A 239,026-nucleotide genomic window follows, 5' to 3' on the forward strand; every position below is an offset into this window, starting at 1 on the left:
CAAATGCATTAACGACCCAAAAAGCAAAGTGACAGAATATGTTACTACATGGTTCTTAGCAAAAAAAATTTGTACATGGCAGGAAACCAAATCTGCTATTAGTAATGAGTGTACATGCAGCTACATTGTAAATCACAGCACTGGGAGGAAGCAAGGAGCACAGGGCAAACACTGGATTTCAAGAAAGAAACTCTAAATCCACGTCCAGGAGGAATTAGATGAAATAATAAAGGGAACTGTTACAAGACATAGAAAACAGGAGCTGTTTTCAATGTCTTGTAACAGTGCTGGGGCTGTTCTTATACCTTGATATGACTATTTAATACCAGTACCTTGTTCAATACCATTACATGGTGTAAAATGTTCAGAGCCACCAGAGTTTGCCAGGGCTGGGCAGCAGCCCCAGCACAGCCCTGCTCTGCAGCACAGCAGTGAGAGGCTCCCTCTGCAGAGGGACAAGCCCCTGGCCCAGCTCAGCTCCTGTGTTTCTGCTGCAGAGACCTTCCCTGTGCTCTCTGCCCAGCAGCCAGCTTGGCTCTGCTGCTGTTTTCAGCTCTGCACCATGGGCTGTGTCCTGCTGGTGTCCCCAGGCCCTGAGCTCCCTGTCCCTTCCCCTGCACCAGCCCCACCATCAGCTGCCTGGCTCCAAAGCCACTCATCAAAGCTCCCAGGAAGGTGAGGTGCCTCATCTTCCCCACCTCCACCACTTTTCCAAGCACTCTGAGTTTCTAAAAAATCAGCTTTTCCACCACTTACTGCTACAGCCTTATTTGGCTGGACCAGAATGTGGAGTTTAGATATTGCTGAGCCTTTCACTTCTCAAAACCCACCTGTGACTATCCCACAGAGGCAGCTGCTCTGATGAGCAGCCCTGCCACACTCTCTCCTGTCCATGGCTCACAGCTTCTCCATGGACGAAGATCAGCCAGGATCAGGCCTTTGGAAAGGTGTGCAGCTGGATGAGATTAAAATCATGAATGTTGTAGGACAAGGCTCCCTCCACAACTTTTAGGTGCTGAGAATGGACGTGGTCAGTGCTTCCCACACCAGGGAAATGCTGAAAATGGAAAAAGATATTTTCATTCAGAAATAAACCAAAACATGCTCTGAATGTTGGGGATAATATCAGACCCTGTGAACCATTCATTTCACAGTTTTGAGATTCAGCATCTGTGTTTTGCAATATGTCAGTGCTATATTCATCACTGAATATTTACATTATTTTCCCATCTCCTGGTAAGCTAATAGTACAGACACAGGACAGGAACAGGCTGCTGTTAGCAAGCCATGGCATGAAGGCACCTTTGATGAAATGCAGCTGTTCAGAGTCAAGCTGTCTGATCACAGTGGAGACAGACATTTCCATTGTAATCTTTCACAGAAGATTATTTAACTCAGGAGAATCTCTCTATAAATTATTCTTAAAACTGAGATAGGAATTACTTAATTGGTGCACTGGCATGCATTTCAAGAAAAACAAAAATTATAAAAACCATGTGAAACATACTTTTTTTTTTAGCTGATGTTTAGAGAGTTTTAAGTATGAATTTCTGAGCTGCAAGTACCTATCCTAAGTCCATTCTTGGACATAACACCTGCCAAAGGGCTGGAAGCAGCAATGCATTTATGTTTTCTGCAGGTAATGCAGAATTAGCTTTGCACTTGAAATTATAAACAAAACTAATTTTATTATCAAGTTCAAGCTACAGAATGTTTGCCTACTTTGATATTGAGTCCAGTACCTTAAAAATCATGCTGCTAAAGACCATGACAGCAGCAGGAATTTAATGTGAGAGGAGTCCAGACTGTACTCTGGCTTTTTACACTTTCTGCAGAAAGGATGAGAGAACAGGACTCAGACCTACTCTCCATGGCACTGCAACTTGCAGATGGGCAAAGCAGATTTGGTTCATTTCACAAAGTGGGGTCAAATCTCTGAAGGGCTCCTGCTACATCACATCAGCTGATGGATGAGCAAGGAGCCAGGAGAAGGAAAAATTAAAGGTCCATGGTGTGAGGCAGCATTTACACAGGCCTTTCTGAAGTACATGCCTTTTTCATATAAGATGAAAAGGATAAATGAGTTTTTCTTATTACAGTATTGATTAGCAGTAATCAGATTTCTATTCTATTGTTCATTTATAGTGAATTTGATGAACCATCTCCACAGCACTCCCCTGCTTTCCCAAGTTGTGCAGGACATTGTCATTAGTGAGCTGTCCCCTCTGCTCTGTCTGAGCACTCCTGCAAGCACTGAGGGCTGGCTGGGCCACCCTCCCCATGCACTCTCCCAGGCACTCTGTTATTGGGTTTTGCTGGCTCTGTGTGCATGCCAGCAGAAATGACACCTCATGCCATATGGAAATTCTACTTGCAGCTGAAACTTGGGTTGTGTGTTTGGTTTGGATGAGCTGCCACCACAGTAACTGGGAAGGAAAAGATATTTTATATATATGAGCTTGTTTTAATGAGCTTGTTTGTAAGTAGTAACTGTTTTATTGGCTCTTATATGTATTGCTAACCCTTTAATTGATGTTTTTGGATTGCTGTAGACTGCTACTGAAGGTAAAACATAGTTTTAAGAATTTTAATATTATAAACATGTAAAAGATTGCCATGCTATCATATGAGAAAAACTGCATAATGCAGGTGATGATTCTGCTGTGGTCTGCTTTCAGCAGCAAACATTCAGTGTCTGTTCATCCTGAACCAAAATTAGCATTTGCTACGGACTCAGCTATAGATACTTCTGGTGTTTACAGTAAACACTTAACATAAAATTGTCAAAAAATGGAGGACTTTAGACAGATTTCCAAAAGGCGATACTTGCTCCATAACTTTTTCTTGCTGTCATATAAGTCTGCGACTTAGAGGTAAAAAATAGCAATAAACATTGTGCCCATGTACACCTGGGCATTCAGTTCTACCCTGGTTTGGCTCCAGATTCCTGAACTTGCAGGTCACTAAGCTGTAATTTACTTGTTCCCTTGCATGCAGGATTTGGGATGTTTTGAAAACCTCCCAGTTCAGGAGTTTCACACTGCCTGGGAAGTTCAGATGACCACTTCTGATTAAAGCTGGCACTAATATGCAATCTGCTGTAGGATTTCCTCAGGGTCAGGTGCTCTCCTTCCCTTTGCATCCTCTCTACTCCTCAGATGCCAATCATGGCTATTTCCCAAAAAAGGGGAACATTCAGCTTACATGGCAGTAATGGAACAGTTTTCAATCTCAGTTAACCTTTACAGCAGTAACACTAATTTGCAGTCTGTTCATTCTGAATGCTAAAGTGTCTCTGTTTCCTGCTCTGAATTTCATTCTGTGTCAATTAGTGCTATGAAGTCAGTCTAATAATGATGTATGGTTAGCACAGGGCTCGTGTCTGAGAGCTGAGAGGAATGCACAGAGGACAGATAATTGAGATGGCGCCATCAAAGCTGTTCAATGCTTTGTTGAAGTTAAAGGGTCTAGAAACATGCTATCAAAATATGTTTTGACACGGGTACTGATAGCATTTAGATGTTTCCAGCAACTCTGTTGAAAATAAATAAAAAGGGCCAGCTGCTTTAAATTTGTGCATGAAGGTGAAAGGACATAGACCTGCTCAAGCCATTGCTGTGCTTGCTTTACTGAAGAATGATGTGCAAAAAAAACCTCAACCAATAATTTCCAAGATTGCTACCAGGCTTATTTACACTAACATGCTGAAAGCAGCACACAAATGAGCACAAGGTGATGCCTACCATGTCCTCTGGCTTTTTCCATATTGCATCCATAAGCTCCTGCTGGAGACTGACAGGAAACTCTAATGAGCAAACCTGTCAAATGTGAGCTCAGTGGATGTTTGGCCGCGTGAGGTGCTCCAAAGGCAGTGGGAGGCAGGGCAGTGAGTTCCCTCTCCCAGCACAAGGGATGCCTGGAGCTTGGGACACGATTCAGCACAGCTGACTGCAGCCATCAGCAGAGCAGAGCACATCTGGAGGAGGAGCTGTTGTTCCACATCAGCAAGGACAAGAATACACATGGCTTGTTCTGGGTGAGTGACGGGTGAGTGACGTCTCTTGGGGCACAACCAGCCCGTGGTGGTGAGAAGATTCAAGGGAGCCACCTTTGTGTCATCCTGGCACCACTGCCTAGGGTCAAACGCTGCAGCCAGCCCAGACTGACCATCAGAGCATTGGGTCTGGTGGTTCCTGCTGTCCCTGGGATCACACCCACTGGTAGGTGACAGCAGAGCAGGTCAGGACAGTGATCTTCACTCATACAATGGGAGTTATGCAGGAGAAGCATAGGAAATACAAAAGGTATTTGGGATGGGAGTCCTTTGCTTTCCCAGCCCTTTCCCTTTCAGAGCAGCCCTGGATCTGTTCCCAGATGACTCCTGCAATAAGGATCCCCAGCCTCCCCAGGAGATGGGTGATGGTTTGCTCACAGTGAGCCCTGTGCTCCCATGGCTCACACCCACCTGGACACAGAGCTCGGGGCTGTCACTGCTCCAGGCTCCCATTGCCTTTGACAGCACCCACTGACATATCCATGGGCTTGATGGTACATCAGTCTCCATCTTTTTTGGCAATGGCACATTGCATCTTCCAGAAAGAAAAACAAAAATCAAATTGCCTCTATTCCTCTCCATTTCTCATTGAGTTTTGGGTTGTAAAAAAAGAGGTGGAAGTCAGCAATGACCTCATCAGGCTCCAAACTGCAGCTTTAGGCTTTCCACCTCAGGAAAACTGTAAATGCCTGTCTGTAGATGCACACAGAGCTTAAGGGAACAATGGGGAGAAATTAGACATTAATTAGTTTTAGAAGTAAAAGAGAGGAATGCAGCTGAATGGCAGTGATGCTGCATCACTGAGATACATTAAAAACCCAAATGAATCTCAATGTCAGCCAACGCACTGCCATAACAAATGAACGTGGTGGCAAAGGGTAGGCTTTGTTGCTAAGCTGACAAAAATAAATTAGTCACCTGTCAGTACTTGCTTAGAATTTACAAACACATCAGTTTTTGAGGGAAGAGCAGAAAATAGTCAGCATATTTTTCCATTAGAGCTCTGTGCAGAGAGAACTGAGTGCTTTGTTTTCATTCATGGTGTAACTTATCCCCTGCTGCACAGCAGAAGCCTCCTCCTGGGAGTAAGGCACTCCTCACCTGGAGGGCACAGAGCTGCCCCAGCTGAGGAAGGCACAAGGGCTGGGAGTGACCCAGCACTGGGAGTGACCCTGAGCCACAGAGCCCTCACCAGTGTGCAGCACCCAGCTGCAAAACTCACCTGCTCTGAGCCTGCTCACACCCAGGCAAATCCAAGGGGAGTAACTGCTCTTTGTGGGCAAATTACAGCATCTGCTGCAGAATAAAGACAGAGGGTTTAGCTTGAGCCACAGTTTTCCCCTGCTACACCAATACATGAGTGTCATCTCTGCTGCCCCAGGTTTTGGGTGCAAGGTGTCTCTCCAAGTTAGAAAAAACAGCTTTTTTATGGCGTGGTGGGATACTAGCAACTAGAAACAAGGGAATACTGTAGGGGAAAAAAGTGTATAGTAAAATAGCCAGGGTTAAACAAACATTTTCTCTAATTAATTTATTTCTATATTTTTTCTTCAAATTCTGCATGCAACACAGCAAGTCTTCAGTAAAGCTGAAAGATTGAATAAAATATTCAGAATAGCTAAGAAAATTTGGAATTTACATTAAGCATTAATGTGGTTATACTGATTCAATCAAGCAACCAAAACATTGTCTACAAATTACAGGTCCAGCTGGAGCAGCTTGAACCACAAACGCCAAGTCACAGGGAGCCAGGGGTAAGCAACCCCAGCCCAAAAATTAGTCCCAGGGGTTAGCTGGGAAATCATTATGAGAAACAAGAACAACAATCTGCCATAGACAAATCCTAACCCAAAACAGGAGGTGATGTTCAGTCAGTCAAGTGATTTGCTACAAATTATTTGCCCAGGGCCAATCTTGCTGCTGAAGCCATCAGTGAAGATTCACTTCCTGGCAAGATGCAGGAACGTAGTTAAGTCTAACAAGCTGCTGTACACAGCACTTTAATTAGGCCAAATGAGGAAAAGATAATAAACCAGCAGGTCAAACGAAGGAAAAAAAGTCTGTAAATGAACAGAATCAAAATGTTGCTTTTTATGGTGACAAGATAAAAGCTCTGAAATGAGATTTCTGAATTGCAGTGATACCCAAACTCACACCAAATGAGGGCACAGGAGACAGTGAGCAGCCCATTCAGCCACCAGCTCAGCAGCCAGGCTGAGCTCTGACCCCACCAAACACAGGAATTTATCCAGGTTTTATTTCAGCAGCAACAAATGGCTGGCTGGGCAGAGCTGTTGCAAACTGCAAAGTAGGAGGCAAGGACAGGTGTGTAATTTCTTGAAATGTCCTTTTAGGGCTTGTGGCACAGAGACTCTTTTCAGACACAAGCCATAAGGCTGAGAAATATCTATCATGCTTAGCTGTGGAAACAGGGATTTTATGAAAGTGCCATCACGAGGTGATAATAAGAATGTGATTGGAAGTTGATGTGTTATTGCTTAATTTAGACAGAGGAAGGCTCTTTTTTTGTCCATACCATCTGCCAGCCTAGAAACCCAAGGAATAAAGGCACAAGCTGCAGATGGCTTTTATAATGGCTGTACTCAAGCAGCAGAGGAGCAAGAAGGAGAGAGGCCATATAAATCAGGCAGCAATATCACCATGGCTGAGCAATAACCAGCTGAGAGCAGCACTCAGCAGGAGCAGAGCAAGCAGGAGACTCTTTCCCAACTGGCTGCATTAGGATTCAGGTGCAGAACAGGATATTCAGGTGCAGGACAGGATGCAGAGCTGGACCCTCACAGGACTGTTGGCAGCACTGACATGGGAGCCTGGTGGGAGCACTGACATGGGAGCCTGGTGGGAGCAGGGAAAACAGCACGGCTGCACAGTAACTGCAGCCTCCAAGAAAAACAGATGAACTCTAAAATTGCATTCACATATGCAACAGTTCCCAAGCTAGCTCTAATCCTTTCTTTCTTTCCTCTCTTTTTTTTTATTTTGGGAGGGAAGTGAGAAAGAGAGCAGAAGCTAATTTACTTCAAGTCAGTAGAGAGAAAAACAAGCTTGGAGGCAAGACACAGGGCTCAGCAGGACAAGCAGGAATTTCTGCTGGCAAAGCAGTCCCCTGAGATGACCATCTGAGCTCTGCTGGGGAGCTTGAAAGGGCTGCTCTGCTTATCTTGCTACAGCAGAGCCCAGGTGTGCTGGACACACAGCAGTGTGCTGCAGCACAGGGGCCGCTTCAGTGTTTTCCTCTGAAACAACCAGATCAAACAAGCTTACACAAGTATGTATAAAACCAGGCAGCACAGCATTAGTGGAACTGGGTCTGCAAGTGGGACTGGTGGCACAGATTGGCAGGAGAAACAGCAGAAGGCAGAGGAGAAAGTAGGGTTTAGTTCTATTTGTTAGAGACACACACATGAATTTCTTTGCATTTTTATTAATACAGTGAATACCAGCTGCTTTGCTCTACACTGCAAAGCAGTCTAAGGTAACCAGCTCTGCCCTGGATGCAGAGCTACAGCCAGGGAGAGGAACACCATCTTTGCCTTCAGGACAGACACAAATCAGAGCTGCTGAGTTTGGGGGACAGAGGGAAAACTTCTGCTGCTGAGTTGGTGCATGCCAGAGGCTCCTGAGAAGCTGGGGTAAGGACACAAGAACACATCCAACAGGCACCAGGCTTGAAGTCAATGCCTTTCTTTCAGCAGTGGCACATCCCCAAAAACCAGCAGCCCCAAGAGCTGAACCAGGGCCTCAATCCCAGAAGATCTGTTTGTACCCCACATGCAGACAAAAAGGGCCATTTCAGATAATGGGATAATTATGTTCCTGTGCCAATGATACCTGTTGCATCCATCACTGGAAGATTTATCTGAACACCACGACTGGCCCAAGATACAGCTGCTCAAAACCAGTCCCCAAAGCAGCACTGGAAGATTCAGAGCTCACTTGATTCAGTATAAACTCCCCTAAGGCCCAGCAGGACTCAACTGTTCCCTCCACAGAAGTCAGCCCTGCCATGACCTCACATGACACTAAAAGAAGACACAGCTCATGTCCCATACTGTGTACCTGGCATCATCCTTTATCCCTGTGCAAAGCAAATGCAAAATGTTACTGTGCCAAAACAGCAGGACTCTACAATTATTGTGGGTATTATCTAAATCCATCATTTACAAATATGCACAAAGAGTTCCAGTAGACTCTTTGAGCAGAACCAGCTGTTGAGCAGACAGGGCAGACCCCAGAGAATGATCAGTGATGAATCTGTCAAAAAAATACTAAAACTGAACAATTTTCTTGCTAAATACTTGGCAAGATACCAGAAATTTTGCCAGAACATCACAGAGAAGGAGGAGGGAGAAGTGAAAGGAATGAGGGGGAAAAAAATGCATTATTGCAAAAAATTATCTTTTTTTTTCCCCTAATGTTACTTTCCACTTGGAATCTTTTTTTAGCTTGGCATGGGAACATGCCTTATGATAACAGATCAGAATTAAAATCACTGTTTTGACTGATCCCACACAAGCATTCTTCTTCTCACCCACCCCGGATCTTTCTCCCAGGGAAAATTGTGCGAGTCAGAGGGTTCCTTGCCAAAGTTTCAGGCAGTTCACACCAGGCAGCCCTAGAGAACAAGGGATGCTAGAAGACAGGGTGAGAGAGCCTAGTACAGTGTTGTATTTCAGCCATACACAGATGCCCTTAGGAGTGAACTGGTTTTAAGACACCCCAGAAACATGCACCCAATCTAAGACAGGAGCCCCACAGACACAATTTCCAGCTATGTTCAATAATCTTCTGCAGTTACACAGAACAGATTTACTTTAGAACAGCTCCAAAGCACTTGCAATCTATAGTTTTTCTCTTTTACAGGCAATCAGATGTTTCTGGGCTATTTTGATAAACAACATTACTCTAGGAAATAGCACACTATCAAAGAGCACTGATAAACAGGCTGTTATTTAGGACCACACCAGCAAGTGCAGCATCCCTTCCCCTTCCTGCTGGAGCAGGACTTCTCTTCCATCGAGGATTTGCACCAAGATCGGAATGGTGGTGCTGGCAGACACTGCCACGAGCAGCAGCCACGTGAGAGGGACACATCCTTGCTGAGGTGCTGGGGGAAACCAAGGGCAGTGCAGGCCTGACCATGTGAGGGGAATGAAGGTTGCTGCCATGGCCAGGCTGCCTCAGGCGAGCAGCTGCCTGCAGGGACCCTTCTCTCCTGCCTTCCCACAGGCAAGTTCAAACAGCAGGACAGCAGCTACTGAGCCAATAACCTGAACTGTTAAGGTTATTGGCTCAATAACCAGCCCCCTGGAGTGGGCTGAAATCAGGAACAAGGACTTTCCTGCAGTAATGCCCTTAACTGAGGGAAGGGAACAGGAAAAAGCAAATCAGTGATGCAAGAGATGCCTCAGACTCTGAGTCGATCTGTTGTGACAGTCCAAGTTGTGAGAAAGCCCTGGGGTTGTGTGTGGCATATACACATGCAGACTCCAGAGCAACACTCAGGGGAAGCCTTTTCCTTCCTTCCAAGAGCCTTCAAGCTGTCTGCAGGGGGAGGTGGGTGTGCTTTACCTTGACCTGTCCATCTGGCCTCCATGCCCTACACCCCTGGGCTGGTGTGGGAGCTGCACCTGCACCCCCTGTGCCAGCAGTGCAGGGTGCCAGTGGCACAGGCAGCCAAGGGCAGGGGTGCCAGTGGCACAAGGAGCCACAGGCAAGGGTGACAGTGGCACAGGGAGCCAAGGGCAGGGGTGACAGTGGCACAGACAGCCAAGGGCAAGGGTGACAGTGGCACGGGGAGCCAAGCCCTGCTGCAGCTGGAGCACCGAGTTCATCCTGCACTGCTGGGAAGGAAATTAAAACATTACTAATTGCTGATGTCCTGCCTCTTAAACCCCAAACCACAGCAGGGGCTGCACACTGACACTCCTCTGCTGTACCTGCCATAGCACAATAGCTCTAGGACAGGAATTGTGGGCATTTTCCTTTGGCCTCCAGCTGCTCCACCACTCCTCAGATGATCTGCCCTGGGGAGGGCCTTTCAGAGGAGTTTCAGAATCCCCTGGCTCCAGGACATGTTTCCCATGGCCCAGTGCATCCCCAGCCCCAGAAGGCACAGGACCAGGAGCCAAGGATCACTGAGCCTGGCTGCAGCTGGCTGGGAGAGGCTCTTCACTGTTCCAGGGGATCTGATGCAAAGACCCCCACTGGAGGCAGAAGCTCAGACTTTCAATCGGGGAGATTTAGGGTTCTGCAAATCCCAAAGGATTCAAGCCATGCTTTTGAAGCAGCCTTGGCTGGTTTAGGTAATCCTCTGGACACTGTTACCCCTCAGCATGTGGAGGGTAGCCACTGCTTTGGTGGCACCAGTTGAATAGCTGATTCACACAGGCAGGAACAGGCACTTCAGCAGCTGAGGTTAATGGTTTGGCAATCAGCTGGGGCTCACTTATTGCTCTCTAGTGATGTTTCTTAGAGTGCAAGGGGCTTTCACAGGAGTAATTCAAACAATTATTAACCATGTATTACTTTGGTAAGAAGGGTTTCAAAGGGTCAGGGTTTTTCTTCCTGAGTCTGTTCTTCGCTATGACTGCAGGATTTCAGCTCAGAGACCACTTGCAGAGCTGTTAAACGTTCATCCCCATCAAAATTCAACCTTGAGTGCAGAGGATCTGGGAAAGTATCTCTAGGCCAAATCCTCCCTGGGACTGTCTTCTGATCAGCCTTTCTTTTAGGAGTTTAATGAGTAAAAATATATCTGGAAATAGAACAGAGTGCTGCCTGGAGAGGGAAGAGAGCAGCACAATTGAGCCACAGATCACAGCAACACAGTGCAGGGCTGACTGGTGGAGCTGAGGCTGTTGGGCACAGGCCCACCAACAACAGCTCTAAAGGTGTGTGATAGCACAGACAGCTGCCTAAAACACTTGTGAGGAGCTCTAAAAAATGACCAAGCTGGCCAAATCAAGAAATAAGCACAAGGAGTTCCTGGCTTCACATGGCACTACTGAGATCAGGTGAGAAAAAAGCACATTCAACTCAAGAGCCAGAGTAAATTCAAATATTAAAGCAAAACCCTTTGAGAATGGTAGAGAAAAAGGATACAGAAAGGGAATAAAAATAGATTCAGTATGGAGTTGAGAGGACAAACAAATATACAAGGGGAAGGAAAGCACTTATCTGAGGAGAAAGCAAACATGGATGCAGCCCTTGATGTCTCATCTGTACAAATGTGCAGTACAAACCTGTGCTCACCCACGAGTTATTGCACAAATGCTCAAAGTGGCTTCATAAAACACCTACCATTGCATGAGGGCAGAGACTGGAGCATCAGAAAAACCAGTCACCATTCATTAATGTTAATTCTCTATTTCAAAACACACAGATAGCCCACAAAATAACAATAACAAAAGAAAAGCAAATATAGTAAATGCTTTATGCAATCAAATGCATAGGATGAATAGTAAATAATCAGAGAAAAGTCTTGGCAGATTCATCACAGATTATAGAAATTCAGGCAAATTATTCCCAAGAAAAATCTTACAGAGCAAACCATTAGTGGGTTTGCTTACAGGGAATGCTCACAGGGGAGGGCACAGGTAGTTGGATGAGCTCTGCCACCTGTAACACTGCAGCACCTCACAGACTCTCAGCAGTGTTTGCTGGGAAGCATCACAGCAAGAACCTTTTGTACCAGTTTGGACTGGCAGCTTTTTCTACTCCCTTCATGTGTAACACAAGTTTCCTTTCAAGTGAAAGAAAAAGGACTTCCAGAAACTGAATATCCCAGCAAAGGGGGAAAAAAATCTTCAAATTGTAGGGGAAACAACTGGGGGAGATGACAATAGTTTTCAAAACAAACAGAAATGTTCATAAATGCAGGAAAACTCACTCTCTCCTTTGCTATAGTAAGAAGGAAAAGTGACTGAAGATGGAGTGTGCTAGAGGTCCCAGGACTCAAACACACTGATTTCTGTATTACACACATAAATAAACAGAGAGCAGCATAGGGCAGCTTGCTCCACACAGGGTTCACAGAGGGGACACATTACTATTTACTACACAGCACATTAAAATGACAGTGACACACACCACTCAGAGGTGATCATTATTACTGGCTGCTTAAGGGATGATTTGAGAAATGATCTGTAAATTTAATTTTTAATTATACCAGAAGCCCTAAGGGCCTTCTGAGTTCAAGCATTAAGGGGGGAAGAGGGGGAAATCAATTCTTGGTGATGGAGAGGTCTAGTAGAATCTAATAGGCCTGGGTAATATATCAAGAAGCTTTTAAGATCAGTCACAGAGCTCAACAGAAGAAAGCCTAAAACCCAATTTCAGATAAAAAACTATGCTGTAAAGTGGAATGGATGGTCACCATTGTTCAAACCTCTGAAAAGCTACTGTCTTGAGCTCTGACACACGTATTACTCAGAAAAGAGATAAATTATTAACACCAGCATGCAGAACTTCACAGGGAAGCCCTCATGCCTCTCTCCAACCACCATGGAAAAGCAGTCATGGCCAAATGACCTTGAAATCCCTCTAAAGCTCCTGCATGGCCAGAAAGGGCTACAGGAGCTGTTGATGATCAGTCACCAGAACACCCTGAAATTTACCCGTAAGGAGGTAAATTTGTGCTGAGAGGCAGGTGTAGCTCCCCTGGGTGCACAGCACAGATCTGTCAGGTCCATGGCAGAGCTGTGGCTGGAAGGGACACGGCTCTGAGTGCCCCTGACCTCCACAGCACTGTCTCACCAATGGTTACAAAACCACAAAGTGAAGATTGTCCAGCCCAGCTCTTGACTCCAAGCTCACAGCACCAGATGAGGTGTACCAAGGGTGCTGTGAGAAAGGTTCAATGTTATGAGAAGGCCACTCCTGTCATCTTTGAGATATTGTCATGGCTGGGGGTGTCCCCAGTGACTGGAGAAAAACAAACTGCACTCATCTGCAAAAAAGGCTAAAAAGATGGGGAGCAGTCAACTTTGCCTTGGTTGGTGAGAAAGTTACAGGCTCCTCTTGGAGCTCTGAGAAGGCGGCAGCTTGGATCAATCCGAATGAACTAAATAATGGTAAACTCTGCCTGGTCAAACCTGGCTGCTGCTGTGGAGAACATCTGGAGCTGCAGGGAAGGGGGAGCTGTGCATGCCCTGATCATCATTTACCCTGACTTTCACAGTACTTTTGACACCACCTCCCAGTCTTTTATACAATTTAATGTGCATCTGCAGAGATGGAGGAGACGGCTAGATGGGGAAAGAAATGGATGGTTGGGCTGTAGAGGGAAGGAGTCTGCACCAAGATCTGTCCTCCTTGGGACCTGCAGGAGCTGAGCCCTCTTGCCAGCTTTGAAATGGCACCATCCTGGGGGGAAGAGCTGATCCAGGGCAGGGCTGCCACTCAGAGGGAGCCGTGGGCTGTGGGAAACACCCCAAAATCCTTCAGCTCGCATCCAAGTCCGTATGCATATTTTCAAGAAGGGAGCTGGGCAGAGGAAATGAGTGAGAAATGAGATGGATGGTCTTGTTTTCACAAACCTTCTCTTCTGAGAAACAAGTCATTTATCAAAGTGCTGTAATCCTACCAACTGTCATAACACTTGGTCTAATTACATCTGGAGAACAATGAGCTTATGTTCAGGAAGAAAGTGTCTCCAACAAGGTTGGTAGAAAAACTCTGCCATGCATGATCTTAAATCACAGGTCCAAATGCAAGAACAAAACTCCTAGAAGGGGTTGGTAATGTTTGTATAAAGCAAACTCCTAGTATTTGGCCACAAAAAATGGTTAGTTATTTTTGTATATTTTCATAAAATGCTATTTCTAGTGCATTAATCTACACCAGGGACGCTCTGAAGTGGGTTTTCAGATTTCATGTTTGGGGGGGAATTTGCAAAATCCATCTTTTGGAAGACTGCAAAGCACATTCAAGAATTGTTAAAAATGCTAAAAGTTAAAATTGCTGTAAGTGCTTGGGCTGAGACTCCACAGTGCAGAGGTGCTGATGCCATGGTGGCTGTCAGCCATGCAGGCACTGCTCACCATTCATCCTGGGAGGGCCTCACATGGCTGTTCAGGCACTGGAGCTCCTGATTTGACACCTCAGGCAGGTTTCAGCAGCACCAAGGGTGCACGCATATTTCATTAACACTCTCAGAGCAAAGGATGGAGGGAGGAGAGGGAGATCATCTCAGCAGCAGCAAAACCAGGCTCTTAGGAAAACAGCCATCATTTGGATTCTTAATACAGAGTCTGGGGACTGTCTGCAAAACAAGATAACACTTACCTCCTGGATAAAGGTGCCAGAGTAAGGAGTAAGTAGAGAAAGCCAAAATACACACACACACAAAATATGAGCACTGGGACCAAAGAAGATTGATTGTCATGGACAGCATCTAAAAGGTGACTGAATATAGAGTTCTCCCCATGGCTGGGAGCATTACTTGATATCATATTGAAAGAAATCTAATTTTCCATCAGTGTCCTTAATATATATATATATATTACATACCATCTTTTTGCTGCAGGCAGAGCAGCAAGGAAGGGATCAAATGAGAATAAGCATAAAGAGCAGTTTATTAATCACCTGTGAGAAAGTATTTCCACACCACCAGTGCATCCCTTGCCTTCTGAATTTTACCCACAGAAGAACTTGGGCCTAGGGCTCCAGAAATCACAGTTGTTGAGGGTCTTTCATGAGATGTTGAGGCCACCAGTACACCCTGAGGGACAGATCTTACCCAAGTGAAATGGCCACAACTTCATGAGACCAAGGCACCCAAGGCCACTGACATGAGCTGCAGGCTTGAAGCAATGGGATGACCCCTTGTGACACCAGGGAACACAAACACACAGAGCACTCCACAGGCTGGCACTCTGAGCTTTACCCTGGAACATCCCACAGATCACAGGGAAGTTGTTAGAAGGAAGAAGGTGTTTCCAAGGAACAAAAGGCACTTGTAGGTAAGTTGCATTACTTTCAATTTATTCCTGTAAATGTTGCACTTGCTAACCTAAAAAAATGAACAATTTTTCAAATTCTGTTGAAATAAAATATTTCTACTTTGTCACATTCTTACCAAAATAAAAAAAAAATTATCTGGTGAAGGAACTGAACACTAGACATCAGATGATGGCATTGTTTCAGACTGTCAAACCCGATTTAACTCAGTGCAATTCTGGTGCCAACACGCTGCCTCCCGTGGCTTTATTTGTCTGGGCAGGCACCTGACAGCAGCTCAGCATCCCCAGGATCCAAATGGATCCTGAGCCTCCCTGCAGAGACAGATGGGGAGATTTCACAAGTCACCCCCAGCTCGGGCAGTGTCACTGTTTGCAGCCAGGTTAAAGCTGGGTCTGTGCCCAGTGCCAGCACAGAGTCCTCAGTAACCTGGGGCAGAGGTGAGGATCACCCAGCTGCCCATGAGGATCACCCTGGGCTGCCCATGAGGATTACCCTGGGCTGCTCACACCTGCAGGGGTGAGATGGCCACTGCATGGCCCCAAGGTGTGGGGAGCACAGGGAGGAAGGGCTGCTCCCCTCTGGGGAGGCTGGCAGAGGCTCAGCCCTGCCCTGCACACCCAGGGGCTGCTGCTGCCAGGAAAGTCCAGGCTCCTCCTGAGGTCATGTTTTATGGTCGCTTAAAAATTAATAGGGGGGAACATAATTAGAGCTATGAAATGGGTGTGTGGAAATGTGCCCTCTGCTGCGAAAGGAATAATGAAATTAGGTGGGTGTTTGAGGGGAAAACCCTGGGAAATGTGTTTGAGCCTGGAGAAGGAACACACAGTAACCCCAGAGACCCCACAGAGGGCTTTGGCTGAACTCCCACAATGTCACACACCAACCCCTGCTCGGGGCAGCTGCAGCAGCTCCTGGGCTGAGGATGCAGGAGATTCTAAACCCACCAGGCACAGAGGCTGAGCCACCAAAAACCTTCAGCCAGCCACACTGCAGCCTGCCACCAAAACCCCTCAGAAGCAGGCGTTTGAGCAGTGCTGGTGCCTCTGCAGAGCCCGAGCAGCCCCAGAGTGGGATGGTGCTCCAGGATCTGCCAGCCCCAGCCCCAGGCCAGGTGCTCTCTCCACCTGCAGTCACTGAGAGCAGGAAACATCTATTAACCCAGATTGGATGGATAAACGAGGATAAGTGAGCTTGTTTTGCAATAATACAGATTTCTATGTCTCCAACAAGAACAAACAAGCAGAAGCAAAATAATAATAATTATCATCATCATCCAAATTTTTAAAAACTGTCAAAAACATTATTTTTGCCAAAGAGAGTAAGCATGAGACATCTCAGTGCTTCACTTGTGCATGATGCCAGGGCTGGCTGAACTTGGGGGTGAAGGAGGCAGAGGGGGGAAAATCAGTATTTTCAAGATTAGAAACCTGTCACTCACTATTCTTCATGAGATAGTTCTGAATTGTTATTTTCTGGGAAACAGAAGTTTTCATTTTGATTATTTTTTAAAATACCTTTCATTTTTCATTATTTTCAGTTAAGGTAAAGGATAAAAACTGATAGAAAATCTGATAAGTGAAACCTTGCTTGACCTTTTCTTTCTCCATAATTTTATTAGAAAGAAGCTGAGAATGCCTCCTCCATAAACCCTCACTTTTTACAGCTATTCCAATCTTCCTGTGAAAAAATCAGGGGAGGAAGTGAGAAAACCCAAGTCCTAGATTTGAGACAAAAATAAGATTTCAACAAAATAAGATTTCAACAAAAATACATTACATAAAAATCCTACAAGTCATTAATTCTAAAATAACCCCCCCTTTACTTGACGACATTTTTTTTATTTATAGATGCTTGACTAGCAGACTGGATTTACTGATGTTATTGAAATATAAATTCATTCAACAGTCTGTAATTCTTGAAATTATGCATTTAGAGCTTCATTTCAGATGCACTTTATTCACCATTTGTTGTTGTCCTGCTACAGAGGCACCCAGCATCCAGCCAGGCAGGAAAGCATCAGAGATCCCAGGCACTGCAGCTCTGGCACACCTCGAGCCCCTGGCTCTGCAGAGAGGCAGCATCACTCACACCCCACCTGCCAATTGCTCAGCAGCTTCAGGTGTGCCAGAGAAAAGTCAAACTCGTGAGCTCTGCCCTGACCAGTTTGGTGGTAACTTATTATTAAAGTTATTAGTCCAAGAATTGGGCAAGTCTGCCCCGCAGATGCTGCCCTGGGGCCCCCCAGGCAGCCCCCCTCTGCCTCAGCTCTGGCTGCAGGTTTTCCTCCTCCCCCCATTAATTTTGGGTGCTCATACCTACCTGATGAGAGCCATGGCTCATCAAAGAGCACAATGTCCTACATGACAGCAGCTGTGTGGGGTTTTTTTTCAATTTTTTTAAAGCACCATATTCTGTTTCAGCTGGAAGCAGGACACTGCCTATGAAAACTGGCTGATGTGCCAGCATGGAGTCTGAGTAACACAGATTGAATTAACCTCCTGAGGTGTCCCTGTGGGCAAAAAACCATAACCATTGCTTCTGCTTAAAGTCTGTGCTTCCCCAAATACAGCTTTAAATCCAGGGACATTGGAAAGGCTCAGGCTCTGCGGGCTGCAGTGCTGTACACACAGGGCACAGCTGCTGTCTGAGGCTCTGCACAACTGCCCAGCTTTCACTCTCTGGTGTAAATGTGAATTCAGCAGGGACCAGGAGCACCACACCCACGGGGAGGGTGCCAGGTCTGCCCAGATAATGCAAATTTTCTCTCTGCTCCAGCTTAACAACAAAACTTCTTGACGCTGATGTAGGAACAACTTGGTCACAGAGAAGAAGCCCCCAGACCCAGCGTTATTTTCCTTCCAACAAATGTACAAATATTTCCCTTTAGCAATGATAGAGAGACCATTATTTAGGTTGATACGCAAAGATGGGAGAATCCTCTGGTTACACAGTGTTAGTGTTGCAGAGCCTGAATTTAAACTTCCATTCCTTTACAACTCAAGACAAGTTCCAGACAGTGGGCTGAAAATACATTTCAAACAGATCTTCAACATTCAGGACCATCTGTTTCCTTTTTGCTTGAAGTATTTTTATTTGCTGCAAGTAATGATCTTAAACAGATTTTAGGAGATTTGTTATTAATAAAGGAATGTGAAAAATTTGCAGGAAGGCAAAAACCACGTTCTGCACCTGGGCCTGCTCGTGATCCTGGGTGTTTCTCTGAAAACTCTGTGTTCTCTTACATCCTTAAATCCAGATTTAGGCTCTGAATGAAACAGGTTTCATCTTCAGCACTAAACCACCCTTTGTGTAACATTGTTTAGGAGAGGGAGCGAAGAGCAATTTCCCCACCTGAATCTTCCCTGGGAATATACAGCCTGCTGGGCAGAGTGCAATTAGCAGGCTGGAATTTGGCCAGGCCATTAAGGTTAATGGCCCTACTGCTGCCAAGTGCCACGGGATGTTAATGAGGGCAAGCAGCAGAGGAGCCCACAGCAGGGACCAGCCAGAGCCTGGCATCTCCACCTGCCTGCTGTCCTGCCACAGCTGCCCTGGGGACAGCGGCTGCGCCAGGGGCAGGCAGGGACAGCCTGCTGCCACCCCCAAACCCACCCAGGAGCCACAGGACAGCACCAGCAAAGACAGACAGGGATATAAATGGGATTAATGGGATAAATTTCCTAAAAGCATATGCCAAGAGGGTGTATCATCACTGGACATTCAGCAAGAGTTTCCAACACAACCCTCAGTCAGTGCTTTTTCCCCACATCTATTATTAAACCTCTTTTTTGGCCAAGACAGATGTATGAAGCACATCACACCAACTGGAACAAAATGCACTATCTGCCTCATTAAAAAAAATTTAAAAAAAAAAAACAAAACACCCCCCCCCCAAAAAAAAAAAAACCACCATAGAGCTCCCCTCTGTTTTCTGGGTGCAGCTTTGCTGCTGTGAACCCTGTGAGCAGCCGTGTCCAGGGGAGGGCACAGTGAAGTTCCTAAAGGTGCTGTGTTTTAAGTACCCCTACATGGGAAGGGACAGATATCCCATAACTTAAGCAAGAAATTTCCCATGCAGTGTCTGCATTTCATTACAGATGCTGGAGGAAGAGCCCTTGCTCTGTGCTCACCCCCTCAGCCCCAGGACAAGGGCACTGCTCCACCTCTGCTCTGCTGCTGTCACCGACATTGTGCCATTACCTTTGGGTGGGGACTGCTGCTAACACCAGTATCTGAACCAAAATTAGCACACTGGTACAACAGCCATGAAGTGCCAAAGCTGGGCCATGTCAGCCAGTTATTGACTGTAGTCAATATCTGTTTTGCAGCTGCTGTCTGCATAAATAATGAATAAAGCTATAAATCTGGCAGGGTGACCAAACCCTTTCATTCAGCTTCTCTTGAACCAGTTAAATTCTGCTGCAATTCATCTGCCTGCCTGAGCACCAGGGAGACACTTCCTGGGGAGAGGAGGGGAGGAGAGGGGGCTTTATTTCTGTGCCCTGCTGTGGAGCATCCAAAAGCAATTCCCCTTCAGCTGCAACCCTGATTTCTTTCATTTTTATTGAGGCAGGGAGCAGGATGCTGAGACTCTTTTGAAGTACAGTGTCTTACCCTCCTCCAGGCACAGGTCACTGATTTCAAGACAGAAATCTCAGATGCTCAGGTTTCCTTTTAAATGAAAATCTCTGTTGCCAGTTTTTTTGTCCGAGGTGATGCCACCAGAAATGTCCTTTCAGCAAGAACCACTTCTGCCTCCCTGTGCCACAGGAGGATCACACTGGCTTGGTGGTGTCGGGAAATGCCACCACCTGCCACGAGGCAGGGCCGAGTGCCAGGCAGGGCCAATGGCCACAGGAGCTGCTGGGAGGCCACAGCCTGTGAAGAGCCTCTGGCAGCAATGGCAGGGAGAGCCTGACAGGTACAAACCAAAAAAGGATAGGACTTGGTAGATCTAATAGACAAACAGCCTTCAGATAAATAAGAGCCAAAAAAGCTGTTATAAATATGAAATATAATAATATATTAATATCAAAGTTGTCTAAATATAAAGCCAGGTTTGTATCTGGAAAAACATCTCTTCCAGTTTCAATTAATTGCTGTTTCTTGATTGCATGAACTGCCAAAGCTTTGTGTTTCTATAGCAGCTTTTTCCAGCCGAATGATCTCTTTCCATGACATGGATTTTACTATTTTCCACAGTCCTTATGCCTTTTCTGGATCTCATCATGCTCGTGGCATATTACATGAATTTCTGCTTGCCCCAACTGACTTACTTGTTAATAGATCCTCTGTCTTTGGCACATTTCTTGCCATTTCTCCACTGTTGAAAGAAATTATCCTACATAGCACTAAAATCACAGTTACACTAATGATCAGCTCTGTAGTGTGATTTTTCTTGTTTTAATCATCAGGAAGAAAAATAAGCATGTTCAACATGCTATTCAGCTACCTTTCTGTCATGTTTCTCTATTTCAAAATAATTTCTGTTCTTTCACCACATGCTCTTCCAGTTTGCACCTTACACATCATCCTGTCATCTTCATCGTGGCTTTGGGTTTTTTTTTCATTTTCACCCTAAATTTTGAACTGGCAGTCTGAGGAGCATGTTCTTAAAATGTGTGAGCCATCAGGACTTGCCTTTTATTCTAAAGCACCAGGATTATTTTTTTTTTTTTTTTTTTTTTTTTTTGCCATCCAACTTTTTTATGCAGGAGCACTTGATATGCAACAGTGCACAGGCTGCCAAGGAGACTCTGACCTGGGACAAATCTCCAATCTGTATTTTGGTTTTGGAGCCATAAACACGACATGCTGGGAGCTCAGTCCTGCTCTGTCCTCCAAACAAGCCTCTGTGTTCTCAATGGCAGATGCAATCTGATCCAGCCCACTGCACTTGTTATTAATACAGAACTAAGGTGTACTTTATCAATGGGTGTGAGTCATTGTTCTCTTTAGGAAAATCCAAAACAGTTTTAACCACTACCCAAGGAAATTTGCAGTTCATTTATTCACAAAGAATAAAAGCTCCTTTTTCCGTGTTCTTAGAAGGATTTTTAAACTGCCAAAATCTACTTGGGAGCAGGGTAGCAAAGATTTACCCAAAAATCTCAATAAAATTAATTTGGACCTGTTTACAAGACAGAATCTACTTGTCAGATATTTTTAAAGAACTCACTTAGGAAAGCAGTAAATACACAACCCAAGTTTTAAAAAAAATAAAATAGCATGGTTCTGCTCCCCACACACCATCCTACCTAACAGTGCTTTAAATTTAGTTGTGAAATTCTCTAAATCAACGTGAGCAAAACTGCACAGTCAGTGCATTAATGCCCAGGGCATGGGCTGGGAAAGAGCCAGCAGAGTGCCCTGGGAAGAGCTGACAGCAATTGCTCCACAGGCCTGAGATGAAACCTGCTGCAGCTCCACGTGGGATGTCTGCCTTTCATATCCCTAACCAGGTTTTCTTCCCACTCTTTTCTCTGTGCCAGCTTCTCCCATACTCTGCCCATGAGCTTGGAGCAGCTCTGGGTTCAGCTGTCTGCCCGTCTCCGGTGCCCTCAGAGCAGCCACAGCCCCGGCAGGGCCGGGCCCATCTCACCCCCTGCGCTGTGGGTGAGGTTAGACAAGGACATCTGCAAACCAAGCCCCACAGGAGTGTTCTCTCAGGCCTCAAATAGCAGGGACAGGTGGCCAAAATGGCCTGGGGCCAGCTGAGCTCAGCTGACAAAGCCAGGTGTGTAGGGAGGGCAGCTCCCTGTGCCTCCAGCCTTGCACAGCCAGGAGCTGTCGCAGCCTCTGGCCAGGCCCAGCACAGACCACTCTCTTCTGCTTTCATCAAGCAGACAGCAGCAAATTGCAAGCAATCACCAGGAAAACCCCTCAGTCTGTTTAGGGCAATGCTTTCCACTGTCTCACGATGTTCTACTCCATAAATGATGTTAAACTGCTTCTTCCGACAAAAGGAGGGGTGGATGCTGTGCCTGTGAGCATTGCAGCTGTGGCCACATCAGAAGATATCCATGGAAGCCATTAATATCTTTTAAAATAAATACTTTTTTTTTCTATTGACGTTTTCTTAAATGTTTTTAGTCTCTAAAAGTAACTTCCTTCCTTCCTTCCTCCTTCAGTACATTTTAGCCTTTCCCTGCCAGATCTTCAGCTGGAATAAATTTGGCCTCCCAGCCCTGATTCATTAAATGCTGTGAATATTTGTGTTCAGTTAAACAGGCCATTCACAGCCCCTTAATGCTTAGAGATGAATTTTGGCTTGCTTGGCTTGAAAGGTTTGGCATGTGTAGGCCTCCAGTTGCCATTCAAATAGGGACATGCCCGAGTCCAGCCTGTTCACCAACACACCTGTGCAACAGCACATTCCCCAAAGAAGCTTTTCCAAAGCAGGAAATACCCAATTTCCCAGGCTCTTGTTCAATTACTGCCAGATATTGTGGAACACAAACATCACTGAATATCATTCCTTCAAACACAGAACTGTGATGTTTGAGTAACTGGAGCATAAATATAATTCACCTCAGGCAGGAGATAAATTACATTAATAAAGTGTGGTAGTGTTCTTTAATTAGTTTGATTAGGCATGACAGAAGATGGTATTGTTCAGAAAAGCTTCATTTCCTCAAGTAAGGAATTGTCACTGTAGATCCCAATCTCTGGCGTTTAGGTGTTTTCCGTGCCTTTTATTTTTTCACAGAGCGAATACTATCAGAGGTTGATGCTGCTGCACCTGTCCTTTGGTATCCATGACCCATTTCCCCCATGTCCAAAGACCCTGCCAAGTCACCATGCCAATTCTCGGTAAGACACAAAGTTCAGACACGGCTCCCATCCTCTCTGCTGTATGTTGTTTATTTATTTACTGAATTTGCTGTGCCATTAGGTTTAGTAAGACTGCTGTGATGCTCATGCTTTGCAAATGTTGGAAACTGTGACGTGTCAAGTGTGGAAGATCTATTTAACAGACCTGGCTGCAGAGGATTTGCTCAGGCTCTGAGCCCCTTTCTGTTTGAGCCAGACCCCTGTACCATGCTCTCCACTGTAGCCCTGAACTTCAAAAAACTGTGCAGGTTCCTAAATCACTCATGTACATGAATAAATTCCACATCATATCTTTATGTACCTAAATATTGCTGTGCAATCTGTCCAAATTCTTCCTTTTATTTTGCTGCAAGAAAAAATCATACTTTTTCTAAACTCAGCAGCTGATTTTCTATTGACATACAGGAAAGCATGATTGTGGTTAAAATTTAAAAATTATCTATGTATGGTTCCAGAACAGCCTGTGCCCCCAGACAGGAGAGAGTCTGTCCTGCCAGAATGTGGCACCTTGCTGTCACCAAAGCCTGGTGTTGTACATCAGCACTAGTGAGGTGGATAAAGTGGTCTTTCTTGCCCATTGATCACACAAATCCAATTTGTAGCCTTGTTTTCTCTACATGACAGTTGCAGGAGACAGACCTGATTAAATATTTCTGTTCTGATCAAGGAGCTCTCACAGGCAATCCTGTGGCCGCACACCAAATCCCTCCCCAGAGCTCAGCTGCACGCTCTGCCTGATGGGCTGTGCTCAGCTGTGCTTCCTGCAGCCCTGTTTGACAGCAATGCACAACGAGTTTGGAGTTTTAGGAGCAGAGATGTTCATACTCCTGTCCTTGAGATGCAGCAAAGACTGGACACTCAAGGACACTCAAGGTTTTCACATCTTTCCTGAGACATACCCAGACAGGAGCCCAGCCACTCCTGAGGCTCTCTGCTCTCTCCAGGGGAACTGCTGCAGGACCCAGTGCTTTATGAGTGCCCAGCCAGGTGTCAAGGCTCCATGTGCTGCCTGTGTATCAGGCAGCACCAAAACTGCACTAAACTGCAATTGAACTCGATTTACATTTCAAGTGCAGCCTGTTCCCTACAGGAATGCTTCATTACAGGTCTTCTCATGGCAGGAGAACAGCAACTGGTGGAACGCTCTTCCTGAAGCCATGCCAGTGGCTGTTTGTTGTGTTTGTGACTGTTCTGCAGCAGAGATCACAGCCTTGGTGTTGCTCTCAATTGAACAATTGGGGATTAATTCTTGTGGCACCAGGGCATTTGGGACTGCACTTGAGATTTGGCACTGCATTTGAGACCAGAACAGGCACTAGCAGAGCTGAGTAATTACAGACAAATAAAGGATGACAAAACTCATTGGCTCTGCTGCTTTCTCCCAAAGCCTTTGTGGATCCTTTTGGAGGAGTACAACTCAAAACACTGTTCCCACTGATGCCAGCTGACACCACTGCCCTTCCTCTGGTGCAGAGCCTGGCAGCTCAGAGGGAACCAGAGCACAGATAGTGGAGAATGTTCTTCTTTCTGCCCCCAACCTCTCCATCGTGCTCAGTCCACTGCTGAGCCTCCACAAATCTGGCAGTCTGCAGCTCAAATGACTCTTCTCATCCTTCAGCTCCTTGTACAATACCCTGACCTCTTTTCATCTCATCTGGAACATCTGAAGTTCTCCCTGACATGGGTTATTAGATGGATTTGAAAGAAAATTCCCCTGAGAAAATTCACCTTTGAAAAAGTTCTTATTGGAAAATTCTGGAGTTCCCAATGGAAACAGGGACAGCAGGAGGAAAGTAGATTTCATTTTGCTAGAAGTGTTAAATAAGCTTTTGATTCCAAGCTAAGTTATACATTTTCATAAATGGAAACACAATTTAAATTATTTCTTTTTATGCTAAAAATATTATTGTTTTCATGCCAAAATACCTCATTTTAATTGGTTTTTCTAAGCTGACACTTTAAGGCATGGACAAGACTAACAGCCCTCCAAACTCTATTTTCATAAAACGCTTTCATTGCATTTCTTTTAGGTCATCAATACTTATTACTTGTATTGAAAGAATAAGCAATAAAGGCACTTTGTGTCTCTCCCTTGCTACCCTTTAATATAATCTGTCCACCAAACCAATTGTTCCATCTTGAAGCATTTCCATCTCCAAAATAAAATTGCATTTTACTGCAAGGATATTCTCTACCCAAATCCCAAACAGCTTGTAGCTAAGTATTAATCCATAAAAAGCAGAAAACAATGTCTTATTAATTCACAAAAATCAATATTCCAGTACACTTTTTGGTGCCAGTTCATTACATGTGAGTCTAGATTTATATGCTGCTCAATGGAAAACTGTCCAAAATGTATCTGTTTACCTATAATGAGATGAACTTATTGCTAAACCTCATTCCACCAAAACCAAGCTTTGTGACAGAGCTCTGGTTCAGGGAAAAAGAAAAAGTGATCTTACAGTGTGTGTAATCCTGATGCAGTGGTTCTTTCTTCTTTAACAGGGGATAACACAGGTATCCTTTGGTTTTCTTGCTCTTCTTCCCTCTGGCCAGGATACTCTTTTATAAAAGAGCCAGCTCTGTACTTGTCCCAGTGACAGTTAATCATGAAGGCTGTCAATGCAAAAACCCTTGAAAAAGATGTGGCATCAGAAGAGGTTTCATTCCAACAGTCTTGGTGTCCCATCACATTCCTTTGAATGCTGAATCCTATAAAGGCTGCTTTTCCTAAGTAAGTCTAATTTCTTCAGAAATACATGGGGGGAAAAGAACAACCAACCAAAAAAAAAACCCCAAATTTCTAAAGCCTATAGATTCTAGTGTTTATACCAGCAGTCCAAATGCAACAGCCATTGATGCTGATAAGGATTTTTCCACTGGTTTCAGTATATATGCGAGCTGAGATCCTAAAAGCAAATGAAGCTTGAAATTCCCAGAAATAGAACTCCACTATTACCAAAAAAAAAGTTCATAGATATGTATGTATGCATATGTATTTGTATATGCATGATAAATTATTATATTTCATTTGCCAATAATGGAAAAAAAATCTATTTTTATTTATGTATATAAGTTTTTTCATTACTGACTACTGAAGTCTGATCATTTTTCACATGGTGACATCAGGCTCTAAGATGTTCCTTCCCTTTCTCTTTAGTTCCCAGAATGAAAGTGGTTCATGAATCATGAAGGTTAAATACAAATAACTTGCATTACCACTCACAGCAGACATGTGGTTAATTGCTGCCTGCCTTTATTGTTAATTGCTGAACACCAGTGCACTGGCACACCTACCACATGCTTCTGAAGATAAACAAACTCAGCATATGCCCTAATGGTTTGTGTTCTCTTTACAACACTTTTTCTTCCAGAACAACGTGGGTAAAATTCACAGATTGTGTCCCTTAATGTCCTTTCCTTTTTGCTTCTCACATGGATTTGTCTGGCTGGTAACTCCTGTGTCACACCAAGGCACAGAAGAGCCAGGCCAAACAGAAAGGCTTCAAACAGTTCCAGTAAATTAATCCATCAGCCCAAGATCTCCTCCTCAACCCTTTCCGTACACAAGCTTTTGGATAAGCTGGGTTAGTTCTGATTCCTTTGAAAATGCTAAGCTGGTGTTCCTTCCACCCCAGAGTATGACATGGTCATACCAGACATATCCAGCTCTGAAAAAAGCCCCACAGGATGGAGGAAAAGAAAACTTACCACTCACCACAGAGTGGTTTGGGGAGATGGAGGAGTTCCACTGTTTGATCAAACATTTCCTTACAGTTTAAGTCCCTTGGAAAGAGGAAACTTTCTGCTGAGGAAAGGGGTCCTTCTCCTCAAATGCTGGTGTCTGCAGCCCCTGCAGGATACCTGGGCCCTTCCCAGCCCTTTCCTGGGTTACCTGAGAGATTTCTCACTGCTAAAAAGTAAAAAGATGGGACAAGGGCCCCCACAGGACATTAGTGCTCTGTCAGATTGAGTCTGGCCAGGCAGGAAGGCAGATCTCCCCTGACCCTGCAGGGAGCTGCCTCTGCCAGCAGCCCCCCAGCCCTCCTGCAACACCCCAGCAGCCATGGTGATGGAAATGCAGTTTGAACCACGAGATGAGAGGCATTGTCAAAGCATCTCTGAAAAAGAGAGCTGCACAGATTAGAGACAGCTCATTCCTCAGATCAAATCAGTGGATTCAGACAGGAAAATAGCCTGAGTATTTGCTGGGATGATATACCATCTGCCTGGTGTTTCTCTTGAGCTCCCATATTGGGTTCTCATTAACTTCCTCACTGTTAACCCTCACAGGCACTTTTTTTTCCTCCCTTTTTCATGACATTAACTGAGTTCTGCTAGAGAGCAAATGATTCTTTGCACCGAATTTAATTTCCTCTCTGTAGAAACAGACTAGCAAGAACCATATTTTCCAGTCTATTCTTAGCCATAACATGTTCCTGACAATCAGGCTGAAAAACCTAGAAGGCAACAACCTTGCCAAAAAATTCAGGTTGGGATGTAATGGAGATAAAATCAGTAGCAGAAGTGATTAAGAAGTTGTATGTGCTACTTTTCCAGGAAAGACTGAAATAACTAATCTGTATAACCAGGCTGAATGATAATTAAATTAAATCGGCACCTTTACAGAATATTGAAGCATTAAAGGCAAATCTCCAAAGACACGGAAATCAAGAGGATTTGGGCCCCTGAAATGTTCTGAGAAGTCAGGTAAATGTGCCAGATTAATTTTTTTTTTCTTCTCAGGTTTTTGAGGAGAATTTTATTTCAACTTCATGTCATTGAAATCATCAGAGTCACTGGAACCTTAAATAGCTCCCTACTTGTTACAGAAAAAGCAACAAAATTACAGCTGAAGAAATTAGAGGATGTTTAGCGTGGTCGATGGAAATGTTACCAAATAATGGGGTAAAAAAAGGGAAAGGTCAAAGTATAAGGTGAAAATCCTGTATTTGCAGACCAGTGACACATTGAAAATTGGAGTGGCTAAAAATGAGTGAGGAGAGTGTTGTCCTAGCAAGTGAAGAAATCTTTAGACCCAATTGAAATTCTGTATTTATTAACTGCTCTATCACTCAGGACCCATTCCTCGAGAGATGGGAAAGGAGGAAGGAGAAGAAAGGATGTAAAAAATCAATAGTCAAAAACACATTTAACAGGTATAGGAAGCCTGGAGCCTTCCTCCCTCATGGAAGGTATTTGGAGGTCTCACCCCTCATTTTCCTGTAGGAAGAAGCAGAGTGCCCTGGCTGATGGAGGGCACCCAGCAGCAGGAACAGCAAGAGGCCCCAGAGCTCCAGGGTCCTGCCCTGAGCCTCCTCCCTCTCCTCACTGGCTCTTTCCATTCCTGCTATCCATTGCTCATTACAGATGCCATTAAATCCAAAGAAAACACAGCAAATACTTATTATTAATTTCCAAAAGAATACAGGGCTATTTTTCCCATTGATTCCTGGCAGATTCTTTCCTGAAATTTGCCAGATTGGTTCGAAAACAAATACATATAAATTAGCAATATACGACACGACATGAATGAGAACATTCACTCTCTCTAATCATTCCCACAAGCATTTTGTCATTTTTTCTGTCAGTTCTGTTGATAGGAAAGGAAACTGCTTTGCAATTTTAATTTCTTTTCCCTGAGCACATTTTGTTCTTAAAGTTCACTGATATAAAGCGAACGTATTGGAAACGGGGGAGGCTGGTGAGAAATATGGGAGAGAGTGTTTTTGTTTCTCCCTGTTCCAGAGTGAACAAACATCCACTGGCATTTCTTCAGGCATCTCACTCCTTCCCCCCTCTCCTCACCTCCTTAAAATATGCAAAGACATATTCTCTTTGAACCTCTATGAGAAGGGAAAGGATGGGTACTTCCTCTTGATTAATCCAAAAATTTGAACAAAGCCACAGCTGACCTTGATGTCAGGCTCAGAACTGCACAACTGTATTTCCACATGTTCAAAACTAGACCGCATCAAAGGCATCTACACATTGACAGCATCTTCATTTTCTGGCACCAATTAAGTGGAGAGGAGAAGAAAAATGGTGAGCTCAAGAGTTGGTAATGAGCACCATGGCCACACCATCCTCCCTGCCCAGCCCTGGGAAGTTTGTTGCCACATTTGGATTCCAGTTTCTCATGTGTTTTCTTGCACACTACAGAGAAAACCTGGAGCTCTGCACAGCATGTCTAGAGATAACGAAACACATGATGACTTTATAACACAACTGATGTAATATGATATGCTGCAATAATATAACTATTACACTGCACAGAAGGGAACAAGAATGGCTGGGAAAACATAAAATTATAAATGATGTCACTATTTGTTTGACATGAACTGAGCAAAGTATCACAAGAAAGGAACTGAGGAACTGCACCTCGTGCCCCAGAAGTCAGAACAACTCAAAGCAGCTGCAACAGATGCTGAATGGGGCAGCAAATAACAGAGAAGCATTGAGAGAGTTTGGTTAATTGGGCCCAAAAACCTGGAGTGGTCTGCCAGGGGGAAATCTAGGTCCATGGGACCATGAGTCTGGGTCCCTGAGATATGGAATTTCCTCTTCAGAAAGGGAAATCCCACGTAACTTGTCCAAAACCAGAAAGACAACTAGCTCTTGTGAAAGTAGGTGTTCAGCCATTCCCCAAATCAGAGGCATCTAATAAAAATCTGCTCTCCTATCAGTTTAGATCACATTTCTTGGCCAGGACCCATTTTCTATGAATATAAATTACATTTTTGTGCCTATTGCTTTATCTTTTTCATGCCTCTCAGACCCAGCTATTATCCATCTTGCCAATAGTTATTTATTACTTTGTGATTATAGGCAAAGTAGGTAATGACCTATTAAATCACAAACCCACACTTATTATCACCAAACCCAAACTCCAATTGCTAGAAAAGAATTGCTTAATTTCATATGCAGTTAAGAGTTTACTTTCTTTGCAGCCAAGATAATGGATGGCCATTGCAAACATTTTTCCCAGGAAACTGGCAGTTGGAGTAAGTAGTCTACAGTTCATGTTTAAACTGTAATCAGAGGGATTGCGCTTGATACACATTCCAGGAGCAGACCTATACCCAGGGCAGCAGAAAACAATAGCAAATATATTTCAGGTTTTATATTACAATGTGTTCTGAAAAAGTGCTGGCATTTGTCAACACTTTATCCCTTGGAACAGCTACAGGTGGGTTGTGCAGACAGGCACAAGGCAGGTAACACACACCCCCTTCCTCCAACATTTCAAATTCTCCCCCAAAAACAGGCATGACCCCTGAATGAGCACCAGATCCAGCACAGGGGCACATTCTAAACCTTGAAAGAGAACAAATAGAGAGGCAAAAAGAGCACCAGGCTCAGCATCACCTTCCTGAGGAGATGCTCCTTTTACCAAAGAGAGCCAAGTGTCAGCATCATAACTTGTGCATTGATGTTTCTGTGATCCTTGATGAATTATTAGTACTGGCTCTGAAAAAGACACAAAATCCTATTGCACACACAAGCTGCAACAAAAAATATAGCAGGAAAGAAGCATGACAGATATTCAGATCAAGTGCAAACCAACTATATGTGTTCTATATGAAAAACAATATTTAGCTAGTAATAAAATAATTATCCAGGAGACTTAGTTAGCCAGAGGTTAAAAAAATCTTATTTGCAGAGAATTCAAAGTCAAGGCCAAATTTTAAAAAAAAGAAAAAAAAAGTGTAGTTAAATTTGACATGCTTACATGAAAATTTTTGTGATAAGTGACTGCAAGTCTCCTGCCAAGACCTGACTGACTGCCAAAACGTTGTGTTTATAAAGGTTGCAAGCAAACCATTGCCTCAGGTCTCTATCCAGAAACCTGTGAAGTTGTAAAAAACTCTCTGCAATGTTCAGTGACTTACTTTCCCCAGTCCCAAATGGCAACCCATGTTGAAAAATAGCATTTATTAAGCAAAATAGGAAAATTCCAGTGCAGTAGGTAAACCCATCACATAATATCTGGTTCCTGAGAAATAATTAAAAATGTTTCACAGTTTCTCCTCCAGCACAGCTGGTTGTTATCTTCCTTTTCCAACACCCCTGCACCCCCAGGCCAGGTCTCAGTGAGCAGCAAAGCCTGATTGGAGTCACATCTGGAGGGGCAGGAGCTGCACCTCTGCTGCCAGGCAATTCTCCCTTCTCCTCTCCACCCATGCCAGCCTTCCCAGCAAAAACACAGAACCCCCTTCAGAGTTAATTTTTGCTTTCCAGGTTCCAAAATCCATCTCAGACTTCTCTTTTTCATGCTCAAACCTTTGCATCCCAATAGCAGAAGCCACTGCCTGGCTGCATTTAGGGAGACACAAAGCACACTTGGGCATAATAAATCACATGCTAGTACACTGGAGAACCTTTTATTATTTTATGGGCCCTTTCTAACAGAAATTTCTCTCACAGAAAAAGAATAAAAAGAAAAACATTAATGTTTCAGACACTTTGGGCCCTTACATTTATCTTTCCTTCCCTCCACCAGAGAGTTTTGTCTGTTTTGGGATTCTCTTGTCTCTGAAAATCCAGCTCTAGGGAGACAGTCAGTGGGGGGTTTCTTTTGTCTGAGTCTCCAGTCCCCAGACCTGTGCAGCCTAAGATAAAAAGCAGCAGAGCATTATTCCTGACCAGTTTTGATCCACTTCTGCAGCTGCAGCAGCATGGGATTTAAAGTAATTTCCTATGGTCACTCCAAAGGCTGAATCCTCAGCTCATGTGAGCAGGCACAGCTCTGCTCTGACTCCTGCACAAGATGTCAGATGAAAATGTGTCTCGACAGCCCTGGAACCCAAAGTCAGGGGTGACCCCACATCCAGCCCTGCAGACAGAGGGGTGCACAAATATGTTACTTATTTCTCTTCCAAGAATAGCCCTTTTAGACTGTCAATAAAATGGCTCTTTCAGAAGTAGTCCATTGTACACTGGAACAGAGAGATCCAGAAAATCTCCAAGGTGTCAGCAGAAAACAATGATGAGACTCCTCAGCCCAAGAAAGCACATAAAACATATTAGTTGCAGCATGTGGAAAGTCCTGCTGACTTCTTTCTAAAGAGCCCAAAGGGCCTTAGATTCCAGGAAACTGCTTGCTGTTATGGGTTTGTTAATACTGATGTGAAATTGGGGTGCTTTGGGCTTTGTCTGTGTGAGATCTAATGGAAAGATTAACTGTCCATTTTTTTATTAGAGCCAAATGCTTGTTTTTCTTCTTGCTGTTCTAGGCACTTTCAAAAGTGAAGACCAAGAAGAAATGTGTTCTGAGGATTCCCAAAATCCTGCAGCTAAGAGAAAAGTGAAAGGGAATTATTACTGCTTCTATTTATTTATTTGTCTTGAAATGCTGCCCAGAATGTCACAGCACACGATGGGATGCAGGATCTCTGCAGAGAATAATTCAGTCGAAATAAAAGACCAGCCCCACTGGGTGCTCACACTTTGCCAGCCACTTCTCAGATGTTATCAACCCAGATGCCACCCCAAGGCAAGAAACACAGATCTTTTCCTTTCTTCTGTGCCTGTGCACGGGAAGAGACAGCAGAGACTGGGAAGGGTCAGACTGATGTCTGGAAACACAGGCACACAGCAGAGGCACTCCCTGAGCACTCCTACATTGGCAGGATTGTCCTGGCAGTTCTTTTCTGTCTTCCTTGCCAAGGGGCTGGAGGACCCCTCCTCTCAGCCAAGGTTATGTGAACCCGTGCTTGCCATACAGCAAAGAAATATAAAAAGTATGAATTCCATTTAAAATGGGCTGTGCAATGTTCTCTGCACAAAAATAAATAGTCTTTAGCAGAAAGGAAAAGATCTTTACAAGTCAGAGATGCTGTGGACAGCATGCCTTGGTAGAGTTTCTCTTCTCAACAAAAGAACTGAGAAAGTTCATCTCCACCCTGAAAAGCAATCTCCCTGTTTGCTCATTGTTGGCTCTAAGTGTTGTCAGGTGATTCATTGGGAAATTTTTTGATAAGAGTATTTTCCAGGACTCTTTAAAATGTGTCACATTTTAAACAGTACTCACAGAACCCACCCAACTGAGAAACAATACACAGAAACTGTTGTTCTGCTGAGTCCAGATTCAAAGCCGTGGTATTTATAATCTTACAGCATTACAGATATATTTTAAGTCTTATAATTTCTTAAGGAAAATTGTAGTTTAAAAGAGTGATGCTGGGAAAAAAATCTCTGTGAAGCCACAGGAGCTCACCTCTTTTGAATTTCAACATATATTTACATGTGAGTGACTAAGATGTATCCATTAGCTGCAAATACACCTTGTAAATTCCTTTAACAGAAAACACAGGCCTGGAAGCTAGTGCATCATGTTAGTGTCTAGTTCTTTCATTTTCAGAGGGAGTTTCTGTAATTATATCCTCTGCAGCCTAGGGATCTATACACTGGTGTGTAGCAGGTGCTCTTTCATGCCTTGATGTTCTAGAGAGACCTAACACTGAGAACACTCATCCCTGCCTCACAAAAAAAAAAAAAAAAAAACAACCCAATTCTGGTGAGGATATGGCTGCCCCTGTCTGTAGGTCTGGCACCAGCTCTGGGAGGCAGTGCCTGGTTGCAGACCCAATCCTTCCCCCTCAGCATTCTTTTGCTTGAAGCTACCCAGTACCTGCAGAATCCAACTTGCAAATCCAAGGGCACCAAATTCCCTTTAAAAATACCTTCTTTTTCCTTTTCAGACCCTTTTTTTTTCAGCTGAGGCAATTATTACTTGTCATAAATAAGAACTGCCAGCTGTGGAAAACATTCCATTCACTGTTCTAAAAATGCTTTCTAATTGTTTCTTTCTTCAGCAGAGAATTTTCTAACGACTCTGTGGTGCATTCAGCCAGCCAGGGGATGCAGTGGGAGGATTACTGATAAGGCTATCCATCACTGTCACTCAAAAGGATTGGACCCCCAGAGTGCACTCACAAGCAGGGAGCGTTTGCAGCACACTGGCAAACCTCTCAGGATTCCACTGCAGATGAGGATGCTCAACAAATATCACCACATGGAATGAGAAATGGTGTCCATCATGTTAAAATCCTGCCTTTACCAGAGCTGGGGTGTGGTTCTCTGCTTTTAAACTGTCCTTCTGAAAGGAGCATGTATGGCTTATGTGAAGAAACAAACAAGTGGTTCTGGCAGTTGATGCCCAGGACAGGGCTGAGAATGAAGAGCGAGGCTGAAGGAGAATTGAGGCTTGCAGACAGCATTGCCTGCAGGTGGAGGCTCCAAGAAAGAAGCCAGCTGACTAAGAAAATAGCTCTTGCCTTAAGTAACTTTCCTGCAGTGTCTGACAGAGAGCTGGAGCATGGGAAGATGAGCTGCTCGAACTTTGCTTGTCAAAAAATTCATATGAATTCAGACAGGTTTTAGTTTGTGAGAGTTTTACATTTCCAGATTTTCCCTTTTATATTTATAGGTTCAACAATCCCAAAATGAAAAGAAAAAGAAGTCTTAGTTTAAATGAATGGGGCTCAGTAACCAAGAGAAGTGATGTTTCATTCACCTTTCATCATCCTCTGAGATTTGGGCTTTTTGGGAAAGACCAAAACGGGGAAAGAGTTGGAAAGATCAGCACTAATGAGTTCTGATTCACTTTTATTGATCTACAAAAAAAAGAAAGCCAATGGGACAGTCTTTCTATACATTAAACATCGTTATTAAAGGTTGATGAATTCTAGGTTATATCCTGCCCTAGTGGCTGAGGAAGCAGGAAGAAAGGATAAGAAAGAAAAAGGGTTTTATTAGCAGCAAAGGCTCTTTTTGGATAGTAAGAAAAATATTTTCTTAAGGTAGCAGGGATTGAGATACACTGCCTTTGGATGTGCAAAAATCCCCTCACTGCAGCTGTGGAGAGCAGTTAAACTGTGATATGTCATGGGAGCTGTGTGGGCTGACTTGATCCTTCCTCAGAGCAGCACCTTGGGCTAGATAGTATCTGGAGGCTCCTTCCAGCCTTTCCCTCTCAGCTTCCTATGGGATACCCTGATGCAACATCAAGAGGAAACATTAATTCTGTCTTCCTGTGGCCAGAGCTACAGTGGTAAATATCTGACCAGGGAATTGAGAGGAAAACATCTTCATGCCAAATGAGACTCTGGATGACAAAGATGGCCTTTGGGCCAGGGCCTGGAAATGAGGGAACAATCACAGAAATGCTCACAGCAAATCCAGCTGTAACAGGCAGCCCACAGTCTGAGCAGAGGCAATACAGCTGTGAGGGACAGGATTTCAAGGGGAATTAGCACTGCCATGGAGAAAGGCACAGCATCTGCTTTGTGAAATGAAATCATCTCAAATGAGGTCACGGTTTCCACAGCCAGATTTTGGTGGTTACACAGATGCTTGCTACCACTACTAGGAAAATGCTGGCAGAGAGGTAGACTGAGTGTTTCTAATGCTAGGTCTCACTGTGCTGTCAATAAGATCAAAGTACTTCCAGGGGAGGAGAGCTAGCCCAGTGCAGCAGAGCATTCTGCAGCAAACAGGTTGATTTTGCTCTCCTGAGGCAGCAGGAGTTCCAGGCACTCACTCCACTGTCCCTGCAGCAGCCCCTTCAGTGTGCCAGCACCTGGAAGCCCTGTGTCTGTCACAGCACCCTGGTCACCCCAGGAGCTGCTGGCATTCTGTCCTGCTCTCCCTCAGAAAAGGAGAGTGGACGTCTCTGCTTCTGTGCCTGATTGCTGAGAGCTGGCTGGATGTCACTGCTCCTCCTCATCACTGAGCTCTTCCTCCCTGCCCAAACCTGTCAGCTCTTGTAGGCTATTCCAGCTCTGATAAAACAAACAGGAAACAATCCCTCCCTCATAGCAGGCAGCACAGTCACAGTCCTCCTAAACTAATTGCATCTTCTTTCAAAACTTTGGGATGAAAGAAATACTAATTAGTTGTTTTAGCATGGCTACAGGGAGAGCTGGATGAGAGCCTGTGCTCTCCAACGTGACTTGTGTGCTTAGATGTCCCCAGGTTTGCGAAACACTATCAGCTCCAGGAAGCCAGGGGACCACATCCTTTGGGGTTAAATACCTTAGGATGTGGGTCTGAACATCAGAGGCCATCTCAAAACTGAGCACCCAAATGCAGAGTGGTGCTCAAGTCTAAGCAACCCAAGAACAAGCTGGAAGTTGAGGAGTTTCAGGTGGAAGAGCCACATGATCTGTGTGCAGAGGCACTAATCATGGCAGAGATCCAGCTTTGAAATGCTCACCAAACAGTTCAACACCTCAGTGGAGCAGCAGAATGCAATTCCTCCTGAATGCACTCTATTCCCACTCAAAATGATGGCTAGGGCATATTTGCAGTGAAAGAGCACTTGTCCTTAGAGCACAGGCTTTCAAAATGCTGAGATGTAAATTCTGTGCCAGATGGCAGGTCTCAGGATGGGTGACCTGGCCCCAGGCCAGCACTGGGCACAGGATGGATCCCTCAGAGCCCACAGGACAGCTGTGAACATTCCTGCCCTTTCTCCCTCACTGCATTTCTGCCCCTGCCACAGCCCAGCCTGGGCACAGCTGAGCCTCACTTGGCTGCCAGTGCCACACACAAAACAAACCAGCCCTTATCCAGCGCTGATTTATGCCCAGTGCTCCCAGCTGTGGAGGCCACACAAGGATATGACAATACAGTGTCAGCTCAGTAGGATGCCCAGGAGTATTTGAGCATGGATTACACAAACCATGGCAAAAGAGAAACACATCCCCTTGCCAGGAAAGCACAGAACATCAATAAAATAGGTCAGTTATGGCCAATGCAGGGGAAAAAATCTCAATTTGGTCCCATAGGCAGCTGCCTGATGATTTGACCACATCACTCTTCCTCTCCACTCCCCGAGATCCCCAGGTACAAATACATCCTCTCAGCACCTTCAGTGCTCTGCTCCCCTCTGCCTTTCCACACCATTCCCCTCTTGCCAGGTTTCAGGCTGACCCCACATCTCTTCAGTGTGGGTCAGTCCTGCTGTCACAGGCTCCAGCCAGCCCCACCTTCACTCCTGTGCCCAAACTGATGGGGCCACTGTGCCAATCACTCTGGCCACAAAGAGAAGGGAATTGCATGCAAAGTGTTCCTTGCAATTCCTTTTCTTCTAATCCCTGCCTGACTGCTCTGGCCTCCTCCACACCATTCCCAGCTCCCCGAGTCTGCTCAGACCATTCTCTGGCTCCCCTCTCCTGCTGCCACCTCCACAATTTCTTCTGCCACCTCACCTTTCCCCCTCTGCTGCAGCTGAGCAGCACAAGGGACACACAGCCCACCCAAGGGGGGTGCTGGTTTGGGAGAGAATAACAACAAAAAACCCACCCAACCAGAACTGCAGAGGCAAGGTGGGCATACACAATGAGGAAAAGTGCAAAAAAACCTACAGGAATGTTCAGATACTTCTTTGATGCAAAATGTGTGTGGAAAGGAAAGCATCTAATCTGAGCATTTGTGCATTGAGAAGGTGGTGGCTGTGGTTGAGGGTGGGTTACTTGCTCCAGAGGCCTCTCTGTAAGAGTTCCCACAGCTAAGATATAAATTCTCACAGCCTAATTTCCAGCAGTGCTCATCACCTGTCACTGATTGAACAGCTTCAGGAAGAGCCCAGTCATACCCAGCAAACACCTGACTTTCAGAGAGCCTTTCCATCAGTTGTTTTGCAGACTGTGATTTGGATCCTTTTGAAGGCTCAGAGTGCTAAAATTTGCACTGCCAGACAGGTGCAATTAGCCCCATCTGTTCCTGCAACTCATTTACTGGTTTGTGTACTTTCTAGTGCAAAACTGAGCTTGAGGGGGAAAAGAAAAAGTTATTTCAGAAAATCATTGTTAAGAAATAGGATTTGCTGTTTCCACAGTCTTGAGTGATGGGACAGGGAGATCAAACATCACTGTGGAGTCATACCTGACCCAGCAAGCAGCTTGGACAGTCCTTGCATGCATTGCCAGACCTTTGTTGAACATAAACCTGCACAAAACCACAGGGCTTAGATAAAACCTGATGCACACGATGATGTTACTGCCCAGTAAGGAGCTCTGCAGGGGCCAGGCTCACTCTGCATTCTGCCCCCACAGCCCAGGACCAGCCCAAGACTCCTCCTGACCTCCCTGTCTGCTGGCAGCAAGTACTGAGCTATTACCTGTAATTCAGTAATTCAGTGCTGTAAGCTGGGCTAAAGAAAACTGAATTAATAGCAAACTCATGCTTTGTAAATTTGGATTGAATTCAGCCAGCACTTAATCAAAGAAGGAGAAGCACTGAAAGCCTGCTGGCCTTACTTTATATTTTCAAGATTCATTACTGATATTGCATTCCACAGAAATTTTGTTCTTTTTTTTTTTTTTTGCAGCAAAAGCAAAAGGCTTAGATCATTTGAAAATAAAATTACTTATTCATTTCAAGCTGAATAAAACATCTGGGTTGGAATGATGTTGGGTTTCCTTTTACCTGCATTTCTCCCAGAATTAATTTTTTTTAATGTTGTCCTTGTAAGAGGCAATAGCATGGTTATGGCACCCACTGTCTTTCAAGGAACCTCAGGCTGTGTTCAGGGTTTGAAGCCGGAACAAAAATTTGTTTTACATTTACAAATGGATGCACAAAAGGCTGTTTGTGTACTACAGAAAATGACATCTACCTCTGCTCTGCTCCCGTGAGGAGTGAGAGGGGAGCTGCAGATCCATGAACAGCTCAGATCTACAAATATCTCAATTTGTTTTGGGATCCAAGTAATTTCCACAGATCCTTTCATCAACCTGCAAAGAATGGATCCTTCCACATCATCTTACTGGTATTTAAAACAATGGGCTATATTTCCATTATGACAAAAAACATTCCCAGCAAGTTTCACAGCTGCTCTAGGAAGGTTTTTATTCTCCTGCATCAAAGCACTTGGAGTGTTATTTGAATTGTTATGATTTAGCCTGTCTTGGATACAGGTGCCCACACCTTTCTAAGATGGTGCAGTGATTGCAATGTTATGAAGATGAATGGGATGATATTAGTCATCTCCATGATACACAGTATTTTTGGAGGAATTGTGCATAAAAAGGACAGCCAATCCCTTCTTTGCAGGTGTATGAGGACGCAAAGGAGTGGAGATGGAGCAGTACAGGATGGGTGTGGGGAGTGGAAAGCACAGAGACACCTCACACCTTCATTGTAACACCACACAGGTGATTTCTGGGTGGCCCAGGGGTGGGAGAGGTCCACACACCTTCCTAGCACTGATTCACATCAATTTTAGTGTTAAAGGGGACTAGAATGGTCACTGATTTCTCCACCTTGCATGTGACAGAATTTCTCCCAGTAAGTCCTTCACCAGACACTATCTCAGCAACGATCTTATTTTCAGAAAAAGCACCCAGTTTTAATGAATCCAGCACAATCCAATGTAAATTGCTCAAATAGCTAATTCCCCTGGCACCAAAAATGTTCACGCATTTCTAGGCCTGACACATCCCTCCCTTCTCCACTGGTTTTGCAGTACCCAGGAGATGCTCGCACGCCCTGCTCCAGTTCTGTGGTGCAGAGCAACACACAAACACAAACGATGGGAGGTGCTCAGTGTTGGACACCCCCAGGCTCAGCCCCTGGCAGAGGGCAAGCCCAGCCCCTGGTTCTGTGCAAACATGAATGCTGCAGCCCAGGGCTCTGTGCCTCTCCCTGCCAGGACCCTGCTCAGCCTGCAGCCTCGCCCTGCTGGGCAGGAAAGATCAAAACTTTTCCATCGTGACAACAGCACTGATTTACAGCAGCTCAAAAGCTCTGTAGAGCAACTTAAAGCAAGGCCCCATTAGTTACCAGACAGAAGATAGGAGTAATCAATTTCGCTCGGTCTGGACTGAAGTTCTGGAACTTTCCTCCGGTTCAGAAGAAACATAAAGGTGTTTGAGCATCATTTTTTAACCTATTGAAGAGAAGATGATAAAAAAAAAAACTCATAGAAGAAAAAAAAAATAACACAGCTTGCCCTTCTGCTTGGCTTTCAGCATGTATAAACAAAATTTAAACAAATAGTGGTTGAGATAAGTGAGGATTGAGTTAAGAGTTTTGTGTTTCTCCTGGGGCTGCTTTTTGCCATTAAGTAGGACCTTGCTCCTGAAACAATTCATGGTGAACAGCAAAATCAGTCAGAGAAAAAAACTCTTTACACAAGAGGCTATATCAGACTATAGGAAAAGTCAGGATTTGAATAAGAGGGTGCTTTAGGCAACTGGACTTCAGCTGTGCTGAACTACATCCTTGGACTGCTCGGTGTGTGAGCTGCATATTGTCTCATTTCATCTTCAGTAGGTGAGCCAGAAACCATGGGAAGAAGCAGAATAAAGAAAACAATGAGAAGGAGACTGAAGAAAACAATGAGTGATGATGAGGGCTTTGAACAGGAAGAGGTTTGTTGTGGTTCTTTAAATAAAATACTTTCACAGAAAGGTTTAACAAAATTTACCTATGTTGTAATACCCTGCTAGATTAAAGGCTTAAGCACATTTGCAAAATGAAAATGAATCCTGTGTTTAATCATTCTATTATAAAATTCATTAATATTGCAACAGCTTTGAATTACACAATTACACAAATATTTTGCATTCTATGATTTGATTCAGTAATCTCATTTATTTTAGATTTTATTAGCTATTTGCTTCAAATTGTTCTGTGAGATGCTCATTTGCTTTGCTTCAGAATGGGAAGGATGATTTCTTCACTCTAGTAGGAAGATCAGAACCAGCCCTGATATCTCAGGGCTGCTCTGGAGACCAAGTCTCTTCTCCCTGGAGCATTGCTCCTCTCAGGGAAGTAAGTTAATCCCCTACCTTTTCCTAATTTTCTTGAAGTAGAGGAAATGGACTGAATAAACAGCTGGTATTTTTTGCTGGTGGAACTCTTCCAGCTCCTCAAGGGCGTTGCTGCTCCTTTTCCCCACTGCTGTCCCACAGGAGACAATCCCTACCCTCTCCCCCACTTTTCATGATCTCTCCTCCCTGCACAGCACGGATGAGGAGCAGGGGGCTGAGGCAGGATCTGCTGCTGAGAGCACAAAGCAGCAAGAGCTGCTTGGACTGTTCTGCTGCTCGTGTGCAGGGTGAAGGAGGAGGACACCTCAAAGTTGGGGATTTCTTCAAAGCCTCAGAGGACTTTGGATTAACTGTGCAAAACTTAAAGACCATTTCGTCCCCATCCTCCCCCAATACACAGGGATTAAACAATTTAGCTGATGATTTTAACTTAACAGAACAGGTGAAAAAAAACCCAAAATGTAAGTCCCCATGGGCAGACCCCCACAAACACAAGTACTCTTCCTGAGCACCTGATCTGCAAAGCAATTTGTTTTAACAATGAATTAAGTGGAAAGTATCATTTTATTATTTTATTTTATTATGTGGAAAGTATCATTTTAATTGTATTTGCAAAAGCAGTGGTTCAATTCCCTTGTCTACTGCTGAGACAACTCCACTTTAGAGATGACTTAAGCATTTGGACCAAAGATCACAGGGTATAATCCTTCTCTGGCCTTAGTGAATCTGTAAACAGATAAGAAATGCTCTCTGCAGCAGGTCAGCCTACACAGACATGCACACACACACTCTCTCTTCCTCTGTTCTAAAGGTTCAGAGTATTTTGTTAGCTGCAGGTAGGATTAAAGAAGAATTTAAGTCCCCCAAAGCCTTTCCCTAAATGTGAACATGTGATAAGACTTTGAGTTGAATCATCAAAAGCAGTGAAATTTGGGACTGAGAACAATAACAAAATCAGTACTGCAGATTCACATGAGCAATGATTCACATTATCAGCTCTTTCTAGGGGTTAAAAAATAGATATAGAAGGATTATTGCAGCCAGCCTTAGGCTTTGAAGGCCCACACAGACACATCTCCAAGGTAGAGGGCTTCATTCCAACTTGAAAGGCAGAGGGAGGAAAGTAAGAAAATAACAGGTGTGATGTTCTACTGCATTGAGAACTGAAAATCTGCTTTCCATATTCATTACAGAAGAATAAACTTGGAGTCACAACATTATATACCCACACAAAATTAATAAGATCTGCAATTTATACAAGAGTTTAAACCAAATTTTCAAGCCCCTGTAGGTGTTTCTAATTCATAGCACTGAAGTATTTCCCTAAAATAGTTGGGATATGTACCTCACCTCTCACACACACACGGGTAGGTGGCACAGATGTTAGCCAGAGTGTAAAGCTCCCTGTGAACTGCCCTGTCCTGTGAGCTGGGTGAGGCTGACCCTGTTCTGAGAGCTGCAAACAGCCTGCAGGGCTCCCTCAGCTCAGCTTCCCACCCTGCTGGAGCTGCAGCATCCCCTCCCTGCTGCACAGCAGTCCCAGAGCTGCTGAGGGACACACAGGTGACCCAGGCTGGGCTGCCTGGGCTCACCTCCCTCCCCTGCAGACAAACCAGCAGCAAATGGACTCAGCTTAATCCCCCTCCTAGGGAAATTAAAATTCAGGGAAGGCTTGGAAAGACAGCAGTGCCTGTCAGTGGTGTCTCAGTTGTCATTAGTGGAAGGCTAAAGCAGGGTGGAACTCCTCACCTCCCTTTTTCCTTGTGAAGGTGGTGTCCAAACCTGCTCCAGCACAGGCTTGTGGTGCTACAAAGATGTGGTTCAGACACCAGCAGAGGACTCAACAATTTCCTCACACTGAGAAAGCTTCAGCTGCCTTTGGGCATTTTGTCTATGCCCAGGAAGAAGGTTTACTTGGCCAGCTTGGCAGTCCACAAGAGTCTCTCTCAGGTTCAGAGTGAGGCATTGATGGGAAGGAAAAATTCCCAGCTGCAGATTTTCCCTACTGCTGCCCATCTATGCTGATGGCCTCCAAACAAAGGGCAGTACAGCCAGGGTGTGGACACCTCCTCTGCTTAAAATCCCCACTGACCTTGGGAGGTTCTTCACTCCTCCCTGGTTCTCAGAACTGCAGGATGGATCAGGTGTGCTGCTTCAAGTGTCATCCCCTGTGAGCAAGCCCTGTCCCTTCAGAAGACAATAATTTATAAATATGTAAGTGTGCAGCATTTATCTGGAACACTGGCAAACACAAACAATTGCTACAAGGTCACTCAGACAAGAATTTATAATACTTTACATCAGCTCTTCTCACTGGGTATCAGTAAAGAATGGCTCTTACTGCCTTTGCAGACCACTTTTAAATGGTTCAATTCTCTAGTGTTCGTACACAGAGAATGGCATTTTGACTTATAAATTACACCAAGATCAGTAAGCCTCTATTTCTTGAAGTTAAAGTTTCATTTTTTCACTTGAAAAAACACAAAGTCACTTCAAGGCAGGGAACATCTTCATATTGTGTATACGGGAGCCTCAGTCCCTGCTCCAAGAGAGGGGGAAAGAGCCAAATACATCCCTGGGCAGCACCTCTGCCTTAAATTGGGTATTTACATACACAAGAAGTGGTGGCTGTGGCTGAATGAGAATCAGGCCAATTTTTTTCTGTCACTGAAACAAAGCTGCAAAGTTGATGATGAATTGAAGCCTGCAAATTTGGCATCACTGCCTCCCAGCACACATCTGCTGGGCATTTCCTCTGCCCTAACCCCTCTCCTGGCCCTGGTGCCTCAGTGCCTGGGAAAGGGGCTGCAGGGAGACTAAATGGTTTAGTGAAAGTCATGCAGGACAGGTTTGAGCTCCAGACTCAGCCTGGTCAATCCCCCTTCACTTAGCTGGGCTTTATTTAGCACCAGCCAGCCATTCCCAGCCAAAGGAGCCTCACAAAGACAGAGCCAGGCATGCATGACAAGGAAATGACTGTGCAATGCAGGCAGGGGCTGGCACTAACAGACATTTCAACTACAAAACCAAAGCTAAATTAAAATTAAATCTCCCTTATTAAACTTCTAATTGTCGTGTGATGCTGTGTAATCATTTTTAAACCACTGGCACCTTTTTCTATTGTGACAAAAGTAGAGGAAAATATGGACTGAATCCAAACCTTTGCTTGGCTTTATTATGTGCAATTCCTTTTTTAGCATTCTGAGCATTTAACCTTGAAAAATAGTGTTGTTTTGTTGCTGTGTTTTCTGATTGTTAGTCTCAAGGCATCTCGGTGGCATCTTTATAAATCTGCTGTAGCTGGTAAATATTTCTTGTGGTCCAGAGCTGAGGACTGAAAAACCCAGATCACTTTTAGCTGTCAGGCAATTAATGTAATCCAAAGGAAATGAAAGGTATGTGCAAGTGGGACTGCTTTTAATAACACAGGGTTCCTGACTCATGCTTCTAGGGGAACAAGGAAAAACATCAATAAAATAAAGCATAGACAGGGTGCTGGAAAAGATCTTGAGAGTCTGAATGCCATTTCATTGCAGATTATGTGACAACTAATATTGTGAGAGAAAACACTATAAATGTATTTATTGATATCCTGTTGCAAGCAACAGCCACGTTGTAGTTACACAGGGCTGCATCATCTCACACCATCAGTTTCTAACTTTTCCTCTTTTGGGCCATTCCTTCTTTTTAAGCAAAGCCAAGCACAGGAAAGAGGTATCTTTTGGGCCATTCCTTCTTTTTAAGCAAACCAAGCACAGGAAAGAGGTATTTGTGTTTAGAGATGCAATGCCAGCACTGATGGCTGCTCTTAGCCAAAAGACAAGGGACAGAGGGAGCTAAGCTGGTGAGATACAAAGGTGGTGAGACACAGGTTGTGTATGAGCCAGGACCTGAAACAAGTTGCAGGCTCCTTGTGGGCACGGAGCTGCTGCTGCAGGCTGGAGTGCAGGAGCAGGGATTTCAGCCTTCACCCAAGTGGTGTGGCCATCGACAACCTCCCTGCAGGTACCAAGGCAGGAAGGAAGTGCTTGGCACTTCAAAACTCCAACCAAAGTTTAGGGAAATGGCATCTAACAGCAATTCAGGGATTTGGCAATCTAACAGCAATTCAGGGATTTGGCAATCTAACAGCAATTCAAGGATTTGGCAATCTAACTAGTAGTCTTTTTTATTTGGTCAATAAAAACTGCCAGTGCCACAGAAGATGTGCAAAAGGAGTGAGTTCAAAAGCCTGGCTGGGGCAAGGCTGGAGGTGAGTAAAGCAAGGGACAGGTTTTGTGAGCTTCTCCAAGGTCCCCTGGCCCAGCTGAGGATGTTGCTGCTTTAGCTAAACAGGGGCACAACCTGGTGGGACACAGGAGAGAATCTTCTAACCTCAACAGCTCCCCTGAGCAGAGCTGGGAGAGCATCAGGGCCTGTGGCTGCCAGGGCACAGCACCTCTTCTGTGGATTTTGCATGCACCTTCACCCCCCAGAGCCTGGACAATGTTCCCCTGCCCAGTTCTGCCCTAACCACTGTATAAGAAACCTCTGGAGCATCTCTGCCAGCCCAGAGCCACAGCATTCCCAGCTGCATCTCCTGAGTAGTTCAGCTTGCATCTACTAATCCTCCTTTCCTCCTCTGGAGTCAGAAGGAGCACTGTCTGTATTAAGATGGCAGGATCAGGCCCTTTTATGGTACTGCCAATATAGAATAATTAAAGCAAACTAAAAGAATAATTCCAGCAGATGAAAATTAACTCAGCCACATAGGCAGATAAAAGCATCTGTTGTTATTTGAAGTGTCTGTGGAGCTGCACCTTTAAACACCATGGCAACCAATACCATTACTGAGTTCTTTTTTAGGTCTCATTTAAAATGTAGGAAAATTGATGCTTTATTCACTCTGGGTTTTCTTTTTTTTTTTTTTCTTTTTTTTTAATGAAAAAAATTTGATTCGGGTACGGTCCTGCTTTTAACAGCTAAATCCCTTTTTCTTGTAACCACTGTCCTCACCCTTCTGCATGCAGCTTTTCCTTCTCTAGCTCCCTGCAGGATGACCATTTAACCAGCACCAAACATTCCTCCCCAAGAACCCCTTATTGATCTGTTTTCTGTTCTTTGCCATTTCCTTTCCCAGTTCCAAGGGCTGCACTAAAAGCACGTTTGTACATTTTCATCTTGGCACCTGATGCTCTCACAGCCCACAAATGCTAGGTGGTTTTAATCAACAAAACAGTCACTCATTAGTCCTGTGTGCTGGCTTGGAGCAGGCATTCCCAGGGCTGGGAAAGGGCAGGGCTGTGCCCCTGCACTCTGCAGACTGAGGGGGTGCCTTCCCTGGCACGATCCCACACAGCTCATTTGGGGATTTGCTCTGCCTGGTTTGTGTGTGTGAGTTATGGTCAGCCATTCCCTTTGAAACACCACTGCAGGCAACAGCAAACAGACAGAAATCTGAATTTTTCAAACAGAAGATCAAGCTTTAAGCACAGGAAGGCTGAAAAGAGGAATTGCTGCATGGGATTCACCAGCCAAGTCAAGCATCTGCTGACCAGTCCCAGACACCTTGGGAAAAGCTAATTATGAACAACCTGTGATGAGAACAGACAAGCTGCCTCTCCATCACACTCTGCTCTCCCTGTCTGCACCATGGCTGCTCTGGAAGTGTCTGCAAGGAGTAAAAGGTGCATGAGAACAGCCAAGAAACAGAGCAAGCCTCTGGCTCGCACAGACCCAGCCACAGGACAGCAGCAGCTCCAGATGCCTCCAGGACAGGCTGCAGAGGACACAGGAGCTCATGTTCTCATTCCAAAAGAGCTTCATTTACAGCCTGAAGGACAGCACATGAGGTCCATTCTACCAGCCTTCAGGATGTTTTTGATACTGCAATTGCAAGTTCAATCCCCTTTTCATTCTTTCTGTGTCTTGGCTGCAGTGCTGCTGCTCCAGAAGTTCACCCCACTCTGCTTGCTGTCATTGTCTAACTGTTCACATCCTGCTGAAAAGGCCAGAAGGCTGCTGCAGCACTAAAATATACAGGAGGGCAGTTTATACCAGAGTAAAATAAAAATCCCCTTAGGTCCAGCTACAAGCTACAACAGAGGCATCACACTTTTGAGTTAAACTGTTCATTAAATAAATTACTTATTCAAGAAATTTAGCCCTTCTTCAGCTCATTAACTGTCCCTCCAAAAAACAGATTAATTTTTACATGTTTTTTCATTACTAACAGCTGCTTAATATATTCAAGAGTGCAGACAACTCCCAAGGTGGATAAAAAAGAACCTAAACTGTTGGTGGCTGTTTGCTGCTCTGAGTTTACCTCTCTGCGTCAGTGGCTATTGGGTGTCAATTCTCCCAGCTGAATTCAACATTTCTGATTCATACTAAAATAATTTTTGTTTGTTCTTTATACATATTCTGATTCATCAGACCCACTGAAAGAGTTTGCCTTTTCTTGAAAAATTACCTCTTGAAAAATTACCGGAGGTGCCCATGAACAATAAAATGGAAGATGAACAAGCAAATAAGTTACGGCAGAGCTTATTCAGATCTATTTTCTCCTCAAAAGAGTTTAAAAACTGCTGCATACTCTGTTATTTGCACTTTTCTACTCACTTAACATAAAAGTAATGACATTTTCTACTCAATTCTGCACACTCTGAGTTAAAGCAGCAACGGTCAGCTCTGAGCTTTCAGCTCAGGAGGATAAAGTCACTCTTTGCCACCCCAGACAGAGTGATAGAAATTTTCAGGGGTGCAGTTTGCACTTGCTGGGTTGCCTGTCCTGCTGCCTGCCAGCATAGAATGCACCATTCCCACCCAGCTGGGAGTGCTGACACAGGTGCTGCTGCTGAGCTTGGTACTGATAGAATATTTTCCCACCACTGCAAATATATTCCAGGAAACCCCACACTGGTGCAGCGGACACTTGATCAGCCAGGATCAGAATATTGGGAAGAAAATTCAAATCAACACCACTTGGGAATTTCTCTTGCCTTCAGCTCCCAGGAAATCTGGTTCTGCTGCATGGCTGGGATAGGAGCCCAGCACCTCACACAGCTCCATTCTAGGACCAAGAAAGAGATCTGGGTGAGGGCTAAGGATTTGCTTTGAACGGTTGAGTTGTTGAGATTTATCACCAGTTATCAACAGGCTGTTGGATTGGAGTGGGCCATGCTAAACATGGGCAGGAAAACAACTTTATCTTTGCTGTTGGAGCAGACATGGGCAGTCAGACTGGGCTCACCTGGAAGCCCTGTGCCTGCTGGTGGCACTGCTGATGTGGAGCTGAACCAACACTTTCAGTTGCCATAACTCTCACCCACAGCACCAGCAGCATTTTTTCACTAACAGCTTGTTCACCAGATGAGCTATTGCACCCATCTACCAGCAACACTCTAGATTTGTTTTTAGCAATTTTTTTTAATGCTGCTTGACTGAGTGACCTAAAGCATGTTTGCGACCACAAAATGTACACACATGGAAGCATTATTAGAAAAGATTCCAAAGAACTGAGGAAAATGAAATATTGTACTATAAGCCAAAATGCAATCTTCACAGAGCTTCTTATTAAAACCTGAGAAGCAGCCTTTTTAGTGCTCTTCCTTCTACTGATATATGGAGAAGTGCCCAGGACAGCAAATTAACTCCCAGAGTCCTCCCCTTGGTTGTTTTTATCAAACAAGATACATTGCATTTACATCTGTGCTGGTGTGTGCACTTATGAGCACTTGGCCAAATTTAGACCTGAAATAAATATGTCATTGCAACTAAAAATCATCAAGCCTGCCTGTCCAGAGAGGAATTTGTCCTTTTGTCCTTAAGGATACATTTTGTTAGAAGTTTTTGCCTTCATGGAGCAGTCTTTGACCCCTACATGGGGGAAATAGGGAAAAAACCCCAACTCTTGTTGACCTCTGTATACAGCTGGCCAAACACTAAGATGTCTGATAGATCAATACCTGTTTATATTGAAACAAACTATGATATCCCCTGGATTCCCCTTCCTGAAGAGAAAATAATTTTTTACTACAATGAAATTTTTCCTCAAATTATTTTTATTTTGTGGAAGCAGGAGCAAGGAGTTGCTTGGGCATTTAGTCTGAGGATTTTGCATTTGCAATCTACAGAAAAAAGTTCTACCAAATGAATTCCCATTACAAAAGCAGCACAAATGAATAAACAAAAGCCACAAAATTCAGTAAAACAGCCCTCACTTGGCTGATCCAATGCAACTTCCTATAAAACCTACACACTATCTTGCAAAGGTGAAAAAGATCAGCTCAAGTAAAGTCAGCTTCATTACAACTTGCTGACAGCTCTAATGTGGTGCACATATGCTTTGTAGCACAGAAACTCAAACATTGCTGATGTGTCCACACTTCCATGTGCCACAGTAACACACCAGTCAATCATCCAGAATCACTTTTGCCACCACGAACAAATCAGATGAAGTTTTATTACAAAGATATTTCTATAATAAATAATTGACAGACACAGAACACAAAATATTCCATCATTTGTCTACAGACTTAAGCCCTGCAGGTGCCCCAATGAATTTCACAACTGCACTTAAACTGAGTAGAAAAGTTCTCATAGCCAATGAAGATTTGCATGCCCACAAAATATACATCAAGTGAGGTAAGACAGTGCTGAGATTTTACAGGGGCACAGTGGGATACATAAAAGGCTCTCTGCTCTCCCCCAGTCCCTGCTAATATCTGCTTCCACAGTAACTCCTTACTCTGAATGTTTCACAAAATAAATGTGGTTTAAGGAATTTCCAAGATCTAAACTGCAAGAGGAACTCTTGGACATGCCATCAAGGCACTGCTTTGCCCTGATGGCTCCATTATTTCTCCAGAAGAAGCTCATTTATCAATAAAAAACTTCATTATTGCCAAGGTGCCTCACCCAGGAGGTGCTTTCTAGGATGCTGGTGATACAATGATGTAGAATGTGACTTGATGGCATCAGCAACAACAGAAAGAAGACATTTACTAATTTCATTTTGGGCTCCAAAACAGGGATGTTTGGCTGTCAGAAATTCTGCATCAGACAGCTCCCAGCCTCCACATTCCCACTGGGAAACAAGCCACCAGCACCTCCCAGGCTGGGCAGAGAAGGAAGGGCAGCTCTGGGGAAGCTCTGGAGACAAACCAGCTCCTGTGAGGAGCAGGATGAGGGGCTGGGACACCTCCTCACCTCCTGGAAGGGACAGCCTGGGTCTGACCCTGCCCAGCTCTGCAGCTCTCTGCACCAGGGTGGGCCAGTGCCTCAGTGCCCCCAGCATGTCAGGTAATTCACCTGCCTATTTCCCCACTTCTGTTCTTTTCTTTTAAATCATTCTCTCAGCTTTCTGCTGCAGCATCCTCACAAACAGCCCTGAGGAAAGGATCTCTTTGCAATGGGATTTTCTGCCCTGACAGCTCACTATAAAGTTCCTCATCAGCCTGGCTCCATCGTGCCTGTGCCACTTCACATCACAGCTTAAACAATAGGAATAAATCAAGTAAATGAAAATATGCATCCTGAAGGCCTAATGCAAGCGATTTCATCCATTTTAAGAGTCACCAGCTATGATTTACCTTAGAACCTTGCTTCTGCCTTGAGGGTGCCTCTGAAGTACCCTGTGACTAATGCCCCTATTTTTAGTTTTGTAGCAGAAGCCAAGGAGAAATTAAAGAAATAAAATGGAAAAAATAATGAGAGCTCATTTCAGCTTATAATGGTATTTTCTCAGGTGACTAAACATTCATTTGACTTTTGGTAGTGTTGAATTTGTTCTCCATTAGGGCAAATATGATTTGGAGGCAAGCTTGACCTCTGAAGTGTAGAGCTTTCCTTTATCTTTATTGCTGGCTCCAGTTATTTATCAGGTCAGTGTGCCTGCCCAGATTCCAGGAAAACAGAGCAAAGAAATGAAATTAGCACCAAAGACAAACACAGTTGGAGGAGCTGGCTGTTGACTCAGATGAGCAATTTCTTTCAGACTGTCACTAGCCCCAGTACAAAATGAGATGCCTGTCAGAGTCCAGTATCTGTCATCTAAAGATTCATTTCACTGAAAGATGGGAATAAGAAAAAGCTTTTTTTTTTAATAAAATAAACTAATCTGGAAGCATTTACAATACGCTTCATATATACTTGCTCCTTTTTGCATGATCCTACAGCATTCAACTTCCATAGAAGTTTTCAGAAAAATCTAACAAACCCTAGGATACATATTTTTAGGAACTAAGATTGCTGTGAAAACCACATTTATTAATAAATTTCATGTAAAAGAAACAAATGTTCTTATTGAAATGCAAAGCCATCTCATACTCTGAAGGTGGACAGCCTATTCTGTCTGTTCATCTGTGAAAGAGAGAAAAAGAGGGACCTGTTTCAGACTCTCTGTGAGAAAATGACAGATTTTCCTGATTCAGATCAAAACATTTCTGTGTCTCCCCAGCAGGTCTGAGGCCACGGGTTGGGAATTGGCTGCATTAAGGTTTAAATGTGCCACAGCTTTCCTCCCAGCCCTGCTCACACTCCCTTTGTCCCAGCCCTGCTGCAGGCTCCCAGGAAGTCTGAGCCATGGGGGAGAAGAGATTTTTGCTAAGTAGAGCATTGCTAACTCATTTAGCAAAAAGTCATCCAGGACAAAGACCTTGCTCGAGCCTGTTTTGCTGAGGGTTTCTGTTATGAAGGGAGAGACTAAAGCTGTTAGTAATCCTGCCTTGTCCCTTGAGAAACACTGAGCCAGATTCAACAGGGCTGAGGAGCTCGTGGTACAAGCAAAAATGGTTTCCAGTTGCAAGAAAAATTAAAAAAGAGCAGAGCCCAAGCTGGCTCTGTCAGTGGGAAGTGCTCCATTTAGCAAATTCAGTTCTTAGAAATGCAAAATGCAAACTATAATGCTCCCTGTTGAATAAACAGCACAACTGGCTACGTTTAGCCAGCCTATATGAAAAGTGACATTTTTTCCCAGGAATACCTCTTGTAAAATTAAGGATTTTTGGTGGTTATTTTTTCACAGACCACAACAGGAATTTCTGCACTAGTGAAAGGTGCCAAAAGCAGCTGCAGATAGTCAAATCCAATTTATTCCTCAGCATGAACAGAGCAGCAGCAATGCAAGCCTCTGCAAACATGCTTGGAAAACGTCCTTGAAAGAGGCATTTCCAGAGGTGGCCAGGGAGCTGCAAGTCCCAGCCCCAAAAACATCTGCCTCTCACAGGGTTCTGCCCACAAGGGTGTCAAGTGCAGCCTCTGCAGGGCACAGATGTGCTCACCAGGGAACAGGGGGAGGTTACTGCAGGTTTCACCTAAAATCTGGGAACAAAGAAAAGGGTTTTCCAGGCTCTATCCAAATCTGCATGAGGTGATCTCCAGCTCTGCTGGTGGACCAAGGACCCCAGCTGCCAACAGGGCAGCAGGGTGACAAGCTGCTCCTCACTCACCTAAGGGGAGGAGAAAGAGGGGGTTTGAGTGTGAAAGGGAGAAAATGAAGAATCATCTTCATTAACTGAGAATAAACTGTGTAAGGAATGATTTCTGGGTAGCTGTGCTTCTCTCAGTACACATTTGTTACCTGCTGGCCCTGCTGCTCAGGCTCAGTGCTTCATTTAGATGTAGTGCTTTCCTCAATTTTTTTTTTTTTTTTTAGAAGATCCTTTGCTATCAAACTTCTAACTCCACTCTGCTCCATCCTCAGCAGATCCCAGACCTGCCTTTGGTCCCAGCACCACGAGCAGCAAAGGAAGGATGGCAGTGACTCTGTGGTGTGTCCCTGTGCACCGAGCACACCCAGCTGTGCTGCTGGTGCAGGGGGAACACAGAGGGCCTGGGCAAAGGGCTGCCCACAGGAGCACAGGGCCCTGGGCATTGATGCTGAAAGGATAAGGGGGATCAACCTGACTGCTGCACCAAGGGCCAGTACACGACAGATCTCTGCTTGAGTTTCCCAATTAGATAGAAGAGAAATTAATTTTCTCAAAAACATCCTCTTTGGGATGACAGGAATGACCATAATGGCTATTCCAGCCTCTTGTTCCAAAGCAGCACAGCAGTCCACAGAGCAGTAAATGAGAAGCAGAGGGCAAGATACTCTGCTCCAAGGGCAGACTGTAAGAGATCAGGACCTCAGCAAATCCTGAAACTGCAGTATTCACTTTTTTAATCCCTTTCACAGAACTGAGGATTCCTCCCATCAAGAATTCCTTCCTATGAAAACACTAATTTCTTGTCTTTTAAAAAAAATTAGTCTGTAAAGGCAGCTATGCTGCTTTGGGTAGGATTTCAGCTTTTGATAGCTGCTCCTTCCACTTATTTAACAATGTAAATTATAGTCACAGCACCATGTCTTCATTCCACCAGTCAAAGGATTTTGCCTCCCACAATGAATTAGAAAATGCACATTAGGAAAAAGCTGGCAGACAGATTATTGTGATTATCTTAACAGCAGGTATTTAAAGCTCATTGTCACTAAAGCTTCTTGCCAATGCCCAGCTTCTTTGCCACAGTGGTAAGGTCTGTGCTGCTGGGACGTTGCCCTGACAGGCATCATCTCCACTGGTGCTGCTCCTTGTTTGGGCTCAGTGAGTGCAGCTCAGCAAGGCTCAAGCAGTGCCACGGTGACAGGGGCTGCTCACGGGGGGAGATGTGACCTGCCATCTGCTCATCCTCCACTTTATGGTCTTTAAATTGCACTGTAATAATTTCCTGGCTGTCATCCTGGAAGGAGATGCAAGCAGTGTGAGCTCAGTCAGCCAGCAAGGCGAGGTGAGCAGAGCTTTCAGGCATTAAAGAGGAGAATTATTCAAGCATCAGGTGCTGAAAGATTCTCTCATCTTATACATGGCTAAAATGAGACAAATGGAATTATTTTCTGGCCTCCAGCCTTCTCAACATTTGTTCCTTTTGTACCACGTGAGGTGTTTCTGAAGAGGACACTCAGTGGATAGGGACTGGTCTGGATCCAGCCCAGGAAAAGCACAATGACAGAGTGAAATTACTTGAAAAGGGTTGAAATAAACAACTTCCCATCACTCAAATATCTGGAGCTTTAAACTCTGAAGTTGTAAAGCATATAACAAAGTACAAGGCAGTTAAGGGCCAGCTTTGCTCACAGGATTATCATCTTGCACCTTGAATAAGAAACTGCACCCAGGCACATCTCCAGGTGTGACACAGCGGTCCCTTGGGCTGGGGAGGTTGATCTGGGCAGTGGCTGTGGCTGCTGAATGCAAACACCAGGTCAGAAAGGCAGAGGGAAGGGCAGGACATGAAGGACCAGTGCAAAGCAAGGGGCAGAGTGTTTGCCTCCACAGAGCTGCAGGGATGCAGGCAGGAGCAGCTCCCAGCAGGGCTCAGCATTCCCAAGGGAGGGGGAATATGTCTGAAGGAGAAAACAGTGGTCAAAGACTGAACACAGACAGACCAGGGTATGATTTTTGCCTTCTCCATTATTTTTACTTATTGAACGGATTAACAGCAATTATGAAAGCTCAAATGCTTAAAGGTCAAAATTTTAAAAAGAGGCAAGAATAAAAAATTATCCAACTTCCAGGGAAACACAGTGTTAGTGTTATCAACAGTACAGACAACGCAAACACTGGAGCAAAGCCTAAGGAAACACAGGATGCTGGCATGAGAGTCAAATAATTTAGGTTTCCTTTAATTTTTTTAATTTCTTCTCCTCTCTGTGAAGGCAAGCTGTCATATGTAAGGATTAGAAAGTATTTTTGTGTGCTTTTTCAGAGAGAACAAGGTCCTCACAAGGTGTCTGTGCAGCAGTGGCTCAGCACAGCTCCCTGCATGCCCAGGAGCTGCTCCCAGGGGTGTGTGTGTCCCCAGGAAGCCTTGCCCTGGTGCAGCCCAGCACAGCTCTGTGTGTGCATCTGCCCCTGCAGCAGCAGGCAGGGCTCAGCTGGGCTCCCCTGGGGCTGCAGCACCTCACACCAGCCCTGAGCTGAGCTCAGAGGCAGCCAGGTGACAGCAGAGCTGGGTTTAGGGGGGAGGAAAGGAAGGTGAGAGCTGTGAGGCCACTGGTGTGCAGTTGTGGGTGTCCCCAGGTGCCATCTCCCACAGCATCCCCTCCTGCAGCTCCCCCAGCCAACAGGCACGATGGCAAACGCTGGCACTGGATTCACTCCTGCCCAGGGAGACTTTCATCCCAGTCAAATGAAGAGAAACGCACAGGGAGAGCTCACAGGTTATTGCAGCTGGGATAGCTCTTTACCTTTCCTCGCCAGAAATGTCAACACAAACAGGGTGAGCTATGAACTCAGGAGAGCTGCTGGTATTTGCCAGCTGGCTCCATCAAGCTTCATATGAGATGAGATAACAGACATGCCACACTGCCTCCCATCAGCCAGCTCCCGTCAGCCTCATCACAAGCAAAAATTATTGCTGTTTTTAAAAATTTATGTATTTAGCTATTTGTTTCTTCCTCTTTGGGAATCTGTCCAAATAAACTGAAAGCAATTCTCCCTTTTCCCAAGCTCCAGATTAAAAGAGATCAGAAGCACTTAAGAATCCAGTATGAGAGGGATTCAGACACTACAGCACAGGAATGACTTTTCTTGTGTCTGATACACATTAAAAGTGTGAGGTGAAGGGAGGGTAGCCTGTGAGAGATGCAAGTGAGTCTTTTCTGGAAGATGCAGAAGTGAGAGGGGGTGGTCTGCAGCACAGAAACCAGGGCAGGGTGGTTGTCTCCAAGTCCCCTCAGGCTAACCACCCCTGGCAGGCTCAAGGGCATCAGCCCATACCCCAAGGGATGTGCTGCCTTGTTCCATGTCACCATCCACCTCGTCAGGACAGTTGAGCGTGCTCCCACGTTAATGACCAAGTAGTTTGTGACAGAACCTATTGTTTGAAATAATCCATTATCCCTGCATTCATTAATCGAGACACTTTAGCAGTAGAGGAAATTTACAGTGGGATGGAGCACGATATGTCTGTGCTTATATTTACAGAACATGCCATGGTGCATTTTTGTCTACCCAATAAATCACACAAACTGCTGCTGTGTCTCATGTACTCCGATATATTAAATGCAAAAGTCTCTTTTATATTCCTCAGCACAGAGGAGGATCTCACACTGGCTATGGAGATTGCTCCTAATGTCATTGAAAGTCAGCAGCCAGAAATCCCTGAAGTACTGAATGTCACTGGCAATATTATGGTACATGGGCAGATGAACATGATGTCAAGCTCCATGTCTGCTCCAGAAGCTGGAAGAAAAGCACTGTGTGGAGAACAGAAGCCTGTGCAGGATGGTGGTTGTGCTGCAGAGGGATTCCTGGAGCTGCTCTCATGATAACCATTACACCACAAATCCTCATTTCACAGCAAGGCTAGATAGCCTCATTTCCTGAGGAGTGATTCCTAGAAAACTATCTCATCAGCAGTGCAGAGCTGGCTGCTCTGTAAAGCCACATTGCAGTTCTGAGTCCTGCAGAGCCACTGCCCCTTGGGACACGCCAGGCTCTCCCAGAACAGCCAGCGCAGCTCTCCATGGCACACGGCCTCCAGCGGGTCCCCTGTCCCCTGGAAACACCAGGGACCTCCACAGAAACCACGGCTGAGGGGTCAGCTCTCCCCTCACAGGGCACACCAGGGCACTGCCAGCCCAGGGAACGGGGGGCACTGCCAACCTGTAGCCATGATGCTTTATGAAAAATCCTTTGCTAGGATTTTTCTCCTATTCAAGCTGACAAGCCTCAGAAAAGCAATGTAAACTAACTAAAATAACTATCTGCTGCTGTGGAATGCAACAGGTGCATCTGTGGTTGGTGCATGTTGGTTATTTCTAATTAATAGCCAATCACAGTCAACCAGCTTGGACTCTCTGAGAGTCATAAGTTTTTGTTATTCATTCCACTCCTTTCTAGCCTTCTGACGAATCCTTTTCTCTCTATTCTTTTTAGTATAGTTTTTAATATAGCATTTTAATATAATATAAATCATAATATAATAAATCAGCCTTCTGAAACACGGAGTCAAGATTCAGATCTCTTCACTCATCCCGGGAGCCCCCGTTGGTTCAACCATGCCAGCCCCAGGGAATGGGGGCACTGCCAGCCCAGGGAATGGGGGCACTGCCAGCCCCAGGGAATGGGGGGCACTGCCAGCCATGGGAATGGGGGCACTGCCAGCCCCAGGGAATGGGGGGCACTGCCAGCCCCAGGGAATGGGGGCACTGCCAGCCATGGGAATGGGGGCACTGCCAGCCCCGGGGAATGGGGGGCACTGCCAGCCCCAGGGAATGGGGGGCACTGCCAGCCCCAGGGAATGGGGGGCACTGCCAGCTCCAGCCATGGGGGCACTGCCAGCCCCGGGAATGGGGGGCACTGCCAGCCCCGGGAATGGGGGCACTGCCAGCCCCGGGAACGGGGGGCACTGCCAGCCCAGGGAATGTGGGGCACTGCCAGCCCCGGGGAATGGGGGGCACTTCCAGCCCCGGGAATGGGGGAACTGCCAGCCCCGGGAATGTGGGGCACTGCCAGCCCCGGGAATGGGGGTACTGCCAGCCCCGGGAATGGGAGGCACTGCCAGCCCAGGGAATGGGAGGCACTGCCAGCCCAGGGAATGGGGGCACTGCCAGCCCTGGGAATGGGGGCACTGCCAGCCCCGGGGAATGGGGGCACTGCCAGCCCCGGGAATGTGGGCACTGCCAGCCCCGGGAATGTGGGGCACTGCCAGCCCCGGGAATGGGGGTACTGCCAGCCCCGGGAACGGGGGCACTGCCAGCCCCGGGAACGGGGGGCACTGCCAGCCCCGGGAACGGGGGGCACTGCCAGCCCCGGGGAATGGGGGCACTGCCAGCCCCAACCATGGGGGGCACTGCCAGCCCCGGGAATGGGGGCACTGCCAGCCCCGGGAATGGGGCACTGCCAGCCATGGGAATGGGGGGCACTGCCAGCCCCGGGAACGGGGGGCACTGCCAGCCCCGGGGAATGGGGGCACTGCCAGCCCCAACCATGGGGGGCACTGCCAGCCCCGGGAATGGGGGCACTGCCAGCCCCGGGAATGGGGCACTGCCAGCCCCAACCATGGGGGGCACTGCCAGCCCCGGGAACGGGGGGCTCCCTCTCTGCCTGCCGCCCGCAGCAGCCTCGCTGCCCGGCAGAGGTGACAGCTCCCCGGTCCCGGAGCCCTCCCGCGGGCTCCCTGTCAAACACGGCCACACACCCCAGCCCGACCGCGGGCTCTGGCAGCACGGATTAAGGCGACAAAAGGTTCAGCTGTCACTCAGGGCAGGCTTGCCCGGGAGAGCAGCCAGGTCCCCGCTGTCCGGCCGGGGTGACAGTGCCACCTGCAGCCCGTGCCCCGGGACACGGCTGCCAGCTCGGCACGGAGAAACGCGCTTCCCGGGCTGTCGGGGTCCACTCCGGCTAGCTACAGACCCCCGCCCACACCATACTTCACAGACGATGGTGAAAGATTGGAGAAGCGCTCTCCTCCACGCGGGAAACGTTGTCCTTTATCCCAAGACACACATCAGGCGGACAAACCCACGGGAGAAAAGAGATCATTCCCTGGCGGCAGGGAGCTTTTACACCCCGGGATGGGGACAGAGGGAGAGGTCCACAGCCAATGGGACACCAGTGAGGAGTGTGAGGGGAGGGGTAACCCAGGGGAGAGACCACCAGGTGGTACCGGGATAGGAGAGGAAAAGATCACGAGATGGGGAAAAAGGGGTAACAAACCACATGATGTAACATAAGCTATACCGTGCAATATAAAACCATTCTGTGCAAATTCCCAATCACCCAGCGCAAGAGAACAACTAAACTGGTGCACCACAACAGCACCAGACAGGCACGGCTCAGGAGCAGGAACCTTTGGGGTTTCACCCATTCTTGCCCCTGTCTCACTGCAGGTTCAGCAGCACAAGATGCAGCACAAATCAGTCAGCGAGGCTCAGCTGTGGGGACAGGCTGACAGAGGACAGGCTGACAGACACAGCTATGTCCCCACGCCTTTGGAGTCATGATAATGTGAATACTCTTAGCTTAGTTTAACAAACTAATTGTTGATGCCAGTGCAGTTGGTCTGGGAGCTGCACTAATCCAGGACAGCCAAGGTTTTGATGAGGTGAGCCCTGGGACCGAGCTGGGCTGAAGGGGGCAGAGGCAGCAGAGAGGAGTACAGCAGCAGCAGTGTGAGTGCCAGCACCTCCATCTCCATCTCCATAGCCCATCCTGGGCCAGGCAGGCTGTAGTGGGGCCACATGCAACAACAAGAGTGCTGTGAAAACAAAATTTAGAGTACAGCAGAGAAAACGGTCACACCAGCCTTCATACCAAGTCAGGCAACAAAACCTCCACAGGCAGAAAGCAACAGAGTGCACTAAAGGAAAAGGTGCTGTCTCCTTTTTAACATGCTGTGGTGTTTCCAAATCCCAGGAGTGAGGGAATGCAGATGGAGCTGTCTGACAGCTGCCTGCAAGGAGCAGGGGGAGCTGAGCAGTGGCAGAAAGGGCTGCCAGCACCACAGCACCGAGCCCAGCCCTTTCCAGCTGCTGGCACAGCTGCTGACATTTGCTGTTAGGCTCCCATTCCTTTTCAGCTCCTCTAATGTTTAGTAGCTGGACAGGCTGGGTGGTGGCTGGGTTCGAGTGCTCTGCCACACCACCAGACACAGGACACGTGGCCAGGCTGCCCTGGCCTCCCACCCCAAAGCTGCCTCGTCCCTCAGCTCCCAGCCACACAGTACCTCTCACTGGCCCCTTTCCCCTCCCTCACCAAAGAATATGTCCAGATTTTTTTTCTTTCCACTGGTAATATTTGGGAGTTTTAAAATCATCTGTTGCCAGAGACCAACCCCACCCTGCTAAAGCCCAGTGCATGGGCTCTCTTCACAGGCAGCACCCTGCAAATATCCACCTGAAGGCAGGCTCTAAACACCACACCCCTCTGTTCTTTGGGCTCAGTCCCCCAAGTTAATCAAAACTCAGGTCACAACACAACATCTCAGTTTAAAGCACAGATTAAAAGCAAGTTTTGTGCTACCTGCAGTTCACACTCTGGGGAACCTTGCTTCATATATTAACCACTCAAGAAATTAAGAAATTATGAATTCCACATGCACATCACAAAGTGTTTGTGCTAGTCAGACTAGGAATTATTTAGGGAAGAAACTCACAATTTGTTGCAATGAATTTTTTGATAATTTAGCAATCTGCTCACAGGCCATTTTCAGACAGAACAAAGGAGGAATTCATCCAACAACGTAATTAATTGCAAATTAATTTCTCATGTGTAACAGAAGGACTTTCCACTGAGCTTCACCTCCTGTGCAAAAGTTTCATAACATTTTGCACACAGCAATGCAGCAGCACAATTACACTGTCAGAAAGGAGACTTGCCCTGTTATAGAAAATGAAAACAATGAACCACAGCTAGGCACTAAAAAGTAGCCAAAATACCCAAGGTAAAGAGAAACTGGAAATTGTGATTTTCAGATAATGACATCTCAAAAGATTTGTGGGGAAAACATTTCTCGTCCTGCAAGTTGAAAAAAAAAAAGAAAAACAAGGTTAAAAAAGACATTTCCCCTTCCATAGTTAATCGCAAAAGTCAGGTCAAGACTTCAGCTTTTTCACAGACAAACAAAAACACCAACAAGCTTGAGGAGTGTCATCGACTATCCTGAATGCTCTATTGCAGAATCAAGCAGATTTGCCAAACATATTTTAAAAACAGAACTTGGAATCCTGTTTCTGCAGTTTCAGACAGTCCCCAGCAAAATCTGGTTTGGGAGACTTGCAGAAACCAGCACTTCCCTGTGACCTTTCTGAAAAACACTGAGTTGTTACTCTAATTCCAGAGAATTAGAACAGAACCACCCAGATGATAAAACTGAGCTGGGCTGTGCGGGGTTGAGCATGGGCACAGCTCTCTGACCCTCTTGGGACAGGTGGGGACAGCAGGGGACAGCAGCCCAGGGAGCCCTGAAGAGCAGGAGAGCCCCAGCTGTGCCCAGAGAGCAGCCAGCCAGCCAGCCAGTCCAGTCCAGTCCAGCCCAGCCCTGCCCTGCCCTGCCCTGCCCAGCCCAGCCCAGCCCAGGCCAGCCCAGCCCAGCCCAGCCCAGCCCAGCCCTGCCCTGCCCAGTCCAGTCCAGCCCTGCCCTGCCCAGCCCAGCCCAGTCCAGCCCAGCCCAGCCCAGCCCAGTCCAGTCCAGCCCAGCCCAGCCCAGCCCAGCCCTGCTGCCCACCCTGAGGTCACTGCAGCCCCCCTGCTCAGCTCACCGTGGCCAGGACAGCCCTGCACAGGCAGCATCCAGCCCAAGACACTTCAGCTGAGAAATTAACCCCAGGAAAGGCTTTGCTTTTTGCAGAAGAGTGAGGTTAAGCATGAGTAGCTGTGTGTGCTCCTGGGCTAGCCCGGGCTGAGGGCTGCACGTCACCGAGATCCAGAGCTCTGTCACAGAGTGCAGGTGACAGCAGCTGCTGCTTACAGACACCAAAAATAGCCTTTACAACACCAGCAAAGTCTCACACAAAGTGAGGCCTTAGAAACAGCTGAATCCCCTTTCCAAGAGATCCAGGTACAGCTGTGCTCCCTGTTACTGAAAACTGATTTCCCAGCTCCGTGCTGAGCACTCTGCCACTGGCAGTGACACAAACCTGCCTCAGTGCATTTTGGTTTTTAGTTTTGATGGACACTTGGACTGTTTTGCTTCCTTGAGGAAAGAGGTTTGTTTTCCTCTGTGTCACCAAGGTCTCCTCACCTCCTAATGTGAGAATGCCAGGGTGGTGCTGAGTAGCTCCCCACAGAGAGGTGACAACACAGCACACGAGAAGCACAGCCAGAGGGGTTTCAGCCTTTGAAGTAACACCACCAGACAGCTCAGCTTCATTCAGGCAACTGGGAGCAGTAAGGCCCAAAATTTGTGTCAGTATCCTCTGCTTACACCAGTCAAAATTTGAGACCTCTAGTGTCAGGCATAAAATAGAGCTTGCATGGTAATGTACTTATCTAAGATGCATCCTTATATTTTACTTATCTTTCAAAAAAGCTCAAATAGAATATCCTGTCAAAGCATAAAGCAAAGCTGGAATTTCAGAAGAGGCTGTTCAGTTGTTTTAATCATCTACTCCAGTTCTAAGTTCCTATTGTATAAATAACATGTATTTTAATCGTGTCACATAAATTAACTCCACATACAAAAGTGAAATCAAATACTTAATTAAGGTTTGTGTGATAGAAATATCCTCATCTAAATGAGCTCAAAGGGAAGCACTCTCAAGACTTGAAAATCATTTTCATTCTTTATCTCAGCACAGAGAGAACAGATTTGAGTTGAGGGAGGTTGGGGATGTGCTGCTCCAGCAGCTCAGGGTGTCCCCAGTGCTTTGCAGGCACTGAACTTTCTGGCCCTGGCTGCTCTCAGCTCATCTGCACCCACACTGCTCCTCTCCTTCTCCTCCTGCTCCTTGGCCAAGCCTTCCCCAGCTCCTGCTGTGCTGAAACTGCTGCAGCAGGCTCTGCTCCCACCCCTGATGATGCCCAAAGCCCTGCTGAGGAGCAGCTAAGACCTTTAATTTCCCCTCTCTCCCTGTGGGTCAGGCAGGGCCCTGCTGGCTGGGGTTTGGGCTCTGTCCCCTGGACACCCTGCAGGTTTGTCCCCAGGTGCAGCTGCCTGCATTCACAGCCTTTCCTCCCCTCCCTGCACATCACCTGAGAGACCCCAAATCACCTGGCCATTAATAACACATCCTTTAGTCCTTGTCCCAGCAAAAATCCCACACCATCTGCAGCCCTGACAATACCCTGCAAAAGCTTTGTCATCATCACCTGAATATTCCCAGCTCAGTGAGAAACCCAGTGTTCTTCCAAAAAGCCAGCACAGGATTTTCTTGGAAGAAAAGAATAGGTGACATCAGTAGCCCAAGAACTTCCACAGATTTTTTAAAAAACCCCTCAGATTTCAGAACACTTCTGGCTCTCAAAACATCTGCCTTACAAAGATGGTTTTGGAGGCTACTTAAAAGCAAAGCAAACTTCAATTGTCACACAATCAGCACAGCCAATTGAATTAGAGAAGCATATTTATGCACCTAACAAGTCTGAATCTGAATCTGCACCTAACAAGTTTGAACCTGCTGGGAGCAATTTGAAAAGACTAATGAGACTTTTCCCATCAGCAGACGGGTATATTCTCCTTTAAAGGTTTATGAGCATGTCATTTAGTTTCACTACAGCTTTTGCAAAATCATTAATGAACTTGTGAAAACAATTAGAGAGATAAAAGGCCAAGAAATTTATGTGTTAGCCTGAAACCTCTGATAATTCAGAGTCGACTAGGCAGAGGAGAATGCTCTGCTTTGAAGGCATCACACAGAAGATCCTGGTGGTTTATTCCTTTTAGAATTATCATTCCTAGTTTTGCTCTTGATAATATTTAAGTGGAAAAATATCTTTTTAGAAATTGATCCTGGAGACTCTGTTGCTTATTAAAACAAGAAGGACAGCAGAACAATCTCGTTAGGGTGAACAGAAAGACATGACTGTCAGGCCATATAAAACACACCTCATTAATATCTGCATGAGCTGAATGGCAGAGCCATGAATGCTATAAAGACTGCATCTGCCTTTGATCTTTTGAAGCTACCTTTGAATAAGTCCCAACCAACTACAGATTGCAGAAGAAAAGCAAATGTTCAAAGGGAGAAAGGACCTAGAATCACAGACTCAGTGCCACAGCAGTCTTTTACTCTGGGCATGCATGGACTGCTTTAGCAAATGAGCCCACCAAAGACTGTGACCAGTGAATACACTGAGCACTTTCCCTTGCTAAGGCATTTTCTTTTCTTTGCCAGGCTACAGGAACAGACATGGAGAAAGCTCTGCTCTGCTTTAGAACACCCCACTCTCCCTGTGAGCCACTCCAGCTCCCCAGCAGCACAAACACCCCCAGGGATGTCTGTGCCTGCCAGAGCTCTGGGCACCAGCACAGCCCAGGCAGCCACCTCACCTGGGCCAGGGCTGGGGCTGGGCAGACCAGGGGGCTGTCACAGGGCAGCCCAGAATGCTGTCACAGGCAGCCAGGACTGAGCTGCAGACAGGTGTCCAACCCCTGCAGGTGTCACACTGCTCCCCTCCTTCCCCAGTGACTTCCAGCCCATCAGCCCAGCTCCACGCCCGTGCTCCACCTCGCAGCATAAACCTCTTATCTGCCTCCATTACTAGGGAATAACCAATTAATTGTAGAGAGACTGCTCTGGGAACCAAAAATAAAGTAATGACCAGCTTCCTAAAGTGACAAGCAAGCTACAATTTTTCTCTTCTGTGCATAAAAACTCTATTCTCAGCCCTGTGCAACTGAGCCTGAGCCTTGGCATTCATCATTATTCCTGCAAGTGGTTTCTCTTCCTCACTAGCTCCTCTCAGATGTACAATTGCTAATTCAGAAAATGGAGACTGCCAGCTTCACTCCTTCCCCTTTCCCTTGGAAACACCACAAGTTTGGCCAGCTATGTGGCAAAAAATATACCTAAATATAGGTCAAAAAACCACATAGATTCTGGGTGATTTACAGGTTAAGCTTGAAGATAAACTCCAGTAGAAACTTGCTGTCTCTGGGAAAGTCTGAAAATTGAATCCCTTCTCCTCTGCACATTAATGACCTGGAGCTGGCAAACGGGATCCCATAGTCTGTCCCATCACAGCCTCAGGGCTTAGGTAATGTCTGAAAAGCCTCTGCTCCACAGGAAGGGGAGCGTTTCCATGTGGTTTCAGTGCTTAGGTGACTATGTCACTTGCAGAAATAGAGCTTGGCTGCCTCTGTTATGCCATCATTTATAAGTGGTTTAACCTACGTGCTGGGCTCTCTTTCCCAGTAGCCATGGACAATTCCAGTTTGGGTCCAGAGTCCCAGAGCTGGAGACAAGGACACGCAGCTCCTGGCTGGGAGCAAGAGAGCGAGTACAAATGGCTCAGAGCCAACACACAGTGATAGAAAAAAGTGGATTTTACCATCCCCTACACTCACACAAACTGGACTGCACTAAGCAGGATTGGTCCACAGCCCAGAAAAAGCACTGTAAATCTTGGCAATGACTCCAGTGATTTTAAATCACTTTAGTGGTGAGTGAGAAACTCTAGCTAGGATCTTCAGCCCCTAGGATCCACCTCTAGAAAGAGCTGCATTATTTCTTCTGTTGCAGCAATCAGCATCCTGCGCAGACCACCCCTGTGCACCCCAGCTGGCACTGCAGTCCCTGCTGCCACTCTGTAAACCTGCATGCTCCAATGCTTGCTCCACTGCATCAGAATCTGGCCCAGCCTCTGTCTGGCAGGGAAATTTGCATTCAAAGGTTCTCCACACCAGTCATTTCTTCCTCTCTCAACAAGCTCCAGTCTTCTAATTGCCTTGTTTGGATTCTCCTCTCATGCCTCAAATCTTCCTGATAGGAATAAAATACACAGTAGATGACAACTTTCAAGTAATTTTCATGTCACGTCTGATAGCTGTGGTAGGAAGGTTATTGATACTGTTATTAATTCTTTCATTTCAATTTCCCCTATACATTTCTGCCCCCAGCAAACCCTCGGTATAAAATGATTTCCTGAACTGTTTCCAGCCTGTTCCTGATGTTGCTCTCAGAATGATCTGGAGACAGATAATACAGCTGTCATTTCTCAAGGCTCCACTGCCATGCTTTGATAAAACCCAAATTGTGGTTTTGATGGTGCCAGACTTTACAAGCCTATTAAGCTGTCTCTGCCAAGAGATGGTTTTCCCTTTACAAGTTCTGGGCTGACACAGGGTTTCCACACTCTCCACAACATTTAACATCCCATCTCCACCCAATTGTCTGCCATTTTTTTTATTTTTTTTTTAATTTGACTGCCACAATAGCAGCAGACTCAAATGAGAAAATCAGCACAGTCACAAGGAGCAATCACTTTGTTTGTCCTCAAGCAGGGTGTCAAGGACAAATGTTTGCATTTAAACAGGAAAATATAAGCTATGTTAGGAAAAAAAAAAGAAAAAAAGATACCCTGCCTTCTGGTTTGGATTTCTGTACCTTTTCTTCCTGCTGAAACATCTCACATTCCCTCCTAGATCTCCCAAGTCCCTCCTAAATCTGAGAAATCAGAAGTTCTGCACATGGCCTGCACATCCAATTGTGCCAAGCTGACTTTGTGCCCTGGTCCCATCCCTCCTGGCTGCCTCAGGGCTGAGGGCCTTGGGCTGACCTGGCTCCTGCTGTGAAACAGCAATCTGAAGCCAAGGAGCATCCTCCCTGGCAGGGCTCAGCTCCCTCTGCCTGGCAGAGCAGGGAACCTGGGCACATCCAGGCTTGGAGCTCCTGAGCTTTCATACCCAGAGACAGATCCTGTCTGGGGTTTTTAGAGCTATGGATTATGCTGATTAAAAAGTTACATGCAAGCACTAATGAGTGAAGCACATGACAGATTGCAGGTCCCTCCAGCCATGCCACCACCCTCTCCTTGCTTAGGACTCCCTCAGTGGGTGCACTCTCTGGAAAAGAGAGTCCCAGAGGTGCTGGGCTTTGCTGTCTTTCCTCACAAAAGGGTCATCTCCCAAAGGTCATATTCCAGCCAAAAGCCCCCCAGAACGACAGCCCAGCACAGAGTGGTGATGTCCCCTGCCAGCAGCACACAGCCTGTGAGCTGAGCACACCTGCAAGTCTGCCCCAGCTCTGCAGGGGAAGCAAAAGGCTGGTACCAGGGGAGGACAGACAGATACAGCCATCTGTGCCATCTGCTGCCAGACCACTTAGATCATCCCCAAAACGTGCACTGTGCATCATGGAGCTGGCTCATTTTCCCAAACACTGGGGATGTGCTTCCCAGGTGGATTTCTGGGGTACCCGAGCAAAGTTTGTGCTCTGAATGGCCAGACCATAGCTGCCTCCAATGCAAGGGTCAGCAACGCAGTCCACTTCAAATTCTTCCCTTCCAAGCTTTTTAAACACCTGGAAGAGCCAGCAAAAAGGAGGGACAATATTGCTTGTTCAACTGTTTTTCCATTCATTACACTTACTGAAATCCAAGAGACTGCTCCAACCAGATAAGCAGCTGAGCCACATTCACACTTGCTCCTAAATCACTGACTTCCCACTAACTGCTTTAGGATGGCAAGAACATCAGGTGAAGAAGCAGTAATTTTCCATCATGAAGAGATGAGGTCATATCTGCCTATTCTGCTTTAGATTTTCCAGAGCAGGAGTGAGCCCTTGCTTTTCATGCACTGCAGGCGCCTTCCAAGCGTACTGTAAGTTGTTCTCTAACGAGCTGGAACATCTTGCTTGATGACATCTCTGTTTAAATTGTTATTTTCCTCCAGCTGGGTCAGGGCTTTCTGACCGACACAATGAGAAAAGCACACACATTTTCCATGATTTATACATTGCAAAGGCTCGAGTGTCCACGCTGGCAGAGGCAGCACTCTGGCATCCGCCCTTCTTCCAACCAGTTGCTTCCCCGTTCTCCCTTCAGCTTCAGGAGAGCAGAGCCAGTCATGGTCCTTGCCCAGGTGTCATTTCCCAGTCTGGCCCAGCAGGCAGTGTGGCAGGAGCAGCTCAGTCTGGCACAGCACGTGCACAGGTACCCTGACAAACGTGTCCCTGCCACCAGCGTGTGACACAGCCAGGCTGCCGCCAGCTGAGCTCACCTGCCACCACCCTCAGCTCCTCATCCAGCACTCGGCCAATTTGCAGTTATTTGCTTTCACAGTGTCTCTGGCTTGACAACAAAGCTGCCCCTGCTGCAGCGTTTCACAAACAGCCGTGCAGGGCTTTGCCTCCAGAGGAAATTCCCACCGAGGCCAATGCTTCCACTCCACCGCCCCTCCTGCACGGGCACCAGGTGTCCACCCTCCCCAGCAGGCACAGAGCAGCAGATGTGTGCCAGAGCACATTGCACAGTTTGTTAGAGCAAGGTTAGGAAAAGCAGGAATAAGCCTGTCTCATGGATAAACAGACCTGTTAATTGCAGGTATGCTCTGACAGGAAGAATTTGCCATTCGAGCCCTTCATGGCGCTCTCCCAAAAATAGATCAGGACCCCAAAAACATCAACAAACATATCCTCACATCACCCCTGCTGGGTGAAGCAGAATCCATTTTACAGAGAGGAACATGAATGGGGTGTGTGCCTACAGAAATCCACGGCACACAGAATCTACAGCCCCCCTGATGCCACAGCAGCAGAGCCCCTTGTTGGAAAGTGAGGCCTCCCATCACAGCTGGGCAGCTCATTTAACCCATGTGCAACATTCTACCTAAAATGTCACACTGTCTTATTAAATTCTTGCTGTTGTGCTTGATTTATCAGCAGAAAAAGCAGAATAGAGGTGATTCCTGCCTTCTTTCCACCTCCCTGGCCTGCCTTCAGATTATTCAGTAACTTTTGCAGAATGCTAAATCTTGTCTTTCTCAGCCACTCTCCTTAGAGAGATGGGTTCTTGCTTTACACTGGTTACACCAAAGATGGCAAAAAATATCAACTGCACAGTAAAGATGTCTCTACCTATCAAGTTGCACCAAGGGAGTTTTAGGTTCAACATTAGAAAAAATCTCTTCACTGAAAGCCAAGCATTGGAACAGAGTGCCCACAAAAATGGTGAAGTCACCATCCTGGAGTGATTTAAAAGATGTGTGGGAGATATGGTTTAGTGGTAGACTTAGGAGTGCTGGGTTAATGACTGGACTCAATTATCTTAAAGATTCTGTCCAGCCTAAAAGATTCTCTTGCTCTAAAATTCTGTCCCAACAAACTGCAGGAAAGTTCTGCCCCTTCAGGCACAAAGACTTGTGAGAAGACAGTGGAGCCACCATCACTCAAGCAATGTAGATTTTATCTGCTCTGCAATTCCCACTGTCCATCCCGGAGCAAAATGTCACCCAGAAATGGAATAACCTGGGAAAGGGATAGCAGGACAATTACATTAAACACAAAAAAAAAAAAAAATCCTGCAGGGAGTGTGCAGCCTGAGCAGGAGCAAGCCCTCCAGGAGCAGCAAGGCTCTGAAGGATGCACACAGAACAGCAAGGCACAGGTCAGCAAGAATTCTGTCTCCTCTCACCCTGACTTTGATGAGATGCTCAAAAAAAAAAAAAAAAGGCAGAATTGGAATTTGGGCCTACTTGAAAGTCGAAGGACAGCTATAAGGTAGAGCAGTGCTTCAGCTGGTATTTAGGGGCTGAATTGTGCTCCCACTCTTAAATCATAGAGCAAAGAGCTCAACAAATGCACTGCCTGGGCATCCTGCTCCTGGCCAGGCATTATTTGGTGGCCACTGCCACCTCGTGGCACTGTCACCTGCAGAGGGGCCCCAGACCAGGCAAAGCTCCTCCACCCTGTCACTCAGCCATCAACAGCACAGCTGAAAACAAAGGAGCTCTCTGCACTGCACAGTGCCATGGAAGCAAGAAGAGAGCAGAGTGTGTGGTTTTCCCCAGCTGGAACAACCTTGCAAAACATCCTCTGCCTAATTCCAGGCCAGTTTATTCAATGCCTTCCCTGTCAAGACATTTTTACCAGTAGAACAGAGCAAAGCAGGTTCTGCTGCATTCAAAGCACACTTGTAACTAAGATTTTTTTACATGTGGTACAGTTGCCCTTTAAAAAAGGAAAATCTAACATTTACAAGAAGAATAAGGCCTGGAGAGACATGAAGTTTTGAGTCCTGATGCATGGCTGAGAAAACACAACACCTGTACCACTAGAGAATTGTTCAGGGTGTATTGGGCAGCATCTGCTGCAGAGAAGGTGCTGTTGGCATTATCCCAGCTGTCCCTGCTGTCTCAGAAGTTCACTCAGCACATATTTGGTAGGAGCTGATGCAGAGCACTGTTTCCATGGTCTACACACAGTCCTTTGGGCAAGAGTCACCACGGGTTAACCCAGGCAGCACCACAGCACAAAACATTTCCTCTAGGGGCAAACAAAACCTTTTCCAACCTTCCCTTCCACAACTCAACAACACAGCAAAGTTTTTGTGAAAATGGGGGTGAAACATGCAAGTTACACCCTTGAGGATGTGACACCCACCTTCAGAGGCCCAGCAGAAGCCAGTCTGACCATGCCCTGGTTTTCCCTGCCAGGTTTTGTGGGAGGGTACACACACACAGCAGGCACCCCTGTGATTATCACTTCCATCCTCCCAAGCCCAGCTCCTGGGAAATGGAAGCAGAAAACCCCTCTCCTGCTGCTGTGTGACCCCTGCCTACTGCCTGTGTGACATTCACTCCTGGGGTCCCCTCTCACTGCAGGCTGACTCCAAAGTCTTTTCGTTCTGGAATGGAAACACTGACAGGGAGAGTGATTTAAGCATCCAGAATCCAAACTCCCATTAAAACCCTGGCACACACAGGAGCACATACTGATATCCTAAGGAACTAGAGCCAATCTGAAGAACAATGGGCAATTTTCCTCTGTCTCCTGCTCTTTTTATGGCTCATACTACCTGTCATAAGTAGCTACTAAAGAGCCCATACCACAGCATGGCAGAGAGGAGGGGGAAACCCAAAGTACACTACAAAACATTCTCCCTCAAATTCTGCCCATCAAAGGGAATTTAATCTCCAGCTGTCTAACATTTTAAAAATATCAAGTAAAATTGTGAGAGTAGACTGCAAAATGCTGGGCTTTGCCATTATGCTCACTGCTGAGGGAAACATTTTTGATGGGGTGACCTTTGCATGGAGCTGTGTTCATTCTGAAAAGCATTCTGCAGACCACGAAGAAAAGCTGCTCCTTTTGACAGCTGAACTCAATACATAAGAACTATTTAAGAGAAGCTGCTTTACAAGCAGTGGGTGGCAGATGACAATTAGGTTTTTTCTTCTGTTATGGTACTGGGGGGTATGGGAAATTATCACCATTAGTCACAGTGTGCTTGATGCAACAACAAAGAAGGACCAGGCTCTCTGTGCTGCCTTTCCCATGTTTTATTTTCCCTCTGTATCTGCACATTGCCTTTATTCCTCCCTACATGCACACACTCACTCATTCTTCAGTCTGCTCCCAATTTCATTCCCCCTTTGCTTTAATTCAACCCTAAATATGTTCCATATTTAAATATGCTAAATGCAAATCTGACCAACTTCCTGAGCCGTTGGAAGCATTTTGCTTTGGTCCTTGAAGATCAGGATAAAAAAGTTGAATCCAAGCAAGACAGGGATTAAAAGAGGAGGAGGAGGGGGGAAAAGAGAAGTGCAGGGAAGAGAGGGGGCACAGCACAGATCCTCCAGCAGCACTCAGTTACAGGGACAGCAGGAGCTGGGACAGGGAACAGGGAGATGGGACAGAGGGAATGGGGAGATGGGACAGAGGGAATGGGGAGATGGGAGAGGGAATGGGGAGATGGGAGAGGGAATGGGGGAGTTCCAGCTGGGCAGGGCTGGGGGCTCCTGCCTGCAGCCCCTCAAACCCTGGCTGGGCCAGGAGCTGTGCTGGGCCATCAGCCCATCCTCCTCAGCAGCAGTGAGGGCCCCAGCTGTGCCTGGCCCACCTGAGCCCACAGCTGGGCTCAGCTCCAGGAGAGCAGCCTGGGAAGGGTGAATATCCCTGGGAAAATCCCTGGGAGAGGGGCCCAGTGTCCCCTCAGCCATGGGCAGAAGTGGCCCAGGAGGGAGCAGCAAACCCAGGAGCTTCTTGGCCACAGAAAGGCCATTTTCAAGGGTTTGGAAGCACCATCCCCTGTGGGGATCCCCAGAGCATCCCCTGCCTCTGTGAAGAGCTCGTGGCTCTCCTCTGCCCCACCAGCTCAGCCTGGCAGCACCAGTAAAGCCCAGCTGGGTCAGGAATACCCAGTAAAGCCCAGCTGGGATCAGGAATGCCCAGTAAAGCCCAGCTGGGGCAGGAATACCCAGTAAAGCCCAGCTGGGGCAGGAATACCCAGTAAAGCCCAGCTGGGTCAGGAGCACCAGTAAAGCCCAGCTGGGTCAGGAATACCCAGTAAAGCCCAGCTGGGATTAGGAGTACCCAGTAAAGCCCAGCTGGGATCAGGAATGCCCAGTAAAGCCCAGCTGGGTCAGGAGCACCAGTAAAGCCCAGCTGGGGCAGGAATGCCCAGTAAAGCCCAGCTGGGATTAGGAGTACCCAGTAAAGCCCAGCTGGGATCAGGAATGCCCAGTAAAGCCCAGCTGGGGCAGGAATACCCAGTAAAGCCCAGCTGGGATTAGGAGTACCCAGTAAAGCCCAGCTGGGATTAGGAATGCCCAGTAAAGCCCAGCTGGGATCAGGAATGCCCAGTAAAGCCCAGCTGGGTCAGGAATACCCAGTAAAGCCCAGCTGGGATTAGGAATGCCCAGTAAAGCCCAGCTGGGATCAGGAATGCCCAGTAAAGCCCAGCTGGGATCAGGAATGCCCAGTAAAGCCCAGCTGAGTGTCCCATCATTGCCCCTCTCTGCCAATGGCCCCAGCAGCAGGGACTGCTCCGAGCTGCTGTCCTCACCAGGAGAGCTGGAGCACTCCTTGCTGTGTCCCCTGTTTGTACCAGCACCTGTGACTTCGTGGTGTGCTGCACTGAATTTGAGGACGCTTCCAGAGCTCCAGATGTGGCACTTCTTGCTAAGAAAAGGACTAATTTCAGCAGACTATCTGCAGTAAAGTGACTTTTTTCCTCAGTTTGACACAAAGCACATCAGACTGGGGGGGCAGAGGCCACGAGAGCTGCAGACCCGAGTTCAGCACGGGCCCGAGGGTGCCACACAAAGACATTTATTGAGCACATTCCCATCAGGCAAGGCAGTACACAAAAGGGCAAGAAAAACTAATAAAAAAATCCCATCAAAAAGTTATTTGGCCATAAATGAACATCAGGGTGGCAGCATCAGATATGATGGCTCTCAAATACTTTCCTTTCCCCTGAAGGTCAGGCAGCCCTTTAATAAAATTTGAGAATCACAGCTGTAAAGTCTGCTCCTGCCTCTGTTCTTTGCCTGCAGAGAGAATATATATGCATGAGTCTGTGTTTCAGATAGCTGGGGCTAAGGAAAACTCAAAAGATCTTCAAAAAAGGATAAAAACATCCTTTGTCATACAGCAGCTCCCAAGCCATGATTTTGGTAGAAAATAGGCAGAGTCCTATGAAAAGCTACACAGAGCATACAAAAGGCAACAAACAAAAGCATGTGAATTCAGGACACGGCTGAACCATTTTAATATCAGCTGAAGCTTTGAAAATGTGATTAGCATATAGTTAGGAGCCACTTCTCCTTTGCATCTAAAAATACCGAGGCAGCTCTGAGGGAGCAGGAGCTGCAGGAGCCTGGCCCAGGCATTGTCTGCAGGAGCAGGAGGGCCCAGGTGCCTCCTCGGCGGGGTGGGAACAGCAGCCAGTTCATTTAGCAGTTTGATTTTTATGACACTTAGCATAACAAACACATCAAGGTCACCTGAAATAGTCAAAGACATACATATACACACCAGACCTGGCATCCTGTGGTAAAAGGCTGTGCATCTCCTGTGGCACTTGAAAACAAAGGAGGAAACAGCACAAAGAGCCCCGTCTGGGGGCTCTGATGGGCAATGAGGAGGCATGGCTGCTGTCAGGGCAGCCCAGCTGGCACTGCTGCCTCTCTGGGCCACAGGAACCTTCCCTTGCCCTGCTGGAGCCTGGAGGGCTCGGGCTTGCACAGCCCTGAGTGGGAGATTGGTGAGGAAGGGCTCAGGGCAGAGCCCCAGGCAGGAGCCAGGAGCAGCCCTTGACCCTCAGACAGAGAAAATTGCTTTATCCTCCACACTGGGAGCTAAAGGCAAGCACCTGAACGCCTCCCAGGCTGCAGGGAGCCCTGAGATCCCAATCTTTCTGTTCCCCCCACCCTGTGCCCTGAGCCCCAGCCCCGCTGCCCCCCTCACCCCCTGTCCCTCCCAGAGGATCCTGGCTGCTGTCCTGGGCAGCCAGCTGGTTTTACTTAAGGCAATTCCACGCTTTTCATTGTGTTTTTAATTTCCATTTCACCGAGATTCCCTCCCATGACCATGTTTTCTGGCTTCTTCCAGTTTCTGTCCTTTATTTTTACTGCTGGAGTCAGAGATGATTATCTCCAAGACAGAGATTTCAGCTGTGTTATACTGATGGCAAGTGCTGTTTTTCCTGCTCTGTCTGATTTTCCATGCAAGATGCTTTTGGTGTAGCTTTAACTGCTGCAGACTGTTTGCCAGGTGTGATTTCCCTTCCCTGCTGTGGAAGGTGCCAGCATTCCTGCCAGGAGGGAGGGCAGCCTCTGGCAGCCCAGGGGAGCAATCTGCCCAGGAGAGCAGGAGCCCCACACGTGCAGGCTGCTCTGGGGCACCCTGGCCTGCCCTGGTGGCTCCCTGGTGTCCTCCAGCACCTGGAATTGTGTGTCCAGGCAGGAGGGATCTGCTGTGCCAGGGCTCAGGGCAGCCAGGGGGTCACAGGCAGGCAGAGTGTTCCATGCTGCTGCACAAGCTGGGACACCTCCATCCCTGACAGCTGGAAATGGAGATCCTCCACCCCCTGGGAAATGCCCAGGCAGCAGGGAAGCACTGCTGGAGCCCAGCCCTGAAGGCACTGATGCCACCCAGAGTCACTGGGGACTGGACCTGGCCAAGATTATCCTCCAGAGCATCATTCTCTCCACCCTGAGGGGTTTATTGAGGTGCCACATGGATCTCCAGCTCTGGCTGAGCATCTTCCTCCTCCAGTCAGAGATGCCCTCCCCACCTCCCCAGCAGCACTCTGTGTTAGCCTTGCCCTCTTCATTCCCAGCACCACTGCTGGGTGCTCGTGCTCCAGGGCACTCAGACACCTCTGACAGTGAGAGCTGCTGCCCCAGCCACATTTTACAGTGAAAGCTGATTCCCCAGCCACATTTTACAGGTGAAAGCTGCTTCCCCAGGTGAGAGCTGCTCCCCAGGCACCTCTCAGAGCCCCAGCAGTGGCAGTCCCCCCCTGCTCTGACCCCTTGCCAGCCTGGCAGTGCCAGGAGCTCTCTCACATCCCTGCCCTGGCAGCCACCCTGGGAGAGCAGACAGCCCTGCAGGGGAGGCACCAGCAGCACAGCAGTGTCCCCAGTGTCACAGCAGCCAGCAGAGGCACAGCCAGGCTCCCTCAGCTGGCCAGGCTGCCCGTGCCCTGCAGGGGACACTGTGACTGTGCTGAGCCACGCTGTACCTCAGCACAGAGCTGTCCCTGCCTGCCTCCCTGCCAGCCCCTCCGCTCACAGCAGCTGCTCATCCCAGCTCTGCATGCCTCACACACCAAAGCCAGCAGGACTGAGCCCCAGCAGACCCCCACAGCATCCCCAGGGCTGGAAATGATCTCTGTCAGGGCAGTGCAACACAGCAAGTGCTACTGAAAGCTGCTGCTGCCTCAGCGTTTTTATTTTCAATCAAAAAGCTTTTTTTTTAATAGTTTTTTCCCCTTTGGCATTTTCATTAAAAGACCAACAGGGAAAAAAATCCTCAGCAATCCCAGAGTGGAAGTTATAAGCAGCCTGACACCTGGTAATGTGATATTTCAAGCTCTGGTCTGGCACTTTTATGGTATTTCTGAACCAAGCACTCAATCAAGTGGTCTTAAAACAGAAAGTTTGTTACTCCCAGGTTTTTCATCTTACATTTCAGCAATGGAAGAATACAGTACAATAAGGCAGGCAAATACCTAGCAAGTAAATACTTTTACCACAGTATAATTATTCCCCTCCACAGAAAGGTTTGTGAGATTGATCCTGAGACAGTGCTCAGCACCCACAGCCCACCTTGGCAGCTTCTTTGAAATGCCTGATGGCTTTTTTCAAGGAAAGAGGGCTCTAGCAGTCCCTTTGTCTGTTCACCCTGCTGTCTTCCCTCCCCCAAGCAGCTGTGCAACCCACCAGACACCTTCACCAAAGCTGCAGCAGGACAGGAGAGGTCCAAGGCTGTCCATATCCACACATTCTGACATTAAAATGTATGCAGAAGAGAGGGAAACAAGGCAAAGATGATGAGCCCTGAACCACTCACGTGCCAGATTTGTCTGGAAGCTCTCAGGAGCTTCAGGAGCTCTTCAAGCTCTTCTCTCTGGGCTGGCTGCAGTGAGTGCCCAGCAGAGCTTCCCTCCCTCCTTGCTCCAGGGCCTGGGGCAGGATGTGGCAGCGATGGTGCCTGAGCCCTCACTGAGCTGCTCAATGCTCCTCACATCACAAACCACGGGCTGGGGCACTGAGGGGGACAGCAGCCAGCTGGGCTGCTCTGCTTTCTGTCCTCTGGCCACAGCGAGGGAAGGTTTGCCCAAAACACAGGGAAGAAAAGGTTGCCCAAAGCTCAGGGAAGGTTTCCCAAAGCAGAGGAAGGGAAGGTTTGCCCAAAGCTCAGGGAAGGTTTCCCAAAGCTCAGGGAAGGTTTCCCAAAGCTCAGGGAAGGAAGGTTTCCCAAAGCCCAGGGAAGGAAGGTTTCCCAAAGCTCAGGGAAGGAAGGTTTCCCAAAGCTCAGCCATGCCTGGGCCCCTCTCTCACTGCCACAGCAGCTGGCACCACCCAAACACCAGTGCTAATTGCAGAGACAGCAGAATCATCTGCATTCTGCCCAAAACAAGCCATTGTTGTTTTTATGCACGCACACACAGACACAAGTAAAGAACCCTTCTCATTTCAAGCTGTGCTATTATGCTAACTACAGAGAAATAAATATGCCACACTGTAGCTAATAAGTGTCATTCACATCAGTATTTATTCCAAACATGTTTCCCCCATCACGTCTGTTCTGCCTGGAAATGCTCATCACTAAGGAGGAGACCTTTATTTGTAGTGATTTAAGCAGACAGGAGAGAGTTAGCAATTAAAGCACACTTTTGTACAGTTTAATTCTTTTTATTTCAGCTATCAGGGAGGGTTATGTGCTATCCCTGCATCTCTTTCTGGACCCACCACCTACCAGCACTGGGTTTGTAATTCAGCAATTTGCAAGATGGGGTCTCTGGTCTCTGGGCATGGGGCTGATGTGCCATGGCCTTGTGGCTCTGAGCCCCACCCCTGCTCCACAGGACAGGGTCTCCCTCAGGAAAATGGCTCAGAATCATTTTTGTCATGCTCAGATGCCTTCCTGCACTCCAGCACTTCACTCTCATCCCATGCCTGCATTAGGTGATATCTACAAGTGGCTGCTGCCCCAGGAGCTGTCCCAGGAGCTGTCCCAGGAGCTGTCCCAGGAGCTGCCCCAGGAGCTGCCCCAGGAGCTGCCCCAGCCCTCCCAAGCCACACTGGGAGCTGCCAGCAGCCCAGCACAGCTCCAGGCACCTCTGGCTCTTCCCTTCAGGGATTATTTCTCTGCTCATCAAAGGCTGGCGAGGACTCAATGTCATTCAATAAAAGTATTTCAGAGCTATAAATAGTCTCCTGATTTTTGCTTCCCTCCCAGAGCAAACACCTGCCTGCAGATGAATTCCTTGGTGCTGTGCACACATCTCCTCTTTCCCCTGATGTAACACTCACTGCACAAGGCTTCACACAAAACCCCAGCTCCTGCTACCTGGGCTGGAATAGGGTGTTAAACTGGAAATAGAACCCAGCCAGAAATCACCACCAGCCATAGAAGACAAGCAAGGCTTTGGCTTCTGCCCAAGAGGGACAGACCCACGAGCCCATCCTGAACAGACACAGGTCCCAGCAGGAGCACCACGAGGTGTGCAGGCAGCTCTGACACCCACAGCCTGCCCAGTGGGGTAAAAATGGTTTCAAACTTGAGATGCTTAACTGAGGGGCTGATGTTGGTGCCCTGAGGAAGGATCCCAAGGACTGAAGGAAGGCCAGAGCTCATCACCTGCCCACACTGACATGGGGATCATGTGCTGAGGATCCTGCTATGCAAGAACACAGCTGGGCATGTTACTGCAGGTGAGGAGACAAGCATCCATGTAATTGCAGAGGGGTAGGGAGAAAAGGAAAAAATAACCTTTAATTTCTCCTCTTTTTTTCATTCTTATGGTTAAAGGCTTGATTTGTAAAGATACTGAAAACCTGAAGTTGTCATTGATATTTCCTGGACTTTGCTTTTTAAACTGGCACAAACAGAGGACCAGACACAAACTGAGCTCCATGCATGGAGCTAATGAGACTAAGACAGTGCCCAGAGGTGGGCTTCAGCTGCAGCTTTTCTTTAACCTCATCCATCACCTGCTTTTCCCCTACTCCAGATATAACCCTTGCCCCTTCCTGCTTACAGCCTGCTCCAGCTGAAAGCAGAGTTAACTTGCATCAGGGGAAGACAACAAGAATGGTTGTGCCACGTTTCTTCCCCACAAATGAAGGGGCCAGTCCCACCCTAATCTAATGGGGAGGTGGAGAGGGAGGAGTGTTGCACATACACATTTCTATCCAGGATCACATATCAAGCATTTCAGTACTTCTGTCTTTTTCATATTTTCTTACACTGAGGCAAGAGAGACATCTAGAGATGGCAGGCAGGGGATTGCAAGCTCCTGGAGAAAGAGTCTTCTGGACAATGTGTAGCATGGTTTGTTCACAATACATCAAGTGAATTAAATATGAAAAAAAAATCAAACCCCAGTCATAAATTAAAGAAGTCCAAGAGGAAATAGCAATGGATTACAGAGTGGCAGGAAGGGTCTCCATTTCCATGGCCCTCACACAGAATTATCCCCAATCTGTTAAACAAGCAGTCTGAAAGCTGGAGAGGGAGGGGGTCCCATACCCTGCTAGAGCACCTTGTCCAAAAGCAGACAATGCCACAGGAATGCACACACAATGATTAAGCAGATAAAAGCCTCAATAAAATGTAACTAAACTAGACTAGGAACTAGAATCCTGCCCCAGCACAAATGTACCAACAGCATCACTGCTCCCAACTCCATCACATGCCTGATCAGATGGGCTGTCCTGAGCATCAGAAAAATTACAGCCCATTATGCATTAATAATACAAGAGCAGCACCTGAGCAGAGAAAACATCAGAGACATGAACGAGAATGGAAGGCACCAGCCTCTGAAACCTCTTGACTTCACTAGAATAGTTCTCCAGACTAAACTGGTTAAATCCACCCAGATATTTACTGAGAGATGGATACTTACATTAATTGGCAGTAAGACATAGCCTTGTCTTACACCTAAATTATCTGAATAGCATTAGGCAAAAGGATGAGGAGGAAAAGGTGCATTTCCAGTCAAGCCACTGTCACACACCAGTGCAGTATTTTGAAGATCTGCACTTATTCTCACCTCCAAAATTACCTTAAACCAGGCTCAAAGCATCAAAGCCAGTAAAAACTCACTGTGGACCAGGGCTCAGAAATCAGGATACTCTCTCCCCACACAGCCTCCCTCCATCTCCAGGGACTGCAGGTGGGATGCTGCCCTCTCCTGACGCCTTCTCAGGCACCAGTAAAGAGGTGTTTGGATCCACAGCAGGCAGTTGGTTTGAACATCCTCATCCCCTTCTGTAGCCGCGGCATAAGGAGCAATGGCACCCCAAACACTGACCTGCCTGCAGGGGTGACACTGGGCTGTACCTCACAGAGACATCACCAACCCTCCCCCAACCACTTCATTTACTCATTTTCACAGCTGAACTCAGTTGTGACCCACGCTGTCCCCAGGACTGGACTGTGATGCTCACAGGAGGCTGCGAGCAGCGGAGGGGCTGCAGGCAGGGCAGCAGCAGCCCGGGCTCAGGGTGAGCTCTGGAGGGCTCAGGATGGGTGTGCAGGGCACAGAGGTGACACCATCACCTCCAGTGTCAGACCACAGGGAGCCAGGACAGCCCCAGGGCACAGCTGGTAACTCAGGGGCTTCCCCACCCTGCCAGCTTTCCCCCCAGGAAGGTCAGCCCCCTGTCCCTCCGGGGGCTCCTCCACCACTGCTGCTCCCTCTGCCCTCAGGTACCAAACCCTTCTCTGAGCTAACAGCTGCCCCCACCACCTGCTGTAATCCACACTGCATTCCAGCTTTGGGCCCCTTCCCCTCCCACCTCTAGCAATCCTTTTCTTACCCAAAATGCTGCTACCTACAAGCTGCTTGCCCAGGGCATATACATGTACTCAGCCCACTAAACATCACTGAGGTTAAAAAAAAATTACACCACTTTCAGATTTTAAATATATCTGGGAGCAAAAATTCCTGCAAACTTATTTAAAGCTGTTGTATTGTCATGATCTCTCCTGTCAGTTCCCAAGCCCACCTTCCAAAGTTCATGGCTCTCAGCCAGCAGCAAAGCCCTCACCAGTGAGGTGCAAGCTCAGAGATCATCTCATGAACCCAAATCATCACCTTCCACATGTGGTAAGCCTGGATGCAGTTACTTTTGCAGATATCCTGTGGAAAAGGTGCTTTTGTTGCTGCTTCCTTTCCTCCAAGTCATTCTTGTAACATCAGAGCTCCAATTTTCATTTAATAAGTCTATAAAAGTTGCTGGGCTGGCTTGTGGAATAAATTTACAGTTCATTCCCAACTGATCTGTCAACTGAGAACATCAAAAATTGTTACTTCAGGAGTCTCTGTGGGAGTAAGGGACACACAGCTAAGCTGGGTCAGAAAAACTACCATGTATGTCCTGTGTAAAACTGATTTAAAACACAACTGTCAAACTAGCAGGAAACTTGCCATAGTAAATTCATCTAAAGGAAGCTTTGGAACTGTCACTGGCCTTCTTCCACTAGGCATGGGAAACATGTTCTATTCTAGACTTGATAAAAATCAAGATTTTATAAAAAAGAATAGTGAATCTTGATAAAATCTTCAGGGTTACTCTGAGCAAGAAGTACAAAATCTCAGGTGTCAGTGCCTGGTACTGCAGAATGAAACCCACCAAGGATAGGGAAAACCCCACCTGCCACTGAAGAGCTCCATTTGACAACACAGGCGTTGAAACACAGGGGTTGTAACTACACTAATTCAGAGTAATTCTGTACAGACCTGCAGCTAAGGAGATTTGTCTCCAGTCACACTGAGAACCAGTGATGCCATCTGAATGTTTTGATGCTGTCTCCAGCCCACCACAGCTGTGACCCAGCAGCTAAACCAGCTTCAGCCTGTGGCCCTGTCCTGCTCAGCCAGGCTCAAGCCAGGATGCCTGTGCCACATCTCCTGTAAGCACTTCCAGAGCTGCTGGCTCTCATGCTCCTCAGGAAGCACATCAGTGACACTGCAGTGTCTGTCAGAGACCTTTTGCTCTACAGTATCACCTTCTCCTTTTCTCCATGAAGAGTAACAGCCTGAACCAAGAGAGGTTACAGTTATTGAGCTCAGACTCTGCCTGAAGAGCCCTTCCATGCCGAGGTTTGTGATGAAGTGTCACCCCTTCAAGGCGACACCTCCAGCCCAAGCAACTGTACATGGTGGGCATGGGGATGGATCACCAAGCAGGAAAACCTGGTTTCCAACTGTTTGCATCAGAATCACAAATTTCACCAGCTGGTTTGGAGTGTTGAAGCACTTGCTACATCTCCAAAGGCTCCCTCCTGGCACAACTCCAAACCAAGTGGAACAAGGCAGGGCAGCTCTGTTGGACAATGCAATCAGCCCAGCCTGCTGCCCATCCTCTACCAAGCTGTGCTGCTCCAGGTACTGCCTTGAAACACATCTCATTTCTCTGCATCAAGGACACTAAGCTGTCATGTGCCTGAGGAAAACCAACTCATTCAATATTCCCTAAATATTCCCTACCTATAGGTTCAGACAACCTTATTTCCTCACCCTGAAAAGGTAAAGAAATCCCCAACAGCTGTTTCTTTGTGCCAACACACACAGCAGCTGCACAGCAACTACTCTACCCAAAATTCTGGGGTTTCAAAACACTTTCAAAGTAGAAATTTGAAGGAAAAGAATTATTTACCTCCCAACCTCAGTTACTCCTTTCACCATATGATGTGGAGCAAGTTTGTGACCCGAAATCAAAACTTCAACCATTTTAATTATTCCAGAATCCCACAACTTTTTTAACCATGAACAGGAAATACCTTCTGGCAAGGCATCTTCTATTACTGAGGCAAAAGGTGAAACTCTAGAATCACACACTGGTAACTGCACACATGTATTGAACACTGTGAGGTGAGCCCAAGCAGGAGAGCTGGGATTAGCATTAGTTTAGCATTAGAGCTCCTGCTGAGGCTCTCCTGTACAGTGACCCCAAAATGCCACTCCAGTGATAACTTTTAGAAGTATATTATATAATTAACAGAAATAGAATTGTGACCAGGGATGGTGTGGAACCCAAACATCATTTGAAGTGAAGCTGGACCTCGAGCACTACTGAAGAGCTGTTACAAGAACTGTGTTCAAAGCCATTAAAATACCCACTGGAAACACCAGAGTCCATTTGAACAATTTATTAGTATCCTCTTTTTTTACAAGTTTTAGAAAAAGAATCCCAGGATTTTGCCTCCTGTGTGTTTTCGTCTCGCCTCCTCATGGTCCATGATGCCAGCTGAGGTTGTCAGTACAATATACCTGCCAAGAGAGAGCAGAAGGTCAGTTTATCTCCCTGTTCCAGGCTGCTGCAACCTGACAGCACCAACTTCATCAGTGTTACAACAGCAAGGCCTGTTCCTGTAACAGGCCCAACACAGTGGGACTGATTATCAACAGTGCAAAAGCAGCTTCTCTCCTGAGCACAGCTCTGCAGCACACACGGGACACTGACACACTTCTGTTCCACAACTATTTGCCTCTTTCCCTGCACATTCCCACTGGGCAGTCCCTGTCCAGCTGCTGGACAGGTTTCTAGCCCAAGTCCACTTCTATCCTGCACAGATGCTGCTCCCCAGTGCAGAACACTGCCTGGGGCAGTGTTGGCCACTGCCAACATCTGCACTGTTAACACACCTCACCCAATGTCTGAGAACCTCCTGTCCCACTCTAAATACTCTTTAACCCTCCCAATGACAACACAGAGTAGCTACACGGGGCCAGCTGAAGCAGGAGTTACTGCTGGAGCTTTAAGAACTGGAACAGCACAGAACTGTTAATCAATTCTTCCTCTGATGGGACAGACTGGCTGAGGCCCTGGAGACCCTTCCTGCTCTGCCATCTGGTGCACTGGGAATTACAGCTCTCAATTCCACACATTTTGTGAAGAAAAGATACATTGCATAGTAGTAAGATTTCCTGTGTTGTGGAGGTTTGTTCAACAGGGGCTCCAAGTCCCTCATCACTTCATATGTGATTAATGTGCACAGTCTGGACAGGTGAATCCAAGTGAATTCCACTGACCTGGTAACTTACATAACTTCTTCCCCATTTAAGAATGGCCATTCAGAAAACCAAAACAAGTATGAGAAAATCCTATTCCATTAAATTGTGAAATGGTGAAACAAGGATTTTAGCAAAGCCAAGCAGAAACAGATCCTTGCTTAGCAGTGTCCCTGTAAAACTGGTTTAAAAGGGCATTTATATGGAGGATGGATTTTTACACTGGAATTTAACTCCAGGCTGTTCAGAGGAGAAGGTGCCAGGTGAGTCTAACTCAGGCAGTTTGTGAGTGAAACATTTTTACACACAACACACAATTGACCCCCCTCATACTCACCCAAACTGACGGGAAGGCAGCAGGTTGTTCTGCCACTTTTCCAAATCCTTCAGCTGCACATCAAATCTGGGACTGATTACACCACACTGTAAGAGAGGATTCCATTACAAACTGAAGAACTTTATGGATTTGCACATGTGTGATCCAGCTCCCTGCCTAAAGGGCTTCACCCAGTGCTGTCACACACTCTGTTACCCACAGCACCAGTGATGCTTCCTCCCTTGCTCCCACTGGGACCTCCATCCCTGCTCCTGCCTCAGCCTCACCCCTGCTGCTCCCCTGAACAGCCCTGAACTGCTGCTGAAGCTACACCACCCACTGATGCCCACACCTGGGGAAGCACAAAAGCAGGCTGTAACATCAGCAACATTCCTGGGATTGCTCGGGGATATTCCACCTCTAACCACCACACACAGTTAGCACAAAAAACCCCACGTAGATTTTAACCAGGAAGAAATTAACACATAACTGGAATTTTCAAGGTAATTGTGTTACTGACCAAGACCCCAGCACCACCACCAGTTACCTCACTGGCTCCAATTATCTTAACAACTATCCAACACCAACCAGAAGCACACCTTCCTGCACTACACACATCTTCCTGAAATAAACAACTGTTCCCTTATTGCAATCACTGAGAGAAGCATTATATCCATTAGCCTGGAAAATCCATATCATCCTGGAAGAGTTCAATGAACACCACCCTCAAACCTGGCCTTTTATTACACACACATAACACTGTGTCCACTGTAATTACTGTGTCTACTGTAACTGCTACAGCAACTTGGGGGTGTCAGCATTATCTGCCTCACACACTCTGCAATTTCAGACGGCATATTTATTCATCAGGACAGCCCCCAACACACTCTGGCCAAGACATGTCTTTTATTTCTTTATGAAGAGCCAACTCTCACAGGTTGGCTGTAAACAATGATGCACAGCAAGTCACACAGAACTACACAGCTCAGCAGTTTGAGACATAAGCATGGAAGAATTTCCAAAACACACACAAATGCCTCATATGCCCCAGGAACCTCACAGGCACCAATTAATGGGACATTCAACTTTTCCTCACTGCAGGCAAAGCCCCCCTGGCAGCAGGAGAAAGGTTTGTCTTCTCCACATCTGCAGCTATCAAACATCAACTGGAAACCAACTCAGCCCCTGTCTCTGCAGACAAGTCTTCCAGACAGCTTAAACATCAAAGAAACTGGGAAAGCACCAGGTAGCCACAAAGCCTTTGAACAGAGAGAAATACACAGCACGTGCAAGCAGCCTTCCCTGAAAGCATATCTCACACAGTCAAGAGTTTAAAAGAAATGTAATTAGTGACCCATGCCACTTTGAATGCAAATTAACCATCCTTTTAACTGATAACACCCATGCTACTCTTATTTACTTGGATTCAACAAATACACCTCCTTTACAAGCAGTTCTTTTAGAAATGGAGCAGACAAATATGACATTTTAAAAAAACTCTTCTTTAAACACTTCTTTAGAGAACTGAATTCAGGAAGACAAATCCTACCTTGTTGAGTCTGCCTGTGAGGTTGACAACAATCTTCCCAGCTCTGTGGTCATCAATAATCTCGAATTCACCAATGTACCCTGCAGCAGACCAGCAGACAGAGACACACGTAACACTTAGCTACAATAACACAACCAATCAACTATGTTGCACCAAGTTCAAGCAGCTGGATTTCCATGGTTACCGCAGCACCCGGACTCGGGGAGCGGGCGGGACTCACCGTGCTTCATCATCACGGTGAGGAAGCGGACGATGACCTTGGAGCACGGCCGGATGAGCACCTGGCGCTTGCCTCGCTTCTCTGCATTGTTGATGCTTTTGAGAGCATCGGCCAGAACGTTCATGCGCACCATGGTGCCTGGGGGAGGGAGGGAGGGAGGGCACACTCACTGCACGGCCCCCTGAGGGGCACAGCACACCGAGCAGCGCCAGGGCTCGCTGTACAGCTGAACCACCCAACATGGCACAAACCTGCATTAAACCTCCAACAGCACTCTCGGGCTAAAGCAGCAAAGCCAGTCACACGCTCAGCGGTGATCAAGAGTCACCATAACACAGTACAAAAACGTGGCTTTATCAAAGCACACACACGATTTCAAAACCCAGGCACCATGTCAGCAGTGTGACAGCTCCTCAGGTAAATCAGTCTGGCCTTAAAACCCAATCAGCACCCAACTGCACAGCACCAGTGCTGGGCAATACCGAGATCCTACGTGGTATTAAACCAACAGATGCTGCTCGGCTCACTGCTCCGCAAAAATCCTGCGGGATGCACAGACACAACGGCCCGCCAAGGACAGCCGGCAGCAGCTCTGAGGCTCGCCAAGAGGAGCCGCGGAGCAGCCCCGGCACGGCAGGGATGACTCGGCACCGCCGCCGCTCCCACAGAGCCCGGGCGCCGCCAGCACGGTCCCGGCGCTGCCCCTGCCCCGGGGCACACGAGGGCTCTGCCCACGGGGACACCGACACCGCTCCGGCCAACTCCCGCCCGGCCGCCGCCGCCTCCTCCCGGCCCGGCCGCGCGATCCGCGCGCCCCTCAGCGCCCCGGCCCCGCCGCTGCCCCGCGCCCTGCCCGGCCCGGCTCCCCGCAGCTCCGGCCCGGCCTCCCGCCGCGCGCCCTGAGGAGCGCGGGGCCCCGGCCGGGAGGAGCCGCCCCCCGCGCCGCATTCCGGGGGCTCCGGACGGCGCCAGGGCCGGTGCCGGCGGCTCAAAGCGGGCCGGGCGGGTAGCGCGGTGCCCGCTGGGCGCGGCGGCGCGGGCGGGGCGCGCTTGGGGCGCGGATGGCGGCGGGACGGGGCGGATGCTGCGCGCCCGCGGCCCGGCCCCACTCACCGAGAGCGCGATGGCGGAAAAGGAAGAGCCCGGGCCGCGCGGGCTGATGGGAGGGCCGGCGGCGGGAGGAGATATCGCGAGACTTCGCCTCTCAAGCCTGGCCTTCCCCATTGGCCGAGGCCGCGCGCCGCACTTCCGGAGCGACGACGCCGCCTGGCTGCCATGGCAACGGGGACGCTCAGCTCGCGGACGGAGGGGCACGAGGGACAAAAAGCTGCGCTCCGCCGGGCAGCGTGCACGGATGGAACCCCGGCCCGGGACAGGAGCGGGGACACGGGGACAGCGCCACACGGGGCTGCGGTGAGCACAGCCCCGCTGAGGATGGGCTGTGCCGGTAGTGAGCTCGCACTCCGAAGGGGCACAGGGCACCCGTGGCGTTCTCCACTGTGGGGAACAGAGCTGGGGACACCGCGCCGTGCCACCGCCCCAGCATCTCCCCACCGACAGGCACTTCAACCCTGCCCACGTCCCCTGCTCCACTGAAAAATGCATTGACACCCTTCTCTGGTTCTCTTTAGTCTGTATTTACCTGCCCAACAGTTACAATAGACACTGAAGTGAGTTCATTTAAAACAGTAAACTTTTAAAACATTAACACAGGTTTTAGCTTTTTAAAGAAAAACAGTTCAGTTTTAAAAAAGGAGGGAGAGATCATAGAAAAGCACAAACAATTCAGGCTTATTTACAGAGTCAAACTCAGCATATTCATTGTGATTTTGTATACAGACAAACATTCATAAAACCAAACGTGCTACAAGGCTCCATGACAACAGCAGTTTCCAGAACAATCAGCTCTTAAGGTTACACACACCTTCACTCATTTTCTACATCTCAGTGCAATGAGTTCACACTACAGCTAGATAACTGAACACAGATTTATACACTCCAGACCCCTACTGCACACATTCTCAGGCACACGCAGCCAAAGGAAGCAAACAGATCAGTGAGACAAGGAACCACTTCTGCCCCCATCTGGGATGTGGGCCCCAGCCACGGCCACTCTCACTCTGCCAATTGTCCTCCTGCCACGAGGATCAGTAGTAACAAGCCTCCAGAACTGCCTCTCACACTTGCTGTAGCCACAGTTAATGACCAGCAAATCTAACACAGTCACAGAAACACTATCAGGCATTACAGCTCTGCTGTTGGGGGAGTCATGCCCAGGGTGTGTTTGATGAAGACACTTAACAAGCTCCACACATCAAAGAAGAGGATGTCTCAGACAGGATCAGCTCCAGGCTGCAGAACCCTACTCAGCACAGCAAGAGACAAACCCACAGCAGCTGCTGGAATGACTTTTTCACTTCATCAGGGAGCCAATTAAAAAAAAAAAAAGTCAGTGAGCAATACAACTTCTATTGTCTTAATTATACATTAATTCTCAAAACTGTTCCCAAGAAAACCTTCTACTAGAGTGAACAGCAGTTAAGCCTTCATTCATTCTTCTTTTCCTTGTGCTTGAGAAGTTTGTTGATCTCCCTTTTTGCCATTCCAATGTACTTCGTGATGATCCCATGTTGGTTTAGTCCAGGAAACAGTAACAAGAAGCTTACTAAAGAGGAGAAGGAGAAAGAAAAACCAATTAATACTCCCTTAACAAGCTTCTGCCACTCTGCAATTCTTTGCTTCCCTTAAGGCCCATTAATTGCTTGAAAAGAGAAAAACATAAGCCTGCAACAAAACCAACCCACCAGACTTTATCAAACACTACTTCTAGCAGTCTCAATCCATTTCAGGCAGCAACAAGAGAGCTCCTGGTGTTTTGCATGCCCACACTTACCAATAAGGTAGGTCAGAAAGAGATTGTGAACTTGCTGTCCAATCCAGGCAACCACAGCAAGAGTGAAGACCATGGTCATGAAGTACTGGAAGTGAAAAGGGCAGAGTCAGCACAGACCTGCTGGGGATTCTCCCTTCCCTGCAGTGTTTGGCAGCACTTCAACACTTCACACTAATGTGAAGCTTTCTGGCTCTTCCCACGTGATACCTATGCACAGGCATGTTAAAATTAAGATTACAGGATATGTGATTGTCTATTCTCACTTATTTTCAGACCATCAGCTGGCCATGGTCACGTTCTTTTTTGTCCAGAATCCCTCAGTGCCAGACTGTGCCATCCCCAGTGCTGCACCCACACTGGTGTGGGACAGTGCCTCAGTACCTCATGCACCAGCTGGCACACTACTGAAGATCCAGGTTTTTGGACAGTTTGTGCACACTCGAAACAGCTTGTTTCCAAAAATTTATCTATCCAGAGAAATCCAGCCTTCCTTTATCTAATTATCAAGGGTATGCTCCTGAACTACACAGAACTGCAAGTTTTGAAGTTTAGTATCTTGCACTCCAGGTCTGAATGAATGTGTGACCAAGACCAAGTCACAGCCTGGAGTGCCAGTTGTTGGTTTGGAGTACCAGCTCATTCAGGCACATGTTTGCCAAAATACTTCAGACAAAATCTTAAGACAACAGAGATTAATTCCTAGCACTCAGTACCATTTTAGGCTTCTCTTCCTTCAGAGTGAAGAGGCGCTTCCACCAGCCAACAATGCGGCGGCGAGCTTTCACCAAATTGCTGCAGATCTCATGAAACCTCTGCTGCTGCTCCGTGGTCCTTTTATTAAAGGGAGGGGAAAAAAAACCAGAAACAAGAATTCAAGATTTAATTTAAGATTTTAAAAATCCCCCATGGCATTTTGCCAGCAGTAAAAATGTACCCAGTGTTTACCCCAGCATTTCCTTTCCTTGATACCTTACTGAGCACTGCAAGGAAGTGCCCATGTAATTTTCCTGTGTGCTGACTGTTAATTAAATTGACTCCCTGACCTTAATCTGCTCCAGTGTGATACACACAAATAATGCTTATCTACATAAGAACATTTATCCATTAGTCATCCTAAAGCATATACTTTAAAATTCACCTTTAACTCAAAATGTTGTTCAAATTAGGTTCTTCAAGTTGCTGCTTGTATACAACACTTGCTTTTTTCAAATCTGTTTCAATCACAATCACACTCTCTGCATTACTCTCTTTTATCACATTTACTACTGCTTTTTTCCAAACAATCAGTACTCTTCCACACAATTCAACTTTTCAGTATATATTATCCATTAATTAGTAAAAACTAGTCTAGCAGGACTAATTAGCATCTTTAATGGAGAGTACAGAATGTGCCTACTTCTTAAAAAAACCTGATTTTTTTAAAATCTGATTTTTCCACAAGAAAAGGAACAATAAAGGTATCTTGTAGTAGTAGTTATCTTCCAGAAAGAGAATGAAGAACATGTTGCTGCTGTCCTCACTTCATGTATTATAGAGATTGCTGACTTCTCACTACAATGACTCTACAAATTAACTACTTGATATCCACAAATCAGATATCCATTTTGATAAAGATCACAATTACACTCAATAAACTTTCAACTGAAGCTTTCCTCACCACTTATTAGAGCCAAAGATTCGAGGAGCAAGAGCAGGAACCAGGTAATCAGCCAGGCAGAGGAACATAACCAAACAGGAGACACCTGAGAGAACTGATGGGTCCAAATAGTAGATCATCCTGCAGAAAGAAGAGAAATTATTTCTGAGTGCTCCAACTGCTCAACACTAGACATGCTTGGTCACTTCTTCAGACTGCTCAGAGCTTCCAGACCTACTCTCTTGCCTAACCTCAAACAAAATTACAAATTTACAAAAAATTACAAATTACAAAATTACAAAAAAAGTCTTTTTCTCATAATATACCAGATAAGAATATGCTACAAGCAAATAAGGTTCAAAGTTCAGTAGAAGTAAAATTTCGTCATTATTATTCTCTCAGAAATAGATCAAGAGTGAACTTAACACTGATTAAGGGATGAGTGAGTGAACACATGAAATAACCAGGTAGAGTAAAAGCTCTTAATTTTGTTGCTCAAGTCACAGAACCCAGATCCACTAGAGGCTGTCATTTGCTCTGTCTCTCCTGGCAGAGCCAGCCAAACCTGTTCTGGACAAGAGGCCACCAATCTCCACTTCAAGCAGGGCTGCATTCTCCATATTCAGTCTGCCATCACTCAAACACAGCAGAAGGGCAACTGGGTAAGAAGCAGCTGATCTCCTAAGTGTCTGATAACACCCAGCTGGGCCCTCTGCTATCCCACTGTGCTTCACAGAACTTCCTGAAAACTGAAACAGTGGAAGCAAAGAAATGACCCAGCCCTTGGTGGGGCTGTTCTGTGCATCTGCAGAGTGCTCCTGCAGGGCCATGTGTTCTGTTCATCTGCACAGCCACACTGTGCTGGGTGTTCAAGGTCATTTTGCTGAGTTCAGAACCAGAAGCAGTTCTGCATTTCCACAAAGTATTACTCAGCACAAGATCTTCCCTCCTATAATCACAGAGTTTATAACAGAATACCCTCAACTTCACACAATTACTTCTTTTAAAAGTGACTTTTCAGTTTCCATTTGATTCCCACCTTCGTCATCTCCCCTAAAAGCAAAAAAATTTATATTAACCAAAACACCAATCATCCCTGCCTCACCTGGTTCAACATTTTTTGTAATTTCTCTCCTCATTGCAGGAACAGTTACAGCTGGCAAACTGCAGAGCTGGCACAAACAGCTGCCTGTGCAAGGCAGCCAGGTCATCTTTACTACCATGTTACATGAAGGCACATCCAAATGCCTCCAGCACCTCCAAACAGACAGGCAACATCCTTCCACCCTGCTGACTGAAGTTACCTGCAGTCCTCCCTTTTCTCCTTTCTCAAAAAACATGACAAAGAATATTAAAAACCCTAGTTGTGTAAAAAAACCCCTGAACTTATCCTAAACCCACAGCAAAGAGGCAGAATAGGAGATTGTGCCCTAGGGAAACAAGCTTTCTGTAAGGATACTGCTGGTGGTGGGGCGACCAAAGGAGATCATGAGATCTGAGTAAGAAGCAGGGGACAAAGAATGAGGGCAGAACATGAATGCACCACTGAAGAACATCCAGCTGAGCACAGTAAAAACCCCAGCAACTACTGCTGGCAAACAGCTTTTGCAGAAACCATTCTGAGCAGGATGTGAATCACGTTACTTCCTGCTTTCATTACTTCTGGTTTTACTTTCCATCAAAGTTCACACGTTTTAAGAAAAAAGAACCTAGAGTAAAAACCTTTCCATTAGACCTCTCCAAATGTCTACTAATTTTCCTGATAGGTTTGGAACCAGCCATGAAGATGCAGTGATGCTGCAGGCTCCTCCAGAAGGTACTCACAGGAAGGAGAAGGAAACAACACTCATCAGGGCCAGAGGAAACCAGGCTCGCTCCCAGCGCAGGACTTTATCCGTCATCAGGATCACTTCTCCCCATCCTTGCAACTGCTCTTCCAAGCTTGCAGTCTCAGCTGCCTACACAAGGAGAGAAGAAAACTCCTTTAACTAACCAGAGCATCAAATTAATTCCCACAGAGAAGTAGCTTAAAAAAAACTCAGTGTAATAATTAAAGATCCCAGCCACAAATCTTTCTGAGTGATTAAATCAGTAATAATATTTTGTACTAATTATGACATTGTAGCTGTGATGCCTTTAAATAGCCAAGATCCTACCAGCATGTACAGGCCAAACAATACCCCTCCCAGATTCTGCCAAGGTGTTTTCCCCTAATCTCCCATTTACCATACCCCATCCCCCCAGACTAGTACAAAGTCAGGTTTTAAAGCCTCTAAAGTTTTCAGTGTCAATGACTGGAAAACTGTAATATGAGAACTGTTTAAAAATAAATGTATTTTCCAAGACAACTCTACCACATTAAACTGAAGCTTTCTAGCTGCTGTCCAATACCAGTTTATTATGAGGAAAATGGGTAAAGACTCAGAATCCACAGTAAAGGCATCCAACTGATCACAGCAAGTTTTCCCACAAGCTGCCCAAGACAGCTTTGTGATTCCTGCATTGCTCCCTACACCTCTCCAGCAAGGAGGCCCCACCTGGGCTGCCACCAGCTCGCTAAGCAGCTCACCCGAGGTGCTCCACACTTAACAGAGCTCAGCAGTCTGCCCTCAGGGGGAGACGGCACCTCAGACATTACAAAACTCAGTAAACCGTGAACAGAACCGAGTGCTGCCGAGCAGTAAGAGGTGAAAAGCCATGAAGACACGCACGTCTGCCGTGCAGAGCCAACAGAACAGGTTTCACTTCAGCTATGTGTTACACTTAATTCCAGTGAGAACTCCGCCGCCACTACAACACCACCACAGCTCGTGGGCTTTCCACAAACTGCGGAGCCTCGCTGGAAGCTCCGAGCTCCCGGAGCCGTTCCCTGCGCCCAGCCGGGGGGCGCAGCCCCTTCACGGCTCCAGCCTCTGCCCCTGCACGGGCTTTTACAGCCATTTGCCCATTCCCCACAGCAGCCGCTTACCAACTGAGGCATAACTATAAATACATATAGCCGTGTGTTTATTTAACTATTCACGCGTATCCTGGCACGCTCAGTTAAGCCGAATCACCCGACGCGCGCCGCTCTCCGGGATGGCTGCGGCGCTCGGTGCCGCAGCGGGAGGCTGCACACACACAAACAGACACGAGCGCTCGGACAGACAGACCGACACGGACAGGCACAGTCGGGCCGAGCGCCGCAGACCGCGTAACGCCAAGCGCTGCCGGGGCTCCGGCCCGCGAGCAGCAGCACCCGGCCCACGCGCGGCCCCGAGCCCGTCCCACACCGAACCGCGTCACGCAGCGCGGGGCCGAGCGGCCCCCGCCAGCCACCGCTGCGGGCAGGGCAAAGCACAGCAGGGCGGGCCTGGCCCCGCCGCCGCCCCCAGCAGGCCCGAGCGGCGGCCGCCCTCACCAGCTGGTAGACGCTGTTGTTGTCCCCCTCCGCCATCTTGCGCCGCTCCCGCACCGCCGGCCACGCCCTCCCTCACCACGCCGCGCCGCCGCCTTTTATAGCCTCCGCGGGCCGCCTGATCGCTGCGATTGGTCAGCTCCGGCGCCCCGCCGGCCGCCGGTTGGCTGCTGGGATTCGAACGGCGCGGGGCGTGCGCGCGCCCCCCTGCGCGCCGCAGTGCGGCTGAGGCGGCGCCGGGCCCGCGCCGGGGAGGGCGGCACCCCCCGAAAAGTCGCGTTGGAAAAGAGTTCTGAGTCCAGCCTGCGAGCGAGTGCCGCTTTGTCAGCTGCGCCACGGCACTGAGTGACGCACTTCGGGTCTTTCCTTAAAACACCTGCAGGGGCGGTGACTCTACCGTCACCTCTACCCTGTGCCGCCCGTTCCAGTATCTAATCACTCTGAACAAATTCTTCCTTATGTCCGACCTAAACCTCTCCAGGCTCAGCTGAAGACTGTGTCCCCTTGTCCTGTCCGTTGTTTCCTGGGAGTACAGCCGGCTCCAGCCCCCACTGACCAGGTTCCTGAGGTGACCCCGAGCCTCCCTTTGTCCCCAGTGAACACCCCCGTCTCCCTCAGCGGCTGCTCCTCACACCGCTGCCCTTCCCCAGCTCCCTGCCCTGCCCTGAGCTCCCTGTGTCCCAAATAAACACCCCCGGCTCCCTCAGCCGCTGCTCCAGCCCCTTCCCAGCCCCGTGCCCTGCTCCATGCCCTTTGTCCCCAGTGAACACCCCCGGTTCCCTCAGCCGCTGCTCCTCACACCGCTGCCCTTCCTCAGCTCCCTGCCCTGCTCTCATCTCCCTGAGTCCCGAATGAACACCCCTGGTTCCCTCGGCTGCTGCTCCAGCCCCTTCCCAGCTCCGTGCCCTGTGTCCCGAATGAACACCCCCTGTTCCCTCAGCCGCTGCTCCTCACACCGCTGCTCCAGCCCCCTCCCCAGCTCCATGCCCTGCTCCATGCCCCGTGTCCCGAATGAGCACCCCCTGTTCCCTCAGCCGCTGCTCCTCACGCCGCTGCCCTTCCCCAGCTCTGTGCCCTGCCCTGAGCTCCCTGTGTCCCCAGTGAACACCCCCAGCTCCCTCACACCGCTGCCCTTCCCCAGCTCCGTGCCCGGAGCTCGCTCCAGCCCCTCGGAGTCCGTTCCGAACGGGACACACCGCCCGAGGTGTGCCCTCAGCAGTGCCCAGCACTCGGCCTATTCTGTTGGTAACATCAAAGTGCAGCAAAGGTGTTTTATTGCCTTCAGAACTCGTGGCAGCATGGAAAATAAACACAGGAGAAAGGCACTGGGATAGAAATATTGTTTCTGACTCAGCTTTCTAAATGCTTCAGGCACGTGAGGTCATGAGCGTGATCACCGTGCCCAGGGTGCCACGCAAGGCTATAATGAGAGCCAAGAAAACACCTCGGGCACCAAAACTGCTCTGGCACCAGCTGGAGGGAGACAAAAAAAGAGGAGGACTAAGGAGGACAATGTAAAAGCAAACACAGGTCTGTCTGAACGGATTGGTCTTTCACAGGGTGCTTCTCACTCACCCGAGAACTTATGTCAAGAACAGATTCCACACTGAATAACTCAAATTCATTCACATGCCACTAAAAGCTAACAGTATTTTAGTGTAACTTTTACACTTATAAATGTTGGAGTTCACTCTCAAAAGCTGTAATTTTACCACAGCAAAGCTCACATAAAAATTGATTTCATAAGTAAGCGATGATGCCAGCAATAATTTTATTAGTCTTTTAAAAGAGTATGGAGCCATAGAGGCATGAACTCACAGCAACCTTCCAGTGCCTGAAGGGGCCTACAAGGAGAGGGATTCTTCATCAGGAACTGTAGTGACAGGACACGGAGTAAAAGATACAAACTGAAGAGGGGAAATTTGGGTTAGATATTAGGAGGGAATTCTTTACTGAGAGTGGTGAGAACAGGCTTGCCCAGGCAGATTCAGTGCTGGGAGATGTCCCTGCCCATGGCAGGGGTGTTGGGACTAGATGGTATTTAAGGTCCATTCCAACCCCTCTCCATTGTGTGGTTCTATGATGCATTACAGTTTCCACAGATATTTGCAGTGCCCTGCAGCAACACTGCTCTGGTCATCAGACAGCTCCTGCTTTCATCCATTTATGTGATTCTCACCACAAAAACCCAAGCACTTACCGATGAACAAGCAGGCACTGCCATCATCTCCAGCAAGTTTTTCAGGTGCCCTTGCAGCTTTTCTCCATCCCAGAGGGCCCGTGCAGGTGCCTTTCCCTCCTATTCCGTGTTGCTCCAGACCTCAGAGGGGCAGGTGAGCGTTGCTGGGTGCCCTCAAGCCCAGAAAAGCCAGAGAGGCCATGGAGCACAGCACAGGGCAGGGCCCCCCACCTGCCCACCCCTCCCTCGCTGAGCAGCCAGGCCAAGTGAGGCACCACACAAAATTAAAAAACGTGTATTAAAAAAGGCATTCAGATTCCATTGCTACATCTCAGCCATGGTGTAGGAGGCGGAGGGTCAGCAGCAGCTCAGTACCCCCTGCACCTCACCTGAGCTACACCCAGCTGTTCTGCTTGCCTCAATGCACGGCACAGACCACGCTGCAATGGGATCAATTCTGCCTGCACCAAGATTCTCTCTTAGCAGATGCACAGAAAATTAAATCCCCAAGCGGGCTTCAAAGCACCTTTAAAAGGGGCACTTAGAACAGGCACACAAAGTTTTCATGTCAAGCCTCCACCCTTTCAGCATACCCAATACACATTCATTATGCTATTAATAAAAAATTAGCCTGATGAATGGCAGAATTGCTCTAATCAGCTATGCATTTATGTACACAGCAGTAGTTTGTAGCTAATATCTGTAATTTCTGTGAAATTCTTTAGCTAAAGTGTTAACAGTATGCTCACAACTTCACTAAAGAAAAAATGCATTTTATAATTTGGGACCACATTAGCAAACACACAGATGGCAGGTGTCCTCTCAAATATCTTTCCTAGTCAAATTCTTTAATGCATAAAGTATGTCTGCTAATTTTAGGAAAAGCTTGACAAAAAAAAAAAGGGAAGAAAAAAAAGAAAGCAAAGAAACCTTTGAAGTACTTGAGTGCACTAAAACAGAATTACTAATGTACCAGGCACAGAACATATTGGTGAATAATTGAAGTAAATTAACCTTAAAGACTACAGCACTTAGAAAGTGCTTCAATTTGGGGGACTTGGGTCTTTTGCAGACATTTGAAAAATTAGACAAAACATTATTCTATTTAAATAGGATAATCCTTGAGGGCAAAACCAATTGTTGCAAAGCAAAACCAGACCATGAAGTTCCTAAAAATACAAAACTAAATTCTGTTAACTGTATAGATCTGCTGCATTTTCCATTTGTTGTATTGACTGTGCCATTATCCTACCAAAATAATCTAGGACACCACTAATGACTCCAGTTTAACACATCCCAGCAACCCATCTGGCAGGGCCATGCTCACATCCTGGCTTTCCAGAAGGGGAGAAGGAAGAGAGGCAAACAAGCAACTCGATTTTCAAAGGGCATCTCAACCATGAGCCTACAGAACTGTGAGGGGGTAACAAAACTGCTGACCATAGGTGGAATTTGGCTTTGAGAAATCATTTTATAGCATGGACCCTTGGTTAATATTTACTGAGGGTAAGCTGCAGGCAAAAAATAGCCCTCAGCTGAACTGACTTGTACAGCTTCAGCTGGTTTGTATGTGTTCAGAGAGGTGATTCTAGACTGCATTATTCTAGGTGTGCCTCACTGCAGAGAAAATATACACCAGTTCCTCTGAAAATAAAGGAAGTGCCCTTCTGTCTTTGGAAGAAGTGTCTTTTAAGAGAACGTAACTAACACAGTCTTATTTACTATGCAGGATGTGTGAGCAGAACCTGAATTTTAGGTTTCATCAGGACTGTACCAACCTCCCATACTGTCAACATTTCAACATTTCCAAGCAAAATGTGTCAGCACACAAGCCAACAGTGACAGTCCCACTAACTCCTGCACATCTGAGCTGTCTCCTTTGCATTAGTTATGCAAATTTAAGCCTCTGGAGAATCCTGCTCTAATTTGGGGTTTGGTTTGTATTTGTTTGTATCAGGCACTTTATTCCTCCCTGTAATTTTCACAACCACACAGTGTTGCACAGAAGGAAATTAAAAACACACATTCTTTTTTATTTTTTAAAACTTTATTAAATTACGCAGTAAGAACCCATCTCCACACAAGTGTTTCATTTCTGGATGGCAGAGGTATAATACATGAGCCACAGGTGAGTGCATTACCCCTCCCTTCCCCCCAGCTTCCAAGAAACAAAACAGCAGGTACAACACACTCCTGTCACTACACTTCTCCAACAGATTGTTCATAAGGTCATTTTTAACTGGAGAAAAATGAAAAGGACCAACAGTGTCAAGTGTCCTGTTCTGCATGTGAATGTTCTTCACTGCAACATTCCAACAGCTTTTCCTGGGGTGCCGCAGAGGGTCAGGAAGCAGTGGCAGTGGAATGCGTTTGCACGGGTACTGTTAGATGCAAAGCCTGTGACTTCCCTAGAGGTAATCAGGCAATCAGAGTGCAAGGAAGGCCATATGACTGTTGAAAACTGTTACACTTCAAAGTGCATGTCCACAAAAAGTTGGCAACGGAGGAGAAAGTGAATTCTAAGACCTACTGCGGAGGCAGAGCAGTCAGCATAGTGCAAATACTGAAAGGAACAGAAGTTTGCTGGCATTATCCAAAAATCACCAGCCAAGCTTCCTACTCAGATGAACTGCTGCAAACCCTTTCAATTAAATTCATTTTATGCCAGTAGTGGGCTTGGCTCAAATATTTTAATACTTGGATTTTGACTGAAAAAATGCTGTATTGAAAGTGTGGTTTTACTCTGAAAAGTGACTAAAATGGCATTAAGGACCTTCCCACTTTTTCAGCAACTGTCCATAATGAATTCACCAAGTTTGCAAAAGAGAAACTCTCTATACAGAGCTACAAAGAATTTATCTGGGTTCAGAATGCCAGGGTGCATTTCTGCTTTAGCTATCAGCACCTTTGCAGTTCTGCAGTTGTAGCTGAATTCTGTGGGGTTTGTTTCTCTAAGAAAAGGAAGTTGCCTTTTCCTAAAGGTGTCCTGCTTAAAAAATAAAAGAAAGTCTTTCAGACAACCAGGAGACAAGCAGGACCTTGATCCAAGGAAGATGATGCCATTTTTAGTGAGACTTTTCTGACCATAATCACACTTTGAGAACTGATTAAAAAAAAACCTTGGTGGAAGATTCCCTATGGATGCATTACTGAACAGCCATCTATAGAAGAAATATGGCAAAGGAAAATTACTTTGCAGAAATCTTTACAGATCTAGTTGAACAAAAATTTGAGAGTCCTTCATTTCTTGGATTATATGGTATACCCCTGTGAAGTGAAGCACTAGAATTTACAAGTGTGAACTAAAAGGATTAGAAAAATGAAGTAAAAAGCATATCACTCTACCTCCACCAGAACATCACTTTATTGTTTATCTGTCATCAACAATGTAAAACTCTACTAGATACTCTATCCTGGTTTTTAAAAAGGTAAAGATTACATTGGATTAGCTACGTCGTACGAAAGAAACTACAGCAATCACAGTAGAATGAGATTGGAGGGACAATTTGAATTACAAAAAAGTGTACACTGCAAGCAGAGGGAAGTGCACATTAAATCAAATGCCTGTAGGAATCATTACTTTTAAATGCACAGTGACAATTTTGAGAAACTGTACATAATAGAATCACAAAAATGACTTTAAAATAACCAAAATTACATTTTGCATTTGACCATCCAACTCATAAGTAATCGTTGATGTTCTATATTTTCAGTGCTTTTGGAGAAATTGTTTACCAAACAGAATTTAAGTTGTTAATTTGACTAAACTGTGAAGTAGAAGGATTGAAATAAAAAGTATATTGGAAGTACGCCTAACCTACAAGAATAAGCCAAGAGGGGTGTATGCAAGGAGAGGCTGGGAGGGAGGAGTGAAAGGAAAGAGGAAAGGGAGAAGAGAACAAAGGCTTTTTCTTCTATCTCAGAAGTTCTTCCAATGCAGCGTGTATCTGATGTACAGCTCTTTGCTTTCAGTCCATTTCTGAAGTTTACATTTTGTAGCCTTTTCCCGTACTAACTGGTCAACTCAACCAGCACTGCTGCCACAGAACAAGAGGAACAAGGATCTGAATGCATCAAATCTGCCCTTGCTGTGATTTCTTCATGGCCCCATTTTTCTGTTTTTCTTTGAACAGGGTTCGGTGTTTCCTGAATTGTTCACAGGGTCAGGTGGAATTGAGTTCCAAATCACTCTGCCGTTTGTAGCATCCTGATTTCTTTCTGCAGCTGACCCCCAGACACGTTTGCAGTTCTTCCGTAGCAGAAAGACAAACCGTGTTGCTCAAGCGGTGAGCTTTCACCCTTGACCGTGGGGGTTGCAGACCATTGTGTTTAGCGTATCCCTGAGTGCAGCTATCCTGCAGGATTCACTTCCCAGTGCACCGAGATTTCCTAGGTTTCCTCAGATTAAGCCCCAGTATGCATCACCACCGACTGTGGTGCGGCTACGGATGCCTGAGGCCGAGTTGATTCTGGTGGATGTCTGACCTCGCTGAACCAGACCGAGCTGCTGTCTCCCTACTCATACCCAGGCAGTCCAACCTTCATACAGCTGAGCCAAGTTATCTAGATTAGTTGCTTCCTTAATCACAAAGTCAACCTATTAAAAAGGTCAAACAAGGAATTAAAAATAAACTAGAGTTTTAAAAGTGTTTAAGTGATCTTAGAATTTACTGCTGAATGCCACCTGCAAATGTTTTATTGAAAAAAATCTGAAATAACTGTAGACATAACTTTGTGCAGTCCACATAATTAACAGGAAGCTCTACTGCAAAAAAAAAAAAAATCACATTATCATCTCATTCACAGCCCCTATCTTGGCAGTAGCCACACCATTCTCAAATAGACATGGACAACTGTGTCCCCTGACTCCGTTGCCCAGAGACAGGAGTGTGTTATGTTAGTGAACACAGAAGTCCTGTCCCTTGGGCAGCTGTACAGATCTCGTGCTCTCCCGGGCTATCAGCTGCTATGGAACAAATGTTAGCTCACTGACAGACAAAAGACAATTTTATCTGATTCATGGCTTTACAAAAACGTCCCATATGGAAAACAAAATCATATGACCAAAAAAAAAAAAAGCAGCAATACAAGGCAGCAGCAACCTTGATTTGCACTGCAATAGCTCCCATCCCCAAAGGAACCCTCACTCACAACATGATTTCAGCCCTGAAGGCACACTTCAGCATACACACCTGCTAATTAGTGTGCATTTCAAGCAAGCACCAGTACTGGAACTTCATTTTCAACTCACCTGTTCAGCCACAGACATTCTCCTGTTGGGATCCACATCTCGGCCCTCTAACTTGGCTTTGACCCGCTTCCACACGCTAACTGCGTAGGAATTCCTCTCCTGCACAGCTACAGGTACAAAACAGAGTTAGTGCAGCTTGACATTCCTGCACAGAAACCCGCTGAGGTATTTTTTTCTTGCTGTCAGTGGAAGGGTTGTTGGTTTTTTAAGGTTTATATTTACCTTTTCCTGTTTTAGGGTCCCTGGCTGTCTTTTTGGGACTACAAGCAACACTTTTGCCAGTTCCTGGGACTGTGTTTGGAGGAGTATCTGCTGATGTTGCAAGATTTTTCTGAATTAGCTTTCTTGCATTCTGTGACATCACCTCTGGCTGAGTTTTCTGCCCTGTATTGCTACGTACAGCTGTAAAGAAAGTTTAAAAGTGCTTAAAGTCTTCAAAATAAGAACATATTATAGAGGCATGAAAAAGCACAATTAAATGCATATCAAATAGACCTATCAGTTTTTCAGAAAAAAATGCATTTTAAATTCTGCACCAGTTTTCAATCTTTCCATTTTTAAATTTCTTTCACTTCATAAACAAGAAGTTTTATTCCACTGCTAAGAATTTATTTATATTAACTAAATTGTCTGCATTCAAAGTTCAGTAAGAGCTATGATCCCTTCTCTAATATCAATTCCTTATGGTTTCATGTTTGTGTCAGTATTACCTGCAGCAAAGGTTGGCTGATATGTAGCAGCTGAAGTTGGGCTGGAGCATTCATTTGCTGTATCCGTGACTAAGGGTGATGCAAACCCCACCAGATTATTGTAGACACTGGGAAACATAATGGAGTTGGTAAATACTCATGCAACTACTTGACTTACTAAAAACCCAAAAGTTAAATTAATTCAAATTTTGCAAGAGGATTTCTAAGAAAATCATCAAGTATGTGCCCCTGATGTGTTCCTGCTACATAAAAGCAGGTATGCAAAATGTCTTTTCTCACCTGAGACAAGGTAACTCTTACCTTTGGCTCTGTGTTTTAAGTTCTTTCAAGGTGGGAGTTATCTCCTGCAGCATTTCAACATGTTCCTGACTGCGGACTTGACCCATAACCTGAACTAATGTAAACAGAACTGTCTGAATATTATCTTGCCATGATTTATATTCACCCAGGAACTGCCTAACACTGTTCTCATAGGGAACATCTTCACCATCTGCCAAAGCCGCTTCTTCATCCTGTAACCAAGATGTGCAAAAGGTCAACTGCTATATTTTGGCTAAGAGAATAAAGTGGAGATTTCAAAGCCCTTTCAGTCCTTCAGTTTTTCATCTGATTACAAATAACTATAATTTTCAGTAGTTACATATGAAAAAATAAATTTTTAAATTATAAATTTTTTTACAGATTTAGAACCAAGAGAATTTATAAACACAATGTTTCAACTGCCAAGAGAGAGAAAAGGTTCAGTTCAACCAAAGCCTGCTAAGGCTAATGCTAGAAAGTTTTATGAATTCTTAAACATGAACTTTATGTATTGAACTCCATATGCACAAACATTTTATTATTTCTAGACACTTTACAAAGCACATAGCTACAACTGTTATTTTGCTTAAACTGTACTGACACAGGTTTGAGGAATAAATTTAACGATGTTTCAGGCATACCTTTGCCATAGCTTTCAGTAGATGCTTGACATCCCCAAGCTGTCTGTTATGACCCGTGAGCACAGTTTTAATACTATCCACCAGATTCTGAATTGTTTCACAAACTGTTTCTATTTGCTGTTCTCTTTCTGTTTGTACTGTTCTCTGTGTAGATATCTCCTGGCTCAACTGCTTGTGAGCTGAGTGAAGCCATTCAGAGCTGCCAATAGGATGTTCGAGACCAGTGCCCTAAAAATAACAGAAACATTTCTTTATCTGTACCCAGAGATAAAATTCACTTGCTGTGTAGACAGCACTGCCAAGTGTTTAACTGACAGCATCAACTCTGCAGCCACGCTCCATCTGCAGGCATACAACACTGAGAATGGAAGACAAAGCTGAGAACTCCCTGCAGTGATTCTGAAGGCTGCATGCTTGCTTTGCCCCATGCTCACCACCCTCTGCAGCAGGCGGAGCTCCAGGTCGGACACGGAGCTGTTGAACTGCGAGGCAAAGGAGCACATCTGCTGGCAGCGCTTGAGGAGGTCAAACAAGGCAGTGTCCAGGTTCAGGGCTTCTGCTGTTCTGATACGTAAACTCTCAAAGTGGATGATATTACTGCAAAGGAAAGTGACCTGAAAGTCAAAGCAAGAGTGAGAAAAATTATTTCACTTCAACTGTCTATTAGACTAACGGTGTTTTTTTCACGTGCTTTGAAGTGAGGATTTTAAACACACAGATACTGCTCTGTTACAGTAGCAGTATCATCCCAGGGTCACCCAACCCTGCAGCAATTCTCACAAAGATTATTCCTATTGCTTTCAAGTAGGATTCCCAAAAGTATATGGTTATTTATGTTTGCTCTTTAGATACAGAGCAGAAAGATATCTTCTACATAAACCTCAAGTAGGAAATGAAGAGTGAACACACTCATGGAATCAAGAGTACTGTACTTATCCATAGTACCTGGCTTGCTCTTTGACTTTCTTTCAGTACAAGGTTTCTTCTTTCAGCAATAGTGGCATCAAAATCTTGCAAGACTGGGGCCAGTGCAGGATTAGCACCTCCTGCCCATTTTAAACGCTGCTCAATACTTGCTTCAAGTGCTGCTAATTTCTCCTGCATTGGGAAGAAAAAAGCCCATATAGATAATTCATACTGATATACAGCATTCTAAGCCTGACTTCAAATAAATTGTGCATATATAACACATGCACACTTTTTATGCCATATATGTAAAATACCATGGCATTCATGATTAACAAATGTTAGTTTATGCTTTTTAAAAGTTTATTTCCAGTACACATCACAACTGGATTTGATTGTTATATATAGTCTACCTGACTAGACTTTAACTCGCCAAAAAAAACCAAAAATAATCAGATTTCTAGACTAAGAATTATATAACATCATCGGAGTCCCTCCATTATTTTGCAAATAATTCAAGAAATTATTATAAACAGTACCTATGCAACTAAAAAAGGAAATTAAAATTCAGGAAGCTAAGCAGTATTTAACAACAAACATTCTGCATTACTGGCACCAAAGAAATCTAAAGTACTGCACAAAGCCACAGTACACAAACCTTAACACAAAGAAGAATAAATTTGCCCATTTCTACAAAAGGAAGTTGGACATTTAGCTATGAAAAATGATAGTAAGGATGATCTAAGGCACACAGACTTAAAGAAAAGGAATATTAGTTGCCTTCAGAAAGAAAGGGACTTTCACAGATTTGTATTTTTCTTCAAACACATTTACTGCTATTCCAAAGAACATTTTGGATGAGACAGCAAAATCAAACAATACAACAGGATCCATCAGACAGACTGAAAGAGATCAATGACAGTACCCCCACATTTGTGTAAGACAGCAAGCCAGACAACATAATGTGAAGGTGGCAGATGATGTGCAGTTTGTTTTAGCAACATTTCCATGTGGTGCTGAAGAACCCTCCCCAAACACTCCTACCTGGACCGTTGCAATGGAAGCCTCAATCTGACTGAGCGCGTGAAGTTTCTTTTTCATGTTGGTTAAAATTGCAGAGCGAGGTGGAGGAGTGACAGAAATAGCCTGGGGGCGACTGATGAGGAGATCTTCATGCTGCCACTTTAAGAAAGCAACAGCGACACTTGATTGTCAATATTGATCAGCACAAAATACTTTGCATCACAAACAGCAATTCCAGTGCTCTGGTACCCTTTATAAGTAAGGGCACTTAAAAGGGTTGAGTGTCAGACAGCACCAGCACAGTTCAAGGTCCTAAATCATTCAAGAGCATTAAATTATACAAGTAGTTGTAAATGATGTCTTGCTGGCTTGGATGTTTATACCATTAATCAGGCCACTAATTTACTAGATGTGATTTACACACATCTTTTTAATCTAAAGGAAAAGCCATCAATATTCAGAAATTCACTTGTGATACCTTAAAACAAAGATAATTTTGCTTATCGGTGTAAAATGCTTTATTAACTGACCTGGAGAAAGCCTTGTCCCTTATACAATTAAGATCACTGATAGTACAACACAAATGGATACCTGTGTAAAGGTACACAATGGTATTTATCTAAAGCCTCAGAAGGGCATTTTTCAGGACTGATACTGCTGCTATTTGTATTTTTAATGAAGCAAAGAGTGGAGAGAAGACAGTCAATGCATTAAAACTTTGAAGGAAAGGTACAAAATGACATTCAGCACTTCATACCCTCTATTCTAAGCCATCTCCTCCCTTAAAGTCATAATTTGAGAAAAAGGGGGAGAACAGGACAGCACTGCTGGTAAGAAAGCCAGAGAACGACCTATTTTCTAAAAACCTACTTAATGGCTATAGAAAAAAATTACATGTATCGATTAAAAAATGTATATGTTGCAGAATTTGCAAAAAATTAACTAGTTTTCCAAAAAAGCTAGTAGCAACACTGCTCCTGATATATTTACAGCATAATTACAACCAAAACAACATATTAAGTCCATTAAAATACCTCAGAACTTATTCAACAAAATATCATTGTTTGTTGTGCCCAGACACTGTAACTCAGGCTCGTTTTTCCCAGAGCCAGTCCGGAATCCCCAGCCTGTGCTGGGCTCTCACCTGGAACATGGCAATGTGCAGCTGCACTCTCTGCAGGCTGGTCTTGCACGAGGAAATGCTGGTTTCCAGCCTGCGCACCAGGTCGTGCTTCTTCCAGGCCGTGTCGTAGGAGCTGGCCAGCACTGTGGCCCTGTTCATCACCAGCTGTGAGAACTTGCCAATCTGGATGTTGTGCTCCACGGCTTTCTTGCACAGGTCATCCACAGAAACTTTGCTCTCTGCTCCAAAGTCTTTAGCCTCTACCTGAGCTATGATATCGACACCCAGAGCGCTGATGAAACTGCACAAGGTCAGTCCCAAAGCTTGATTTGGAAGGCCAATTAAAAGCTGCCTCACAAAGTCTGCTGTAAAAGCCTTAATTGGCTTGGCCATTTGATCTTCACTAAAACAAGAGTTCCTGTAAAGGGCCTTCACATTGACGATTTGAACAGGTCCATTTACTGCATTCTGATCTTCAATTGAACTGATTCCTTTTAAAGGGAAAGAAATAGTACTTTTGTTATAAACAAAACATTTGATGCATCCGGAAGTATAATACCCAAATTACAAACACAGCAAAAGCACAGGAAATCAGTTTTAGTTTCTGCTTCCTTACCACATATCCAGGGTAAGATACAGCAAAAGTGACCACTTTATGTTCTTCTGAACAGGATGAGAAGTGGAGAAAGGCATACTGAATATCTGATAACATTTATTTACCTGACAGTGTCTTAGAAAAGGTACCACAGAGCCTGAAAAATTCTTTAATTGTTTGCAGTCTCTTCAGAAAGAAAATTTCCTCCAGGACTTGCCGATTATTGTCATCATCAAAGAAGTTCACCTGGGTGCTGCGGGCTTCCCGAATTATGTCAACCTTACGCCAAGCAAGAGGTATCTCCATCTTGTTTAGCTGAACAACATAAAGGAAATTAATTAGTTTGGGTTTTTTAAATGTTTCCTAATTCTGACTCCAACAGTACTCCAAAAAGAACAAATCCATACCTTTTCAATCAATAAACCAAATGCAGTTTCCACTTGAGCAAACATTCCATCAAAAGCTACCAAAAGCATCTGACCAGCTGACATTTTGGGAGTTTCATCTACTGAACCATTTCTTGGCTGAATCAGTTCACCATACTGAGCATGAAGTACTCTTAACAGGAAAAAAAAGAAAGAAAATTTACATGGTTTTGCTTAGTCCACAATAAACAGAATTTTCTTAAGCTGATTCCACAGGTTCACTGTACCACTGATGGACTCACCACAACTGGCTCCAGGGAAACACCACTTGAAGATTTTGGTTTGTTGTGGACCAAGCACCTACACAGAAATTTACTGTCCCACATTACAAGACGCATAAGTCTTTGTTTGCTTGGTGCTTTGTCTCATTTTGCTTTTTTAATCAAGTTACTGACTCATTAAGCAAAAGCTGCTCAAACCTCCTGATAAGGAGTGCCATGGTTACAAGTTCTCCCTTTCACAGGTTCCTCCCACAAACTAATGAACAAGTTCCTATTTTTAGCATCCTTTCACTTCAAATACAAAAATCACAACTATGTATTTGGAAGAAATTGACTACCAAAAGTCAGTTTTAAGCAGATGTAAGTGTAAATTGCCACAGCTCCATATTTCTGTGTATGTGGATAAAAACACAAACATGCAGAGAGGAAACAAGAGCACACTCTATACCCTGCACTCTGCTGAAGGCATTCTTGGGCAAGAAAAGTCTGTACATCAAACAAAAATTAAACAAATTAATGTTCTTCAGTCTTCACTCTCTCACACCTGAACTGAAAAAAGGTGATTTACCTTGCAACATCAATGTAATGAGTGTGTGTCTCCTCTTCTATACCCATAGCAGCATTTCTTAAGTAGGCTTGAAGAGATTCAACCAACGTTTGCAAAGGGACTCCATCAGTTGTTTGCTCTATAAGATTATCCAATTCATGGAGCATACTTTCTAAAGTATACTCTCCCTTCATTAAGCACCTAAGTGCTTCAGGGAAAATGATCTGCCGGAAGTTTGAGTTCAATTCCTGTTGGGAAGTAAGTATGAAAAGGTAAGAACTTTTCCCCCTCAAAAAGTATCACGTGCAACATCTTTTGTCATTTTAGTACTACACCACCATGCAGCAGACATAATCTAAAATATAACATGATGGTGGTCAGCCAAGAGTCAGAAGTCTGCTCTTGGATTAACTTTGAAGAAATCAGGAATACATTAAACCCTGCACAAAGCCAAAGCTTTGACATCCATGTAGCAACAACCATCTCCACGGCACCAGCAGCAACACCTGACAGCCATCCTCAGCAGAGGCTGGGGGGCACAGAGCTCATAATTTGTGAATTGGTTTCATCAAAGTCAGCTTTTCTTTTCCATTACATAACTATGAACAAACTAAATAATTTACTGAATTTATGATTTGCTAAACTGATTAGACTAGACAAAGGAAAAGTAGCAGAAACTTTCCAGGTAGTGATAATTTTACCACAGAAATCAATGCAGGGAAGAAAAACACTACCTTAAGTGGCACAGAGCAATTTCCCCCAAGCAGAATGCAGGAGAGGCCTAAAGGCAGCTACAGAAAGAACCAACGTGCTCTGTCTCCAAAAGGAGATGAAACACCAAAAAGACTGGTTATCTTGACTGCCAAGTGAGCAGGAAGCTCAGTGAATACATTTTATCTAAGAGCTCACAGGGAGGACAATGTGTGGGTGAAAGATCCCCACTGCAATGCAGTGAAACTGCTGCCATGCACATTTCTGAAACAGTTCTGAAATGTTACAACTTCAAAGACGGAAAAAAATAAAGTGATGAAAATCCAAATGCACTTATGCAGCTTGAGAGGAAAATATTTCTCAAATACAATACAATGGAACTAAAAGCCTCAAAAATCTATTTTACCAGCCACAGTTTATAAAGCACATCAGTCTTCAGTAGATACTTCACTCAGACTGCCCTTCATGAGCTTTTTTATGTTTCATTACTGTGGAAACATTTCTGAACCACAAAATTATAAAGGCATTTTTCTCCTTCCCAATATTGGAGACAGGGTCCTGTACAACAGATTTTCTGAGTTTATTTGAAACTATTTCATTCAGGTGAAAATTAAGTTTAGCAGAAGCAGAGAACAGAAAGAACACAGTCTGAAGAGTTTGGAAGTTGATCTGGACTGCCAGCAACAGAACAGAAAAATGAAAAGGAGACATGAAGCTGGTGTGTCTATAAAGCTGATACCAACGTCCTCCTCACAGTTACTTACTTGACAGCAGTTTTTTTGCAATTTATCATGTATAGATCAAATAAAAATATAAATGACAGAAGCAAATGCCTGTTCAGCTCAACCAAATAAAGCAATGAGGAGCAAGACTTATGAAAAAAACTCAGCAGCATCATGAACAAACATTTAGCCCATTAAGGAACAATCTATTCAGAATGACTTTGCTGAAGCCTTGAAGGATAGGGGAAAAATAACATAAAAGAATCACCTGAAGTGAGATATATACTCCATTGGCTAAGTGAACAGCTTCTGATGCTTCCATGGGGTTTGGAATATCCAAGTCCTGGGGCACAAGATGGCACTGCTTCAGCAGCTGCACAAGGCACGTGACATTCCCACTCATGCTGCAAAGCTCCTCCAGGAACCAGGCTCCATCTCTGGAGGTCAAATCAACCAGCTGCTCTCCAGCACTGGACGCTGCACCTTCCATCATCAGGTTTCGCCTGGATGAATTAAAGAGACACTTAGGCACGCTGCCTGCTGCCACACTCCCCACAGAATTCCACCACCGACTATTCCTGCCACGTGCTCTCCACCAGGAGCCTTCCCAGGAGAGAGCTCACCTGGTGAGGGCGCACAGGGCGGAGATGATGACGCTGGCCAGGCTGAGCGAGCCCTCCTCGCCGTTCTCGTGCAGGAACACTTTGATGCAGCGCTCGATCTCCTTGAGCTGCTCCTCGCACACGGGCACGGTGACGGCCTCCTGCTTGAGGCGCTCCACCTGCCGGATCAGCCGGCTGTTGATGTCGGCCGCGTAGCGCTGCAGCGTCATCTCCGTGGCCGTGATGAACTGGCACACGCTGGGCGGCGGCTGCGGCGCGTACTGCATCTCGTACCTGCCAAGCACAGGGACAGCACTGCACTTCCCTTCTCACACTGCTTTCTGCTCTGCACGCAGGAAAAAACTACGTTCCTAATGCTCCGAAATCACCTACTCCTTCTCAACTCTAAGTACCACAAGAGGTTGATGACTCCCTAACAATGCTTTTATAGGGTCCTAAAATGCACCATATTCCACACCTATTTGCAAGGACATAAGACAACTGTCCTTGAAGAAATGAAAGAATAGAAGATAAAAAGAAAGATTTCAGAGGAAATACTCAAATATAATCTAGATCTCTTAAGCCAAGCCATAGTAATGTTGAAACAGCCTGACTTGAGAACAAAATAAATAAAATAAAAGAAACTGCTGGAAAATCTACTAGATTAAAAAAACCTTTCCTTATTGATTTTTAAATACTAGAAGTTTCTAAAACTCAAAACATTACTACTCTGAAGGCACAAAGGTGAATTCTCCATTTGTTCATTACAGGACAATGTCACTCGGTTTTCCTGTTGAAGTACACAGATTAACTTATGGAACAGGATTTTTTAAAGCAGTTCTTCATATTTACTCCAAACTTCTAGCATTACAATTTAATATTGGTTTCCTTTGTAATTAGAGAGGTCCTTGCAAAAGTATTTCTTTAAACTATAAAATTAGGGTAGTAGCTTGAAAATTATTCTTTGAAAAAGTCATTATTTTGCCAACTTACTTCCTAAAGATATCCTGACAACGCTCTATTGTCATGTTGCAAATGAGCTCTTCCATCCAGGTTTTCCACTGCTCTATTCGGTGCTTCTGGAACACAGCTTTTGGATACTGCAGAGCTACTGTTGCATAGTTGTGCAATTGTTCCAGGCAACCACGTAACACGGATCTTCTCTGCTGCAGAAAATTACCAACCTCTCCTTCCAGCTGTTCACACTGGCTGATTAGATGTGCCTGGCCTGCATTTTGCAGAAATGCTGTTGCTGGGACATAACTTGGAGGACCTTTAAAGAAAGCAGGTTAAAAATAAAGATATGTCTGAAGATGTGTTTTACAAATACTTAACATTAATACCTTCTCAAAAATGTTTTTGTTTTATTTGAGATAAAGGAAGCATAGAGAATTCATATTGAGAATTTTGAGCACAAGGTAAGAGAATCTCATGCCCAGGTAGAATAAGACACACAATTCCTTCAGACAGCTTGGCATTGAAACCTTGAAGTGCTCTAAATCACCTTTTAAAGAAGTTCCTTTCTTTTAACTTATTACAAACAGCTCATTCTCTTTAAGTTAGAAGATACTCATAATGCCTCCTGATATTAAACTCAAGTTATTTTCAAACCATTAAAACCAACCCCAGAAATACTATTTTGTACCTAGGTCCATTTGTGTGCTAATTTCTTGGAGTAGACTTGCAAGTTGGGTTGCCTCTAAATTACTGAAGGCAGTTTGGTAATGGGTTATCCACTGCTCAAACTCATTCAGCTTCACCTGGATGGCTTCCTGGACAGCTCTTTGTTGAGACTGCAACTGTGTGTGCTCAGAATACCTGAATTATTGAAGCCACAGAATCAAGTAAGTACTACAGGAAAGAAAATACTTAACACTATAGAATACAGAACAATATTGAACAATGCAACTGTTAACCAGGAAATTAACATGTTATCACTAATTACATTACACTAACAATGTTGCATTATTAATTCTGTTTTCTTACAAAACAATTAATGCCTGTGTCTATTCATGCAATTCTGAAATACTTGATTAATTTCAAATAACCTTTAAAAATAACTTAAATAATTAGAAATTTAAAATATTTTTGTGCAATAAATCAATAGCTCCCTTAAGTGGATTATAATGATGGGATACCACTTTCAGAACATTCCCTCTCTTGCCTTAAGGATCAAGTGTGGAACTTGGACTAGCACAGGTTGTATTGATGGAGTATGAGGTGCAGGACATAAATAAGATTATTCAGTAGGAAAAGGTTTCAGTAGTTCTTCTGTACAAGAAGTAACCTGCTTACTGCAAGAATAGCTTTTACCTAGCTATTCCCTCATATACAGATTTCTAACATTTAACCCATAAGTACATTGCTAAAACACCACTGTGAGACTTCTGACAGAATTTCTGGCTCCTCTGTACCTGGCCTGAAGTGTGCGGGAGGGATGATCCACTCCTTCGGCACCTTCCAGAAATTCAATCTCTTCCAGTAGTTTTCCTTGCAATTTTTCTACATCTGTTAACTGCTCCTGCAGGTTCAGGTACTCTTCTAAACTACTGTCCAGTTTTGGCAGCACAGCAAGCATTTCATCTCTGTTCTTAAACCAGTTAACCTGCAATCAAGACACAGAAGTTACCGAACTGCACTCAATCAAACTGGCAGCAGAAAGTAAGATATGGCAGAACTTAACCCTTCCACAATGCCCTTCATCTAGCACTGCTTCTAGTGCTACAACTGCCAAATCTTAACAGACATTCTTTATTTAAACTGCTCTCTAAACCTCTATTTTCACTCTCCTAGACCAGATTCAGGCAAAGCACTAAAATGCAGAAACTAAAAATTAAATACTTGCAAGTTCAATAAAACACTTCACATAAACTCAATTTATCACAATAAAATTAATAAACTATTGCTGATATACGACCACATCTTCCCCCATTCCCAGAATGCAAATAAATAAAATGAAAGCAAAGAGCCTACTTTGGACTAAAAATAGAAAATTATTGTAGTAAACTCACCTTTATCTCAGCCACCCTCGAGGAAAAGAGACTCCGTGTAATATCCCTTTCCATTTCCCTTTTGCTCTGTTTGTTTTCAGCCTGCTGGCCACCACCACCATAGACAGCCCCAGCAAATCCTGCCTCTCCTCCAGCTGTCCAGTCCACCAGTGGATCATAAACAAAAGCTTCCAGCAGTGTAAGCAAAGTCTCTCTCCCACGCCGCATAATATGCAGGACCTGCATCATATTTTAAACAGACTCATTCTGATTCTGTGTTATCCTTGTAGAATAGTGGAAACTTAGAGGCAAAATACTGTACTTGAGTAGGTACAGAAATGCATAATGTATCCCTAACTACTACAGAGACAGGAAGAACATCACAGTGGGTACAAATGCAGCTAAGCCTGTAGGAAGATCTAGCCTTCCACACAAACTCTATGCACAAGCCACAGACACTTAAGGAGAAAAAATCTCCCTTCCTCAGAGCATTTTTCTTTTTAAAAACATATCTGTCATGTTTATACAGGATGAGTCCCAAAGGAAGAGGGCAAGAAAAATATCTCAAAAAACCCAGGAAAAACGTAACATTTTAATCTACAACTAAAAAAGTCCCCCTTTCACCCTAAATATTAGTTGTGCCACTACTTGCATGTGCATTTATCAGACAATCTCATGTTTCTTAAATACCTATCATAGGTATTTAGGATACAGCTACAGTAAGTCCAATTAAAGTCACAGCAGAAAGGTGAAGGCTCTGTAAACCAGCAGCAGAATGTAGAATAGAAAAGTTCTAAGACAGTATGTGGCCAGTGATGGCCCTCAGTTTCCAAATCTCCAACCATACCTGTTCACAAGAAAGCCTGAACACCCCCTCCACTCCTGTCACTCCCAGAGCTGTTTCAATGTTGTGCGTCATCCGGAATGGAACCTTCTCTGGGACCCTAAGGCTCTTCCCTTTAAGATAAAAAATTAAGTTGTTTCTTTTAATTGCCAAGAAAGAAAACCTTTTATTTGAATAACATAGAGCATTTTTTAAATTACCTTTTTCAAAGCAAACATTATAATCTATGTGGACAACTTCTCCTGTAGTCATATCTATAAGAACATTATCCAGATGTCTGTCTCCAAGCCCAATGATGTAGCCAACCATGGACATAACTGCAGTGGATCTTGCATACGACTTAAAAGAGAGTTTCAGGAAAAAATTATTTGTGGGAATCCTCTGCCAACACATTGGACTGACTACCATCTTAAAACATTTTTTTAAGTGTAAGTGCAAAACAAATCAAGCCAAACTTATTTCAAGCAGTTTTCTATTTGTTGTTTGATGGTATCTTACAAGAGTTTTCATTTTTTAGGCTGACAATTCTAGTATATTAACATAGACTTATCTGGTCTATAACCATGTTTTAATTCAATGGCACAACTGCCAACATTTCATCAGACTCACAGCAACACCAGCTCTCCAAACTCACACCTCAGGCATTTGGTGCCCCTCATCCCATTAAAACCACAGCCTCTCCTATGTCAAATACAGCTGCTGTAACTCACCTGTGTAACTCTCCACCACTCATCTGGTGTGGTACACGATGACCAGAGCTCCTTAGCAAGGAGATTTGGGGGAGTTGCTTCCATCAGCTCTTCCAGAACAGCCCTCATGACATTCAGGGGCCAGTCACGACGTGACACGTCGAGACTGAGCCCCACTGCCTTTAAAGCAGGTCCAATTTTACTGTAGTAAAGTTCACTGGGTCTAGGAACTATTCCAGGGTTCTGAGGAGTCTGGTAAGAGTCCTGAGCCTAGAGGAAATAAAAATGGTATTTGATGTATTAGCAGAGACAGCTCAAATTCAGTTTTGGTGAGAATTAAACACTAAATCAATGCCTTGACTCAGCATGACTTCTTCAGTTCAGAGACTGCTTTCAAAATTCAGCAGTTAAGGTCTAAATAGGCCGAAACAATGTGTTTTCAGTCTAATTCTACTGTCAAAGTAGATCTCATAAATATAACTACAAAAACTGTATTTAGAATGTAAACAAGATATGGAACTAAAATAAACTCAACCAAAGTTAATTCTATTTGTAAAAAACAGTTCTCTTGAATTACCATGCCAGAAGAGCATTTTTATGTCTCATACTGTAATTATATATAAATAACAGAGATGCAATTTCATTGACTTCTGGTGAAGTCCCAAGACACATGAGCACACAGAACCCTCCTGCATTATTATGAACAAAACAATCCTTGTAAGACTACGTGACTTAGAATCACAAAGCAAACCAAAACAAGCATTTCTCCCCTGCCTTGTTCCACTTAGCAAGAACAGAGCCATTACCTTTTGTGCCTGCAGAGCAGCTTCCCGCTGCTGCCAGCGCTTGTAAAGCCCAAAGAGAGGCGTGGCTCCATCCACCCACTGGATGAGGCCTGACCTTGTCCCCAGGGGTGTCACCGAGTAGTGCCGCGCGTGGAACCGCGGCGTCTCTTGCCGGTTGATCGTGGCAAACATGGTGTTCACAATGGACAAGAACTGCATGATTCTCTCATCTAGGTGCAAGTCTTCCAAACCTGCAAGAAATTTGTTTAAAATTTAGCTTAGATAAAATTCTCCTAAAGCCCAAAATTTAGTATTTTTTTAAACCTACTACATTTCAGTCTATGAATGTCTTTATAAAATGCAGATTAAGGATGAGTTGTTTGGCCTAAACCAAAATGTTTACATGGCATTTACCTACCAGTTCAGGCCAGCTTGCTGTGTGAGCAATAGTTACAACATAACAAACAGGCCTTTCCCTTGCAGGGAAAACAAGAAGTCTCTAAAGTTCTCTTTTAGGGGCTACATTAAGCTTCTGGAAAACTGCATCCAGCTAATCCTATCAATATGCAAGCAGAGCATTGTTTCTGATGAAAGCCTTGTAAAGACGGGATTTGACTTAGTTTCATGTGGTAAAATTCCTTGAAAAATGTATGGTGAAGTAGGGAACAGAGCAAGCAAATGCTTCAAACTCCTCTTTCTCTCAATCATTCAGGCAAATAAAACTAGAGTTGCACCACATGATCTTCCTAACTTTAATACAGTCTAATTTATAACAAGAGACAGTATGAGAAAAAATCTATTATTTACCTTTGAACAGGTAGGGATAGTTCTTCCCATCTGAACCCAGGAAAAGCAGCTTTTTAGGTTTGGTTTTGGTCGGCAGGATGGTGATGGTGCTGCCCACACTGTGGATGGTGACTGTGTCCCTGGTGGACACCTCTCCAGGCAGTGCTATTTCAGTGTTCATCATGGCAGCCAGCCAAGGACTGATTTCTTCAAGTCGTAAGAGGTAACTGGCCCGTTTCTGTGCTCTCTGCTGCAAGCTCAGCATTACCTATTCAAGGAAATTTTTTTCTTTTAGGTTGACACTCACCTTAGCAGTTAGCAGTAAGAATAAAAACACCATCAAACTGGACTTAATGGTGGTCATCCTCCAGAAAACAAATGTTTTTCCTAAACTCCTTTGCACCCTTGCCATGCTGTTAATCCAGAGACAGTTTAGGAGGAAGATTACAAAAACTAAACAACATCCTCTATGCAGAAAATATACCCTGTGCAGTGACAAGAAGCAAAGTCACAACAAATCATGCTCCTCAAGAGGTTTGCTCCTGTATTTATAAATATATGAGCTGTGGTTAAATGCAGCAGCATTCAGCAACCTCCTGTTTATGTATCTGAATGCTTGTCTGTTCTGCAAAGCAGAAGAGGAAGTACAAGTACAAAAGGTCTATTTGCATGTAAAACTGCTATTCTGGTTTTAAAAACACCAGGCTGGCTCTGGATAGACAAGAGAATATTTAGTTTCTCTTCAGACCTATAAACTAAGAGAAGATGACATAATTGACAAAGAACCTCTGGGAAGGGTTGATCATTTGAAGGCTGCTGCACAGCCCAAGGACTACACTTAGATAAACAGAATTAACTTACATCAACTGAACTCAAATACCAGAGCTTCAGAAAGACAGTATTTAAAAGAAAGCCCTCTGCTCTCAAAGCTGACAGCATCCCACACAGAAGCTGCAAGATTTGAGAAATGTCATTTCGATGGGTAGAAATGCAATAACAGACAATCAATAGGACTGTCTAGAGACAAAACTTATGGTGCTTTAGTGCCTGGTTTGCCTGTGCTAACTGCTAACACAAAGTTTGAGGCTGCAATTTTGATATGGTAAGAAAACAGCAAGAGGAGGAGAGGGTCAAGCACATGGTGCAGCAAGAGCATCAAGTGTCTCTACATTGTACTCTGCTTGCATGCAATACCTCTTTAAATGGGAGCCAACTGCTTCCAGGCTTAGCAGGATTCAAAGGATTCTTAAGTTTCTCTAGTGCATTTTCAATTGCATCTCCATAGTTATCCTGAAACCATTTCTCATGAGGAGTTTCTGCAGGAGCTGCAGTGATGCTCCTCACGTGTTCCAGAGCAAACACAATGGGCTTCATCAGAGCTGTGTGCTTTTCACGCATGATTGCTATCTTCTCCTCCCTGTTATAAAAAACACAAAAACCTCTTCTTAATGCCATAAAACCAAGTTATTTCATAAAGACAGCATTAAACAATAACTGAGACATTGAAGAACTCACAAAAATTATTACTTCTCTAAAATGAGGTTTTGAGTTATGATCATATTAAAATCAAGAGTGTTTCATTCCACCTTGAGAAAGTGTTCCTCTGAACCACACTTAAAAAAAAAAACAAAACAACATTTGAAATGCATTGTTCACCACCAGAAACCCTGATTAGAAGTTCTGAGCAGAAAGCACTTTAAGCAACTGATTTCCTTTATTAAGGGACCTTTTTACTACTACTTATTGAGGATGCACCACACTATAAAGAAGGCACATTCAGATCATTCTGTTCTCCCACTCCATGTCAGTCCTGACTACAGAATTCAGAAGGCATTCTTAAATTTAGCCAGGTGCCCAGTGAATGGATCTACTCTTCCACTACTCTGTTCACAGGAAAGCCCAGGTGAGGGGAAAAAGACTTGTTCAACACTGAAAACTAAAATCAGATTAAGACATTCTTGTTTGCTCCAAATATCTGCATTTACAGTGATGTCTAAATAGACTAACCATGTTGAATGGTGTATCTCATTTCATCTGACTTGGAAATGGAGAACTATAGGACCTCATCATCCACAACACAATGTACATTGGGTTCTAACATATTACTAAAGAAATCACAACATGGATTCACAGGTAGACTGTCTCTCTCATCTGACTGGAGAAATAGCTGTAGCATAAAATGTTCCTGAAATAAGGTCCAGGCTTACAAAGCAGCAGCTGGGATAGTATGGATTCAGGAACAACACCACTGCTGATTCATTTGACTGTTTACTTCCCCAAGAATAAACATTTGTTATGATTATCCCTTGTATGATGGAAACAGACATACTTCCGCAGAGTGTTGTTGTTTTGGACCCTCTTGACTTCATCTTCCAGCTGCTGAATCCGTCTGAGGACGTACATGTGCTGCTGCAGGAGAACTCCCAACCAAAGCTCATCCCAGAGAACTGTGACTCTGCGCAGCTCAGCCACAAGCATCTGAACCTGGAGAAAGCAAGATTCACTTTTTAAAAGAACTAAAATTAAGATTTGTTTCAGTAGATGAACAAGTTGGAAAAAAGAGACACAGCAAGCTTTCAGTAAGCCCAAGACACATAAATTACACATTTGGGGTTCAAGCACCCAAGCAACATACATTTGGATTATTTACCTGCAATACCATTGTTGGATTTGCAGCAGAGAGTTTCTCCACAATTTTGCTGTAGCAATCTTGCATCATTGCTTGATCTTCATTTAATCCAGCTTTTGTATCATCTTTACTACTCTCTTGGGAAGCCGGAGTGCTCCCTCCATCACATTCACCACCCAACAGTTCTTCTCCTTGTATATTACCTAGCAAAGTAGGGATGGCAGAAGGCAGCTTGTTTCCTAAATTAAAACCAGATGATAAAATATTAGCTACAGTAAGATGTATCACTCCACAGTTTATTCAGCATCAGGTGCCCATTAAGTTCTGGTGAAGTATAAGAAAATTTGCAAAATCTGGTAAATTGGATTAAGGGTATCAGTGAGATCCCATAATAAACATATTTTTAAAATCAAAACTGAGAAAACAAAAAAAAAAAACACCTCAGTATCATCCCATCCAGAATACAAAAATATAGTAGCTTAAGTTTATTTGAACACTTTCTCCTTTTCTCCATACCTGAAGTCTGGGATTCACTGCTCAGCGAAATGGTTCCCACTATTGCAGGATAGAGGATGAGATGAGGAGAATCCTGAGCAACTCGACAGAGCAGGTTGCAAATGCTCTGACGAACGTACACTTCTGGGTGATTCAGGCGGGAGAAAAGCTGGGGAATAATTCCTGCAGAAAGGGGAAAAGGAAATGTGCTGATTCACTTCATTCCTCTTCAAATGAGATAGAACTATATTTTTAAAAGCGTGCCTTTTTTTTGCATAGGGAGAACGTAAACCAAAGAAGTACAAATTTACCAATTTACAAAAAAGTCCAAAACAAAGTGCAATTTTACAACAGGTGGCCTCCCCTTCTTTGCCTCCCACACTAACTCCATCATCTTTGAGGGGAAGTCCCTGAACAACCAGAACCTGCAGTGTAGTGACAAACAACTTTTGAAATGTGTGGCTTTAGTCACACATCTTTCTCAACTAGAACTAGAAAAAACCCACCTCATTTGTTTTTTAGAGTGGTTATATGATGTAATACTTCATAAACCACATCCCCTTTCTCCTTTCTATGTCTTCAAGAGGGGGAAGGAGGGGATCAAAATCCGTGCTACTTATCTACTTTACAATCAGAGCATATGGCAGACTTTAACATCTTCAGTGACAGCATCCAGTAAAAGACAGGGTCTCTTTTCCTCACACTCAAATAAAAACTTTGATAAAGTGCAATGAACAGCTTTCTGCATTTAGAGAAAATGTCTCAAAATCAATTTTAACAGTTAAATAACATATGCTCACCTCTCCAAGGAGCAGTAGGTGTAGTTTCTAGCCCATGCTCCAGATACTGTCGAAGTTCTCCAGCATGTTTCACAAGCAATCGTAACAGTCTCAGGGTTGCCATCACAATGACATCATCAGTGCTTTGCTCAGAGGTGTTTCTTAAGTGCAGTCTGGGATCTTCTTCATCAAGTGGAACCTTGAAACATAGAAATACTCCTCTAAGTATACAGCTCATATCCTCATTTAGAAAACTTCGTAACTTGGTTTCCACATCAACATGAACACTAACCTGACCAGCATTGAGTTTGAGGAAAGTAAAGTATGCACTGCAGGACAGTTTATAGAGACTGAAGATTCTGTTTACAACTTTCCTCCAGACTTTAATTAATCCTTCTGTTGCATTTTCATCAAGATCTGAAAGCCAGGGACAACTCGTTAATAACTGACGCCATATCACATCCACCATATCATCTTCTTCATTGTCCTCATTTTCAGTGATTTGTAGAGTCATGTCTTCATCCTAAATGCAAATAAAGGGAAAGCAGATTTGATTAAATCCTCCAACAATTTCTACAAGCAATCAAGCAATCTTAATTCCTAAGTCAGTTTTTGCCTAGCAGCTCATGCAACTGCACTACTTGATCACTTTACCATAGCTCATCCAACAGGTAGGTTACCACACAGCTAACAGATGGTTTCTTGTACTGTCTGAATTTTAACTTAAGACACTTACAAGAGTTAACATGAACTGCAAGAAGAGGAAAATAAGGTTCATGCTGAAGCTGGACATTTTTTCAAACAAATAAATCACCACTTACTTGAATGCCAGCTGGCCGGCACACCGCCTGCCCAAGAATGCCGTAGATCTTCTCTTTATCCTCCTCTGCAATGTTGTCTGGAAGCAAGCTCTGAACCTCAGACTTCTCCCGGGGCAGCAGCCGAACACCTTCTCCCTGACTGTAACAGTTAATGAACGATTGATCCCCATTACAGGAGTATTTGTAGACCTACTGCAAGTCTATATATAAAACTTTTTGAAGGAAGCAATAATTTTTATCTCAGAATTAAGTTAGCTTTGTTTTACAGAGGCAACTAACCAGGAGAATATTCATTTCTCTGCTCACAGGAAACTTCAGACCACATACAACAGTAATCATAAATACACAGATAAGGTTTATCTTAAGAAAACCAATTGTACTGTACAAATTCAAGCACTGGGCTCTATTTACCTGGCATTATCAACTACTTTGCGGCCCCATCTATAAGCCCAGCTAGCCAGGGCTGCCCAAGACTTGGCTACTTCAGGTGCCTGTACTGAAGACAAGTGATACAGCTGGCCCAGGATGAAGTCTGGCTCTCCAACTCCAATGTTTACTGTGATGGGAGAAATAGAGTAATATGTGTTACAGTGTAAAACCTACTTCTGCCTTCCTCAGCATAGACAATAACACAAAAATAATGGGTATACAGTATTTAGTAAAATTAATACCCAACAGTGCAAAATTTTCCAAAATGCAATTATTTTTCAGTTCTGACACTGCTTTAAAATAAAGCCTAGTTTCCATTAGCCAGCAATCACTGCTGATACTCTACAACTCCTTCCTCTTTCACAGAGAGGTGGAACTGAGGCGAGGAACTCATGACCTCCAAAGGAGCACCATGCTTCAGAGACAAGACTTCTATGAAGTACCCAGGGCCCTGTGGTTGTGTTTATCTGTGTATATATTTATTTTCTTCGCCATCAAGTCAGAAAGCACCTACTGTTTAACATCCACCAACAGCTCTACAATAATTCTGACTTTGCATGAGAGGAATGAAGTTATTTATGAAATCCAAGTCTTAACATTTTAAGAAGTGTCTGCTGGAAATTAGGAATGAGAACACATTCTGCAGCAACAGAAGTGTTCAGATTAATTACAGATTAAAGATAATGAAAAAAACCTAAAGTACTTTTCACATTTATGGGAACCTTTGTAACACAAACCCTGTCCATGCTTAAACCTGAAAGATCTAACTCAAACTTCAGGAAACACACACAGGACAATAAGTGATATCCGCAATACAAAATAATACAAAATAAACATATCCCAGTTTCTTCCTCAGGTCATCATTACTTGAATGAGAAAAATGTGACAGAAGTTTGACATATCAGTGTTAAGGTGTTTGGGTTTTTTAGCTGTGTATAGTTACCTTTTGCACAAAATACACACCCTCAACACATGTATTAGGAAAACAAATACATGAGTGATGGAGCACTTAGTCTTTATCAATGCAGCTGATGTTATCCCTCATTATATTTATCAGTAACTATTTCTAAAAAGATCAATGAGAACAAACATACCTGTAGATTCACTTTCAATCCTAGGATATTCATCTTCCAGTGTATTAACAGCTGGCAGCTCAATCAAATTATATATGTTTTTAGACAAAGTAGACAGGCCAGTGTGATTCTGCTGCTGTTGGGCTCTATATACTTGTTTCAACTGTCCTGAGATCTCCTTCCATTCTGCTTGAATCCACTTAGCCAGTGTGAGAATAGATTTAGCAACTGCATATTCAGCTTTGGCAGATTTGCAGAAAGATATGGCACAAGAACTCAGCATTTCCATGGCATGTGTTGACTGGCCTGCATATCATGAAAAGCAGATCTTCAGTACACTGCTATTATTTAAAACAATTCTGAAATTCAGCACACTCAGATACAACTTGTAACAACATATTTTTACACAGAAAATTCTCTTTTGAAGAATGACAAGCATGAAAAAAACTTGTGAAAACACCTTCAGACAGACAACAGCGAATGGGATGAAATCAGTTCCTAATGATACTGCCCTATTGTGACTTCAGGGTGAGGGGAATTAGCCTGATTATAAGGAAAAAAGCTCAAGTCACTACAACATAACACTCACCTGCTGTGTATAACAGCTTTGTTTTCTCAATCTCAAGTTCAGGACCCCATTTTTCATCTATCTGACCTGGTGCAGACAGTTTTTTAAAGTGCTGGACTAGGTCCTGTGCAGTGGTGGTTTTCCCCAGCTGAACCTCGCTGCACTGGGCGAGCAGTCGCGTCGCCAGGGCGATGTTCCCTCGCTTCCGTGCAAATTTCGCTGCTGTTAAGCCCAGCTCCATTAGATGGCTTTTAATTGGGACTGTTGGTTCTAAAGAAGGGAGCAAGACATTGTAAACAAAAGTATTAAACCACTGTCTGACACATAGAGAATTTCTGCCCAATGTATTGTGTACATGGGCACCAGTAAATATTGCTTCAGAGATTTAGATGACTTCATTTCTGCCTAGAATATTTATATATCCCATCTCAAACAAAAAGTATATCCATAGGTTATCTGCTGGGCAAAAGATTTGTTTTCTACTATAACCATTCTTCTTAGCTAATAAATCAACTTGTCCCCTGACAGAGCTCTTTTTCTCCCATTACTTCTTATCATACTGCCCATTTAAATAGCTTTCATGACTGTGTGTGAAGACCCATTATTCATAACATTGAAATGCTCAAAAGTGAAAGCAGTTTAAGTATGAAGTGATGAGCAAGTAAGGGGTTATTAGGAGAGTAGTATACAACTATTAAACACTTCAGAATGTTGTTTTTCTTTTTGGCACTATTTACATCACAGCACTAATCAAGACAATGACTAGTAAAGCAAGACACCCGAAGGAAAAAATTTGGCTTTTAAAAAGTGCTCGGTCTAAAATACTAGAAAAAGACACAGCTGCTGCTTTAAGCAGACAACTTAAGTGCAAATTCTGCATTTGCTTTTCACAACACCATAAGGAGAGCTTACACACCTTTAAGCTTTTCCATCAGTTGATTCTGGTACACTGTGTACCTCAGGGCATGCATCCATGGCCTTACATCGTGCTGCTTGCATGACCTCAAGGCTTCATTGAAGAGAGGTATAAGACAGTCCTGCAAGGCACAGAAGTTGAACAGTTGTCATGAGAGACAGCTTTCCTACAATGCATTTTCATTTATTAAAACTAAAGACCATTTTTAGAGCAAATATTCTTATTTATAATAGTAACCACACTGTATCATTAAGAGAAATATGTTTTGCATTTGATTTCGAGAGGACAACACTAAGAACTGCTCAAATCAAGCAGAACTGCCTTCTGAACAATGTGATTAGAAATTATATCTAGAACATTCATAGTGGTTCAAGTCTGACATTCAGTTTTTAATTGCTGAAGTGAGTTTTTTATTAAGATTATTTTTAAGTTGCTTTGAAAGTAAATTAAGTGCATGTTACATGTGTTCAGAGAAGAAATACCAACACTTTAAAAGGGACTATCAATAACACTTCAAAAACACTTTAAGCGTAATTGAAAGAAAAGTGTATTTATAACTATAGAGGGAAGTCCAATTGAGATGTAAACTTATAAAAACTTGGGTCAAGGCACATCAGAAAACTAAATTAGATCTTTTTACAGTATGAGTAACAGTCAAAACAATTAATGTATGCTTTATATTCAATACTCCACAACCTGGCATATTGACATAGCAAAAGACATTATCCCAATTTCTGTTTTAAACACACAGAATTACCTCTGATGTCAGCCTGTTGCATACAGTGTTTTCCAAAGCAGAAGAACAGTACAACTGAAGAGTGCTCAACACTGGTAAAGACTGAGACACGGTGAGCGTGGAAAGCCTCAAAGGCCCAATAGCAATGCGGGAGGTTTGCTTTAAGTACTTTATAAGATTTCTGAAATTAAAGGATCAGGACAGTCATTTTTCTTAGCTAGACTTGAAGAGTAAATAGTGATATTAAAATTACTGAAGAAAAAACAAAATCAGTATCTTTAAAAAGGATGGTGAGAAAGTGTTGCAACATACAAGTTACGTTACAATACTTCAGTATTAAGCTGACACACAGAAGTACTTTATCAACTCAAGTAGTTTATAAACTGTATGAACTACAAGTTAAATATCTTATTTTTCCTCAGTAAGCTTATAACTTACAACAGCTAGAACTGCCATAGATGCTGAAGCTTTACACAAAGTTATGTTTAACAAACTAGAACAGGTTTTCACAGTGCATTACATTAATTCATAGCACATTTCAACTTACTCAGATATTGACTGCCACTTTTGCTCCTGCTCTATGTGGTTTACAGCTGTTGCCAGACATACTGAACTTCTCAAAAGCTGTACTTCAACTGCTTTTTGAAGTTCTCTTGGATCAGGGCTTAGCATATTAGGAAGGAGCTTCTTCATGTCTACATGGAGATCAAACAATTGAAACCAACTAGAACTGCCAAATTCTATCACGTTTCACCATCTGATAATGCATTTTCACAGTAAGAAAGTTAGGAAGAAAAACCCTCCTTTAAAAAATATATATATTTTATACGTATTCATAATACAAATTCATCACAGATTACTTATAAACAGTCACATTAACTCCAGAAAACACACTTGCATCAACATTTAGGATGACCACTGATCATTTTGAAGCTTGATTCATAAGGGTTATGGTCAGTCCACTGAACACAGCAAACTGCATTCAGAAGTTTCAGTCTGTCATTTATACAGACTGATGCAAAAGTAAATATTTCTTTGTGTATTTGAAATGTTAATTTATGCATTTATACCTATTTTTTCTTTGGATCCCCCTGCAAGCAGGTTGATATTTTCTCCTGGTAGTAATTCTAGTTGTTCAGTGCATTCAGTAAGTTGTCCAGACTCAAAGCTGCTCAAAGATCTGCAATTCAACAATTATAGTTTTACTTTCATATTTCTTACTTCACTTCAGTCGCCAAGTGTATTACCCAGCAAAAAAGTAACTCTAAATCCTACAGAGCACTTATGATTAATTTTAAGCAAAAATCTCAATTATCACATATATCAATAAAAGGCTCTAGGTTGTGCACCAAATGAATGAATCCAGTACCAAAGGGAAAGAAGAGCCCCTTTCAGAAGCAGTCACCTTTTCAGACCTGCAGATTTTATTTCACTGCTTCCTACAGTGCTTTTATTTTCAAGTCAAGAAATTTCAGCCAAAAGGATTTTACTATGTTTACCACAATCATGCAGGTATGGAAAGCAACCAAGTTGTCAAATAAAAAGAAACTATACTTAAACTTTGAAGGTCTATTCAATGTCACAAGTATTTTTTCATGAACCAGAAAAATATCAAAGGTCAGGAAATAAATGCACAAGCTACAACTCTGAATTTCATTTTAAAAAGAAACAAAACCAAAAAATTCAGCAGCCAAGACCACTACTTTCCTATACTTTTTCCATTAAATTAGCATATTAAGATATTTTTAGGAACCACTGAAATACATTTTATTTAAGATGTGCAAAAGGATTCATCTTCTGCTGAGTAAAGCAGAATAAATTTGGCATCTTTTTTTCTTCAATGAAAGCTTTTCTTGAATACTAAGCAGCCTCAGCAACCAGAAAGCTACAGTAGCTATTTAGAATGATGCTATCTCTTCATCTGTAAATGCCTTGGCCAAGTTTTCACCCTCCCAAGAAGACACCTCTCTTCTTTGCATCCCTCTATTAGAAACTGACATCCAATTTTTAAAATCCATTAAAACTTTAATATTTCAGTTGTAAAACAATGACCTCTAAGGTACTGTTGAATAAATGAATTATACCCTTACTTTATGTAGTTAAAATCTGCTTTCAGATTGATTGAGGTATTGCTATTGCTTTTCTTCAGTTCATGGACCATGTTTTGCCACTCCTGAACAGCAGCCCAGTCGGCAATGGAAATGTAACATTCACATGCCTTGTTACCCAGGTAGTTTATCACTTCAGGTGAAGAGTCACTTGGCTTAGTCAGAACAGTTTTTCTAGTTTCTCCTGTGAAATGAAAAATTTTTGTAAAAAACACACACTTAAATACATCTTTTCAAACAGCAGTTCTATTACTCGAACATTATTTCTATGATTTTTGTCAAGAAAAACTCTTCATTTAAAAAAATGAAATAGTTACACAACTTTTACAGTATTCTTCCACTGACACTTTTTCTAAGGAAAAAAAGAACCTTTTCAAAGAAGGTTTTGAAAAAATTTCATTTATGTCTGTAAAGGAGCATCAAAACAGAAAAACAGAACAACTAAATCAGGAACAAAGGAGGTTCATCTTCAAGGATGAAACAGAATACTGCAACCAAGTCTTAGTAGTTAAAAACCTCTAAGTAATTAGTGCACTTATGATACAATTATGTCATAAACACTAAGGTTTAAGTTATGATGATCTACAATAAACTAGTTTTAAATTAAGTTACAAAATATTTTACCTATTGTCTTCAGTTTCATTCAGCTAGACCTCAGTACTGCAAACCCTCCTATCTACACATAATATTGGTTTCAAGGGCATTAAGAGGTTCAGTTTAACTGCAGACAGAAACAGGTTTTCAGATTTCAGAGTCAGACATTACCATGGCTGTATAACCAAATGGTCTCATTTTATGCACACACATTTACACATGCAGTTGTATTTCTCTTAAAAAGAAAACAAACACTGACCATTCAAGGAATGCTTTGGGCTGGCATTGTTCACACTGTTTGAATTGGCCAACTTCAGAACAGTCTTGTCAAATCCTGTTATACAGCAATCCACTCCAGTCATGGAGCAGAGGTGCTCCTGGTATTCTGCAGTCGCTTTTTCAAACCTAGAACAGTTCAATATTTCAGTCAGCATCTTAAAGAACCAGGTTGGGTTTGGGTTTTTTTGTAAACAGACTAGATTTTGAGCATTATTTTACTCCAATACTCAAAAAGCTCATATCTCTTTCAGCAAAAGAAAAGGATTAAGACAGGATACGAGCTTACTCGCTGAATTTCCAGGTTACAGCATTTGATAAAAGCTTGTCCATGAAAGTTTTAATGTCAACTTCAAATCAAGTAGAGACAGAAGGAAATAAATGAGTTTTATATTTGACTGTCACAATTTTAATCTGAACAAGTAGAGCTGAATACTGATTAAAGACATATTACATCTCTGAAAAGATTCAGTGAGTATAATTGACATGGAAATTCATCAGCAGCCTTGACACGTGCCACAGTTTAAAAGACTCAGAAGCAGAACTTTCCCTAGAAGGAAAAAACATCCAAGTTTGTAGCATCCAAAAATTTGTGAAAACTTACCGCCCTTCTGCTTGCTGAGCTACAGAATTGATCCAGGAGAGGCTCTTTCCAACTACAGCAGAAGACCAGACAGCAATACCCTGAATAGCTTCAGGACAGTGAAGCTCACACAATGCTTCTACCAGCATCATAATTGTCACTTCCAATTCATTTCCCTAAATGCAAACCAAAAGTGTTATTTAACATAACTCATCTAGGGCAAGAGCCACGTGGCTGTGGGTGAGTACTCAGAAATGGTGAAGCAGTATTTCACTGTAACATCTACAAGGGCTCCTGATATCCACCCACTGCACTGCTTTTGGAACAGCAGGGGAGCCAAGGGAAGAGTTTGTGCTGTGAACCCACAGCCTGAACACCACTGGTCAGCAATCACTGTGTGGTGGTTTTGTGCCTATATGAGAATTCTAAGGGAGCACAAAGTAACAAATAGCTATCAAACCACCTTTGGTAAAACTTTTAAGCAAATCAAGTCATGTACTGAAGAAACTACTCAACCCTTTCAAGAAGGCTTTAACTACTTTATCCACCCATCCCACCCCTGAACTTAGCTCCTAGTTAGAGGAAGGACACCCCCATGACACAACCCTACTTCTCACACCCACAGGTAAGCAAAGCCATCACACTACCACAAGTTTGGGATGGCCTTGCACTAATGCAGCACCAGTTTCACAAGGTTTCCACTAAATTAGAAATTGCTCAATTAAAACTGAATTAACTATAGCATTTGTTCCTGTGTAGTATTTGACATGTGTTCAGTACATCCTAACCTCCAATCCAAAGTATCACAATTAAAACCTACAAATTAAAAATGTGGCTTTGCATAACTCATTCTTTCACATACCACTTGGTTTAGTAGTTACTGGTAGCCTTAGCTTAGTTCTTTTAGAATATCATAGTGAATATTTCTGCAATAGTCTCCATAGTTTGAAAAGAGAGTACCTGAGAGATACTATTATTAGTTTTCATTTCTGTGAGTAAATCAAATCCATGCCTGACTGTCACAGCAGGCTGGCCAGCCAGCAATCCAACCCTCATGATGGAAAGCCTAATCCGTGTCAGCCAATCCTGGCACGTCTGGCGATTGGTATAAAAGAAGGTCCTGATAACCTGCAGAGACAGGAGAGAAGTTTCACAACAACTTTCTTCTGCACAAACCAGAGCAGTTAAGTACTTAAGATTGATATCAAAGGCAGGAAGGTTTATTTTCTCCAGTCTTCAATTAATCTTTAAATGTATTCATTTAAATGGTCTGAAATCACATGTAGCATGCAACTGGCCAGGCACACTGGCAGGCCAGAAGTCTTAATATGAACTGACTATAAATCATGTATTACTGTCACATCAAAGTCTGCTAATTAACCAGCTTATTTCAACAGTGAAGAATGTTTTGCACTTAGAAGTACACAACAGGGTACATTGCTTATAAATAATTACTACACTCCCCAAAAAGCAATTAAAGCTTTAAATAACTGTGTTACTTTGTAATAGGCTGCTGACAATCTAAAAATAAATGACTGACAAATCACAGGTACTACAGTCTTGCTGGATTTGTACCACTATGCAAGCTGGTACTCCAGAAACAAAGCCTGGTTTAACATGTTCTGTAGGAACACACCAAAGCTAAAGCCAGAATTTTTTAGGAGTCTGAAACTTCAAGAAGTTCTTCTGGAATTCCATGGCTAAGAACTGAACAATCCTGAAAACACTGTTCATTCACCAGACTGTTCCAAGCAACATCAGCACTGCAAGACAGACAAACCTTGGGTGGAGAGGTAAGGGCATTGGCACATCCTTCATATGCATTGTACATCAATTTTTCCAAGTTCTCCAAATACTGCAGAAGGAGAACAAGCCTGAGCTGGTTGCTACTGTGTCCTTCATCATTGTCTGCAGTAGTCCACTGGCTGACATCTTGATCAGGGTTTAATGTGTGGGCTGCAAGGCTCCTAATAATACCTACACATTTTACCAAAACATGGGAAAAAAAGAGTTACCAAAGGTATTGTATTTAAATGTGCAAAGGGATAGCACTGCCATCTCTCAAAATCTACCACAAGTTAACAGAAATTATGCAGCATCTTTAAAATCTATAAGCACTGAAAGATAAACCCACTGTGCCTCTTGCCTTAGACATGAACACCTTTGCTTCACAACCTTACCAAAAAAATCTCATCAAAATCAAGTGTACTTTTTAGTTTACCTTCAATTGTTTGAAATGTATCTTGGGCTCTCCCCAGAGGAGTTCGTAGCTTTGAGAGAACAGTGAACTGAGCTGCTTCCCAGACAGCCCACTGCCACAGCACAGCATCAGTCTTCAACAGGTTCCGAGGGATGGTGGGCTGATCTCTCTTATCTAGCCTTTGACAGCTATAGAATAACCTTTCTAACCAATTATCCTTCCTGAAAGAAAACATCACTGCATTAACAAGTTTACACTGTACACACTTTATCTCCTTACTTGCACAAAGAAATCTCGCACAAAATTAACTTCCAAGCAGCAATGTATATAGGAAAATATGCCAAAAAGTGTGTGTAAGATTTTTATAAATACTTAAAAGTACAAAAAAAAGTCTGAAACTAAAGCAACATAGTTTGTAATGATAATTACAAATTTTAAACTAAATGCAACTGGGATTTGTTTACTATAAATTCAACATTCATAGATTTCAGTTCTACAAGGAGTTCTTACCCAGTTCGGTGGAGGTTTCCATACAAAATAAAACTAATGACATCAGAGAAATCCTGTGGGTGGAATGTGTTACTTGGAGCTTTGCTCATGTGACTTCTTATAGCCAAAGAAATTTCTTGTATTTCAGTGTGGGTACGGTTACTGCAGGAAGAGAGGGAAAACAACCCATGCTGTAATATACTTGAATAAACAAAAGAAAAGTTGTGTAAGAGTTACACACACACTGTATCTATATGTAATGACTAGAAGTAATTACATGTTTTGGTATTCATACCAAGTGCTTTCAGAGTTCAGGTCTTCAAGAGAAATTACAGGACATAATATTGCTGAAGTTCTGGATAACAGGGACCTTACAGATACTCAGTGTTTGCTTCAAGAAGCAATGCACAGCTAATCAAATTTATTAATTATACTACATACTGTTATATATAATATAAAATATAAAATAACTACATACTGTTCTTAGACCAGAAAAAGCACAGGAGAGATAAGACAGAGTCATAGAGGGTTGGGTAAGACCTTTAAGATCATCAAGCCCAACCACCAACCCAGAAGTACCACTGTAAGCTCATGCTTTTTGATTTTGAACTAAGGCAGCATGATGACAACCTGAAAAATAATGCCAGTGGACTAAGTGTCTCTGAAGAAACTAAACCATTATTTATACTGAAATTGGTCTGAGCAACTCACCTCAACACAACATCTAAACGAATTGACTTCAGAAGTTTTCCAAAAGCTTGTCTCACACGAGCACCACTATGGACAAGCTGAACACGACACACATCAACACACCTGCAACACCAAAAAGGAAAGAGGTGTTAATATCCCATCATCAGCATAATTCAAATAACATACAGAACTCTGTGCAAGTACCTCTGTAAAAGGTCGTCTGGAAGGGAGGAAGACAGGGCATGGAGGCTACTACATGCTTGAAGACAAATGTTCACATCTTCCAGAAGTGCTGAATTAAGGAGTAGAAAGGAGAAAAAAAAAAAGTTATTCTTGCTGGAATTAGGTAACTTCTGCACTACTCTGCATTTGTTCCCATATTATTTACAGATTTTGGTATTGAATACATCACAGAACTGCTCCTGTGCTTTTGATAAATGATTTGTGACTGGGAAATTGATCTACCAAAAATGTCAGTGATGTGTCAAATCTCTTAAGATTGCAATTTATTTTAAAAAAATTAATTGTTTAAGAAACAGGCAGGGATCCACTTTAAAAAAATCATAAAAAGAGTCTAAGTTCTTGCACAATACAACTTTGAAGCATCCTTAAAGTAAATTAAACAAGTACAGTTGCTACTATCAGTGGGACAAGGCTATTTATGCACTTAATTTTGAAATGTAAAAGACAGTTAAGTAAAAATATGCAATATCTTACTGTTTGCTAAAAGTCCTTTGCAAAATTTATGAAAAGATGGGAGAGAAAATAACGGTGTATATGTTTCTGATTTCTTCATCAGAAGAGCCACTTCCAAAGCCCATGTTGTAAGTAGTTTCCTTCAAAAACCAAGAGTTTAGTCACTCTACACAGTTACAGAAAGGTACTTTCAAACTACTTCACATTGTTCATCGGTATATTCATAGCTCACACCTTCTAAACAAGTTATTTCTTAACATTAAAGATGTCCCCAGCTTTCACAGCATTTTGGTAATACAGGATGGCAACTATTGCAAAAGGGTAATTTCAGTGAGCAAACCCTTTCTTTCAGTGAAGTTTGATAGTTCTGCTTCTACTGGAGAGATCTTAGGATGGTTTAAACTTCTCTAGTTTTCATATATAAAAACAAGCAGCTACTTTTTTCCCACAATTTGACTAATAGTGTATAAAAAACCCCAAACATTTGACAGGTTAAATTTACCCCAAGTTTTACAAATTCAAATTACCCTGGTTTCTGAATTAATGTATTCTACTGGACAAAAAAAGAAATCCCAATTTTGAAGAATATTTTCCTTACCTGGTATCTTGAGTAAGGTTATCCTTCTTAAGCAGTAGCCCCAAAAGGTTCAGTATGATTGAGAAATGTTTTTTTGTTGCTGTAGTTACAGTACTTATAACTGCTCCATCGAACAGAGAGGGAGAGGAAGAACTGAGGCTACTGGATATGAAATGATCGTGCCTGAAAAGGCAAGGAAAATCAAACTGTAAAACTACCCCAGAATTAGAGATACTTCCCTAAAGTTTACAGGGAAACAGGAGGGAAAACATCAATAATCAGCAGCAACAGTTAAATGAACACATACACACACAAACCACACTCTGTCAAAACCCAAATATTTTGATCCCTAGCCTGAAAGAACAGTTAAAATTGTATATTCCCTTACTTTAACAACAGTTTGTATTAATGAGGTCTAAAATGTATTTACATCTGTTGTTTACATCTCATTACCCCTCCCAGATCTCTCAGTAAGCAAAATAGTAAATAATCTTTCCTAATTTACTTTCAGTAGAGTTTTTCAGTGGAGTTCTGCCTCAGTTATCTCTATTCAAACACAAGATTTCTAATCTGCCTTTGAATAAAAGGCCAACTTTAAGCCAGGATATGCTTTCCTGGCTGAGACACAGTTTCCCTGCAATTAATGAAAGTAAAAAAAAAAATTAAGGGAGTTTGGGCTAAAGCTTGATTGTAACAGCCTATTTCATTTCATCCCTCCAACAATATATTCTATTCACATCAGTCCATCCTAGTGCTCCTAAAACACTGCTGAATTATCAAACCTCATACCTGGAGCAGTGTGAGTACAACGTGTAGAGCACTGCATACTGGACAGCAGGGAAGTGAACTGCTATGTCACCATGAACAATCATCAGGTTCTTACTCAGCAGTGCAAACACAGTCGGAGAAAGGGCCCACATCTATAAAACAATTCCAACACAAGCAACGAAACATAAAAAGTGGAATCTACTTTTAACTATAATTTTCATACCATCAATTAATGTCTTTCCCATTTTCCCCAAAGGAACTAATTTAACTGTATTGTTTTCTGACTGTAACTATTTTCTTTCCAATTTTTTAGAAGTCTGTTAAAAGCAGTTAATATTTTTATGTGGAAAGATCTGGAAAGTGTTTTCATATGGCTAATATACTACCAAAGGACACTACAGCTGCTTTTATTTGTCTTGAGTTTCAAAAGCAATTACTATGATGATCTTAGCATTAAACCCTTAATAACCCTGATAAGATGCTCTTCCCTAGAAACTGCTTTTCATTATTCAACAACTAGAGATACAATCCACCCACTGTTTCTCCTAAGTTTTAACACTGGATGTTTTTTCTAAAACTTAGGAAGTTCAGAGACAAATATTATCATTTTAGTTATACATATGTGCCCTACTGGTGTAGTACATTAATTCTAAATAATCAAGTATTTTTTATACTTATTGCATGAACTGTCTGTTAAGATTTTACTCACCCCAATTAATGAGTTTTTAGCATTTCCAATAGTACTTAGAGCACTGAGGTCGAATATAACAACAAACTTGGCATTATCCACATTGGATATAAGCTTCTTGAAAGAGTCATGCTGGATTTCAGAACAGGCCTCAGGGAGATGTAAACTATGGAGCAGACTATTTAAAGCACAGGTCATTTCTCCTAGAATCAACCTGTAAGCAGTCTCCAGAACAGGAATGTTCTTCAGGCTCAATACAGCTTGGTATACAGCAAGGGCTGCTGCAACGACCTTGAGAACATAATTACAGCAATAACTGATTAAAACAAATCATAAAACACACCAATCAGCAACAAAGAATTTTAAATCACTCTTCTTTATCTATGAATAGTTTAGTCTGATACAGATACCCATCTTCAGCTTTCTGTACCTCTTACTTACAGAATTTACTAATTATTTTCTAGATCATCCACCTAACTTGTTGAGTATCAAAGCCAGATGAAAACTAAGCACTTCTCTACCTGGAATGATGGCAAACTTACCAATTTCTTATCAAATCTGAATGCTAAAACAAAGAAGTAGCTATATCTGCCTTGTCAGAAGTTTCAGATATTCAGTTAGACTAAAAATGTATTTAGGATGAGCTTTACAGCTTAATATATTCTAGGGAGTGCATGAAGGCTGTTGGCATACACCTGTAGAAGTTACTTTCTCTTACCTCTTTCTCCTTATGGTAACGAAGAACAAGTAGTTTAGACTCTGGTATAAATAACTTCTCTACAAATGATGATGGTAGTTTTGTATTTATTTGTTCAACAATCTGGGGATAAAAACCAAAATAAGTGACTTTACCTGAATTTTTACTAATTATTGAAGATTAATCAAAATACTGTTTTTCTAGTCCCTCACAACAATAAAAACAGGTACAAACCAGTGTCAAGAGATTCAGGACCGAAATGACGTAGTCAGTGCCACAAGTCTGACAATTTTCCATTTGATCTAATCCATAGGTGATGACCATGTCACAGTGTATGGTCATACTGGGATCCAGGCTGCCAAGTAAAACCCCAACACACTCATTGGCAGCTGTGAGCACAGCTTCGGAAAAGAACACTTGGTTTGCTGCAGTCACACATCTCATAACTCTGTACAGAACCTGCAAAATTAAAAACAACTCAGTTAAGCTCCATTAAAGAGAGACGCTAATTAATTGTATTCACACCCATTTGATATCCTGTCCCATCACCTGCTCTGCAGCTTGTTCAATTCTATTCTGAAATGTCATCTTGACATTACACTTCAGAAGTGTAAGAAAAAACAAACTTTCAACTGCTTGGCTTCCAATTCAGTTAGAAACCTACAAAACCCAAGTTCATGATTCACAGTTCTGTTCAGTTCTAGCTAAGGTCAACAGAACTGCCCTTGAAAAAGACAGATGAGTTTTCATGAGCTTTGTTCACAAGAATCCCCTGCAGATTAAGGCAGAAGTTACATAACTGTCTTGTCTTCAACTGGGAAATCCATACACTTATTTACCCAAGAAGCTGTGTCCCTCACAAAATTCTGCAAGAGCATTAACTCCAGCTGTACAGGTCATCCAGCAACCACAAGACTTTGCAGGTATTTTTATTTTATGTCCTCACCCATTTCAGAACTATATCAGCCACTTAGCATGTTATATAATATTTATTCTGAGTTTACACCATCCTATACTATAGAGCTAGAAAAGTTTGCTATCAGATTTAATAGATAAAATTTCAACAGAAATAAAAGCCATCACATTTTATAAAATCAAACTCATATCTAGAATTCAAGTTTCTACAGTGGCATAGTTATCTGAATAAAGAGTAATATGGTTTCAAAGATAACAAGCAAACCCATCCATATGAAGTTTAAATGTCTAAAAAATTAAGCTTCTGATACAATTTCCATGTGCCACTACCACAATCTATACTTTAATAAAATTATTGTAGCATACTTGTTGGAAAAAATAGATTTACTCAAAGCTGAGAAAATACATATTCATGTAACGTTTGTAAAACCTGAATCAGCTCAGTCAATGGCATTGCTGTATGGTGACAAAAGAGGTGAGCAACAAAGCAAATGGAGCTCTTACATCAGTTACATAAGCTTCTGTAATTGGTGGTCCTCTGATGGGGCTGAAGCGCTCCCCGATGCTCCTCACCACGGTGCTGAACACGCGCAGCAGCGCGGCCAGCTTGGGCAGCGACACCGAGGGAGGAGGAATGTCCTCATCTACCGACTCCCCAGAAGCCACGTGGCTGAGGTCCTGCAGCACACAAAGTTTCTGTATCAGCACACATCATTAACTTACACATGGGTAAAACATCAAAATGTAAGACTGAAAATACTTCATCTCGTTTCCAGACCTTAAACCGTACAATCCAATTACAGATGTATTTATCCAGCATCTCTTAACTACACACACATACAAAGGTGAGATATAGGCACACAATGACAAGGAGAAGTCAGAGTTTAGCTACTGAAACAAAGTACTCAGACTATATTTTGTAAATTAAAACTGAGGCTTATGAAGTTCCTGGTCTCTGGAACATGATCATCTGTATTGCTGCACTGTTACAACAGTTGTCTGCACACTTTTACCTCTCTTCCAAGAAATTCCCATCCCCAAACTGGAGTGGAGATGTTTGACTGGCCATTCCCATCACACATGCAAACTATGTCGATCTGGAGACCAAGAGTTCACTAACAGACTACTCCATGCCAGCTGGCACCAGTGCCTGGGAACATTCCCAGAAGTGCTGATCTCATTAGTAGAGCTGCAGCCTTGCTCTACCCCACTGTGAGATAAGCACACTGGCTGGAAGCACCTCCTCCATGTTAGCACACGTTATCTTAAAACTCTTCCGTGACTAAGAATACACACATTGACCAGAGCAGCAGCCAGCTTGATAAGCAGTGATTTACTGCTCTGCCCTGTGAATCCTAAAGCTGCCCCAGCAAAGGCCCTGCTGTACAGAGAAGGACACTGACCAAATGATTGATTCTGCTTTGAGTGACACAAATTATACTTCAAGTACAATTTTACCTACAGGACCTGCATATTAACATACACAACACAGTATAATTGAGCACATACTCACTAAAAGACAGCACTCCCCCCAACCCAAAGCTCTTTCTTTAATGACAGCATCAGATAACTCTATGCCTGTCAACCTAGCAAAGGTTACAAAGTCAAAACTAAGTACATAAAATGAATAAAATCTGATTTTACATCAGTTCCTGCTGCATTATTTCCTGCACAATGTAATCTGCTGCTTTATTTTAAAAAGACAGATTTATCATTAGTCTTTTGAAGCATTAAGATTTCCTCTCTCCCCCCAACAGTTACTAGTTCTGAAACTGGACAATTAAATAAAGCAAAACTCTGAAGCTGGACAATTAAATAAAGCATCAAGGAAAAACCATGCGTTGTCTTCACATCAGCTCTTGAAAAATAAAGGCATTCCTGTTTGATCAATTGTTTACAGTTTTATTACACTATATTCTCAATCAACAATGGCTGAAGGCCTGGTTGTGATACTAATTAAATAGTTAATGAGTATTTGCAGTTGGTCATTGTACATGACTGAATCATACTCCATAATTTGGTCCTCTTTTTTCCCAGGAAAGCCATGTAATTTTATTTTCTACAAAAGCAATACAGCCATAAAAATCACAGCTGTGGGTTTATTAAGAAAAACATAACAGTTAACTCTGGTATATACCATAAAGTCTTGTTTACCTCAGCATAAGCTTCCATATCTTCCAAAAACTGACCCAAGAGTGTGGTAGAAAAAGTTAGATCAGCTACCCAAAAGGGCTCCAAGCTCTGCAGCCATCCTGTATAAAAATACCAAGCCAATTAATACAGAGTGACATACAATCATTAAGTTTTAGTTGCATATTGCTGAGGGAAAAGTTGCTGAGCTAAGAGGTCATCTACATGAAAATACTAACACTAGATGTTTTTAAAAGAAATATAAATTGTATCTCCCTCCTCTGTCCTTTTGCAAAAATCATTTTAAGGTTCAGTTCTGCCCACAGCAGTTAAACATCAAGGACAGAATCTAGACCTATAACACAAGAGGCACAATAAACTTGCTGTGAATAACTCTCAAGAAAACTGATAAAGCCATTGGAAAAAAAACTCTCCCCATTTTTAAAATGCCAGTACAGTATCTTGATGAGAAAGATTTTCTAAAAGTACATAGTACATCCTCTGTGAAAGGATATGTTTTTTCCCTAAGACCTATAAATTTATTAAATATTGTTACAAAATTGCACAAAACAATTGGTGTTTAAATGTACCCTGAATAAAGCATCCCATTTTTCCAGAATTAGCATAAAATGGAAAACGCAAATTTACTAAAAAGTTAGGAACAAAGTATTTTGCTATGTAGCCAGAAACTCAATTTGGTTTTATGTCAACTTCCACGTCAGAAGAACCAAACTGGTGTAAGCAAACCCCCAACATCTGCAAGCCAGAGCAGGCTGTGAGACCCTCCACGAGCTCCTCTGGCCAAACTTACCAGAGACCTGTTGTGTCAAAGAAGGCTTCTGAGTATGATCTATGTGCCACCCAACCAGTATGTCCACTGTGTCCTGGAAAGCAATCATGAGAACAGAGTCATTACCCAATTTGCAGCACCAACATTTCTATTGTAGAAAGAAAGCACAAAGCAAAAAGCAAGCTTACCCTGAAATTGGTGCTGAAAATGTGTGGGTAGCATCGAGACACCATAAGGATGCACTTGACACACTTGCACAGTAACTCTGGTGTATCAACATTTTCTAGGATGGACTGCAGGCTGGTCATTACAAGCTGAAAAGTAAAGCAAAGCCATCACATATTTCACATTAAAACATGAGAGAGAACACATTGTAACAAACTACTTTGATTCAATCAACACAACTCCACTCCTTCTGCAGGAACAAAATGTAAAAAGCATCACATACACTGCATGAAAATAATCACTTCAAGGGGGCATTTGCTTGATCCATAGCAGAGTCAGGGAACACCTTTCTTGAGCTCTTTAGCCATAGAACAACTGTGGAGTTTTAAGTCCTGTTTCTCCTGCCAAAGCTTTCTGGCTCTGTAAAGTAACTATTGAAGTGGAGCACAGACCTGGCCATAGCTGTTCTATATCCAAAATAAGAAACCCTAAAACTTGTACAAGGGGACCTCATCTTGTCTGCTCACATCCTAGTCCTTCTCAGAACTAACCACAATTCCAGTTAGAAATTGTAAATAGGAGGTGGCACAAAACAATCAAAAGGTTGGGTTTCGTGTACCATTCCACATACGTTCTCTCTCTGGTCTCAACAAAATTCTTCTTGGATCTGCCATAAATACCAGAAAGTTGCATCAAAATATGTATGATCCTACAAAGACTTGTCATTCTTTTCTAATTTAACCAGAATCAAAGAATCCCATTCAGTCAGAAAGTTCCCTCCCAGTTGTAAAGATATTTACTTATTATGTCAATATAGCATTACTTACTGCTCATTCCAGTTTAAAAAGTTCATTCAAGCATTGCATTGAAAATCATTAATAATCATGTTTTAACTTGTAGTCCTACCTGCATTAAAGATGAAAATGCTTTCTTTTCTCCTACAGTCTCTAGTGCTTTGTAGGTTGCACACAAATAAAGAAGTTTAACTTCATCTTTAGTGGATGAACTGAATTTGCTAAAAATCCATTTAAAGATCTTCTCAGCCTCGTAGCTCAGAGAAGCACAAAGAAGGCCAAGACAGCAAGCTCCTTCCTGTCTCAATTCCTGAAGCAATTTGCTACTGTAATTTTGGAGAGAAAAAAAGGATCTTCAGCCATGAGAGCAAAACAGAAGCATGAACAAAACTATGCATTTTCTAAAGCAAAAGAAGATATATGCAGAAATGAAGCTGCTTTTCTCCTACTTAATGGCAGCAGTGGTGAAGCTAAGACAAAATTTAAGAAATATTATTTCTGTGGAGTAAATCAACTTCAATAAAAGTACACAAATGTGCTGCTAGCAACACACTATCCAATGGAAATAGTTCTTAACATGCAGCTGACTTTGGGAGATAACACTGACCTAAGCACCTAAAAGCCCCCGCAAACCTCAGCATCCTCTACATACATTCTTAATTGGATGTAAATGAGTCAGCTTGTAAAAAAACTCATTTATTTTGGAAGCTACACCACCACAGCATTGCACAGCTCCACCAGCTGACTGAACACACTTGAGACAGACTCCCCACCACCCACAGCATCAAAGCCACCCTTGTGCACTCACATTCTGTCCAAGGCAGGTGTACTCTAGACAGCCCAACAGTATTGGTGATACACCTAAGAGCCTTCACTCCCCCCTAACTTCATTCTGCCCCTGCAATGGGACACCCATGCAAAACTAGCAAATTACTTTCTCTCAACTTTTCCCTCTCTATTTCAAACCTAGTGCTGACGTTATTTTTCCCCTTTAGAGCATTTTTTCAACTTACCTTTCATTGAGCACATCATGAATGGCAGTCAGGATATTATCCAGTTGTTTAACAAGTACCTGTAATATAAGATACATAAAAGGCATAAGCACAGTAATTGCCCAATACTGCCTCCACAATAGGTCCTGTTTACACCCACATTAAACACAACATTGCCAGTTCTCCTTGCCAAGAGAATGCCATTAAGCTTTCCATGGCCACTGCAGACTAGCATAAGCTATATTAAGCAACACTGCAATATTATCCTAGATGTTATATTTGATATTTATTTACAGTAGCCATGAAAATACTGGCAGCCTGCTATCAAGGTTTGTTCCAAGTTTAGTTCTTGCTGATAACATGACATCACCATGGAAGACTCATCACACAGCTCATGAGTAGCATCTACTAAAGACCAAATCTCTAATACTAATAAATCAATTCTCTCACTGGAAAATGTAATGGAGCCCATAATATAATCTGAAGTATTAAAGTTTCTACTTAGGCAACCCTGCATTTTAGTGAAATGGGATACAATTTTGGAGATGAAGCATTATTGATGAACCAGTGCTTCTCAGTAAATAAAACCAGAAAGACTTGTTTTCCTAATATGCACTAAACCCCTACCACACTAGTGATTTGACTGAAAAATCACATATTAGCTACAACTGCATAACATCCTAACAGCAAGTCTTCTTGATATGTCAATAAGGTTTATTGTCTTTTCTTCAAAACACATTCTTCTTTAACACACTGGATGGTACCCCATTTTTGTTGTAAGTTTTGAGCAACATCATGCTTTTGAGGGTGAAGGGAAGAGATCCACATGCTTGACCCCTCAGAACTCATAAAGGCATTTTGAAAATGTGTCTGGTACCTGCAAGGCAGGCTAAAAAGGAAAAGACATCTCTATAATTTAGAAGCTGAAGCAGGACTCCATTAGAAGACAAGTGACTACTGACTTCTACCACTTTACTCTGAACTCCTATTTCAGCCCTGAAGATGAAAAGAACTCAGTTAAACTACCCTAAGTAGTGTCAAGACCTGCAGGAACTACTGCTAGGTTAAACACTGTCCATCATGAAGTTTTGGCCTTGATATCACTTGACATCTGATCTTATTCTCATTAGTGAGCTCAGAGAAGCTTCCAGGTGACAAACTTTTAATATTCTGACCACTAACAGAGTTTGTCATTGCTGACTTAGACATTACAATGGCAATTTCAGTACATTCTGACATAGCAATAAACCTAAATAAAATGCAGTTACAAAATAAAATTTTAAAATGGGGAAAACCTCATGGAGAACAATGGGAGTAACTAAAAATAACCACAGAATAACTGTGGAAAGTATTTACTTCCTAAAGCCTTGCAGTAACAAGAGGAAAGCTGAAGTGTAAACTAGGCTAGCACAAGGGCTGCTTACACCTAGGTGCACAGACCAGAATATTCCCCATATTCAAGTCTCTTTTCCTTGTGCTCAAGGAAAAGACCACAATTATCACTGGTTAATTAACATACAACGAAAAAACAAACCAATTTCTTATTTATAAGGACAGATACAGATCCCACAGCTAAAGTATTAGAGCACTACTTGCAAGTGAGTGGCAGGATATTAAACCATCACTTCCTGCTTTTTCAGTACTTGGAAAACTCTTAAGCTTTCCAAAACAGTGGGGGAGCTGTGTCAGACAATATCTCTTTAATATTTCATTTCAAAATATGTAATATTAAAAATTTATACCCACAGTGGGATACTTCCCTTCCCATCCCCATATCCTTAAAAACACTTGAGGACATTAGAGACTTCAGCAAACCACCAGAACTCCTAAAGATGTAATGAAAACAAAGATTTACTTAGTTCTCTTCCCACATACAGAGATGTTTAGTTAGAAAGCCAAGTAGCTTTAAAATGAGCTGTTCACAAGAATAAATACCTGTGTATTTTTAATTTAAAATACAGAAACAGTTCTTGAACAAGACAACATTTTACTTCCCCTTCCCTGTGCTTCCTTTCTGAGGGATCCAGAGGCTATTCCCAAGAGCAGTCAAAGAAAGCCACACACAGGCCATGTCAATTCCTACAGTTCAGGCATTCAGCAGTTTTGTTTAAGGCAATACATCCTAATAAAACATTTCCTGAACGATGGAAACAAGACAGACAATCCAGGAATACACTCTCCTTTCATGTGGAATGAAATTCTTTGTACACAAGACAATCTTGCAGAAATACCCCAATACTCAGATTTGAAAAAGACAGTTTTACAAAACAAGAAATACCCAACGCTATGGAAAAGGAAGAATGGCTGACCAGTTTGTTTTCTGGTTGCTGAATGAATTCTTTCAGTTGCTTTACAGTAGCCAGTCTTCGGTCTCTGTCGTCTTCCCGAGTAATCCTCCGAAGAAGATTTGACAGTCGAGACTCGTCAGAATAAGACAACGGTCGCTCTGGAAAAAGAAATCATTTATTTTTTCCTACAGCAGTTATCAACAGTACTCTATTGTCCAATATGTGTATGAGTGGAATCAGTAAGTCACAATAGTCATTAAGAAACAATTAAAAATAAATCCTGATTGGTTTTAAACTTTCACAAAAAGGAAGTTAAATGTAAAATCCAATTTAGCTACCAAAATATTTCATTTCTTTATGTGGACAGCCCAGTACCTGTGTTGAACTCATTTAGAACTAAGCAGAACTGTCTTACTTCTAAACAAAAACCTGAACTTAGTGTCCTTCTTCATAAATGCAACTAAAAAAATGGTGTAGGGTAAGATTAAACCAAACTCCTCTTAGAATAAATAAAAATAATTCAACAAATAATATTTTGAGAGAACCTTGTGGAAAAAAAACAAGCTGCTTCCTGAAGCAAAGAACCACATTTAAGTTCAAGCAACTACAAAGAAACCATATTTTCTCTCTGATAGGTAGCAGGGTTCTGCTTCAAACAGGAAAACAGATCTGCTCTTCATTTACTGAGGAACAAAAGCCCCCATGTGAAGAGGGACCTGGCTGCTCACATCAGCAGATCATTATGGGGGAGAATGAAAACTTTCCTAAGACAACACTTGATTGAACTTGGCCAACAGCATGAGATACCAGACAAGGTCACAATGCAGCTCACCTGCCTCAGGGACAAGTTTCCTATGAATTCATACAAATTATTAATTGCCCCCATTTGAAAAAAGGAAACAAAATTTCTTTCAATAAGTTTAGCATTAGATGTTTCATGGTGGTTCAAATCAGAGGATTCATGGAATATGATGAGGTATCCTTAGTCAACATGACTAATGAGAAAATCCAAGACAGCTACAGAGCTTTCTGCTCTACTCTGCTAGACATCAGTCATCTGATGTGACTAAAGCAGCTTTGTCTTTATTCAGTCAATAGCTAATCTACATTGGCTTTACTCCCCAAGAGTGTCAGCTAATTCTAAAAATCACAATTACTACTTAAAAGAAAAAAAAAAACAGAAGCAAAAAACACTAACCAAGAACACGACTGAAGCTACACTAATCAAAGCACTAGTTAACAAATACCTGTGACATCCACTTTGTGAAAATTCAGCAAGGTCTCAGCCACATGCTAGCTCACAGAAGATTATTATTTAAATTGTTTAATGAATATACTAACAAGAAAACATCAAAGAACTTAAAACCCAAAATCTTGTTGCAGCATAATCCCACTGTATTTTAAAGAAGATACAAAAAACCAAAATGACTTGCTGAAATCTACAACAATCAAAGACAGCCAAGTTCAAAAGGAGAAACTCTTGAAATCTGACATTTCAAGGAGAGAAAACATACAAGTCATAGGCAGTTGTTCAAAATTATATATCCTATCCTTTTAAGTATTAAAGAGATGCTCACATACCCAGGAAAACAGTCTGAATTAACTATTATTTAGTACTGGCAGAAAGTTTTTTATTTGAAAAGTTTTCAATTTCCTCTACATAAACATAAAAAGACACCAAAAGGACTACACAATTTTAGACCAAGACACCAGAATGGGATTCTAAAGTTTGAGTTTAACCCATTCCTAAAATCACATTTTTGAAACAGTCATGTCACTACTTACACCTCAGCTCTTCCACCTGCAAATCACACTGAACATTCTTATTTCTGCTCTGACATATTAATTCTTGAGAAGAAACAGCCTGTCCTCATGTTTATAGTGTGCCTGGCATAAAGCAGGCAGTTTTTACCAGTGATGCAATAAGTGACAGTGCTTAGTCATAAAGTTTCTATTTTCATTCAAAAATGCTTAGAATAACTTCTTTTTGCCTTTTTTTTAAACTATGACTCAAACCTCAAACAGTGGGAAGAGTGAAGCCTTCTTCCTCAAAAACACAAGCCCAGCATTCCTGCACCCTCTTGAAACTCCAAATTTGTTCTTGCTGCATCTCCCAAGACCTTGCCCACATTCTTAGGATACTTCCAGCTCCTCCCTGGCCTCCATTCCTCAGCAAGGGGGAGCAGGAGCAGTGGCAGGCTCAGGATGTATCACTGCTTGAGCTGCAGCCCAGGGAGAGCAGGGAAAGGCTGAGCTGCTCCCAGCCATTGCTGCTCTTCCCACACTGGGGCTCATTGATTACCAACTTTTTACTCAGGCATCCATTTGCAACAAATCCAAAGCAAGTTCTCCTTCTTAGAGATGTCTCTGCCAAATCTGGCTAACCTAGGGTAACCCTAACTAAGGGTTCAAAAGCCATCTAAAGGAAATTGAAAGATTAACAGCCTAAGCCAGGTAGTTGAGAGACCCACCCACCTACGGAGGGAGCCCCAGCACAAGGAACAGTAAAGCAAGACAAAAAATGAGCAAAACGAGTTTCCATCAACACCATGTAACCATGTATCACAAAAAATAAAATCCATCCAGACTGCATAACCACAGTGAACTTTTCATATTCCAAACACAAGAAATATTGCCAAAAGAGATATCCTCTTCCTGAAAATCAGCCACGTCCTTACCCTGTGATTTCCTCATGTCTTTTGTGGCTAAAGCACGATTCCCATGCGGAACACTGGTAAAATCAGGATTGGTCACATTGTTAACTCTCAGCTCTTGCCCCAACGACTTCCGACCATAAGTATTTTCCCCAGATCCTCCATTGACACTGTAGCCACCTGTGGACAAACCAATGTGACATTAAAACAGGCTCTGAGACCACATATTTGCCAGGCTGGGGAGTGCTGAGTTATTCAATTCATATGCAAATCAGCAGCTCTATCTTCCACCACCTCCTTTAGCTTCCTTCTTCACTTCCACGTGCATCAAAGTTTTGTTATATCCTGTAAGTTTTCAGGCCACAGATTAAGAATCTCATCTGTCTTTTTTTCTTTGTACATGAAAAACCACTATTGTCAAAGTTTAGTATCAATTTTGTTGCATTTAATATTTTCTTATTATTACTTTGACTTGAAAGGCTTTGTAAAATACAAGGTCAAACTGCTAGCACACATGGCTAGATATTTTCACTTACTTGCTCCTTTATATACATGAAATCTCCATTCTGTTTTTACTATGAATCCACCACACAAGCTAAGTAAAATGGCCAAAAAAAAGAAAGTTTTTGAAAAGACAAATACGATCTGCTGGCACAGATTGAACAACTCTCCTTAAACATAAAGGTCAACATTTTCACTAATACTGGCATCATTCTTAATTAAGAAGTCTACATTCTACATTCTCCCACTTAAGATACATCTGTGGTAACAATATAAAACGAAAACAAAAGCATCATTTTGAGTAATTCCATTGATCTTACTCCTAGATCCACAAGAATAAACACACTCAAATGCTGAGACTGGAAATTTTCCAGCCTGCCACACCACTCTGAGGGGCAGGTTCCTCCTCTCAATACTGCAGAGAAGTGAAACTGTCCCCTGAGCCTGCCCAATCCTCCACTCAGTGTATCAGAGCTCACCTCCAAGGAACACTTCTGAAGTGCCTTCCCTGTCCAAGGGAAGAATCAACTAATAAAATTAAACCCAGAACAAGAAAAAACATGCAAGATTTCTTTCAGAAAAGGTATTTCCAGAAGTCCACCTGCTTCAATGTATAAAAGAAGGCCTGGGGAAAAGAAGAGGTGGTTCCCCATAAGAGGCTGCCTACTGAGATTAAAGAACTGATTAAAAAGTAGAGTTCAAAGGTTCAGGTGAACCTGGACCTTAGTAGATGTAACAAATGTTTCTTTAAGGCAAAACATTTGATGAAAAGCAGATATTAACAACCAGTATACATTTGTGCATTCCTACACCCATGGGGCTACCCTACCATTACAGAAAACCTCGTGCAAACTCTCATTTGTAATTGCTCAACTACAATTACAGTAAAGCTAGTTTGTATCTATTTAGATTTACATTATTTTTTACAGCTCAGTTTTTGAACAGAAACTAGCAAGCATGCCACTTTCACATTATTTTGTCAGAACAAACCACACTGTCCTATGAAGGAAGTAAATTCTAACAGCAATTAATGAATGCATTTGAGCCTAAACATGAGTCACATCCTCGGAGGCTTTCAAACCTGAAAAACTTCCAAAAATTATCAATTTGTAAGTGATTATTATTATTATTAACACCAGAAACTGGGGGAAGTGGATAGAGGAAGTATGGAAGCCAGGACAGAAAATCTCAAATGAAAATTGCATGCTGGAAGACTCCAGCAGATGAACTGAAAAATCTTAGTAAACAAAGAAACCATTCTGCATCTTTAAGCTTACAAATTTCTCCAATAAGAAAAAGGTACACCTGGAACTTGGTTTTATAGTTAGAATACCCTAATCACTTCTTTTCAAGTCACACCTGAACAAAACAGCACCAAGTGCTGAGCTAGCAGAGACATGCCCTGCAAGACACAGCACTGCAGGGAGAGCCAGGTACATTTTTCTTCTCAAATTTTCACTCTTTCCCAGCGACTTCACAAACTACCTTTCTGAATTTGTTCAAAACTTACTATCTCACAGCACTGCCAGCACATTCCTTAAATACTAGCACCCTTCAAACTACAAGAACAACCTCCTATGCCAGTCTGTGTTAAACACAGTACAACATTCCACATTAGCAGACAGACAAATACACTCGCCTCCTAAGCAGCTTCTCTACTGAAGTAAAACAAATCTTAAGGTTCTCAAACTATGCAGATAAACATGCTTCATGCTTCTGCCACCTACTAATACTACCTTCTACTTATAAAAAAATTAATTTGCATCCATCTGTAACTTCCCCTAAGATACAGCAATTATTTACAACCAGTTACAGGCCAGAGAAGTGGGGGGAGTTCAAATGCTTTTTAGGTTCCTGAACAAAAACTCCCACACTACTATTCCTGTGAGATTTTTTCTTGACTCTGGCCTGCGTGAGGATTTACATAGTCAAAAAGTGACTCTAAAAGTAAGAAAGCCTCCAACTTGGTATCTGTATTTGGCAATTAAAGAAAGAAAAAATCAGAATATAGATTTTTCATAATCACAGAAAAGATATTATTCTGACTGTTTAGTTATCTCCTAGAGATAGCAATTACATCCTAAAAATAAAAAAAAAAAAAACCAAAACCAGTAAAAATGTATGAATCATACATCACATGATTTACATGAAGTCAGACTGAGGTACATGAAAGTAGAAACTGCCATTAATGATAAGAATATAGATCTGACTACTAAACAAAGATTCCAGTTTGGTGCAGTGAAGCTACAACAGATCAGTCCAGCAGCCTGTTCAATCCAATACCAGAAGTCCTGGAGACTACTCAGGAAGAAATGATAGCCTGAAGAACAGACACATCCAGAATATTATTCTTCAGAAGAAAGTACTTCTTCTGTTAATGCATCAAGGCTGCTCTTGCATTCTTCTAACACAACTGCACATTTTTCTCAGTATTCACAACAACCACAACATTTCTTTGATCCCTGACAAATCTCCCAAAACAGTGATACTGTGGCAACAAGACAAATCAGTTCACTGCCTTTTTTGGGGGGAGGGGAAAAAGAAACCAAAACAAAACAAGAACTTCTCCACCATTTCAGTTTACTGCCTTTCCCTGATCATCCCCTCACAATCACACATGAAACAGCAATCTGGGTACCTTTTTCTTCATTCTGTATGTCAGTGTGGACTCTGATATCATCGTGTCTTTGCCGAGACACCACAGCTGAATTTGAGGGTTGTAATCCATAGGAGGCAGAACTGCCCCGATCTCTGGATGAAGAATATTTTAAATTGTCCTGGTCAGCTGATGCACTGTCAGTTCTACAAAGAGAAAAATATATTTTTTTATGTAGGGATATTACAGGAGTGGGATTCACATTCACTTATAAATGAAAGACATTTAAATGACAATCCCAAATGTATTTCACTACGTCAAAAAAGTTGTTAGTCTAACCTGTTGCTTAAAAAGTGACCTTAAATTCACATTGGGACAGGAATGGACTAATTATCACAGCAACATGCAAAGGAAATGCATTCTAGTGTGGCAGTGCCCTTTCTTATGACCTTCTCAAGTCTCTTTCCAGTTGCACGTCTACACAAGGAAAACATTACTTCCCAGAGGTGACAAATAAAATAAAACTAGGTCCAGTATGTATCACAGCTGGATGATACAGTGCCTTCCATTTGTGAAAGTCACCACTAATCTACAGATGAACATTTATGTAATATGCCATGGGCCTTACTCAGCAACATAAACCTTCTTATTAGATGGAAGAATGTAACTGATGATCAGCACAAAAATCACATATGAAGTTTTTACAAAATAAAAACTGCTAAGCAAGGAAGCAGGCTTTACTGTGAAAAAACTGAAAGGTAAATTAAGAGCTGTGATCCTAAGCATAAATGTCTGCAGATAAAAGGCAACTTAAAAAAAATCTGCATTATGTTTAAACCACTCTCGTATCAGAAAACTGATACAGACCAGACTAAACTTTTAAGGAAAAAGATTAAAATTATGAAATCAACTCTTCTCCCTGGACACACTAAGTGGTTTAATTTTTAAACATACAGGACTTTAATAATAAACATGTGTGCATGAGACTTCAGAACATAAACTCAACCAATCACTTTAAATGCACTCTTAGAAGCAATGATGGGGGTGACATTAAAACAAATAAAGCAATACCCATCCAAAGGGAGAATCAGCAGAATTTCCAGTGTATTTGGAATCAGACTATTTAGATTATTTACAGCAAGCTTTCCCTACTCTAAAGATCTACTATTTTTACTTAAGTTTTGGATAGTACATTGGATTATTTAACAAAAAAGCAGGACAGATCACTCCTGTAAATTAACTACAATTTGTGTAAGGATAAACACCACAAGTTCATAAAGAAAATTTCTTTCATTTTTCCTTTTCAAGACAACACTGTTTTTAGAATTGGTAGAAAAATTCAGGAAAAAGGGAGCCAAATACATCTCAAGGCCAAAAGGGAAAAACACAGGTAAACTTTTTGATAAGCAGTTGTTACTTAAGCAGTACTAAAGGCTTCCTACTTTCCAACATAGCTCGGCCTCAGTACAACTGGAAGAGGAATACCATGAGTACTGACACTTGCAAAACCAACTGGAATTAAAGACACACATTTTATTCTCCTGAGAATGCTAGAAGACATTATATTATCAGTTTGGAACAATAAGAAAACTGTGCTTTTTCCCTGTTCTCACAGTGCAAGTTGATATTACATTTGCTGGGCAGGAATTATTCCCTTTTGCACTGTAAGCAAGTTCATTTTTAGACATACACAGCAAGACACTTTTCCTCACTCAGTATTCACTGTGCCATCACATCTACTGCTTTGGTGGGCACTTGCTTGGACTATTTAAAAAATAGGCTATGCTATTCTAGAGGCAAAGCCTTAGTAAAAGTTATTCATGACAGTTAACTAGGATTGTAAAAATCTTTCTACAATTGTTCCATTATCATTCACCTAAGCTATGCTGAACAGGAAAGTTCTGCACTTCATGGTATGAACTTTAAACGTGATCAAATCATGTGCAAATTTACAGACACACACAGAGACCCCAGATTTTTTCCCTGCCCTAAAACCTCCCAGTTCACTTTGAGCAATTATATTAGCCTTTCAATGAAACAGGCTGACAAATTTTCAGCTGGCAAATTTAGGTACTGATGGCTTCTTACATTTACCTTCCCAAAGGGCATCGCTTTTTTAAGGCAATGTGCTGTAAACTGAATCATCTCTAATTGTCAACCATTAACACTGAAATTCCTACGTCTGTAGAAAAGCTGATGAAATGTACAATTTTTAACACTGTTCTGTGCATCCCTATCAACTGAAGGACTACACATGTTCTCAGCTAACCCCACTTCCCACAGGACAGCCTTTGAACGCTTTGTAAAATTTTCCATTGTGGTAAAATACATGAGCCTATTGTTTCCCCAGGAAAACCCACACACTCACTTCATTCTGGCTTCTGGAACAGCTAACTGCAAGCCAACCTGCTCACACTTTATCACCAACTAAAAGGTGAGTCCAATTTTAGTAAAAAATGTAATTGTTCTCCTATATATCAATTTAAGAGACAAAAATGCCCACTGACAACACTGTTCCCACTACAATAAATGTGTAGCTTCAATAGGATAGAAACTCCTGGCCATCTTTATGAGGCAGAGACAAAAATCATCCTAGAAAGATTCTGGTACTCTGTGACCCAGCTGACTGCTATGGCTCATACTGATTGAAAAGAGGATTTCCAATGGGAAGGAGCTTGCAAGACAACACACAGCAGAAGCAGAGCCAAGGACCTGGTGGCCCTGTGTGTTTCCACACACACTTCTCACGGGGAAGGGAACTCCTCAGCTCTGCTGTAGGCTCCTGCAACACCACTCTGGGAACTTCTGTCATGGGCTCATGGAGACCTGGGGCTGTGACCCCAGCAGCTGTCACCTCCCCTGTGCTCCAGACACCTGGGTGACACAGGGCACTGCTGTGCACACTCCCTGCGTGCACAGGCAGACACCCCCATTTCCAAATCCATTTGTGAAAGATACCATTTTTCAGGTCAGGAATGTGGTTATGATTTTGAAAGACAGCCTCTCACAACTCAAGGCAGGCACTCTGTGCTAAGGTCCTTGCCAAAATCTTAAAAATAATTACTTCTTCCTCCCTCCAGCCATTCCACCAGGCAATGGGCAGAACTGTACTGCCTGCATTTCAGGAGGGCACTGCTGTGCTCACATGGTGATATTTACACTTACATTGCACTGCACCAAGCAGATGGCAGGTTACACGACAGACCTAATGCTCAACATTAACCCATGTAGCAACAAATTTAAGTTACATACATTGACATTGCCACACATCTAACAAATATGATATATTAATAGTGGCTCAATGTACAATGTTAGCAACAGATAAGCAAAAGTAAAAATACAAATGCTATATTAGACAAAGTCAGAATGGGAAACTGCAGGGATGAACCTTTGATTACCTTATACTGTAGCTTCCAAAGTTTATTTGGCACTTTATGAGAGACTACACTTCTACCTGAAAAGCTCACTGATGGAGACTAAGCAAAGTACTTCAAGAGCTCACAGGAGAGTTTTCACCCGTGTCTGGTTCTGGTGGAAGGTTACCCATCACCACCAAGTGGCTGCAGACACTGTTTTAGCAATATCATTTAAACAGAAGATACTGCATCCAGTTTTCTGCAGGGTGATTTTAAACCTGCCTTTGTCCAGCAGGAAAAGAAAATAGTTCACCCACCTAAATAAGCAGAAATAGCCACTAGTGTGTCTCTCTCTGCAAAAAGCTGATTATTTTTTTCCACTGGTATACAAAAGGAAACAGACTTTCAAAAATAAGTCTACTATCTCATTTCATCAAAAGTATGAATCAAAAGCATGATTGGACTTAATTTGTCTGACTGAAGAGAGCATGGCTAAGAGCAACTAGTTTAACTTATCCAGAAAAAAAGAAAAATAGATAAAAGTTGTATTGCTACTCTTGTTATATGGAAGCCTTAAGAATTTTTGTCCAAGAAACTTGCTACAATCTAGTGTATACTGTTCATTATGTGTAGCTTTTTCAGAACAACCCTGTGATAGGGACATTATTTTGAGACAAAAATCACTTAATTATTCTATTTGATTTTATTTCCAAGTACAGGACCTACATGAAAGATTTACTCCAAGGCAACTCTACTGTGTGAGTTCTATTATTGCCCAAGTCAGTTGATTTTACTTGCTTACTTGCTCTACTTGCCAAGTTCATTTGAAGCAATGCAGATAAATTCTTCATTACTGAAATTCTTTATCAATAAAATATTTAAAACTTTAGAGTCACTGTATTCACCCAAATTAACAGCTTCCCACCCAGTTTCTGACTGTTCTGCCACTGGCATGCAGAGCTTCTTTCTGCCATGATCTTCTCATCACTTGGTCCGCCCTGCCAAGCCAGAGCCTGGCTGAGCCCACCCCAAACCCTACTTTTGCTTCTTCTTCCTGTGCTGAGAAAATACAAATGGCTGTGTTTTCTATGCATGAAATAACCAATTAACTATCTTCCTACTGCAATTCTGCCACCTCCATTGCTGGACCATTGCTACCTGCCATCACAGTAGCATTTTAAATCACTTTTGATTCTGTGTCACTCCATTCTTACACAGTAGCTCACCAATTTCATTCTGTTCCACACTGGGCATTATTAGAAGGGACTGGCAGGGAAAGGTATTGCATATACACATCCTCTTCTTTTTCCAACAGACATTTTGGGGTACAGGATGTTGAACTAGCTAAACCCTTGGTCTGATTTAGTATGGCTGGTCTTGAATGGAGTATGATCTGCACTCTAAGTTTCTTCTGCTTCACGCTGACACACTTTCAGCTTCTTTAATCTTTCTCACATCTCATTCTCCTCTGTCTTCACATTAAAAACAAAAGCTTTTACATTACAAATTTCAGCTCCACCATTTTACCAAAACCCAAAAAAAGCTTGGGAAGGTGTGAGATCAAAGAGTTATCATCACACTTAACACAAATGTGAAAGGAGATCAAGAATTATGGCTGCAGCTCCAGAACTGAACCCATTCCTGTTCAGCATCTCCTGCATGCAGTCCACTGAATGTCTTCCCAAGGCTTCCATTGATGTTTTCACAATGGCACCTCACAACTGATCCTGCCTCTCATTCCTTAAGCTGCCTTCAACATCACTGACTACTTTTCTCTCTCCCTCCCTATCTCAGTCTTTGCTCTCCTCTCTCTCAGCTACCCCTGAAAGGACAGAAGTCACATCCACTTTCACCCTACATGACTCTACACCCATTCTTAGGTAATCACAGCAACATCCTCAAACACCTCTATGTTGCCAACTTAGGTCTCTCACCTGTGTAAACCACAGTTTCAGCCTACCTCTAACAAAGGTTTTACAGTCACTTGTTGTACATGCAAGCACAGAAGAAAGAGAGTCTCTGTCTAAACTTTCCTTCTGCAAGCACCTGTTCCTGTCACCTGTTTGTCATTCACTGCCTGGATGCAGAATTATGATCAGACAATTTCCACAGTGAGTGCTTTTTGTAGAAGACATGCCTCTGCCCTTCACAGCCAGGTGAAAAGCACTGCTCTGAGCAGCACCTTCCTGGGCCACTTGGTCTAATGGGTTTCTTTGCTCCCTGCCAACATCTCCCAGCCTGTCTGAATTAAAGACAAGGTATTTACTTGTCCTCAGTTACAAACTTCCAGCCAATATGCTCTCCTGCTTAGGCCACAATCTACCTGTAGTAGACCATATTTTACTGTCTTGTCTCATCGAGTCTAAACCCATGAGGACCAGGCAGTAACTTGGTTTGGCAGGGACCATGCTAACAGAAATCAGTAACTCGTAACACTGACTTGTGCTGTAGGAGAAGGACTCATGCCATTTTCATTATTTCAGTACTAAAACCTAATAGGACACTTCTGGAAATTTGTTCAGATGTGAAAGATGTTGTTTTACACTTTTTCACATCCTCCCCTGTTAACCTACATTTATGATAGGTGAGGGAGAGAGAGAGGTCCTGTTAATTAAAATCTTCTCTTCCTTTTCACACTTTCACCTGAGAATGCCCTGGTGCACCCTGCACTTGCTAACCTGCCACCCTGCACTCACACTCCAGCATTTCCTCCCAAAGAGCAGCACTGCTTGTTTCAGTACATAATTAGCCCTCAGCACTCTAACAAATGAACTCTGTTCACACGAGGCCTGCACACTGAAATTATTTCATTTTTTGCCCCAAGAGTTGTAACAGGGAAAATGCAGTGAGATCTACTGAACAATGAGAAAAGAAAGAAGCAAAGGTCTAGACAGCTGCAAAGATTAGAAGGAGGAACAAGATCTCATCAAGCCTTCTCAAGAAACCCTTCACTGCTCTCTGCCACATCTATCCAACATCTGTCTACAAAGTTTTTGTGTTGCTATTAATTGAGTCTGGTACACAGCAGTGCACAAAGCAAGAAGCCCTTATACATCAGGACAACTTCTTCCTCTGTAACACACAGACAGCTCTATTTGCACACACACTGTTGGAAAACCAGTCCATGTGCATCTGATGTATGACTGCATCCACACACACACAAAAAAAGATTTCATTTTCATTAAAAACTACTCTTCCTTAAAAAAAGCTCTGCATTCCAACTTTCAGTTTCACTCTCTTTTCACCACAAGCCCCAGTGCTGATCAGCATTACTAAAAACTGAGAGGAATCTGGACTTATTAATGAAAATTAATTTAGTCACTTTTACACACAAAAAAAGTGCATTTGAAAACAATCCATCTGATGATCCACCCATGGATCAGCAGTTTTTTTTTTGCCTTTAGGAACTGGAAACAACTACAATTACTACAGCTTTCACTGCTTGGGCCACTTCCTTCACACCTCTTCCACACCCTGCAAGAAAGCATTTACCAGCAGCATCACCTGAAGTAAATGAAACAAACAGCCAGCAGAAAGGGGAAGGGAAGAATATGTGGGTATATTTGTGTTGTGGGGTTTGTCCAAGATCATATTTCATATTATGAAAGAAACACAGTCAGTTTTATATAACAGATCTCCTTTCAACCATGCGAGTGAATCACTTTTAAAAATTAGTTAACACCGAATTAACAGCCTGATTTAATCTCTGCACTTTCCTTAAATTCATACTGTAGGCTCAGGTTTCCCATCCCCAATCTTTCTGAGGTGTAAAAAAATGGAGCACTGCACACAGATGAAAACGTGCTGTGCTCAGGATTCTGTGAGCGTTTCTGATTCCTGGTATCCCCCACCACAATAATAACAATAAAAAAGGAAATGATACAGTTAAATTCTGAGACTGTCAGGACCAGTGTAGAGGTGTTGGCTATTTCTTAGCAGAAGCTCTTGATCACACGGTGTGATGGAAACAGAACAAGGTCCTGTTTATCCTGAGGCTCCCTTAGGCTGCCACATTTTCTCTGGTGCTCTCAGAGCTTTGGCTCTGCTGTGGCTTTGTGGATAATTATTTTAGCAGCCCAGGTCACACAGCTGGACTTGAGAGCTAAGGAGGCACCAGACTACAGGGAACACACCAGAGCCACACATGGAGGCAACTTCTTAAACCAGCCTTTCCACCAGGCAAAGCATTTCTGCAGCTACACTCTTACTTTCACCCTTACCTCTACTGAACCCTGTGTAGGCAATACTACACTGGATAATATCAGCTTCCTAACCCTCATAAGATGTATTTCTTAGATTAAAAGCTAGAACTCAGGACAAATTTGTATATCCAACCAAAATGCATCCACCACAAAGACACATCCAATTTCTTCCAGGTGGAAAGGTCACGAGTTAGGGCCCAGAATTACACACTGCAGCCCAGAAAACTGAAGCAAAGAAGTAGGTAAGGAGTAAGAGATCAGTCTCTTAATTCTCTCCCCCAAAAAATCTAGATGCTCTAAGAAAATGTCACCAATGAGGTTCATAAGTTCTTAAGTGAGGAAAAAATAGTAAGTTATGTGACCAAGTATTTCAATCACAGAAGAAATTAGAATTTAAATAACCATGCCCCATACGACATTAAGAATTGAACAGCCTCTAGCACTGGCCCTAGAGGCTGTGTCATTAGTTGTTCAAGCAAAAGGAAAGCTTCTCTCACAGTAAATGTTGAAGTGACCTTCACATTCACCCAGTTTTTCTAGTCCAAACTACATGAGACTGGAACCATCACCTGTCAATACATTCCCAAGCATGTGCCACTCTGTTCTCTACTGGAAAGTTTGTAACTAGGGTCCCACGTTGTGTTAAACTTTCAAAAACACTAAAAAAAGCCTCAAACCCACGTAATTTTTTAAAAGCCTAAGAAACACCAAATTTATTTAGGATTTCTACAGGACAATTTTGATGCTGAAAACAGCAAGACTGAGCAGTAGAGCAAATACACTGGCATGAGACAGATTAGAAAAATAATTAAGACCTGAAATACACTCTTTACATCTAACTAAAGTGAACAGATTTTGAATTTTACTAAAACGTGCCAGGTGTAAACACACCGAAAGCCTTACAACACATTTTTAAGTAGGCTGGGGTGAGAGCTAATACAGATCAGCTATTCTCCCGATTATTAAAAAAAAAAAAAAAAGTCAAAATAAACCTATGTAGTACGATGTTAACCCTCAAAAACTACGAGTACTCCTACAGCCTCAGCTCTTCCCTGGCGGTGTTCGAGCTGAAAACCAGGCTGAAAATACGGGACCCGAGCCCAGCCCCGCTCCCCGCCAGCGCAGCCCCCGCCCGCCCCGCGGCCGCCAGGGAGGGACGCGCTGCCCGCAGGCACACACCGGCCACCGGCCGCACACGTTACAGGCCGCGGGAGCTCCGGGGGGAGCGCGGCGCGCTCCCACCCCGCCGAGCGCTGACAGAGCCGGCCCCGTCCCGCCTCCGGCGGACGCGGCCCCGTCCCGCCGCCTGGGCCCGCCCGCCTCCCGCGCTAGGCCCGGCCGCCAGGAAGTGGCTCCGCCGCCGCCCCGCTGCCCCAGGCCCGGCGGCGGGGCCCGGCCGAGCCGCCCGCCCCGCTCCCACCGCGCCGACCCCGCGCCCCCGGCCCCAGCCCTGCCCACCTGGGTTGCCAGTCATTCCAGCCCCGCGGGTGGTAGTGCTGCCTGCTGCCGGTGCCGCTCAGCCGAGACCCCGGGGCTCTGCGGCTCATTACCTTGCCCGAGACGGCATGGCCGGCCGGGCAGCGGCGCGGGACAGGGCGGAGGAGCAGCAGGAGCAGGAGGACGCGGGGGGAGAGGCGCGGGCGGCGGCTCCTCACTCGCGCTCCGCAGGCGGTGCTGCTGTCTCACAGCGCAGGGAGGGGACGCGGCCGCCGCGGCTGCTCCGGCTGCTGCCCGGGCGCGCAGCACGCCGGGATGGCGGACATGAGCCGCCCGCCCCTCCGCGGGGCACGCCGGGAGGGCGGGCACGGGGCGCGGGGGCGGCGGCTCCGCCTCCGGCAGCCGCGGGACGGGATCCCCGCCCGGGGGGTCCCCGCTGCTCTCCGCCCGCGCCTCCCCCGGGAGCGGCTGGGCGGCGGCGGCACCGCCCCGGGGGTGAGAGCGGTGTCAGCCCCCGGCCCTGCGGGGCGTCGGTGACAGCCCCTCTGCTGCCAGGGGAGCCCTGCGGGAGGGCGGCCAGGGCGGACCAACGCCAGTAGCGCGAAGGGATCGCGGAATCCCTGGGGTTGGAAAAGACCTCTGAGATCATCGAGTTCAATCTCCCTGCGAACATCACCACGTCAACTGTACCATGACACCGAGTGCCACGTCCAGTCTTTCCTTAAATACCTCCAGCGACGGTGACTCCACCACCTCCCTCTGCAGCCCATTTCAGTGCCTAATCCTTCTTGTGAACTTCTTCTTAACAACCAACCTAAACCTTCCCTGAGCACAGCTTAAGACGATGTCCTGCCATCTTGAGGACAAGAGTATCCCGGGCTCCGAGGGCATCCTGGCTCCTGAGGAGCCCCGGGGTGCCCGGGACACAGCGGGAGGCGGCGGCGCCCAGTCCCCAGCTGTGAGGGGAGCCGGGGGATCCCAGACCCCAAGTCTTGAGGGGATCCCAGACCCCGAGTCCTGAGGGGATCCCAGACCCCGAGTGCCGAGGGGAGCCAGGGGATCCCAGACCCCGAGTGCCGAGGGGAGCCAGGGGATCCCAGACCCCGAGTGCCGAGGGGAGCCAGGGGATCCCAGACCCCGAGTGCTGCGGGAGCCAGGGGATCCCAGACCCCGAGTCCTGAGGGGATCCCAGACCCCGAGTCTTGAGGGGATCCCAGACCCCGAGTCCTGAGGGGATCCCAGACCCCGAGTGCCGAGGCGACCCTTGGCGCCCGTTGCTGCGGGGCCGAGGTTTCCAAGGCGTGAGGGGAGCCTGGGGCCCTCGAGCCCCGGGAGCAGCCGGGGCTGACAGGAGCTGAGCGGGGCTGGAGGACGGACCCTGCCCTGCTGCCATCCCCCCTCCCCTCTGCACGGGTCTGTCTGTGCTGCCCCACGCCTCGCTGCAGTCTGCAGGGAGCTGTGTCCCTCCGGATGGAGCAGATCCCCATCCCAACGCTTCTCCCATCAGGGCGCTTCGCCCGTGCATGAGTGGCAGGGAGTCTGATGTTCAGCAGCCATCAGCAGAAAGCTAACCAGCTCCACATTAAACACTAACTGAACTCCTAAGGTTTCCCCATCTTCCTCACAGGAACCTTCTAAAATGCATTTCAAAAGTAAATTTTGACACAAAAGTGTCCTTCTAAGCCCGGATACATTTCCATGTATCTCCATGGTTATTCATGCTGTCCTCCAAAGCTATCTTCACAGTTTCAGGGAGGGCATTTGGTGCCCGCTGTTGGCAAAGCCTGTCTGTTACCAGGAAGGCAGACAATTCTGAGGAGAGAAAAAAGGTCGCCTCCATTTGGTAGATATTCTAAGAACATTTCCCAAAAAAAGGTGTCTACACTGTCTCTGGCATATTTTTATTTTTCTTGCAAGGTCTGTAAACTTACATTAGCTGATTTGTTAAGTCCAATTTCTGACAGTAGACTATTCCTCTTTATGAAAAAGCATAATAGTTTGGTCAGATATTCAGCAAAGAGGCATGAGTAGATCAAAATCTTTTTTAAATTGCAATATCCAAGGCTTGAGACCACTGCAAGACCTGAGGAGACTTCTGAAATTCTCCTGTGCCCATTTCCATATTAGAAATCCTCATAATATGCCAGGGTTCTGTTGGAGTCTTCACTCAGACAGATGGCATCCTGCCGCCTCCCTTGGACTCTGCTGGGCAGCCCTCATCCTGCTGACACATTCCTATTGCCTTGCGCTCAGTTAGCAATGCCTGCAAGACACAGAGATTTCAAAATCAATTTCAGGACAAAAAGAAAATATTGTATCACAAAGCTTCATCATAATAAAATGCCACTTCCATGCAACAACCCCTGCCCATCAGTCTGAATTTCAACTGACATACATTTGTGTATCTTAAGAGAATTAGTTTTGCAAAACCAATCAATTCCATGAGCCACGACAGATTTTTTTCCCTGTCCTTTATAATTGAGATGGACATCCAGAATTACACAATATACCACAAAATTATTTTCTGTAAGTATAGCAACAATACCTGCTGCAAATTGGCTGACCCTTCCCAATTAAGTCAAGCAGATCCTCTGCCCCAATGATGCAGCAAGGGATTCTTTCCGTTTCATTACTGAGTAGCATCCCAGTGGTAACAATCATGAATCACTTAAGGGAAAAGGTAATAGCAGCAACGTATTTTTTACTACACTTCCAATTAATTTTGTAAGGGGAGGCAAGAAAGCAACAGGAATACTATGACCAACGACTGCCTCTATCCGCCGAGAGTTTAAGAACCTCTCATTTAAAGTTCAGTAGAGTAAATTTTGTATCAGAAATCCTGTATTCTAGTGGTGAATTTGCTGCAGTCTGTGTGGTCTAATGCAGATCCCTCTTCAGAGTGCAGTTATCTCCACTTGTAAAATGGATCAGTGATGTTCAGCTTTCTAAACTGCTTTGGTGCACAGCCTTAACACTGTAAAAATATTATAAAGCTACGAAAATAAAATATATTCTAGATTTATTTCTACAAAGATGATTATATTGTGAAATTTGAATGGTATTAAGGATATTAGTTTAAAAGCTCATCAAGAGTTGTGAGAGGTAATAATTATTCCTACAGCATTTTCTCAGTAGCAGATTTCAATCAGCCAAAGATGGATAAGGCCATTCAGATATCACACTAGGAATTAAGAAAGCCAGGGAAGCTGAGGCCAGGATTTTCAAAACTGCCTTCTAAATTTCAATCCTGAAGTTTGGAAGTTGGATACTGAGTAGCCAGCACAGACATCAGTTGGAGCTGTACATTCTGAAGTCTTGCTAAAAAATAAAGTGTTTAAATATGGACTGTCTCAAAATAGAAATATATGTACTTAAAAGACCTGCCTAAAATTCCAGAAAGAGTCGATGACACTTGTGGAGATACGTGCCCTGTCTCACTCCTGGGTGCATGCTCAGTCCACTCCACCAAACTGCCCCCATCCATCCTAAGGCACAGCTCTGGAGTGACAGACACTGTGAACCACACTTCTCCTGCTTTGTAATTCATGCTAATGGTTTCTCGATTGAATATATCAAAGAAAGCTGCATTAATCTGAGTGTTATTTTTAGTTGGAATGAAGTGCAGATTGTATATATTTAATGTGCTGAAATAGGGTGGTAAGCACCATATTGTGTCTTTTACCCCTCGCTAATTTATTTCCTTACTAAGCAGTGTGTCTGGAGAGACCAGCATGTGCTGAGAACTGCAAGTCACTCCTGGCCCTTGGCTCCCTCTGATCATAATAAAGCTACAGATTGAGAGAAAAACAATCACCAGCCATGAGAGGGAAGAGATGCTATTTCCTCTTGTGGAAATAGGACAGAAGCCAAGGAGCAAAACAGTATTTAACTAGAGCAGAGAAGTACCAGTCGCCAAGATCCTGTAGTCTGTGTATTTCAGATAAACGCCTCTTAAAAATTAGAAAGGATTTTTAGAGGAGTTACTCCCTGTACCTGCCAATTCTACTGTTTTGATGGCAGAATCCAGTTTCTATCAATAACCAACCAAATTTTCAGTTGAATGGCCCCACAGACCATTCTGGCCATAGCAGCACATGTGCTGTGTGGCCAGTCTGTGCAGGCACTGGGAGCACAGGGTGTCCAGCACACGCTGTACTGGCGGCTCAGGCACAGCCCCAGGATGCACAGGAGCTCTCCCAGGAGCTCTTCATTAAAACCTGCGCAGGTACAAGGATCCACAGAGGTCTCTGCCCAGCAGGGACTCAGTCCATCAGCAACAAATGCTGCAGCCCCACTGAGGCCTACCTTGTCTCATCCCAAACTGGAATTTTTCCTTATCCTATGAGTTGTATTGATACAGAAATCCAACGTACAAATAATTCTAATAACAACGTATATTGAACCCATTAGTTCATCACCAGTTTTGAGTTAAAAATCATTATAGTGTAAAAAAGTCAATATTTTGGTTTGGAATTCCAAATTTAATATCAACAAAAATCAACTTTTAGCTTCTTTTATTTGTATTAAAAACTAGGGAAACATTGTTGGGTTTTTTTCTGAGTATTTATAAAGCCACTTTGAATTTAAGTGGGATAGAACATGCAACCATCTGCTCCATTTCCTCAAGGTCTTTTAGAGGATATCTTTTCCTGAACAGCATTCCTCTACAACAGAGCAACAAATATAAGACATTAAATTTCTTAGAACTTGTTCTTCTGAATTTCCTTATTATTATTACATCTTTAAGACATTTTATATCTCCTAAGTGAGACGTACATCTTCTAGCATGATGTACAGTATGTAAGTAAATATCTGAGTTCCTGTCACAGACATCATCCTGTCACAGATTTATTACATCGTGGGCTACATTAGTCCTTGTTTGTGTGTATAAGCTGTTTCTTCATATTCTGTTTATTAACAGTATGTTTTTCTGTTTATTAAGTGTATACTTCCTTAAATGTTCTAGATATTATTACATATTGCCAGCAACAGTTATACATAGCATACAAATTGAGCACTTCCATTTGAGTGACAGGTTTCTAAACAAGTAGTTGTTGCAGTAATTTTGACCTGACAAATGTATAACTTAAACCAGTTTCAGGTCTTTAAAACTTTAGGTCCTGAAAATCCAAGGAAAAATAGTGGAGAGTAATTTTTTTGCTGATACAAGCAGTCATATTATATGTATTAAATTTCAGCCAGGGTGAAAATGGTGAGATAACTCAGAGCAGTAGTGTAGTAGTTTCAGGAGAGTGGGAACTGCAGCAATCCTTTTCTTTTTTGGAATCCACACAGAGCTCCTTAGAGGGAGTCATAGTCTGCCTGCAGTGTGTTACATATGAAATTGGCAGCATGGTAACAACTCAGTTACAAAAATTTTTCAATGTCTCTGAAAATCAAACTTCGTGGAACAGCAGAATGTCTGATGTGTTCTCAGCACTGGCTGAGAATCAAGTGTACATTTACTCACAGCAACTGCAAGGTGCTCCACGAGCAGCAGCTCCCTCTCCTCTGCCCAGTGTGTGAGTGCCATCCTGCTCGAGATTTCTGCTACCTGCAAGCCAAGCGTGCCTGCACATCAGTCCATGCTGCTGCAAGAGTGGCTGCTCAGGCGGCTGCAGGGAGATTTGTGCTGCTTGCATTATTGCTGAGAGCCTGGGCAGAAGCCTGAGGAGCACTGCATGTGCAAGAGGGAAAAGCTGAATCGGGGCTCACGAGCAGTTGCACATTATGAAATGCTGCACAGTGCTGGAGCAGAGCTGGCGCGCGCTGTACTGCACTGCAGAGAAAGGCAGAGTTGCAGCAAGAAGCAGTTATCTCTCACCGTGGATGCCAACAGTACAAGACTATTATACTGTGAAGCCCTTTTGAAAAATTAATGGTGTACTTGATGCTTCACCTTTCTGGTGAATCTGAGAATTTCCACCTGTTTAAATAACTGCTCTCGCACATAAATTTTCATGCTCTGCAGACCCAAGTTTATGTCATGTTTGTTGAAAGGGTAATTTGAAAGAGGCTGCCAGGAAAGTATCAAGCCTTTAGGTGTAATAAGCCCAGGGAAATTTGTTTGAATGGTGTAATGAATCCAACTTGTTAATTTAGATCTGTTTGGTGCTTATATTGATAGTGGAGTGTTATGAAAATGAAAAAAAAAAAGTTGGTCTAAAAGGTGCAGTACAAATAGAAGTGAAACATACAGTAAACTCCCCCAAGATATTTATCCTTTAATCTTCTCTAACTTTAATTGCTTTTTCTAGGCTTATTTTCCTACCTGTTTTTTTAATATGTTCCAGATCTCAACATTACCAAGTCCTTATCTCTCCATCTTTCCTTGAAGCCTCTGGAAAAGACTTTGATGAGATCAGTAAAGATGTCACTTGAGTCATACTTCGTGAGACAGCTCGATAACCAGCCTTTATGAGAAAAAAAACATAGTATCAGAGCATGAAAGAGAGGAGCCATGAGTCCAGAAAGAAAGATTTAAGCAGCAGGTCCTTATCTCTCAGAGTTCAGTGCTCTGACCCAGACAGTGTTCTGTAGGACTAATTTTATGTGTGATGTACAACCAAATTTTCTGTCAGTTTTGCACACATTTCTCAAGCATCACTCAGGTTTTCTCACAACCTTTCTAGGGCATTTTTGTGGAAACTCACAATTCCTAGAGGGCCCATGGCTCATCTGCTGGCCGAGGGACCATGTAAGCTCTGCTTCCACCGGAAACCAGGTAAAAAGACAAAATCTTTCACATCTCTGGATGTTTGCATGATAAGGTGCTAACAAGGTGGGAAAACATTCATCAGCAGAAAAAAACAAATTGTGTTGGATAGCTTTGTGGCATGTGGATAAAATCTGGGTAAACACAGGGAGCAACAGCAGTTTCTCTGGTTCTTCTGCAAGCAGGGCGCTGCAGAGGACGGGCATCCTTGTGACAGCGGTCACTGGCACTATCTAGAGCAAACCCAGGAGAGTTCAAAGTCTCCACAAGGGGAATTGAGGCCCCAGGCACTGCTTGGTTGAAATCTCACCTGCATAGTTGCTACTGCATGTTACTTTGTGAGAAAGGCTGTGCCCTGTTTGAATAATGACACAATTCAATCTGAATCAAAGGAGGATAAATTGCCTTCTACTGCCAGATACATGCAGTGCAAAGACTCGGTATTCCTTTGAGCCTGTGAAAAGCTTGGTGTGGGAGAGCTGTCTAGCATTATGTAAAAGGGAATCTGATTTCCCAAATAACATACACGCATTGTAACCACCAAATCATCTTCCCATAGTGCCCTGTATAAATCACTACAATTTGCAGCTTCTCTAACAACAGCCTTACAACCACAGCTTCCTTCAAAAGCAGCTTTGACTCATCTCCAGGCCAGGGTGAAAAAATAGCATATGGCTTTGTGCATGAAAAGCACACATTATTCCCAGTCAACCTGATTTCTTACCTTTTCTCAGATTTTCAAGTTTTGCTTTTTTCAGCCTTCATAAAGTTCTTTTAATTAAATTTTTGCATGTTTACAGAGAAAACTGCAAGGATTTACTCAGAAATAAGCAAAAGAAAGACAGCAGATCTCATCAAGCCCTATTGACATGTTCTTTCAAATTTTTATTTTGTCATACTCTTTAGTCCCCAGTACTTGTGATTGCTCACATAAAAGTATGTTATTCTATAAACTGCTGTATATCTTAAAGCTTTCTAGGCAGAAATTACATTTTTTCTATGTTTAGAATAGTCAGGCCTTGATCAGGTTGGCATCTTGAAGCATAACATAATATTGTCCGATAATTCTGCTATAGAAGAGAGCTTCATCATCTGAAGCAGAATGAAGCCTTAAGCACAGCACATCTCTCTCCTTCTCTTTCTCATTGTTTTCCTAGACCACATTTATTCTACACTTTTTCCCAGTTCCCTGTAGCACCACCATCCTTCTTACCCACAGCTCGTGCAGCCAATGCACACAGAGCATTACAGCCCTGTTAACAAACACAATCAGCCTTTCATTCAGCTAGAAATGTTACATAAACTTACTGTTTTCTTTCACGTAATTCCTTTAAATTCTTATTTGAGATATTAATTAGGTTGTTTTCAGCATATGGTTTGCAATTATTTGGTTCTTTCAGTTTCTTGAACTTGTTGTTCCACAGTCTTACAGATATGGCAATCCTTCAGAATGAATAAAATTAACCTTGCAGTAATCACTAATGCACAAAGATAGTGCTTCATCATGGCGGTTTTTCTTGTTATTTCTGTTCACTGAATATAAAAACAGTCGATGTTTTGTTCTCTCAGCTCATTCATTCAGATGTTTTTGTAAAACACTGACATTAGAAGCTGCCCTGCATTTATTCCATGTCTGATGTGCCATTAGTTAAACACCTACTCTCCAGATAAATGGAATTTAGCTCCAAGCGTGCAGACCCAATCCACCAACCCCTTAATGACATGTTTGCAAATCCATAAATCCTGGCTGTAAGCTTTCACCAACACACAGCTGAAGAGCAAGCCAAGCCTTTAAACACCCAGAAGAAAACCCATGATGAGACAAAAAAGTGCCTCTGAGAAATGTAGCCATATGAACGAGAGCTGCACATGGAATTGCTGCTTGGGCATAGCTACCCCCATGAAGTGCAATCCCATGTGTGGTGTGTACATACATACATTTCTAAGGATACTAACTGGATCCAGATAATCAACTTCCTTCAAATCTGGGATCCAAGTCGAAAACAACAAATCTAAGTTTGAGTGAAATACATCCTTTACCTTTTGAACTTCACAAGACTAAAAATGGCACTGAAGCAAATTACAAAGCAGCCAATCACTGCTGAGAGACACTGAAATGAACTGCTCAGGGTAGATTTTCAATGCATTTCCCTCCTCTTTTCCTTCTCCACTGCCTGTGAGTGTGCTGGCTCCAAAATGCAGAGGGGGATTTTGAGGTGCACATCCTATACCAGCCCAGCTCTGGGTTGTGCTGAGCCAGCCCCAGTGCAGCACATAGAAACAGCCCAACACACACCAGGGAGATGCACATCAGCATTTTAAAGCAATTTCATGTGCAGCCAACTGATGCTATAAATCAGTGAACAGAGAGTGATTTGCATAAGTGACAGGGTACGTGTGAATCCTTTGGGTTTCCCAAACCCTACTTCATTAGAAACCATGTGCCTTAGTAAAATATGTAAATTTGTACATTTTTGTTAAATGACTGAATTGATTAATTACTTCATTTTATATATTTATTTATTTTCTGTTAGCTGGGTTCAGCTGTTCCTACTACCTGTTGAATATTTATGACCCTGTGTAGCACTAAAGCGGAGACTTGGAGGATGTCTGTCTGCTTCTGGGTACAGATGGACTCTGAGTTACCCAGTGAGGGTAACAGAGTCACTGTGCCCATCTCAGAGCCCTGCAATGGCCTTCTGCAATGGCACACAGATGACAGTCTGTGTGCTCCTGAGGTACTGCAGGGCACAGACTGACACATCATGCAAACTGGAATTGAGGGTTATGCTAATAAGTCAGACTGTGCACTGCAGGGGGGAAACAGGGCAGGGAGCTGGGAACCACAGCCCCAGTTGCTATCTCAGTCTCACCACAGAGCTGTAATTCCCACCTTGAACATGGGGCTTGATTATTGTATAGGCTGCCCTCTTTTTTTTTTTTTTTTTGCCTGCTCACTTGCATCAGCTTCAGAAAGGATCTTTCTATGGTATTAAGTCCGTGGACCATTTTGCCAGGATCCTTCTCCCGTGTGTCTCAGAAGGAAGATGTTCTGGTGTTTTCAAACCCACTGCTGCAGGCCCTTCAGCCAGCAGTGACTGCTTTCCTGTGCACAGCTCTTGTAAATCCCAAGTGATAACTTCTCTTATGTCTTGCTTTTCTCATTACAGCCTACACTTCTGTGCTGGCCAAAGTGGTTTGAGTGCACACACTTGGGCTCCTCCAGGCTGCCGGTGCCACTTCACTGCTGGGCTGCTGCTGTCTCCAGCGCAGCTGTGCCACAGCTCCCCGGGAGCCGAAGTGCCCCTGTGTGACTGTCACAAACTCCGGTGCTGCCCTGAGGGGGTGCAGCCCATCTGCAGCAGCAGGAGGCTGACAAACCCAGCCACGGATCCTCCCTCTCGCTGCTTCCCTGTCCCCTGCTAGCCCTGCCGCGCTGCTCCCTCCCTCCTGCCCTGCAGCACAGGCCAGCACAGTGGTTCTGTTTCCCTCTCCTTGCACTGGTAGACTTAGGCATTTTTCTTGGTTTCACCTCTGTTCAGAACCCAGCAGAATGCCAGCTGGAGACCTCGAGAATGAGAAGGGTTTGGACTTGGAGAGCCATGCTGAGTAGCCAGGGCAAGAATTTGGCTCCCTCCCACACACAAAGCTTGTCTCAGCTTCCAAACCATCCCCACTGAAGACAACTTTGTGTAGCCCTGCCCTTAGAGTCACGCTGTGTCAGCTCATGAGGGCTCAGCACAAACAGTCCCTGGCATAGCCAGGCTGGACATGCAGGTGAGCAGCCAAAAATTAAACAGCACTCCTTGTTCTGAGGAGTGAGTTATGAAATACATATTCCTCGTGGGGCACTGGGGAGTTGCTAAATGAGTTTGTGATAGTCTCCATAGCAATGGAAAAGCATACTAAGAGGAGAAACCACAGAGAAGATGTATGCCAGAGATATGTCTCCTTGACAACAACCCAGGCATGGGACTGAGAGAGCTGCCTGGAGGAGCTGAAGCTGGATCCTCATGTCCTTCTCTCTGAAGTGACTCAGGACATCAGAAGGAGCTGCTCTTAATAAAAGCAACAAGCACCAAGACAAGAACAAATTAAACCACTAACACAGACTTACATGAGTTAGAAATATATGTCTGGGTATATCAGCTCCTTTACATACCTACATGAATCATGTATTAATTTTACATATTCATATGCTGTGAGGTCAAATATTCAAAAGTTATCAGTTTTACTCAAGGCCATGCAGCTGTCTCCAGTTCTTCTGTCTCTTTGCCTTTCAAGATATTCTTTAATAACATGATCAAGGAGATCTTTCTTGTAGGACCCATGCCTTGTTCAGCACAGTGGGCAGATGATGCTCACTGAATAGTTGAGTCAATATTTTGTCTTTTCCTTGTTCTTCAATAGCTTGCCTCAGGCCCTCTTTATTTCATGCAGTGCAAACATACTCACAAAGACAGAATAAATTCCCTCATGACAGTGTCTGCAGCAGTTATTATAGCAACCAAGTTGAATGCTACCAAACTGGAATAATGCTAAGAATATCAGAAAAAAAACCCAAAAACCTGCAGCTACAAGGGAAAAAATCCAGGAGACAGCAAGCCAAGACTTCTCCACCTGTGCCACTCACCAGCTCGCCTGCAGCCAACAAATCCAGCTGTTACTTTTGCTCTCATGTCTCTTTCTACTTGCCCAGATTTTGATAAATTACTCCAGCCTGGGACTACTGGAAGACTCCCCTCACATCTTGCTGAGTGCTGAGCCCCTTCAGGGAGAGCCTGAGATGGCTCTGTGTTCTGTAGTGGAACTACAATACTTGGGGGATCTAAAAAACATTCTTAATAAATAATACCCAAACAAGCAGGTCATCATTCAGTTTAGTGCTGGGTTCTCCCAGTGAACTTTGGCACTTGTAACAGATATTGCTGCACAGACTTGGAAATGTCATTTTGAAACAAAGTGTAGGGCCCTGTTTTCTTTTCAATCAGGTGCTGAATATTAAGCAAAGTCCATACCATGGTTTATTGACTGAATGGTGAAGGTAAAGCATGGTATTTCCAGGCAGAGTATTGCAACGCAGGAAGTTCTGTCACTTTAAATTAAATTAAAATAATAGCTGAGTTGGTAGAGGTATTATTGAAATTAAATCCTATTGTTTCCCTCGTCTTGCTTATAATTAAATGAAGTAATTGCTCTTGGATTGTTCAGGTGATTTAAAATTAATTTCATTGTTGTCCTACTGCATTTATTAGCTGACAGATGCAAATCTCCCAGGACCATTGAGTAGCTCTGTTCCTCCTCCCTCCCTCCTTGCTGACTCTTCCCTTCCCTGGAGTTTGCAATATCCCCTGGAAACCAGGAAAAGCCCATGAATTCTCCTGCAGCAATGTCAGCAGAGAGGACTTTACAGTTTGCTGAGAGCAATCAGCTTTAATAAAAACAAAGAAAGGAAAAGAAAGAAAAGGGGAACTGCAGTGAGTACCTGGGGCTCGGCAGGCTCCAGTCCTGAAGTTCCAGCTTCCCCAGACAGGGGAGCTGAGGAGCCTTCCCTTCCTGCAGTCAGCTGCTGCTCAGTCCTGGCAGGTCCTTCTGGACCAGTTTGCCCCGTGAGAGGGAAAGGGCCACCAAGGCACAAGGATGAATTTGCTGGGAGCTGGGTTCATCCTACACATGTAGTTGCTGGGGCAGAATAAAATACAAGCGCATTGACTTTGGGCTCATCCAACACATTTTCTGCTAGCAGTCAGCATTATTACTCCCTGTGGTCTTTCTGAGCATGTTTTTCATTTTCTACACAAAACAGAGGATTTTTTATTGTGCTTAGCCCAAGCTGCACACACTGCCCTACTCCCTGAGGAAGTTTTTCTTCCAGAGACCATGATGTCATCAGTGACTTGGACCTGGCTACTCTGGACACTGTGTGCAGACACTTGTGTGCCAAGTGGAAAAGAACAATGGCAAAATATCTCCAAGGCTGCCAGCAAGACAGACCATGGTGCAAGGTGCCTGCCTGGGAAGCCAATTAAATCCACAGTGCTTGAAGAGAGCTCAGAACACTTGGTGTGAGAGCGCAGGCCCACGCACAGGTCAGAAAACACATCTTAAAAAACAGGGGATATGTCCTTAATGCCTTTTATCCATGTGGGCAAAGCTGACAGTCTTCAGACGTCCAGACCTGCTGTGGGGTGCCAGGGATGAGCTTCTGAGCGCTCCCTCTGATGGGAGGAGGATCAGACACTCAGATATTGTCAGAGGTCACCTGAATGCCTTCCTTTGGACACACTGCAAAATCACATGCCCTTACAGAACTGTTTTTGTAAAGCACAATACCAACTTTCCCACCTTCTTTTAATCTAGACCTTTCCCACACTGTGTTTTTTCATCTCCCCTTCTTTCTCCTCACACCTCTCCTTTTCCTCTCCCGCCCAGGTGTTGTACCCTGGTTTTGTTCTCAGGTGTGGTGCACGACCCTGTGGGTCAAACATCAGGCAGATGCATCCCTACAAACACCTCCAGCCACTGAAAGGCACAGACTTGCCACAGGCCAGCAGGGTCAGCTGCTGGCTGCCACCCACAGACACTATTACAGACCAAGATGGTGAGCTCCAGCCTGGATTTAGGTTTCTTTAGATATCAGGAAGCCCAGATGAGGCTGTCAGCCCTCTCACATCATGTGGAGCAGATCCCAGCACCTCTCAGGGTGTTGGGGTCCCTCGGGTCCCCCCTCCTGGCTACAGCTGCTGCAGGAGCCAGTGTAAGGGGCTCCCTCCTGCCATGCCCGTGCAATTCTGGCTGTCAGCAGCAGATGGCCAAATATTACCACACATACATAACATTTACATCCAAAAGGGCACATAACTGGGTAGAAATTGCCTTTCCTTGCCAGCATTTATTTATAAAATGGCATATGTACACTTGGCATTTACCTTTCTATAGCAACATTACTAAATGTGTGACAAATGGTGACACTCATTTCCTTTCCCACTCCTGACATGCTTGCCAAAGCAAAGAGCCTGAAGCAAACACGTAGTAGGATAAAGCCTTGTCCTACACCATGTAAACCTTATATCTTATTTCAAATTTATTTTACAGGATAGAAAAATCCCCCAAGGCCTGGACCCAGCTGCAGCAAAGCCCAGGTCAGCAGCAGCTGGCAGCAGGTGGCAGAGCCAGAGGCATCTGGAATTTGGATGCAGAAAGTGTTTCATTAAACACGCCACAAGGCCCAGTGAGGGCTTGGGCTGGCAAAGGCACAGGTTCATGGTTTATCTGTTTTGAAGGAGAGCACACAAAGCTGTTCTCAGTGTCTCACAGGGGCAGAGGGAGGGGCTTTACCTGCACTCTTTAGCATTGCACAATGTCTGAAAATCATCGATAGGGGCACAAGTGCTAATGTGACAAACAGGAGCCAAAAGGCAAGGGATTACCTTTGCAGCACCACCCCGGGGCACGTCTGTGCAGGCAGTGGGGCACACACTGGGTTGGTTCAGCCAGGACATGTGCCACACACTGAAAACAAGGCTGCACTTGCAGAGGATTGGGAGCACACACACCTCAGCTCTGGATTCTCCATCATCTGCTGGGGACGATGGCAAAAACACACACCTGTGTTTGGCTGCCTTGGACAGGACTCCACTCTTTGGTGCTGCTGTCTGCCAGATCCACCTTTCCCAGGGCTGTTTGGAAAACCTACTTAGTATCTGGCTCCAAATCCTTTACTGTACATCAGTTAAAGAGAACAAGTGAGAGGGAAAAGTTCCATCACTTGAGCCTGCTTTAAAGGAATGATTTTCCTGAAATGCTGGGTTTCCAGTAGCTCAGAAATTGCCTTTTAATCTTCAAGTGATTAAAGGTTACTCCAAGGTGCCAACCATAATGAAACCAAACCACTTTTTTGTGTACTACTTGTGTAGCACTGGATTTTATGTTTCCTCAGAGCTTTGAGCTCTGTGCTGGCTTGCCAGCAAGCTGGGTAGTAGCACGAGCTACTGGAAAGGTCCTGGGTGTCACCATCAGCTGCAGAAAATGCATGACTGCCCCATTCTCACACCCTACTTCATTTTTGGCTGACATTTACCAGCAGTGGCAGCCTATAACTCTCAAGAAGAAAGAATTTAGGATGGCGTTCTAAAAATGCATGATCTGGGGACCAAGCTGGCAAATAAGGCTGAATTGTTATTTGATTTCTGCCTTTTATGCTAAATCAATAGGACTACAGGTATGCACAGAGGGCTTTCATGTTGAATGAGTGCTCCCACCTCTTATCCCTCCCCACAGCAGCATAACTACTCCAGACTAAACGGGGTGTGATACTCAGTGATCATTTCCCTTGACCAGAAATCCAGCCTCTGGTTTGGAAGGTGTTGCACTCCTCCTGGCAGCCTCTGACACACAGCAGAAACCCTCTCCTGCCTTCAGTGTTCCAGCCCCAGTGCCCGACAGAGACCTTCTGTCTCACCAGCAGCATCCTCCTGAAATAGCATCTGTCCTTGCAACAACCATCCCTCCCTGATAAGGCAGTGGGTTATCAAGGAGCTTCTAGAGCTCCAGTCTGTCCCCCAGCTGCCCAGATCAGTCTCCCACTCCAACAGCCCTCCCTGCACAGCCTTGCTGCCTTCCTCTTCCCAGAGCCTCCTTGGCCTGTGCTCAAAGCCCTGTGGCTCTGCATCGCCACTCTCCAGCTCGGACACACTCCTCACATGGCTGGCCACACATGATGAGGGGATGCAAGGGCAGGGACAGGAGCTGCAGCATCTCCTGGAGGGTCTTGGGCAGACAGGAATAGGATGTGCCCCAAAATGCACAGACAGCCTCAGCCTTATTTCTCAGGTTTATCAAATTATGGGACATGCTTACAGTTGTGCACCAGCTTGGGCTCCTGCCATTTTGGAAACCAGGCCCTAAAAGTCCTGTGTGTGTGTGTTGTATTTGTACCTGCAGTAACTAATCTCAGGATTTTCTTGTTTTAAAGGAGCCTGTCAGGGCATGGAGATGGAAAACAAATCTTTCTTTAGCTTAATGTATTTACAGACTTATCTGTAGCTCAGCAATCTGATTTGATCAAATTGAGCAGATATAGTTTAAGTATCAGAGTTTTGAATTCGAGAAAATAACTGCTTTTGTCTTCTGAGAGCCTTAATTCTGAGGGTATCACTGACTTTACAACAAACATAATTCCCCTCTCAGACACCAGCAATCCCGGTAGGCAGCTTTAGACACATGCAATTCTACATTACGTCAGAGAAAACAGATCATCTGAAAGTAAAACAGCTCACCAAAGAGTAAACAAAGCGTCCTGCCAATGTTTATTGCACCGCGTTTCCTTGGCTGTGGATTCGGGACTTCCACAGGAGCGTGTTTTGAGCCCAAGCCCCTTTTCTGATGTGTGCTCCCAAACACAGCAAACCCAGAGGGAAGGAAGGGTCTGCTTGCAGGAGGGGTGAGTGCAGGGCAGGGGATGAGGAGCCCCCGGGGGCTGTCAGTGCTGGACACCAGCGCCGGGCAGAGCCGCGGGCAGGGCTGGAAATAATCACCAGCAGGGCTGCGAGCCCTGGCTCGGGTGGCCGGGGGAGCCCGCACGGAAATCTCTGCACGTGTGCGTTCATCATCCACCCATCCCCAGCGCGGGGCTGCTAAGCAACTAGAGCCGGCGAGGAGGCACTTCTGAGATAATGCTAAAAATAGTCCCAGCAGGCGAGACAGCCCAGCAGCCGTGCCCGCTGACGTCAAGCTCTCATCGCTGCCCTCTGTGCCCAAAAACGCCTTGGGCGGCCGAGAGCTGCCCCGCAGCTCCGCAGGGACCGGCACCGGGCAGGGACCGGAGATGGGCAGGGAGCAGAGATGGGCAGGGAGCAGAGCAGGGCAGGGAGCAGAGATGGGCAGGGAGCAGGGATGGGCAGGGAGCAGAGATGGGCAGGAAGCAGAGATGGGCAGGGAGCAGAGATGGGCAGGGAGCAGGGATGGGCAGGGAGCAGAGATGGGCAGGGAGCAGAGATGGGCAGGAAGCAGAGATGGGCAGGGAGCAGGGATGGGCAGGGAGCAGAGATGGGCAGGGAGCAGCACTGGGCAGGGAACAGCACTGGGCAGGGAGCAGAGCAGGGCAGGGAGCAGCACTGCTGGCAGTCCCTGACACACGGTGCCCTGTGCCCAGCCCCAGCCTGTGCCCCGAGCCCGGCTCTTCCCTGCCCACACTGGATCCATATCTAGCACAGGAAGGAATGGAAAGAAGCCCCTGGGCAAATCTAGTGTTAGAAGGAGTAATTTGATTAAACTGGCAAAATCATGCACGCCATTGGAAATGACAAGTGACATCTACAAACACGAGGCAGAGCACACACCTCCCTCTGTCTCTTCAGTCTGCTGTTCCTAGCAGCTGAAATCACTTTTGTACCTCATCTGTACCAAGCCCAGCTTGCCTCTCTCCTCATGCAGGGATGGCAGAAAGCATAAACCAATACACAGGGAAAGGTGTCCGTGTACTTTATGCAGCAGTGTTTGAAGCTCCAGGTGTAGAAGAGAGAGAAATGGCAGGAAAAATGGCTTTACCTGTTCGGTAAAAGCACACTGCCCTTATCACAAGGGGAGAACCTATTCTTCACCAGCTTTGGCACCAGTCCTGCCCAAAGTGAGCCACTACATCTTTTTTGGGGAGGCACAGTGCTAAACCACTCCAGTGAACTGATCCAGTGCAAGAATCACCCCACTTTGTCCACTTCTCCTCTCTTTTGGCAGCAAAGTATTTCTCGAGCACACCCTTCCTCCGTGACTGCAGCCCCTCTCCAGCACCCCTTACCACACCAGCGAAATTGTCAGGGTGGAAACACCCCCCCAGCTCCCTTTCCCCAGGGATATTTTAGCCCAGGTCTGCTCTCTCAGAGCACCATGCTGGGTACCCCGGGTTCCAGCAGGGCTGAGGTGGGATGGAGGGAGTGTGCTCCTGTCAAGAGCTGTGGCAGGAAGGGTTGGTGAGTCACAGGCATTGAGCAACAGCCTCTTTCACCCCCTTGCAACACCAACTGCAGGAACAGGAAAGTCCAGGCAGGTGCTACCCCACATTTAAGGATTACTTTGAATAATGCATCCCAGGGATGTGTTTAACTCCTTGAAATACCACTTTCTTTTAAAGCAGTGGCCCAAAATCCTGGGTAGATCGTACCCACAGTTGCATGAGTACAAAATCAGCAGCAAGAGTCAGCTGCTTCAAACCAGCAAAGGAGCACACAGCGATGAGCAGGGCCTGGTGACACCCACACAGGGATGCCCCTGGAAACTGGGACATGCTTAACTCAGTGTGCTTGGTAACCCAGGCAAGCACCTTTACCACGCATTCTCCTGCCTGATGTCTTTTTCTAAAAAAGCAGTACAAAGCCCTAGGCACCAGCCTTGCAAACTGACCCAAACCACTTCCCTTGGAGGTATTTGGGATGGTGTTTTTTCTTCCCCTCAAGGTGCTGTTATGACCCCAGGGTGCAGCTCTTAGGGCAGGTGATGTTTGCACCTGCAGCCAGCACACATGATGGGATCATCAGCTCCCTTGGTCACCCAGGAGAAGCCCCAGAGGAAGGCAGCAAGGTCTGATGAGCAGGTGGCTCCCAGCTGGCACTGGACTGTTTGCTCTTTCCAGGACCTTCCAGCACACGAAAACATACTCAAATGGAGAAAGGGCAGAGCTAGAAAGCAAATGTTGATGTTCATTGTAGAGAAAATGGCCTCTCTGCAGCTGGGCCATAAATTTCCCTGTGAGTGTAAAGGAGATGTGGGTGCACATGCCTTCCAAATGCCAATGTCATTTTCAGTGGGAGTAAAACCTGACTGATCTTTAACATGCAGCAGTTAATTTCAATGCCTTTTGTACATCAACACTACTAGTGAAACAAACACCAGATTTTACTAAAATGAGTACGTGTCAACATATTGGTGAGTCACACACACCCAGTTGCAGACTCTGAATTACCCAGAAGCTTTCTTCTTCAGCACTTTTTATCCAGTAATGATAGAAATATCCCAGCTGGAAATCCTGGTGCATCCCCAGTCTTTCTTGCTCTTGCCCTGAAGCTGAGGTTTCAGCATGTTTGGAAAGAGATTTCCAAGTGGGAAATACCATATGTGTCAGCCACACATAGGCAGCATTGGAAACCTCAAGGCAGCAGCTGCCACTAAACCTTTCTACAAACCCGAATGGAGAGGGTTCAGCCAAAATGGGAGGCCTGCAAACATTTTGGAGCAGGCTTGCTGTGACCCTTCCTCACCATCCCTGCCACACAAGCACACTGAGCACTTGCTGGGAAAGTGGATCTGCCTGGGACCCTGGGTGCCCAGCCTGTGGCTGCAGACTGCCACAGCTTCACTTATATTTGCTGCTGCTCTTTACAGCTTACTTTGAATGAATCATCACAAAAAAAAGCTGAGGGTTTGATACCTCACAGCTGTGAAGTATAAAGAAAGACCTTTAGAGATATCTTGCACCATAAATGTATTTGTCTGTACTGGTCTATATCTAGGTGATAAATGAAGACACTTGAAAGAGCTTCTTAATCTTTGAAAAGCAAACCAAAGCAAATAATCCTTTCTAGTTTTATTATACCATCCATCCAATTTCCTTTGCTCTGCTTCCAAGAGCACTGGTGGCAGATGGGCTGCCTACAACTTCCAGCCTGGCTGGGTTTGCTGGTGGGGTTCATTGCAGGGTGAAGGCACTGGAACCACTGAGCAATCATCCCCACTGTGCTGGCCTCAGCCTTCACCAGGCCTGCAAGCCTTCTTCCTCACAGCCAGCTCCTGACAAACCTCGTATCAAACCAGAAAATCCAGACTGTCTTTAATGTATATAAATATCTCAAAGGCAGGTACCAAGAGGATGGTGCCAGATCCTTCAGTGGTGCCCAGCAACAGGACAAGGAGCAGTGGCCATAAACTAAAACATGAGAAGTTTCACCTCAACATAAGGAAGAACTTCTTTACACTGAGGATGGCAGAGCACCAGAACAGGTTGCCCAGAGAAGCTGTGGAGTCTCCCTCTACAGAGACCTTCAACACCCCTCTGGATGCACTCCTGTGTGACCTGCTCCAGGTGACCTGGCCTTGACAGGGGCATTGGACTGGAGGTCCCTTCCAACCCTAACTGTTCCATGATTCTACTAGACACAGCTCCACAAGCCACCCCTCATCTCCTGGGAAATCTTCTTGCAGAGCTTTGGTGATTCTCACAAGTCCCAGGCATCCACACCAGTCTGCAGCCACCCACAGCTCTCTGAGGACCCAAACCAGCTGACAAAAAAGACCTACCACCATCACAACCCCACAGTGAGGTGGGAGGATGTTACAGAATCGAGAGCCTGTTGCTATGCTTCATTTTCCCTCTGGGCTCCACCATGAAGCCTCTTCAATAATGGCTTTATGGCTCCATCAATCTTATTTAAACTTCAGTACAAATAAATTGCAGCGCATTCAGAGTCCCATCACAGTGCTCTGACTCACCCAGTCCCAGCAGACATCGTACATTAAATTAGTTTTGGAATGTATTCAAAAGCAATTGTTGCAGCTTCTTCAGCTAACTCCCCATGCTGCATGTGAGGGGAAAGCAGAGCAGGATGTCAGCCCCAGTCCCCTTGGGCAGGCTTTTGGGTTTGACATGGCTCTGAATTCCTCCCTTGTTCCCAGCTGCAGGAGGGGTTCCTGCTGTCCTGCCTGGGACAATTTCCACCGTGGTCCCCCATGGGGTGCAGGGGCACAGCCTGTCTCACCATGGGGTGCAGGAAGGTCTGCTGTGGCACCCAAAGCATCTCCTCCTTCTCCGTGGGGAGGGCTCTTCACACCCCTTCCCTGCTCCAGCCTGAAGTCCCTCTCACAGGAGATGGTTCTCCATTAACTTCTCCAGTGAGAATGTCAATGTGAGTCCCCCACAGGCTGCAGTCCTTCAGGAGCTGCCTGCTCCAGTGTGGGCTCCCTGCAGGTCACAAGTCCTGCCAGCAAAGCTGCTCCAGCCTGGGCTCCTCTCTCCACAGGTCCTGGCAGGAGCCTGCTCCAGCCTGGGCTCCTCTCTCCACAGGTCCTGGCAGGAGCCTGCTCCAGCCTGGGCTCCTCTCTCCACAGGTCCTGGCAGGAGCCTGCTCCAGCCTGGGCTTCCCGAGGGGTCACAGCCTCCTTTGGGCACCCCTCTGCCAGACCTAAAGAGAGAGACTGGGAGCTGTGGTCCTAATCTATCACAGTGTCTCCTTCAGAAAACCAGAGGTGTATTCCTAAAATAATTCAGTATCATCCAAGACATCTGGTCCTTCATGACTGAAAGAAGTTAAGGACTGAATTCCTTTCTAAAGGGTCCCATCCTTGAGATGTAATTCAGGGGCCTATTGGATGTAAACTACAACAAAAAGACAAGGAAAAAAAAACCCAAACAAACAACAACAACAACAAAATCAAACCACCACCACCCCCCCCCCAAAAGCAAACCCCTCACAAACCACAAAAACCCAACCAACCAAACCCCCAAACCCTGATGTTTTCTCCTCCTTTGCTCTCCTGCAGCAGCAAGGAGCTGCACGCAGTGTCACCCCAGGGGCTGGGGGTGGTTGTGTCCCTGTGTCCCACAGAGCCCGGGGAATCCACGACCTGAAACCTGGGCAGCATCACAACAGCTCATGGAGATGCAGAAGCGCCAAGTACGCTTCCAAGGAGCAAAAAAAACAACAGTGTGCTTAAACTGAATTACTTTTTCACTCACTGGCTGGCAAGATAATGATCTGACACAGCTAATTAGCAAATTCCTGAGGCTGTTGTAACCCTCAGACCAGAAGCATACCAAACTCTTTGTTAATTCAGCTGCTCTGTCTCCTCTGCCCCCTCTTATTGTGTGCCCTTATCTCCTCTGAGAAACAAACGGGAAACACCTCCCTGATTAACTGCCTGTGCTCTGGAGAGCTTTCCAATCAGGGGACACCAGCATCAGCTTCAGATGCAGAAATCCAATTAATCTAATCTGCCGGCTGGTTGATTGATACCCGAGAGGTTGCTGCTCCAGGGAGGGTGCCCTCCCGGCAGGGCGGTCGGCCAGGCTGAGTGCTGATAGCAGCGATGGTGCAGGCTCGGGCACTCCCCACCCCTGGCCCTGCGAGCAGCCCCGGCTGGGAGGAAGCCGCAGCTCTCGGCTCTGCTCCTTCAGCTTCAGCCGCATTTCCATTCCAAAGGGAGAGGCTGGGGGTCTGTGCTGATAAGGACTTCCCAGGCAAAAGGGCATCACTACTGACCTTGAAAAGCGACTGAAATATTCACCTCTGTAGCAAACTGAGCTCGCCCTTCCCAGGTCCTGCCAGCAGGTCTCAGAGTTTCTGGTTTGCTGGTGTGAGGGGCCTTACCTGTACCTGCAAGGACCTTGGCTCAGCTCCAGCCATGGGCTGACCTTTCCCTAAGCTGTGCTGGTCAAGCCTGGGAAATTACAAGTACTGAGGCTTTTCTGCTGCCTTTCTAAATCGTACCAAGCTGCTCAGCAAAAGCTGCTCTGTGACACCGGTGTCCTGCAGCTTTCCTGGATAAACCCAGGTATTCCCCAGTCACTGGCCATGTGTGTGTGTTCAGGTGTGGAAGAGAGGGCTTGTACAGTGCCTGCAGCCCTGGCACTGCCCCAGGATGCCCACTCCTTCCTACTAAGCACTGTCTTGGTCCTCCTGCCAGCAGGTTTTGGGGTGGGCAGTGGTGGTGCCTCCTGCTTACAGGGCTATGGGGAGCCTTGAGCACTTATCATGGAATCATAGAATATTTTAGGTTATGAAAAACCTTTAACACTATTTAACCCAACTGCCAAGTTCACCACTGAACCCTGTTCCTAAGTGCCACATCTACATGTCTTTACAACATCTCCATGGATGGGGACTCCACCTTCAGATGAGGAAGGGATATGGCCCCACCAGCCTTGACCAGCTCTGTGCAAGAGGGTGCATGCAGGGTGTTCCAGTCATGGATCTGGAGACGTGCCAGGAGGTGTCTTGAATTCAGATGGGCACCACAGTGCCACACTGCCCTCTCCTCACCCCACTTCCCAGCTCCCTGACCAGGCACTCAGCTGCACGGGCCCCAAGGGTGCTGGCACAGCTCAGCCGGGCCTGACCCTGCTGCCCCTGCACCCTCCCTGAGCTGGGGTGGGAGGTGAAGGGCTGGCTCTGCATCCAGGGATGCTCTGCAGCGCTGTGGTGGCACAGGGGTGGCCAGAGTGCAGGTGGGGCAGGGCAGGCTCAGAGCAGACCTGGCTTTCCTTCCTCTTGCAGGGTTCTGGTTTCACTCTCACAACAGCTCCACAACACCCAGACCCTCAGGGGCTGCCTCTGTGGGACTGGCAGGGCAGGAGCACTGGGCCTCCCATCTCACGGCTCCTCTTCCACAGCATCCCATTGGAATATTCCACAGCCTTCCATCCCAGCACAGCGGCAGGGCACTGCTTCTTTTGGTGTTGAAAATAAAACGTAGGGTGTCTGGCTCCTGAAGCCGTGTTTGCGTGGGGCGATGATGGCTTTGGTGCCGGGTCAGCGCTGCTCAGGCAGAGCAGAGACAGCCGCAGGTTGTGGCAGCCTGCAGCCGGGGCGCTGGAGCACCGAGCAGCTGACGCCGTCTGCCGGGATGACTCACTGCTGTCGATCTGGGCAGAGGCAAGAAAAACAGCCTGAATCGCACCAATTTAACATTCTCATTCCCAGCGACGGGCTATTAGCTCAGAGCAGATCCCCGTCCCATGCTCCCCCCACCTCTCTTCACTACAGCATCATTGAAATGTATTTTTCAATATCAGAAAAGTCATTTATTGAGAGCCTTATATTGGGAAACCAGCTTACATCACTACCAGAGACATCACATACAAATGGATGACATCTGCATCAACAAAATACCTGGCACACTTTGACTTGATAACCTCCCCAGGCATTTTTTTTCCCTATGGCTGCTTAAATGTTGGCTTTGTGACCGTGGGAAGGATAGGAGGAACCCGTAGAGCACATGCTCATGATAGCTGGTCAGGATGGCAGTCACTGGGCTGTTCTCCCAAAAGCATTCATGCCAAAAGAGAGCTTTACTCAGGGTGAACCCCAGGAGGTATTTCAGCCCTGCTGCAGCCAAGCCAAGCCACTGGTGGGGCTGCACCAGGTACCAGTGGTGGGTGCTTCCCCAGGGGAGAAGGGATCACACAGCACAAAGCAGCCCCAGGGGTTCAGAACATGGCACTGCAGTGTGGGTGGCAGCTCAGCTCCAGCCTGGTGTGGGAAGTGAGCTGTCAGGTTGCATTTCCTACATCCAGCCCCAGCTGGATGTACTACTCACTTATATTTTTCCAATGATTTCCATTTTCTCTTTTCCTTTTCAAAGGACCACAGATGAGCTGTATGGTCTCACACAGATGGAAAAGAAGGGCTGTCATTCCAACAAATAACCTTTACAGCTGCTGGTACCCTGGAGCTGTCAGAGCATAATCTATTTTGAAAGAAATCACGCTGGTGGATTTTGTGGGGATGGAGGGATGGATAGATTGAGTCATGCTTAGCTCTGGATGGGGCTCACCAGAGAGGGATCAGATATTCTACTTTCTGAAGTTCATTTCTGAAACCTGTTGTGCCTGGTGGTAGTAGTTACCATTCAATCCTGGGCCACACACAGAATAAACACTGTATACAAAATAGAATGCTCACTTGTTTGCTGCTTGTAAGCTCCATTTTTATGCCCAGGAAAGGGCTCATTAAGTGGCTCCAGATATTGCAGCGTGCCCCTGAAGTGAACAGGTGGGCCTGAGACTTCCCATTTCAGTAAATAATTTTAAAACTCACAGAAAATTTTTATCTATGTTGGGCTGAAACACTAAAAAGCCACTTGAGTGTGTTGTTTGGAAGAAAGGGCGGCTGGTGTCCCACTACACGGTGTGGTGTCCTGGATGCTCAGCTTGGGCTGCCAGCTGCCACCGCGGCGACCCCTCAAGCAGCTCAGGGCTCTCCCCTCGCACCCAGGGTCATCCACGGGGTAAAGGGAGCAGCGGTAAAAGCGCAGAGAGCGGAAGAGCAGTGCCGGAGGGACATTTCCCCTGCGACGGGAGCCGATGCGCGGAGCCGAGAGATGGCAGCACGGAACCGCGGAACGCTCCGTGCCCGCGGGAAACTCCGGGGCCTCGCACCGGCCCAGGGCGGCTGTCACGGGCGGCAGAGGTGGCCGCAGGGCAGGGACGGGGCCGCGGCTTCGGGCAGCCCCCGGTGCAGCCCCCGGTGCAGTCCCGGTGCAGTCCCGGTGCCGCTCCCGGGGCAGCCCCCGGTGCAGTCCCGGTGCAGCCCCCGGTGCAGTCCCGCTGCAGTCCCGGTGCAGATCCCGGTGCCGCTCCCGCTGCAGCCCCCGGTGCAGTCCCGGTGCAGCCCCCGGTGCAGTCCCGCTGCAGTCCCGGTGCAGATCCCGGTGCAGCTCCCGCTGCAGCCCCCGGTGCAGATCCCGGTGCAGCCCCCGGTCCCCGCGGACCAGCGGCACCCACGGAGCACACGCAGGAATCGTTCTGCGGGCACCTCATCCAGTGATGACACTGTCATCCCCTCCGGCCCTGAGCGGGGGATGGGCTGGGCATCCAGCCCTTTGCCGGGTGTCAGGGACCTGTTCTTCATCTTCTGAGTGTTGTTTGGGGGAGAAAAAAATTATTTAACAGCATCCTTGGTCAAATTGTGCATCTGGAATGAGTCCCCTGTCCCTCGCACAGTGCAGCTGCCCGTGCCCCCAGGGCTCACCAACTTGTTTGAGTGCACCATCAGAGCTCCAGCAGGGAAACTCCGAGAAAAACCTCAGCCTAAGTGTCTTTCTTTCCCAAAATAATAAATCCATCACATGATTGCTTCCATTTGTTTTCCCCCCTACCCTATCCCTGATTCTTGCCTGGCTTTGCTCTTTGGGGTGCATCCCCAGGAGCCTGCTGTGCTCCAACATAATTCCCTTCCCATGGGACCCCACCAGGCTGCCACTGCCTGAGGTCCCAGCTTGGTAAACAGAAGAACCTGCAGTTTGCTTTTGGGTGCAAGGCTGAGCTCTACAGCCCCTGTGAAAGCAGAAGGAGCCAAGGGAGCCCAGGGCCGCAGGTAAATGCGGCCGGCAGAGCGGCTGGCAGGACAGGGCAGGGGGCAGCGGAGCCTGCCGCGGTGACACCGTGCCTGTCCCCGGGGGAGCCCGGCGGTGACAGGCACAGCGGCTCTGCAGTGACACCGTGCCTGTCCCCGGGGGAGCCCGGCGGTGACAGGCACAGCGGCTCTGCAGTGACACCGTGCCTGTCCCGGGGGAGCCCGGCGGTGACAGGCACAGCGGCTCTGCAGGAGCTCCCTGAGTTGGGATAATCTCATCTGCGGTGCATTAAGGTCCAGGCCGGGGCTGAGCATTTCCAGCCCCGGGGCCCATCTGGCAGGTCTGGAGGGCTCCAGCGGGGCAGGCAGCAGCGGGATCGCTCTGCGATCTTTGTGCCGCACACTGCCAGTCCAACCCAGCTCCTCGGGGTTACCCTCCCAGGCTGACACAGCCCCAGGGCTCCGCTGCCCGCCCCATCCTCACCCCGAACAGCTGCTGTGTCACGGATAACAGCGAGATCCCGGCGGGAGAGGATTGCAGCAGTGGGAGCCGTGATTCATCCCCCGTAGCTCATGCAGCATATGGCAATGCCTCTCAGAAACTGGGGGTGCAAAGAGGGACACACAGCACGTGCCAAAGCAGGGAGGGTGGCAAGAGGCTCTCTTGGTGACAAAGCTGGCACGTGGCTGCGGATGGGCTCCCGAATCCCTCCGTGCCTGGAGGAGACACGTGGAGCCCAGGGAGGCGATGGTGGCTGTCCTTCATCCCCGCATCCCCTCCCACTGACCCCCTGTGAGCTGCACCGCTCACACCCAGCCTGCCTGGCTTTCCAACGGGGAACGCACACCCGAATACCCACAGAACACCATGCATCCTTTGGTAAATTAAGAGAGATCAGATTCCCTCTTGCCAAAAGTATTTGTGTAGCTCCTTCTCTTTTCCTGGATGGTCTCACTTCTCCTGAAACATCAAAGGTGATTTAGCCCAAACGACAGACTGTAAAGACATAAATCTAGAAGCAATTCCACTGCCATCAATGGTGGTGTTCTGGGCTCATTCCAGCACACGACAAATGAGAGCCTGGCGCAGGCCACAGGCAGGGATAGATGAATTATCAATATATCATTGTGTCTGCCTTCTTCTTCTGCCTTTATTTCTGCCTTTTCCTTTTTTAAAAAAATCAATTCAGGAATGATTGCTACATATTTTAGTAACTTCTTTTGGGGCTGCATTTGCAGCAGTCTGGGCTCCAGCTCAGCACCACCACTGTGAACTCCACTGCAACATGAACACAAGGAGGGCAAATCCTGTTTAAAGGGAGCTACTCTGGATTCAGGACTAAATCATTTAAAGAAAATCACAATAACTGTGCAGAAGTACAAACGTTCAGTAAGTCTTTGGTGATGGCTGAAACTAATTTAACCCTGTGGTTGTGCCATGTAATTAGCATTCCTATTGCTGAATCACATGCTGATTGTTCAAAATCATATTCCAAAAGAGGGCAGGGGAAACCACACTGATGTCAGAGATTGCCAGGGATGCAGTGGAGATGTGCTGCAGTGTCTGCATGGTGACAGCTTGTAATACCACAGCCTAGAGCAGCCCCAGCCTTCCTGAGACTCAGCCCTGTGCCAGCTGAGCCCCCACAGAGCCCCTGCCCCACACAGCTCCCAGGGCCTGCAGACACTGCCAGGGCAGAGAGCAGCCAGCTGGGATCTCCCACTTTCCAGGCAAAAATTCCATCCCTGAAGCCTGCAATGGAAAACTGCTGTCCAGCTCTGCTGGGCACTGCAGGAGGCACCAGAGATGCAAACTGCCAGCACTGGGTGATGAATGCCACAGAGCCTGATTTATTTCTCCCTCTCTATCCCACCTCTTCATCAAATCCCATATAATTTCCTCTTTGCTGGAGCTGTACATGGGATTGCCTCTGCCTTGCTTCCTGGGATAGCCAAGCTCAAGGCAGACTCCACAGAAGAGACCAGTGGCCAGCAGGAGCTGCCCCAGACAGCTGGTGTTGGATCCCCTGGGTGGTGGGGGGCTGAGGTGGGACATGGCCAGGGCTGACCCTCAGCAGACTCCAGCATTCTCCCATTCTCCAGCATTCTCCTTTAAAACCTCTTGCACGTCTCACAGGTAACACTGCCATCCCACAGACCCCCAGATCAGAACACGGGTCAGAGTCCACAAAGCACTCTCCATTCTGGGGAGCCCAAGCAAGCACCACCACTAAATCAGCGTTGGTCCACTAAATTAGGGGTGCTCTGAGCACACACTGAGAGTCTCAGGGCAGACAGGCACATGCACACTGCCTCCATTTATAATTAAAAAGCCTCTAAAGTGAGTGGCTAAGATACAGGTGGAAATAATTTGTGTGGGCTCAGCTCCTGTGTACAACCCCCCGTACATCAAACATGGCCAGGCTCTCCCCCTTGCTCCAGAACTGACAGAGATCTGTTATTTTCAGCAGATACACAATAAGCAAGGGACTGGGGGAAAAAGGGCAAAGCTCAGTGTGAAAAACTAATGGAACAGGAGGATGTCTCAGTCTCCCAGCAGAGCTGAGCTGCACAAACAGCCCCTCATCCACAGGGCCCTTCCCAGCACCTGGATAGCCCCAAAATCTCCATGCTGCCAAAAGCATTATTGACTCCTGGGCTCTGTTTCTCGCAGCCATTCTCATCACTCAGCTCAGCCAGCTAATCAGGCTAACGAGGTGATGTGCACCACAACTGCCTGTGGTACACAATCAGCCTGAAATTAGGTTTTAATGTCAATCTTAGCAAATACATATTTAGAACTTCAAAATCATGTAACTGGATTCAGCTGCAGAAGAAATGTCCATGGGAGAGGTTGATGCTGGTTATTCTGCACAGGGTGGGAGAAGGAGGGAGCAAGGTGGGGCTGGGAGGGCTCAGAGCAGCCTGGTCTGGTGCAGAAGGTGCCCCATGGCAGAGGGGCTGGAAGGAGGTAATCTCTAAGGTCCCTTCCAACCCACATCATTCTGTGATTCCATGATTAGGTGTTTTCACTAGGTTTGCTGGAGACTGAGTGTTGGCAAGATGCTCCAGAGAAGTTAAGTTTTGAAAGTGCAGTTCAGGGAAAAAAAAACAACAAATTGAAAATGTGAGGAATGTTATCCTCTGTCACCTTGCATTTGGTACCCTTGGGTTACCATGCTACCCACTAGACTAGGAAGGGAATGTTTAAAGTCACACTTTGGGTGGCGTTTTGGAGGCAGGAGTTCCACAAATATTAGGGAAAATATATTTCAGCTCATAAATAAAGATATATATTTTTAAAAGGGCATATTGGCTCCATCTGAGGTGGGTTCAGACAGCCCAAATGATTCATTTGGTCTCTTCCTAAAATAACTTGACACTGCTCTCTGCTTGTTGGACTCTGCATCTCCCCTTGTGGGGGAATCTGTCACAAGGTTCATTTTGCCAACAGAGAACTGTGCAAGAAGCAGAGCTGGGCTCTGGGATACACCCCAGGTGCAGTGGGATGGTCACTCTCCCTGAGCTGCAACCCCACTCTGTGACCATCCTGCACATCTAAAAATACCTCCCTTCTCCTCTTCTGCTTCTCTTCTGTGAGAAGCACCATCTGGGAAGGGTTCCCCTTCTCCTCCTTATGAGAGGAATTTCAACAGATTTCTAACACGGAAAAAATGTTAAGCCTCAAGGCAATATCCTTTAAAAGTACACAGACACTAAATCTTTTGCATGAAGCCATTTGGCATATGCCATTCACTGTGAGGGTTCCTTGGTGGGCAGAGACAAGGCTGCTGCCACTGCTGGAAAATTCAGATATATCCCCCAAATGGCATATTAATAATGGGATCTTTCAAAGGAGGATCCATGACTCATCCAAGAAGAAAAATGGGTCATTCTCTATACTGAACTCTTCAAACAAAACAGCAGCTTTTTTTGGGTTTTCCCAGTTTAAACCAGAAAAATAGAGAAAGTAATGGGAGGGAAAATGTGGTGGCTGCAGCTGCCAGACAACATGAACAGTGAGAGCCTGCACTGGCATTTTGGGGTTAAAAATCCCACCCTGACAGGCCTTCTGTGTCTTGTATGGCTGTTTCCTAAAAGCAGGAGTGCAAGGACTGCCACATCCTTCATCATCACCTCACCCCTCTCCACCCAAAGCCACACACTCTCTAGTCCTTCCCCAAAATTCACCTGTGCTTTCCCAAAAGTAACATCCTGGGGGTACCCAGGGTTCAAGGGACCAAAGCCACCAGCACCAGGATGCTTTGGGAGCCTGGTGGCTTTTGCCTTGGCACTCATCCTGCAAGGGACCTGCCTGCAGCAGGGAGCACCAAGGGGCCAGGGCAACGTGCAATGAAGGGAGAATTTGCTGTAAATGCAGAATACAGCCAAAACCATCAAATCTGAGCAAGGATTTTCAATGCCCAAACTGTGTTTCTGCCAGGGCAGGAGCTGCTGTGCCTCAGCTGTGTGGACGTGGGGCCCTAACACTGAAATCCCAGTCAGGCAGGTGCACGTGGGGCATCAGAGGGATCATGTGCAAAGGGACACAGCCCCCAGCCAGCTCCTGCTGGTCCCTTGATGGAGTCAGTGCAGAAAAAAGGACAGGTTGTGAAGTTGGCATTTAAGATGTCATTAGAGCTGTTAATCTTATTGCTATTACTATATTATAATCACTTTCACAGCCCATCTAAATCCAGGGCAGCTATCCATACTGGATTATTACATTCATCATTTGCATTCAGCATTTACTTGAGACCATGATTTCATATAATGCTTTGGAGATTAATAAAGGCCACAGCCCCTTCCTGTAGGCAGTTGCCCTCCACACTGATGAAATACCACATTTAATTGCTTTAACCTGTGCTGCTGCTGTTTCCTTCCTCTCCCTCTGCCTGGGATCTTCACATCCAGTGTCTGCTGGGTGCAGCCTGTGCTGCTGGTTTGGGGACAGAGGAAGCTGGCCACGATGGGGATGAGGTGCAGCAGCCCCCGTGCTCCACAGGGCACCTGTGCCAGCACTCTGAGCAAAGTGGGACTCCATGAAAGTCTTACATCCTCATGTGGACAAGCCCCTAATTTAATTATCTCAACAAGACAAAAGAGGAGCTCATGGTAAGTGGTTTTTGCTGCTAAGCAAATACTTGACAAGGAATGCTGAGCTCTTGAACAGCTGCTGGGTTGTGAGTCAATTCACTTGCAGGAACCGGGGGTCATAGAGCCTAAACAACATCCAAATCAAATTAATTTTTCCTTCAGGATAAAAAGAGAAGCCTGCCCTATCCTCTTCTCCAGTCACCTCTGAAAGTTCCAGCCAGCCCTGCAGCATCGTCCTTTCCCACTGCTCCACAGTTAGTGCCAGCTTTGCAATACCAAAACCCAGTAAGCATTTAATCTGAGCTGGTATATTCCCAAGCCTCAAAGTCTCTGTGCACTCTGGAAGCAGAGGGTGGTTATCCACCTGTGAGCAGCACCACAGCCAGCCCATCTCAGCTGCTCCTGGAGCCCTTCACTCCTCTCACCTCCTCCCTTGGACACCTGGGGACACAGTTAAATCTCACCTTCCTGCCCTGTGGCTGAGTCTCAAGATCAGCCAGAGGAGGGTATTTTGAGTTCTTTCCATGCAAGAAACAGCTTCCTGTCAAGCCTTCCCCCATCCCATCCTGAGTGTGGTCTCCCATGACAAGTCACTCGGATTTTGTGTTAATCCAGGCAATGGCACAAGTACAAATGATGTCAGAGGGGATGAGCAGAGCAAGCACCTCTTCCTAGGCCAGGGGTATGCTCCTGGGTGTCTGTGGGAGGGCTGCTGTCATAACACACCCACTCTCCAGCAGGGTTCCCATTCAGAAATCTGCTCAACAACAGCACCACTCGCTCCCTCACAGCCCTTGACAAGCAGGGATTTGTTGGCGTCCTGACAAAGAGCTTCACAAACGAGGCAATCAGCAGCCCAGTATAATTTTCAAGAAATACAAATGAGCAAATATCTCGTTGCCATGGTAACCCTGAGAGCTGGACTAGACTTTTTTGGGAGATTCCCAAATACAGCTACATTTTGCCAGCACAGCAGGAGCGCGGTGCCCAGGACCCCGCTTGGGACAGCAGCCAGGACTGCTGAGCAGCATCAGCTCTTTCAGCATCAGCCCAGAACAGCCCTGTCCTCTCTGACCACTCCAGGCACTCACATGCACGGTGCCAGCTGTGGATCTTTTCTCTCTCACGTCACCTGTGCTTTGGCTCTGTGTCCTTCAAGGCTGACCAGCTCTCCGAGCAGTGGGAATTGTGTTCCTGTGAGATCTGTGCCTTACCTCTGGTCACTGGCAGCTCTGGCAATTTGCACTCAGGAGTGAAAGTTTCCAGCCAAGTTACTGAGCCCCAGCAAAGCAAAAGTGGTTCATGAAAAACATAACCACCCTTTTTAGGTGGCCGTGCTGCAGACCCAGTGCCAAACAGGGACAGGGATCAGTGCCAAACAGGGACAGCCCTCAGCCAGCTCTCCCCACCAAGGCAGTTTTCTCTGGAAGCCTGGAAATCCTTGGCCACAAAAGAGGAAGAGACTTTTGGGGTACAAAAGGGAACAATCAAAAGCACAATGGGCCCTGGCATGACACAGTTCCTGTGCTGAGCCAGCCTGGAGGAGCTCCTGGCAGCTCTGAGCCTCTCCAAGGGGAACTGGCTCTGCTGGAAGTTTCACTGAGCTTTTGCAATTAGTTCAGGTGCCATTGCACACCAGCAGCTCCCAGGCTGTATAAATCCAGCCTGACTCATGCCTCTCTCAGGAGGCAGGGCTGCTGCAGCCGAGCCCTCGGGCTGCCCAGGAGATCCATTTCCCAGCAGGTTTGTCCCCTCTGGCTCCCACTGTCCTGCTCATTCCCTGGCAGCAGCAGGGAGCAGATGGCATCAGGCAGGATGGGAAAACCCTCCTGCAGAACAGCAGGAGCACCTCAGCTAAGCCAACATCCACTGGGACCCACAGAGCACAAACCCTGCTCACCTTCCCTGTGCCCCACTGCTCCATCTCTCCATGCTGGACTTTTGGGATGTGCTAAAGCTTTGGGATTTAACATTTACCCCATTGCACAGATGGGTAACATCATTTACCACAGGGCATTATGGCTTGGGGTTTTTGCTGCTGGGGCTCCCTGTTGCAGCCAGTCTGTAATGTACTCTCTGAGCTGCTCAAAGCATGGTTTTTGTCCCAAGATATTTTTGTTCTCTGTCAAAGGGAACCACTCTGCGGCATCCTGGCCTCAGGGCAGGAGCTGAGCCACTGCTCAGGCAATTAAATCCAAGGGAAATGCACAAGGAAAAGCTCATGATTCAGCCGTGCAGCCCTTATTCTCCCAGTCATTTACGGGAGAAAAAAAATCTTAACTGAATTAATAGAGGAAAGGACAGCCCAGCCCAGCCCAGCCAGGCATCGGAGCAGTCAAGATAATCACTGGGGAGGAAAATCCTCACCAGGCTGTGCCAGGGCAGCACCAGCGTGCCCACAAGCTGTGACATCCATGTCCTGTGTCACAACAACCAGCAGCACGTCTCAGGAAACAATCAAAGTAGGAATAAAGGAGATCAAAGGGTCAGAGGTGCAGGCAGGCCCATCCCTCCCCACTGCCACGCCAGGGCAATATTGCCTCCAAAGCTCAGAAATGGGGTACAAGGAGGGTAAAGACTGTTTTGGTTCACTCCCAGGCCGCATCACACACACTTACCCCAGCTTTTGTTTATTACAAAAGAAGGTGTTCAACCCCTAAGAAAATCAGTGTCATAAAAAGGCCCTTGGGAATCACTCAAGTGATGTGCAGGAAAGGTGTCAGAGTCCTGCTGCTGTCCAATTTCCCACTGCCTGCACCACAGAGCGAGTCAGAAGGGAGAAATTCAAGATAACAAGGGAGTGAGGGGTTGTGGGAGATGCAGAACAGAAAAATAAAGAAGTTCAGGCTGGAGTCTGGAGCTGCTCCAGGCCATGCAGAGTCTGGGACCGTCCATGCCGAGAGAAAGGGCGTGGCCCATCTTTCATCAAGCCAGATCCACTAGAAGTTCATTAAGGAGGTGAAAACTCCTGTTGTTTTCTGAATTTTATTTGATTACTGTGAAACAGAAGACACTGGCAAGGACAGAGGGCTGATTTTTAAGTAAAGACCCTGGAGCCAAAGGAGAAACACAGAGGGGGTGGGAAACAAAGCCCCTATTAACTTTAGTCCTGACTTTCAGGTCATGCATGTTCAGTTCTTTTTACCTGGAAATGAAGATGTTAATTGGAGGTGACAGCTTTCATTGGGCTCCCCATTAGCAATATTTTTAACCACAGTAGGGCCTAGATCTTCAAACACTTTCCCAAGGGAAGGTTTTAACCTTTCTTTTGAAACATCTCATACCCCTTGCAGGGAGAAGAGACAGTTGTTTGGCTCGAGGCATACCAATCCCCAGCCGTGATGAACTCCCAGCTCCTCGGACAGGAGACACAGCAGGAACAGGGAAAACAGAGCTGGGGAGGGGCAGCCTGGAGCCGAGCCTGGCACCGCGCAGCAGCATCTCCCTGCTGCTGGCTGTCCATCCATTCCAGCCCTGCCCTTGGGCCAGCTCTGGGCACTGCCTGGCCCTCACACCCTCCACGGTGCCTCTGTTGCTGGGGCCAGGCAAAGGGCAGCGTGAGCACACAGCCTGCCCCAAAAACAGTCAGGGTCTATAGAACAAACTTTCCTAGCCAGATGCTTCCCTCAACACACAGAGCAGGTTGGGGAAAAAACAACTTCTTTCACACAAAGCCCCAAGCCCCCAGGGAATCACTGCTACTCCAGTGCAAGAAAGACAGGGGAGCCTCCACCTGCTGTTTGCTGTTTATTTTAGCAGAGAGAAAAATAACATGGACAAGAGGCATTTTGCATAACTTAATAGAAAATAACACTTTTCCTCCACTCTTCACAAATCAACAGGCAAAAGCATTTCCTACACACAGCTATTTTTGGGTGCTAACAGTTTGGTGTATTGGTAAAATCACGGGTTTCCTCTAACACGCTGTGATAGCTGATCTAAAATCCAAAGCCACACTCGGGCTTGGGGGCTCCTCTGCTGTTGAATGCAGCTCCTGTCAGTGCCGAGTGCCAGGCTCATCCCCACCATCCTCCCAGCAGGGATTCTGCAGCAGGCACTGGCTGGGGCTCCAAGCAGCTCCACGGCTCTCCCAGCCCTGCCATGGCCTGACTGCTCTAGCCCAGCACAGCTGGAGAGGTGACCCAGAATGAAGGGGGGTGTGGGAGCACCAGCAGCCTCAGTCCAGGGCCAGGGAGGGGATCTTGCAGACAAAGGGGAAGGCTCTGCCACAGGCGTTGTCGTTCCAGGAGCGCAGTGCTACCCTCCAAAAAAACACAAGGCATTAGCTGAAAAATGGCAAAAGGAGGAACCATGCACTGCCCTTGGGACCAGGACCTCCTGCCACGGGGGGAGGCTCTCCCTGGATGTGCTCCCATGTGTGCCATTCACTGCCGTGCTTCCTCCCAGCATCCTCACCTGGGGGTGTGAGAGGGGAGGCCAGGCCCCAGCTTGGACTTGGTAATGGAGGGGCAGCTGCAAACACAGCCCTGCTCCCCCAGAATTATCCATGGGCTGCCCATGGACAGGACATTTAGGTACATCTGTGGGGCCTGGACACACCTGGCTGGTCTCACCAGCAGGGAGGGTGTGAAGTGGGATTTCTGCACAGGCAGGGTCTTGTCCCACTTCAGCAGGATGTCCTGGCCCAAGCATGGGAGAGGATAAGCTGGTAAAACAATGAGTGCTCCCACAGGGGGAAAGGGAAATGGGGAAATTTGACCTTTGACTAAATTTGGTAATTCTTCAAGGCAGCTGATGCTCCTGCCCTGCTGCTACTATGGGAGAGGGAGATGGGAGCAGAGGGAAAATGAGTATGTATGCATCTATGTACATGGTGAAAAGGAAAACACCTTGAACATAATACTAAAAAATTAAAATGCAAAACCTCGCCTGCCAGCAAGCTCTTCAGAAAAGCAGGAGCCACAGTGGATTGAATTTATTGCCACACAAATAACACTGAGGTGCCCTGGGTGCTCACCACTGCTGTGTCTGTACCAGATCTGCACGCAGTCCTCCTCCTCAGGGATGGAGTGGATCCCATCGTCAGGCTGGCTGCCATCCCAGTAGTGGTAGTCGTAGGAGGAGCCATCTGTCCACTCAAAGTGACCCTCCTGACAAGGCCAGCAGAGAGAGGCTGTCACCAAGAGCTGCAGAGGGTGGGAGGCCACCCCCATGTAGTCCCCACCCCCATTCCCAGTGCCACACAACCCAGGGACACAGACAGACAGACACCACTCAGCAAGGTCCAAACAGCACATCTGGGTTTTACAACTGGAAACTTGCCAAGAACAGCCCCAGGTTTCACAGTGTTCTCAGCAGGGGAAGCCCAGAAATCAAATCTATATATTTTTAACACCCCTACCCAGTTCTACATTCCTTTTTCTTTTCATTCTCCATTCTTTTTCCAGTATCTACAAAAAAATTGCTGACATGAGACTGTTCTCCTCATGGTCTCAATTTTTCTTTCTAACATATTAGACTATATATTTCCAACATGTCAGCTTTCAAAAGTCACAGAGTAGCACAAGAGAGCAATGGAACTCGGTGGTTTTTGACACGGAAGACCTTTCCAGTTTATTTGCTCTTCTTGGACCAGCAGTACAATACTTTTTCTATTAATCCAGTAATAAAATGTGATATGAGTAATTATTGATTAATCTATTAACTCTGGTAACACTTCTCTTTTACAAGCAGACTGGAATGGGTGAAATAACAAGTTTCTCCAAGTGCTGCACCACAGATTCTATGCCACCTCCTGATTAAAGGGGGATAAGGAGCAAAGAAGAAAACCAAGTGGCTTTCCAGGAGGAAAACACAGAGAGGTGAACTTTTCAAAGCCTTTTCCCACAGGATTCCAGGGAGCTCCCACCTGCCGTAGGTCATTGAGTCCCGTCCAGATGTCGGTGGGGATGCCGGGCACGCGGCTGTTCACCAGGTCGTACACAAAGACGTTTTCTTCCCAGCTGGCAAAACAGAGCAGTACAGGGCAATCAAGAGGATATGTCAGCAAATGGTCAGGTGTGTCCCTAAGCACTCACCCTACCACAGGACCCGTGGGCAAATGGTTCCCTTGCTTCTTACTGCTGCTGGCTACTTTCCCAGGTCTGTGCAAGAGGAGCGTAGTGCTGGTGAGAGCTGGGGGAGAGGGAATAGGGAAATAAGCCTGTGGAATCTTGTGTTACTTCTATCCCTTTTTCAAGAGTAAAAAAACAGTTTGGGGAAATTTAGGGAATACTATGCCAGTTTTCCTGCCAGTCCAGGAAAGGCATTTCTTTTCTATATTGCCTTTGTGTGACCTGTGCATCAGCCTGGACTGGGCCGCTGCTGCAGAGGGATGTGCAGGCTGCAGCTGACACAGAGGCTGTGGCGTGGGAATGGGACTTTGCCTCCAGTTTCCTTCCTCCCCAGGCTGTGTCAGGGTAGGATGATGCTTCTGCACAGCTCACCTGTGGATGGAGGCCAGCTTGGCTGACCTGATGCCGATGGAGAACTCGGCGCAGTAGAGGTCGGCTTCAGCCCAGGTTTTGTTGATGGGGAAGTAGCGGTAGCAGTGACCCTCGTACTCCGTCCAGAAGAGTGGGCAGGAGTAGGCATGGACAGGCTCAGGCATGGCTGGGGGCAGAGCAGAGGACACCCAGCAGCTGGTGGTGAGACAGCTTGGCCAGGAAGCTGAGCAGGTGATGGAGGCAGCAGTGCCCAGCCCTGCTCTCCCACCTCACCCAGGCAAACAACCACCAAACACACACAGGGAAAACCCAGCTGCTGCAGGAGCCACGCAAAAGCTTGCAGAAGTCAAAACACGTTTTAAACAAGTTGTGGGTTTCTCAGTTTCAGCATGTGCCTAAATCAGGAGGGACATTCCAAGCTGGCTTGACATCATTTTAGACAGAGGATGCTTAAAATAAAGGCACTAACATTTGCTACTGGGACAAGCGAGATAAGGGTTCCTTTTGTCGCTATCAGCACCACTGGAGCCACTGTGCTTGGAGGGGAGCTGACAGCCTGGGCTGTGGGGTTATGGCCGTGTTCTGCCCTCCTGCAAGGACAGCCTGCACCTCCTCCCCCTGGGAAACCCCCCTCCTGTCCCTGTCCCTGTCCCGGGATGCAGCCGTGCACGTAGGCACTGGATCCCAGCCCAGGAGCAGCCAGCGAGGCAAGCGTGCAGCCAGCAGCAGTGCCAGCCCATCCAACAGATATCCCAGCACAGATAACAGCCCATCCAACAGATAACAGCCCATCCAACAGGTATCCCACCACAGATAACAGCCTATCCCACAGATATCCCACCACAGATTACAGCCAGGCCATGCTGCTGCTCCTCCTCCCCTGCCACTTTTCAGCACAGTGGGCAAGTTGCCCTCAAAGGAGGCCCCTGTGGGGGCAGGATGTCCTTTTGGAGCCTTTGCTGCTGTCTAAACACAGCAGTGGCATTCACACACTGCTCCAGCCTCCTCCACGTTCTGCTCCCCCTCGTGTGGGGAGGATGCAGCACTCGGGACACTCAGGTCTTGGGCCACATGGACTAAACTCTCTTAGCTGCTGGTTTGTGAACATGGGGGAATTGCCAGCCCCCCTGAGCCAGCTCCCACATCCCCAGGGAGCTGTGCTTGGGGTCAGTGCTGCTGTGGAGGCGAGTGGGGCAGTGGGCAGGTGGGTGTGCAGGGCTGAGGGCAGATGTCAGATGCCATCAGACTATCCAAGCAGGTAACAGCCTCAAGCCCAGAGAGGTCAGGGTGGTGCCTCCAGCACTGAGGGGCCGGGGGAATGGCTTTCCCTGAGGGTGGGAAGAGCAAAACTGCCAGCAGCAGTTGGATGTGGCTGTGGCAAAGGAAGCAACAGCGTGGAGAAAAAGAGAGGCAAGGTGAATCCAAAGCAGCTGTGTGAGCATTCACAGAGCCAAACCATTCCCCGTGCCAGTGCTGGCAGCTCTGGGTGATAATTTCATCTTTCATCAGCTCTTTCCACATGAGGATCTCTGATTGAGAGCCAGCCACCAGCCACCAGCCAGCCCATGGGGTCCCTGCTGTCACACCTCCCTCCCAAGTGACAAAGCACAAATGCAAAGAGTCTTTTTTTTCTTCCTGAGCAAGGCCAAATCAACTGCCAAGCCCCGTGGGGCTGTCACCCCATGAACCTGCCTTGGGACCCCCAGCCATCCCTGCACAGGAGCTGAGACTGGGGCAGCTCTGCAGCCGACAGCAACAAACCCTTGAGGGGCTCAAGGGGCTCTCCCATCCTCAGCAGCACTAATTATGGGCTGTGGAAGATAAGGCCTGCTGGGCTGGGAGAGCAAAATAGCTTTTGGGGAGAGTGGGTAAGATAAAGACAGCTCAGCAGCAAGGCAGAGTTCAGTTCTCTGATTCACACCTGGCCATAACTGCACTGAGAAAAACCTTAGAACAGCCCTAGGAGACACAATTTACTTCACTGTAGCAACAGCAGGACCAGGAACTCCAAAATTTGATGTGACTCCTGGGAGCCAAGCCTCCTCCCCTCATGATGCTGGCCAGGGTTTCTTGTCTCCACCAAAACTGAAGCAGAACAAGGGTCAAGCCTTCAAGCATGAGGCTCCAGCTTTACCACCAGGCCACAGGCGAGGCATGTACCCCAGAAAGGACAGCCTGGGATCTGCTCTTGGCTTGCAGAGACTCGAGGCTGCTGTTCCTTCCTGCCAAGGACAGCCCAGAAGTCTGTGCCAGACAAGACACCACCAGCTGTTCCAGCAACTGGAGTTTTATTACAGTGCCTTGACAAAGTCCTCACCTCTGGCAGCACGGTGGCAAAATTCACAGGGCTTCACCCAGCAGCAAACGGAGCCTTCACTCCCCAGTGCTAATTGCAGTGTCCCACTGTCCTGCCTCAAAGCCAGGCACCCCAATTCCAGGGAAAATCACCCTCATGTTTGCTCAGAGCAGCAGAGAGAAGTCAGAAATTGAGACAGCCCTGCTTTGTTATTCCATACTGGTTCCCATTAGGTAGCATTAATTTGATGAGCTTCAGTGAACCAGAGGTGCCTGAAGGAATTTAAGGTTAAATATACCAAAAAGGAAAATATGGGAGGTCAGCTTTTAATTAGCATCTTTTCTGTTAGGTCAGGATCAGAGGCTTTGTCTGTCTCTTTGGAGGAGAACTACTGGTCCCAGTTTTTCAGGCAGGAACAATTAGGGGAGCTGCTTTATTTGAAATATTTGTAGCAGAAAAACCATAAGAAATCTGATGTAGGGTAGTGAGTATAGGGGCCTACTCATGGCTCTACAGGAAAGCCTCACAACCCAAGCCAGCAGCTGTGTGTGGTGTTTTGATCTAGAAGGTGACAGGGGAAGCATTTGGGGGCTTTTTAGACCAAATTCTCACTTTTGAGGGAAGTGAGGATTGGGTCTAAATGACCAGCAAAACATCAGCTCCTCCACACAGGGCAGGATCAGCACAGCCAGTGCCTGCAGCACGGGGGTCCCTGCTAACCCCAAGTCATTCCATCCATTTGTCCCCAAATTCCTGGTGAAAAAATGACTGCAAGAATACTTTCTCTCTTTTTTTTTTTTTTTTTTTTAATTTACAATGCAGCAGTTTTAAGGACAGTACCATATTTTAAAGCAGCTCCAGCAAAATAAATGTCCAGACTTGGCTGAGGATAAGATTCAGATCAAGCAGCTGTTACTAACTCAGAAAAGTTGGAAAACAAATATTTGGGGTCAGAAATAAAGTTTTGTGCTCTCTGCATTTGTGTCAGTGCCAAATTGGAGCTTTTCTATTTATTTACTTGCTGAGCCCCACTGTAGAACTACCAGGAAAATCACTTTTCAAAATCTTACACAAGCTGACACTGCTCTGCCAAAAAAGTTTCACTTCCCCAGTTGGCCTATTTCCAACTAGAAATAATTACCTGAGAAAATCCTAGCCAGTTTCACAAGGGCTTCTCTTCACTTCAGGATGCTACTGGAAGAAAAAACAAAACCTACCACCAGCTGCATGGCTCCCCTGGACTCAGCTGGTGAAGAGCAGGTTTGCTCCTGAAAACTTCATCCCAAGGAGCAATGCTGCCTCGCTTGCAGGGATCTGAGATGTGAAATCTGAGGCTAGGGCAAGGTTGGCAGGAGGTGCCCAGGCAAGGAAGGCTCCTGAAGGGCTGCAGCTCCATCAAAGGGTTTTGGACAGCAGACCAGCTTGGCTCAGTGCTGGCAGGAGATGCTCTTCTTGTTGCAGAGAATCAAAGAACTCCATTACATCAACAGCTTTCCTCAAACCTCAGAGGTGCTAGGAGACAGCCCCCTGGCACATCCATAAGCTACTGCTGCCATCTGACCTGAAAAGGCAAGTGAACCTCTTCAGCTCTTGGCAAGCAGCTGGGTTTGGAGAGCGCCCATCAACACCCAAAAGGCTCCTCTGAAATTCCTGTCAACAGAGAGGAGCTGAGGAGATGCTGTCATGTGGAGGTCTGGGTGCTGCCCAGGGCACAGCCCCTCCAACAGGATGTGAGGGCTGTGGTGGTGACAGTGAGGGATGGGCAGTGTCCCAGCTGGCAGAGCTGGGCTCAGGACCAGCAGCCTGGAGCTCCCCCAGCCACCCTCACCAGCTCAGGCCGCAGGGAGGGCCAGCAGCAGGGCTTCACCCAGGCTCAGCACTGCTGAGCTGTGGGGAGCTAGAAGGGCTGGGTGAGACAACAGGGCTGGGACAGGGCACCCCCAGAACCCATCCCCAGGGTGACTTCAGCAGAAACTGCCTGTGGCTAAGCTGGGGGTGCCAGCTGAGCCAGAGCTCCATCCTACCACGTCCTCCTCATTGAGCAAACCCACAGAATAAGCATTTAAACAGGAGGTTGGAGGGCAGCAGCATGTGGCAGGGACTAAGACAGTGCTGTGGTGTGATGTTGGGATGCCTCCACTCACACATGGCTTTAGAAGCAACTCCTTAAGCCCTGACATTCTAGTCACCATGGGCAAACAATGGCACCTTCATGTTACTTGCAATATTTGTTTTTCATTAACGGATGAAAGAGTCTCACACTGAGCATCCACCTTTGAAGGATGTGATCAGGGGAGAGACTTGGTCTCAGTGTATCTGGGGTTGTATGGAGCTGCAGGGGAAGGTATGTCCACTGATGGACACGAATCCCACAACTGGGCAATATTTTACACACCCTGAAGGGTTTTAAGGCACATGTCACAAGTGTTCAAGTAAGATATAAAACATCAGTTGAAGCACATTGGGAGGGGCATCCTCTCACACCAAGCACATTGCTTTGTAAAGTTCTTTAATGAAACCAAGCTGGTTTCACAGCTTCAAATTCTCTGTATGTTTGGAGCTGTGAGGTTACAGCCAATACCAGCAGCAATGCTCTTGCAGCTGGCACTGACAGATAGAAGTTATCTTGCAGAGTTTTTTCCTGCTTAATTAGTTTTGGCAACGCTCCCACGGATTAGGCGTCTGGCAGGAAAGCCAGGCTTGTATCGATCCCTTTTCTCACGATCTCACCAAACAGCCCTTAAGGAATCCCTTTCCACTCACAGTGCCAGTAAATCTAAAGTTCAAACAAACTTGGTGCAGCAGCTCTCACTTGCACTGACACCGTGGAAAAGTTGGGAAGAAACCTAAAGGAAATTCAGCAGTCAGTAACTGCTCGGAGCAAAGAAGGGGAGCAAAGAAGGGGAATAAGGGAGAATCCGGTGTTTGTTTCACACGTAGTAAGTGTGAATAAACGAGGAGCCCTGATGGCCCTCAGCCTGTCCTGCTGGCCTGCATGGCACAGCCCTGCAGCCTCCGTGTGTGTGCCTCAAGCAGTGATTCTGCCACAGCCCTGCAGCCTCCGTGTGTGTGCCTCAAGCAGTGATTCTGCCACAGCCCTGCAGGCTCCGTGTGTGTCCCATCCCTGCCACCGGACCCACGGCAGGGCGTGTGGGCAGGGGCCAAAGAGCTGACCTGACACACAGAAACGAAGCCAGCCCAGAGACCTCCGGCATCCCCAAGCAAGTACCGGGGCTGCCCTCGGCACGTCCCCACGGTGAAGAAGAAAGTTGATTTCAAGGAAAGTCAGTGATTTCTGGCGCAGGGGGAAGCCAGCTGCCGGCCCTGCGGGAGGCACACGCTCCTCGCCTGCCGCCACCGCCGCCGCCGATGAAGTCCCCGCGGCCGGCGCCGAGCACTCACCTTGGCTGATCTTGATGTTGGTCTGGGGGAAGGCCTGTGCGGCCAGCAGGGCGGCGGCGAGCAGCGCGCACAGCGCCCGCCCGCAGCCCATGGCCGGAGCCCGGCGCCGCTCCGCTCCGCTCGGCCGCGGGGGTCGCGCAGGGCTCGGGGTCCCGCGGGCTGCGGCTCCCGCCGAGCTCCGGCCGGCCTGGGCTCCCTCCGGCTGCGGGGTCGCGCTCGGGCCGGGCCCCGCGGGTTGTGGGGCGGCCGCCGGGCGGGGCGGATATAGACAGGGGCCGCGCTGCCCCCTCCCCCGAGCGGCTGCTGCTCTGCAGCCCGCCCCCGGCCCCCTCAGCACAGCCCAGAGGGGATCCGCACCCGCGGCGCTGCCCCAGCCCGCCCCCGGCCCCCTCAGCACAGAGGGGATCCGCACCCGCGGCACTGCCCCAGCCCGGCCCCCTCAGCACAGCCCAGAGGGGACCTGCGCCCAGGGCTCCTCCGCAGCCCGCCCCCGGCCCCCTCAGCGCAGCCCAGAGGGGATCCGCACCCGCGGCACTGCCCCAGCCCGCCCCCGGCCCCCTCAGCCCAGCCCAGAGGGGACCCGCACCCGCGGCACTGCCCCAGCCCGGCCGGGCTGAGCCCGCCCGCCTCAGCGCAGCCCAGACGGGCCCGGGCCGGGCTCCCGGCGCTGCCCCTGCCCGGCTCGGGCGCACGCTGCCCCGCAGCGCTGCTGTCACCCGCCGGGCCGCAGGCGAGTGAGGACACCATCCCTCCTCGCCCCCCGGGTGCAGCCCCAGGCGGTGTTGAGGGTCCCATCCCGCGGCACCCCTCGGACAGCCGCTCACCTCGGGGTGACGGACGGGACCCCGCTGCACGGCGAGGGCCCTGCTGACACCGGGGAGCGGCGGCTGCGGCAGCGAACGTGGGGAGGGAGGCCGCGGAAAGGCTCCCAGGGCTGCGGGGCAGTGGGGTTTAACACGTCAGTGCCCCATTGTGTGGAGCCTTTGGTTTGGTTTGGTTTGGGGATGTGGGGTTTGTTGGTTTTTCTCCGGTTTGGGATTTTTTCCCTGAGCAAGGCAATGTGCTGACACGCTTAAACAGCCTGCAAGAAGGATCCCCCAGCTGTGCCCGGGGCTCCAGGGCTGTTTCAGGAATTCGCTCTGTGCCCATCTGTCAGGTCCGTGCTGGGTCCAAGCCATCAAGTAGCAGAAAACCTGATATGATACAGCAGTCTGTACCAATACAATCCAGCATGTCTCCTTCCTGTGGTCAGCATTTTGTTAGACATAAACTTCAGGTTTTTAAAAACACTGTATAAAATCCTTTTCTAACTGTTGCACTCATAAAGGAAATAGTACAGGCACAAATACTGTACAATTTAGTGGTCCTGTTCAATTTCCAATTTATGCCTTAAATCAGCACTGAAGGAACTGCTTAGGAACACTCTCAATGCTGTTCCCTTTTTATTCTTAGCTACAGATTAAAGTTTTCAGCATTTTGGACCCATTTTTAGAGATTCAAGAATAAACAATTTGGGTGACACCAAGCTTTCAGTACAGTAAAGCATCCAGACTTACTCCAGAGACAATAACTCATTCAATCAACTTTTCTATATTAAGTTTTCTTCATATTAAATAAAGCTTTTTAAGAACACCTCCCCCCTTCCATACATTGATCTGAAATTATCTGGCTCAAGGAAAAGCCTGCTGCTACAGCAGAGCACAAAAAATGAAGGAATTGGGATTATTAGAAGTCAAGGCATGCCTCTTGCCTTCTTTCCTGTGTGCCATCCTCAGATAAAACCAGTTTTATAAACAACTTTTAGCAAACTACGGAACAAAAATATTTGACCATATTAATCTATTCCCAAAGTGCGAATATCCATGTTTAAAGAGGGAGCAGAGATCCTGAATAACTTTTATTCTGGTTTCTAACATCCACACTCATGGCAGCAGCGGGGAGCACTGAGCTGCCCGAGGCACAGCCCTGAGCCTGGCACAGCTCTGGGCACCAGCTTTGCTCCCAGCACTGGGACAGCGCAGTGCCAGCTGCAGCTGCCCTTGGGGTTACCTCCCAACCTCACCAAACATCAGATGTGCTTCACCTGCTGGCTGCAGCCCCAGGAGCACGGCCACAATTCATCCCTCCTGCTCCTCTCCCTGCCACGCTGCCCTGTTTGCTCCCCAGACTGCTTCTGTTCTGCTCCTACTGCCCTTCCCTCTGGGCACCCTCACCAATTTTTGGCATCCTGTGTACATGACTGTTCCTCCCTGTGGAACAGACACCTCGTGACTTCAAGGACCAACTCAGGCAAGATTACTTTCTGTTCACATTTCATCCCCAGTGCTGAGCAAAGCTTGTGTCTGCTCTCATGGATGTCCTGAGCTCATTCTGCAGTCCCACATGGAAGAACATTAATGTCAGCCACAGTAAGTGGTGAAACCACGGCCCCGTGCCTGAGCCTTTGTGAGTTACAGGAAGAGATCAGCCTCCTACAGCACTCGTTTGCCCAGGACTGCTCGTGGGGTCCCTCTCCACTGTGATTTTTTGATGAGACAAACCAGGAGGACGCCAGAGAACAGAGATTTGCCATCAACTTCACTGCAGGACAGAGAAGAAATTCACCTTGCAGAGAGGCAGGTTAGAATTGATAGCCAGCATCCACAGTGTGCTCAGCCAGAGGATGGCCCTGGACAGCCCTGCAGGCAACAGTGCCCTGCTGCTGAGAGCAGAGCAGTGCTAGCACAGAGCTAGCACAGAGCAGCTGTGCTGGGGAGCAGCAGGGAGCCAGCTGCCACTGGCAAAGTGCTGGAGGGATGCTGATATCAGAGTTACTGCACACACCTGCCCTGCAGCAGGAACACCTGGACAGCAGCAGGGATTATTGACCCACACACTGACACCTGCCAAAGCAAGCACTGAGCTTTTTTGGTTTGGGTTTTTTTGGTGTGGTTGGGTTTTGTTTTGCTTTTTAAGACTCACCTGTCCCTAACTGTAGCAGCTAAATAACAAACGGGTGAAATAAATGGGTGTTCTTTTTTCCTTTTTAAAAATCAAAATATTAAAAGCACAGGAGGTACTGGAGTTTAATTTTGGGCTTCATTTAATGAATAGAGGAGGGAGATGAGTGCTGCCCATCCTGCCACGTGCCATCTCTGGAGTCTGACAGGTCCAGCCCCCAGGCTGCTGGGAACCACCATGGCCAGACCAGGGCATCCAGCTCGCTCTCCACACCCACCTCCAGCAGCAGGTGCCCAGCTTCTCTCAAACTGCTCCTAGTTCATCTGCAGTGAGTGACAACGGGGTAACAACCAACATTTTGGCTTTTTTTCTGACATAAGCATAACTGAAGGAGCTCAACACAAAGGTGAATTCAACAAGTATCTCCCCAATCCATGTGGCACAATTAAATAGTATTTTATTTTCAATAAATATACAATCTCCATCATACCAGACAATACGCTGTGGAAAAATAAAATGTACAGAAGCAACCAACAGGACAGCTTGACTGTAGCTAAGTTCACTTGGTGACCTGAAGAACTACCAGGTAAACACACACAACACAGAAAGCCACTGCAGTCTGTGAGAGAATTAAAATTGTGGTTTCTGGGTCTTCTTAACCGCCAAAGTCCCTGGAGCAGGTGGTTTTTTTGCACAGCACATGTTTGAAAGGACGTGAGCTGGTTTTCCCAGTACAAATGCTATTGGAAATGTTTATTTTGCTATATCAGCACTGAATCTACTACACACACAGACTGCTATTGAGACTGGCAGGTCACCGCTGACGGGACACGGGATCCGTCCCACGTGGGCCACACACTGCCCCGGCACACAAACGCACACACTAACAGCAGCTTAATTCTGTTAAAACTACTACAAGGACAAAACTGCAGTCAGAATCGATTTCACCACAGGTTCTACCGTTTAAAAAAATATTCTAGCCTAATTACCACGTTCACCAACGAGAGCACACGGGTACTTATATCTCCGAGAGGATGAGCCATGGGTTTGGACTGGAAGGACAGCAGAGGCAACTCCCAGCTCCTGCACCCACTCCGTGCCTCCCACGGCACGGCCACGCTCAGCCCGAGCTGCCCGGCCCCGGGGGCACAGCTGGAGCCAGTGGCACACAGTGGGACCACCGGGGCCAGCACGGCTGCCTGGGTGCCGCGTGAATCCAACGGAGCTGCCGCGGGGCGCGTGTAGGGTGCGAGGTGGGGTGGCCGAGTCGTTGGCTTGGTTTGTTTTATCTCCTGGGCTCATGTCACCTCGAGGGAGGCGGGCGAGACGCGGTCGCAGTCCTCGCGGGAGCGCAGGCTGTGCCACTGCTCCACGGCCGTGCGGTGCGCGCTCAGCATGCGGCGCCAGTGGTTGGACTCGGGGGCGCCCGTCGAGTACTGCCCGATCACAATCCTGCCGATGAAGTCGTTGCTGCTCTTCACGTTGTGCCCGTACACTGCGCAGAGCACAAACACACACCGGTCAAGGCAAAAGCACCACTCGCCCCAGCCACAGCCCTGCCCCAGGAAAACCAGTGGCCCACAGGTGTCCCCCCACTGCAGGCGCCAGCATTCCTGGTATGGAACTCGGCATCTGAAAATGTTAGAGAAACAGAGGCTTGGAAGGAATAAAATAAGCTGTACTACAGACTGAAATACAATTGAAATAAGACACAAATCCACAGTTACCACCGTGTTTACCATGAATAGGTAAAGTAGATTCAGAAAATGGTTTGGGTTGGAAGGGACCTCAAAGATCATCCCGTTCCAACCCCCCTGCCATGGGCAGGGACACCTTTCACTGGAGCAGGCTGATCAGTCCTGTCCAGCCTTGAAGGAGAATTACATCATGTAAAGAAGTGCCAAAAGCTCTGCCTGAGCATCATGAAATCACAAAGGCAGCCCAGCAGCCTGAGCCTGGGGAAGTGCAGAAGCAGCATCTCCAAGTGCCCTCCTCCAAACACACACTGCACAAAGCACTCCAGTGCTAATCCACAGCCTGCCCTGCTCGGAGAGGGAATTACACAGGGCCAGCCTGTCAGCAGGATGTTTACACAGCAACGATCTGCCATAATTATCACTGCAGCTACTTGTTAAATGTCCAGGAAAGCAACTGAGGGAGAGACACCAACCCAGCACCCTGTCCTGTGGATTAGCCCAGTCTCCTGGAAGGAAAGAGCGCAGACAGCAGCAAACCCTAATGATGGGCCTGATCCTGGCAAAGGCTGAGCCCTCCCACCAGACAGCAGCAAAAGCACTGCGTGTGCTGCAAACTGAAACCCTGCCTCAGCTCATTAAAAAGTTGAAATGAAGTCTTTGCAAGCTGAAGCCAGGATATCCACAGGCACTGCCTGGAATATTAACGATTAAAAAATCTCCTCAGGAAAGAGAGGGATTTTTAAGGACAAATGTCTACAGGAGCTCCAAATCCAGCTGGGCTGGTGCAGCCAGGGCATGTTCAGCCTGGCATGGAGCCCCTGCCAGCAGCACCAGCTCTGCAGGGCTGCTGGAAACCAGCACTGGCAGCAAAACAACCTCTGGAACCCCTGTGGCATCCCCCCGATGTGTGCACACCCTGACAGGCAGGCAGGACACCAAGCACAGCGCACTCAGCCTCACTTCTGACCACACACCTCTGCCAGGGCTGGGCATTTCCTTTGTCACACACCCCACAAGTGACCAGCATTACTTCAACCTGCCCCTCTGCCCTCTCCACTCTCTGCAAGGCTGGTTCCTCACCTCTGCACCAGTCTGGGATCTTGCTCTGGGTGGCTCTGGCACCACCTGGCAGTGCAGTCCTGGAATCAAGCAGTGCCAGGTTACATCTCACTTCATCCTCTGACAGCTCTGACACACACAGTTTATGGGCAGAGATGCTTCTGCTCACCAAATTACCTGTGGATATTTTAGGTGACAGCAAACCTTCAAATGCCCAAGTAATTTGTTCAAATAATTGCTCTAAAAAATCTACCCTGCAACTCCGAGCCCTGTGAGTCCATCTTCAAATGACATTTAGAAATGATCTGGGGTTCACCACCCCAGCAGGAAGACTGCATCTCTTCTGCCTGTCACCATCAGTTATCTGGGGCTGATGCCATCAGGACACGTTGCCAAGTAAGTGCCTCTGTCAAGAGGCCAGGTTGGTGATTTTTGGAAAGGCCACCTTCTGAGGACACAGTCAGGAATTCTAAGCCATCCATCTCCAACCAATACACAGCTTGTCTGGGTTATTAATGAGTTCTCCTACAAAGCAATGGATCACAGGTGTAGCTAGCAGGACTATACTAAATGTTTTGCTATGATTTATTAGCCTACAGAAATCAAATATTGTGATAAAACCATGTAAAAATATCCCAAAACCAAAATTTTCAACAGAATTTTTTTTTCTTTTCTTTTATTTTTTTTTTTCCCCAGTCTTTTTGTTTGTTTATTGTTGTTGGGTTTGGGGTTTTTGGTTTGGTTTTTTTTTGGTGTTTTTTTTTATTTAATTTTTTTGGGTTTTTTTTGTAAAATTAAGGAAGATAAAGCCTAATCCTGGGAGACAGCACCAAGTAATTTAAACCAAGAAGCCTTACAGGCCACCAATTAATCACAGGATAAATTAACAGTGGAGAAGAAGCTCCCCAGGCATACTGATTCTTCAGAAATACTCCATGCCAGGACTGTAAAACAAGCAGGTGTGCTAACTAAGGACACCCACCTGCTATTCTACTGTTGATCCAAGTATTTTGAATTCTTGTAATGCAACTTGCTAATCTCATTGTGTCAGGTAATTAGCATGCTGAGTCCTTTGGGGTATTAATGGGCTAATTATACAAGCACTGTTGCTTCTATCATTAACTACTGTAGATGGCACAGGGACTTATTGCTGAGGAAGAGGGAAGACACATTTTGCAAGGCCAAATGCTCATTCACACACAGACCATAAGAGGCTGCACTAGACTGACCTCAGGTTTACACACTCACAGCTTCACCACAGCAGCTTTCTCAGATCAGAGGTCTGTGTGCTAAAAATTCAGCTTTACCCATCAGGTCAGAAGCCTTTTAAATTCAAGGGCATGCCTTTCTGGGAGGCTAACTGCTTATTCCACTGCTAAATGGCCAGGATTTGCTGAGCAATCTGCTGATGGCTGAGCTCACCAGGATGTGGAAGGGACCTCACCCGAGAAGGGGATGGAGCTGGCATAGAGAAAACAAAGCCCTTCCTTTGCTCACATTCAAGAGCACCATTTCCCTGTTGCTGCCACCAGTACTTCCAAGAAAGCTTGGGAAAGAGAATGCCAGGAGCCCACAGGCCCAGGCGAGCAGCTGGAAGCACAGACTGGTGCTCCTGCCCTGACACAGAGAAGGGGAGCATCTCCCCCAGTGCTCCCTTGGCTCAGCAATCACACCTCAAACAGGGGAGGAACCATTTCCTTGAGCACCAGCAAGCACCAGGCACTGCTGCACTCAGGTGTGCCCCTGCAGCAGCTCCAAAGCCCTGCAGCAGCAGTGCCAGCCCCCCTGATGCACACACTGAGCCCTGTGTGCCCCCAGGCACCGACAGCACTGCGGGGCTCAGGCACAGCCCAGCAGACACAAGGTGAGCTGCACTCCACGGGGGCTGGCCTGCCCTGGCTGCAGGGTGACCTGCTGATGGCAGCAGGGCAGCCCTGGGAGCCCCTGAGCAGGACAGCCCTGCAGGGCTGAGCCAGAGCCCTGTGCTTCTGCACAGTGACACACAGAGCACAGTGACACACAGAGCCCAGTGACACACACAGCACAGTGACACACACACAGCACAGTGACACACACAGCACAGTGACACACAGCACAGTGACACACAGAGCACAGTGACACACAGCACAGTGACACACACAGCACAGTGACACACACAGAGCACAGTGACACACACAGAGCACAGTGACACACAGCACAGTGACACACAGAGCACAGTGACACACACAGCACAGTGACACACACAGAGCACAGTGACACACACAGAGCACAGTGACACACACACAGCACAGTGACACACAGAGCACAGTGACACACACAGCACAGTGACACACAGAGCACAGTGACACACACAGCACAGTGACACACAGAGCACAGTGACACACAGAGCACAGTGACACACAGAGCACAGTGACACACACAGAGCACAGTGACACACACAGCACAGTGACACACACACAGCACAGTGACACACAGAGCACAGTGACACACACAGAGCACAGTGACACACACAGCACAGTGACACACAGAGCACAGTGACACACACAGAGCACAGTGACACACACAGCACAGTGACACACACAGCACAGAGCACAGTGACACACACACAGCACAGTGACACACACAGCACAGTGACACACACACAGCACAGTGACACACACAGAGCACAGTGACACACAGCACAGTGACACACACACAGCACAGTGACACACACACAGCACAGTGACACACACAGCACAGTGACACACACAGCACAGTGACACACACACAGCACAGCTGCACCCCCGCCTGCAGAGGGGCCAGTTCCACACAAACCCACACCTTCAGCCTTGGGGCATTAAAAAGCTCCTGCTCTTTCCTTCCAGCTTGCCCCACAAGAGGTGAAGGTGGAGAAGCTCCAGGGTGCCACACTGAGTCCAGGTGTGTGACTGTACAAGTGACTGAGCTGTGCTTCCTATGCCTGAACATCCCCTGGCAGAGTCTGAAAGGAGCTCATAGCAAATTTCAGATTCAATCTGCCCTTGGCCACAAAAACAGTGACACCATGGAGCTGCTCAATAGCAGAAAATAAAGTAATTAACATTTGGGATTTTTAGAGTGACCCAGACTCTGGTTATGAACTGGTAGAGGCTGCTTTCCATTTAGAAGCATATTTTCCTGATGGAAACTACACACCTGATCTCATGAGTTCTTTCTCCACTGTCACAGTAATTTACACAATGGCAACATCCATTTCCAGGCCAACGCAGAGCAAAAAGCAATTAAAGAAGCAGAGGTCAAACCAATTCTTTCTGCAGCTGCTCTTCAGAAGGACACTTTGGAAACAGAAAAGCTTCTTAAAAAGACATTCTTTATAATACAAATGCTGAAATACAGAAGAAAATCACCTTTACTTATATCCATTAAAAGGGTTGAATTGTTGAGGACGAGGTACATGATGTAAGTAAAACATTTTCATGTTATGAACTTATTGAGGCAGCGATCCTAAATGATCCATATCCAACTGATGGGGGCCTGGGTGCCACATGAGCTGTTCCTCTGGGCTCAGGGCCCATGTCTCCCAGAGGGCTCCTGCACAGGAGGGAGGGCTGAGCCCCCCAGCCTGGCTGCCTGCTCCCTGCAGGGCTGAGGGCACAGCCATGCCAGGCACTGCACACCCAAGAGCTGCTGCCCAGCAGGGCAGTGACTTCCAGGGGATGCAATGGGCCTGGAGCTCCAGCCTCTGCTCTGGGGACAGCTCCAGCCTGAGCCCTCCCTTGTCCCCTGCCAGCCTCAGTCACATGGAATCACTTTTTGCCAGTCAGCTGTTTCCCATGGCACTATGTAACTCAGCCATGAGGCTGCTGGGTGGCATCAGCCCTGGCACCAGATCCAGCCAAAATGCCTTTCACCTTTCCCTCCACACTGAGAACTGCACACCGAGCACTTGTGCAGAGCACAACTGCAACCATCATCATCTATGAGTCACGTGCAATAGCAGAATTCAATCTGGCATTTCAGAAAGTCATTCATCCTTTGAACATATCAGCATCCTTGGAATGACCAGGGAGGAGCATTAACTAAGCACATTTCCTTAAGCTGGCTTCAAGGCTATCAGTATCATTTACAGGATGGGGACATGGTTGAGCCTCGCAGCTGGGCTGTGAAACATCCTCATCTCCTGCAAACTCTGCTCTGCCAGCTGTGCTGAGCAGTTACTCAGCACCTCCTCAGGAGTTACTCAGCAGTTCTGGCCGTGCTGCACTGCCTGGTACAGCCACACAGTTGTGGTGGATACCCCATGTGTAGAGATGTGAATCTTGACTCCAGGTTTCAGAAGGCTGGTTTATTATATTATGATATATATTATATTAAAATGATACATTAAAACTATACTAAAAGAATAGAGAGAAAAGGATCTATCAGAAGGCAAGAAAGAACAGGAGTGGAATGATAGCAAAAGCTCATGGCTCTCAGAGAGTCTGAGCCAGCTGACTGTGATTGACCAGTAATAGAAACAACCAACATGCACCAATCACAGATGCACCTGTTGCATTCCAAGCAGCAGACAGTTATTGTTTACATTTCTTTCCTGAGGCTCCTCAGCTCCTCAGGAGAAAAAATCCTAGCAAAGGATTTTTCATAAAATATCATGGTGACACACAGTGCCTCTGCGTTGTCTGTCCCAGAGTGCCAGCAGGGAATGTCAGCGTGCTGCAAGCTGAGAGCTCCACACCAACAATTAACTGTCCTGCAGACTCCTACAGCATCACCTGCAACACAACTAAAGCCATTTAACTCAGAGAAAAGAAAAACCAGCAAAAACGCCCAAGGCTGCACATAGGCAACTGAGAGGCAGAGTCCTCCTGAGGACACAGACCTCATGGGACTGTGTGGTCTCTCTGGCAGAGCCACATCCCTGCTGGCACTGACCCATCAACACTTCAGCACTTCCCACTCAGCCTCAGCACTTGGTGAGGTCTCACAAAGTGCCCCCTTTGCACACCTGCCCCATGCAGGCAGGCAGGACCCAGTGCCCAGCCCTTTCTGTGCCCAGTGCCCAGTCCTTTCTGTGCCCAGCCCTGCCTCAGCCAGTGGGGCTGAGCTGCCAGGTTAAGTAGGACTGAAAACTGCTCCTGAACTGCTTGACATGTGTTAAAAGCTGTTTAGCACAAAGAGGTGCTACGAGGAGCAGCAGCAGCTGGGCTAATGATGCACACTGAGAAGGTCACAGGCATGGCCCAAATCCTGCCCTTGCTCCTGGAGCATGGCCTGTCATATTTAGTGGAGAGGAGAGAAAAGCACAGAAGATGCCGTGGTTTCCCATTTATCAGTTTAATCTCCACCAGGGTCTGTTGGGCACATTAAACTCTCTTTCCAGCCTTCCCCTGCAGTGGCTGCACCTGCCCAGCTGCAGAGGGAACTGGAACTGCTGCTGCACATGGCCACACAGAGCCACAGCAAGAGACTCTCTGGAAACCTCCCACAAGGACAGGGGCACCCCTGTGCTCTGGCTGGGGCTCCCTGCACCCCAAACCAGGCGTGTGCCCAGTCACAGTCTGCTCTCACACAGGGAGGGGAAAGCCCTGGAGCAGCCAGCAGGGAGCCAGGGTGCAGGGAAAGTGTGAATGCACAAGTGTGTCTTGCAGGGATCTCAAGGGCATGCAGGGATGACACCTCATGGAATTACCTCATCAGGAGACACTGGAATAATGGGCTGGATGCATCCATTGCAACAGTCCAGAGGATACTGGAAAGGAGTGTCCATGCCTGGCTTCTGCCACTTCCAATCCCCCTTTTTTTTAAAACTGCATCTTAATTCTCTGCACTATGAGCCCCAACAAGCACACAGATGGCTTCATGCATATTTACACACCTGGCAGGACGAGGCTGCAGCACCAGTGCCACACAGCACCTGCAGACACAGGCAGGACAGCCGTGCAGGAGAGGCAGCCCCTGCCTGCACCATCATCCCTCCCCTGTGACAGCCACGGGGCCACACAGGAATTCCATTTCCAGACACTGCTCTGCTGCCCTCAGCAGCTCCTGCCACCCAGGCTTCTCTTCATCTGATACACAGGCAGATTTTGGCCTTGCAAGATGTTTGAACAATTCCTGTCACTGCAGTGTGAGCCAAACAAGATGAAAAGCTGGGGGCAGGAGAGCCATGGCACTGCTTAAATTAGGAGGCTTGGCAAAAGGAGCCAGCACCTATCACCAGCCTGGGAGAGGAGGGCTTGCTCCTTTCTTCAGGGGAAAAAGATTATCAAAAGATTCCACAGAACTCCAGGACAGGCAGTTTCTGCCACATCAGATGCAGCACATTTATTAACTAAGTCAGGCAACTTGATGAATCTAATTTTGCCTTCTAAGCAAGCAACAGATCAGGTCAGGAAGGGCCAGCATCTTGTTGCTCTCACTCTGATTAATGGCATTTCACTCCTCCTTGTTAATGCAGTCAGTCTGCTGCAAAAAGCCAAATCCAACCCCAGAGGACCTTCCCTGAGTGACCCCGAACAGGACTGGGCCTGCAGGACCCCACTCAGCATCTCTGACTGACCCTCTGCTGCTCCAGGTGCCCACCAGCACCTGCCACGGACACCAGCAAGTCACAGAGGGCACAGAAAGGGAGAGCAGAGGGGCCCCTTCTCCTCCCCAGGGGGATTTGTACATTTGGGAATGCACACAGAGCTGTGAAGAGCTCTGCTGGGCCTCAGGGGTCTCCCTGCCAGCACATCTCCCCAAAACCCTCTCACAGGACCTGCTGGGCCACCTCGTGTGGCCCCCAGGGCTGGAGCAAGGCCTGGAGGGCAGGAGGCAGCAGCCAGGAGCCCACTGCTCTCCCCAGACCTGGGCAAGGACCATATGGAGGCTGCTGCATAAATGAATGGAGTGTTTTATAACACCAGACACAAAGGAAAATTCTGATCTAAATTAAACAGGTATAAATCCCCAGAAAACACAGTGCTGACATCAGTGGGGTTTTTTCAATTTTTTCTCCTTTGGCTAAGATAGGATTACACAGGTTTTATCAGGGATTACATTTTGCTTCTGAGCTCTAGATATGGGAAATATACAGACAGTCCAATACTTCCAAAAGACATATCTAATAGATGACAAGAAACAATTTTCTAGCAGTGAGTTGTCTAATTATCTGTCCATCTAAGAGATGTTATGGTGCCCAATATGATAGTATTTCAAAAGAGAAACCAAATCCTCCTCCTGCATTCCAGCACGGGAAAAAAACCAGTTTAATTTGACTCATATATTGGAGATTTCTTCCCTATATCTGTGTGCAAAAGACAAAGTGCCTGAATGTTTGTTGGGTTTTCATGTGGGAAAGCAAAAGCAAGAGGAGAAAGGAGAGATGGGCAAGTCAAACTGCAGATGTGGGATGTCTCCAGACGTGGTGGTTTCCATCCCTGCAAACTGCAGCTAGAGGTGATGCTGGTACCTCCAGGTCCTACTTCCACATCCAGGGAAATCAGAATTCAGAAATATTTCTGGAGAAGCCTCAGGACAAAAACTTTCACAACTTTCAACCTGCTCAGCTGACTGGGACATTTGGAAATCAGTCTGTTAATTAAGAAAATGCCACTGAAAAAGCCCCACTAGCTTTGCATTCTGTTGAAACATGCAGCATTGGTTCAAAAAGAAAACATTTCAGTGAAAGCAACCCAATTCCCAGAACTGCATCATTATCAATACACACCAACAGTTACCTTTTTTTTCCCCCTTCAAAATACAAACTTCATTATATGGTCCCCATATTTTCCTAAAGGCCAACTGAGAATGAGCCCACAGAGGAACCAGGTATATTGCTATTGAACAGCAATCTGTTCTTTTAATCAAGTACTGCCTGTTAACTGGAGGTTAATTAGAGCCCTGGAATGAAGCATTGAAGTTGTGCAGGGATCTGAAGACACACATTGCAGCACCTGGAGCACAGAGGTGGCTGATGGCATGGCCAGAGCCCTCTGCTGTAGCCACTGAAACCACAGGTACAGCTCTGCAAATCCCAACACTCTTGGGAACAAAAATACTCAAAAAAAAAAGAAATAAAATGGAAAAATGGGTCCTAAATCTTTACAGAAAACAGAGACATTGCCAACTTTTGAAACATATTGAAAGGTGAGGAGTATCAGCAAATCCTCCCAGAAGACAGAGTGCCCATGAGCTGCAGCCTCAGCCAGGACTGACCATGAAGTGTCACCAGTGCAGGGCACACGCCTTTCAAGGTGAATCTCTCCACCAACAAGCACGCCCTGCCCAGCCTGCTTCCCTCCCCAGGCACAGCACCCTGCCCTGCTGCAGCCAAGGCCCCCTTCCAGACAGGAACAGAGCAGCAGATGAGCCCCACTGCTGCTCTCCATCAGCCCCAGCGCTGTCCCAGCCCAGCCAGGCCAGAGGGAAAAGCAGATTTTCCCTCTACAACTGCATGGAGATGATCTACCCAGAGCAGGGAGATGATTCCTCCCTCTTTGGGGACTCTGCTTGAGTAACAAGCCCTAAAGATCCTGCCATGCAAACATGCCCAGAGCTCATTTAAAAGAGAAGGACACACAGCCACCACAAGGACCTCGGGGAGACAAACATCCCTAACTGAGTGCTGAAGGTTCTCTTTTTTTATGGTAAGTGATGAAAATATGCTGAGGAGTCACTGAGACACAGTTTGCCCTGGAGTGCTGCTGGTTTTTATTGGGCCATCTGGGCTTTACTGCAGTGCAAACAGCATCACTGATGATTGTTATTAACAACATTATAATCATTAACAAAATGCAGTGCTCAGGTTTCGGGTGTAGTCTGCCTTCCTGCTGCACAGCCCGAGCTTTCTGACAGACTGAGATTTATTGGGCAGCCCAAAATCCCTCAGTGTGAGAGCACAGGGTCTCTGGGTGCCCATCACCCAGCCCTCCCAGCACAGGGGCTGCACTTGCATCTCAAATACTCTTTTCTCCTTCATGGAAATGATCCTGGCAGCAGCTGCCAGTGCTGCTGTCAGGGCCAAACTCCACCTTGCCCTTGCCACAGACAGAGTCACACCTTGCTCACAGGTGTACAGGGTTAGGAGGACACCCCACCCTTCAGAGCCAGCCCCACTGCTCTGCAGGTGAGCCCATGGCTTGCCTGCACTCAAGCAGAAGATGGCACATGGGGGAAATGTGTCATGTTGCCAAAAAACCCCAAAAAGTGCAAAAAAGAACCATTCAAAAGAGTGCATTTCTGTTACAATATGTATATGACTACTCATTACCTAGACAACACGTTTGATGAAGTAAATGAAAATCAAACATCCTCTCCACCAGCTGTTGCCTCACTTTTTTATTTATTTATTTTGTCAGGACATTAGACTTGTTATGATTATCAGTGGCTTTCTGGTTTCAGCCTCTTTTGGGGAGAAGCTGTTAACAGACAATGCTTGCAGCAGCAATCCTGACCCTGGATGCTTTTTCCTGGAGAGGACATTTCCACCAGAGCTCATCCCACATCATTTTGGGCACTGGACTGGGACTGTGAGTTAGTGGCAGCTCCAGCAGCATCTGAGGAGGGAGCAGAGGGAAGGCAGGAAGACAGCTGGTACAAGGTGTGCTGCACCAGTGTGGAAGGAGAAGCATTTTGGTCTGTAAATGCCAATAATTGACAGTATTGAATCCTTGTGTGCCTGAGGAGGAGGAAAGACCAAAGCACCAGCCCAACCACCCCCTCCAATCCTGGCTCTCCCTGGGCACATCATCCTGGAGGCACCCAGGGCCCCTCTCCAACTCCAGCTGTGCCCCAGCCCTGAGCTTGGTGTGGAGCTCAGCTCTCCAGAGCACCACCAGGAAAGCAGGATGGTGCTTTACCACGTGTCTCCTCTGTTTGCACACTCAGTCCTTGGTAACTCACAGCAAACCATGGAGAAATCCACACCAGACTGCACTGAACACAGACAGCTTGGTTCAAGATGCACAGGAGAAAAACACACAGGGGGGAAAACAAAATCCATGTGCCTTTGTGTGGATGGTGCCTCACCCTGCAGCGTGGCACCAGCCCACGGGAGCCAGGAGCCCCAGCTGATGGGAACTGGCAGAGCTCCAGGGCTCCCCAGTGAAGCCAAGCCAACCTAAAGACAGCTGCAGACTGGGTCCAAAATACAAAGCCACAATAAAGGCTCCTTTAAATTATTGAAGACATACTCACTTCTGGCTCCCATGGCTGCTTTTACAGCTCTCTCTCTCCATTCTAAGCATCATCACCCACCCCTCAAGCAGGATTATTTTGCTTTTCAATTGGACTTTGACTCAACAGCAAATTTAATTAACTGACCTAATGGACTAGAGATGTGGATTAGAAGAGAAAAGAAATAAGAAATAATTCCAAACAAAACACACAACAGAAAGAACCACCACTGCAGCAAAAAAGAGCCCCAAAGCACCTAAGTTAAAAAAACAACAAAACTAAACTATGGCCCTGCTATGCAGAGATGCAAAATAGAGATCTCATATTGCAAGACACCCACACTGCCAAACATTTGTTCTTGATTATCTTTTAACAGAAGATCCCAAAGCCCTTCACGAGCCCTTAAGCTGAATAATACTGTAAGGTGCCAAGAAGGAACTCTGTGGGGAACACCACAACCCCCTCCCAGACCTTCAGAAACTCATTTCAGCAGAACCCCACAGATGCACACAGGAATAAACTGGTGCTGCACTCCACACACCTCCACCACCATCAGGAGCCAGTCTGTCACCTGGATGAACACTGAATGTGGCTCAGCATCTTCACCATGTCCCCTGATCCAGAGCCCTTGTGACAGGCAGTGCAGGCACTGACCTAGCAGCAGGCTGCACACACCAAACCATGGCCAGCAGCCCTGGCTCCAGCTCTCTGCTGGCTACACCAGCCCACATCTCACACCAGTGTCCTGGGCACAGCAGAATGCCCAGCCCAGGCAGCGCCCTGCCCACCCTGCACCCCATCCTCAGGCCAAGGGCAGCCAGGGGAACCCGGCCCCACTGCTCCTCCCAAAGCTCTGCACGTTCCTTCCCAGCTGGGCAGCTCCTGGGGACGTTTCTGGCCTGGGATTATTTATTGCAAACTCAAAGCAAGCGGTGTGTCAGTCAGAAAATGAAGCCCCACTCAGGAGGCTCAGCACTGAAATCAGCGTGACACGGTGATGGATCAGCCAGGCTCCCACTGGCTCACTGGGAACACTCCCCTTTGCACAGAAAAAACCTCACAGATCCACCCATTAATCCACCTTCATTGACTGTGCTGAGCAGCAGAGCTCCCCTCACCCTCCTGGCTGCAGAGCTGCTCCCTGTTTGCCTTTTCTGCTCCCAGCAGGAAGGAGGGAAACGAGGAATCCAGTGATTCACACCTGTCACAAGATCACCTGATGGAAGCTCCAGGAACAAATCCATCACTGCACATGCAAGGTGCAGTCAGGGTGACATGCATGCCAAGCAGTGATTAATTACAGGTGTTTTGCTGAGGAAATTTCTGAGCATGAAGGGCAACATTTAAGCTGCTAATCAGCATCACTTTTTGTTATAACATGTTTGAAAACAAACGAATGGTTTGGAATAAGTCTCCTTGAACCAGCTTTGACAGCTGTATCTTCCATGTAAAAATTAAAATTAAAAAATACTTCGAAATACACCCTTTCAGAAGCAGATTCTTTTCACCAAAAGAAATGATGGAAAGTTGTCAAAAAAAGTGTTTGTGAAGCATGAGAGTCCAATGTGGTAGAAGAGTGTGGGCCCCACCACGCAGCCCCTCTGACCCTGCAGAGGGCCAGAAGGTCTGACCCTGCTCCTGGTGGTGCCTGAGCTCCACAGCTCCATAGGGAGGGAACCCCACCCTTCAGAGGGGTCCCTGCAGCCCTGCTCAAGGCTTTTGGGGTGGGAAAAGGCAGAGAATGCCACCAGCCTCAGCAGGTCCCTGGGCCAGGACAGCAGCCCTGTGCTCTGCCACCCCTGCTCCCAGCACCAAGGCTCCACTGCCTGTCTTCATGCCTTGAGAATAAATACAGGAGACCCAGAAACTGCTTAAAAACAGGAATTCCTATCCCAGCCAAGCCCCTCCAGTGCTGACAAAGCTCTTGAGTGAGGTCAGCTCTGAGCCTGCTCGTGGCCCCTGGCTCTGTGGGCTGTGCCTGGGTCCATCTCAGCTGTGCCATGCAGGGCTTGGCACAGAGCCCCAGCCCTTCAGAGACACAGGCATGAGCAAGCCCTGCTCACAGAGCAGCTGAGGTCACTGTGGAACACCCTTAGGTGCACCCCCTCACCAGCAAACCACATCAAGGAGTTATTCTGCCAGTGCCTGGGCTCTGGGATTGCTCACTGCTGTCCCTTCACTCTCCTCAGGCTGGACTCTGCCAGGCTGGGAGCCACTGAGAAGGGCAATTGATGCTCCTCCTCTTCCTCTGCACAGGAGCATTTTGAATGGGACCCAGCAAGCACAGGACCCACTCCCAGCCAGGCTGGCAGTGCTGGGGACAGCTGCTGCAGAGGACAGAGTGCCAATAAAGCTCCCCAGGAGACCCCAGTGATGGGCACCCCTTGCAGGGTGGCACAAGAAGTCTCCTGCACACCACAACTGCTGCTACCCCCACCACACTCACCTGTGAACACCAGGCTGGCATTCTCCAGCTCCTCCTGTGGAACCTTGAAGCTGAAGGACTCGTTGTAGAAGGGATCTATCGTGCCCCTCATGCAGGAGGTCTTCTTGGTTTTTGTTAATTTTAATCCGTGAACAAGCTGAATTTTCACAAAGGGATCTGGCAAAGAGCACAAAGCACAGGCCCTGTGTTATGGGGATCATGAGTCAGCAGCCCTGGTCACGAGGATGGATTGTGCTGGGAAATGCCCTTTGGGAATGGCTGGGACTTGTACCCCCACGCTGCTCCCAGAGATTTGCAGTGGGCACAGAAGTCAGGCAGCCAGCTTAGAAACAGTCCCTGCCAAAAGCACAGCTAATGTCAGCCCTGACATGCTGCTCTTTTTGGAAAATGCCAAGATTCTGGCAGCAGCAGAGGCTGGGGCAGGAACGTGGGAAGACCACCTGAGGACAGAGGCAGCTCCCAGGCAGAGTGGCCAGGGCCAGCAGGGAGCAGTGCCCACGGCTGCTCACACAGCACAGGGCATCAGAGCTCTGCTTCCTCACCTCAGCCTGGCTCAGAGCTTTACTCTGAATTTGGCAAACCCTCCACTGCATCTCAGGGCAAGTGTTCAAATACTTCCATTATTGTTGTCTATACATCCAGAGCCTTGTATTAACAGGAACTGAGCATCAAATCCCCCTGGGTCCCCCACAAACTGCAGCCTCACTGATCTGCTTTAAAGGCACAAATAATCTGTGCATGAGTAATGTGAGAAAGGCACTGCCCTTTACCTGAACCTTGGCTCATGTCTGTCTGAAGAAGCTGTTTTGCTCTAATGATGTCCACGTTCAGTCTTCCTGCACTTGGTAGGTAGTTCAGTGACAATAGCAGCTCCCCCAGCTCCACTTCATTCTGCAGGGAAAAGAGAATGTGAAGATTTAGAACAGAGCTCAGAGGGGAAGAGAAGGGAGAGAAATTAAATAAATCCCATTTGTCTAAGTGCCTGAAAAATGAATTTTAGTCACGCTCTGAATTGTAACCAAGAACCATCTGTTGGTACCTCGTGCTAAGTGGGAACAAGAAAGGAACCATCCCCAAAAGAAGCTCTTTCTCCAACCACCAATCCTTCAGCAGCTTCCCAGCAGCCAGGCCAAGAGGATCTATAAGGAGGCAGGGGTACAAGGTCAGTAGCTTCTGCCTGCTCAATTTTTAATGGTTCCAGGTAGTTCTGCTCTTACCAAGGTGCAGAACACAGACCCACTGGAGAAGACATTCCCTTTCCTCCCCAGCCCCCATGGGCCACAGCAGCCACCTGGGAAGTTCATGCAGTGGTTAAAGCACCCCTGGGTGACAGCAGGGCAGTTCAGAGTCCCTTGGCATCACCTGGCAGAGGCCATGGCACAGCCTGACTGTGCCTTGGCATCACCTGGCAGAGACCATGGCACAGCCTGACTGTGCCTTGGCATCACCTGGCAGAGACCATGGCACAGCCTGACTGTGCCTTGGCATCACCTGGCAGAGACCATGGCACAGCCTGACTGTGCCTTGGCATCACCTGGCAGAGGCCATGGCACAGCCTGACTGTCCCTCGCTGCTCACCAGCCTGCCCATGGCCACAGCTCCACAGCAACAGCTGCTCAGCCACCATTCCTTTTCCTTTTACTTAATGATGCTTAAAACTAGTCATTAAAGAGCTGGAGAGCTCACATCACTGCTCCTCAGACGTGAGGTTTTAAAATAAGCTCTCCTCCCTTGCCACGACCTGGCTCAGAGAGGCTCTTTCTGCCAGGTGCAGAATGCACAGGCTGGAACCACTCTGGAGCCTGGCAACACACCAGGCATGGAACGGAGCCAGCTGCCCAGTGCCAGGTCCATGCAGGAGTGCAGAGCTAGGGCTTCATCCCAAACAGTCAAACAGTCCAAAACCAGCCTAGGTCAGGTGTCAGAGCCCATTCCAAGAGGAAAAGGAGCTGCAGTGGTATTGCAATCATAACAAAAGGCTTGAATGTCTTTACTGATGCCCCAAATATTAGATTACAGAAACCAGAAACTATGGGTAGACAGTAAAGTAAAAGGTTCTCAGAACAGCCACAGCCTGAAGTGACCCAAAGAACCAGGTTCAGGTTCATCAGCAGATGGGCCAGCACACGAGGCACAATCCCTGCAAAGACATCAGTGGCTCAGGGAAACTCAGGCTGGGAAACCCAACCAGGAAAAGCATCTGATTTCTTAACTCAGATTCTTTTTGTCACAGCAGCTTGTGGGTCACACTGTGGGGCAGCACTGTGACTCCACAGCACCCTCACCCACATTTCCCACATGCATTTTCTGTTGTTGCCACCCAGAAGTCACCTCTCCTCCATCAACCTGGGCCAGCTCCCACACCACAGTGCGTTCAGTAGCTGATGTTTTAAGTCCTTTCCATCACAAAGCCATCCCCAGCACACACCTGACCCACCATTGAGCACACAGCACTCACATACCTGCACACACCTGCCCTGTGGGGGCACAGCACAAGGATCCAGGAGTCTCACTTCCCAGGTGGTTTAAACACCATCTAATTGATTCAAACTATCATCTCGCATTTGATTTTGCCCAAAAATGCTCCTCTCAGGTCTGCGGCTGGAACAGCCTGCAGACATGTTTATCATCAAGAACAGTCAGTGATTTTTAATCCTATTAGCAGGACAGGGTGGAAGCATCACAGTGCCCACACCACCACCCTCAACAGGAGCCACACGCGGCAGCCCTCCACCCCAGCTCATTTTTTATAACACATAAACAACATTTTTAACAGACCCAGTCCTACTTGCATTCACTGCTGGCCAGGTTCCATTCAGGCTTAAATTCCTAGAAATTCAGGTGCATTTGGGAGTGCAAATTAGGAAACTGCTCAGTGATTTTATTACCTGCTGGGGAGAGACAAACAGCTCCAGCTGCAAATACCAAACTTCTGGCACAGCCAGGTGGCAGGCTGGCATGGGGCAGTGATGTAGGACCTTTCCAGTCACCTCAGGCTTAGAGTGCTGAAAATCTGCATTAAGATTTGGGATAATTACTTGTGGAGCTGTCCATTGATGGAACCTATTGACCTTATCCAAGAACTGCAGGAAATAAGGCGTTTCCCTGGGCCAGAGAGGAGAGCAAGGGAAGGCAGAGCTCACTGCTTCCAATTAATTTGCATTTCTGATCCATTTACAAAAAAAAAAAAAAAAAAAAAGCCTGATGCTGTGCACTGACAGTGTCAGGCTGGATCTGGAACACCCACTCGGGCACTGGCAGGAGAACAGTGTCCCATCATAGGAGAACCATGTCCCATCACAGGAGAACCATGTCCCATCACCCTGTGGAGATGATGGAAGGAGCCCCTACAGTGTCACCATCACAATGCTGCCCAGCCCACCCAGCCTTCCACAGGTACAGATAAAATCTAATTTTCTGTAGGACCTGACCTAACAGGGATTTTGGAACCTCTAGAAAAATCCTTTTGGCTATCCAGGCTTAAATTTGAGTAAGGAGAGCTATAAAACGCTATATTCTGTGATCCACTGAAGACAGCAGGCAGACCAGGAGCAGCGTTAATCAGATCAAGCCTGATCTCACAAATCTCAACAGCACCTCCTGGCACTTGGTGCTCTCCAGAGCGCCCACACTGGTGCTGGTTATTCTGAGGGGAGGAACAACCAAAGGCCAGGGCAGGATGGGTGTGCTCAGAGCAGGGGAGAGCAGCCCCACCAGAAGGGTTTCCAGAAGGAAGCCCGGATCCCGGAGGGCTCAGCTGCCCGGACAAGTGACTCAGCCTTTTCCAGCACTCAGCGATGCCCCTGATGCTCTAAATGCATCACTCCCAGCCCAGCCAGAGGATGTGGGAACCGTGCTCCGAACATGCCCCGGCTCCTCGGGGATGTGAGCCCCAGGATGGATCAGTGGCTGCTGTCCCCACGGGCTGGCACTGTCCCCGCCGTGCTGTGCTCTCACAGCCTTGTCCCATCAGTCACCTGCCTGATGGACAAACCAGCAGGGAATTCCCGGTGCTCCCGGCAGCCGGAGGGGCAGGCAGCAGGCTCCAGCTCCTTCCCGGCTGGCTCATGCCATGGTCCCTCTGCCGATGTGGCAGCCTTGTCACCCAGCTCGGAATGCTCCCAGGACCAGCGGGCCCAGGGACACCCGAGGGACACAGAGCATCACCACCCTTGTCCTGCCCCACCAGGCATCCCCAGAGCTCCTGCAGGGCTGAGCGAGAGGAGGGGATGGACTCTTGGGCTCATGCACAAGAGCTGAAGGGCAAGGACGTGCCTGGATTTTGTGTTTCCTAGGTCTTTTCATCAGGAAAGCACAGAGCTGTTGGTTTTGCCGTCGGTGTTTGCTCCCAGCCCCAGCGTGCAGAGGTGCCCCTCTGTGCTAAGGCATCGGTGCAGCTGCCATTATTATGCTGATGACGAGCTGACTCGTGCCCAGATCCCAGATGACCCTGGAAAAGCAATTTCCTGTTTGATGAGATGCCGGAGTGACACCAAGTCTGGGATGTCTGAGCCTCTCCTGAAGCTCTGATTAACATTTCACTCCCGGCTGAATTACGCTGCCAGGTTGGATTTGCAGCCTTGGGCTCGCCTGTGATCCAGAACCTTCTCCAGTTACTGCCTGGGCTGAACCCAGAGGTTTTGAACCAGAGTTTTTTCTGTTCTTTTCTGTCATATCTGAAACACAAAGAGGCTCCCACAAAGGAAAATGAGGTTTTACTTAATGCACATCTTGTTTGGACCAGCTAATTCCTTCCTCGCAGACCCCCAGACTGCTCCTTGTGCATTGCTACAACACCAGCAAAAATTCTGCACTGAAACCCTTCCCAACAGGACCCAGAGCACATTACATCAGCACTGACATCTATGCATCGCTCCTAATGAAGTTTCAGATTGATTTTCCTCCTCAAGGTTATCTGTGTTGGTACCTCCAGGCACATTAGAAAGCTGATGGTTTAGAACAGTTTGCTCCAGCAGGTTTTCTACAGCATCCTGTGACACAGCCATTGTTTGGGGAAGGTTGAGCTATTAAGGACCAGAACCTGAGAAAAAAATATACTTACCAATGAATAGAAGCAGTGTTTCCTACATAACTGGCACCAACTGGATGTATGATGAAGAGAATCACAAAATCCCTTCTAAAGCCAAATGGTCTTTGCCTTTGAAAGGCCATGAGAAAGCCTCTGTTGTGCAAAAAGCTTTGAGAAGAAGATATCCCATGGAGAGGTCCTGCTCCTGGACCCCAGCAGCCTCTCCTCTCTGTTCCTCCTCCACAAAACACACCCCCAGCATCCCAGTTCTCTGCAGGAAGGGCAAGGAGTGAACAGCACCGAGGGGAAAGGATGAGGTGACCAGGAATACAGATAAGGTTAAAGAGAGAACAGTCAAGAAGAAAAATTTTTCAATGCTTGAGCTTTACAGACTCAAAAAGGAAAGGGAAAAAAAAAACCCCACTGAAATGGAACTAAGGAAAAACAAACATACAGAGTGAAATAAAAGAAGATAGAAAAACACAAGCCAAAATACAAAAACAAACCACAGCTTAAGAGCTAAAAATGTTGTTATCATGATGGACAAACATCCATCACAGCATCCCATCACAGTTGTAACTCCAGTGACCTGCAGGGTGGGGGTATCCCAGGACCATCTCCTCCACTGGCCACAGGTAAACTTCCAGGGTGATTTTAACATCCAGCTGATGAGCAAACATGGCCCCATGCAACCACCTCGTACCACCTTGAACAGCAGAACTGACAGGTCATTCCAGTGCACTCATAGTATGAAGTTAAAAAAGCAAGTCCAATACACACTGCCTCTACTATAAAAATGGCTTCATTTGAGGGAAGAACGAACTTCGTGCTATTTTCCCACCATAACTAGGCTTTTTTTTTTCCCCCTCCAAGCTCTCATTACTGCTGGTCTAAAACATTTATTCCTGCCCACTCAAATCTGCCAAAAGAGAAATGAATCATATGTCAATAAAACTTGGGGTCCTGAACATGTGCCTCAGGATTCCTTTCAGCGGCGAAATGTGCGAATCTGAGCCCAGCTCCAGAGAGGCCTGCCAACTTCATTCATGGCAATTAAGCAAAGCCACACACATTTCAGGGGATATTTAAGGAGTGCAGAGTGTTCCTATGGGGACTGGACTTGAGAGCCTTTCCACGAGCAGCTACTGGGTTTTAGAAAAGCAATAATTACCCTGCAAGAGAAAGAACTACCAAGGATAAAGAACTTGGCAATACCTGCACTGACATTTTCCACAAGAAGTCCTTCTGCTTAGCTGCTGGCTCTGCTGATGCATCAGGCAGCAGTTCCCTGTGCCTCTGCTTTGGGCTCGATCCCTCTAAACACTGAATGTGGATCCAAGCTCAGAAAGTGTTTCTGTGCAGGTACAAGCTCCTGCCTGAGGCTTGGCACTGGGCACTCTGCAGCTCTGGCTCCTCAGGCTCAGAGGACAGCCTGCTATTCAGGCTGTACTGCTATTCAGAGCCTGTACTCAGGTTCTCTGGCCACCCACTGCTGACAGGGAGCTGGACAGTGCTGCTCAGCACCTCCTCACACCAAGGAAATGCTCTGCTTGCCACTCACAGCAGCTCCCTGAGCTGAAGAGATTCCTCCAGCAATCAGGAGCTGTGCATCCCACCCACAGGCCTTGGTGCAGCTCCCAGAGGAGCCAGGAGCTGTTGGCTGGAGAAGCTGGACCATGCCCCACCTGGGAGAAGCTCACTGTCCCTGCTGACACTGCCTGACCAAAAGGTTCCTGGCTTTCCCCACCTTTGCAGCTCACAGGTGCTGGCACAGCCCTGTGCCAAGGCAGGTCCCAGCCCAGTGTGACAAGGTGGGACAAGGACCTGGCACCTGACTTTATCAGCACACTCTGTGTCAATGGCTTCCAGGTGGAGACAGCAAGTGCAAAGCAGATGCTCATCTCAGCTCGTGTCATTTGGGCACTTTCTCTGCTCTTTCACAATGCCTGCCACCCTCCCACTCCCACCAGTATGGAGAGGAAACTTCTCCACAGCTCCTGCCATCTGGATTCACTTTCCTCCATCTCTCTCCAGCTCATGATGTTTCTGTCTATAAATTCCATAAAATAAAATTTAAAAAATCACGTATTTTGTGTGTCTTTCATCTTCACATATCATGTCTGTGACTGTCTGTGTTTCTCTCCCTGCTGTTAGTGCTTTTCCAAGCACCTGCTTCAGCCTTTTCTCCTGTGGCTGTGGGGGTGCTGCCAGCTGCTGCTCCGTGTCACAGCCCCAGACTGGCAGATTTCCCTGACTGAAGATCAGACCTGCACCACAGTGGTTTGTGGTGCTCTCCAGGATCCAAGGATGCCTTCTGCAAAATAAAATGCAACCGCACGTAGATATTTATTTTTGTCCCTGTCTATCAGCATCTCTCAACACAAAGCACACTTCAGCAGGCTCAGGTTCAATCCAACAAGAAACTGATAAAGGCTGTCTGGCCCTCAGCTAATCAAGCAAAAAAGTGAGAAGTATAAAAAAATTGTCAACATGTCAAATCTATCATTCCACAGGCAGAAGGTTCCAACTAGTATTAAAAAATCCCTCAGAAATTTCTAGCACAAACATCACTGTTACTGAAAGACATGAAAATGTATTTTTTCAAAGCAATAAGCTTTATTGTTTTACTTCTTCCAGGATTTATCTTAATCCTTTGATCAATTAATTTAATCACCACTAGGATGAAACATGCCTTACTCAGTGAACTTTAAAAAATTTATCATTGAGAAAATATGGGAAGATGATGCCAAACATCATCCCTGGATGTCCTGTACAAGCACTGTTAATCCCTTTACAGTTGCATCTGCCAGCTGAGGTAAAATCAGCAAAAAGGTATGAGAGGACCACTTTACTGCTCAAAGTGTGGAGGAATTTTTGCCGAAGTTTTTCCATATGATAGCAAGGGGACAAATGCAAAAGGCTTTTAAGCCTGTGCGTTCAAATGGAGTTTTGTCTTTCTCTTTCCTTTTATAAATATCAGAAATGCCAACTTCTGCATAAATAATTTATCTTGAATGCTGGTGAAGCAGACAGCACTGCTGAAAACAGCATCAGCTTTCAATGAAACTTTGGAGAGGGGGAAAGGAAGAGCTGGCTCCCAGCTTGGCACATGAAGGCAGAGATGATCTTTTCTAATCAAGGTCTGTATTAGCTGTGGAATGAGTCCATGTTACTCATAAAGAGATGCAAAATGCAGAGAAGTATTTATCATGCAAAAGTAGGGAGCAGGGGGAGAAGCAAAGCTGCATGGTGGGAACCACAGGAGGATAATGGATGCAAAGCCATTCCCTACATAAACACAATTCAGGGACCCCCTGATTCTGACTTGTGCACAACTTCCAAACTTTCCTTTTTTGCCTGAGCACTGTTGAAGCTAATCCCACAGCACTCCTGTTTCAGGAAATCCAGCTGGCTCTCCTGCAGTCACCTGGAGCCCTGTTCCCCCTCCCCTTTGTACGGTGCAGCAGGTCTGAGCGAGAGAAGAAAGTGCTCCCAGCCCCTCTGCACACACAGAGCCAGCCCCTCTGGCTTCACTTCCAAACACTGCTTGGGGTATTCCCCTTCCACGAGTGTCTGATGAGAAATTTCCACTCCAAATCAGACTCTTGAACCCACAAATGTAAAACAGCAGTGAGGCCAATTATTTACTGCTCATTTCATCCAGTATCTCTGGCTACGGCACTCTTCTGTGAACACCTAAAAATCAGTGAAAAACTGAACCATCCAACAGGGTTTAATTCAGCAAAGACTCCTTGGAAATTGCAATTTGTGAGCTGGGAAGGAACTGGGAGAGGCAAGCTTGTTACACCAATCCTGTGTGGTACTGCTGTCCTCAGTAAAACACTCGAGATGCTGATCACACTCTGTTCTTCTCTTGGTTTTTCACAGGTTCTGTGCCTCTGGCTCTGTGGGTGATACCACCAGTGGCAAATTTGGTAGGCAATCACCATGCCTGGCTGCAAAGCTCAGATCTTTCCACTGAACAGCCCTTTCCTGAGAACAGAGGTGAAAGCACACAGACCCTCTGATCTCCTCTTCCCATCCCACTGAATGGCTGAAATGCCCAAGATGCATGCAACTTGCACCAGACAAATATTATGGCAAATTTAGTTCCTTTAGGGACCTGATGAAAACAAATGTACCACTGCTTTGCAGGTTATTGTTTAGGCATTATAGCACAGGTCTGGGTAAATTTCATCTTCTACATGTTTTATTGAATCAAATCATTACTGGCACCAGTGGTTCCCCTCATGTCCCCAGAGCACAGGAATGGCCTGGGTGGGACAGTGTCACAGCACTCCTGAGAAGGGATGCAGGTCACTGCAGTGACAGGAGACACCTGCCCAAAGGTGCAAACTTCAGAGCAGTCCTGAGTTCTACTCATTTAAGCTGACATAGGATCTTTGATCATGACTATAAAAGACAGCTCCTCTACCTCACATTGTTAGTCACAAAACCAGTCACAGGCCCACATAATCCCCACCCAGCAGATGCTGTGTTAACAAGATGACAATTACTAATTAGAAACAGCATTACTTGCCAACAGGCAAAGGAACCACACATGCACACAAAAACCCCCAAAACAGCAAGAAAAACTGTGGCAATAATCTGATAAATTCTGTTACCTGAGAACTAGGCACAAGGGCTTTCCACCAGTGTCCACCTTTCACAAGGTCTACATCACTCAAGGGCATTGACACTTTGCCAATAACACAGTGGCGTGAGAATTTGTCAAAATCCACTACAGTTAAAAGCAGAGTTCTTCTCTGGGCTTCTAAAAAGGGGATTTCAAATGTGTACCTCTCCTCAAACACCGGGTTCTGCGTTTTGCGCTTCACTCCGGTCTGCTTGGAGTTCTTCTGGTCAGGGAGGAGGCAGATCTTCACATAGGGGTTGGAGTGAGCCATGTCTTGCCTTGAGCCATCGTAAGAAATTGGAGGAGGCAGATCTTTAGCCTCAATGACTCTCACTATTAGGTAATTATGCAACAGATCATACTGTGTGCTAAAATGCAGCATGCCCAGCTGGTACTTGGACAAGATCTCCTCATCTGTCAAGGAGTCCATGTCATCACTATTCGAGTCAAGAGAGTACAGCCTTGGTTCAAATTTTCTAAAATAGTCATCTGGGGTGTAGGTTTTCCGCAGGATAGTTGGCTGAACTATTTCTTTCTTAGCTCCTATTACTCCGAACTCGATGGGTTTGATGTCAACTAGTGGAGAACTTGGCCTCCTCGACTCCAGACCTGAACGAGAGAAACACACCAATGTGATTGTTAGAAAACACACCAATGTGATTGTTAGAAAACACACCAATGTGATTGTTAGAAAACACACCAATGTGATTGTTAGAAAACACACAAATGTGATTGTTAGAAAACACACCAATGTGATTGTTAGAAAACACACCAATGTGATTGTTAGAAAACACACCAATGTGATTGTTAGAAAACACACCAATGTGATTGTTAGAAAACACACCAATGTGATTGTTAGAAAACACACAAATGTGATTGTTAGAAAGTCCACTAAAGCAGTTACAGGTGCAAGATTTGGGTGCAGCTATTCTGTGTCTGTGCAATGCCAGCACAGGCTCCACAGAGGGGCTTTGCCAACACTCAACAGCACCCTCAGCCACGCTGAAGCACCAGCTGGCCTGCACCTCTCCCTCCCTGTCCATCTGCACGTGCAAGCACCACGCTCGTGCTTCAGCAAGAGAAACAGGGCTGGCCCCTTCCACCGTGCTCCTGCAAAACAGGATGAGATTTTAATCAGTGTGCCTTCAGCCTGGCTTGGTTCCCTGTCCAAAAGACGGAAGAGCAAGCAGCACAGTTTGATTTTCTCCCCCACAAGAAGGACATCAGCGGTGGAAGGACGGCCTTACTCGAAATCCGCCGCGTGAGGCTGTACGTGGACCGCGACGTATCCGAGGACGAGCGCCTTCTGTCAGGGGACACGTCCTGCAGAGTGGGAGGCAGCTCGCTGATGGCATTATCAGAGTCTCCGTCTTTGTCCTCATTTTGGCTGCTTATCCTGTTATAATGAGAGACCTTTGGATGATTCAGCCCAGCACAAGGAGTGCATGCAGGATAACAATGTTCTGGCATTCTGGGGCTGGCCTTGGGGCTCGTCCCTTGGTGCCCTGGGGTATCTCCTGATCAGTCTGGCAAGCAAAAGGCTGAGCAACCGACCTCAGACCTATGTAAAAACCAGATTCTTCACCTTTCTGCCTGTCTTTCAAACAGTTTTATCAGTATTACAGCATGACACAGGCTACTAAGGCTCATATAACTCAGATGCTGATCAGAAATATTATACTTCTCTCTAAGGAAAAAAAAATCAAACCAAAACCCCACAAACCACAAACCTCAAACAGTAGCTTCCTGCTGTAATTCACAGCTACACTTTGGAAGCACAGACTTCACTAGGAAGGAACCAGCACAGAAAATCACCATGCTCAGATATCCCAAACCTACCACACACCTCCCCTGGTGAAACACTGCAGGTTTGCCAGTAAAGTTTCAAAACTTACAGACAAAATTAATTATTTGCTATTTATTGGCATGCCTTTTTAAATATTTGGCTGCTTTTTATCCACTTCTATAAACCAGATGTGGTTCTCAGCAGAAAATAATTGTACTGCCCAGGGACCTTGGTGGGAGCAGGGAAGTTGGCAGGAGCTAAATGACAAAGCAAGCTCTGTAGCATCTTGGAGAAGACTCCACAGAAGGCTGGCGTCATAGAGAAGTCCACATATGTACATTTAAACAAACTGAAAGGGGAGTTACATGTACAGACAAGTTACTTTTATCTAAAACAACATTCTGGTTAAAAACCCCAACATGTCCCAGCTGCAGTGGCTCCTGAAAGAAGTGAGGATCTCCCAACTTTGACTGAAAGCAGGGCAGGAGCAGACAGTGACAACTGCAGGAGGTAAAGTCTGCAGCTGTGTGCTCAGAGGGGAGTGCTGCTGATGGAAATGGAATCTCACAATGGGTCCATGACGTGTGGTGCATCCTGCAGAACAGCCAGGCCACCAGACAGAAAATAAAATAGCAGCAGATCACAAGGAAAGCATCAGCACAAAATGAGCAAAGCAAAGGGGAATTCTGTGTGAATTTTGCTTCCAAGCCACCCTTTCTATGTGCACAACTCAGCTGGGTATAAATGAAATATATTGAATCATTTTCATTAGTAACCAATGACTGGAGCAGAGCAATTGATATATTCTGCTAAAGGCAGTAAACTTGCATAAAAGCCCAACAAGCATTAAGAAAACAAACAACTCCAAAACTAACTGGAAATTCTTATCCAAGCCACAAAGTTCACAGCAGGATCCATGCAAATTTCACCAAGTCAGACTCACACAACTCATTCACACTAAAAAAAACTGTTAATAATGAAAACCAAACCCTCTGCTAAAAGGGGTGTACAATATTTGCACAGCTCTGCAGCCCATTAAAGGCAGTCCAAACCATACAGTTTGATATATAATCAGTACTTGGAACACAAATAGCTTTTTCATGCCTAAATGCAGGTCCACACAATCACAGGTGGCATTTGGATATGCTTGTGTTTGAGAAGCAAATGCACAGAACAAGGCAGGGTGAAAAGGGAATCAGGAAGAGAGGCATTAAGGATGTTCTACAATGGGTAAACGTAATAGTGAGTTAATAACATACAGATGACCTTTAGTAAGGAAATTGCTACTGAGCCACAATAATTTTTCCTCAAATAAACTTTGGCTCTGGTTAAAGCAGCTCTGTTTCTGTTTAATCTGAACCTTTGGGAAGAAGAGTTGTGTCCTGATTTCAATTCAGTCTCACAGTGTGCACTGTTTATCTTTGGGGTTTGTGTAGAATATTCCCTTACCAGCAGCTCAAACATCCACCCTCGTTCCCAGGCCATTTCTGCAAGGACCAGGGTGGAAGTGCTCCTCATGAAATAACAAGAAGTTACCATGCACTCAGGTCATTGCAACTGGACTCATTGCGAGAATTTACTTTTTTTCCCTCAGCTGCCACTGCAAAAAATTCAGAAAGTGAGAAAAATCCATATTCTCCCAAGAGGAAGGGCTTAAACTTGCAGCTTTATCATCCACTCCTGAATTTCCAGGGCAATGAGGTGTCTCAGAGCTGCCAAAGGGAAAACCTAGGGCCAAAATATAGAGGATGGGTCATTAACCACAGGCATTTATATGTTTGCTCATTCACCAGTGAGGACCATAAAAACAGTTTTCCCCTGGGGAGTGGGTAGGAAGGTGAGGAAGGCACAAATTGCATTCTACATCACACCAGTGTCTCAGGCCCATGAAGAATAGGCAGATGGAAAGAGCTCAGCTGAAAACATAGATCTATTTTAAAAACACTTTCAGGCTGCAAGCAGGGAATACAATAAATTGATTTGTTCCCAAATCCAGTGCACACATCTACATGCAAAATAAGGGAACATCAGACCTGGTTTTCATTGTAGGGGTTTCCACTAAATACAAGATCCCCCTCTCCAAAAGTAAGAGAGAAAAAAGAAAAAAAAAAAGAATGAGGGATTCAACTGGTATACACAGATCCCTGAGATCCCTGAGCACTTAAAAACATTAAAAATTTTATTCTAAGAACAAGTCCAAATTCTTACTCTGAGTAACTAACTCACGTAACTCCAGAGATCATTTCCTACATCCAAAAATGCATATAGAGATATAAAACTATAAGATCAACACAGTGAAAACAGAATGCTTCTTTGATTTCTGAATTCTGAGTTAACAAGGGATCATTTCCACCTTAAACATGCACACAAAAAGCTGGGGTCAACTATTTGTCAGCGAACAAAATACACCAAATCTGGCTCTTGCCTTTTACTTTCTTTTCATCTTCCAGACTCTTGTTCCTCCACAGGCTCATTTTCCACCCTCTCATCTCAATCACATCTCCTTAGGGAGAAGTAGAGGATCTATCTCCTCTCTGTCTTATCTCCTATCTCCCTTTGTCCTTCTCACTTAATTTTCGTGCTCCCTCACCATTTTCCAGCAGGATCACCCTGGAAGCACAAAGCACTGTCACACTGCCTGGCACCACTCTGGGTCCATGCCAGCTCAAGAGGAGCATTTTCCAGCAAGCAAAGCCTCCTCTGCAGCTTGTGCAGGACTGTGTGCCAGCAGGCACCCCAGGGATCACAGGAGTGCAGGTGTGTCACAGCAGGGGTGACTCCAGTGACCCGAGGCACGGCAGCACCCAGGTGTCCTGGCAAAGCAAAGCCACTTCTGTCCTGGATCCTCTGTGCTGCCTGCTGCCCCTCCCAGGCTTCACCTCTGGGAACTCAGCTTCTCTCAGCATGGAGCAGAACAGGGAGACCCCAACTGCACCAAACCACCCACAGCTGGGTGGAAAGATGGAGAAATGGCCTGGGCTGGGTCACAGGGACCCTTCCCAGGGCTGAGAGCATCTGAGGGTGAAGCAAAAAGTGCAACAGGGCTGAGGAACTGGGTTGATTTTCACCAGAGAGTGTTGTCCTCTGCTTATGGCCATTCCATGTAGTTATTGTAGGGGCTTTCAGATGGAGCAGGACCAGGGAGAAACAACACAGGCTGCAGAGAGAATTTTACAAGTCCAAAGGTCTCCATGTTCTCTGCCCGTGGCCAAGTCCAACTCATCTGCAAAGCCACCATAGAGCTGAGATTTGAGAAGACAGGAACAGGGCTTCAGCACTCACATCAGCCCTTTAGCCAGACAGAAGAATCCAAGAGTCAAAACCTACACCCTGGTACAATCACTCCACACCCCAAAACAGGCAGGATGTCCCTTCCACTGCTCAGCCCACCACATAAGCTCTGAATCACCCTCTCACCACCAGCCCAGCTTCTTGTTCCCAAGATGTAATTGCTCCTGCACCAATCTTTCCACGTCCAATACTGCAGCCTCATCACTGTGCTCTCCTGTGCGTGATGCTTTCCTATTTAGCATTGATTTTGTTTCCATTCCCCATTAATTGCAGGTGAATCACTTTCTGAGCATATATCAGACTTTTAAATATGCTGCTCCACATCTAAAAACCACTCTAACACATCCTGAACAGCTCTATTTTTATTGCTTCAGTATTAATTACCATCCTGTTCTACCTGAATTCAGGAGTACATGGACAGGACCGCGATTTAAACATGAGAAAATTTATTTCATGCAGCACCAAGACATGACCCTTCCAGAGCTGACACAGAATAACAGCACATACTCACAGGAGTAGAAAAAAATTACCTGAGTGCCTCAGTGCCCAGGTACCAAAGTCTGAGCATCACACAATGCACTGAGCAGGCCTCTCCTGTGCCACAAGTTCTGGACAAGTTGAAGCAGTGTCCATCAAATGATCTGCTCCACAAAGCCCAGCCCAGCTGACAAAACAGCCACAAAACACCAGAGAGCTCTGCTCCCCTCCTGGTTCCACTATTGCCTCCACAGGGTCACCTCTGTGCTGCAGATTCCTGACTGAGAGGGAGTAAGAGGGAAGACTTCACTGACTTCCTTTGTAGTGGATTTGCAAACATACCAATCAAAGCTCCAGATAAGACCTGGTGCTGTGGTTCTTTAATGATTTGAGAAGAAATTCTGAGAAGTACTATGGTGATGCAGGAGATCAAGTCCTGCTAAGTGAAACTTAAAATGAATTTCCCCTTCAGAGCACGTAGGAGCTGTGCCTTTCATCTGCCTATATGATAACCACCTTCACGCTAGGATAAGAAAGTATTTTCAAACAACCTCATCAGCATTTCAGCCAAGTTGAAGTGCTCCAAAGGGTTGGTCCATTTGAAGAGGAAATAGGACTGAAGATGAAAGGCATCTTTAGAGAAGGGGGCACAGCTAAACCAGTTATCCTTGTCAGGCCAGCTTAGAAAACAACTTCTGTCCTATCCATCAGAAACGGTTTTTACAAAGACTAACCTCGCTATTTGAGTTAACAGAGCTGCCCTTTTTCACCACCATGCCAGGAGCAGCCTGCCTTCCCACCCTCAGCAGGTTCCTGCTCTTTAAGTGGCATCCTCTGAATGTTCTGTTGCAATTCACATCAGTACCCCCATCACAGCTGAGCAGTCGTACTCCTTGGTTAAAGCTAGGAAATCGTGCATCCAAACTTACAGCCAGGCTGGAGTTTGAGCAGGAAAAGGTCCCAGGATTTCAACTTCATCTTCATTTGTTTGGCAACAGCTACAGTCAAAACATTTCTGACAACAATTCCTGCAAGTCCACCGGCACAGCAAGAGATCCGAGATGCGAGCGAGCAGACCCTGGAGCCATTGCAAACCAAAGTACAAGATTACAACCCATCAATAGCTATTGAGAAAAAACACTCAGCTGTATTTGTGTTTGTGTTTCTGCAACAGAACACTAAGAACTATATTTATTTCATCTATACCAACAGACAAGTGCTATGCAGTTACCAGCCCAACCCCACTGATGCCATAACAAGGCAGGAAAATAAGCATTCTCTGCAGGTATTTTCCCCTCTAGTAGCAATGTATTATTATGTAGTTGGCAAGAGGGTGATTTACAAAGCACTATGGCCCAGCAATATGTTGGAGTGGAAACATGCATATTCCTCCACACACATCAACAATCTAATAGATCAGCAAACATACGACAGGATGAATTAAAACCAGAAGGTAAGTGAAAGCTTCAATTTAATCCAGCAAGGATCTATTTAATTAACACAGCAATGTGAACACACTTCATCCCTGTAGATGTAGCAGTAATATTTGTACAATCCATACACATGGAGCATTACAGCCCAACAAACTCAGCACTAAAATGGATTAGCCAGAGCACACTATCCTCATGCTTCTGCTCTGCTAATGAATGCTAATGCATTAATGAAGAACCTTCAATGATATTTTTAGAAGAATAGTAGACCCAGAAAAGTCTCTCATTTCTTAGGTTTCTGGGGTGGCACTGGCAGCCCCACTTGTAGCAGGGCTGTGCCAGCTCCCCACTGGAGCAGCAGCACCCTGTGGCCCCATTTCCACACCATCCCCACAGCCTTCCCCCACTTCAAACCTCTGCTTGGAGAGGAGCAGAGAGCCAAACCTCAGCTCATTTCCCACCCACACCAGCCCCAACTCCTGCTGTTCATGAGAGGGCTCATTAAGCAGCACAAGGGCTCTGTGGGCACAGTGGGAGAGGCAGCTGCAAGGGCACAGCACCTGCACCCAGTCAAACTGCTTTACAACTGCGTGTGACCTTGAGATGCTCCTGAGAAGCTGAAGAAATAAAGTGCATGAGAGATTCTCCATAGTTATCTCCCCAAAATACTCCAGACATTTGCAGTATTCATGAGTGTGGACCACATGGAGGGGTTTCCTCAGAGGAACCTGATCTGCAGAGAAGACTTCATAGGAACATGGCTTTTTGCTACAGTAAAACACACATTTTTTTACCATAAACAAAATCTGGGCACTGCAAACCAAAAAATTACCAGCCCAAAATGCAGTGCATTACTTATATCTAGGACATCAGTAAAGAGTCAGAAAACACGAGACAATCCCCTCAGGATGGAGCAAGCAGACAGAGCGGGGAGTGAATCATCAGATTAACTCACCTCATTTATTGGTTCCAACTGTCCTTTTAGACATCCAGGATGAAGCAAAGGGGAACAAAATGAAAAAGACAAAAACAAGTTAGCAATGCTCAAACAACTTTAAATTTTCTGCCATGACATGCCCCAGCCTGGGATGAGTTTGAATTTCTGGCAAGACAGGACCTTGCAGATATTAGAGGAAGGAGAGGCCTGACTGGGCATCAGCTTCTGCCATTTCCAATCCTTCACTACAAAGCTCCTTCTGCTCCTCCCTTCCCACAAACAAAACTCCCAAACCCATTCTGAAGCATGAAAATCCTGCTCATTGCTTCTTGCTAATGGGTATCACATGCAACCACTTATTTTGTTTTCTTTAGTAACCTGACTCTAATTGCAGCAACTACTTGCTGCTGACAGCAAACCATATCCAAATTTTTCAACAGAAAAAAAAGGCTTTTCTCCACATTCAGCCCATATCAATGGAGTTCCAATGCCAGCTCTCTAAGGCAACGTTTCTAGGAAGAGGAACAGACTGAATTCTCTCCATTGCATCTCTGGGCACCTACAGCTTCATCCTCAGATGTGACTTGAAGAACACAAAAGATAGAAGTTAAAGGCTTGAGTCCCACACTCCCATTCAAAAATCTGCACTGCAGACACCTCCCCCAAGCCAGGGAAAATCTACAGCAAAGGAAGAAGGCATCACAAACCAGCTTTTTATTCACAAAACCACCCTTGGTACTTTATATACATATATAATGGACCCATTTCCTTTGGAGACTCCTTAGCACTTCTGATACCTGCTGAAATGTCTTATCCATTACATTACTTTAATAATGTCTAAAAGTTTCCTATTTGCCCTGGCTGCCTTTGTATATGGGGACTCCCTAAAAAAAAACAACCACCAAACCAATACAAAGCCACAGAATAAAACAATACAAAAAAAACCCACAAAAAACTCCATCCTACTCTTCCAAATGTACCACTACTCTTCCAAAGAGTACATCCTACTCTTCCAAAGTTGGTTCCTAGCTTTATGCTCATGACATGACACGAGCAGACTTTTCTGAAGAAGCTGGCATGCAGAAGTTGTCTTTAGTTCCAAGAACTCTTGCCATGGACCACGTTTTGGTGCAAGCCTTCCTTTTAAACTTCTTGGAAGCCAGTGCTTGTCAAAAAAGGCACCACTTGTTGGGAGCAGTTAAAAGACGAGAAGAGCTGTGGTGCACTGAGACAAGACAGTGCTTACAGATACCCATGGGCCAGCTGTTTAAGAAAATGCTAGATGGTTAAAAGGGCTTTATCATTCCTTATTAATGCAAAGTTGCAGCCAAAGCTCCAGCGGTTTAGCAGAGCTGCAAGGAGGATATTGAAACTGCTCTGAAACAAAGCGGCTGGACCGGCGCCACGCGATCGAACGCCGCGCACGTGTCACACAGAGAGGGCTTTTCCAAAGGGCCCACGGGGACACGGCGGGCTCACAGCCAGCAGCCTCCTGCCCACCATGGGTCACAGCCCTGGGAAGCCACCCCTGCGTGCCACAGCCCCGAGGGCACACAGCCATCCACAGCAGGGACAGAGCGAGCCTGTGGCCAGCCGAACGGGAGGGCAGGGACAAGGACTGAGTGTGACAGTGGTAAACAAGTCAACAGCAGCATGCAGGGCTGAAATGCAGGAGCCCATGAAAGGAAAGCAAACACGAGCACCTGTCCACACACCTCGCTCGCACCAGGCACGAGGGAAGGGCTGGGGGAAGGACAGGGCTTTGAAAAGGACAGGGCTTGGGGAAGGACAGGGCTGGGGAAGGACAGGGCTGGGGAAGGACAGGGCTGGGGGAAAGACAGGGCTGGGGAAGGACAGGGCTGGGGAAGGACAGGGCTGGGGAAGGGCAGGGATTGGGGAAGGAGAGGGCTGGGGAAGGCTGCAGCAGCGGGCTGGTGCTGGGGGATCCCCGGCAGCAGAGCAGCTGCCATGTGCTCAGCAACCCCTGGAGAACGGCTCAGTCTCCAGGGTCAGGGAGGCACCATCCTGCTCTGCCACGTCATGCCAATTGGCCGAGCAGAGAACGAGCCAGATGGGAGTCTCCAGCCACGAGCGATCCCTCATCAAGGGCGAGGCTGGGGGCAGGGCTCCATCTCCACAACCTGCTGCAGGGCCCCTGGGGGGGGTTACCTGCTCCAGGTCAGCAGAGCCGCCAGTCGCAGCCAGGCCCTTGGAGCAGTGACAACGAACCGCCGTGGCAGTACCCCCAGGGATGCTGCAGCAGGGTGGGGTCCCCGCTGCTCACAGAGCGCGTTTTGCCCCCGCAGTTACACCCCAGGAAAGGCTCACAAGCTCCATCGGCAGTGGACAGCGCAGCCTGGGGACAGCGCGGTCCCCTCAGCCACACATCCCCCCCACCCCACCACGACTGAGGCGCTTTGTGGGGATAACGGGGTGCTGCTGACGCCCTGCTCCGCACCCGGGTACCCCCACCTCGTACCCAGGGGCCACGACGGCCCCACTCGAGACCCCGCCGAGCCGGGGGGCGCCGGGAGCCCGAGCCTCGCAGGGCACCGCGGGCGGGCTCCAGCCCGGCTCCCGGGACAGCTCCCTCAGCATCCCCGCACGGGGCACGGCGGGGCGGGCGGAGGGGACACGGCCCCGCGGGACGGGGACACGGCTGGCGGCGGTGGCGGGGTCTGCAGCAGCGCCCGCCCGGCTGGAGATGCCCCCCCGGCTCGGGTGGATGCGAACCGGGCGGGCAATGGTGGGAAGCGGGCGGCTCGGGGGTCGCTCAGGGTCTGACCAGCCCGACAAAAATTCAGCCCCACAATGCTGGGAGAGCCCATCCATGAGGCGCAGCCCGAGGATCCCCGCAGCCCAGGGGCCGCTGCCCCCCGCCCGCCGGACCGTGCCCAGGCTGGGGCGGCCCATGGCATCCCAGTCTGCCCGCGGGGCTCAGCATCCTCCTGCCTCCAACAAGTCCTTGTGCGGGATCGGGACGGGCTTCCTCGTCCCCGGGGCCATCGCGCTCCCCCAGCAAAGAGAGGCCCGAGGGCTGCCCGCCAGCCCCGCGGGGACCCTCTCCTGCCCGGGGTCTCGCTATCAACAGCTGCCGGCCCCGCTCCTGCCCCGGCCCCGCCTGGCCCCTGCCCGGGGGCTGCTGTCGCCTCCGGGAACTCCTCCCCAGAAGTTAACCCGAAGTTGCGCACCCGCGCCGGGCACGGAGCACACGGGGGGGCCCCGCCGCGGCACCGCACCCGTCCCGCGCGGCCCCAGAGACCCCCCTCTCCCCGGGGCTCTCCCTCCGCACGCACCTGGATGTACGCCATGGCTCCGCGGGGCTCCGCGGGCGCGCACGGCCCCTCCCGCCGCGCGGCCCCACCCGCGCCGCAGCGGCACCGCCCGGGGCGGGGGCCGGGCCGGCCCCGCGGGCAGCGCCGGCTCCGCGGCCGCGCAGGCAGCGCCGGCCGGGCCCCGCAGGCTCCGCGGGCCGGGCCCGCCGCCCCCGGGCGAGGGATGGGGCGGGCGGCGGCGCGGGGCCGGCGCTCCGAGCGGGCGGGCGGCTCCCGCCCGGCCCGGCCCTGCCCGCGGAGCCTCCGCGGGCCCGCAACAGGTTCCGCCGCAGCGCGGGCGAACACTGACCTCCAGAGGGCCCCGCGCGGAAATTCAGGGACGCGAAGCCCTGCCGGGCGCCGGGACGCGGCGCGGGAGGGGA

At 46.2% G+C, this 239,026-nt stretch overlaps 5 protein-coding genes and 2 long non-coding RNA genes across 11 annotated transcripts; 1 reads left to right on the plus strand and 6 right to left on the minus strand.

Moving 5' to 3' along the window:
- The first annotated feature begins 14,935 nt into the window (after positions 1–14,935).
- Positions 14,936–32,359, plus strand: LOC135281273 (uncharacterized). The gene is made up of 3 exons (XR_010347973.1): positions 14,936–15,039; positions 22,749–22,852; positions 32,110–32,359. It is a non-coding gene; the product is annotated as an uncharacterized LOC135281273 (long non-coding RNA).
- A 49,521-nt stretch (positions 32,360–81,880) lies between these two features.
- On the minus strand, positions 81,881–86,080 carry RPS15A (ribosomal protein S15a). Of its 2 annotated transcripts, none has more exons than XM_064390262.1 (5): positions 85,956–86,080; positions 84,843–84,980; positions 84,623–84,702; positions 83,095–83,180; positions 81,881–82,016 (listed from the first exon to the last, which is right to left on the minus strand). In XM_064390262.1, exons 2-5 carry the CDS (start codon positions 84,973–84,975, stop codon positions 81,923–81,925), a joined length of 393 nt encoding a protein of 130 aa, XP_064246332.1. In that variant the 5' UTR covers positions 84,976–84,980; positions 85,956–86,080; the 3' UTR covers positions 81,881–81,922. The 2 variants fall into 2 exon arrangements, with proteins under 2 accessions (XP_064246332.1, XP_064246333.1); XM_064390263.1 differs by lacking the exon at positions 85,956–86,080 and adding an exon at positions 85,094–85,117.
- A 375-nt stretch (positions 86,081–86,455) lies between these two features.
- ARL6IP1 (ADP ribosylation factor like GTPase 6 interacting protein 1) lies at positions 86,456–92,928 on the minus strand. 2 transcript variants are annotated; one of them, XM_064390095.1, is made up of 6 exons: positions 92,772–92,928; positions 91,196–91,329; positions 89,393–89,512; positions 88,449–88,566; positions 87,736–87,820; positions 86,456–87,507 (listed from the first exon to the last, which is right to left on the minus strand). In XM_064390095.1, the coding sequence occupies exons 1-6, from the start codon at positions 92,805–92,807 to the stop codon at positions 87,389–87,391; spliced, it is 612 nt and encodes a 203-aa protein (XP_064246165.1). In that variant the 5' UTR covers positions 92,808–92,928; the 3' UTR covers positions 86,456–87,388. The 2 variants fall into 2 exon arrangements, with proteins under 2 accessions (XP_064246165.1, XP_064246166.1); XM_064390096.1 differs by lacking the exon at positions 92,772–92,928 and adding an exon at positions 92,340–92,366 and having other exon boundaries at positions 87,292–87,507.
- Positions 92,929–98,293: 5,365 nt separating this feature from the next.
- Positions 98,294–156,793, minus strand: SMG1 (SMG1 nonsense mediated mRNA decay associated PI3K related kinase). Of its 2 annotated transcripts, XM_064390951.1 has the most exons (63): positions 156,472–156,793; positions 147,498–147,661; positions 144,383–144,538; positions 141,726–141,862; positions 139,438–139,496; positions 138,537–138,750; positions 137,654–137,779; positions 137,487–137,559; positions 136,700–136,797; positions 135,050–135,223; positions 133,865–134,089; positions 133,652–133,753; positions 132,955–133,224; positions 132,267–132,397; positions 131,499–131,660; positions 130,922–131,040; positions 130,409–130,496; positions 130,226–130,327; positions 129,536–129,676; positions 129,047–129,246; positions 128,606–128,802; positions 127,786–127,953; positions 126,847–127,001; positions 126,226–126,371; positions 125,355–125,556; positions 124,335–124,444; positions 123,812–123,959; positions 123,286–123,445; positions 122,529–122,649; positions 121,634–121,882; positions 121,066–121,350; positions 119,954–120,098; positions 119,543–119,681; positions 119,014–119,244; positions 118,743–118,920; positions 117,964–118,125; positions 117,469–117,686; positions 117,148–117,302; positions 116,013–116,235; positions 114,840–115,086; positions 114,054–114,283; positions 113,269–113,517; positions 112,759–112,897; positions 112,562–112,671; positions 111,736–111,954; positions 111,139–111,329; positions 110,370–110,542; positions 109,718–109,997; positions 108,746–109,018; positions 108,391–108,625; positions 106,711–106,937; positions 105,904–106,054; positions 105,622–105,811; positions 104,923–105,392; positions 103,800–103,937; positions 102,795–102,947; positions 102,284–102,463; positions 101,850–102,077; positions 101,209–101,420; positions 100,909–101,015; positions 100,421–100,600; positions 100,199–100,305; positions 98,294–99,544 (listed from the first exon to the last, which is right to left on the minus strand). In XM_064390951.1, exons 1-63 carry the CDS (start codon positions 156,558–156,560, stop codon positions 99,467–99,469), a joined length of 10,989 nt encoding a protein of 3,662 aa, XP_064247021.1. In that variant the 5' UTR covers positions 156,561–156,793; the 3' UTR covers positions 98,294–99,466. The 2 variants fall into 2 exon arrangements, with proteins under 2 accessions (XP_064247021.1, XP_064247022.1); XM_064390952.1 differs by lacking the exon at positions 147,498–147,661.
- A 1,785-nt stretch (positions 156,794–158,578) lies between these two features.
- LOC135281385 (uncharacterized) lies at positions 158,579–172,828 on the minus strand. Its single transcript, XR_010348039.1, has 3 exons — positions 172,444–172,828; positions 162,722–162,863; positions 158,579–158,713 (listed from the first exon to the last, which is right to left on the minus strand). It is a non-coding gene; the product is annotated as an uncharacterized LOC135281385 (long non-coding RNA).
- An 18,226-nt stretch (positions 172,829–191,054) lies between these two features.
- On the minus strand, positions 191,055–199,712 carry CLEC19A (C-type lectin domain containing 19A). The gene is made up of 5 exons (XM_064390060.1): positions 199,465–199,712; positions 193,767–193,932; positions 193,190–193,283; positions 192,299–192,431; positions 191,055–191,577 (listed from the first exon to the last, which is right to left on the minus strand). Exons 1-5 carry the CDS (start codon positions 199,553–199,555, stop codon positions 191,498–191,500), a joined length of 564 nt encoding a protein of 187 aa, XP_064246130.1. The 5' UTR covers positions 199,556–199,712; the 3' UTR covers positions 191,055–191,497.
- A 3,132-nt stretch (positions 199,713–202,844) lies between these two features.
- Positions 202,845–238,762, minus strand: SYT17 (synaptotagmin 17). 2 transcript variants are annotated; one of them, XM_064390059.1, is made up of 8 exons: positions 238,626–238,762; positions 235,348–235,365; positions 233,892–234,040; positions 228,656–228,804; positions 227,398–228,017; positions 218,514–218,634; positions 217,744–217,899; positions 202,845–203,899 (listed from the first exon to the last, which is right to left on the minus strand). In XM_064390059.1, exons 1-8 carry the CDS (start codon positions 238,638–238,640, stop codon positions 203,703–203,705), a joined length of 1,425 nt encoding a protein of 474 aa, XP_064246129.1. In that variant the 5' UTR covers positions 238,641–238,762; the 3' UTR covers positions 202,845–203,702. The 2 variants fall into 2 exon arrangements, with proteins under 2 accessions (XP_064246129.1, XP_064246128.1); XM_064390058.1 differs by lacking the exon at positions 238,626–238,762 and adding an exon at positions 235,510–235,630.
- Between the last annotated feature and the right edge of the window lie 264 nt (positions 238,763–239,026).

This window comes from Passer domesticus, chromosome 15 (assembly GCF_036417665.1).
Source record: "Passer domesticus isolate bPasDom1 chromosome 15, bPasDom1.hap1, whole genome shotgun sequence".
Classification (NCBI taxonomy): domain Eukaryota; kingdom Metazoa; phylum Chordata; class Aves; order Passeriformes; family Passeridae; genus Passer; species Passer domesticus.

Coding starts and splice junctions, on each gene's coding strand:
- RPS15A (XM_064390262.1), bottom strand. CDS start 84,975: ATGGTGCGCATGAACGTTCTGGCCGATGCTCTCAAAAGCATCAACAAT. Junction 83,181..84,622: donor TCACAGGCAGACTCAACAAG/GTAGGATTTGTC, acceptor CCTCTCTTACAG/TGTGGTGTAATCAGTCCCAG. Junction 82,017..83,094: donor CTGCCTTCCCGTCAGTTTGG/GTGAGTATGAGG, acceptor CTCTCTTGGCAG/GTATATTGTACTGACAACCT.
- ARL6IP1 (XM_064390095.1), bottom strand. CDS start 92,807: ATGGCGGAGGGGGACAACAACAGCGTCTACCAGCTG. Junction 88,567..89,392: donor ATCTTTGGCTCTAATAAGTG/GTGAGGAAAGCT, acceptor CTTTAATAAAAG/GACCACGGAGCAGCAGCAGA. Junction 87,508..87,735: donor CTTTCTGACCTACCTTATTG/GTAAGTGTGGGC, acceptor TCTCCTCTTTAG/TAAGCTTCTTGTTACTGTTT.
- SMG1 (XM_064390951.1), bottom strand. CDS start 156,560: ATGAGCCGCAGAGCCCCGGGGTCTCGGCTGAGCGGCACCGGCAGCAGG. Junction 139,497..141,725: donor AGCAACCAGAAAACAAACTG/GTCAGCCATTCT, acceptor CTTATATTACAG/GTACTTGTTAAACAACTGGA. Junction 130,497..130,921: donor CAAAGGACTTTTAGCAAACA/GTAAGATATTGC, acceptor TCCTTAATTCAG/CACTTCTGGAAGATGTGAAC.
- CLEC19A (XM_064390060.1), bottom strand. CDS start 199,555: ATGGGCTGCGGGCGGGCGCTGTGCGCGCTGCTCGCCGCCGCCCTGCTG. Junction 193,284..193,766: donor AAGCTGGCCTCCATCCACAG/GTGAGCTGTGCA, acceptor CTGTTTTGCCAG/CTGGGAAGAAAACGTCTTTG. Junction 192,432..193,189: donor GACTCAATGACCTACGGCAG/GTGGGAGCTCCC, acceptor TGGCCTTGTCAG/GAGGGTCACTTTGAGTGGAC.
- SYT17 (XM_064390058.1), bottom strand. CDS start 235,548: ATGCCCAGTCAGGCCTCTCCTTCCTCTAATATCTGCAAG. Junction 228,018..228,655: donor CCTCACGCGGCGGATTTCGA/GTAAGGCCGTCC, acceptor TCTCTCGTTCAG/GTCTGGAGTCGAGGAGGCCA. Junction 217,900..218,513: donor AGACATGAGCCAAGGTTCAG/GTAAAGGGCAGT, acceptor GCTCTTTGCCAG/ATCCCTTTGTGAAAATTCAG.